Consider the following 288358-nt stretch of genomic DNA (forward strand, 5'->3'; position numbering starts at 1 on the left):
GTTTCACACCTGTTGTGCCCTACAACAACCCCCCATTTTGTTTCATCTGTATTCATAAACAATCAACATATGAAATGGGTCCCTTTTAAAAAATTAATTGGCATTAATGATTTTGTTCGAAAAGGATATGATAATCAAATGTGTTTGTGAATTGAAGCCTTTTTCGAATAACAATGTTCCCAAAATAAAACAATCTTTTGTTATTGCGATAAAGCGATCGCAAGATCGCATATCGCAATAACAAGAGAGACGCATTTAAATGGCACTTTGGTCTTTGCCGATGCGATATCGCTATCGGCGATCGGCGGTATTCAATGCATACACAAAAAGAGCACATATCTTACACCCCGATGCGACGCTATATCGGCGATCGGCTATCGGCACTGCCTCCTGTGGGAAAACACTTTAAGTTATAAACCCCCGACCCGATGCAATATCGCTATCGGCCGTCGGCGGAATCCCTCGCACTCTCATAAGGCGCTCAGGTTTTTCCCCGATGCGATGCGATATCGCTATCGGAGGTCGGCAAATCACTTAATATGCATCTGGTAATGTGTTCACGCACCAGTCCGATGCGATGTCGCAATCAGCATTCGCCAGGACTCCTTTCAAACGATAGTGTAACTCTCTCCTCCGATGCGATGCAACATTGTTCATCGGTAATCAGCATTTTCGAAAAGTGATTGCTTTGAGCCTTAAAATTATATTTAAATCCGGTTGATAAAGCGCAGATTTCAAAATGCCGTTAATGCAGGGATAAGGTAATGCAAGCATATTTAATAACTTTGCCCCTTCGATTAACGAATACTTGCGTCTAAAGCATTTTCATATCTGTTGCACGCGTTAGGGGGTCATTCAGTTGAATAACAGTGTAAAGGTCATTTAATGGGTAGCAGGCCTTAAAAACACCATTAATGCATATGCGATCTCTTACCAGTGATTGGATCCGCAGCCACTTTTGGAAATTAATATCGCCACGCTTCAAATGATATATATCTTTCCCATTATGCTTTGTCTTCATTATTTTTCGTGTTACGATTTCTCTCGCATTTGTGTAGAGTTCGTTTGTTGAGAAAAGCCTGAACATGATGGGGAAGAAACACAAGAGGGGTACCGGTTCCATTACAACACCTGTTGCAGTTCAAGCTGCTACAATTTCGAAGAAAGGCCTTATCTCGGACACTACGTGCACTGGTCTTGCTAGGACCACATGGCAGGGCACATATAATCTGTTGGAGGCCGAGCAACCGCAAGTGACAGTGAGAACGGCTAGTGTAGATGTACTAAGGAAGTCTGATGCAACTCTCAAAGACTTGGCCGACTCCTTTTTACACAGAATAGCGGCCAGAGAGCAGGTTCTCCCTTACACAGATGTGGTGCACTGGGCAATTGAAGAAATCCCTATCACTGATAGAACTTTTCATACAAGGGATGGAAGGATTTTTGGGTCGTTCAAACCTGATGACCTGAGGCGAATGTATCATCTGCCTGAACCGGAGCTAGTCTATAACAGAGCCTTTGTGGAGAAATTTGCAAAAGAAAATGAATCACCATCCGAACCCCTCCGAGATTGGAGGCAGAACCCAGCCAAACACAAGCATGAAAGTTCGGGTAAGTACTCCAACGTTTCTTTGGCTTCTCCCTATTGCTATGCGGGGATTATGATGTGTAGATTGTGGGGATTACATGACTCCGTTAATATCAATATTGACATGGTTCCCCTAATGGAAGCGGCGGTCAATAGTATAATTATGGATTGGGCCACTATTCTTTCTGATAAGTTAGTCACAGTTGTTCGTGAATTTAGGGCCAAAACCATAGTTACCGAAAGGAAAATCCCACCGTTTTATTATACTGCTTACATTATGGATACCCTGTGTTTTAATTCTGAGTTTCCTGTCCTCGGTTGGAGATGGACCACCCAAGATCCAACACCCATTCATTTATACCATCAGAAATTGTGGAAGTCCTCTTACAAGGACCATTTATATCTAATTTGCAATGGTTTCATGGCGCCCATTCACTATTCTATTTATGACAAACCCATTCCCAGAATTTCCTATGAAGCTTCTTTTGACTTAACAGCCGTAGCAAGCTGGTTCGGAGAGGAGCATTTCACCTATATCAGAGTTTTTGGGAGTAAGGCTAGGCCGCATGTCCTCCCTTTATATATCCCAGACAAACTGTTAGCCCGGGAAATCTGCTACCAGATTATGGCCGAGAGTGTCACACAAACTCTCAAAGAGGAGAAGAAGAGAGGTTGGCCCTCTTTTCCTTTAAGAATTGGGGTTTTTACTCTGCTTAATTACAAGCATGCAGAAAAAGAAGCAACAAAAATGCAAGCTTTATCCTTGGCCACTATCTCAAACAGACTCTATGATCCAAATAAAATCGCCTACATTGCCCTAGAACAGGCGAAATTAACAAAAGTTGATCATCAAGAGGATATGTTTGACGAAATGTTCATCGCCATCGATACAATCGGCCGTGCCAAAGAACTTGCACGAATGAAATACAATGATGAGGCGTTGACTGAGTTTAACAAACTTAGGGAGCAGAGGTTGCAAACTCTGCCTCTAGATTTATTATCCACAACCCCAGCGTCTTCCTCAAGCGAGCCTGGTCGGCAAGAGATACATCCACCTCATGTTACAACTGAAGAACAGGATAAACAACAGGAGGAAAGGCAGAAGAAGCTGCAGGATGAGAAGCAAAGAAAAGAGCAAGCAGAAAGGCAGAGAAAGGAGCAGATAGAAAGGCAGCAAAAGGCACAGAAGGATCAAGAGCAAAGGCAGAAGAAGAAGGAAGAAGAGAAACTAAAGAAAGAACTAGCAGATAGGCAGAAAAAGGAATTGGAGGAGCAGCAGCGGAAAACGCAAGAGGAGCAACAGCGAAAAGCACTTGAAGAACAGCAGAAGTTAGAACAAGAAAAAGAACGGAGCAAAGCCCATACAGAGCAACATAAGCAAACCTCCACCGATCCTGAATTGATTAAACAATGGAACCAATTCGATTCCATTATCAGTGGTAAGGAAGGCTCCAAAGACACAGACACCTCTAAAACAAGCAATGCGCCCGATACCACTTCTTCTCAGGTTCTAGGAGGAACCAGCGGCCCACCCATTTCACAGGATGTCGAGGTAATCAATAAGGACCCTTCCGATCAAATTGTTCTCCAGGTGGAAGAAATTCCTCCCCTGGATATTTTCTACAGCCCAAAGCATAGAGCCGTTATTAAGCGCTCTAAGAAAAGACGAAGGCTTGATCAACCTTCTATCTTTCCTGAGCAAACAGTCACGGGCAATATGGTCTGGAAGGAGGATTTGGATCCCTCCGATGATCTAACAAAGTTGTCGCAATTCGCGGGAGCTTATTCTGCAGCAACTATCGACAAAGCATCGGAGGTAAGTCTTCTGTTGAAGACTAAGGACCATGAAATATATGCATTACAGGCAGAGGTAATTGAAGCGAAAAACAAAGCAGCACAGGTGGAAGAGCAGTTGCTGGCTCAACAGCAGGAAAACAATTTGTTAACCCAGCAACTGCAAACTGAAAGACAAAGGATAGACCAAAGTGAAACTCAGAAGGCCAAAGAATTGTCGGAGGCATTGTCACAGTTGAAAGCATCAAATGAGCTGATGATGAAATCAAAAGATGAGCGAATAGCTCAACTATCAGCACAGCTCGAAGGTATCAAAAGCACACAGAATGTGAAAGTCTTCAGAGCAGAGGCAACTCAAATAAATAGCGCATTACTGTCTCAAATCAGACTTCTATGTCAACAACTTGCTAAGGCTGAGTCATTATGCGAAATATCTACAACAGTGTGTGAGCAAATAGAGAAGGCCAGAAATGAGCTAGATCAGGCCGAAGAAGCCATATCCGATTATGTTGAGTGGCAAGACACTGTTGAAGGGAAAGCGGCGAATTTGTCCCGAATCCATGAAGCGTACAAGGACATACTCTTCACGGAATGGAACACTCAGGTAATGAAAGCAGAAAGGGCGGCTTCCAGGTGTAAAATAATTGCCAGCAATATGATTGACCTAGTCAATGATACACTTTATTTGGAAAACATGATCTCCAAATGCACACCTGGAAGCATAACAACAGCAGATATGCTTGAACAAACAAATTATCATGACTTGGAGGAACAGAGGAAGTTAATTACCGGAGTAAATACTTTAACCTCTGATGCATATTGGCTCTTTCTAGTCAAACCAAATACTCAAAGGTCTGCTCTCAAGTGTTTAACAGATGCCCTCGGATGCCTGATCCTCGACATTCAAGATGCTACATATGATGCCCAGCTAACTTCGCGTCTCAACACTCCACCAGAAGTAGAGCCAATGCTGGCGATATGTCAGCTAAGGAGTAAAGGCAAAGAACCCACCGAATGAAGCATTGCCGCCAACTACCAGATCACCAAGAAAGATGGAAAAAAAACATTTATTGATGCCAATTTAATAGCTTTTCAGTTGTTTAGATATTTAGATTAGTACAGTATTTATAGACCCTTTCATTGTTTTGGAAAGGGTCGTAAAATTTTGTAATAGACTTAAAGGCTGAAGTTTGCACTATTGTGCTTCAGTCTATATTCTTTTGTGAAACTCGACCAACGGTCCTTAATTTTGATTAGAAGGCTATTTTACACAATTGCGCACGACTGTCTGTTGTTGGGAATGCTTTCTGATTTGAAGGAAGGACTGCGACATAGTGATTAATATACTGGATTGATCGAGCAGCTTACATGGTACTATTATCTGTATCTGTGTTCTTTCTTATTATATGAATTGCTGTGTTATTATCTTTGCTATTGTTGAATGCGTGTATGCGATATAACAGCGAATCTTCATTTCGTTTCACTATTGAATGTTTTGGTGATTTGTTATCTCTTTCACCCATGCATGTATCAATGATATAAATGATTAAGTGTAGTAATTCGCTATAATCGCTCTGCATAACTAATTATGCAGAGCAATCTTAAATGGTTTAAACATCCATGCTTAAGTGTTAGAGTCATCTATATGCCTGCCCTAAAGTACAGATCATCAAACACTACACTTTACCAAGCGATAAGTCCCAGGATTAGATTATTAGATTATATATTTTGCTGATAGTTTTAGTTATTCGTTTATCACTATCCTTACCGCATAAGCTACTCATCCACCCCACTTTTATCTATTATTGGGAAACTGGTCCCATTATCCCCAGTCGGAGCCACTATTCCAAACGGAAAAGGAGCTACTTTCAAGGTTCCGGACCGGGTGGTTTCCCCTTTGTTATGGCAGCGATTTTCGAGGCCTCAACAAAATTGGCGCTAGAAGGAGGGCTTGACTCTGAATGGCAAGCAAACCCAAATCGGCAAGTCATTCTAAGAGTAATTCTCCCTCCAAATCTCCTCGTTCTTCTCAATTACATGCTGGTTCGCTAGCCCATAACCAAGAAGAAGAGGAATCTACCACCACTGCTCAATCCCATCATATCCCAGAACAGCTAAGTCTTGAATCTCCTGAAGTCCAGTCTCTAATCCATAAACTTCAGAGCTTCTCGATCTCACCACAGAAATCTGAGATATCAGAAAGCAGTGCGACTTCGCAGTTCAACCTCACTCATCCTCTTACCAGACTTCAGAGTGAAAAACTTGGTATTGAACCAACTGAGTTTCCTTTACCCAAAAGGAAAAAGCCAAAGAAAAATACTGAAGGATCTGATACTGGGGATTTTTCTTCCACATCCTCCATTTCATCTCCTCATCTGCAAAGTCAACCACCCACTCCTCCATTACAAATTGTCGTTCACCAGGGAACAGAAGCCTCAATATCCCAATCTATTCACTCCTCATCTTCAACCCTTTCCAACACATCCGGAATCCCAGCAGTAGTCCCAACCACTGTCGCCATTATAATGGCAGATCCATGGACTAGGCCAGGAGCAGTCAACATGCCTGGACCATTGCATGATCTACCCAATGATCCCGAAAAATGGCTGCCTAAATTCAATCCAGATGATGGGATCCAGGCTGAAGAACACATCAACAACTTCATGTTAGCAGTTAACCTAAAAGGAGTGACAGAGCAAGATGTTGTTGTCAGACTTTTCCCCTACACTTTACAAGGATCAGCAGGATCCTGGTATTTTTCCTTACCCTCTGGTTCGATTACCAGTTGGAATACATGCCAAGAGGAGTTTCTCACCAAATATGGAGATGATAGGTCCCTAGCAACTTTAATAAATGACCTCTCCAATTTGAGAATAGAGCACAGGGAACCAATAAAGGAGTTTAATGCCAGATTTAATAAACTACTGAATAAAATCCCTACCGCTTCTAAACCAAGTGAACAAATCCGAAGCGAATGATACATCACTGCCCTACCTGCCAACATAGCCATTTTTGTAGACAGGGCTGGCAAACCTACCTTAGCTGAAAATATGAGAGAGGCACTTGCCGTTGAAAAGCGCATCAATGCTCTTGAAAAGAAAGCTGCTCTAGAAGATAGAAAAGCTAAAAAAGTCTCGTTCAAAGAAGATTCCAAGAAGAAAACCCCGAAGGACCCATATGACATGGAAGGTTTACAAAAGGTCCTTAAAACATTGTCTAATGAAATGGTTGAGATTAAAAAGCAGGTGGCCGAAACTTCAAGCAAAAGACCATTTAGGACTTTTAAGAGAACCGAATCAAAGCCACCTAATGTTATATATAACGCTGATTCGGACCAAGAAGAAGAGGAAGAGGAAACACCTTCACAGACCGATGATGAAGAAGAAGTAGCTGAATGCCACGGAATGTGGGATTTTATACTCCCAAACTCTGATATGGAGAATGAAGAAGAAGCCTTTCCGGTTACTACAAGAAGTAAAAGCACTCCTGAACCCGCCCAGGCAACTTCAAAGAAGAGGAGCGCAGGCGCTACTACAGCAAAGGAAAAAGTTCCCCCAAAGAAGTCACCTGTGGTAGTTCCTCAAAACCAGCCTTCAACTTCTAGTTCTCCTTCAACATCCAAGACTCTAGTGGTATCCGATTCAATGGAATATAACATTGTTGATGACATGAAGAAAACCAAGGCAAATATAACCATGTTTGAACTTAGTAAACTGAAACATCAGCAAAAGCTACTTCTCAAAGAATTAAATGTTGTTCCCTCTATTCCCCTTCCCAGTTCAAGAGCTGCCAACGATTCAGGCCAGCCTCCCGCAGGTATGGTTGAAATTACCGATTCAGTCTTAATTGGAGATAAATCAAATTCTCACACTCCACCCTTCCTGCTCACTTATGAGATTTATAATAGAAACCTACACAAATGTTTAATAGATTCAGGGGCCTCATCTAATATAATGCCAGCTTCAGTTTGCTCTAAGCTGAACATTGAACCCCAGAAGTCTGCCATTCATATTTTACAGTTGGATAGAACTAAAGTACAGGTTGTGGGAGAAATTAATTCTGTAACCATCAGGTTGTCAGCCGACCCCAGAATTGTTCAAAGGATTGACATCCTAATCGCTGACATACCTGAATTTTATGGTTTGATTTTAAGCAGAGATTGGTCCGAAAAACTACATGGGTATATTTCCACAGATTGGTCACATATGTGGCTTCCCTACAAGGGAAAGCCAAATCAAATAAGGATCGATCGTGAGAAGCATATGACCCACACAGTTACTGAATTCGAGCAAGAAAACCAACCTGTGGCATTCAATAACAACATTTTGGGGAACTATTCGGCAGAATCATTCTTTGGCAACTTTGTTGCCCAACCATCTCCTTTTTCTGTTAATCATTTTACATCTCAAATTGAAAATTTTTCACAAACAGATAAATCCAGATGTTTTAATGATGCTCAAGAAAATGTAAATACTTTAGTTAATACTTCTTTATTTTGGTCTTTATATTTTGATGGCTCTAAGTCCAGCGAAGGCTCAGGAGCAGGTTGCATTTTGGTTAGTCCGCAAGGAGAAAAGACAATGCTGTCTTGTAGGTTAGAGTTTGAGTGCACTAATAATACAGCCGAATATGAAGCTTTAATCCAAGGATTATACAAAGCAATCGGCCTGGAGGTACGATATCTAAAAGTATTTGGCGATTCGGAAATCATTGTCAAACAGGTTAGAAATGCAATTCATTGCCTTTCGACTCACCTTAAACATTACCAATCGCTCGTTCAAGAGCTTACCTCACACTTTTTGGCATTCAAAATTTCTTCTATACCTCGATCTCAAAATTCAGCCGCAGATTTACTAGCCAATGTAGCTTCAAAGCTTCTACCTTCTGAAGACTACAGCCTTGATAGATTTTCTGTAGAATTACTTTTCAGACCTTCAATTCCTGACAATGTCACTAATTGGAGAGTATTTAATCATGATGATGATATTTTGCAATTTTTAACTTCTGAGAAATCTTATGATAAGCAAGTTATTGAGGAAGATGATCATGATTCCCAGATGAAAGAAGTGCCCAAAGAAAATTCAATTCCCAAACCTGTGGTGAAGCTTGAAGATCTTTATGATATCAAAGACAGGTTTAAACCTGTAATTAATACAAAGCTTCTGAGTTCTACCCTTAGGTTTGAATTAATAAATTTAGGCACTGACGATGCTCCTCAAAACATCAACTTAGGAACAGGACTATCTCAGAAGGAAAAGGAAGCATTTATTAAATTGTTAAGAAAAAACAAACAGGTTTTTGCTTGGAAATATGATGACTTAAAGACATATGATACATCTATTATCCAGCATACCATTCCTATGCTTCCCGATCAGAAACCGATTCAGCAAAAGCTAAGAAAAATACATCCAAGTTTGGAGAGCCAGATAAAGTCGGAACTTAACAAGCTCTTGAAAGCCAAGATTATCTTTCCAGTCCGACATTCAAACTGGGTCTCTAATATGGTGCCAGTCAGAAAGAAAAATGGCGACATTCGAATCTGTATTGATTTCAGGAACCTCAATAAAGCAAGCTTGAAAGACAACTTCCCATTGCCTACTATGGAGCAAATTCTCCAATCGGTGGCAGGTTCTGAATTGATGTCCTTTCTCGATGGATTCTCCGGATACAACCAAGTTCTGGTACATCCTGATGACCAGCTTAAAACTACATTCAGAACAAAATGGGGAACCTATGCATATCAAAAAATGCCTTTTGGTCTTATAAATGCCGGAGCGACATTTCAGAGAGCTATGGACATGGCCTTCAGAGGGTTAATTAATCGATCAGTAGTCGTCTATCTAGACGATATTACTGTGTATTCTAAGAAGAGAGATAATCATTTGCACGACGTAAATCAGATCTTTCAGCGATGCAGAAGATATGGTATTTCTCTAAACCCAAAGAAGTCCTTCTTTGCTCTTGACCAAGGAAAACTATTAGGCTTTATAGTATCCAAAGATGGTATTTATATTGATCCTGATCGGATTAATGAAATTTCTGAAATCCCTTTCCCTCATAACAAAAAATCAATGCAGTCATTTTTGGGTCAGATTAATTTTGTCAAACGATTTGTTCCAGATTTTTCGCAGATTGTATTACCACTTCAGACAATGATCAAGAAGAATTCAGTCTTCAAATGGGGATCAGAAGAAAAGCAAGCTTTTGATGTTATCAAACAGTCAATAATCAATGCCCCAGCCTTGAATACTCCAAATTTTTCTAATCATTTTACACTATATACTATTGCATCCAACACTTCATATGCCGCAGTACTCACACAACTGAATGATAACAACTTAGAAGCACCCATATCATTTTTTAGTTCAAATCTTCAAGGTGCCGAATTAAATTATTCTGATGTGGAGAAACAAGCCTTTGCTGTATTCAAAGCAGTCAAACATTACAGACCCTTCCTTTTGAAAACCCACACAAAAGTTATAGTTCCTTTCCCAGCGGTAAGACAACTATTAATTCAGAAAGAATTGGGTGAAAAAAGAGTCAATTGGGTTACAGCGCTTCAAGAGTATGACTTAGAAATAAAGCCAGCAAAGATTGTTAGGGGCCAAGGTTTTTGCAGGATATTGGCAGGAGCATCAAACATTCACAAATCAAGCGATGAGGATCAGATTGAATCCATCAATCAGATAAGTGTCACTGATTCTGAATCTCAATATGCTGATTTGATATTTTATTTGAAGAACGGTCATGCTCCTCCAAATTTATCTTACAAAAATAAAAGGGCCATTAGGTTAAAAGCTAAGAATTTCATTCTCATTGATGATGTGTTGTTTAAACAAAATTATGATTCTATCCTGTTAAGATGTCTTGAGAAACCTGAAGCTCAAAAGGTTTTGCAGGAGCTACATGATGGACCAGCTGGGGGACATTTTGGAGCTGACACAACAGCTCACAAGATTATTCATGCTGGATATTATTGGCCTACTCTATTTAGAGATTGTCATGAGTATGTAAGAAAATGCCTTAATTGCCAAACATCTGGTGGAAGACAACGGAAATCAGCTTTCCCTCTGCAACCTGTCAACATTGAACAGCCATTCGAACAATGGGGATTAGATATCATCGGGGAAATTACTCCACCATCTTCCAAACAACATAGGTATATCCTTACTGCTACCGATTACTTTACTAAATGGGTAGAGGCTATTCCTTTGAAAGCGGCAAATGCAGAGGCAATTATCGAGTTCATTGACCAATTCATCATTACCAGGTTTGGTGTTCCAAACACTCTTGTTTTTGATAATGCTTCCTATTTCTCGGGAAACGCTATATATGATTTTGCTATTAAAAGGGGGTTTAAACTGAAATATTCTTCCAATTATTATCCCCAGGGAAACGGTTTAGCTGAATCTACTAATAAGAATCTCATCAAAATCATTAAGCGAACTGTTGAACAGAATCATAGAAACTGGCATAAATCTTTGGTTTTTGCATTATGGGCTGATAGAATAACACAAAAGGCTTCTATAGGGACCTCTCCTTACAATTTGGTATATGGAAAAGAAGCCGTGTTGCCTACAAATCTTGTTCTTCCATCTTTAGCCCTAGTACAGTACATTGAAGAAACTCCTTCTTCTTCTATCCAACTCAGACATGACCAAATTCTTAAATTAGAAGAAGAGAGGGAAAAAACCAGAATCACTCATGCCAGACATCAACAAATCATCAAAGCATCTTTCGACTCAGCATCATCCGGTTCCAAACAACTTCAAGTTGGTGACTTAGTTCTCAAATGGGACAAGGCCCATGAAGAAAAAGGTAAGCATACCAAATTTCAGAAAATGTGGCTTGGACCATTTCAGGTCTGTGAAAAGATAGGCCATTCAACTTTTATATTGCAAGACTTATCAGGGTTGAGAGATTCTCTCCCCGTCAATGGCCTGATCCTAAAGAAATTCTTTAATTGAGAAGGTAACCCCTTCTCCTTTTATAGATTTGCGTAGTTTGTAGGATTGGTAGGAAATAAAACTGTAGAGTATCTCCATTGACCTTTTGTTGTGTTTGAGGAAGTTGTCTCACAAAAATAATATAAATATTTGTTTTTAGATAATAGAACTCTCAATCAAAAGAAATAGTTTCTAGGAAACTAGATATCCTTGTGTTCTGAAACTATAATCTAAATTTTGAAGACTCCTCTCAAGAGGTAAAAGTTCTGAATCATTTTCTGTTTTCAAAACTAGTCTCCAAAGGTTATCTGTTAAAAGATAGAAGCTAACCCATTTTCAGTACCTTCAACTCTTCACCTGTCATCCATTTGCTCTTAAGGAGAAGATTGTTTACCCCATTCACTAAAGGTTATGATTACTCAGAGTGTAATTCTAAAATATAAAAGATTAAAGATAAGAGGTCTTATCATAAGCCTGCTTACCATGTTCATAGGAAAATAGGTTAACTGACATTACCAATACTGCCTACCAAAACAGGGTAATGGCTTGAAATTTCAAGACAAGGGGTCTCATCACGAGCCAGCTTGATCAGTTAAATTATTACCAGTGAATGGCATTGTCATAAGCTAGCCACCAAACCAGGACAATGGCTTTTTATCTTATTAATTACAAAGAAAAACAGATGAAAAATAAAATATGTAAACATTTTATGGATTCATTCTGTTAATCACACTCTTATGGATGGAAAAGTGGACAATACTATGGTTAAAAGGTATCCTTGTCGAGACTATAAATGTTTGCTGGCAACAGAGGCTCTACCTATGACAAAGGGGTTAATTATACAAGCTGATGTGGGAAAGTTTTCTATTTTATCACTATGAACTGATAAAGACTCATTTTTGAAACTTATTATGTATTTGGTTTCTTGAAACTAAATGAGAAGAAGTTAACAAAATGAAGTTCACTTTAGTCAGAACACATGAATATCTAGTTATATTAGAAGTTCTCCTTCTGATTGAGTTTCTATTTTTGAAAAGCTTGAGTGTTTGTATTAATTTCATAGATAACTGGTTCTACCAACGAATCGCCAATTGTTGTGCCCTACAACAACCCCCCATTTTGTTTCATCTTTATTCATAAACAATCAACATATGAAATGGGTCCCTTTTAAAAAATTAATTGGCATTAATGATTTTGTTCGAAAAGGATATGATAATCAAATGTGTTTGTGAATTGAAGCCTTTTTCGAATAACAATGTTCCCAAAATAAAACAATCTTTTGTTATTGCGATAAAGCGATCGCAAGATCGCATATCGCAATAACAAGAGAGACGCATTTAAATGGCACTTTGGTCTTTGCCGATGCGATATCGCTATCGGTGATCGGCGGTATTCAATGCATACACAAAAAGAGCACATATCTTACACCCCGATGCGACGCTATATCGGCGATCGGCTATCGGCACTGCCTCCTGTGGGAAAACACTTTAAGTTATAAACCCCCAACCCGATGCAATATCGCTATCGACCGTCGGCGGAATCCCTCGCACTCTCATAAGGCGCTCAGGTTTTTCCCCGATGCGATGCGATATCGCTATCGGAGGTCGGCAAATCACTTAATATGCATCTGGTAATGTGTTCACGCGCCAGTCCGATGCGATGTCGCAATCGGCATTCGCCAGGACTCCTTTCAAACGATAGTGTAACTCTCTCCTCCGATGCGATGCGACATTGTTCATCGGTAATCAGCATTTTCGAAAAGTGATTGCTTTGAGCCTTAAAATTATATTTAAATCCGGTTGATAAAGCGCAGATTTCAAAATGCCGTTAAATGCAGGGATAAGGTAATGCATGCGTATTTAATAACTTTGCCCCTTCGAATAATGAATACTTGCGTCTAAAGCATTTTCATATCTGTTGCACGCATTAGGGGGTCATTCAGCTGAATAACAGTGTAAAGGTCATTTAATGGGTAGCAGGCCTTAAAAACACCATTAATGCATATGCGATCTCTTACCAGTGATTGGATCCGCAGCCACTTTTTGGAAATTAATATCGCCACGCTTCAAATGATATATATCTTTCCCATTATGCTTTGTCTTCATTATTTTTCGTGTTACGATTTCTCTCGCATTTGTGTAGAGTTCGTTTGTTGAGAAAAGCCTGAACATGATGGGGAAGAAACACAAGAGGGGTACCGGTTCCACTACAACACCTGTTGCAGGTCAAGCTGCTACAATTTCGAAGAAAGGCCTTATCTCGGACACTACGTGCACTGGTCTTGCTAGGACCACATGGCAGGGCACATATAATCTGTTGGAGGCCGAGCAACCGCAAGTGACAGTGAGAACGGCTAGTGTAGATGTACTAAGGAAGTCTGATGCAACTCTCAAAGACTTGGCCGACTCCTTTTTACACAGAATAGCGGCCAGAGAGCAGGTTCTCCCTTACACAGATGTGGTGCGCTGGGCAATTGAAGAAATCCCTATCACTGATAGAACTTTTCATACAAGGGATGGAAGGATTTTTGGGTCGTTCAAACCTGATGACCTGAGGCGAATGTATCATCTGCCTGAACCGGAGCTAGTCTATAACAGAGCCTTTGTGGAGAAATTTGCAAAAGAAAATGAATCACCATCCGAACCCCTCCGAGATTGGAGGCAGAACCCAGCCAAACACAAGCATGAAAGTTCGGGTAAGTACTCCAACGTTTCTTTGGCTTCTCCCTATTGCTATGCGGGGATTATGATGTGTAGATTGTGGGGATTACATGACTCCGTTAATATCAATATTGACATGGTTCCCCTAATGGAAGCGGCGGTCAATAGTATAATTATGGATTGGGCCACTATTCTTTCTGATAAGTTAGTCACAGTTGTTCGTGAATTTAGGGCCAAAACCATAGTTACCGAAAGGAAAATCCCACCGTTTTATTATACTGCTTACATTATGGATACCCTGTGTTTTAATTCTGAGTTTCCTGTCCTCGGTTGGAGATGGACCACCCAAGATCCAACACCCATTCATTTATACCATCAGAAATTGTGGAAGTCCTCTTACAAGGACCATTTATATCAAATTTGCAATGGTTTCATGGCGCCCATTCACTATTCTATTTATGACAAACCCATTCCCAGAATTTCCTATGAAGCTTCTTTTGACTTAACAGCCGTAGCAAGCTGGTTCGGAGAGGAGCATTTCACCTATATCAGAGTTTTTGGGAGTAAGGCTAGGCCGCATGTCCTCCCTTTATATATCCCAGACAAACTGTTAGCCCGGGAAATCTGCTACCAGATTATGGCCGAGAGTGTCACACAAACTCTCAAAGAGGAGAAGAAGAGAGGTTGGCCCTCTTTTCATTTAAGAATTGGGGTTTTTACTCTGCTTAATTACAAGCATGCAGAAAAAGAAGCAACAAAAATGCAAGCTTTATCCTTGGCCACTATCTCAAACAGACTCTATGATCCAAATAAAATCGCCTACATTGCCCTAGAACAGGCGAAATTAACAAAAGTTGATCATCAAGAGGATATGTTTGACGACATGTTCATCGCCGCCGATACAATCGGCCGTGCCAAAGAACTTGCACGAATGAAATACAATGATGAGGCGTTGACTGAGTTTAACAAACTTAGGGAGCAGAGGTTGCAAACTCTGCCTCTAGATTTATTATCCACAACCCCAGCGTCTTCCTCAAGCGAGCCTGGTCGGCAAGAGATACATCCACCTCCTGTTACAACTGAAGAACAGGATAAACAACAGGAGGAAAGGCAGAAGAAGCTGCAGGCTGAGAAGCAAAGAAAAGAGCAAGCAGAAAGGCAGAGAAAGGAGCAGATAGAAAGGCAGCAAAAGGCACAGAAGGATCAAGAGCAAAGGCAGAAGAAGAAGGAAGAAGAGAAACTAAAGAAAGAACTAGCAGATAGGCAGAAAAAGGAATTGGAGGAGCAGCAGCGGAAAACGCAAGAGGAGCAACAGCGAAAAGCACTTGAAGAACAGCAGAAGTTAGAACAAGAAAAAGAACGGAGCAAAGCCCATATAGAGCAACATAAGCAAACCTCCACCGATCCTGAATTGATTAAACAATGGAACCAATTCGATTCCATTATCAGTGGTAAGGAAGGCTCCAAAGACACAGACACCTCTAAAACAAGTGATGCGCCCGATACCACTTCTTCTCAGGTTCTAGGAGGAACCAGCGGCCCACCCATTTCACAGGATGTCGAGGTAATCAATAAGGACCCTTCCGATCAAATTGTTCTCCAGGTGGAAGAAATTCCTCCCCTGGATATTTTCTACAGCCCAAAGCATAGAGCTGTTATTAAGCGCTCTAAGAAAAGACGAAGGCTTGATCAACCTTCTATCTTTCCTGAGCAAACAGTCACGGGCAATATGGTCTGGAAGGAGGATTTGGATCCCTCCGATGATCTAACAAATCTGTCGCAATTCGCGGGAGCTTATTCTGCAGCAACTATCGACAAAGCATCGGAGGTAAGTCTTCTGTTGAAGACTAAGGACCATGAAATATATGCATTACAGGCAGAGGTAATTGAAGCGAAAAACAAAGCAGCACAGGTGGAAGAGCAGTTGCTGGCTCAACAGCAGGAAAACAATTTGTTAACCCAGCAACTACAAACTGAAAGACAAAGGATAGACCAAAGTGAAACTCAGAAGGCCAAAGAATTGTCGGAGGCATTGTCACAGTTGAAAGCATCAAATGAGCTGACGATGAAATCAAAAGATGAGCGAATAGCTCAACTATCAGCACAGCTCGAAGGTATCAAAAGCACACAGAATGTGAAAGTCTTCAGAGCAGAGGCAACTCAAATAAATAGCGCATTACTGTCTCAGATCATACTTCTATGTCAACAACTTGCTAAGGCTGAGTCATTATGCGAAATATCTACAACAGTGTGTGAGCAAATAGAGAAGGCCAGAAATGAGCTAGATCAGGCCGAAGAAGCCATATCCGATTATGTTGAGTGGCAAGACACTGTTGAAGGGAAAGCGGCGAATTTGTCCCGAATCCATGAAGCGTACAAGGACATACTCTTCACGGAATGGAACACTCAGGTAATGAAAGCAGAAAGGGCGGCTTCCAGGTGTAAAATAATTGCCAGCAATATGATTGACCTAGTCAATGATACACTTTATTTGGCAAACATGATCTCCAAATGCACACCTGGAAGCATAACAACAGCAGATATGCTTGAACAAACAAATTATCATGACTTGGAGGAACAGAGGAAGTTAATTACCGGAGTAAATACTTTAACCTCTGATGCATATTGGCTCTTTCTAGTCAAGCCACATACTCAAAGGTCTGCTCTCAAGTGTTTAACAGATGCCCTCGGATGCCTGATCCCCGACATTCAAGATGCTACATATGATGCCCAGCTAACTTCGCGTCTCAACACTCCACCAGAAGTAGAGCCAATGCTGGCGATATGTCAGCTAAGGAGTAAAGGCAAAGAACCCACCGAATGAAGCATTGCCGCCAACTACCAGATCACCAAGAAAGATGGAAAAAAAACATTTATTGATGCCAATTTAATAGCTTTTCAGTTGTTTAGATATTTAGATTAGTACAGTATTTATAGACCCTTTCATTGTTTTGGAAAGGGTCGTAAAATTTTGTAATAGACTTAAAGGCTGAAGTTTGCACTATTGTGCTTCAGTCTATATTCTTTTGTGAAACTCGACCAACGGTCCTTAATTTTGATTAGAAGGCTGTTTTACACAATTGCGCACGATTGTCTGTTGTTGGGAATGCTTTCTGATTTGAAGGAAGGACTGCGACATAGTGATTAATATACTGGATTGATCGAGCAGCTTACATGGTACTATTATCTGTATCTGTGTTCTTTCTTATTATATGAATTGCTGTGTTATTATCTTTGCTATTGTTGAATGCGTGTATGCGATATAACAGCGAATCTTCATTTCGTTTCACTATTGAATGTTTTGGTGATTTGTTATCTCTTTCACCCATGCATGTATCAATGATATAAATGATTAAGTGTAGTAATTCGCTATAATCGCTCTGCATAACTAATTATGCAGAGCAATCTTAAATGGTTTAAACATCCATGCTTAAGTGTTAGAGTCATCTATATGCCTGCCCTAAAGTACAGATCATCAAACACTACACTTTACCAAGCGATAAGTCCCGGGATTAGATTATTAGATTATATATTTTGCTGATAGTTTTAGTTATTCGTTTATCACTATCCTTACCGCATAAGCTACTCATCCACCCCACTTTTATCTATTATTGGGAAACTGGTCCCATTATCCCCAGTCGGAGCCACTATTCCAAACGGAAAAGGAGCTACTTTCAAGGTTCCGGACCGGGTGGTTTCCCCTTTGTTGTGGCAGCGATTTTCAAGGCCTCAACAACACCCTGAGATGGTTGTGATGTCATTTTATTTTTTCTATTCCTGCTTTCGCGCAGGTCATTAAGTTCTAGGGCACTGTCATCCTAACCCCTTATTCCTCCCTTCAATACCTCCGTGAAAGGGTACAGCTGAACTTCGCGCAGCCCTAACCTTCGATCTAGACACTTTTGCGCTGTTAAGGCAATGTATTGCACAGATTGTCAAGTTAACTTAAGAATCTTACTTATCTTATTAGATACTCACAGTTAGCACCGCATAAACATATATCCTTATTTGCGTTCAGTTAACCAACATAATTACACACATTCGCGCATCATGTAAGCATTATAAAGGAAGTTTATACATAATATGACAAGATGCATTAATCAGAACAAAGACACAGAATTTGCAGAATACTTCTCTTTATTGATATCTTCAAGTGATTACAAAATTTATCCACCCTGCACACACAGCTACAGGGGTCCGCGCACTCAGCTACGAACTTCCACCCTAGGCCGCTGCGCACTCAACTACAGAGCCTCTACCTATGCTATGACTCGAAACTTAGACTTCTTACTTCAGAGCTATGATTCTCTTAGACTTCATTCCTTGACTTCTTAACTACCTAGAGCTTACTTAGCTCTTTTTATACAATCCCATGGTCCGCGGACCATGGGTAGAGCTTTTACAGCCAACTTTCCTTACAAAACTAAGGGCAGACCACCCTTTATGACTCATGACACCTTTGTGCTCCACAACCACAAAATGCGGAGACTTTACTATTTTATTACAAAATTCGACTCAAAACATGGACTTTTTGCCCCAAAACTGTCCTTGGGGGATCTTGTTCCCAACAATAAGGCACTAGTCAAATGAAGGTTTTTCTTGTTATAATTTCAACACTCTGTCTTAGCAAGAAAAAGATTATACAGCTTGAGTGTGCCTAATGGTTAAGAGCATGTGTTTCCTCCTAAGAGGTCACAAGTTCAAAACCAGATGGGGGTAGAGTATGTATGCCTTCGTAGACTTAGCAGTCAAATCGTTGTGCGGAGGTGGGTTTCTTGTCCCACAAACAAGGGGGTGTCATAGACCAATTTAGTGTTTGGCTTGGCCTGTGACATTAAAATTGGATAATAATAATAATAATCCTAATCTTGCTCCTATAGGAATGTATTGTAACACAAATCCCTCTCACTGTTGTTGTTGTTACTGCAACAAATGCAACTGAGAAGCATCCAAAATATTGAATCAGCTATGTCTCTAAGCCGCAACTGTATCCTGAGCATATGACTACTACTAGCCTTTTCACTGTCTACTGGGAAATCTACATTGTTGTTGACTCTGCTACTGAGCTTCCTACTCTGATGTCAACACTACTTTGTGCTCCTCGGCATCTAATTGTAACTAGTTTGTAATTGTCACTCAAGATATGGCTGCATCAATTGACATTGATCCTTTTGCTACTAAATATTGTGGGCCCTTATAGAAATGGTAATGATCCATGAGAAGAGTATACTAAAATTGCTACTCCTCTCCTATGGACCCTTCCCGGATCTTTTCAACTCTGGGACTAAGGCTCTACATCACCCCACCTCACTCCTGGAGGTATAGATGAGTGCATGGCAAAATCTACCTCTATCTTGTAGAAAATTTACACTCTAACTCAAATTTGTTTCACATGTCCAGTAACAACATGTTTCATAAAATCGTTTCCCTTACTAAACACCACATCATAACCTCTGTCCTCCAACAGCTACATAAATCAAATTTTTCTTCAGCCCAGGTAATACATTACATTTTTCAAGTGAAGATGGGAATATAACTCCCTCTTAAAGGTGATGGTACCAATTCCTTTCATATTATTCCTCCCATCATCTCCAAATTCTATGTACAATTTGAGATCCTTCTCCTCTAGGCTACTGGAGAATTCCTTGTTTCTTGTCATATGATATGAGGCACCAGAATCTAGGTACTATTCGCTCCCTCTTATTGTGCTTTCCATGCAAGTAAAGAGGGTGAAATCTAACTCGAATTAAGATTCCAAAGAATATCCTCCTGCTCCTGTTACAGGCTCCTTGTTGGATTTATTGTCTGGACACTTGGTTGTATAGTGTCCATAATCATGGCAGTGAAAACATTTTATTTTGTTGAGGTCCTTCTTGCCATTGTTTTGGCTAGATTCTGCCCCGCCTTGGGACTTAATGTGTTTGGCCTTCTTTCCTTTGCCAACTAGAGCACAGTATTCTTCCTCGTCTGCAATGGATGTGACACCATCTCTAATGTTTCTTCTAATCTCCTCCTGCACCAAATCAGACCAAAGTCTCTCCTAATTTGGCAATTTGTCCCTTCCATTTACAGAGTCCAAGTAGTTGTGCTAGGATTTCAGAAGACCTAAGAGAGCAAGGCTTGCTAGCTTAGAAGAGGGTACATTTTCTCCTACTCCTCGAAGTTCATATCGAACCTGAGTGAATCTAGAGAGGTTATGTGGAATGGTTTCATTTTTTTGTAATCGGATGTTTCTGAGGTTGTCCCTCAATGCTAATTTCCTGGCATCACTTCTATTTTCAAATAACTCAGTGAGGATCTTCCACATAGTAAATGGATTTTACTTGCCATGTAAATTTGAGACTATATGGTCTCACACACCCTCCAGGATGATCCTCCTGGGTTTTGTGGTATCCTTCTTCCATTGGGCTAATTTTTTTGCATCTAATGTTGTTGGTTTTGGAATGTCAGCTTTGGTGTACTCAAGCACTCCAATGTCATCGAGTATAGCTTCCATCATGTTATTCCAAGCTATGAGATTTGAGTTTCCCTCTAGGGAAAATTCTAATCTCAATCTGTTGAAATACATTTTTCCTACACTAAAGAGAATTTGCACCAAAAACCACAAATCGAAATTTCTCTGAGATAAGATCTAGAACAAGGTTTCTAACATGGCATTACATACAAGGTCATTGTTAGCAGGCACCCTTGTCTAAATGATTTAAATAGATGAACTTGCTTTGATTTAGTTTGATTGTCAACATATAGACAAGTTGTAGCATCAAATAAGAGAGCCATGATGACTTGAATAAAGAAATGACGAAACCTTAGTGCATGCCACATGGGTATGATGAAAGGCCACTCCACATGGTCATAGGCCTTTTCAGAGCAAGGTCAAGTTCAATGAAAAGTGTTTGCATAGCTAAGCATCTAGGTTGTTCCACCATTACAAACAATCATAACATTGTTGAGTATATAAACTTCCTTCATTTTAGTTTGATTGACAGAAAAGCAAGCTGTAGCATTAGAAAAGAGAGCCTTGATGACTAGAACAAAGAAATGGCCAAGTCTGTAGCTCTGATACCATGTATAATTTTCAATAAATTTTCTACTGCTAATGAAATCAAATTGAAATCAAGAGACAAAATTTTAACTACTATTCTGCGGAAAGGAAAACACACGATAGAAACACATGCAATAACATTCAACCATCAAAACAAAAGGAACACAATGATTTTACAAGGAAACCCAACTGGGAAAAATCCCTCCACTGCCTTTCATTAATTCAGATGAGAAAGAGAATCAATTACAATGTATTTCTTCAACTCTGAAGCGTGTCTGAAGCACACCCTGTACTGTAAAACTGTTGTCCTACTTCCCGACCTGCTTTGGCTAACACTTAGCCCATTCAAGCCCCATCCAACCTCCTATTTCCTTGCACAAACCTAAAGGAATTAAGCTCCTAAAAAATAGGGAAATTCCTTATTTCCTTGTGCAAATCCAAGGGGAATTGATCACCTACTCAATGCAAAAGCATTGTACACTCAATAGTATAGAATTATAAATATAAATGTGCCTTTTCCATCCACTCAACTAGGAAATTCGAATTCCATGCATGATTGGGTCTATTTTTAGGTGGATGACTAGTTAACTGAGATATCAATGAGTTAAAAATTCTTATGACTACTCAACTCAACTCCTAATGACTCCACTAAAGACTAGAGCTCAGTTAACTGAGTTCAACTAGCAATAACTCAACTAGATTGCTAGATCTTAACAATCAACTCATGCAAAACTCTACTTGTAGCGTGCAAATTCGAATTTATTGAATTAACTAGTAGACAAGGCCATGTCACTCTTGCTAACATCAATCCAAGTCATCCTGTTGATGTGGAAAATTGAATTTTCTCCATTTGAATAAGGCACTAGTCAAATGAAGCCTTTTCTTGCTACAATTTCAGCATTTTGATTGTCATGGACCTTTGTTGTTTGTTGTCCCATTGTGTGTGGCGATGGTCTCTTATTCATATAAATAAAATGGGTTTCTTATTTTATTGCATTATCCAATGTTGAATGGTTGATTAATTAATGTATGGATCATTGACATTGTTACAAATGGCAAAGGTATAATTTGTTAAATAATGTATTAATGAAATCATTATATCAAAATGAAATAATTAAAAATATAAAAGTTAATACTAAGATTAAAAAATGATTTTAAGTTGATTAATTGAAATTTGGTTATTAAAAAACAATAGCAATCAATTAAACCATATGCATATCAATGCATTGTATTCATTTGAACTCTCTAAACAATACATGCCATAAAAATAAATGTCAATACGTTTTTATGACTCATACGCATTGGTGCTTATTCATTATATTATAAAAGAATCATTATTTTAAATAGCATAACATGCAATTATATTTCTCATTTCAAAATATTATGGCATGCATGGCTACAATGCACATTGGTCTTTAAATATAATATAAACACTAGTGCTTAGTAATAAAGAATGGCATTAACATCTCACTCAAATGTTCTAAATTTGACATCCATTGGTGGACATTGTAATATAGGAACCGATGTGGTTATGTGTGTAATACAAAACTCCATACACATTGGTGCTTTATTTAGGTGTATGATTTAAAAACTAAAAGAACAAAATAATGCATTAAAAATGTATGAGCGCCAATGTGCCATAAAACAAAAACGAATGACTCAATGCGTAAGATGTATATTATCGCTGGTGAATCATATAAAAAAATCATGATAAAATTGGTACATAATAATTATATGAGCACCCATGCATTGAGATTTTTGTATGCATTGTGGTGTGTTAATAAGACATGCACTACTTCATGCTACCAATATGAGCACCAACAAAACAAAACCCTAGATAAAACCTTCATTCACCCAAAATAATTAGTTATAATGAACATCTAGTAAAACTAATGCTATGAATGGTAGAGATTGTAGTGGAGGTTTTTTTAAAAAAAATCTTAATCTTGTATCACTAAAAACCTCCACAAAATCTCTGCTACATGGTGTTTTCCTTGCACTACATACTAACTAGAGGTTCAACTAACCTGCAACATTAGGCTTCAAAAGCTATGCTATATAACTTTGCATTTTCAGTTAGTGCTTATCAGGATTTGAATGCTTACACTTCCTAAAGTGAGTGGACAGTGGAGTTTGGTTGTACATACCACATGGGGAAATGTTCTTTCTTTTCTTCGTTAAGTGAAGTTATAAAAAAAATGTAGTAGATTATTATACACTTACTATTTCTAGTTGTAATAGTATCAAGTGTTAGAATGGAGTGATTTCCATTATGTATCATGTATTGAGTTTGAGTGTTAATTAGTTGTTTATACACCAAATTCGAAAAAAGGTTGAATTTTGGCTTTGCTCAACTTGTTGTGAAAGACATGAACAATAACTTTGAAGTTGTTATTGAAGTCATTTTTTTAACCTAAGATGGACTATATAAGTTCAATGACATTTTTTAAATAGGGCTTATCTTGGGTGGTTGGGAGGAATGATTGTTATACTCCCCACCTGGGTTCAATTCCCACAAGTGACATGATGAGTTTCCTTGTAATGGTTTCAAGCCTTGTTGTTGAGTCTGAGAGTGAAACATGTACATTCCTCATGTGTAATATAAATATATTTATCATTGAAAAGAAAGGTTCTATGAACTTTCTAGAAAATATCTAGGACTTGCTATAGTCAGAATTCAAACTATTAACCAAAGTAGAATTTAGCATGAACAACTCAAACATCTAAATTTAAAATCTTTAAAATGAACATAAATTAGTTATTGGACTCCCAAAGTTTGTTCCACATAATGGATTATGTGAAGGGTGTATGATTGGAAAGCATCATCAGCTATCTTTGAAACAAAGATGGCTTGGAGAGCAAAGACCCAATTAGAAGTTATATATAGTGGCCTATGTTCCCATGATAAAAAAACAAAAAAACAAAAAACAAAAAACAAAAAGAAAAACAAAAACAAACAAACTACTCAAACTACCTTTTGAACCTAATTCTAACTAAATTTGTAAGGCATATTACTACTATTGAGAAATGGATTGGGAGAAACCCTTAGTCGAACAACTTAAAACCTTTGTTCCCATGATTTAAAAAAAAAACAAAACAAAAACAAAAACACTCAAACTACCTTTTGAACCTAATTCTAACTAAATTTGTAAGGCATATTACTACTATTGAGAAATGGATTGGGAGAAACCCTTAGTCGAACAACTTAAAACCTTTGGATGCATAGCCTAGGATCACATTATAGATGATAAAATAAATAATTTGAATGAAAAGAGGCATTCTTGTATTATGATGGGCTACTTTGAAGAGTAAAAGGCATACATATTGTTTGATCTAGTTAAATAAGAAATTATCTACAAGAGAGATGTTGCCTTTAAAGAGAAATCCTAAATCATTACTCAAATTAACTCCTCTTGTAGTTTATTGAGTAGTGATTCATTGGAAATTTTGATAGATTCTCAAATAATTGACTACTATAATGGATTATCAATTGTATAGTTGACTTGTGTGCCAAAAACAACTTATAGTTGACCTTCTGCAATGGATTTGACTACAATTTTTCTAGCCCATAATTGTTACCCTATTAAATATTTTGGTATATGTACACCTATATATAATATTTGTCTATCTAGATGGGCTACCAAGACAATTGAAGTTGTTGGAGCTTATGCATGAGATATATGACTCAAGTAATACTTGAAGTCAAAAACACTATGGTAGTGTTGCTAAAATGGCATGTGTGCTAAAGGCATATAATCTTGATACATATGCAAAGGGACATGATCGACCTCGATGGCACAATGTTATGGTCAAATGAGTATGATCCGCAATGAAGAATGAAACATGGGACTTAGTTCCTCAAACACAATGAAAAAAATGTGGTAAAGTGTTGATGGGTCCATAAGATCAAATTCACATCTAAAGGCAATGTTGAAAGACATAAGGTGTTTGGTAGAAAAGTTTATTTTTGTCAACAAGAAGGTATCAACTACATTAAAACCTCTTCTCCTCTTTCAAAGTTCAACTATGTTCAATCAATCCTTTCACTTGCTACTCGTTTTAGATGGGAGGTACATCAAATGGATTTCAAAAGTGATTTCATACAAGGATATCTCAATAAAGACATTTATAAGGTTCAAACCCTAAGCATTTAAAAAGGATGGTAGTCTTGTCTATTGACAAAAGAAATCCCTATATAATGGTTTGAAATAGGCCACAAGGGCATCATATGAGAATATTGATCATCTTTTTCTCAATTTTTGCTTCAAACACTATGAATCAATTCATAGTATCTAAGTTTTACATGTAATTGTGATGAATACTTGGCAATTACTTGGGGGGGGGTGTGGGTGGGTGAATCAGTAATTATGTCTTTTAAAACAATCAATTCAAGTTGGTTTTTACTTTCAAGTATTTTCTTTTGCGACTAATGACTTTTGTATATGTTCAACTCTTAATTGTTTCTTTTGCAGTTACCAAAGAGACATTTTCATTCAACATATAATAATGAATTCAAAATCATTCACACAAGTGAGACATTCAACAAGCAACACACGAAGACACCAGATATAAGTGGAAACCCATAAAGAGAAAAACCATGAATTTTGGTTGAAGTGATGTGAAGGAAAGCTCCTACTCCCCTTATTACATCAAGTTTTTTGTAGACCACTACCTACAGGAGGCTACCACCTCGAATTTCTTCTACAAGCTACAACTTGCAGGGAAACTCCAGGCTTCCTCTTCTACATGCTACAACCTGCTCTTTTCAAGCTACCACCTGAAAGGAGACTACAATACCCTATTAAAATACAAATTGATTTTACTAATTACTTGGTCTGTGTCTATGTTTTTAACTCAGTTTTGTTCTTTGTTCACCTTATTATCCTCTCTGCTTCTCCTTCTCAAATCTGCTCCACTTTTGATCCTCTTTCTCTATCTCTCCTTACCAAGTTGTTCATGAACTCTCTCACACAATATTTAGTTCTATAACCTTATTATCATTCAAATATGCATCTTTTTATATACAAGAGTTGTTGATTGTTTGTATTCCATGTAGGAATTTGAATTGAAGAGTTATCACTTAGTCTCCTAGGATTTTTCACATATGTCTCTTCATTTCCAAATCTGAAACTTAGTTCAAAACAAATAAATTTTGTAATATTAAAAAGAGTTGAAAATCATATAAGCCAGCAAGAATGATTGCACTATATAGTTTAGAAATGTAAATTCGGCACATATTATTCAATGAAAATATGAATTTCTCTAGAATTTGTTCTCCAACTCTCATGTGCAAGGTATTCGATTTGTTTATAAAATGTACACCGTATCATTGGATCAGACTTCATTTTATTAGCCTCACACACCATTATAATGTCTTGAACAAGGATCAGCCTTACACATCAACCTTTCAATATCCATTAATCATCCTTTGCATATCAATTAACAATAAAAAAAATATTCAACCTTTGCACATCACACCATTTTAATCAGCCTTAAGCCTTCATGCACATCACAGCCATCAAACATGTAATCAATTTACATCAGCATAAGACTTTGCAACATCAAACATGTAATCAATTTATATCAACATAACAGTTTCCATCAACATAACCCATGACCATTTGACATTTGTTACACCGGACAAATCCCTCTTACGGACAAGAGCGATCTCCCTAGATCCTTGACGGAAACTAGAAATAAGCAAGACAATTGAACTGACCCTTTCCCTAAGTTGAACTTGTTTGAATTATAAGAATTAAAGCTAATGGATGAGCCTCTTACCTATTTCATGAAATTCTTGATGAAGATCCCTTGTTGTGATTCGATGCAGCTCTTCAATGCTTGATAAGACCTGCAAACATTGACCATAAAAGGATCAAAATCACATGCGATATAATAATCCAAACAACTTAACCTAATGATCAAGGAGATTAGGAATTGAATTTTCCTTAATAAACATTATAAACAATTGTAAACCATTCATTATTCCAATAAGACAAATCAATGGGAGAAAGTGTTCATTTGTATTAATCAAAGATTAAGAGGAGCCTTACAACCTTTGCCTTGATGTCGTGAGGTCCCTCCCAAATGCCTTCAATCTCCTCCTTAGATGACAAGCTTTCCAATCTCAAACCAAAAACATAAGTTTGTCTTCCCTGAGTTATGACCTCCTCAATCCCTCTACCCTCTAGTCATTTTATAAGCCAAGAGGAAGAAGTTTCAGATCCAAAAGACGAGGATGAGACTCCTTCATTGAGGGATTAGGTTACCATGAGAAAAGGGATTAAGATGCATCACCTGAGGGTTATAGTTCGAATAGTCATCACTTGGGAGCTTTTAATTGGGAAATATTCGACCAACTATGTTTCTAGCATGTAATTTTATTTTTACTTTCTTAAATTCACCTGCGCAAGTTTATAGTGGCAGATAGAGTGCAGATCTACATTGTACTTAGAGTTAATTCTAGCGAATGCGCAAGGAACTCTAGAAAAATCAGTGCAGGCGGAATTTAACAAGGTGTGACAACTATTTTCCACAAATTTCTCATCCACTTCAAGATATTTTGGGTTGTTTGACTTCCGAGGGAGTTGGTTCAAACATGTTCACGGATGGTAAAAAGACCCATAAACTGATCAAGTGTCATGGAAACAAATTGACATGTAAAAGATTTCCCCCTGAAGTGCGAAGTCTGTAAAATAAGTTTAAAATATTGAAGCGCTTTATCATTCCAAGGATCAAATCAGAGGCAATGGTCGGAAACCTGCAGGGAACATTCAAGGATTACTATGCAAATATATATCAAAAATCATCTTTGAGGTAGGGATTCCCGTACTTAGAGTAAAGAAAACTCAATGAACAAGCATGGAAAAACCAAAATCGTATATATGGTAGACACAGCATGGACGCAGCCATTTTCTACATAATCATGAATATAAAATTTCCTCATAGCCTAGATTGATGAAACTAGATCCAGGGTCTCGATCTCCATCTCTCGATTCATAGTACATGCGAGTGAATGTTTCGAAGTCGAACATGGCAGAAACCACTTGATTACCAGTCAATAATGTGAACCATTAACAAGCGCGAGAGAAACCACCAATAAACACAATGGTTCTCAAGGTACTTCCAGTACATTCTATGAAGTGTGATAGGTGATCTGGAGTCGAACACTCATACAATCATTCGATCAAAGGCCAATGATGAGAACACGTCGTCGAATGTGCGAAACGTACCACTAAGGCATGTAGGCTTCAAGTTACTGAAAGTTTCTAGATCAACTTCCTAGATAATGAGCTGAAGGCCATAGGAAGCGACCCATCATAGGAAAACCTAGAACACAAAACATAATGTCAAGTTTTGAAAATAGTTTGCAAGGACTGACTCAAGGATGGCCAATGTGATTGAAGGCTAGAATTTGCAAAGGGGTTTTGAGCTGAGGTTGAACTTCTCTTGAACACATAATGGCATGACAATTGAATTGGTAGCATTTGGCTTAACGATAATACCAAAAACCATGAGAACTTTCAAATGAGGCCTGATCAATTGTAAGACAAATGGATTTCCCAACCCGGACATGAGTGTGACGGAGTGCCGTGTTCAAGAGCGACTTGCTACCTTTTTAAAAATGAAAACGTAAAATGGACACCTTTTCCCAATTTCCCCCCACCATTACTAGCAAGTACCTCTTTTTTTTTTAATAAGCTTGAGGAGGATAACATATGCTTGGACTGTAAGCTCATCCTTCGAATAAGTCCATCAAATTATTTTTAACGAACCCTAAGAAGGAATCATTTGGTCCCGTTATACTTAATGGGTCCTATATTGTTTAGTTTTTACGAGTCCAGTAAAAGAGTAATTCGATGTCATTTTCTTTCAAGAGTTTGAAAAATACAAAAAAAGGAAACTCATTCAGTTCTTTTACCATAAAATTTTAACGAGCCTAGAGAAAGTAAAGCTCAGTGTTTTTCAGTTTTAGAGAGTCAGAAGAAAAACAAAGGTAGACTCCATCAGGTTCTTTTTCGTAAGTTTTAGTCTCTCAGGTCCGAAAAAGGATAAAAGAGAACTTTATTGACCATGTTCGGTCAACGTATACCTTTTTCGTAAATAGTCCTAACTCAATCCATAAGAGGGGTAAACTTATACTGAATGGATGGTTGTTCATTTACTTTTACAAGTTCGAACAAGCAAGTACTCGACAATCTTTTCGTTTTGAAAGAGTCCGAAAAGGCTTAAAAGAGGACTCCATGATTTTCGCTTTTTGTGATTTTTTTAGAGCATGTAAAGTGATAAAAGTCTGCTAAATAGTCAAAATGATTCATCCTCGCTTCGTAACCTATCTTGCACATTTAAACTCAATAAATCATCATAACTACTCCAAAATGTCATTTTCCCTCTCAAAAGGTTTTAAATATAAAAAATAATATTTTTAACTTCAAAAAACCCTATAAAAGTGGGAATGGTAAATTATTTTCACCATTTTCATTTTTACCATTTGAGAGCAGAGAGAGGAATTTTTACCACTAGACTTCCATGACTGATTCCGAGCTAACCGGTGGACGAAATCGCGTGTCGCTTCTTCCAGGTAGAAGATCTCTCCTTAACTTAGTTTTTCATCCATTTAAAATTTCATTTTAAGCTTTCATTTTTTTGGGGGGTAAAACTATGTTTAAAAATGCACCCTCAACCCTGCATTGTTTCTTTTCAATCGGGCTCGCGTAGGCCGATAAAATTTTCCATACGGAAAATCACGGCCTACGCAGAATTTTACTAGAAAAATCCACGCAGTTGCGCCCTGTCTATAAAACGGAGGTCGCATAAGCGCCGAGGATTTGTTTTTAAACAAGTTTTGGGCCAAAAAAACATGAGATCGGTTTCCAAAATGATTCTAATCCTTTCAAAATGGTCATTTTAGGTCACTTGATTTCTCAAAATGGAGTAGAGGAAAAGAGAGCGTGAAGCCAATGAATTGGCATCTTTGGCATATCTGAACACCATGCAGGCTCTCAGAACTTGTGGCCTCCTGAAATAGTAGCTCATTCTTGGGATGAAAGCTCAAATAGATCTGATGACATGGCTGGTAAGAACTTGGAATGTCCAGGACTAGTGTTTTGTGATTATTGATCATCGCGTTACCATTGACGCAAATGACATCTATTTCTTGACTGGGTTGTCTCATCGGGGAGTCAATATATCATTATTTAGATAGAGGGTAGAAGGAGATACTACTGATGGGTATCTACAGTGCTTTTGCAGGGGTGCACCACCTAAGGATGGGAGAATTGATATTCATACCATCGAGCTCTTTCCCTTGAGGACCATTACTTTCATTGTTTGCAAATTGTGTGGCAGTGCTGCCCTTCATTTAGCCACACGGGCATAGATGCAGACGGTCGTGGAATGTTGGGAATCCACGGTGTACAACTGGTGTGAAGCAATGGTGGTGAAAATGAAGGGCTAGTTGACTAGATGTAAGAATGGAAAACTAAAGAATTTTGGTTATGGTGCCATTCTTGTTGATTTTTCCCTAGAGAGGATTCTTATTCTTTGGCCATAGCAGATTCTAGCGAATGAGGGGGGTCTTGGGGATCCATGCATGATGAGGTGGGTTGCATAGATGGCACACCATGGAGGTGATGGACCAGTAGTGAGGTATATTGCAGAGTTCTTTAACTGGTTAGGCCAGAAGATTGTTCTGATTGAGGACTTTCCATATGCCGAGATGGATTACAGAGGTGATCCTGATATCCCACTTCTAGCCAAAACTCAGTGGGGTGATCTAGGTGAGAATTTCGCATTTTGACATATTTCCAAATTTTTAAATTTTTATGTGTTTTTTGTCTTCAAAGGCTAATTATCTGAAATGCATGTGTAGATGTGGGCCCAACCCGACCAGTAGGGCTGAGATGATTTGATAGACAAGGCGAGCAGCCTATAGTAGCTACGGAAACTAACCTAGAGGCAAAGGATATCTTGACAAAGCTGGAACACAACCTTGAGAGGTTGACTTTGAACATCCCAGAGACTGAGATGGAAGACATTCCTCGTGCCTATCAGAGACATGTAGTTGGAGTTCTAGGGCCCCTTAGATGTTTGCTACATCAAGTTGCTTGTGCTATCATTTGCTATCATGAGCATCATCATGCTTAGTTGTTCTAGTTTCTAGGACCACATTTTCATTTTTGGTGTCAGCATATTTAGAAAATAAAAGGCCATGAGGCCTTATGTCCTTGGATGGCATATTTTTGTAGACATGCACTTTTATACAAACTCTATTTTAATGAAAAACTACTACTTTTGCCTATTGTTTATCTTGATCAATGTATGAATGAATATTGTTTTTAATTTAGAAATGTTGCAAATGCCTATTTAACACATGATTCACCAATGCATCTGTCAATGTGTTTAAATATCTCGAAATGTGTTGATATTTGATATAATCAAATTGCCTTTCCAAAAGACGAACCCGTAAAAACACTCTTAACGTTGTTGGACTTCTTATTGTATAGACACCGTTTATAAGTAATACCACAAGATGTGAATCTAACCTAACGATCAAATATCAGATACCAAATTTGATGGCATTAACTAATAGCTCAATGACTGCATTATATTCTACTATGTTGTTGGTTGTTTTACTGAGACATATTCCATGAATAGAGACTAGCTCATCACTAGGTGAACAGATAACCTAGCTATGGAAGATAAATTATGAGTACTGCGACTAGCGCCATCAGCAAAGCCAATGTAAGTTTGAGAGAACGTCAACATCTGCAGATCAAGTGTAAAAACGAAATAAACAGAAGAAGTAGTAGAAAATGTGAAAAACATTAACTATCACACATACCTAAAAAATGGTAAATAATGTACAGATCTTCACCAAAAATTTATGCATAATATTTCTTTAGGTAAAGACCATTTTTGGGCTTTTCCAAAGGAATACCATCATAATCGACTAGCTCATAGGCTCCTTTACCTAATACGTTTTTTATGAGGTAAGGACCATGCCACATGGGTTCGAACTTTCATGCGCGTAACTTATCATGAGCTTGATCATAAACCAAGACTAGGTCACCTTCTGAATATGAACGAGGATTAAAATTTTGATCAAACTGAGCTTTGACACGTTTTCTGTAAGCCTCGCCAACCAGTGCGACATCACGGGAATTTTCATCTAAATTTGCTAAATGTACAAAGTGTTCTTCACCTGCAGAGGTAGCAGGTAATAATTTGATAACTAGTTTTAGGGAAGGGATTTCACATTCAATGGGTAATACTGCTTCCAAACGATAAACAAGTTGGAAAGGAGTAAAATTGGTCGATATTTTTGTAGTAGTATGGTAAGCCCACAGTGCTGAAAAGAGCATAGAATGTCAGTTTCCTTTATGAATACCAACTATCTATTTAATCATATTGGTTAAAACTTTATTGACAACTTCGACCTGACCATTAGCTTGTGGATAGTATGGAGTAGAGCTATCATGGCGTAGGTCGAGTTGTATGGATAGTTCAACCATCATAAAGTTATGAAAATGACTACCATGGTTTGTAACAATATCTTGTGGGACACCAAACTGAGCAATCACATGATTGAAAATGAAAATTGTTGCAGTTTCGTCGTTGTCTCTATATGTAGGCATCGCCTCAGCCCATTTCGTAAAGTAATCGACTGCAAGGATAATATACCCATTCCCCCCTTCTGAGTGAGGGTTACAGATGACGAAGTCGATGCCACATTTGGAAAAAGGACCGACAACTATGATAGGGTGAAGAGGATCTGGAGGTGCTCTCATTTTGCGATCATAGATTTGGCAATTATGGCATTTGTAGATTGTAGTAATGCAATCTTTAAACATTGACGGCCAAAAATAACTAGCACATAATATCTTTTGGGCAGTAGCATACCCATACATGTGACCACCACACGCTCCAAAGTGGCAGTCATTTAATGTTTTTTCGGCCTCTTGAGAGTCAAACAATGTCAAAATATAGAATCGATACTGTGACGGTAAAGAGTGTCACCAATAATATTGTATTGTTGGGATTGGTATTGAATTCGACGACGATCAGTTTTGGATAACTCAGGCCTAAAAGTTTGTGTTTGGAGATATATAATGATATCTCCATACCACGGATCTGACGTACTAATAAGAAAGAGAGATTCGTCAACAAAAGAATCTTCTGCTACAGTTTCTATATCAGTATGAGGAAAGTCACACAATAGTTCGGTGAAAATCAAAGATTTCTTTGATTTGGATTTTTCAAATTCCAAATCAAACTCTTGTAAGATAACTATCCACTTGGAGTATTTTCCCCCTAGAAATTTTTTAGTGAGAATATACATCATAGGGTTGCAATCTGAAATGATAGTTGTTTTTCGAAGAAGTATATAGTGACGGAATCGTTGAACAACTTGTACAGCTGCCAAGGCTAGCTTCTCCACATGTGTGTATTTAATCTCGGTTTTAGTGAGACTTCTACTCAAATAATAAATCACATGTTCGTTGCTAGAATCATCCTCTTGGACTAACACCATGCCAATGGTGGCATCAGACGCAGCTAAGTACAGAAAGTAATCTCGATGATAATCGTGTGGATGCAGTAATGGTGCATTGGTCAGTGCATGTTTTAATGCAACAAAATCTTTATCAACAAGCTCATCTCAGAGAAATGGAATGCCCTTTTTCAACAGTCAAGTAAAACCGTGGGTTAGTTCGACATAATTGTGGATGAATCTATGCAAAAATTTTGTTTTCCCCTGCAAAATTTGGAGTTGAGTAAGGCTAGAAGGAGTAGGCAAATTCAAAATTTCCTACCTTGAGGGGGTCGACACGAATGCCTTCTTTCGAAACGATGAAACCTAGATGCCGACCTAATTTCACACAAAAAACACATTTGCACGGATTCAAGCGAATATTGTAGTGCCTGCACCTAATGAAAATTGCTTTTAAGTGCAATGGGTGATCCTGCATTTTCATTGAATGAGCCGGTAGGTCATCTAAATAAGGCTAGACAATATGCTTGATATCGTGGAATGCATAAGACATTGCTCGTTGAAAAGTCGTGCCAGCATTTTTTAGGCCAAATGGGAGTTTGTGATAAGAAAAAGTTACTCATGGGCATATAAATGTAGTTTTGTGTTGATCGGCAAGGAGTATGTTTATCTAATTATAGCTAGAAAATCCATCCATGAATGAAAAAAATTCATTCCTGGTGTTGGCCCTCAATTTTGGTCATTTTTGCCTATCTTAAATCCATCTATTTACCACCATATTCCATCTTATTTCACCTAAATATGACTCATTTTATTCCTATTTTGCATATTCAGGTAACTAAATTAAGTTTTTCATTTTTTGGAATTTTTTGTAAAAATTGGGTTTTAAGAATAAATTTGGACTGCATTAAAAATTCCCGTAATAGCTCCATTAAAGTCATATTTGCAAGACACCTAGGCGAGATCTAAGTGTATATTTGGAAAGCTTGGGAACCACGGATGAAGGAACACCTATTGGTTCGGTCAAACTGAGCAAAAACATGCTTGGTCAACGTTGGTCAAACTTGACCTGTCATTCAGGAATCCCTAGTAAAAGGGGCAGATTTCTTATTTTGTGGGATTTTCCTAATTTTGTGAACCAGACTTGATGAGTTCAACCTGTATGGATGGATTAGGATTGATAAGGTTGTTAGATCCATTATAGCAAAGTTTTTTTATGATTTTCCTATTTAAACATAGTTTGTGAACAATTCAAATGTGTAATTTTGTATTGAGACTATTGGAGACTTTTGAGATTATTTGAAGAATCATTTCTACTTTTCTATTTTTTTTTCATATTGTGATTGTTTTATCAAGTTAGTTGTAGCTGAAGAGTTCTTCAGGTGTACAAGGCAAGGTTGGAGGGCCCCCATACCAAGTTAAGTACACTTTGGTTAATTTTGTATAAATTAGTATAATTTTGATTCAGTATTTCTTATTTCAATTTTATGATTCACTTATAAGTGTTATGATTTATGTATTATTTTTTGATGATTTTGGTTTAAAATCTAATTTTCATACAAGGGGACAAAAAAGGATTTAAGTTAAATTCTCTTTCTATTAAATTATAAATCACAACTAAAAACCATCATTTTGCATTTCTTGAATTTTTTCTTGAATTCCAGTTTATGATTTGATGAAATTGAAATGTTGTTGGAGTAGAATTGTGAGGAAGGACAACCAAGACCTCCTAAGTTAGAAGCATCTTCTCTTCCTTTCTACACATCACAAATTTATGCTCTTTAGCTTCTTTTCTTGAGGACAGTATTGTGGGGAAGGACAACCAGGACCTCCTAAGTTAGGAGCCTCTTCCTTTGCTTACTACATCTTGAATCAAAGACTTTTTAGTTTCTTTAAACTTAGAACTTATTTGTAATATGTATTTCCTTTAACTTTTGAACCTTGCCTTCCGAAATTGACTTTACCTGAAATCCATATACTTTAGACGTGCTTCCAAGTTTACAAACCCGGATTGACAAATAAAACACATGCGTTAGTTTACTTAGTAAATTGACCTAACATTTTTGGCGCCATTGTCGGGGAAGCATATTCATATTTAATCAAATTAGGAATATCATTTAAAAACAAAAACAAAAAACATAAAACATAAAACATAAACATAAAAAATTAGGATTTTTCATTATTGTCATTCATGCCTAGACAAAGAGATGAAAAGGGTAGATACACAAAACAAGACCCCCCAACTACTAAACCATTGGTAGAAGCAAGAATATCTCCATTTGAATTAAATACAGCAATTACTGGAAAACCAACTTTGGAAGAGTTAGAGGAAAAACAATGTTTAGGACAAAGGTTAACACTTGTTGAAAGACAAACTTTGTTAGCTTATGAAGTGAAGAAAAATAAAAAACAAACAGGAATATCTTCCACAGGAAAACAAAGAGAGACAAAAAAAACCAATTGATTAGCCTATTCTTGAACATTTAGATCAGCCTATCTTTGAACAACTAGATCAACCTATCTTTGAAACTATTTCTGAACAAACAAAACAAGTTGAAAAAACACAATCTCAATTTGTCACTGAAACATTTGAAACTGCTGAAAAAGATATGGCAGAAGAAGGGTGAGGATCTAACATCCCAATACTCACTCTAGAACAAAGGTTACAATATGAAAAACAACAAAACAAATGGCAAAGAAAAAGGAAAGAAGGGAAGCAGAAAGGAAAAGAGAAGAAGATGCCAAAAGAGAATATGATCATAAGGGAAGACAAGATGGAGAAATAGAGAATGATGAAGAAGCTACTTTTGGATTCCCAATTTTAGATACTAGGGAAATTCTTGGAGAAGAGGTAAAAATGAAGAATATTCCACCTTCGGTTTTACCAAATTTATATGCAATGTCGTCTAAAGATCCTGATTCATTCGTGTTTGAATTTGATATCTTATGTCGTACTTATGGTTATATTGATGATACACATAAACTTCGTCTTTTTCCTGCTACTCTTAAAGCAGCTGCATTAAAATGGTTTATGGGATTAGGAGAACACACTATAACTTCTTGGGAAGACATGAGGAAATTTTTTCTTAAGAAGTATCAACCCTATTGTAGGCCTAGAGATTCAAAGGAAGATATTTTTAGGATGTCTCAACAAGAAGATGAGAGTTTGGAAGAATACTTAGAACGATTTATTTATAACTTACAAAAATCCAAACAACATTCTCTAAATCCTGATACCATTAGAACAATTTTTCTCAAAGGAATACAAGATGAGCATCTTGATATTCTAAATGTGATGGGTAAAGGAGATATTTCATATTTACCATTTGATAAAATTGTTGAATTATGTCAGAAGTATTCTAGAGGTAGAACCAAAACAGGAAAAAGAGATATAACTTCAAGAGCTTCTAAATCAACAACAGAAGGAGTAACAAGAGTAGAAATAGGGAGTTTGTTAGAAAAATTTAAAACTGATCTTTTGAGCACCTTAGGAACACGGGTTGATGTATTGAAAGCAAAGAAGAAATAACAACAAGAAGAAAAAATACTATCAATATTTTGTCCTAAGTGTAGGAAGAAGCATCCTTTATGAGAATGTCCTTTAACTTTTGAGCCTTGCCTTCTGAAATTGACTTTACCTGAAATCCATATACTTTGGACGTGCTTCCAAGTCTACAAACCCAGACTGACAGGTAAAACACTTGTGTTAGTTTACTTAGTAAATTGACCTCACACTTGGCACAATCATTGACAATTTGGTTGATATACGGAGTTGGATAATTGTCCTTGGGACAAGCTTTATTAATATCTCAATAATCAACATATACTCAAATAGTTCCTTGTTTTTTATTAACGAGCATAATATTTGATACCCAATCAGTCAAAGGAACAGGGTAGATGAATCCTGCTTTCAAAAAAAATTCAACCTCAGTCTTGATAGTGGCAGCTTTTTGTGGATGTATAGGACGTAATCATTGCCTACGGGCTTAGCATCCAGATAAGTTTTTATTTCATGTACAACTATGCTAGGGTCGATTCCTGGCATTTCTTCGTATAACTAGCCAAAGATGTCGCAGAATTCCTGAAATATGGCTTTTCAAGTTTGAATCTCTTCTAAAGAACAAGAAACTCCTATATGAATATTTTCAGTTATCCCAAGTTTCACTGAGATATCTATAGGTATCGTTGCCAATATGTTCCATAAATTTTGTTCAGAACTGGAATAAAGGGTAGATATCAGATATTAAGGATCACTAAGGGTCTCAAATGAAAACATCGATGAGAAATTATTCTCAATTTTGTCAAAATACGCCATGAATTTTGAACAATGATGAGTATCGTTCCATGGCATTTCGTCCAAGGTCATAACTTCCATAACCCCTTCATCAGTTAAAAAATTTGTGAAAAGGATCGGGCATAGAGATTGGTTCCAAGCGTGACAAATGAGAATATTCATCAATAATCGTATTCATAGACTAACTCAAAAGGTCTATGAGGCATTTCATTTCCATATAAGATCATTTTTTAGTCTGAAGGTACTTTCCATGGATCTCCCGATTCAAAAGTACTTGATGTAATCATGTTAATCTGGGCATCATTATGAGGGAAATTAGGTGGAGGGAATGTGAAAGTTCCCATCAAAGATGAGTCTTTGAGAAGACCAACACCAAATTCTTCATATGGAGTCGTTGATTTTCCAACAAAAGGCACACTACCAGTGGAATTAGGGTCTGAGGTATAGTAGGATAATTGGTCTACTTTCACAATTCTTCCTTTGTGAAGAAACATGATCCTCCTAAAATATGACAAGACTAATGTCGCCATGGCATAAGTATAGCTTCGACCAAGCAAAAGGTTATAGTCAAGTTGAGCATCAACAACCTCAACGTCTATTGCAACCATTTTTCCCTCTAATTTGATTGGAAAATCATTTAAAAGTCCATACGGACGAAAACCTCTTCCATCAAAGGCTTTCAAAGTCATGGGAGATTGATTGATTGTTGGAGAACCCAAATCTTTCCAATAGGAAATGGACATAATACATGTTGATTCTCCTTCGTCAATCATTGTTCGAAAAACTCGTCGAGTTTTGACATGAACTGGTATCTGAAAAGCCAGTTGGTGTGGGAGATGTGGGACATGATTTTCGAGATCGAAAACAATCAAATTGGAGTCATGAGGATCTACTGCTCCTATGGTTGATAATAATAACTTCCTTTGTGTTGGAAAAGTTTGTAGCACTTCAAGAGCCGACATTGCCAAAGGTGACATAGCCAAATCTTCGACAATGTTATAGTTCTGAGTAGCCCTAGCATGAGGATTAAAGGCTGACTTTCGAAGCATACCCTTAGGAGGTGGACGAATTATCATATCAAGGTTTGTTTTTTCAATATGCAATGATTTAGAAGAAGGAGGAGTAGATGTGGAAGTTTGACCAGCTGGACTTGAGTCATCTCCATCTTCAACAGGACTCTTTGACATGTAATCTTTGGATCTCATTGCTACCATAACTTTGGAAGACATCATCATGATATTTGTTGATGTGGATGAGGAGGATTGGTCATGAGAAACCATTTTATTGTCTTGGGGAGGAAAAGGATCCTTCAAAACAGCAGGAGTGGGTGAACTTTTGACAAATTTGGAAACTTCGGCATGATGTGGGCACTCCTTGGTGTAATGATCTTCATCACAAATTAGGCAAGGATATCGAGGTTTCTTCTTTTCATTAGACGGTTCATTCTTGTTTGATTTCTCCTTAGAACGAGTGTCTTGTTTAGCTTTTCCTTTTCCCTTTTTCTTATTTCTGGATTGCTTACCCTTGCCAGTAGATGACTCTATGGTGTTAATTTCTGAAGTAATTTCGGGAGAAGGATCTTCTTCAGGTGAATCAGATAGAGCTAAAATCTGAGTTTTCTTAGAATTTTTCTTTTTGTTCTTAGATTTTTGGCTCACAAAACCAATCATGCCATCTGCAACATGTGATCCTGTAAGGGTTGGATTAGTTTGACTAGGTCGAGGTAAATCTGGGATCTTTTCATACAAAGTACCAAACTAAGTATAAACAAGATCAAGATATTGAGCACGAGCGATGAATTTCTCCTTAGTTACAACATCCCCTTTGGCCACATCTTCAGTTATTACCAGTAAAAGAGACTTTATGAACCATTCGGCCAAAATTTGGTATGGAATGTAAACTTTAACCAGGTGACGTCTTCGTCTCCATTCATGAATGTGATATGAGATATGGGTTGACGTTGACTACTTTAAAGAAGTTAAAAGTTCGGTTCCATTATCATATCGAACGGGAAACTGAAAATGGGTCAAAAACGTTGTAGCAAGGGTATTAAATGTGCTGAAGGAAGCGCACGGTAATTCTACATACCATTTGGCTGCCGAACTGGTTAAGATCTATTGAAAATGTCATAATCTAATATAATTGTCGATTAATGAGTTGGACGTGCACCAAAGATGATAGGTCATAACATGCTTGGATGGATCTTCGCTTGACTTACCTTCAAACTTAGGAATATCACTGGGCAACTTAGTAGGAATGGCTGGCAAAAATGGTAAATAAAGAAGTGGATCATTATCTAAGCGAGAGAGGTCAGGCAAATCCAAAGTTGTAATGAAGTGCAAGTAGCAGTTAGGATCCTGAGATGGATATTGATAACCCTGAGGGATGATTCCCATACTGTGAGGAGGATACCCAAGATATGCTGGAATAGCCTAAGCAGTTGGAATCTACATACCTCCTGGACATCTAGGACGAGCCATACCATAATACGGTTGTATAGGTTGTTGAAACATAAGACCTGGTGTTGATGGTGCTGGACCCACCAACATGTCAAGGGGATCTCCCCGGTAAGAAGTCCCAATTATACCTCAGACCGTTTAGTGTAGGAGTCCCAGCAGTGGATCGTAAGGTAATGCCTTGATTGCGATGTCACACAGAGGCAAGTAAGATGACTATGTCAGTAGAATGGGTGTGATTGATGCAGTGAGTCAAGAAAGGTGTATAAGAGGTTCCAACACCTCAAAAGGGGGAGGAGGTGAAGGTGAGTTCCAGGTTGAAAGGGATCAGTCCCAACTCGGCTAGGAACACACAACACAAAGGACATGCATAGCTTCCGACGGAGCAGTCCACTCGAATGCGGCAGTCACATCATACAAGGTAAGATAACACGTACAACACTCACGAATCAGTCTGAGACGAGTGTGACAGTTGTTATAGCAAGGTTCAAGTAAAAGGTATGTCTGATGTCTGGTAGAGTAGTCGACACGGACTATGACAACATTAACATATGCAACACATTAACAACAAGATTCATATAATTTCATGTGAATCGGTTCATACACAAGTACGTAAGTTAAACAACACATATCATTAAAGCAACCGGAGCAGTCCAACTACAATAACAACATATGCATGAAAATGTGTTGGCTCTTATTATATAAAGAAGTGTAAGTCACAATCATACAATACATCCATGTAAACCTGCTAGCCCCAATAGTGGAACGTTATAGCCACATCCACCTGCTCCTCCAAAGAGATGTACTAGCTTTGTGCAGTGGAGAAGCCAAGGCGCATTACAATACTATCCAAGCCTTCTTCAAAATAGTCTTCGTAGAAGCTTCGCTAACCAAAATCCTATAAAATGGGTTATGAGGGACTATTTATAGCAAAGGGTGGGGTGACCCTTGACATTCCTCTTTGTGACAATTCAACTACCCTCATGGCTCTTCACCTACTCTATGATTGTTACATCCAACTATTGACACTTGACTTACAATTGACATGACTCAATATTACAATGCACATGTACTCATGTGAGACATCATGGCTTGAGCAAGCCAAGCAAGACATCAATGACACTTGGTCTGTTGTGGTGAGACCAACTCTTTGACATGCTTCTGATGGTGAGCTAATGCCAAGTTCGGTAATCCGTGATGGTGTGCATGCACCTCATCGTGAGATCTTGCTGAAGCAAACTGTTACCTCTGTTGCAACAGGTGCATTGGTTCGGCTCCTTCATCCAACTTGTTTGTTATCATGCGCATGGTCTTCTTAGGTGTTGTTGAACTGGAAACACATTGATGCATAGTGTCCATGTTGATCTTCAAGTGTGTGTGTTACACAACATTTTGTCATTGTCCCTGTACTCATCGTTCCTTGATCCTAGAGGACCTCTACAGTGAACCCCGCATGCTTTGCCTTCATGGAGAAACTCCCATTATGTCCCTCTTCATGAGCAGATCATTTCCCTTTTGCACCATTTCCCCTTAAACTTTTGTTTTTCCCAGTTTACAAGACTAGCGCTAATGGCCTTTGTCTCCCCCGCACCGATGTGCAGAGATTAGCACTACTCTTCACGCCAACCAGAGAAACTGAGCTATGTTTCAGTCACGTCGGTCGTCTTATGGAAAGATTTTTAAATTAGAGCCGAAGCTTCCAGCTCTAGAACCTCTGTAACAGAAGTTTGGTAAATGGTTTGGACAGATGCAGTCAAGGATGACAGTTTGGGCTCCTTTTCCCTATAATTATGGAACTATCTCAAGGGATAAGTCCTTCTCCCATGAGAAGATGATCCATCTCCCATCCATATTTCATATATAAACCCCCCTTCTTCCCAAGCACAAACTAGTCATAGTTGATAGTTTTGGTTGAGTGTGAGTGTTATAGTTGCAGAGTGTTGATACTATTTTGGAGTAGACAAGCAAGCTATTACTAGTTGTAGCTATCTAGTTATGTTGAGGGAGAAGTGTGTTTTGGTTTGGAGTGAAGCCTAAAGGGAAGAGCCTTTAAAATATTGTTGTTTGAAGCCATCATGGAATGCTAAAAGACGTGTGTGGTAACCTAGTCTTATCAGAGGAAGACTGCAGTGTCAAGACGAATGGTTGTAATCTCTCTTTGACATTAATATATGCAACTATCAATTGATTTCCTACATGTTTTGTAATATTCCATATCCATGTATTCTTATTGACTTGTTAAGTAGGTTAAATTACAATTTGTCTATTATTATGTTTGTTGTCTGTTATTGTTTACTTGTTTCAGGAACTTGAAGAAGGAAGCGAGAGATTGCTGGAGCGAGCAAGCGAGGACATCATCAAGCAGGATAAGTGACCAAGAGTTAGGCCCTCTTGATTGATTCTAACCTAAGGAAATCTTCCATAGAATGTATCTGTTGTGGCTAGACCCATTATCAGGCTGGAGGAATTCGTTCGTGTCTGCCTTATAATTTTACTTCACCACAAATTGGCGACTTTGCTGGGGAGATCCCATCCTTTTTTTTGTTTTGGATTTCATGATTTCGTGAGAACTTTTCTATTTTCATGTTTTCCCTTTGGTTCTGTTTATTTTATCCCGCTTACTGGCCTAATTCTAAAATTCATAGTAGCATATTTGGTCCATGTTTTCAAAAAAAAAAATTTCCTTAGCTACCTCGATCAGTGCACCTAATCCACTGACAGTCATGTTGACCAACGCGAGTTGCTGAGAAATAGTCGTGCCAACTAGCCTCTGGTGCTTGTTGTCAATTAGGCAGTTACGCCGATGCCTATAAGTGAAGATTAGGGTTTGTCCCCAATCTTTTCCAGTGCGTTATGCTCTCATGATTTCGACCCCGTAAGCCTTTTAGACCATCTTCTCCCTGACTAGAGAGCTTCATCTAGCTTGGTTTGTGTGCTTGCTTGGTTTAGCCCGCCCTCTGATGTGTTAAGTTTGGCCCTGTGTGAAGTTCTTTTTATTTTTTCTTTGAATCCCTCGATTGGTGCTATTTTTGGCCAAAATTCCGCGCCGATGAGTCATAACCGCCAGTTGTAGTACTGGTCAAACGTGTCGATCAGCGCTACTTTTGGCCCAAAAGTTGCTCCGGTCTCAAGGGTAAATAAAAATCAGAATTTCTCCCATTCTAGTGCCAGTGTGTCTTGACCCTCGGACTCTCTTCTTCTTCCTAGAAGTGACTAGGATGCTTTGTTTTCAATTGAATGAGTTAAGCAGTGTCGTTTGTTCTCTTGTTTCGAGTGTCTCTTTTCTCTTTCCAAGCATAGATTACATTTCTTGGTTTGTCTATTGAAGCATTTATGTGTTTGGTTGGTTTGATTCATGGAAGAAGTTGCTTTTAGTTTCATTTATAATGCTTTGGATTTGATTGGTGCTTGTTTGTTCGGAATTGTGAAAATTTTCATTTAAAGTGCTTTATGTGAAAGATTCATTTTGCATTTTATGAGAAGGAGAACATCATTCTAGTTTACTTAAGTGAAAATATTGCATTAGTAGCGTTACTAAGAAGCTAGAATTGCATCATCATAAGCATTGGAAATGAAATGAAACTTCTTTTGTTGTTATAGAAAGATTAAGTGCATTTAGGAAATTAATTAGTGAAAGATTTCATTCTTCGATTGTTGAATTAATTTGGTGTTCTCTATCTCTCAATTAGTGATAACTTTCATCGAAGACAAAGATCTCTTTTCTCATATAGCTGCATATAGGAGTTTTCAGATGACAGCGGTAGGGCCTTGTAATTGAAACCTAATTCAAGATCAACTGTTAAAATTTATCGAATTAACCTAAGGAAGCATTGGAACTCAACGCTCGCATTTAATGGTCTAGGCTAGAGACGTGTTTCAGAGTCTTTAAACCTAGTAACTATCGTTCGCTTCGGCATTAGACAGCGCTAGTACAGACTTGTGCTCCCCGTACCATCGTGTATATAAAGGGATACCCCACTAGGTTTGCAATCCTTTATCCATTGGAAGCCGAGTCTGCCACCTTGTAAATGTGATACACCGAACACAACATTCGGGGAGATTGCCTGCCCGTACTTCTCGGTTCGTCGGGAGGTATTCTATAGTTCATGGTTACCTAGTAATCCTTTTTCCTAAGAATACCCTGAGTAGTCATTTTTGATCTTTACTGACTCTTTAAATTTGAAAAGATCATCAAGTACTTGTCCTTTCGAGCTCGTTAACTTTGAAAGCGACTAGAGTCATCTTTCGTCCTTTTCTCGACTCTTAAAACATGAAAAGGTAAAGTTTTGTTTTAGTGTTCTAAAATTAAATTCCCACGAAATATTCCTCGTAAAAGTTATCTTCCTTAGTAATTATTTAGGGTCGATTCCAATGGCAACATTTCCAGAGTCCACCAGTCAAGGATTCCCCTCGGATGGGAATCTTGGCCTTTTTGCTTCCTTTGGAAATGTTGGGGCTCCTTATATGGCAATGTTGTCCCTCCCTGGGTTAACCATTGGTTTACCTGTCTGGTTATTTTTTACCTCGGTGATCCTGAGTATCCCAACTCCTGCCCCGCCATCTCCTTCATTTGAATCACGTCATGATGATTCTCAAGTTGACCCCTCGCCTTCTTCCCCTATTTCTTCACCCTCCTCTTCTACTTCACCTGGTGAAAGTTTGAAATCTAGTAACCAGGAGGCTAAGAAGAAGAAGAAGAAGTCAAATAAGTGAGAGGCTAACCATGCAACTCTTGTTCCAAATGCACTTCCCGCCGACAAACCTTCTGATCCTCTGCGAAAGGTCAAATTCCCTTGCAAGTTGTGTAAGGGTGACCATCTCCTTCGAGACTTTCCTGGCATTCCCAGAGTCTTAGAGGTATGGTCTCAAAACCTGAACCAACCATCCCCGTCGACCTCTGGAGATCATGTTGATGCTATACCCTCAGCTAGTGATGGTAAGAAGAAGGGAAAGATTAGATTCCCCTGTAGGTTATGTGAAGGAGAGCATCTTCTTCGCCTTTGTCCTCCTATGGATAAAGCTTCCAAAGTTTTGGAAAACCTTGCAACTCCTCAACCCCAACTTCCTATTGGTTATCGGAGGCTTTCTTCTGACCCTCTCATGGTTGGTTAAGAGATTGACTTAGGTTCATCTCTTTCCCGTCCTACTCTTCCTGAGCGAGACTCTCTTGTATCGATTTCCGACCAATCATTGGTCGAAAAGAGTGTCGACTTGGTTTCACCACCATTTGCTCACTCTCTTCCGGAAGAGAGTGGTGATCATACTACCCATGTTCTTCTCGTCTCCTTAGATTCTCATGAATCGAAGAGTGACCCTCCCGTCTCGATTGTTCAGGAGAGTCCTCCTATTCCTGTATAGCATGGGGGCAATCATATGATACCCCCACCAAGTAGTTCTGTCATTTCTCTTGATTAGGATCCATTGACTGCTTTCCGCCTCCCATCTTATGTGCCTTTCCAGATCATAGTGCAAGCCTATAATATGCTAGTACCTGGCACTATATTAGATGAAGGTGCATATGTTAGCATCATGTCTTCTACTACTTGGCAAGCTTTGGGTTCCCCATAGCTTGTGCCTATCACCTAGAATCTGTTGGCTTTCAATGGAGGAACCAGTCAACCTTTAGGGATCCTTCCAAAGTTCCCTATTACTTTGGGAGGAAATATCGTCTATATAGACGTGCTGGTAGTCCAAGGTTTGTTAGATTTCAATCTTCTCCTTGGACGCGGCTACATTTATGTCATGGGAGCTCCTGTTTCTTCGCTTTTCCGTGTGGTTTTTTTCCGCACGAAGGGATAATTGTGACTATTGATCAACTATTGTTCATTGGTCACTAGGCACCTCCTTTGCAACCATCGTCCCCTATCGGCTCTTGTTTGCAAGCAGTACCTTCCTCGCCACAGGTCAATTATGTGGCTACCCATTCCGTCTCCACATCTGTTGATGATCACACAGATGGTATAGTACATTATGTACTGGGGGCATTGGAACCCGATCTATCTATGGTACCAAATGACATGTATTCTTCCCAGAGCGTGGTTCTTCCATCTAGTGAAGACCTCTTGGGAGCCATGTTCTCGTATGGTCCATGATCAAATTAGTGAGGATAGTTCCTGGTCTTGTGTCAACCTCGTTAAAAAATGAAACAAGGCGTCGTGAGGATAGTTCCTGGTCTTGTGTCAACCTCGTTAAAAAATGAAACAAGGCGTCATGAGCATAGTTTTTTGTCTTGTGTCAAGCTCGTTAAAAAATGAAACAAGGGTCTCAAGGATAGTTCTTTTACTGTGTCAACCTCGTTAAAAAATGAAGCAACTCCCTTTTCCAAATCGAGTCTTTGATTAAGATCTCGTAAAATCCTAGTCGAGTCTTTCCAAGATCTCGAAAGTGAACCTTCATTCCATCCACCTAGTTGACTGAAATGAAGCTTGGGGGGCATGTACCTCGATTGATTCATTATGTCGGGGGCATGCAAACTTATAGCAAGCATAGTTTTTCATTTCAAGCTTGTGTAAACATGAAACCAAATCCAAGAAGAGTTCTCCATGGTTTAAGCTTGTGTAAAAATCAACCCATGCCCAATTTACGTCTCGTGATTGCCATTTTTATCAGTTAATTATGCTAGATGAACCTTGGTTGTTTCATTCCATCGCCACCATCTCTTTCGCCGATCCTATGCTCTCACTTGGTTGCTTTTCCTTTCCTGAGGGACCGCAGCGATGAATGGTTTTATTAGCTAGCCTCTTGACCATTACACGTTTTTGAGCAGTTCCTCCCTTTCCCGGAACTAGTTGCTACCATTCATACCACTCGTTCCTCCAGGACGAGTCACCTTTAAGGACTTTTCTGACTTGTAAAAAATGAAAAATATTACCGAATATTTTTCCCTTTTTAACTCGTTAAAGAGAATAAAAATGGGGGGTCTGCTTTCAAGCTCTTTTTCGACCCTTTAAAAACGAAAAGATGGTCGATCCCTTGTCGTTTCGAACTTGTTAACGGATGCAAAACGTCATGTGCCCAATATAAGTTTACCCCTTTTTCAGGCTGGGAGGCACTATTTACGAAAAAGGTACTCCTTGACTAAAATGGTCAAGCGGTTCTTTCGAGTATTATTTTCTACCTTTTCGGGCTCGAGAGACACAAATGTATGAAAAGGGGCCATGTGGAGTTTTCTTTTACGTGTCTTTTTCAAACTCTCTAAACATGAAAAAGATACCGAGTTACACCTTTGTCGGACTCGTTAAAATATTAAACGACATCAGATTCATCACCATGATGAACATGCGCTTCTCCTTCCAAGGGCTCGTTAAACTTACTAGGTCGGATTCGTCCAAATGATGAACTTACAGTGCAAGCATATAATATCCCCTTCAAGCTTGTGATTAAAAAATAACTGGGGTACTTGCCAGAAATGGTGGGGGGAAATTTGGAAATCTATTAGTCATGTTGGCAGCTCACTCTTGAACATGACACTTTTTGCTTCGTGTCAGGTTGGGACATCCTCCTGTTGGCATTATGTTTCTGGTATGGCTATATGTTACAGATGTTGTACTTGATGGCAACTCCAGTGGCAAGGCTCTCAATATGTTGAAAATTAAGAAGTACGCAGGAAATCAGTTCAGAAGGTGCGTACCCGCAGGTACACCATGTAGGGACTGCGTCCAGATACGCAGGCCAGCCGTTCAGGAGGTGCGTACCCCCAGTGCACACATTTCAAGGCAGAGAAAAGCACACGTGGGGTTTCTTATGTTTTACTCTTGGTATTTAGCCGACGGTATTTGTGTTATTACGGTTTTGGCTCGTGGTATTGTTCCATGTTTTAAGGAGGAGCTTGCCTATATAAAGCAAAGGAGATCACTTGGCTAAGTATCTTTTTGCAATTGAATATCTTTAGATCTGAAATATTGGGTTATGGTCTTAAAAGCTTGATCTATATGAAAGGGAAGTTGAAGGCGAATCTGTGAAGGGTGATCTCTCGAGCGCATGATCAGATCTGAGCAACTGTGCCACTCTGGTGGACTGCCTATTCGGCCCTAATCAGAAGGCCGCAGGTGTTTAACAGAAGAGCTGTGTGGGTACGCAGTGCAGAAACAGGAGATCTGCGTCGGTACGCAGAGCAGAAATAGGAGATCTGCGTCGGTACGCAGAGCAGAAACAGGAGACCTGCGTGGGTACGCAGAGCAGAAGAAGGAGAGTTGCGTGGGTACGCAGAGCGACTAAGGTTCAGGTGCGTACGCATAGTAAAAGTATGCGGCGCGATAGTATTTTTGGGTGCGTACCTGCAATAACAGTACGCGGCGCGATAATGTCTCTGGGTGCGTACCTGCAGTAATAATACGCAGCACGGTTCAAGGAACAGTGCGTGGGCACGCAGCGCGGCAGAAGGATCTCTGCGGGTATACGCAGGGAAGCAGAAGGTGAACTGCGTAGCGACGCAGGCCACAGAAGGGAAAACTGCGTATCTGCCTTAAGATGTTCTGTTGATTGAATTTTTCTGTTGATAAGGTGTTCTGGGTTAGTTCTGTTATTGCTGATCTGATAACTATAGTGGACTGTAACTTTTATGTACTTGATGCTTTATGAAAAGAAGTAGGGGGTTGTAGCTCCCTTCCAGGAGAAACTGGAAAACGAGAGAAAGAGTTGTAGCTCTCTGCAGGTTGCAGCCTGCGTACTGGTAAAGGACTGCACCAGTACACAACCATTGTAAAAGGAGTTTCTAATTTGAAAGAAGATAGAGACATATTGCAGCAGGTGGTTTTCACCCACATTGGGTTTCCACCTTACATCTTGTGTTCTTTGGTGTGACTATCTGTTTTCTTTGTTCATGCTCATTATTTTATGGTACTGACATGCAAGAATAATTCAAAGAACAAATAAGGAAGATTTATTAAAAGAATTTGATAATACTGATTCACCCCCCCCTCTCAGTATTATTTCCAACAATTGGTATCAGATTCGGTCCTTCAGAGAAGCTTGATCGCTTGAAGGTAGATCGTTCATCATGAGCAATTACGAGAGAGAAGCATCAATCAGGCCACCGGTTTTTGATGGGACAAACTTCAATTATTGGAAGGTAAGAGTTACTGCCTATCTTCAATCACTTGGTACAGAAGTTTGGGACATCGTAGAGACAGGCTACGCTTTTCCTTCAGCTACTCCTACAGATGCAACCGAGAAAAAGAAGTATGAAACAAATGCGAAAGCAGTCAGTACTCTATTAGGATGTATATCTCAATCAGAATTCATGAAGGTAATGCACTATAAATCCGCAAAGGAGATATGGGACAAAATTGTCACAAGCTATGAAGGAGATGAACAGGTAAAGCGTGCTAAACTTCAAACTCTCAGAATTCAGTATGAGACTCTCAAAATGTATAATGATGAAAGTGTGGCTAACTATTTTCTTCGGGTAGATGAGGTTGTTAATTGTATGAAAAATTTGGGTGAAGAAATAAAAGAGGCTATTGTGGTTGAAAAGGTTCTAAGATCATTGTCCCCCAAGTTTGAATCTAAAGTATCTGCAATAGAAGAAAATGAAAATCTACAAATTCTTACTATGTCTCAGCTACATGGAATTATAACTGCTTATGAAATGAGAAAGGGAGGTCCATCAGACAGAAGAGAAGCTGCTTTCAAGGCATCAGGCAAAGGAGATTATTATGAAGCAAGCCACGTCCCAGAAGAAGAGGAAGAAGAATCAAATTTTGTCAGAAAACTTCAAAGAGGTTCTGGAAGGTTCAGAGGTAAGTTACCCTTTAAATGTTTTGCTTGTGGAAGAGTAGGTCATTATGCTGCAAAATGTCCTTATAAGGATAAAGGAAAGGAACCTGCTAGATGGAACAAGAAACAGAACACAAATAAGAAAAGCTACTACACTCATGAAGATAGTGATGGTCTATCAAACAGTGATGAAGATGGACAAGGTAATGAATATAAGTTGTTAATGGCATTTGAAGATGATGATTATATGGATGCTATAGATGTGGATAACCTTTATGATGAAATTACTAGACTCAAGAGATGTATAGAAGAAAAGAACATGATCATTGATACTCTACAATTTCAAATTGATGAAAAGGAAAAACATCTTGAAAAATTAGAAGGTGAAATTGTTGGTCTTAGAAAAGAGATTGAGAAAACAAAAGCTATTAATCTCAAGTTTGTCAAGGGATCTGAAACTTTGGATGAGATTATCAATGTGCAGCGGTCTCCACTAAACAAGACAGGTCTGGGCTATAATGGAGAAACTTCTCAAGCATCCACCTCAAAAAGTTATCTTGATGCAGCAAGAAGAAATGAGCAAAAGCACAATGAAGATCATCAGGTAAAGCAGGGACGAGTTACAAACAGAAACTATCAGGGGCAATCCATCTTAAGGGTGAACAAAAGCTACAACCAGCCACAGGTAAAATCTTCTCAATTTGGTTCAAGAATAGATGACAATAGAAATTACAATCAATTGGCTGGTAGATTCGATAACCGCAGAAGTTTCTTCAATGGACAATGCTTTTCTTGCCATAACTTTGGTCACAAAGCAGCTCAATGTGTTGCATATAAAACGATCATGACTAGGGAAGCTCAAAAACAAAGAAGTATGACCGGGATTACAAAAAGGACCTATAACAACTTTTCGGTTCTTGAAAATGAAGTTGAATGTTCTATTTGCAATAACTTTGGTCATGAAGACTCTGAATGCAGGAGCAGGTTTCAGCAGAAAAAGGAACAAGCCTCAAGCACCAAAACATGGAGAATAAAGGAACCACAAACAGAAAGATGTGGGATAGCATTTTATGCAGAAGGACAGGAAAATCTATGGTACATTGACAGTGGATGTTCGAAGCATATGACAGGTGATAAAGAAAAACTTGAGTCATATTCTGCTCTAGAAAAAGGAAAGAAAGTCTCTTTTGGAAATGATACTCCTGCAACTATAAAAGGAAAAGGCATTGCTCAGTTAAAAGAAAAGGTCAAGGCTGGAAATGTTTTGTATGTTGATGGATTGAAGCATAATCTTCTAAGTGTCAACCAGATGTGTGATCAAAGAACCGAGGTTATATTCAGATCAAATGGATGTCTTGTTCGTGATCTTGATACAGGTAAAACAGTGATCAAAGGCAAAAGAACTCCAAATAATCTGTACATATTTGAAGAAGGACAACAACAATGCTATCTGAGCAAGGATGATGAGCACTGGTTATGGCACCGGAGGTTGGGACATCTAAGCTTTTCACAAATAAGGAAAGCATGCAAATATCAGGCAGTTCGCGATCTTCCAGATATCAAAATTCATGACAACACCATATGCAAATCATGTCAGTTTGGAAAACAAACCAGAACTAACTTTCCAGAGAAAGAAGGATCAGCTAGCATGCCTCTTGAGCTAGTACATACAGATACATGCGGTCCTTTCAGGAAAAGAACACCTCGAGGAGAAGAATACTTGATATTATTCATTGACGATTTCTCCAGGTTTATCTGGTTAGGACTTATGAAGCACAAAGATGAAGCATTCGAAAAATTCAAATCCTTCAAAGCCTTGGTTGAAAATGAATCAGGTCACAAAATTAAGTGCCTCAGATCCGACAGAGGTGGGGAATTTACTTCAAATGAATTTTTCGATTTCTGTGAAGAACATGGGATAAGAAGAGAATTCTCTACAGCAAGAACTCCTCAGCAAAATGGAGTTGTGGAAAGAATGAACAGAACAGTCCAACAAATGGCTCGTGCTATGCTTGATGAGTCAGGAACTCTCGCAACTTTCTGGGGTGAAGCTGCACATGCTGCGGTTGTTATTCTCAACAAAACAAATGTCCGGGTGAACAGCACTCAAACGCCTCATGAGCTCTGGAGTGGTAGGACTCCTTCGGTAAAGCACTTCAAAATCTTTGGGAGCAAATGCTATATCAAGAATACTGATGAGCAGCTTGGCAAACTTGAACCTAGAGCAGATGAAGGCATTCTTCTTGGTTACTCTCCATATAGCAAAGCATAAAAATGCTACAATAAAAGACTTGGCAGAATTGTTGACAGCATTGACGTAGTGGTTGATGAGAAGGGATACATTCCTAGGCAAGTACATCATGAAGACATCGAAGAAGATGAAGGCTACCCCCAACGACAGAATGATGAAGAAGAAGAACCTAAAGAAGAAACTCAAGAAGAACCAGAGGAGCAAACAAGAATAGAAGAAAAGACTCCATCTAGATATGTCCAGAAGAATCATCCAGAATCTCAGATTATGGGGCAGAAAGAAGCAGGTGTACAAACAAGAAGAACAGTTGCAGAAGCTTCAAGCTATTTGGCATTACTCTCCTCTACTGAACCAAAAAATGTGAAAGAGGCATGCAAAGATGAATGTTGGGTGAAAGCAATGGATGAAGAACTTGAGCAGATCGAAAAGAACAACACTTGGGAGCTGGTTCCTAGACCAAAGGATAAGAATGTTATCGGAACAAAATGGGTCTTCAAAAATAAATTGAATGAAAATGGAGAAGTAATTAGAAACAAAGCCAGACTTGTTTGTAAAGGGTATGCGCAGCAAGAAGGAATAGACTTTGAAGAAACCTTTGCTCCTGTTGCAAGACTTGAGGCCATCCGAATGTTCCTTGCTCTCTCAAGTTTTCAAAACTTCAAAGTATTTCAAATGGACGTGAAATCAGCCTTTCTGAATGGAGACTTGGAAGAAGAAGTATACATTGAACAGCCAGATGGGTTCATTCTTGGAAATGATCCAAATCTTGTATGCAGATTAAAAAAGGCTCTCTATGGTCTCAAACAAGCTCCAAGGGCTTGGTACTACCGTTTGGACAAATATCTTCATCAACAAGGTTTTTCAAAAGGATCAGCAGATAGCAATCTTTATATAAAGGTTGAAAATGACAAATTGCTAATACTTGTTGTGTATGTAGATGACATTATTTTTGGGAGCAATGAAGAAGCTATGAGTCAAAGTTTTGCCTTGGTCATGCAGAAAGAATTTGAAATGTCCTTGCTAGGAGAACTGACATATTTCCTTGGTTTGCAAATCCAACAAAAAGAAGGAGGAATCTTTTTATCTCAAACCAAGTATCTCAAACAGATTTTGAAGAAATATGGTATGGAAGATGCAAAACCAGTATGTACACCCATGGTCACAGGATGTAGCCTCAGTGCAAATGATGAATCTGCAGCAGTATATCAACCAACCTACAGATCTATGATTGGAAGTTTACTTTATTTAACAGGTACCCGACTGGACATCATGCATGCAGTTGGAATAGTTGGGAGATTTCAGGCAAATCCGAAGGAGACTCATCTTCAGGCAGTGAAGAGAATTTTCAAATATCTTCAGGGGACTCAAAATTATGGCTTATGGTATCCTAGAGATACAGATCTTATACTTCATGCTTATACAGATGCAGATTGGGCCGGAAGCGTGGATGACAGGAAAAGCACAAGTGGTGGTGCGTTCTTTATGGGTTCCAGACTGGTATCTTGGTTCAGCAAGAAACAGAGTTCGATTGCCTTGTCTACAGCTGAAGCGGAATATGTTGCTGCTGCATCTTGTTGCACCCAACTCCTTTGGATGATGCAGACTTTGCAGGATTTTCAAATCACTTGTACACCACCAATCCCCATCTTATGTGATAACACAAGTGCAATCAGCATCTCAAAGAATCCTGTTATGCATTCAAAAACCAAGCACATACCAATCAAGTATCATTTTCTCCGGGAACAAGTGCTTGAACAGAAGGTCAAGTTGGAGTATGTTCCTTCTAAGGAACAAGTTGCTGATATTCTCACCAAACCATTGCCCAGGGACACTTTTGAATACCTCAGGCAAAAGCTGGGGGTTGTTGATGCATCATCTTATTGCTGAACCTCTTCTGATTGATGGTACAGGTTCAGGGGGAGCATATAATGCATTGTTGGCATTATGGAGGATGTGCAGAAGGAGATCTTGGAAGTAGCTGCAATATGTCTCTATCTCCTTCATGGTGGATTATGGTTCTTTGTTACAGATCTGGTTCATATTCAGGGGGAGCATGTTCTTAGGGGGAGCATACCCCTTTGCCCTTGATGTCAAAGGGGGAGAATGAAGCTAAAGATTGTGAGGTTGCCATCAAGTCCAAAGGGGGAGATTGTTGGCATTATGTTTCTGGTATGGCTATATGTTACAGATGTTGTACTTGATGGCAACTCCAGTGGCAAGGCTCTCAATATGTTGAAAATTAAGAAGTACGCAGGAAATCAGTTTAGAAGGTGCGTACCCGCAGGTACACCATGTAGGGACTGCGTCCAGATACGCAGGCCAGCCGTTCAGGAGGTGCGTACCCCCAGTGCACACATTTCAAGGCAGAGAAAAGCACACGTGGGGTTTCTTATGTTTTACTCTTGGTATTTAGCCGACGGTATTTGTGTTATTACGGTTTTGGCTCGTGGTATTGTTCCATGTTTTAAGGAGGAGCTTGCCTATATAAAGCAAAGGAGATCACTTGGCTAAGTATCTTTTTGCAATTGAATATCTTTAGATATGAAATATTGGGTTATGGTCTTAAAAGCTTGATCTATATGAAAGGGAAATTGAAGGCGAATCTGTGAAGGGTGATCTCTCGAGCGCATGATCAGATCTGAGCAACTGTGCCACTCTGGTGGACTGCCTATTCGGCCCTAATCACAAGGCCGCAGGTGTTTAACAGAAGAGTTGCGTGGGTACGCAGTGCAGAAACAGGAGATCTGCGTCGGTACGCAGAGCAGAAACAGGAGATCTGCATCGGTACGCAGAGCAGTAACAGGAGACCTGCGTGGGTACGCAGAGCAGAAGAAGGAGAGCTGTGTGGGTACGCAGAGCGACTAAGGTTCAGGTGCGTACGCATAGTAAAAGTACGCGGCGCGATAGTATTTTTGGGTGCGTACCTGCAGTAACAGTACGCGGCGCGATAATGTCTCTGGGTGCGTACCTGCAGTAATAATACGCAGCACGGTTCAAGGAACAGTGCGTGGGCACGCAGCGCGGCAGAAGGATCTCTGCGGGTATACGCAGGGAAGCAGAGGGTGAACTGCGTAGCGACGCAGGCCACAGAAGGGAAAACTGCGTATCTGCCTTAAGATGTTCTGTTGATTGAATTTTTCTGTTGATAAGGTGTTCTGGGTTAGTTCTGTTATTGCTGATCTGATAACTATAGTGGACTGTAACTTTTATGTACTTGATGCTTTATGAAAAGAAGTAGGGGGTTGTAGCTCCCTTCCAGGAGAAACTGGAAAACGAGAGAAAGAGTTGTAGCTCTCTGCAGGTTGCAGCCTGCGTACTGGTAAAGGACTGCACCAGTACACAACCATTGTAAAAGGAGTTTCTAATTTGAAAGAAGATAGAGACATATTGCAGCAGGTGGTTTTCACCCACATTGGGTTTCCACCTTACATCTTGTGTTCTTTGGTGTGACTATATGTTTTCTTTGTTCATGCTCATTATTTTATGGTACTGACATGCAAGAATAATTCAAAGAACAAATAAGGAAGATTTATTAAAAGAATTTGATAATACTGATTCACCCCCCCCTCTCAGTATTATTTCCAACACCTCCTTTGTATCGTTGACCTTCTAGGGTTTGGGCCATTCATTTTTTCCTTCCATTTGATCTCTGTTATGTCATCATGACCACCGATCCTATGGATCCAAAAGCTGCCAAACTCCTAGTTGTGTCGCCGATATGTTCAAGAGTTGTTCTTCTATAGTTACACTTACCTCTCATTCTCTGTATCATCCAAAATCATTTTACATCCTCTCGTCTTGTGTCGATGGTGTGAGATTCATTATGGCCCTCCTTCGACACGATTGCTTTCTGTCGACTTCAACTCATTATCGAGGAAGTTGACCGAGAGACTCCCTTCCAGCACCTTAGAGCTTGCATGCCCTAATGGCAAGTTCTTCACACTCGATGACAAGTTCACATCATTAGCTTTCGATCGAGTGATTTCACGGGTGTTTGACTTCAGTCCCTGTATTCACATTTCGTGAATTTTTCTGATAGTATCTTGAGGACCATTGTCATTATTGGTGTCTTCTCTCGCGCTTGTCAATAGTTTACATCATTGACTAGTAATCAAGTGACTTTCTAGCATGTTTGATGTCAACACATCTATTCACATGCTAGGATCTATACTTTGATCGGGTCGTGTTGGAGCGCAAGACCCTGGACTCATATCACAAAATTCCAGGTTGTGAAGTGGTGTGACATGGTTATGATGATATGCATGTCTCTATCAGATGGTTGGCTGCGACCAGACCATGAGTTATCACATGTGATCATTCTCATTATTGGATGGTTGCAACCATACCTTGGTTTCATTATGATCTTCTTTAACGGATGGTTGTGCCCATACCTGGATGCATTTACATGATCATTCTCTGGATGGTTGCGTCCACGCCACAATTCATGTATCATTTCATAGAGATCTCAGTTTATGTATATGTACTTTCTTGCAAGTTTTCCGACGGCAGACTGGTTCCCCGCACTGATTTATAAAGCATTTCATCCCTCACTCTAGCTCGGCCTTCATGCTTTAGGGGGCATCTGTTACAAATCATTTTGTCACTATCCTTGTACTCCCCGTTCCTTGATCCTGGAGGACCTCTACAGTGAACCCTGCATGCTTTTCCTTCATGGAGAATCTCCCATTATGTTCCTCTTCATGAGCAGATCATTTCCCTTTTGCACCATTTCCCCTTAAACTTCTATTTTGCCTAGTTTACAAGACTGGCACTGATGGCCTTTGTCTCCTCCGCGCCGATGTGTCTCTAGAGATTAGCACTACTCCTCATGCCAACCAGAGAAACTGAGCTATGTTTCAGTCGCGTTGGTCCTATCATGGAAAGTTTTTTAAATTAGAGTCGAAGCTTCCAGCTCTAGAAGCTCCGTAATGGAAGTTTGGTAAATGGTTTGGCTGGATGGGGTCAAGGATGATAGTTTGGGCTCCTTTCCCCTATAATGATGGAACTACCTCAAGGGATAAGTCCTTCTCCCATGAGAAGAGGATCCATCTCCCATCCATATTTCCTATATAAACCTCCCTTCTTCCCAAGCACAAACTAGTCATAGTTGATAGTTTTGGCTGAGTGTGAGTGTTATAGTTGCAAAGTGTTGATATTATTTTGGAGTAGACAAGAAAGCTATTACTAGTTTTAGCTATCTAGTTGTGTTGAGGGAGAAGTGTGTTTTGGTTTGGAGTGAAGCCTAAAGGGAAGAGCCTTTAAACTATTGTTGTTTGAAGCCATCGTGGAATGCTAGCAGAAGTGTGTGGGAACCTGGTCTTGTCTGAGAAAGACTGCAACATCAAGACGAATGGTTGTAATCTCTCTTTGACATTAATATATGCAACTATCGATTGATTTCCTACATTGTTGAATTGAGGCTTCTGTGATCCATATCAAGTTTACAAGAGTTTTTTTCGGCGTAAATCACATGATATTTCATTTGTCGATGAGTTTCGAACCAACCAGTGTGGTTCATTGTCAAGACAATTTGAATGAACAGATCTCGCTTTGCATATTAAATAGATAGGGCTAAATATCCAACGATATATTTCTAGACAAGGTAACGGCTATAATGACAACAACTAGATTTGACCGTGAAACGACTAGTTTGACAATTGATAAGGGGTATAAACTTTATTTAATTAAATAAGTTAATTCGGTTATTAATATTCTTATTAAAATAAACGTAAATGGACAATTTTATACTTATAAATAAATATTAGAATAAGTAAATTAATATATTAGAATCAGTAAATCATAAAATAATTTAATTTAAAATTGTTAGATATCAAAATTATTATACATAAATATAAAACTAGAGTAATCTATAAATAGTTAATTATATTTAATTAAAATATAAGTTAAAGGGACATACATTTATAAATATATATTAAAATAAATTAATTATAAAATAAATTAATTTTAAATTAATAGTCAAAGAGTTTTTAAATATATAAATATTAGAGAATTCAAGTGTTAGAAAAATATTACAATATTTAAAAATTAATTAATAGCTTATTTAAGGGTAAAAATTAGTATATTAGTTTCAAGAATATTTCCCTACTGTTATTAGAATAAAACAATAGCATAAATAAAGTGTTATTACAATAACTCCACTTATATCAACCACAACAAGGGAAAAATTACTAAAAAACAACCAGATCAAGCTAAACCAAGGGAGGGGAAGAAAGGAAGAAAACGACTAGGAGGAGAGGGTTGGGACCCAACAACTACTGATCTTCCAGCCATCCTCTTTGTAATATTACATATCCATGTCTTAATTCTTCTTGACTTGTTAAGTGGGTTGAATTGCAATTTGTCTATTATTATATTTGTTGTCAATTGTTGTTTACTTGTTTCAGGGACTTGAAGAAGGAAGCGAGAGATTGTTGGAGCGAGCAAGTGAGGACATCATCAAGCAGGATAAGAGACCAAGAAGTAGGCCCTCTTGATTGATTCTAACCTAAGGATATCTTCCACAAAATGTATTTGTTGTGGCTAGACCCATTATCGGGCTGGAGGAATTCGTTTGTGTCCGCCTTATCATTTTACTTCACCACAGTGTGCTGGTGGTCATGCGCATCAACTTGTTGAAGTACATGTTCAGCTCCAGTTGGACTTGCTTCTTGTCTTTTCCTTGGTGAGTGTGTTCAATGGGTTGGATTTCATCTGTGCACTCAATGACATGCATGATGTTGAATCCCTTGCATGCGATCAACAACACTGCTCACCATGTCTGCTCTGTGTCAACTGCTGGGATGAATCTTTAACTTGTATTGGTGCAGTTTCATTCATGAGTGCATGTTGCGCTCATTGTTATTCCTGTTCCTACTACAACTCATTCAGCTATCTGTGAAGCTTCATGTTCTTCCCGAGTTGTTGCTTCAGCACATGCAACTCCTTCTTTGTTACATCTTCTGTCGATCTTCATTTCGCGTCACCACTCCATAGCCGGAGTTTCCAAAGTTGCTTTCATCATCAATGGACCTGCTTGAGCTTGCAACCTTGTTCCGCCTCTGTGTTTTCAACAACCCTCCTCTTGCATTCGTTGCAACCTTGTTCCGCCTCCATGTTTTTAACAACACTCCTCTTGCATTCGTTGCAACCTTGTTCCGCCTCAGTGTTGTCAACAACCCTCCTCTTGCATTCGTAGCATTTGGTATGTTGTCTTCAGCTGTTGTTCATGATGCTACTCGATGTGATGTTGCCGGTTGATGTCCTTGTCTATGAACATCTTGATGTCCTTGTCTACGAACAGCTTGATGTCTTCGTGAGTAGGCAAGCTCATAGACACTTGATCAACTGCATCCCCAAGCATGCTCTGAACGGTGTCCTCGTCTCTTCTCTCCTGGAAACCATTGTACCTGTACTGTTGAGAGGTAGATGAACATCGACAATACCTGGAGACATGGCAACACTCATAACAATCAATCTGTCAGTCGAAAACCAAAATGAACATGAGAACCGACTTATAACATACCTGGGTGAATGATAATGAAGGTTGTGCAATTTTGCCTAGGAGGTTAGGAAACCAACTACCAAGACTACTCAAGGCACAGTCTGGGCTGTTGGGAGACTAGCTAACTGCTGGAACTGTGCAATGCACAGTCCATTTTGGCTGCTAACTGCTGGGATTGTGCAATGCGCAATTCCAGCTGGGAAGAACTGTTGGCCTAGGGACATATTTGCACAATTTCTTGGGCCAAGAAGCCACTATCCTCCATAAATACGCAAAACAGTCCTGGAGGCCAATGCTGGGCAGGAATACGCAAATCTAGAGGGGAAGGTAAGCCTTCCTTCCCCAAATTGCGCAATGCAACCTTGGTGAAGGCAGAGTCTGAGCCAAGGTTGGCCCGACTCGCCGATGGGCAACTGAAAGCAAGTAAGTCAGTGAATGCATGGCGACACTAAGTGATAGTAGAAGTGATTAATAGTGCATGCAAAACATGAATGAAAGATTTAGCAAATAGATCAACATGCATGTGGGTGAGGCAGTTCGTCGATTGGGCAAACGTCCATGCAAAACAGTTTCATGCATGAGATAGCAATGAGATAGCAACGAAAACTGAAATAGAGCTAGGACAAGTTAGTATATATATAAACTACAGCAAGCGTTCAAAGAAATCAAGCAAATAGTACTCCCACAAGCGAAAACACAAAAAGCGACAGAAATGCAACACAAGGCATGGGAAGCAGGCTTACCCCAAAACCACTGAGCTGAATGTGTTGACTGCTCCTAGATGTGATCTGGGATGTCAAAGCTACAAGGTTGATGTGAGGAATGAACTCTACAACATCCGGTTTATGAGTTTTGATAACATTGAGGTTGTGACACGCATGCCACGAATCTAGGGGAAGCAACACTTGGTGGGAGGTTTCGAAATTGATCCTTGCATGTAACCTCCAACTGCTAAACATAGATCCCTAAAATAAGGGATGCCTTTGCATGCTGCTTTGGGAGAAGCAACCCATGCATGCAAGATTGTTTTGCTCAGTCCCGGAGGGAACTGGTCAACTCAGCTACACATGCAAGAGACTGCTTGCTTGCTAGACAAAAATGTGCATTTCTGGCTGGGAGCTGGGCTAGCTACCCAGGAGATTTGTGCAATTTCTAGGTAGAGCAGCTGACTGCTGCCCAGATTTGCGCCAATCCTGGGCTAAATAGCCCGCTGCTAGGAAAATTTGCGCAAATCCTGTTGGGAGGGTTGGCTGGCAGGATTACACAATCCTAGAGCCTAACAGGCTGTTAGAGAGGATTGCGCAATTTCTAGAGGGAAGGTTGGTTTCCCTCCAGAAATGTGCAATTTTCAAGGGGAAGCTGCTCAACCTGCAGCTGGACCAAGTTCAGGTGAGCAACCTGTGAGGGGGATGGATCAAATGTGATCGACAGGCTGCCTTTGTGCGAGGAAAACACTTGAAGCTTGAGTACTTGACGAAGCAAGACAAAGTGATGTGTAAGGTTGGTAGGGAGGATAAAAAACAAGCTAAGGCAAAATTTTGGAGGATGTTTGTAGCCGCTACAACACTTGGTGACACACTAGTAGAACTCCAGCTCTTTGAATGGACCTTGTTCGTGAAAAGAAAGTCTAACACCTTCGGAAGTATTGTTTAGCTCTCAGCTCATCTTGGCTTCACACTAGCTTGATTGTAAGATGTAGCATCCGCTAGACTCTTGGTCGATTGACACACATTCCAAGCCAAGGAAACACAGTTGTTTCAATTAGGGTTGAGGGGTATATAGGTGCACAAGCAGTATAGTCATCAGAGTCTTAGGTTCATCTCTTGTGTTTCTCCACAGCCAGCAGGCCTGAATAGTACCCCGATGGAGTCAAATAGGAACACAAGCATGGCTTCGTTGCCAGCAGGCCTGAATAGTACCCCGATGGAGTCACATAGGAACACAAGCATGGCTTCGTTGCCAGTAAGCCTAGTCAGTACCTCGGTGGAGTTACTTGCATCACCTCCCTGCGCAGGAAGCCTTTCTCTTCTTTTTCCTTATTCATTTTTTATTTTGAATTTTTTACTTTTCTTTTTTTTCATTTTTCACTGTGCATAGCACTTATTTATTTCAGAGGTAGAAGAGGGATCTCGACTTATTGAGAGTAGAAGAGGTTGTTCTAGCAGAGAAGTAGTTTATTGTATCTCTGACGTCCCTGTTAATGTTTTCCCCCTTACCTTACTCTACTTGATTGAGTTGACAAGGGTTAACGCAAAAACAATCTACTAGAGAAGGTGACACTAGTTAGCGTGCAAGCGTTGTGTTTACACCAAAGTTCACTTCGAACAATACGTATTTTCCTTCGACGTATCATGGACTAAAAGTAACAAGCTCATCATACATAGCAAAGATGACAGATAACCAAGTAGTGATAGTTGTACAAGCCCTCTTGTACTTTACCCAACTCGCTTCAAGAGTCACACATGGTTTCATGCAAGACTAGCCTACGAGCGAAACAAACGAACTAACAAACATCAAAGCAAAGCAAAAGCAAAAGCGAAAGTGAAAGAAAAGCAAGTAAGAAAACAAGTAAGCAAACAAACAAGTAAACAAAGCATGAAAGCAAACAAGCATGCAAGCAAACATTACTCCTACTCCTACACTAACAATGCATGGGCCTGATCACGTGAAATGATACTTCCAATGCAGCCATTGGTACATTAGTAGACCCATGTTGGTGAAGGCTTGGTCTACAAGCAACCCGGCTGTGTGAACCACCAAGCAAGAAAGAAATGAAAATGAAGACAACCACACTTTGTGTTTCAAAGCGCCCACGGGACATAAGTGAGTGCAAGTGCATGACGGGAAGTCCGCGAACTTATCATGGTAATGTGTGACACTACGTGCAAATTTGAAGCATAAGCACACTCTTGACTGAGACATGCAAGCAAACGAAAGAAACAAAGATAACTTGCGTCGTGCACGAGTGCTCGCAATGTAAGACTCCTCCAATGCATGAGCAATGGGATCATGCAGCTCGAGTGGAGGAAGTGTGATCTGTGTGTGAGATGGATCTTCAATGCATACATATGAGTGATGAGGAGCCTTGGGTGATTGAACAATTTCCTGATTAGGAGTGAAACCAACCTCAAGATAGCGAGGGCCTGACATAACCATCAGCTCGGGTTGAAGTGCCTCGACGGTCTGTGGGGTTTTGACTTCGTTGAAAGATAGATCTTCGTAGACCAGTGGCTTAGACGAATTAACAACGAGTGAATCAACATCATGATCGGGTGATGAAGTGAAGAGATCACAACAACCAAGATCAAAAAATTCAAGAAGTTGGTCAGCATCCTCATGACTTCATGAATCACACAAAGGGGCAGATGATAAGGAAGGATGTTCACCCTCTACGTTTCCGGAAAGAGCAGATGAAGGATTGAGTGGATTTACAATGAATGATTGGTCCTCTTCGTTGTTGGATGACAAGCTAACATACGGTGTGTCCTACGAAAGATCAACAGTGGGTGCATCCGTAGATGAAGACACACATGCAAAATCATGGATGGCAGGTTCACCAATGATGTTAGGAAAGAACGGAGGGGGCTCAGACGGAAAGGAGTCATCCTTCGCCGAATGAATGACAGCACATGTTCTTTGTGCAACACCAACTCCTTCTGTGGGTTGTTCCTCATTCACAACAAGTGAGGAGTTTAGAATGGACAAACAGAAGACAACATCATCCAAAGGAACGCCTGAGTGTGAAGACATAGGTCAAAGAAAAGAATGCATATGAGAACTCGAAGGACTCACAACCAAATCTAGGTGAAAATCAAGTGGAGTGATGTTGGGAGAGTGTGAAGGATGAACAAGTGTGTGAGCATGATCCTCACCATAACTGGGCAATGGTGGAGTTGTTGAATGAGAGGGAGGTAGACAGTCAGTTGAGACAATGCCCGCTCCCACATGAGATTGCGCAATTCCATCAATGAAGAATGTTGAGCGAGGCTTGATATCAAGCTTCCTCTTGCGACGGACATATTTCTTAAGGCAATACTCCAACCGGTCCTAAAGATAAGAAAATTTCATCTGGCTCTTCGGAGCTTGAAACTGCAAGTCACGGAAACGATGCCAAAAATCAATAATGGATTCATGCAGATCCCTCAGTTGTTGTAACAGTTTTCGGTTAACATAGTCTGGATCAAAATGATGGAACATGTCTTCAATGAGATCACAGAAATGAGTGCACGGTGTCAGCCAGTAGGTTGAGCCCCCAATGAAATGGAGATTCGCGAAGTGTGTATGTAAGTATCAAATCAACCTATTCGTCAGAAAACTCATCTTCCTCATAAATCATGAAATAAAATTATATAAGTGCTCAGGCTAGGCCACTTAGCCTTCACCACCATATGTGTGAGTGGACAAGAGATTGAATAGCTTCCTCGAGATGGAAACATCTTCACGATTCGAAAAAACACCTCGAGGGAAGAAGACCACAAGACTCCATGAAAGATATCCAAAGGTTCCAAACTGGATGAGAGGACACAACTTGTCATCGGGTCCTTCTTCTAGCACCAGAAATGTTGACAATGTTGGACCCGCCAACATGTCAAGGGGATCTCCCCAGTAAGAAGTCTCAATTAGACCTCAAACCGTTTGGTGTAGGAGTCCCAGCAGTAGGCCGTAAGGTAATGCCTTGATCGCGATGTCACACAGAGGCAAGTAAGATGAATCTGTGAGTAGCAAGGGTGTGACTGATGCAGTGAGTCAAGGAAGGTGTATGAGAGGTTCCAATACTTCTAAAGGGGGAGGAGGTGAAGGTGAGTTCCAGGTTGAAAGGGATTAGTCCAAAATCATCTAGGAACACACAACACAAAGGACATGCACAACTTCCGGTGGAGGAGTCCACTCGAATGCGGAAGTCACATCATACAATGTAAGATAACACGTACAATACTCATGGATCAGTCCAAGACGAGTGTGATGGTTGTTATAGCAAGGTTCAAGTAAAAGGTCTGTCTAATGTCCAGCAGAGCAGTCGACATGGTCGGTGACAGCATTAACAACATATGCAACACATTAATAATAAGATTCATATAATTGCATGTGAATCAGTTCATACACAAGTACATAGTTTAAACAACACATATCATTAAAGAAACCGGAGCAGTCTAACTACAATAACAACATATGCATGAAAATGTGTTGGCTCTTATTATATAAAGAAGTGTAAGTCACAATCATACAATACATCCATGTAAACCTGCTAGCATCAACAGTGGAACATTACAGCCACATCCACCTGCTCCTCCAAAGAGATGTACTAGCTCCATGCAGTGGAGAAGCCAATGCGCGTTACAATATTGTCCAAGCCTTCTTCAAAATAGTCTTAGTAGAAGCTTGGCTGACCAAAAGCCTATAAAATGAGTTATGAGGGACTATTTATAGCAAAGGTTGGGGTGACCCTTGACATTCCCCTTTGTGACCATTCAACTTACCTCATGACTCTTCACCTACTCTATGATTGTTACATCCAACTATTGACACTTGACTTACACTTGACATGACTCAACGTTACAATGCACATGTATTCATGTGAGACATCATGGCTTGAGCAAGCTAAGCAAGACATCACTAACACTCAGTCCACTATGGTGAGACCAACTCTTTGACATGCTTGTGATGGTGAGTTGATGCCAAGTTTGGTCGTCCGTGATGGTGTGCATGCACGTCATGGTGACATCTTGCTGAAGTGAACTCTTTCCTCCATTGCAACCGGTGCATTGGTTCGGCTCCTTCATCCAACTCGTCTGCTATCATGCACATGGTCTTCTTGGGTGTGGCTGAACCAACAACACACTGATGCATAATTTCTGTGTTGATCTTCAAGTGTGTGTTGGTGGTCATGCACATCAACTTGCCGAAGTACATGTTCAGCTCCATTTGGACTTACTTCTTGTCTTCGCCTTGGTGAGTGTGTTGAATGGGTTGGATTTCATGCGTGTGCTCAATGACATGCATGATGTTGAATCCCTTGCATGTGATCAACAACACTGCTCACCATGTCTACTCCATGTCAGCTGCTGGGATGAATCTTTAACTTGTACAGGCGTAGTTTCATGTTCTTGTTCCTACTGCAACTCATTCGTCTATTTGTGTAGCTTCATGTTCTTCCTGAGTTGTTGCTTCAGCACATGCAACTCCTTCTTTTTTACAAATTCTGCCTTGCGCGGTATTCATGTCGTGCCGTCACTCCATAGCCAGAGTCTCCAAAGTTGCTTTCATCATCAATGGGCCTTCTTGAGCTTGCAACCTTGTTCTGCCTTCGTGTTGTCAACAACCCTTGCATTTGTTGCATTTCATATGTTGTCTTCAGTTGTTGCTCATGATGTTGCTCGTTGTGATGCTGCCACTTGATGTCCTTGTCTACGAATGGTTTGATGTCTTCGTGAGTAGGCAATCTCATAGACACTTGTTCGACTTCATCCCCAAGTGTGTTATGAACGGTGTCCTCGTCCCTGCTCTCCTGGAAACCATTGTACCTATACTGTTGAGAGGCAGATGAACACCTGCAATACCTGGAGACATGGAAACACTCATATCAAGCAATTTGTCAATTGAAAACCAAAATAAACATGAGAACTGACTTGCAACATACCTGGGTGAATGATCATGAAGGTTGCGCAATTTAGGCCCGGAGGTCGGGAGACCGACTACCAAGACATCTCAAGGCACAGTCTAGGCTGCTAGGAGACTATATAACTACTGGAACTGCACAATGCATAATCCAGTCTGGCTGTTGACTGTTGGGATTGCATAGTGCACAATTCCAGCTAGGAAGGACTACTGGCCTAGGGACAAATTTGCACAATTTCTTGGGCCAAGCAGTCGTTGTCCTCCAGAAATGCGCAAAATAGTCTTGGAGGCCAGTGTTGGGCAGAAATGCACAAATCTAGAGAGGAAGGAGAGCCTTCCTTCCCTAGATTGCGCAATGTAGCCTTGGTGAAGGCAGAGTCCGGGCCAAGGTTAGCCCGACTCGCCGACGAAAAACTGAAAGAAAGTCAGTGAATGCATAGCAACACTAAGTGATAGCAGAAGTGATTAAGAGTGCATGCAAAACATGAATGAAAGATTCAACAAACAGATCAACATGCATGTGGGTGAGGTAGTTCGTCGGTTGGGCGAACGTCCGTGCAAAACAGTTTCATGCATGCGACAGCAGTGAGATAGAAACAAAAACTGAAACAGAGCTAGGACAAGCTAATATATATGTAAACGACAACAAGCATTCAAAGAAATCAAGAAAACAGTACTCCCACAAGCGAAAACACAAAAAGCGATAGAAATGCAACACAAGGCATGGGAAGCAGGTTTACCCCAAAACAGCTGAGCTGAATGTGCCAATTACTCCTAGATGTGATGTGGGATGTCAGAGTTGCAAGGTTGATGTGAGGAATGAGCTCTACAGTGTCTGGTTGATGAGTTTTGATAACATCGAGGTTGTGACACGCATGCCACGAATCTAGGGGAAGCGACACTTGGTGGGAGGTTTCGGAATTGCTCCTTGCATGTAACCTCCAACTGCTAAACATAGATCCCTGAAACAAGGGATTCCTTTGCATGCTACCTTGGGAGAAGTAGCCCATGCATGCAAGTCTATTTTGCTCAGTCCTGGAGGGAACCGGTCAACTCAACTGCACATGCAAGAGACTGCTTGACTGCTGGAGAAAAATGTGCATTTCTAGCTAGGAGCTGGGCTGGCTGCCCAGGAGATTTGCACAATTTCTAGGCAGAGCAGTTGACTGCTACCCAGATTTGTGCAAATCCTGGGCTGAACAACCTACTGTTGGGAAAATTTGCGCAAATCCTGCTGGGAGGGTTGGCTGGTAGGATTGTGCAATCCTAGAGCCCAATAGGTTGTCAGAGAGGATTGCGCAATTTCTGGAGGGAAGGTTGGTTTCCCTCCATAAATGCACAATTTTCAAGGGGAAGCTGCTCAGCCTGCAGCTGGAACAAGTCTGGGTGAGCAGCCTGTGAGGGGGATGGATCATTTGTGATCAACAGGGTACCTTTGTGTGAGGAAAACACTTGAAGCTTGAGTACTTGACGAAGCAAGACAAAACGTTGTGTAAGGTTGGTAGGGAGGCTCCAAAACAGGCAAAGGAAAAATTTTGGAGGGTGTTTGTAGCCACTACAACACCTGGGTATGGTTTATTCTAAAAAGGGATACTCTGACCCATTTGACCTTGAACGAACTCTCCTTGAAAGGGTTGCTTTTAGAAAGGTTGACCTTGGAGAAATTGAGCTTGAAAAGGTGGACCTTGAACAAACTGACTCTGGGGTAAACCTTGGAAAGTTTGCCATTGAAGCGACACTTGCATATATGGGACATTAGGTTGTACAACAAGTATTTGGGGTATTGATGGAATTTTAGGAATAGATTGAACACCAAATACCTGAGGTAAAGACTGAACAAGGGGTTGCACCGTTACTTGTGATATAAGTGGGACAATTACCTGCGATACTCTTGGAATGGGAGTATGAGGTGAACCTGAACCTGGGTTATAAATAGTCTTTGGTATAAATATTGTACAAAGGTTTGAGGAGTACTCGGGACATTATGCTAAAGTAGTTCCTACGTAGGTGTCGATGGATTAACTTGGACAGTTGGCTGGACTTGAAAAGGCATAACTTGAAAAGGTAATTGTTGTATAGGTTGTCCAATAGGTTGAAAAGGTTGATACAAAGGCACTTGAGAAGCAATTGGAATTGATTTTTGATTTAACGAAGGATTCCAGATTGTATTCATTCCAAGGTAAGGCATTTCAATGGTGGGTTGAGGCATAACAGGCTGACCAAAACTGTTTTGAGAAATTTGAGCATAATTAAGATAATTCCTAGTAGGAGGTTGCCCCCCATCTGTAGGATAAGATCCACCAAAATGAGGCTCCAGGTGGAGGATATGACGGTTGCCCCCCAGGTGGGTAATAACCACCTATTGGGTTAGTTTGTGGATTACCAACATTACCGGAAATCATATTAATAAATTGTTCGGATGTTAAACCTCAATTGGTAGGATTAATTACACTAGTTGACATGTTTGAAGATGAGTTCAAGGAAGAAGCTCCTAAATAAGATCTCGCAAGAGAGTGATATCCAAGTGGTAGAAACGACCATACAATGTTGACTCCGGAGAAGTAGAAGACATAGATGTGTCTGATGAGGTACTTCCAGAAGCCATCATAGACCAGTAAAAACCTGGTATGATAGAGTAAGGAGTAGTGTATCACGGAATCTCTTGTCCTAAAATGTTCAAGGGTGTGAAATACCAAGGGTCGGGGTGAAGAGATCTAAGCAAAATCTCTGAGATATCTGTAGGTTCACTAGTAGACACTACTGGTTCTTCCTCTTGGTTGGAAACAAATTCTTCAATGGCGATGAGACTAGGAGGAAGACTATCAGTAATAATAAGTTTCACATGTGGTGAATGTGGAGGATCTGGAATATGCATTGTAGCAGGTGTATAAGTCTCAGGCTCAGAAATATCAGACTCAGGTTCGTCAATATCTGGTTCAGAAATGGGATTTGTATCTAAAAAGTCTCCAGTATCTGATTCAGTTTGAATGAGTTTAGTAATTTGTAAATCAGTTCCTCCTGAGTGTGATGTTAATTTCTGAGTTTGATCAAATTCAGTTTATGTTACTTCAAGGCCTAAAATAGTAGATGTTATTGGTTGATTAACTTCAATTCCTCTTACATCAGAGTCTATAATAGTAGAAGTTTCAATTTCTGTTGCAGTTCCGGATCCTGATGATTTATATTTTTCGGCTTTTATCTTTTCTAACTAACTCGGTGTATACTCAAGGGGGTCCTCGAGTATTCTACGTGATTGTCTTGGTAATTCTACCACAATGAAAAATTTTCAATTGATCAATTACACAATATCTAAATTACACCTAAAGTCTCTAAAAAGTAAAAAAACAACACAGAAAGTAACACGTGCTAAAAATACAGGAGTTCAAACCATAAAAACTGACTCTTCAAATATATCAATAATTAATAGTTGGCGATGAATTCCAACGTTGCAGTGATCAAGGTGAAAAGCTTTATAGAAATGAGTGTTTCAAACCAGTTACCCTGACAACCTGCCTAATGAAATGGTCTTGTGCAAGTAACTCTACTATAAACGAGCTCGAGCAAAGATTACCCTTCAAAAAGTCCAAGTGAGTCTATTCAATGTATGTTCTAGGTACAACAAGACCTCCCCTCTGTCACCACCTTAGGTAGAGCCCTAGGATTATTGTCACTAAGTTTACCAAATACAACAATTTTACCTGGGGGGACAATCACATATCGGACATACACGCATGGGCAGAGTAACAAGCTCAATCCCCTTGAAGGCTCCTCCACGTGATCAATTGGAGGTTTACTTTCAAGTGACCTCAAGTACCTTTTGATACCATTGTAATACGTGAAAATCACTATATCTAGGCCAATGAAGTGGGTACAATCACTTCACCAGATTTGACATGATCTTATGGTTAACTCGTGTACAAAAAGAGCTTCCCAGAGAAAAATGGAAATAATTGGATTTTCTCTCCCTAACTCAATATTCTATTATTCGTTTGCAACTTTGGAAAGTTTACTTCCTTCCCTATTCCAAAGCCCTACACTTAAGCTATTGTAGGTGACAAGAGCCCTAAAAATGTAAAATTATAGATGAATTTTAATTGACGTTGTATTATTAAGTTGTTCTTTACTCAATAGGTGATGAAGGTGAAACTTATGATGTTATTACATGACTCGAAATCTTAATGCACTCAAAAATGCAATAGAAACTTTCAAATTCGATGAAATCCTATTTAGAGAAAAGAAAGAGTTACGTTGATTTTTCGAAATGAAATGCAAAAACTCACAACTTTTATAATTTTTCTAAAGCAACCAATTTCACTATAATGTAATGAAAATGCAGTCAACAAACCAAATTCTATATTTCCCTAAACATCTAATAAGCCAAAATACTATTTATCTATAAGCACTCAAAACTTTCAAGCACACAGAAATCAATCAAGAGAGTTGGAGAGAACACATTTGTTCCTATGAATGCTTTGATTTAAGGATAATAACAGCGTAATTGTGAGAAATTTCCAAGATGAAAGCAAAAATTTCCTTTATCAAGCAAAAATGACCACAATTCCTTCACAAAATCACTAGATCTCAAGAAACCCTAATTTGCAATTCAAAATGAGTTTGACTACAAATAAACAACAACTAAATCTTAGCTGGTGTATTTGACAAAACAAAATAAGAATATCATAAGCAAAAGGACAATCTATCTTTTTTTGATCAATCAGCAAATCAACTAGGCAAAACCCTAAGTAATTTCTTCAAAAAGACCTAATTCTCAAAAATCATTAACAAAGCAATCAATTGAGTTCATAAGAGACACAACATAGTCCAAACAAAGATAATGACACTTCCAGAAAAACAAACTCAAGTTTGGGTTGAAGCAAAAGCTATATTTTCAAAAATTCTCAAGGCCTGCACGGACAAATATTGGCAAACAGAGCGCATATGCTCTGTTGCTAAGGAAAAACTAGCGCATAACTACGCTCTGTTAGCAAACAAAAACAACGCAGGGGTGAAAAACTTAAGAAAAAATAAAAATTCGAAAACACAGATGTAAATGGTCATTAATTTATAAAGACTCAGATCTGGATAAATCATAATAATCATAAAGAAAAACTAAAGAAAAAGACGAGAACATAGACGTTCCCCAGTGGAGTCACCAATTTGTTACACTGGACAGATCCCTCTTATGGACAAGAGCGATCTCCCTAGATCCTTGACGGAAACTAGAAACAAGCAAGACAATTGAACTGACCCTTTCCCTAAGTTGAGCTTATTTGAATTATAAGAATTAAAGCTAATGGATGAGCCTCTTACCTATTTCATGAAATGCTCGATTAAGATCCCTTGTTGTGATTCAATGCAACTCTTCAATGCTTGATAAGACTTGCAAACATCGACCATAAAAGGATCAAAAGCACATGCAATATAATAATCCAAACAACTTAACCTAATGATCAAGGATATTAGGAATTGAATTTGACTTAATAAACATTATAAACAAATGTAAACCATTCATTATTCCAATAAGACAAATCAATGGGATAAAGCGTTCACTTGTATTAATCAAAGATTAAGAGGAGCCTTACAACCTTTGCCTTGATGCCGTGAGGTAACTCCCAAATGCCTTCAATCTCCTCCTTAGATGACAAGCTTTCCAATCTCAAATCAACAGCATAAGTTTGTCTTCTCTGAGTTCTGGCCTCCTCAATCCCTCTATCCTCTAGTCATTTTATAGGCCAAGAGGAAAAAGTTTCATATCCAAAAGAGGAGGATGAGACTCCTTCATTGAGGGATTAGGTCACCATGAGAAATGGGATTAAGATGCATCATCTAAGGGTTATAGTTTGAATAGTCATCACCTGAAAGCTTTTAGTTGGGAAATATTCGACCAACTATGTTTCTAGAATTTACTTTTTATTTTTACTTTCTTGAATTCACCTGCGCGGGTTTATACTGGCAGACAAAGTGCAGATCTATGTTGTTCTCAGAGTTAATTCCAGCCAATGCGCAGGAAACTCGTGGAACTTAATAAGGTGTAACAGCTATTTTCCCCAAATTCCTCACCTACTTCAAGATATTTTGGGTTGTTTGACTTCTGAGGGAGTTGGTTAAAACATGTTCATGGATGGCAAAAAGACCCATAAACTGATCAAGTGTCATGGCGAAAAATTGACATGTAACAACATCAATGCCAACATTGAAAACAAATGGTGGAAATCTAATTGTTGCATTGTATGTGGATGGTTTATTCATCACTAGAAGTAATGTTGATCTAATTTTTGGTTTGAAGAAATAATTCATAAATACAACTAAGATCCTTGGTCTCTTACATTTTTTTTTGGGTATCAAATTCTTGCAAATGGATTTTTATATCTTTATCGCTCAACCAAAATGTGTTGAATCTTTTACGCAAAACTGGAGATGGAAGACCATGAGTTATGTGTTGCACCACATCAATTAGGAGCAACGCTAGCCAAGGAGTGTGACTCTTTGAAATTCAATGCTACACCTCATCAATATATTGGTGGTAGTCTTATCTATTTAACTCATAATCAATCTAATATTTCCTTAATTCCAAATGTGGTTTTCAATTCATTCAAGATCCATGAGAAAGTCACTTAAAGGCAATAAAGAGGATTGTTTGTTATATCAATGGAACTTGTCAACTTGGAGTAAATTGTTAATCTCTAGTTAGTTGGTCTATTACACCACCTCATATTGGGCTAGAAATGATGATGTCAAAATGTAACACCCTAGATCTTATCCCTAGATTTTTTTTCCATGAGAAACAACTTTATATTTTGTACGAGAAATATACATGTTTTGGTCCTTAAAGGAATTCTCACACTCAACTACAAGGCTTGAAGCCATTACTCATCATGTCACTGTGAGAATTGAACTTGGGTGGGGAGGTTAGCAATGACTCCTCCCAACCATTAAAGGTAAATCCAGTTGATAGATTTAATCCCTAGATTAGAAATGTATGTATGTGCATATGGTGAAAGGCCAAGAGCCAAGTGATGTAATATGTACATTGAATATTAATAATAAAATAAAAAAACATCACCAATGGTAGATGGAGGATAAGAAGATAAGGGGCTATGATTCCACATAGGATTAATAATAAAAGAAAAATGCATCATTGGTTGTATATGAGCAACGACAAACCAAAGGGTCCTAAGATTTCAAAAGAGAGGGGATAAAGGTGGCTTAGGGCACTCAAAGGTGGGAAAAAACAAATAATATTATTTTACTCCTAGACTAAAATATTTTGTTAATATTATCCGAAGTTATATCAACCTTGAAATGAGTTGTCAAGTGAGATACATGGGGCTTCTTTGGAAGACATGTGGTGAGTGGTAAACATGAAAATATAATTCCTTAATTTTGATTTTTGTTGTTTCTTAGGGTTCAAAGGGGTGTTACATGTCATTTTGTTGCATTGGGAATATGACCATCATTTTGGATCTTTTGCTATCTATCAAATTGTTCCAATGAATCCCCGTGCAGAGTTAGAACCCAAACAATCCCAAATATAATGAAATTCTTGCGTATCAAGGCTCAAAAACCTATTTTTGGCTTCCTGCGTAGTTCCCTAGTCCATTTATATGCATATGCAAAGGAGACCATCAAAGCCTGCGCATAAGTACGCTCTGTCTGACACTATGGCCTATGCACATGACTTAACGCATGTAAAAATAAAAAGTAAAGTCTAGAAGCATTGTTAGTCGAATCTTTCCCAACTAACAAGCTTCGAATGGATGCCTATTCAACCTTGATCCCTTCCATCATGGAGCTACTTCCCTCTCTTTGTGGAACCCCTATCCCACCATATGTCGATCTCATCCCTTGGGAAATGGATCCTAAACTTCATCCTTTTGGCCTATAAAGCTAATACAGGCCTAAGGGTTGGGGAGGACTATTGAAGGTAGGCTTATGCTATAGAAATAAGGCTAGGAGGATTTTCATCCAAGGAGAGGATTGGAGATTGTGAGAAGAGGCTTGTAACATCAAGGCTTTGAGGTTGTAAGTTTGTTCTACATTTTATTTAATAAAATAAATCATTCTTTCCTAATTATTTCGTTGCTGATATCATTTGAGGGATTCCTTGATCACTCACATAGGTTATGATTGATTATTGATTCAATTTATGATATATGTTGAGTTAAATAGTTCATTTACCTTTCATTCTATATACTAGATGCTTTGATCCTTTGTGTGTTTTTGTCTATGCAGATCTCCTTCGAAACATCATGGAGAAGTTGTGGGAAGTGCTAGAACAGCCTATAAAGCATCAAGGGGAAGCTAATTGTTGAAGGTACTAAAAGAGACTTCAACAAACATTTCGATTAAATGGTAAGTGATCTCTCTCATATTGTTTGTTTCAGTCAATCGTAAGCTAAGGAAAGGTAGTAGTTATTTCTTGTTTGTTACTAGAATTCTTTGAGGTCTAAGGAGATTCATCTTGTCTGTAAGAGGGATTAGTCTACCTAACAAATTGGAAACTCCACTAGGGATCGTCTCACTCTCCATCATTCTCTTTATTTTTACCTTTGATCCTTTTGTTGTAAGCCCTCTTTGAGTGTTTGGAAAATACTGAAAGTCTAGATTTTTTATATTTGTTTGACTTGTTTTAATTTTTTCTAAAAATTTCCCTTTGTGCGCACTTTAGCTTTAGGCACAGAGTGTATTTCTTCGCACTTTCTCCTTTGAAATAGTGTGTATGTGCACTCGGTTGATCTATTCATGCGCACATACCTGTAATTTATGAAATTTCTTGTTTTCTCTTCTTCAAGTCCATAGGCTTTTGTTTTTCCTGCTTAATTACACTTGTTTGCACCTTCATTAGATCTCTATCAATCTGATTGGGTGTTTTGAATTTTCTTTTTGAGAAATTCTTAATTTTATTTCTTTTGATTATTACTTAAAGGTTTGTCTCAGTTTCTTAACAGTTTTTGCATGTTTTTGCTTTCATTTTTTCAAAAAAAATTCCCCCTTGATCGCCTGGGGAGGGGTTGAATTGTGTCTAAGTGTGCATTTCCTTTGAGTGTCATTAATTTTGATCTTTGGAATTTTCAACCAATTTCCTTTATTTACACTCAATTGGTTCTTTAGTTACATTAGTGAAGGAAAATAGTTTTGTTGTTCTTTCGCTGATTTGGAATCATCTTGTGTTTGTTTTGAAGAATTCTCTTACATAGATTACATTTGCATAGTTAGAATTCTCATTTTCATAACATGAATGGAAATTGTGCATAGATTAAATTTGCATATTTTTCAAGCAAATTGTGCATGGATTACATTTGCATAGTTTTCAAGGAAATTGTGCATAGATTACATTTGAATGGTTTTCAAGCAAATTGTGCATAGATTACATTGCATGATTTAGCACTTAGGGCTTTGAATTGCATTGAAAAATTAGAAGTGTTGCATTCTCGAGTTAATAATTTAAAGAAGAACCTCTCTCCTTACTTTAGCTATAATTCATCAAAATGAAAAGATCACAATATCATGTTTGATTGCATTAAAGTTTTGAGTCATGTCATAACACCATAAGTTTCGCATCCGTTACCTTTGAGTAAATAACACCTTTTAAAATTAGCGCTAATAAAATCAATTTACAATTTTTTATTATTTTAGGGCTCTTTTCCACCTACATTAGATCAGGTTGCAAGGATTTAGAATAGGGAAGTGAGTTAACTTCCCAAAGTTGCAAACAAACATTAGAATCTTGTGATAGGGATAAATCCATTTATTGCAATTTGGCTCTCGGAAGCTCCCCTTACAAAGGTGTTAAGCATGAGATCGTGTCAGACCCAATGGAGTGATTGACCCCACTTCATTGGTTACAGTAGATTTATTTATATGTATTAAAAACGGTTTCTAAAGGTACTTGGGAGTCACTTCGAAGTAAACCTTAGATTAACCATGTTGAGGAACTTTCAAGGGGATTGAGATTTGTTACTCTGCCCTTGTGTGTACGTCTGATCTGTGACTGTCCCCCCAGGTTAAATTGTTTTAAGTGGTAACCTTAGAGACCATAATCTTAGGGCTATTATCTAACGCGACGGTGGAGGGGAAGTCTTTGTTGTACCTGGAACAAACGTTGGCTAGACTCACTTGGAGCTTTTTGGAAGGTATTCTTCATTCGAGATGGCATAAATGAAGATTACTTGCACCATATCATGTACAGTAAGTAGGTTTTCAACGTAACTAGTTCCACCCACTCTATATTTAACCACTTTTCACATTGATATCTGCGACATTGGGTTTCATCACCAACTAGTGATTTAGTTCTGAAAAGCTTGTTTGCATGGTTTTATTCCTTAGATTTACTAGAGCATGTTATTTGATTTTTTTTACTTTTTACGAACCTTACGTGTGGATTGTGATTTTCAATTATTAATATTGGTAATAAATTTATCTAAGTTGAAACTAATGGAAAAAATGTTGGAAGTTACCGATAAAGAACCCCCTTTTAACAAGAATCCTAGTCCTTTCCCTGACTTTACAAATTTCGGTCCTCCTTATATGGTTGTGTTGTCACTCCCTGGATTCATGATAAGTTTACTGGTGTGGTTGTTTTCAAATTCATTAATTCCAAATACCCAAACTATTCCACCTCAACCAAGTTCATCATCTCAACATCACCAACCTCATGTTGACCCTTTACCTTCTTCACCCAACATGTCCTCCTCTCCTTCTTCTTCTTCACTTGGTAAAAGCCTTGATGCTAGTAACCAGGTGACTAAGAAGAAGAAGAAAGGGAAGAAGAAGATGAAGAAGCAAGATAAGAAATATGTCAACCAACCAACCATGGTTGTAGGTAATGGTAATGTTGAGGAAACTTCCAACATGCATTGCAAGCCTAGATACCCTTGCAAGATTTGTAAGGGTGACCACTTCCTTATTGATTGTCCTGGTATTCCTAAGGTCTTGGAAGTATGGTCAAAAATTTATTATCAACTTACTGTTGATCCATCAACCAGTGATTATCAGGTTTCTGGGAAAAAGGGTAAAGTTAGGTTTCCTTATTGGTTATGAAAAGGGATTGATCATAGTCACCTTTTCCCTCATATGGACAAACATTCAAAATTGTTGGAAAAACTTATTGTTCCACAACAACAACTTCCAAATGGTTACCATAAACTTTCTCCCAACCTACCATCAGTTGATGAAGTGATTGATCTAATTCCAAGTACAGTCAATCCCACTCTTCCATTGGAGAGTGAAACACATATCACTCCGGTTTATGAGCCATTAGTTGATAAAGTGGTCAAATTGATACCATTTTCAGTTGATCCCACTCTCCCTTTAGAGAGTGAAAATAATACCGCTCAAGTTCTTCTTGTTACTTTAGATTCTTCTATGCATGTGGGCATTTCACCTGTTTCCTTCGATCCCCCTCCAAGTAATGAAGTTATTTCCTTTGATTGGGGTAGGATGGCAAGACCTCGTCTTCCTTCTTCCACCACTTTCAAAATCATTTTGAAAGTGTATGGTAAGAATGTATGATTTACAAATGTAGATGAAGGTGCTTCTGTCAATATTTTATCCTCATTCACTTGGAAAGATTTGGGTTCCCCTCAGCTTGTACCTGTTACACGGAATCTTTTAGCTTTTAACAGAACCATCAACGAACCTTTAAGGATCCTTCCTAAGTTACCTATTACTCTGGAGGGTGAAACCATTTGTATTGATATTATGGTAGTCCAAGGCCCCCCTTGGATTTCAATTTTCTCCTTGGGAGACACTATGTTTATGCCATGAAAGTTATCATATCGACACTCTTTCGCATGATGTCTTTTCTTCACAATGGAAACATTGTGACTATTGACCAAATTTCATTTGGTGATCTTGATTCAATCACGAGACATCTGGCATCCCTGAATGTTCCTTATTCGCAAGTGGTATCTAACCTACCACGGGTTAATTAGGTCGCAACCAGTCCCATGTTTTTAGTTACCGATGAAAGAGAGCCTCTCACTATTTTCTCTACTCCTTATGACTTAGATCCGGTAATTGACATAAGGAACTTTATGGGGGAATTTGAAATGGATTTTCTTACCCCTTTTGATTCTCTTCAAATGTCTTCTTTCCAAAGAGCTATTCTTCCTTTTGATGAAGATATCTTGGAAGCAATGGTCAAGAAATATCCCTTGGCATGTGTTTCTTCCAAATGGAAGCCATGATCTAGATCACTATGAACATAGTTCCTTTTCTTGTGTCAAGCTTGTTAAAAATTGAAACAAGGTTCCATGAGCACAGTTCCTTTTCTTGTGTCAAGCTCATTAAAAAATGAAACAAGGTTCCATGAGCATAGTTATTTTTCTTGTGTCAAGCTTGTTAAAAAATGAAACAAGATAATATGAGCATAGTTCCTTTTATTGTGTCAAGCTCGTTAAAAAAAAAAACAACTCCCATGAGGATGGTTCTTTTATTATGTCAACCTCGTTAAAAAATGGGACAGGTCCCTATGAGGATAGTTCTTTTACTATGTCAACATCATTAAAAAATGAAACAACTCCCATGAGGATGGTTCTTTTACCATGTCAACCTTGTTAAAAATGAAACAAGTCCCTGTGAGGATGGTTCTTTTACTGTGTCAACCTCGTTAAAAAATGAAACAGGTCCCCATGAGCATAATTATTTTCCTGTGTCAAGCTCTTTAAAAAATGACACAAATCCTCTCCTAATTAAGTCGAGTCTTTCACCTGATCTTGTAAATGAACCTTCATTTCAACCACCTATTAATAATTAGTAGTCTACTAAGGCGAATGAACGAAGCTTGGGGGCATGTTCCTATGTCACTATGTCGGGGGCATGAAAACCACTTTTAAGCATAGTTTTTCTCTGTTTCAAGCTTGTGTAAAAATGAAACCACTTTCAAGCATAGTTTTTCTCTGTTTCAAGCTTGTATAAAAATGAAACCTATCTCGAGTCCATTTCGGTTATTATTTTCAAGACTCGTTAAACTCATGAAAATACCGAGCTTCTTTTGTTATCTTTTCATGCTCGTAAAACATATATGAAAATGTCGAGTTCTTTCCATATTTTATTGCTCATTAATTAAATTGAAAGTCAGTAATATGATTACACTTTTATCACTTTTTTGAACTCGTTAAAACTTATGAAAAAAGGAAACCCATGAGTTCTCTTTACACCCTTTTCAAACTCCATAAACATGAAAATATCATCAAGTACTTGACTATTCTAACTCGTAAAAGTAAACGAACAGTCGTTTATTCAGTATAAGTTTACCTCTTTTACGGACTAAACTAGACTATTCATGAAAAAAGTATATGTTTACAAATCATGGTCAATAGAGTTCACCCTTGCATTATTTTACCCTTTTTCGGGATCAAGGGACTAAACTTACGAAAAAGGACATTATGGAGTTTACTTATGTTTTTCTCCTAACTCCCTAAAAATTAAAAACATTGAGCTTTACTTTCTCTGGGATCGTTAAAATTTTACGTTGAAAGAACTGAATGAGTTTACTTTTTGTGTCTTTTAAAACTCTTTAAACATGGAAATGACATCAAGTTACTCCTTCACTGGACTCGTAAAACTTAAACAATGTAGGATTCGTCAATCATGATGGCACTGAACCACTCCTTCCTAGGGTTCATTAAAAATACTTCAAAGGACTCATCCAAAGGATGAGATTCATACGTTATCCTCCTCAACCTTGTAACAAATAAAGAGGTAATGCCAGTAATGGTGGGGGGAATTTGGGAAAGAACCTTTGTTTTTATATTGTAAAAGGAAATATGTCGCTCTTGAACATGACACTCCATCACTTTTATGTCCAGGTTTGGAAATCCATTTGTCTCTCTGTTGACCATACCTCATTGAAAGTCTTCAGTTGGTTTGGGTATTATTTTCAGTCAAAATATGCCAAGTCATAATGTTGTGTCGCCAATATGTTCAAGAGAAGTCCAACCTCAGTCAAAACTACTTTGTTATTCATAGTCTTCAATCGCATCAACCATCCCTGAGTTAGTCCTGAATTACTCCAAACTGTTGTTCTTCAAAAACTTGACGTGAGTTTCGTGTCATATGCCCTCCTACGACAGGTTGCTTCCTATTGACGTCAACTCACTATCTAGGAAGTTGATCTAGAAACCTTTAGTACCTTGGAGCCTGCATGCCTTAATGGAAGGTTTCTCACCTTCGACGATAGGTTCTCATCATTGACCTTTGATCGGATGATTCTATGAGTGTTCGACATTAGGACATATATTCACACTTCATAGATTTTACTAGAAGTACCTTGAGAACCATTGTCATTATTGGTGGTTTCTCTTGTGCTTGTTAACAGTTCACATCATTGATCGGTAATCAAGCGGTTTCTATCATGTTAGACTATGAGACATTCACTCACAAGGTTAGATTCGTACTATGGATCGAGAGATGGAGATCAAGACCCTGTAGGTTGCGTAGAGTTATTAAAAAATCATGATTTTAAACATAGATCGATTGATGGTTGTGTCCATACTATGTCACTTATTGATGTGGATATTCAGATGCATTTCCATACTGAGAATGGGAATACCTACCCCAGTGATAATTTTATATTGCACTGTAACATTTGATTAATTATTTCAGGTCTCTGACTGTAGTCTCTAACCCGAACCTTGGCATGATAAAATGCTACAATCATCATGCATCCTTTCTAACTTTGCGCTTTTGGGGCCAATCTGTTCACGTCATTTTGTCGCATTAGGAAAATGACCATCATTTTGGATCTTTATCTATCCATCAAAGTGTTCCAATGCATCCCCCTGCAAAGTTAGAACCCAAACAATCCCAAAGAGAATGAAATTCCTGGATATCAAGGCTCAAAAACCTATTTTTGGCTTCTTGCATAGTTCTCTAGTCCATTTTTATGCATATGCAGAAAAGACCATCAGAACTTGCACATAAGTACATTATGTCTAGCACTATGGCCTGCGCACATGACTTAACGCATGTAAAAATAAAAAGTAAAGTCTAGAAGTGTTGTTAGTTGAATCTTTCCCAACTAAAAAGCTTCGAATGGATGCCTATTCAACCCTAATCCCTCCCATCATGGAGCTACTTGCCTCTCTTTGTGGAACCCCTATCCCACCATATGTGGATCTCATCCCTTGGGAAATGGATCCCAAACTTCCTCCTTTTGGAATATAAATCTAACACATGCCTGAGGGTTGGGGAGGACTATTGAAGTTAGGTTTATGCTATAGAAATAAGGCTAGGAGGCTTTTCATCCAAGGAGAGGGTTGGATATTGTGAGAAGAGGCTTGTAACATCAAGGCGTTGAGGTTGTAAGTTGGTTCCCCCTTTTATTTAATAATTTTTTTTTTCCTAATTATGTCTTTTGCTGATATCATTTGTGGGGTTCCTTGATCACTCACATAGGTTATGATTGATTATTGATTCAATTTACGCTATATGTTGAGTTAAATAGTTTGTTTACCTTTAATTCTATATACCAGATGCTTTGATCCTATGTGTGTTTCTATTTATGTAGATCTACTTCGAAACATCATGGAGAAGTTGTGGGAAGTGCTGGAACGGTCTCTAAAGCATTAAGGGGAAGCTAATTGTTGAAGGAACTGAAAGGGACTTCAATAGGCATTTTGATTAAATGATAAGTGATCTCTCTCATATTGTTTGTTTCAGTCAATTGTAAGCTAAGGAAAGGTAGCAGTTCTTTCTTGTTTGTTACTAGTTTTTTTTTAGGTATAGGGAGATTCGTCTTGTCCGTAAAAGGGATTAGTCTGCCTAACAAGGGGGGGAAAGACAAATAATATTATTGTATTCCTAGCATAAATTATTTCTCCTTATATTATATTTAGTCATATCAAGCTCTAAGTGAATTATGAAGTGAGATATGTGGACTACTTAGGAAGACACATGGTGAGTTGTAAGCATGCAAATATAATACATGACTTTTGATTATTGTTGTGTCTTTTTCCATTCATTCTAATAGAAATATTTTTTGAGACTAAGCTTCCATATTATGACTATATGGAATATTGTGTTTAGATATTATGAAAACCATGAAAAAGTTATGTCCATGTGCATGAGGAATTATTATTATTGAGGAAACTTAGAGACAATTGAGAATCCCTAGAGTTCTTAGTTGATATATTTCTTGGGAACTTTATGTTGGACCCTAGGAAGGAAGTGGGATATCCCAAGGGACTACCCTGGGTTGTGTAGGCTAAAGGGAAACTAGAGATAGTGGGTTGGGATTGCTTTAAGAGTTATCAAACTATAATAATTGGGAAATGGGATTGTGTGAGAGGATTCAGGCCAACCATAGGAAGATTTTTTCCTTGTGGACTCATAGCCTCAACTAAGGGGTGACATATTATAGAAATATTAAGTGAAATAGGACCAATTGATCTATAAATTTTTGTGGATAATATACTAGACAATTGGTCACAACAAATCTGATAAGAATAGATTGAAATCTAAATTATATACTATGATGCCTATTTTTTCCTTAGATTATGGATTTATTATTCACTATTCTTTCTACTTATGCATGCAATAGATAAAATGTGGAAAATGAACAATGAATCGAAAACACACACCAAACACCATGAACACCAAGATATCATATGGGAACCCTTTTAGGAGAAAAAATAGCTAGAAGGAGAGGTTGCTTTACTCTTTTTTGGTTGAAATGGAACTGATGCAAATACCTAGGAGAAGGCTCTCTCTATGGAGTTTCCTAACACTTATGGCCCATAGGTTTATACAGAACCAAAAACTCCCTCCATTGTACTCTCCCTTTATTAACACTTAGTTGCTCTTCTCTACTATAAAACAAAATGCACTTGAATAGAGTGGAACCCCCTTTCCTCCTAGTTTCCTAGTTATAACACATCTCGATAGCCAACAAGGAGTTAAATTTAACCCATTCAACCATCAACATGAGTTACAATTTTAATCTTCTAGAGTCTTATTCTTAGTCACCACATGGCTAGCCCATTTTCCAATAGTAAATGGGGTTAATGTGGCATCCTCTCAAATTATGGTGGTCAAGCACAATAGGTCAACTTTCGAGAGGCATAAATTTTGCATCCAAACTTCGATTGAATTTTTTATTGGGGCATTGGAAAGGTATTTTTGTATAAAATAACATCAAGGGGTGCAACACTTAATTTGTAATTTTCATTTAAGGCCTCAAATTTGTATGAGAAGATTTCAGACTCCAATTCACCAAATTGGGTCCCACATCTAAAACTACTCTTGTAAGTTGATTTCTTTGATTTTTAGACCATGAAAGCATTGATATGGATGACAAACAATATATTGATCAAATATAGATCACCTATGGTTGGGAGGAATTCCCTTCCTCTGTAGTTGATTAGTGATTTATTTTCAAAAAGATAATTATCTTAGTTTATTATAATTACGATGAATTTAATGTTACTTATGTTATTAATTGAATTTTATTGCAATTTTTGGTTGGCATGTGTATTCAAGATGTTACTATTAATTGAATTATTTATTTTATTTGCATAAGCTTGCTTCTCATATTAAATGCATTAATAAATTGATATCAGGGCAATAAGGAAACTGATATTAAAGTTGTAAGATAAGTATTTTAGCCTAGCTAGAAAGCTAAGCATATTATAGAGTGGTATCAACATACATTTAATCAAGTTAGGAGGAATCTAAAGTACCCCATTATCCCAACAGTGTGTAGGGGTGGATGGGTATGTTATAAAGTGGTACCAAATCAAGAAGTTAGGTGGAAAGTTGTATTTTCAAGAAGTAGTTAGGATGTTCCCTTGCGCTTTCTTGCTCTTCCTTTGCCTTCTTGCTCCAAATCCAAAGTATGCCACAATGCTCCAAAAGTGATTTAAGAAAAATCTAAGTGTCCAAGAGTATGAGAGAGAGAGAATAGAATGCGAGTGTCAAAGACTGAACTGACAAAAGCTATGAACTGATCCTCAGAAGCCTTTTTATCATTGAGACCTCTATTTTCTTCAAATTCCATTATTTTTCCTTCATTTTCCTCCTCACATGCACCTTGTGACCTTTCACCTTCCTTTTCTCCTATTTTCCATTATTTTCATAAATAAAATGCCAATAAATGCCTCATTCCTTTCCAAAGCCTTTGCCATTTCCTTTGCCAATTTTCATACCCATTAATTAATCACAAGTGATCCCCATCAATATGTTTTTACCCAACATTTAGCTTGGAATACGTGTCCCATGACCTTGGTTATTATTTTGCCTTTATTAACTTTATTGCATGGATTTTTAACCCAGGGTTGTTACAAACCCCTCCCCCTTAGGGGAACACTGTCATTGGTATTCAATGACACCTACAACTAGCAAGGTCATTGAAAAGAAAAACATACTTCCCATGGAGCTTTACGCTCATTGCAGTATTTACAATGATTAACCTGCTAAAAAGAAAACCAACATGACACACATACCTCTTATTGGAGCTTTATAACACAACTGACTGTGTTATTTTCATCCATATACATATATACATATACCGAATTTGCTTTGCCTCAACTGGAAAATAATGAAGGATACATAGCTTTCATTTGATCAACCATCTCCCATGTAGCTTCATTGGGCCCAAAGTGCTTCCACTGCACTTTAACCTGCACGATTTCTCGGTTCCAGAGCATGAGCGTCTTTCTCTACAGGAATTCTCCTTATGATTCCACATGCAATATAGACCATCCAATCACATGATTAACATAATTAGCATACTTGTTAAGTAATGACAAATGGAAAACATCATGGAATTTCACTATCCGAGGTAGTGCAAGTTTGTAGGCCACTGGTCCAATCCTCTCAAGGATCTTGAAAGGCCCGCAATACCGAGATGCTAGCTTCGCACATGAATCAATCCTCAAGGAGCTCTTCTGGGGCTTGATGCACAAATACACCTATTCCCCAAATTAAAACTCCTTAAATGCCCTGTGTTGATCTGCATAACTTTTCTACATGTCCTGTGCTGCCTTTAGATTCTTCTTGATAACCTACATTTCCTGTTACACTTTTGCCAACATCTCTGGTACTATCAACACCTTGTTCACTAGATCACTCCAACTAATAGGAGTATTACAACTCCGCCCATAGAATTCCTCAAACAGAGTCATCCTCAATGGCTCCTGATAACCATTGTTGTACCAAAACTCCACTATTGGAAGATACTCTTCCCACTTTCATTGTTGATGCATAACATACATTCTCAACATGTCCTCCAGAATCATGTTGACCCTCTCTATCTCTCCATCTATCTATGGGTGATAAGTTGTGTTGAAGGTCAACTTTGTACCCAAACCTACAAATAACTCCTTCCAAAACTTGGAAGTCAACTTAGCATCCCTATCTGACACAATCTTCTTTGGAACACCATGCAACCTCACTATATCTTTGATGAAGACCTGTGCTACATCATTAGCTGAATAAGTAGACTTCACTAGGATGAAGTGTGTTACCTTAGTCAACCTTTCAGTCACAACCATAATAGAATCATGTTGTCTAGATGTCCTCAGTAAACTTGTAATGAAATCCATGGAAATGACCTCCCATTTCCACTCTGGAATCAAAATCAGTTGTAGTAAACCACCTGGATGATTACACTCTGCTTTTACTTGTTGACAAACAAAGCATCTAGCCACAAACTATGCCACTTCCCTCTTCAAATTCGGTCAATGATAGAACTTCTTCATTGTTGTCAGTGTCTTATGATATCTTGGGTGACCTGAATACGACTTAGCATGAAATTCCCTCAAGATAAGCTTATTCAGCTCAGTATTGTCAGACAAATAGATCCTGTCCCTAAATCTGACCAAACCATCCACTGTGAGAAAATAATCCACATCCTGATCACCTGTATCTTGTTGTAACTTGTGCTTAAGATCCATACACCTGTCATCATGTTGTCCTTCCTGTAAGATATGATCATGTAGATCTGTCCCGTATGAACTCATAGCTTCTATATGATTCACCTGCACTCTTATGGTAAGAGCATCTGCAATGTCGTTCTCTTTCCTTTAAATGTACCTGATCTCAAAGTCAAACTCACTGATCGTGGCCAACCATCTAGCTTATCTAGCATTCAAATTCGGTTGGTTAAACAAGTATATCAATCCACTGTGATTACTCATCAATACAAACCTCCTGCCAAGAAGATAGTGCCTCCACATATTAAAAGCATGGATGATCACTACCAACTCAATATTATGTGTAACATAATTCTGCTCATGCTCATTCAGTTTCTTTGATTCATAGCATACTTCTTGTCCTTCCTGCATCGAGACTCCACAAATTCCTCTCTTGTAAGCATATGTACACACCACGAACTCTTTGTCTGCATTTGTGATCTTTAGAACTAGAGCATTTGTAAGAACTTGCTTCAGCTTCTAAAAAATTGTTGCATATTCTTCTGTCCATTCAAATTTCTTACCTTTCCTTTGCAATGATGTAATAGGATAAGCAATTTGTGAGAAGTTCCTGATGAACCTCTTACAATAACTTTCCAACCCCATGAATGATCTAACCTCATCCACATTCCTAGGAGATGCCCATTCCATAATGGATTTTATCTTTTCCATATCCATTGTTATGCATTCCATGGAGACAACATGCCCCAAGTAATGTACCTCTGTCTAAAAGAAACTACATTTGCTAAGCTTGGTAATACAACAGATGCTCTCTTAGAAACTCTGTGGTTCATCATTGACTCCGGAAGACATCATCACACAAAATGCAGATTGCAAAAGCCTCAAATCTATTATTTTCAACTCATTTGTTATTTATCAATGACATACTTTTATTCAAAAAATGGATCTAGATAGGATTTTACAACCATTAAAGAAGATTTGTCCTTATTTCAAAAGGCTACAAGTATGCAAATCAATGTGACAAAGTCCGCTCTATCTTATTTAGCTTTATCTTGTGGGGAAGTTCACAAAATGCAGGATCATTTTCCCTTTCAAATGAAATGTAACAACCCCATTAAAAATACATGTAATAAAGTTATAAAGGCAAAATAAGACCATGGTCATGGGACATGTATTCCAAGCTTAATGTTGGGCAAAACATCCTAGTAGGTGTTCATTTGATTTATTATGACTAAGGAAATTGGAAAAGGCATTGAAAAGGCAAATAGGCATTTATTTGAGAAAACAATGGAAAATAGGAGAAAAGGAAGGTGAAAGGTTGCGTGTGGGGAGGAAAATGAAGGAAAAATAGAGGAAATTGAAGAAAATAGAGGCGTCGATGATAAAAAGGCTTTTGAGGATCAATTCACAACCTTTTGTCAGTTTTAGCTTGGAGAAATCTCTTTATTTTTTCTCTCTCGTACTCTTGCACACTTAGGGAATTCTTGGAACACTCTAGCATTGGAGAAAGGAAGGCAAAGGAAAGACAAGAAAGCAAAGGGAAGCAAGGGTCAAGCAAGGAAGAGCTGGATCAAGCGGCTAAAGTGGGATTACTTGAAGGTATCGAGTTGCATGTATGATTTCCTTGCTAATTTGGATATGCATTGCACATGCATGTGTGTATTTGGTTCTCTTGTTGTCATTGGCATGGGTTTTGCCAGGTGTGACAGTGGTTTCAACTATGCCTTACCATGATAGCCATGGTGTGATGGGGTTCTTTTACTTGTTCGAGCTTTGGATTGTTGGATGGTTTTGGAATCAGATGAGGTGATGTCAGGAAAATTCCCAAGGGCCTAGGAATCCCTTGACCAGTAATGGCGGTATTGCGGTAAAGCCTGAGGGTGGAGATGGGAAAATTCCTTAAGGTATTGGTGAAAAAATCCAGAGGCATCCAAGCTTGTTTAGGGCCTAGTGATCCCTTGACCGATTTTGGCAGGATTACAGTAAAGCCTAGTAATGTGTGTTTTGTTTGTACCTAGGAATCCCTTGACCGGTAATGGTGCGATTGCAATAAACCCTAGTTGTATAGGTGAGGGTTTCAAGCCTAGGAGTCCCTTGACCGGTTTTGGCAGGATTGCGGTAAATTCTGAGGAAGCCCTAGTTGTTTTGTTGTGAGTCCCACGTTCATGCTTGGAATATGGAATGTGGGTGATTAGTTGAAAGAAATATTTGGTTTAGCCCAATCTAAGGTCGGTGGAAATCCTTGACTTGGTTGAATTTTGTATAAGTTAATAAGAGCTCTTTTCCTCTTGTATTGCATGAGTAAATGTACTTGTTACGATGTGGTTTTGATAGTTGTTCTATCATTATTTTTATTCTGGTTATATGTTGGTTATAAGCATGGTTTTATAACAGATTCTAGTTATGGCTCTTATCATGTTTTGATTGGTTATTGAATGCATGACATAATAGATGTTATTGCAGCTATTATGAGAGGGAATTAGACCTTCTTGATGATTTTTAGATAACTATGAGACCGTTATGTTTAGATATGTATTTAAGACCTGTAGATCTCATGTTCAGTATGTGTTTGATGGAATGCCTATCATGGTTAGACCTTGTTAGGTCAAGTTCTTATCTAAGTTTTGCATCAATGGCTTTGTCCTTGTGTCATTCATCATTCTAGAAAGTTTTATCAAGTTTTGGGCATAGGTATGGATCCTAGCCCTAAAAAAATGGTTTATATATCAGGGTCGCATGCATAGAGAAAGGTAATTTAGACTACAGTCACTGGGAGGCAGGGTTATCCATGCGACTAGAGGCTTACAGTAATTGGATTGCCTTGTTATGCAAGCGACTAGGAGTCCAAGTCAGTGAAAAAGCAGTATAGCTGAGGGTCTGGGCACCTAGAGTGGTTGTTTAGCTCCTAGGGGTCATGTAGCTCCTGAGGAAGGTCATTAAAGTTTCAGTTTGTTGATTCCACTTCCTTAATTGTACCTAAGAAGTTGAGTCACCCCATAGTAACTCCTCGTCACATATTTACCCCAGTGGACCAGTGAACTTGGATAAGTGTGGGAGGAGGGTGTTACAAAGTGGTATTAGAGCTCCCAGGTTCAACACTTGGACTAGATGGGTGAAATGTGTTTGTCCTGCATGCATGTTGGTTGTATATGTATTTGTTATGCATGTCAATGTCTATATGTTTGTTATGCATGCATTGTTATATTCATGGTTTTCGTGGATGAGATTATGGTATGCAGTGGTATTGTCATGCATGAGGTCGGTATTTTGATGTGATTATGATTATACATGTATCGTGATAATTTGGATTGATTTTGCAGATGAGATAGCCTCCCCTGAACTTCACTGAGGTATGTTGAGTATGTTTATATTTTGGTTTATCTAACATAATATGTTTGCAGGAGAAGAAGATCAAAGATGATTAGCAAAATGGTGGATTACAGTTCATGAGACTCCCCTTATAGATTAGATGAGTAGCCAAGAAATGAGTACTCTTTGGACATAATAGACACATTGAGAAGTTTAAAGGCAGAGATCAGAAGTTGCAAAGCAGATAATGACATAAACATCCAGTCATAAGAGAGACTTTCCAGGACACAAGAGAAACAAGCAGAGGTCCATGTAGTCATCCTTCAGAGCTTGTGGAACTTGCAGAGACATGGACAACCACAGATCAGTTATGGACATGAGGAGAGGACTAATGGGGCATATGGTAGCAGGTCTCATGGTGTTCACTAGTAAGATAGGGATGACATCGTTAGGGATGGAAAAATCTTGGATACACTTGATAGGAGAGGCAGTGGACATGGGTTATATTCTAGTTATGGTTCAGATAAGTATCATGGTCATCATTTCTATCATCCTTACAGCAGGAGTGGCAGGGATTATTTGTTGGATGAGTTCAAGAAAGACAAGCCACCTACATTTGATGGAAAATTGAAGAAGTCAGAAGATGTAAAGGCATGGTTGCTTGGAATGAAGAAGTTCTTTGAGTTGCATGATTACTCAAAAAACATGAAAGCCAGGATAGTTATTTTCAGTCTCAAAGGGAAAGCAGACATTTGGTGGGAATATGTGAAGTGGTTCAGATACATCAGGACATAGGAGTTGAGTTGGCATGAATTCATGAGACTTTTCAAGAAGAAGTACTTATCAGAGAGGTACTATGACAGTAAATCCAAGGAATTCTATGAACTAAATATGGGATCAATGAAAAATGAGGAGTAGACGACTAAGTTCCTAGAGTTACTAAGGTATGTATTGTATCTTAAGGATGAGAAAGCCAAAGTTCATAGGTTTGTCAATGGATTTCCATTAGAATTTAAGGATCGGATTGAGTATGATGAGCCTCGGTCACTAGAAGAAATTGGGAAGTTGAAGCACTATTATGAGCAATCAAAGCATAAGACTGAATCTAAGCAAGGTTGGAAAGGGGATGACAAGACTAAATATTAATGGCCACCGAAGAAAACAAGACTTTAGGATGTAGGTGAGAAATAGAATGTTGTTCCTTACAATAAGTTTAATGCAGTTGAGAAGGGACATGGGTCGCAACCTGGAGAGCAACAGAATAGAGGCAGTGGTAGGGGACAATTGTAGTGTTGGATATGTGGCAAGGAGCATCTCAAGAAGGATTTCCCATCATATCAGGGTGGTAGGCCTCATATCTACAGTGCACAGGAGGCACAGACAATTGGGGATGTTGGGCAGATCATTCCTTGGATCTATGCAACATTGGATAACAAGCAAACGGATGACCAAACATCTATTATTGAGATGGACGATAAGCTTTGTGATCAAGTTGTTTCTATTTTGATTGACCCTGGATCTAATTATAGTTATGTTAACCCTAACCTGGTGGATAAGTGTGGTTTGAGAAAAGAAGTGCATGCAAAGTCTTGGTTAGTGTAGTTGGCTATAGGTACTAAGAAGAGAGTTCATCATTGGGTAAGAGCTTGTGCATTTGAGTTGAATGGTATGCCTACATCAGTGCATCTGAATGTACTTTCGTTGGGATCATACAATATGCTATTGGGTATGGATTGGTTGTATCTTCACAGGACTAAGGTGGATTTTTATGAAAAGGTTATTGAGTGCTTGGATGACAACGGGGAACAAAAAATCTTTCAGGATAAGAAGAATGCAACATCAGTTAGAATGGTACAACTATGTAGGCAAAGCATAATCACAGGAAAGGGTGTGTATTATTTGCAGTACATATTTCCATTGATAAAGGTAAGGATGTTGAGGATGCGAAAGTCTTCAAGAAGTATTTGGTCTTGCAACATTTTCAGGATATATTTCCCACAAAGATTTAAGAGTTTCCGCCTTACAGGGAAGTGGACTTTTCTATTGCGTTGATATCAGGGGAAACACTAGCATCAAAGGCACCTTATAAGATGCGCACCCCAGAGTTAGTGGAATTGAAGTTGCAGTTGAAGGAAATGCTTGACAAGGGATACATTAGGCCAAGTGTGTCACCTTGGGGTGCACTAGTGTTGTTTGTGAAGAAGAAGGATGGTACTCTCAGGTTGTGTATTGATTACAGGCAGTTGAACAACATGATGATCAAGAACAAGTATCCATTGTAGAGGATTGATGATTTGTTTGATCATTTGTAGGGAGCAACGATGTTCTTAAAGATTGATTTGAGATCAAGTTATCATCAGGTACGCATCAAAGAAGAGGACATCTACAAGACTGCTTTCCGAACCAGGTATGAGCATTATGAGTTTGTTGTGGTTCCTTTTGGTTTGACTAATGCTCCAGCTACTTTCATGTGCTTGATGAATAGTGTGTTGCATCCTTATCTAGACAATTTTGTGATTGTATTAATTGATGATATATTGATATATTCTAAGAATGAGGAATAGCATGCCGAACACTTAGCAAGAGTATTGAGATTGCTAAGAGAACATTATTTGTATGCCAAGCTTAGTAAATGTAGTTTCTTTCAGACAAAGGTACATTACTTGGGAGATGTTGTTTCCAAGGAAGGCATAACAATGGACGCAGAAAAGATCAGAGCTATCATAGAATAGGAAACTCCTAGAAATGTGGATGAGTTTAGATCATTCGTGGGGTTAACAGGTTACTACAGGAGGTTCATTAGGAACTTCCCACTGATTTCCTATCCTATTACATTGTTGTAGAGGAAAGGAAAGAAATTCGAATGGACACAGGAATATGCAACAAGTTTGAGCAATTGAAGCAATTGTTGAAAAATTCTCCAGTTCTAAAGATTGTAGATCCAGACAAAGAGTTTGTGGTGTGTAAAAATGCTTGCAATAGAGGACTTGGCTGAGTCCTAATGTAGGAGGGATAGGTGGTATGTTATGAGTCACAGAAACATAATGAGCACAAGAAGAACTATGTGATGCATGGTCTTGAGTTGGTAGTGATCATTCATGCATTAAAGATGTGGAGGCACCATCTTATTGGCAGGGGGTTTGTGTTGATGAGTGATCATAGTGGGTTGAGGTATTTGTTTGACCAACCTAATATGAATACCAGGAAAGCTAGATGGTTGGCCACACTCAGTGAGTTTGAATTGGAGATCAGGTACATCAAGGGTAAGGAGAACATGGTTGCAAATTCTCTTAGCAAAAAAGTACAGGTAAATCATATAACAACTATGAGTTCTTATGGGATAAATTTACAAGATCGGATTTTACTAGTAGGACAACAGGATGACAGGTACATGGAGCTTAGGAATAGGTTATAGCAACAAGGTACGTTTGAACAGGATGTGGATTATCATCTCACAACAGATGGTTTGGTCAAATTTAGGGACATGATCTATGTGACGAACAACGGTGAGCTCAAGAAGCTTATCTTGAGGGAATTTCATGTTAAGTCATATTCAGGTCACCTGTGATATCAAAAGACTTTGATATTGGTTAAAAATTTCTACCATTGGCCGAATATGAAGAAAGAGGTGGCATAGTTTGTTGCAAGATGCTTGGATTGTTAACAAGTAAAAGTAGAGTGTAAGCATCCAGGTGATTTACTACAACCAATCTTGATTCCAAAATGGAAATGGGAGGTCATTTCCATGGATTTCATTATAGGTTTGCCGAAGACATATAAACAACATGATTCTATCATGGTTATGGTTGATAGATTGACAAAGGTAGCTCACTTCATAACGGTTAAGTCTACTAATTCCGTTAGTGAGGTAGCACAAGTCTTCATGAGGGAGATAGTGAGGTTACATGGAATTCCTAGGAAGATTATGTTAGACAGAGATGCCAAGTTCACTTCCAAGTTTTGCAAAGAGTTATTTGTAGGTTTGGGGATAGAGTTTACCTTCATTACAACTTATCATCCATAGACAAATGGACAGATACAGAGGGTCAACAAGATTTTGGAGGACATGTTGAGGATGTACGTCATGCATCAACATCAAAAGAGGGAAGAGTACCTTCCACTGATAAAGTTTGCTTACAATAATGGGAATCAAGAATCTTTGAAGATGAGTTTGTTTGAGGCACTTTATGGGTGGAATTGTAATATTCCCATCAGCTGGAGTGATCCAATGAACATGGTACATATAGGATCAAGCATGTTGGTGGAGATGGAACATGAAATGCAGGTTATAAAGACGAACCTAAAGGTAGCACACAATAGACAAAAGAGTTATGAAGATTAGCACAAGGTGCTTAAGGAGTTTTAGGTTGGAGAACATGTGTACTTGTGCATCAAGTCTAAGAAGAGCTCCTTGAGGATTGGGTCATGTGCCATGTTGGAACCTCAATATTGTGGGACTTTCAATATTCTTTAGAGGATTGGACCAGTTGCCTACCAACTTTCACCTTCCTTTTCTCCGAAAGGTCACAGGTTGCATGTGAGGAGGAAAATGAAGGAAAAATAGAAGAAATTGAAGAAAATGGAGGCCTCAATGATTGAAAGGCTTATGAGGATAAGTTCACAACCAATTGTTAGTTTTAGCTTGGAGCTCTCTCTCTATTTTTTCTCTCTCATACTCTTGAACACTAGGATAATTATTGGAGCACTCTAGAATTGGAGAAAGGAAGGCAAAGGAAGGACAAGAAAGCAAAGGGAAGTAAGGGTCAAGAAAGGAAGCGTTGGATCAAGCACCTATAGTGGGATTACTTGTAGGTATTGAGTTGCATGTATGATTTCCTTACTAGTTTGGACATGAGTGGTACATGCATGTGTGTATTTGGTTCTCTTGCTATCATTGGCATGGGTTTTGCCAGGTGTGATGATGGTTTGAACTTTCCCTTGCCATTTCTGGATAGCCATGGTGTGATGGGGTTCTTTTACTTGGTTGAGCTTTGGATTGGCGGATGGTTTTGGAACTGGGTGAAGTGGTCTCAGGAAAATTTCTCAATGACCTAGGAATCCCTTGACCAATAATGGTGAGATTGTGGTAAAGCTTGAGGATGGAGACAGACAAATTCCTCAAGGTATTGGTGAAAAATTACGGAGGCATCCAAGCTTGTTTAAGGCCTAGTGATCCTTTACCGGTTTTGGCGAGATTGCGGTAAAGCTTGGTATTGTATGTTTTTGTTTGGGCCTAGGAATACCTTGACGGGTAATGGTGGGATTGCAGTAAAGCCCGATTTTATAGGTGAGGGTTTTGGGCCTAATAGTCCCTTGATTGGTTTTGGCAGGATTGCGGTAAAGCCTAAGGAAGCCCTGTTTGTTTTGTTGTGAGTCCCACATTCATGCTTGGAATATGGCACGGGGGTGATTGGCTGAAAGAAAGATTTGGTTCAGCCTAATCTATAGTCGGGTGGTACGTGGAAGTCCTTGAGTTGGTTGGCATTTTCATATGTTAATAAGAGCTTTTTCCTCTTGTATTTCATGAGTAAATGTACTTGTTATGATATGGTTTTGATGGTTGTTCTATCATTGTTATTATTCTGGTTATAAGGATGGTTTTACGACAAATTTTAGTTATGGCTCTTATCATGTTTTGATTGGTAAATGATTGGTTATTGAATGCATGACCTAATAGATGTTATTGTAGCTATTATGAGAGGGCATTATAACTTCTTGATGATAGGTCAAGTTCTTGTCTAAGTATTGCATCAATGGCTTTGTCCTTGTGCCATTCGTCATACTAGAAAGTTCTATCAAGTTCTCGAGAAAGGTATGGATCCTAACTCTAAAAAATGGCTTAGATCTCGGGGTCACATGTACAAAACTAGGTAATTTAGACTCTAGTCGCTGGGAGGCAGGGTTATCCATGCAACTTGAGGCTTATAGTCACTGGATTGCCTTGTTATGTAAGCAAATGGGAGTCCAAGTTAGTGAAAAAGCAGTCTAGCTTAGGGTCTGGGCACCTGGAGTGGTTGATTAGCTCCTGGGGGTCCTATAGCTCTTGAGGAAGGTTAGTAAAGTTTCGATTTGTTGATTCCACTTCCTTAACTGTACCTAGGAGGTTGTGTAACCCCATAGTAACTCTTCATCACATATTTATCCCGGTGGACCGGTGAACTTGGGTAAGTGTGGGAGGAGGGTGTTACATGAAAACTTATGAAGAAGGTTTGAAGTATCTTGGTTTTCACCTCAAACCAAATGAGAAGATTGGTTGTGGTTGTTGGCAAAAAACGAGAAGATATTAAAGTCATGGAGCTTCAGGTGGCTGTCCATGGCTCGTATACTGGTTCTGATAAAGTTGTTGCTGGAGGCCATCCCAGTTTATTGGATATCCTTATCATGGAACCCTAAAGGCATAATATAACCTATTTGGAAGCTATGTAGTTAGTTTCTTTGGGTTGGCTCCAAGGAAGAGTTCAATCTCCTTTAGGTGAGATGGGACAAGATAGTTGTGGCTAATGCATGGGATGTTGGGGGAATGAAAGACTAGCCATTATTTGTAAAAGCATTAACAACCAAGGTTGGTTGGAGGTTATTGACTAGCAATAGTCTTTGGACCTCGATGGTTTACAAGAAATACATTTTTCCATTGTCTGTTGATGACTCGGTTAAATTTCCTAATAAAAAGAAAGCTAATGTATCAGTCATATAGAAGGCGGTTATATCATCCTTCTTTACGGTGGAAGGTGGTCTAGCTTGGAAGGTTGGAAACAAATGTAAGATGAGAGTTGGCATTGACCCTTGGGCTGGTCGTGGGGAAATTTTTTATCTCCCTCACAACCTTGTCACTTTTCTAAATGAGAATGCAAATATTTACTTGAATCAGATTGTCGATGATACTCGCTCATCCATTGGGCTCAAGGTTGGATGGATGCTTATCAACTAAATCTTCCGTAGGAATATATTGTCACCTGGCAAAACTACACAACTAATCTTAATGCCTCACACGTTAGAGTTAGAGACAAAGAAGATTCGCTCTGTTGCATTCATTCTCTAGATGGGTAGTATACTTTAAAGACAGTTATATAAAATCTATGTCAAAAGACAATTGGATCCTGTTTAGTGGTGGAAAAAGATTTGGAAGTTGAGTTGTCCTGCTAAGGCTTTGGATTTCCTTTGGTGTAATTGAAAATAAAATTCCAACTTGGGACAATCTCCAAAAGAGGCAAAAAGAAGGGCCCGTCTAGTTTATTCTTTGTAAGAATGCTAAGGGGTCAGTGGCGCACTTGTTTATGTCCTGTCCCCTCACTTTGGTATTTGGTCAATCATAAAGAACAATTTGGCGTGTGGTTTAGCCTGGCATGATATTTCCTTTCATGATGCTTGGAAGTCTTAGTGGGACACGTTAAAAGATGACGCTCTAAAAAACATCCCCCCTGTCATCTATTGGGGAGTATGGCTGGCTAGAAATAGGGCAATTTTTCAGGAACAAGTCTCGTCCCCTGATCGAGTGGCAACCCAAATTCTTGCTATTTTATCCTTTCTTCTTTATTCAGATGCTTCTCAAGCCCCTCAGATAATCTCAAAAGAATCTATAAATTTTTTCAGTTCCTTAGGCCTACTTTGATGGTGCATCTTGTGATACTAACATTCGTGGTGGTGGGATGGTTTTGTATCTTAATGAACATCATTTCTTAAAATCTTATATTGGTTTGGGAAGGTGCACAAATAATTATGTAGAGATGCTCTCATTAAAACTTCTCCCAGGGTTTGCCATTGAAAAAGACTATTGAAATTTATAGATCTTTGGGGATTCAATGAATGTTACAAAGTGGTTCAATGAAACACAAAGATTTCACAATCATACACTACGACCTATTTTGGAGGAGATTCTTCACCTAAAGCTATCTTTTGATCATATCTCTTATCGTCATATCTATAGGGAAAGGAACGCAGTGCCAAATACATTATCTAAGGTAGGCACTGAGCAAAATATGGGCATTTGGAAGATCACAAAACACCTAAGAGAAGAATCACATGAATATTATAATTGTCCTTTCATGGAAGGATGACTCTTGGCATAGTAACATAATCAACTCTGTTACATCTATTTACTGTGTTCTTTTTTTGTGATGATACCCTTAGTTGGACTTTTTACTGCCACAAGTGTAGTTTCACATGTATATTTATGATATTTTTGGATATTCTAACACTTTTTAAATTATCCTCTCATATTTTTTTTGATTATTGGCTAGTAAGAAGTTACTTTTTAGAAATTGTCTCTCTAAACAAAATTTAAAAATACAAAAATGCATCTACATAATATAACTTTTTCATACTTAATAAAATAAAAAATACATCTACATAATATAACTTTATCCTACTAAATATAATGTTATGATTTTTTCTATAATATATATTAACCAATTAAATTTAATATATATATATTAACCAATTAAATTTATTAAGGAGTTTAGACTTCTGTGATCCATAATATTGTTTAGAAAATCTTCGGCAAAATCACATAATCAATCTTTTGTCGACGCGTTTCGAACCAACCAGTGTGGTTCATCGTCAGGACAAGTTGAAAAACAGATCCAGCTTAGCCTGTTTAAATAGCTAGAGCAGAGACACCAACGGTTACCTGGCCACAGGTTGACTTAAGGAGCAAGGTCAGAATTAGTTAAAATAGGTAAGAAGAATTAAATATATCAATGATAAAATTATAATATAATAATAAATAAATCCAAAATAAATAATTATATATAAATTTAGTTAAACTAGGTGTGAGATAACTAAATAAATATATAATGAAATATTTATTTATTAAATAATTATATAAATATATAAAATTATAATAATTTATATTTATTTATTAAGATAAATAAAAATCTATAAATAATTTATATTTATTTATTTATTAAATAAAAATAAATCTAAAAATATAAATATAATAGCAAAGGTAAATTATTTACTTAATTTATAAATATAAAATCATACATAAATAAATATATAAGTTAAGTTATATTAGGTGTGAGATAACTAAATAAATAGATAATTAAATAAAATAATAAATTATTTATTTATTAAATAAATATATAAATATATAAATCAAAAATCGAAATTAAATAAATATATATAAATTTAGTTAAATTAGGAGTGAGATAACTAAATAAATAAATTATTTATTTATTAATTAAATATATAAAAATATAAAGAATATAATAATTTATATTTATTTATTTAAATAAATAAAAATATAACTAATAATAATATATTTTATATTTATTTATTTATTAAATAAAAATAAATATAAATTAATAAATTTAATAAATATAAAAAAATCCTGGTCAAACCCCTAAAAAGTTAATTAATATTTCTCGAACTAGGTAAATAAGGCATTCGTTTGTTAATTAGAAAGAGATAAATTATTATTATTCTTTAATTATTAAGAGAATTCATAGTCTAATATTAATATTTTAACTCTAATTGTTGTTAATAAAATATCTATATTAATTAATCTATATTTAATAATACAAGTAAAGGTAATCAACTGTTTTTAGAATATAGTTCCTAGGTAATTGAGTAATAATTATTCAATTGTCCTGGGTAAGTTAGATTTTCACTATTATGTTTTTTAGATTATATCATATTTAGTATTTAAATATAATGGTCCATTAAGATAATAATAATATATGTTTATTAATAATCTATAACTAATTTATAATCCCAAACAGATTGATAAACCAATATTATTCCTAGAATATAGTCATATTAGGTAAATACCATAGTATATAGGGCTGTTAAAGCCAAGTCTATTAATAATAGAATAACTAATACTATTGGTATATCCTAATTAATTCAATAAACCTAATTAAATAATTAATATTAGTTCAATATTTATTAATCCCAATAAATTATTAAAGGTAACTAAGACCATAGGTAATAATATTATTACTTACACGATAAATATCAAATTTTTAGGGTTGATAAAGTCAATGTTTATTACTATAACTAATATCATAATTTATCAATATTAATAACTATGTCATTAATTTATCAATATTAATTATCAAATTTTTAGGGTTGATAAAGTCAATGTTTATTACTATAACTAATATCATAATTTATCAATATTAATAACTATGTCATTAATTTATCAATATTAATAACTATGTCAATATAAGTAATAATATTATTACCTATGGTCTTAGTTACCTTTAATAATTTATTGGGATTAATAAATATTGAACTAATATTAATTATTTAATTAGGTTTATTGAATTAATTAGGATATACCAATAGTATTAGTTATTCTATTATTAATAGACTTGGCTTTAACAGCCCTATATACTATGGTATTTACCTAATATGACTATATTCTAGGAATAATATTGGTTTATCAATCTGTTTGGGATTATAAATTAGTTATAGATTATTAATAAACATATATTATTATTATCTTAATGGACCATTATATTTAAATACTAAATATGATATAATCTAAAAAACATAATAGTGAAAATCTAACTTACCCAGGACAATTGAATAATTATTACTCAATTACCTAGGAACTATATTCTAAAAACAGTTGATTACCTTTACTTGTATTATTAAATATAGATTAATTAATATAGATATTTTATTAACAACCATTAGAGTTAAAATATTAATATTAGACTATGAATTCTCTTAATAATTAAAGAATAATAATAATTTATCTCTTTCTAATTAACAAACGAATGCCTTATTTACCTAGTTCGAGAAATATTAATTAACTTTTTAGGGGTTTGACCAGGATCTTTGGGTTATATATGATTTTTTATATTTATTAAATTTATATTTATTTTTATTTAATAAATAAATAAATATAAAATATATTATTATTAGTTATATTTTTATTTATTTAAATAAATAAATATAAATTATTATATTCTTTATATTTTTATATATTTAATTAATAAATAAATAATTTATTTATTTAGTTATCTCACTCCTAATTTAACTAAATTTATATATATTTATTTAATTTCGATTTTTGATTTATATATTTATTTAATAAATAAATAATTTATTATTTTATTTAATTATCTATTTATTTAGTTATCTCACACCTAATATAACTTAACTTATATATTTATTTATGATTTTATATTTATAAATTAAGTAAATAATTTACCTTTGCTATTATATTTATATTTTTAGATTTATTTTTATTTAATAAATAAATAAATATAAATTATTTATAGATTTTTATTTATCTTAATAAATAAATATAAATTATTATAATTTTATATATTTATATAATTATTTAATAAATAAATATTTCATTATTACTTTATTTATATTATTATATATTTATTTAGTTATCTCACACCTAGTTTAACTAAATTTATATATAATTATTTATTTTGGATTTATTTATTATTATATTATAATTTTATCATTGATATATTTAATTCTTCTTACCTATTTTAACTAATTCTGACCTTGCTCCTTAAGTCAACCTGTGGCCAGGTAACCGTTGGTGTCTCTGCTCTAGCTATTTAAACAGGCTAAGCTGGATCTGTTTTTCCACTTGTCCTGACAATGAACCACACTGGTTGGTTCGAAACGCGTCGACAAAAGATTGATTATGTGATTTTGCCAAAAATTTTCTAAACAATTAAATTTAATCAACATTTATTATTATTATTTAATAAATACTTTATTTACAATATCCATAAATGAATGACCACTAAGTCCACGAAAACATTGTTTCCAACCGATCCACTCAAACGAATCAAATCAACTTCTTGTGGCTCATTAACAAATCCTATTGTTGAAAATATTGAAAAAAATTGACTCATAACCTCTAAATAATAGAATACTTTTAACCACAGAGTTGATATCTCTCCTGCATTAATCTAATCCTTCGTAGCCTCTCACTAATAAAATACTTTTAATCAGAGCCGATATCTCTCCTGCATTAACCTAACTCCTTGAAAAAAGAAAAATTTAAACAACGAAATTATAAACGGCATCGATACTAAAATGGATTTGTAACGTGTAAACATATGTCTATCAATTATGCCACATGATATCAGAGCGCCAGCCCTGTGATTCTGTGGCTGCTCTCATTTCGTATTTATAAAACTCTCGTCAACGAGTTTTCTGTACCACTGAACCGGTCGAATCCACGACCAAAGGGACTACGGGAATAGGTAGCTTTTCGAAGGTACGTAACTTTTCTTAACTACTGTCCACCCACTTCAGTTCCAGAGAATATGAATTTGATTGAATTAGACAGAAGATCGTCCCTGTACATTCACACAAAATGCATGGCATTACCGAGGCCAATCCTGACAACTCTTGAAGTTTCCGGTGATGGACGGTTCTGGATCCCTGCCACCGCCGCACTCTTGTTTACCCCTCTTCCTCTTGCTGGATTCTCAAAGCTCAGATGGTTTTGTCTGAATTTCTTCATTGGTCTCATTATTGATCTAATCTTCATAGGGATTCTCAAGTCTTTAATTAAAAGGCCTAGGCCTGCATACAATAAAGGCATGTATTTGGTGCTTTCTGTTGATCACTGGTCATTCCCTAGTGGCCATGCTTCTAGGGCTTGCTTTATTGGCTCATTTTTCTGGCTATGTTTGTCAATCTTGCAAGAGATTAGAGTTCAACTTGGCTTCAACCCTGGGGTTGCTCAGGCTGTGGTTGTAGATCCAAATTTACGGCTTGATGATGACGGACTTATCAAGGCTGCTATTGTGATAATCATGATGTGGTCCATTGCAACTTCGGCCTCAAGGATATTGCTTGGTAGGCATTTCGTGCTTGATGTCTTAGCAGGTGCAATATTAGGTGTGTTGGAAGCGTTTATTGTCTACAATCTGTTCTTTGTCTCCGAAAGATTTTCGGAAGAATCCTACTTGTGGATTGCAGGTAATGCCTGCCGGCATGAAACGTATTTACCTGTTTTTGTTGGTTCTCTGTGTAAGGGCTTAAATATTACACGAATTTGATTTGTTGGGCGTTTTCTTCTGCTTGGATTTGATTGTTCTAATGTACACATTGACTTGAATTTATTTGACATAAATCCGAACAGAGCCGTGTGGTTTAAATGTAAATTTCTTGTGTAAGATTGAAATCGGATCTCAATTTTATTTTATTTAGGATCAACCGGCTTCATGTTATATTAGTTGGAATGTATACATGACGAATTTTAAAGCCGTTTAGTCTTTCTGCAAATATGCAGAGATATGTAAAGTTGGACGGAAAAAGTAACCATGGATCTTACCCTTTTCAGCAGCTAATTGTCACGGTGGAAACGTATATTAAAACCAGTTCTTTTTGCAGCGTTCAAGCAAATTTCGTGTAACAATCATGTATTATTAGTAATTACACGCCTCTTCTAGATAAGTACTGGGACTTTACATTATCCACGAATCCGATAGGTTGTCAAAATTGGTTCTGCTCACAAATAATACATTCTGTTTTTGGCTTAGTATCCAGCTATTTGGAACATGCAAACTTTCGGGAGCATGTTTCTTTGGTTATCTTGTGGAATGCATTTTCATCAAAGGGGGTTCGACTAAATATTGTTATTCAATTTTGTCATTTGTTAACTAATACTAACAATCTAAGTATATTAGAGTTATAAGCACTTTTGTCACCAGTACTTCTATTTTAGGAATCTTGTATTTTCCTTTTTTTGCAAGCTCTCATATTTAATGCTGTTAGATAGCTTCTATAAATCGAATACCCTATTCAGAATATTATTAGAGGAACCTTTTTTTTTCCTTTGTAAATAAGTGGATAGCTTTTATATCACAGGGAAAAAATTACATTGATATACAACTGACAGGACTCCAGCCGAGTGACGTCAGTCTGGAGCTGTAATTCAACTTGTTCGGTTTTAGTCTTGGGACTTTTCCATAATAAAAACTGTCAGAGACTTAGCTTGAACAGTATAATTCCTTAACAGTGTTGTTAACAAACAAACTATGACATTGTGTGGCCTAAGGTCTTTTCTGTATGTTTAAACCTAAAAGAGAAATCACTCGTATCAACCTGGCCGGTTGCATCTAGACTTAAAAATAGCATATGATATAAACGTAAAGACATGTCTGCAAAGTTTCATTGAGCTCTTGCCTCAGCAGCCTAGTTTTCATGATGCTATAAGACCCACACAGATGTGCTTTGTCGACCTCTGGGTATGCAGTACCAACACTTTTTTACTCAGTGGTGTGACCAGCCTGATTATAGTTGGCTTGGACTATGCCTAATTTTTTCCTTGTTATTAGATTACGTCTTGTTTGTAACAATTCTATACTTAATCAATTTACCATGCCAATACAAAGTGCCTAACACAATCACAATGAACACAAGTAGCTTTATGTTTGGGTGGCCCACCTCGGCTTAACACTTGAATACATAACATTCATGAGTGTTTACAACCCTGGGAAAACAACTACTATACAAGAGATACAATGTTACAATAGTCAGCATGACCATGCCAAAATACAAGTCATATGAACCCTCGACATACACACCCAATCCACTTGATTTGGGTGGTGTACACCACACTACAACTGTGTATTGTGCATCTCCCCCCTTTGTTCAGTTGAGTTGTGCGAGCTTTGGCGCACACCCTCCCTTTGGTATGTGATAGACTTCGTATCACCTTGCTATCGGCGAGCTTCCACTCCTTGACCTTGTCATGCAACTTGTCTCTTGCCTCCTTGCTTGTCTTCCCCCCACTCGTTGTGTGGTCTATTATTACATGTGCTCCCTTGCCTCATGGGCGGTCGCGTCCCCTCATTCCAACTCGGACTGACCCGTCTATCGTGTTGCTCAATTAGGAAACCCAAGCCGATGCCATGCTAATGCACTCGCTCATCCAGTGGCTTGCGTTATGTGTTGAGCCGACTTTCCATCATGCACTATTGCTCGACCAACTGACCTCGATGTTTTGTGTTGATTGTCGTGTGATCTTTCTCGTTGAATCGACCCAACTCTATGGTGACATGCTGATGTTGTGCGACTTGTGACTTACGCCAACCATCATGCAATGGGCATGTTGTGCCCATCATGCACGTCATCTCCAAAATTCATATCGTCTCACCATGTGCCTTCCCGAACCCACGCATTATCTGAACTTGTCTTCTCCAGACGACCTCAACTAATGAAGTGTGTTCGACCTCTTGTGCCTTATACCTCGACTAATGAAGTGTGTCTAATCCTCTTGTGCCTTGTTCATGTGGTGCATGTTTGGGCAAGTTCCTTGGTTGTCCTTGCATGCTTGATATAAGTATTGAGCGCCTTGAACCATCCGATTTGCTCTATAGGTGGGTGTGTGGCAACCCCAACTTCGGTCTCATTGAAGATTGTGAAAATTTCAAATCTGAGATCCTATTGCAGCGACTTGGAAATTATTTTTCTAATTGTTAATTTAATTTAACAATTTATCTGCTATGAAAAATACCAAATAATTCACGTTGCAACCTTCACAAATAAACTGCGGAAGAAAATAGCACTAGAAACTGAGAAAATACTAGCACACACACATTAAAAAATAACACAGTTATTTTTAGACAAATGTCCCCGGAAAAACCCAACTTGGGAAAACCGATGCAGCAACTGAGGGTTTTATTATTATTCAGCAGTGAAATTTTTTGAGTAAAACTGGATGTCGCAATATAGCAATCCCACAGAGAAAAATATTGGCAAAAATTTAGTGAGCAATTTTCCTCACCCCATAGGCAAATCTGGGCTCTGATTGTGATGAGCACCAGTATTGCAGCAAGAATGCTGCAACTCCTGGGGCTACCAACTTTACTTCATCAACCCAGGGTTCGTACAAACTTGGAGGTGACAGTGCTGTATACACAAATAGATGCAATGGGTCCACTCTTTTGTCACTATTGAGCTAGGTGATAGACCACTAGGGTTTCTCTGATGGGAAAAGCACCCTCAATTCTTTCTCTATCTCCCCTTTCATTTCTATTTTCAGCCATTAGGTCAGTTGGAATGGGTTCTTCTTCTTCCCCTATAGGCTCTTCAAAAATCTCTGGTTGCTTGCCTAAGGGGTCCTCTAATTCACAACCACTGAAGAAGAGGGAAGGTTGGCTGTTTGAAGTGGTGGGGGTATTTGGTAGAAATTTCCCTAAGTTATCCCTATTCCTACAAGGCATGAAAGAAGTGTTTTGTTTTGTTTTTTTCCAAGCTTTAAGACTAATTGCAAAATAGAAAAGACAACTGAATTGAAACTAACTGCTGAATGAAATCACTTGCAGAATGGAAAGGAAAGCAAACCAACTTACAAATATCTTGCAAAAATGAAACTAATAGCAGAATGAAAGAGATAAGAAATGGAAGAAAGAAAGCAGAAATCACATCTACTCAGACACCTCCCTGACAACGATGCCAAAAAGTGATGAGCACCAGTATTGCAGCAAGAATGCTGCAACTCCTAGGGCTACCAACTTTACTTCATCAACCCGAGGTTCATACAAACTTGGAGGTGACAGTGCTGTATACACAAATAGATGCAATGGGTCCACTCTTTTGTCACTGTTGAGCTGGGTGATAGACCACTAGGGTTTCTCAAACCAACCTTCTATTGATTTAGAAGAAGTTTGATTACCAATTGAGAAGGGAGAATTTTACCCTAATTGAGAGAATTGAAATGTTACCTACTGCAATAAAGAAAGACTGAAATAGATGCTTAAAACACACAACTCATCTAGCTATTTGTTAAGATACCTTGCTTCATAAGAATTATAAGCTAACACATGTGAAACCCTAGCTAACCTAAGCATGCAATCTAATCTAATCAAATACTTAACTGCTGTGCATATGAATAAGCGTAACAACCTTTTTCTGTCTTTTTTTTTGTGAAAACATGAATGCTAATCCTTCTTGATTGTATGGCAGGTGGGTTAGGTGTGGAGAGAGATGGTTGTGATGGGTCAGATGGCTTGGGAGGCAAGCAGGGGTCTTCTCCTATCTTCGTGTTGCATTTTTCACAAATTGGGCTCAAAACAGGCCACTACAGGTTGTCCTACAGGATGTCCTAATTCACCTATAGGAACAAGCTGAAAGCATAAGGAGTGATTTGGACAGTGGTATGGGGCTTAGGCAAGGTGAGTGAGGAAATGAATAAGGCAAGGAAGTGGTTAGGACTCCCTCAGAACTCAAACCAAAGTTGCATGATGGTTGGATTTGCTCAACCAACATGGCAAGTTGTCCTTGTGAAATGATAACTCAGATTATGGACTTAGTGACTTTTGGCGATCCTGGACGAGTAAGGTTACGCTGAGGCTGCTGATATGAGGTCTTCCTGCACTATTGAAACTCCTGCAATATACATCATTGTTGGCATTTACTCATAAATCATGTCAAAACAAGAAAGGTTTACATCAACATAGGAAAGAAAAACTTCATCATTTAGTTGCCTAGTTCATGCATGGAAATGCTTGTAGCCTATTGTGAAAGCACCATGAAATCTAAGACAAAGCTGAAGATATCAAAAATGACAATTGCAACCTATCTTTGAAAACTGAAAGATGCTGACCTAGTTAGCAGAAAAACCCTAAATTTCATAAGAAACCAGAATTCTATCTTTTTGGGCTGAATGAGGGTTTTTCCTCAAACCATGGTCCCTGAAGGGAGGAATGAGGCAAGATCCACCTGTTATCAACATTTTTTGATCTTTCTTTATCTTTCTAATGCTATTGCTAAAGCTATGCACAAATGGAAGCAAACTAATCAAATTCACCAATACTTGCAATGTAACAATGCCAAAATTAATTGAACGAGTAATCTATGAAATAACCTAAGCATACAAGTACAGTAAGAGGAACCTTTGCTGCTAGGGTTGGGCCCTAACCCAAGAACTTCAGCCCTCTGAGTCAACTCAATGCTGGATCAATGGAATGCTCATTTTCATTAACATATAAAAAAAAATACATAACAGTGTTTTGTCACAGTCCTTCAACTCGAAAGTGCTTAGTTATCTTGCATAAAAAATCCGAATCCTAATGAGGCTCTAGGCCTCCTTATTTATACAATTGAAGTTTCCAACAACTTCCTTAAATCTAGGGAGGCTTGGCTCCCCATCTCAAGATACATTGGTTCTTAACTATCACTAGTTATGCTGGCAATGATCCTCATGACTCGGCTGCCTGCAACTCCAAGTTAGTGTGATTTGATTGAGGGATTTCGAATGAGTGAGGATTTAATGAGGAAGATCCATCTCCTGTAATCTCTCCTTCTTGTCTCATTCGAGTTCTTACACCTTAATTGGCCATAATTTGCCATAATTTTCTCCCAAAAACCTTCAATCAATGCACATTAGGCCACTAGACATAACATCTTACTTTTACTCGTCTCATTAAGCAAAATATAATTAAAACATGTAAGGAATTATGAGAAGAGTTGATTTTAGTAAGCTTGGAGGTGTATTAAGATCTATACATTTACCCAATGATGAGCCTCATGAGATTGCAGCTCCAAGTGACCTGTCCAAATTGATTTGTGCAGGCCTGCGTCACCCTTGTGCAGTCTCTTCCCACGCACAATCTGAATCAACTGACCTTGTAGTTGTCTTGTTTGTCATTGACTGAGAATCTGTCTCTTTGTCCTTCTGGAACCCTTTCCTGGCCTCTAGAATTGAAACTCGACTTCTCTCCAGCAAAATCGAACTGCCTTTGGAGGCTTCTGCGCAGCTCCTGTGTCAGCCTCACTATGGCTATCTCTGCCTCTCTGCAAATGCACTCGCCGAATTTGGAAAGCTTTCTTTGACCTCAATGTCTTTGTCCCTCTTTGTCTCTGCTTCCCTATTGAAGCTCGAACTTTTCCAACATCGTTGGCTCTCTGGAAAATCAAACTCTCTAAGGAAATCAAACTCTCTGTGGTTCTCACAAGCGCGTTCTCCATCTACCCATCAACTTCTTCTTACAATCCTCTATTGGAGCACCAACGACCAAGATTAAAACTTAATCAAGGGCCCAAATTAATTCTTAGTCGATACATGTGAGGTTCTAGAGAATTCACACCTTATCTCAATTAATTCTGATTAATTAACTAGTTTGCCTAAGTTTAGACTTAGAAAACATTAAAAAATAGGTTAATAATCTAATTGAGACACTTCTAGGTGGAATTTCCAGAAATGATTTCTGGGTCATGGAGAACTTTTATATTCTAGCCTCTCCACAAATTTTCGAGACTAGAACACCTCCGATGCTACAAAAACTAACACTCCCTCTTAGCGAGGAAGGTTTTCTAGTGTTGTGCTACAACACCTTGTCTCTGTATCACCCTTTGTCACGCTACTGATGTTTGACCACTGTGACTGCCTGTCACTGCCCACCGACTATTGCGTAACTCTGATGCCACATCTGTGCTGCTGCTGACATTGTTGTACTATTGCCAACTCTGCATCTGCACTACAACTCCCTCTCATCTGTTGCTGCTGCAACTGCAACTGAGAAGCATCCAAAATACTGAATCAACTATCTGCAGCATCTATCTCCTGAGTCCAGACTGCTACTAGCATTTGCATTGTCTATTGAAGAATCTGTGTTGTTGCCAACTTTGCACTGAGCCACTTGCTCTGCTTTCAACATTGCACTGCGCTCCTCAACATCTGACTGCTTCTAGTCTGCAATTGTTACTCTGGATCTAACTGCATCATTGACACTGATCCATCCTGCTACTAAATACCGTGGGCCCCTGTAGCAAGGTATTGATTCGTGAGGAGGACACCTCACTCTTGGATGTATGGCTGCCATCATAGCGAAGTCTTCCTCCAATCTGGAGGACAACTTGTCTATTTCGGCTGACGCTGTCGCCTGGTCCTGCCTCTCCTGCTTGTCCTTCTTCTTGAGAGGGCACTGCGTACTGTAGTGACCAAGCTCACCACATCTAAAGCACTTGGCCTTTAACAGGTCCTTCTTCTTCTTCTTCTGCTCCCCTTGCCCTTGAGTGGGACCCTTAGATGCTAGGGCCACATTCTCCTCTTCCTTCTCACTCTTCACGCCCTTGCTGCTTCTTCTTCTTATGGTACTCTTCAACAGAGCACACCTCAACTCCTCTTGCTGTAGATCGGCCCACATCCTGCCCCATCTTCGCAATGTGTCTCTGCCCAAGATACTTTGGACAAACACTTGCCAATCCTCCGAGACACTGTTTAGTGCCAGTCGTATAAGCTCTGTGGGTTGGGGCGCCTCCCCAACAGCTACTAGCTGATCTTGGACTTCTTGAATCTAAGTGAGAAAGATATCTATGCTCTTGCCCTTCTTCATCCTGACACTTCTCAACTTCTCCTGGAGAAACATCTTCCGCTACTTGGAAAAACTCTGATATAGTGTGGAAAGACCATCCCACATCTTCTTTGCCGTGTTCTAGCCAGATATATGTGAGACTATATGATCTCAGACTCCATCCAAGATTATCCGCTTTTCCTTCGCCATTTCTCTTATGTACTCCTTCAGCTGATCAGGGTCCTGGGGTATTGCTACCACATTATCTATATAGGCTTTTAGGCCATGTTCATCTAGAAGGAAGGACATCCTAGCCTTCCAGATGACATAGTTGGAGGCTCCCTCCAACCTATCCTGATCTCTAAGCCTAGCTGTGGCCATCTCAGAAACTGTCGAAAATTCCCTCTTTCCCTTTGCTTGGTTGCTGCTCTGCTACTTGCACTCCCTTTTGGAATGCGTAGTCTTGCTCACTGCTATTGCCACCTGCAACTAGGAAAATCAAAATTCTAAAACTCGAAGTCCTCTAAGAGAAATTTTCCCTTTGTTGTGTGTGCTTTCCTCTTCCACATGACGTTGATTTTGCTGTTGCAAAACCCTTTGCGTGCAACCAAGGAATCTTCTCAACGAAAAGCTAAGCTGCGACTGCTCCCTCTGACTGCTGGAATCACTATTCTGGGCAAATCTATTTTTTTTGCCAACCCGCAACTGAAAATCGAACCCTTGCCCCAACAATTCGTACTGCCTGTCTAAGTATTGTGCAACCTGTGAGAATTTTGGCTTGCTGCTCCCTTTGAACAACAAAATTCCCTTCTCCGCTTCTGAGCTTCCCGGTTGATCACTCACGCTCTGATACCATGTGAAAATTTCAAATTTGAAATCCTATTGCAGCAACTGGAAATTATTTTTCTAATTGTTAATTTAATTTAACAATTTATCTTCTATGGAAAATACTAAATAATCACACTGCAACCTTCACAAATAAATTGCGGGAGAAAATAGCGTTGGAAATTGAGAAAATGCTAGCACACACACAAAAAATTAACACAGTTATTTTTGGACAAATGTCCTTGGAAAAATCCAACTTGGAAAAACCAGTGCAACAACTGAGGGTTTTATTATTATGTAGCAGTGAGAAATTCTGATTACCATTGGATGTCGAAATTTGATAATCCTACAGAGAAAAATACTGGCAAAAATCTAGTGAGGAATTTTCCTCATCCCACAGGCAAATCCGGGCTCTGACTGTAGCTCCAAGTGAGCCGTCCAAACTGATTTGCGCAGGCCTACGTCACCCTTGCTCAGTCTCTTCCCACACACAACTTGAATCTACTGACCCTGTAGTCGTCATATCTGCCATTGGCTGAGAAACTGTCTCTTTGGCCTTTTGGAACCCTTTCCTGGCCTCTGGAACTGAAATTCGACTTCTCTCCAGCAAAATCAAACTGCCTATAGAGGCTTCTACGCAACCCCTGCGTCAGCCTCACTATGGCTATCTCTGCCTCTCTGCAAATGCACTCGTCGGATTTGGAAAGCTTCCTCCGGCCTCACTGTCTCTGCCCCTCTTTGTCTCTGCTTCCCTACTGAAGCTCGAACTCTTCCAACACTACTAGCTCTCTGGAAAATCGAACTCTCTGTGGTTCTCACAAGTGTGTTCTCCATCTACCCATCAACTTTTTCTTATAATCCTTTGTTGGAGTACCAATGACCAAGATTAAAACTTAATCAAGGGCCCAGATTAATTCTTAGTCTATCTGTGTGAGTTTCAGGTTATCTCAATTAATTCTGATTAATTAACGAATTTTCCTAAGTTTAGACTTAGGAAACATTAAAAAATAGGTTAATAATCTAATTGAGACACTTCTAGGTGGAATTTCTAGAAACGATTTCTGGGTTATGGAGAACTCTTGTATTCTAATTTCTCCACAAAGTTTTGAGATTAGAACACCTCCGATGCTACAAAAACTAATAAAGACTTGTGTGAGGTTGTGCATGCCCATCTAGTTGAGGACCTTAGATCATCCCCTACTCCAATCTGTTGCCATCCTCGGTAACCTCCCAGTGAATAAATTTGAACCACCAAGTCTACCAAGTAGAATGTCATGGTGAAAACTTGCTGCCAAGTCTCCAAATTTAAGAAGTCTTTTCGTCTAACCTCATGACAAACTTCCACATCCATACTTAACTACCTCAGACATCTCTTTGTACATTGAGCTCCCCCGTGCATTAGACTGATTGGGTAGCTAGTCCTAGTGTGGTGCCTAATTCATGGGAACGTACCTCCTCATGCCAAAGTACACTCTTTTCCATCTACTTTTCTGTCATGTAGATTGTTGAACTCCTCATCACAAGAAGAAAATGTCACTTTTCTCTTAGCTTGCAATTATGCCTCTCAACTCAAGTCATCAAGAGTGTTGAAGTTTGTAGTGTGGGCAGGTACTTCTACTCAGGCCTTGTGTCTAGTCGTGCAGAAGTCGTCCACATTTCACTTTAGAATATTTGCTGATGTAACTTAGCCTAAGTTAAACTTAGGAAAAAGAACATAGTATATGTTGGCTTATTGAGCTAAAATAAAACTTAGATAAAGTAAAGTATTTACTTTAGTGATTAAGTTTTAATCTCAGTCGTTGATCTCAAGTGAGGCGAGATCTAATCTCGACCGTCCATCACTTTGAGATTAGGGTTAGGGTTAGGATTAGGGTTTTGGTTCAATGTAAAGTTATAAAGGTGACGCTAAGGTGAGGAGAAAGAAACAACAATACAAATTCGAGAGAGGCTTCTTAGTGAGCATGTGCTGGGTCTGAGACAATGTAGTGAGGCTGGTGACCAATTTTGTAATCTGTATTTTCTCAGTTGGGCCATTATCCTAGGATGGGAGTCTAAGTAAGTTCTGTGATTAATTTATTAATGAAGAATTATTGATTAGGAAGAAATCTGCTTGTGTGTGATTCAAATTGAGTAATTTTGCTTTCGCTAAATATTTTTGGTTAGGAACTTAGCCATGTATTCATTCAGTTAATAATTGTTGGGAATTGATTACCGGGTGTTGGGTTTGGGAAATTCTAACATTGTATTAAAAAATGATAATAAGAAAAAAGGGCTGCAGGCTCGAGTGAGGTAACGGGTCAGCGAGTTAATAATAAAAAATTAACTGTTGGTCAGTTTGACATGGATAACTACATATAAGAAGAGAAGGAGACATTCCAAAACTGCAGGCCAACATGATGGTAAGGATGATGAGGAGAATTTTGCTATTGTAAAAGGCGAAAGTAAAGTAAAGGGAAGTGGAAGATCTACTTCCATGAAGAACATGAGCAAAATGAAGTGCTTTGTGTGTCACAAGGCTGGTCACTATGTGATCTAGTGTCCATACAAGAAGAATAAGGAGGAGGATTAGGTGGCTGCATCAGCATCAATTGAGATTGATGGCTTTACAGAGAAATTTGAGAAGGAAATTTCTCTAGTTTCTTGTGTTTCTAATAGTAGTACTGTTGTGTATGAGGACAATGGGTTATGGCTAGTGGATAGTAGAGCATCGAGTCACATGACGAGAATGAGGTCAATGTTCTGCGATATTTCAGAGACAGGCTCAGATTGCAGTGTGTTTAGTGGGACTAGTACCATGCATGTAGTGAAGGGGGTTGGACGTGTTAGATTCCAGCTAGAGTCAGGAGATGGTACACGTGTTCTTAGTGTCAACCTTGGAAGATGCTGGATATAGAATTTTGTTTTGGGATGGACATGTGCTGCTATATTCAGAGTGAGCTTGGATGCAACTGTAGTGCTTGGCATCAGACATGGGCAGTCATACAGGTTGTTGAGACAACCTGTGGGTATATTTGAGGGGATCTTGGATATAGGAACAATGTTAATTGCTGAGAGGGAGCCACGAGCGAGGAAGAGTGATTCTTCAGGTACTTCTAGGAACCTCAACTGGTATTATATGACATTGTTAGATGCTTAGGATCAGGATCCTAGGAGCATGGTTGGAAGGAATAGGTCTTCAGATTAGATTCCACAACATATAGCAGGGAAGTGTTGCAGTTTAGAGGGAGCAGCTACAACAATGAATAACATGGTGGTGTTGGAGACAAATCCAGGTGGAGGAGGTTCTTCCAGAAGTACCTCCCTCGCTAAGAGGGAGTGTTGAAGTTTGTAGCTCGGGCAGGTACTTCTGCACAGGCCTTGTGTCTAGGCATGCAGAAGTCGCCCACATTTCACCTTAGAATATTTGCTGATGTAACTTAGCCTAAGTTAAACTTAGGAAAAAGCACATAATTATATGTTGGCTTATTGAGCTAAAATAAAACTTAGATAAAGTAAAGTATTTACTTTAGTGATTAAGTTTTAATCTTAGCCATCGATCTCAAGTGAGGTGAGATCTAATCTTGGCCATCCATCACTTTGAGATTAGGGTTAGGGTTTTGGCTCAATGTAAAGTTATAAAGGCGAGGCTCAGGTGAGGAGAAAGACACAACAACAACACAAGATTGAGGGAGGCTTCTCAATGAGTGTGTGCTGGGTCCAAGTGAGTGCAATGAGGCTGGTGATCAGTTTTGTAATCTGTATTTTGTCAGTTGGGCCATTATCCTAGGACGAAAGCCCAAGTAAGTTCTGTGATTAATTTATTAATGAAGAATTGTTGATTGGGTAGAAATTTGTTTATGTGTGTGATTTAGATAGAGTAATTTTGCTTCCACTAAATAATTTTGGTTATGAAATTAGCCATGTATTCGTTCAGTTAATAATTATTGGGAACTAATTACTGGGTGTTGGGTCCGGCAAATTCTAACAAAGAGTGCAATGCCTTTTACAACAATGCATCCATCCTTAGCTTATCTCAATAAATTTAGGCTTGGAAATCTACTTTGACACTGCGAGAATTCATCATATTAGATTCATGCTTTTTCTTCAAATATCGCATAACCAACGAAACTTCCTTTTGGCAAACAACCCAATTTCACAAATTCCTCTGTTGTTAGTTGAAAGTCATAGATACCCATGGATTTCATGCAATTATTCACAATGGTTGCAGGGTCTCTATCCTCCTCTCCTACCTCCTTGTCTTTGTCCAAGTAGGGTTGAGTGAAAGTCTTCGCATTTTCCTCAACTACTATGCTTGGGTCGATCCCCTCATGTAGGATGCTAGGTGAACTCACACAACTCTACTATTTATCTTGTTCTATCACAGTTGCAAGTGTGGAATGACTCTCATATGTTCCCTACATTTGCTGATGAATTATAGTGGCCCAACCTTCCTACAAGAGATTGCATCGATGTCTCTACATCTCTTGTCATTGGCTTCTCCTGATTAGTATCAACGATATGATTTCCCTCTTGTTGCGATGTCCTAGGTGAAGTCCCTTCATTCCTCTATGAACCCCTCCAAACAACCTAATCATAAAAATATCTGGTCTTCGTCCAAGCATACTCTTCCTTGTCATTGGCACACTAGATTACCCAACATCATCTAGGAATATCGAGTGATCTATTGCAATTAACAGAACTGCCTTGGCGGTCTTGAAGAAATCTTGCCCCAACACTATTGCATCGTCGTTTAACAGGGCAATTGTCAAGTCCATACTACCAAACTAATCACATATTTGAATGGATGTTGAGTGAACTATGCCTATGGCTGACTTCACTTTTTAATTGAATGTCTTGTACGAACTTTTTTCCATTTCCAAATTACAATGAAGGGACTTCACTGTCTTCTCATTGATGAAATTACAAGAATTAGGATGCATCAATAACTACCAATGTAACCACCTTCTTCCCCATTGCTGTTTCTTGCACGAACAAAGACCTATCTCATCCTTGTTCTACAAAGAACCTTTGTCCTTTCCTTTTTTATGAAGACCAAAAGTGTCCCCAGGTCTTTAAGAACCCTTTTCGAAGTTGATTGGGGTGGAACCACCTCTAGAACCGGTAGCGTCGCCCTTGTTGGTGTGTCCAGGACCTTCACGTCTTGTATCAACCGAGCAAACCTCCCCTTTAACAGACAATCCTCTGCATACTCCGCATCTGAGCACAAATAACACTTATGCTTCTTCTTTTCTTTTCTCCTTGCTATCATGTGAACTTTTGGCGAATCCTCTTCAAGTGGTCTATAGTTTAGCGTGACTGCTTGCTTACTTGGCTTGACCAACCCCCTACTTCATGGATACTTGTTCACATTATGTTTTTGTGAACAAGAATAACATGTAGGTAACTCATCTTCTTTGTATACTAATGGGGTTGTTTTATAGCGACAACAATCCCATCCTTCTCCTTTATTGGCTACACTCTGCGTCTCCTCCAAGGTGCACGGATCCGTCTTGGCCCCTGCCTCTTGGACTCCTGCCAAGCTATTGAACCATGTTTTCCCCTTCGGACAAAAGTCTGCAAAGTGTTCTTTCAAGCATATGCAACACTTGATTTCTTCAATTTGCGAGGATCGTTCCATGGTGAGATCATCGGTGTTCTTTGTCTCAGCGTCCCCCATCCTCGACACTTGATAAGTATCAACATCGTTTAGTAGATCAATCAGACGTTCACTCTGCACATCCCATCATTCAATGATCTCCCTCATATGGGCTAGACTTCGATTTGCTGCCTCAAAATATTCTTGCCAACTCTCTTCGCCATTGATGGTTTTGTTCTCCATTGTGTCATTCTCATCACTTATCTTGCTCAGCAATTTTGGCTAATCGAATAAATTGTTAGAAAATCAGAAAGGAAGAAAGATTTTCTTATACTTGATAATTACTTATGAGATTCTTGTGTTCTTCTTAACTTTCTTATGTTCTTCTTTTATCTTAGTTCATCAAGCAATTACCAAAACAATAACATGAAGATCAAGGACACCAGATGTAGGTGGACAGTTAGGGAAAAACCCCAATCTTGGGGAAAACCCAGTCAACAATTCTTCCTTCAATAGTTTTCCTGAGATAATCCAAGACTCTTGACTTAGACACAAACTTCCTCCACACCAAGTCAACCCTTTCCTTTTTCAGCAGATGATCACTTTCCAGTACTGTCTTCAACCTAGATGCAGTAGTAGCAGCAACAACACTTTGATGCAGTAGTATCTTTGACCTAGCAACTTCGATCTTAATGCAACAACTTCGACCTTGAAGCACTTAGCTCTTCGACCTTGATGCCGTACTTCGACCTTGATGCCGTAACAAAACCTCTTGATGCCGTAACAAAACTTCTTGATGTTGTAACAAAACTTCTTGATGCCGCAACAAAACTTCTTGATGTCGTAACAGAACTTCAACCATGCCATAGCCCAGAAAATCACATGTTTGAGAGAGAGATATAACCCCAAGTCTTTGATCCTGCAATTCTCCTTCCACTGCAACTTCACTCTTTTTCATGGCTTCTTCTAGGAGATCGAACTTGTGTGAGTGATCGTGCTCCAAATGAATCGAACTTCTTCAATATATAGGCTTCTGGTGAGGTCAAATTACCCTTCTTGAGGCTGACTTGATCTTCTTGAGGTCGACTTGGTGTGGAGGTGACAAAATTCATTTTTGACTCAAAAATAATTCTTTTTACATGTTTCAAAAGCCCAAGAAGGGTCTTATTAAATGTACAACGACTCTAATGACTCAGCATAAATCCGAAAGTCCTCAATGGAGGCTTTGACCTAAAACATTATGACCCAAGCACGAAGCCCATGCTTTAATAAGTCATAATAATAATAATAAAATTTTCTTTTCATTTTTTTCATACGTACATTACATAATGACTCAAATACATTTATGAAGACTGAACCTAGTTACATTTTTCAACACTCCCTCTTAACTAAGGAGGTATTCATAAAAAGTACAAGGAAGATCTCAAACTATATGAACTATGAAGAGTTTAGGCACCGCAATGCCATGGACTAGATTCCTGACCAGGAGTCCTCCAACAGTTTAGGCACTTGCAGTGCCACAGACTAGATTCCTGACCAGGGGAATCTATTCGAGTGGGACTAAGATGGACTAAAGCTTTCAGCCTCTCTAGGTACCATTAGGCTTACTTGCTAACCATCAACCCAGGGATCCAGGTGTGTATCCGAGGTCAGAGCTCTATGACCAACGCCACCCTCCCTACTTCGGGATCCAGACATCAACACAAAATGCTGGCCAGATGTCCTCCTAGGTAATGTGTCTTACCCACAAAGCCTCCACACTCCCAATTATTTCAATTGGTAGCAAATCCTCCCTGATCAAATAGATTGGTAACAAATCTCTCTCGATCAAATTGATCAGTAACCATCATGTAAAACATGCTATCAAACCTCTGAGAGATTTACCTGTACAAACACAACCCAATCAGTAACAAACTTTCACATGTACATAAGTAAACACAAACCTCCAGGGTTTTTCAGACAACTTGATGTTGCTTCTCACAGTAGGACTTAGAGACTTTCAAACGAATCTTGACACAAGATTCCTCAACCATATGACTTTCTTCCCTACTTCACATGTAGCAACATATTCGACAACCGGATCCTGCTGTCCTTTCAGCAACATCTCAAAATGCATTCTTCAATTTCTTCTTTCAAGGTATCCATCAAGATTATCATATGCCCTCCCTCTTAACTAGAAAGTTTTCTTCTATCCAGACTTCCTCTTAACTTAGGGAGATCAACTTCTTCTTATGATATTGGAGAATATTTCATGGCTTTCATCCTTCTTATCAAAGTCATATTGATCATCATCATTCAAGTCATTTCTTTCATCATGCTTATCATATCAACTTTACTTATGAACATCTTCACCATCTTGAAGATTATGTACTTGCACGACTTAGATAGCAAGTACAACCAAATCTATAGAAGCATGAAGTTAACCATATCAAAATCATACAATAATGGAAGCATTAGACTTTATAAACATAATCAACAAGAGACTTTACTTCTATACTTCAACTTCTTGCCCAGGTTTTGTTACAAACCCTAAATCACATCAACAACTCAATCAAGTTATCAATCTCATTATATCAAGGGCTTCAATATTTCTTTTAGAGATATGACTAACATATAGCAAACCCTCGAATCAATTCAAACACATAATTTCAACAAAGCATCTAACAACTTCCAGAATTCGTATGTTAGACTTCCTACTAGGATTTTGTGCAAACCCTAGATTTCAAACATGAGCCATTAAGCTTCAACAATCAAAACCAATCACAGCTCAATTTCAAATTTCAACAATCTTTCATAAATCTCAGATTGTCATATTTGAAACAATGTCATCATATATTAGAGAATTGAACTTCTACTAAGGTTTAGTTAGAAAACTCTAGAATTCATAAACATTGTCATCCTAGAGAATCAAACTTCGACTAGGGCTTTGTTCCAAACCCTAGGATTCATGACGCTCAACAATTGGGTCAACACATATATCTAGGATTCCATCATCAGGCACAAGCATATCATAATATGTGTTAGTCAAAACCAATGACACAAATATCAATATATTAAAGTTTAACAAACTTGATTAGACTACAGTTTCGATCGGACAAACACATATACCTAGGATTTCATTTCAAGGACATTATCTAAAATAAGGGTCTTTCTTATACACCCTACCAAACCCTAATGATCTAGGGTTTCAATACGTAACACAACAAAACTAATTTACTAAAGCTTCAAAGATTTGAGATTTCAGTCATCACCATTCAACCCTAACAAGTTAGGGTATTCATAACCATACCAAAACCCGAAACATGACTTCATCAAAGCATCAAACATTGTCTTTAGACTTCATCAATAACCCTAAGTAGGCTAGGGTTTCACACATTATCATCGACATACCCTTAAGTTAGGGTTTTTCACAGAGAACCTTTCTAGGGTTCCACAAGAGTAATCAAAGATATGAGGGTAGATTTATCTAATGATGAATAACCCAATCAAGAATCTTTATGATTCAAGAGTGCTAGACACAACAATGTTAGTAATGTAGAATAGGTTACCAAAAAATGAATATACCTTTATCATGAAGAGAACAAAGCTTATGGTCTAAGGCATACCTTTGTTTCTTAACAAACCTTGTAATCCCAATGCTTTGTCTTGTGAGGCCTTCTTTCATAATCCTTGAGTATTCAGTAAGTCTTTCCTAAACAAGGAAAATATGAAAAGAAATGTGATTAGTATTTAATATAAACAAACTTAGATAAGTAAGGGAAACCAAATATAAAAGATAATACAAGGAGTAAGATACTTATCTTTGGAAAGTGGTGAGGGCTCCCTCTTAATCCAAACTTGAGGGATACATAAGGGATAAAGTCCCTAACAAATAGGTCTTTGACTTCAGATCCTTCCATCTTGTTCTTCTTTGGTGAAACTTCTTGGCAAGTTTGCTTGATCCCTGTTCCTCCTTTTATTCCCTGGATTCTCAGGACAATCCCTTTTATAGTGACTCATCTTGTGACAACTATAGCATTGGCCCTTTGGACTTCTTGAAGGTTCCTTTCTTCTTGTGATGAGCAGAACAACCATTCGAAATTTTGTCTTCTTCGCTCTCCTTGATTATTAAATATATTTTGACTTCTTCTTTGACTGCATGCATTCCATCCACTATTAGGCTCATGGCCAAAATCTTTGTTTCTCTAAACTTTGCTTTCTTTGCTTCACTTGATTCATTTGTAGGCTTCTTTACTTTTCCTTTGACTAGATCCAAAACTTTATTCTTTTCGAGGATTAGATCTATCCTCTTTTTCCATGACCTGTAATTTGATGCTCCTTCTAATTTGTTCTCTCCCTTTATGGAGTTAGACATTGTCCTTGAAGGTCTCCTTATATGATCCCTTGCTCAACTTCTTGAGATTCCTTAGTCTTCTTTCAATAGATCTTCAACTTGCCTTTTTCTTTCTTCTTCACCTTAGCTCTGATACCATGTTAGAAAATCAGAAAGGCAAAAATATTTTCTTATACTTGATAATTACTTGTGAGATTCTTGTGTTCTTATTAACTTTCTTATGTTCTTCTTTTATCTTAGTTCATCAAGCAATTACCAAAACAATAGCATGAAGATCAAGGACACCAAATGTAGGTGGACAACGAGGGAAAAACCCCAATCTTGGGGAAAACCCAGTCAACAATTCTCCCTTCAATAATTTTCCTGAGATAATCCAAGACTCTTGACTTAGACACAGACTTCCTCCACACCAAGTCAACCCTTTCCTTTTTCAGCAGATGATCACTTTCCAGTACTGTCTTCGACCTAGATGCAGTAGTAGCAGCAACAACACTTCAATGCAGTAGTATCTTTGACCTAGCAACTTCGATCTTAATGCAACAACTTCGACCTTGAAGCAACACTTCTACCTTGAAGCAACACTTCGACCTTGATGCTGTACTTTGACCTTGATGCTGTACTTCGACCTTGTTAAAATTGGCAACTAGGGCTAAACTCCATGTGGATCACCTTATTTGTGACTACTGATATTTTTCCTAGATTCTTCTCATCGAGAGGTGTAGGATTGATCTAAAGATCATCCGATTCCGGTAAGTATTTATGGAGATATGAATTTATTTTGATTATGGAAAAATTATCAAAGTCGACCAACAACTTATGTAGGCTCATAAGCCCAACAGTCATGTCTATTCAACCTTAACGTTTTACTATAAAAAGAAAAGGTCTTCAAGTCATCTAGACACACACACTCTTCATGTGATCTCCTCCTCTCCACGTCTTTGGGTTTTGGTGGAGGAGAGACACTAAGAGTATACGCTGGCCTAAGTAAAGATGATGCCCTAGCCACAGTAAGGATGATGCCCTAGCCGCAGTAATGAGGGTTCTATATGCAACTAGAGGAAACTTCTATCTGAAGCATTTAAGGGTGCCCTAGCCGTAGCATTTAAAGGTGCCCTTGACCGCAGTCAATGATGATCTGAGGTAGCAAGGGGAGGCACTTATACGCAGTCTAGAAGAGACTTAATTCCGCAGAGAAAGGAGGTTCTAAATGCAGCTATAAGATGCCCTAAGTCATAGTTAAAGGGAGGCTCAATACACAGTCCATGAAGGTCCTTAATTACGCAGTAATTAGATTCTCATACGCTGTTTAAGGAGAGCTACAATCCACTGTCCTAGAAGGCTCCTATACTTAGTCCTAGAGGAGAGTAAGACGCAATCATCTAAAGGTCACTAATCCGCTGTAAAGAAGAAGATAACTGCAGTTGAAGGAGAGCCCTATCAACAATAAATCTAGCTGCAATAGTGGGGAAATCTGACCTCATTCAAAGGAGGCCTAAACGCAACAAAGAAAGGCTAGATCCATAGCCTAGAGGAGCTCCTATCTGCTGTTCGAAAGAAGCTCTGATCCACAGTCTATAGAGACCTAGCCACAACAAAATAAAGACCTGTAATCTACAACAAGAAGGAGCCTGGACAACGTGGGATTTGACTGTGCTTACTAAGGCCGATCTAAGGTCTGGTGCAGCCTCAAAGAGAAGGTCAAACAAGTCTGTCTAAAATGATCTCTCTGGATAAGATTGGAAGACACACTGCTGTTCAAAGGCAGTGATATTTGGGTGCTGTGTGTAAACCTATCTTGCTGCTGAGCTAGGCCGCAGGCCATAGCCAGCAGCATAGAACTTTAAGGGCTGAACTAATCAGTGGCAGTGCTGGAACCTCTCTTGGTCTTTGAGTTGTTGATTGTTTCAAGGACTAACATGATGTAGGTGACATCAATGATGTTGAGAACAACTCAGTGATATTTGGGTGCAACACCAAGACGATGAAGTACAACATGATAGTGAGGTGCAACATGATGATGAGTTGTAGCATGGTGATGGGAGCAGCTCAGTGACTAGGCGCAACACAGTGATGAGATGCAACACTATGATAGGTGAAGCAGTCACCTTGGAGAATCAGTTGAAGCAGCATGTCTTCAATTGATCTCATGTAGATATAGAAAGTCAAAGTGTTGACTTCTGTTGTAAATGTACTATCTCTATCTCTCTCTCTTTGCTGAACTATTGAAGAACATAAAAGAAGAATTGATCAAGGGTTTCCCCACATTGGGGTTTGTCCCTGGCTAGTGCCACATCTTGTGTCCTCTTGTCTTGGCTTGTCTTGTGCGATTTATGTTTATGTTCTATCTGTGGTTTACTTTAATGTTGATGTGGTTGCTAATTTGGAAAAGATATTAAGCTAACTATGAAAATTGAAATAAATTGCTCTAAGCATAGAACATACCTAAAATTAACATGGTATCAGAGCTGAGGTGAAGACAATGCCCAAGCAAGAGTGAAAGAGCAATCACCGAAGACAGTTGGGAAAGGACAAAAGGATCAGTGGATTCCTCATCCCTCTTCAAATTCACCAAGGGTGAAGTTGAAGCAGAGAATATTATCAGAATGGCGCAGTGGAATATGGCCTACCTAAAGATCACTTCATTGGAAGACCAGATCTCAGGGTGGAAGGAAAGGCAGATAACTAGTTTGACCATTATGCGAAGGAGTGTCCGAATGGCAGGGACACATCACTTGATGATGATAACAATCATTCCAGGGACATCTTCAATGATCAAAGGAATGACAGGTAATGCAGGTCATCAAGGAAATGGCTGACTCTTCATAGAAAGCAAGGAACCCTAGGTATGAAGAATCAAATGTTGTTTCTGATAAGATAAAGAGGCATTATTTTGTATTGGCCCTCTCCTTTAGATTCTTTGGGAATTTGGCTTATAGATTGTAGTGCTTCAAGGCACTTCATCGGATAGATGGGTGCACTCTCTAATTTGGTAGAGATTAAAACAATCGTGGGATTATACTTGGAGCCGATGCCACCTATATCCTGGAAAGGGTGTAGGGAATGTTAACACTCAATTGAATGAGGGTAACTCGATTCATTTACATAATCTCTTTTATGTACCTGATCACAAGAAGAACCTGGTGTCCATTTCAGCAATGGAAGTCAAAGGTTACGAGGTGGCACTCATCGATGGAAAGATATGTGTTTGAAAATAGAATTTTCAAAGATGTTTTTTGAGTTTAGGGTTCTATCAAGTTGCAGGAAGTCCACTGGGGACCATGTCCATTGACACATAACATCGGAGGTCTGTGAGTCAGATGGTGACAGGGATGCCTGAATTCAAAAAGAGCATGAAAGTACATGTCTGAAGTGTACTGAAGGAAAATCTTACAAGGGGACCATTCCCCTCATGTAGCAGGTCCACAGGTTTGGAACAACCCGAGGGGTTTGAGATTGATGATCAGGAATCTCACGTATGCAGGTGGAAGAAAGCCCTCTATGGCTTGAAGCAAAACACCCCGGGCATAGTATGAGAGGATTGAAAGCTATTTGATGAAGCTGAGATTCACTAGGAGTGAAACCGATCCAAACCATTACCCGAAGGTTGTGGATGATAGACCTATCATACCGGCACCTTATGAGGACGACCTATTTCTGACATGTGCAGACCCTCTCATTTGTAGAAGTAAGAGGGAGTTGGATTCTGAATGTGGAATGATAAACTGCAAGCCTGTGACTACCTCGAGGATCTTAACTTTCAAAAGTTATATGGTAGTGATGTCGGACCAGATTTGGGAAATGCCTTTGAGTTTCATAAACTCATTCGCGTTGATGTTCTTGGTGAACTTTCGTCTGGACATATGTCTTGCAGTTAGCATGGGGAGCTCATATTTGGTTGAGCCTCACTAGATTGGTGCCAAGAATCTTCTGAGATATCTTCAGGGCACAATCTCTCATGGATTGAGATACATTGTCGGAAATATGAAACTGCATTATTATTCGAATGCTGAGTAGGCAGGCAGTGTGGAGGATCTCAAGAGCACTTTTGAGTGCTGATTCTCTTTGGATTCTGCTTCGATATCATGGATGAGCAGGAAGCAGAAGTCGGTTGCTATAAGCATCACCGAGACCGAATACATAGCGACGAGTATGATCTCGTGTGAAGCTGCATGGTTGCGGAAGCTCTCAAGTGAGCTGTTTGTACACATGATGAATATCAATGTGATTCTCTGTGACAACCAGAGGGGGGATTCGATTATTGAGGAATCCCGTATTCGATGATCGCTCTAGCAGATAGACATCAAATACTGCCTTACTTGCGATATGGTAAGTCGATGAGCGAGGAGGCTCCATCGCATTGAGACTGATGTACAGGTTGCAGACATTTTATCAAAGGTCCGCGGAAAGGTCAAATCTGTGACTTTCCCGAATGACTTGAAGTCATTGAGAGACCTTCTTATAAGGGTCCTGCATGTTGCATGCATTGAGCTCTGGGAGCTCTGGGGTACTTACTGGAGCAACATACGACCACAGGGCGACTCACCCTCCCCTGGTGGTGCGCTATGAACAAGATGATTAGTTCTCCTGTGGGCCAGGATGATTTGTTCTCCGTGGCGACTGTGGAACAGGATGATTCGTTCTCCTGTGGGCCAGGATGATTTTCTCTCCATGGCAACTATGGAACATGATGATTAGTTCTTCTGTGGGCCAGGATGATTCGTTCTCCGTGGCGACTGTGGAATAGGATGATTCGTTCTCCTGTAGGCCAGGATGATTTGTTCTCCGTGGCGACTGTGGAATAGGATGATTCGTTCTCCTGTGGGCCAGGATGATTCGTTCTCCGTGGCATCCACTGATAGGATGATTCGTTCTCCTGTCGAGGCATCCTACCCATGCAGTCTGGGACTCATGGGAAGTACCTCTCATCTGATCAATGAGTAGGGAAATGAGGATAGGGACCATGGTAGTACTATTGATGGACGCATCGCTGTATATACTGTACTCCCTATGCTAGGATGACCTCCATTGATTTGGGATCAGTATGAGTGGTTTGAGACACTCTCTTGTGATATTGATTTGGGATCAATAAAACTGACTTCGGGTCAGTAAGAGTGATGTGACACACTCTCTTCAGATGAAACTGACTTTGGGTTAGTAGAGAATGGTATGAGACATTCTTGATCAATTCTTCTTCTTCATGGTTCAGCAAAGCAGAGCAGAGCAGAGTAGTGCAGGGCACTGATGGCAGAGATAGTACAGTCAGACATATTGATCAACGGATGGAGTTCTCCTTAGTTGAGAGGGAGTGTTAAAATTGGCAACTAGGGACAAACTCCATGTGGATCACCTTATTTGTGACTATTGATATTTTTCCTAGATTCCTCTCATCGAGAGGTGTAGGATTGATCTAAAGATCATCTGATTCCGATAAGTATTTATGGATAGCTGAATTTATTTTGATTATGGAAAAATTATCAAAGTCGACCAACAACTTATGTAGGCTCAGAAGCCCAACAGTCATGTCTATTCAACCTCAACGTTTTACTATAAAAAGAAAAGGTCTTCAATTCATTTAGACACACACACTCTTCATGTGATCTCCTCCTCTCCACATCTTTGGGTTTTGGTGGAGGAGAGACACTAAGAGTATACACTAGCGTAAGTAAAGATGATGCCCTAGCCGCAGTAAGGATGATGCCCTAGCCGTAGTAATGAGGGTTCTATATGCAACTAGAGGAAACTTCTATCGAAGCATTTAAGGGTGCCTTAGCCATAGCATTTAAAGGTGCCCTTGACCGCAGTCAATGATGATCTGAGGCAGCAAGGGGAGGCACTTATACGTAGTCTAGAAGAGACTTAATTCCACAGAGAAAGGAGGTTCTAAATGCAGCTATAAGATGCCCTAAGTCACAGTTAAAGGGAGGCTCAATACACAGTCCATGAAGGTCCTTAATTACACAGTAATTAGATTCTCATACGTTGTTTAAGGAGAGCTACAATCCACTGTCCTAGAAGGCTCCTATACTCAGTCCTAGAGGAGAGTAAGACGCAGTCATCTAAAGGTCACTAATCCGCTGTAAAGAAGAAGATAACTGCAGTTGAAGGAGAGCCCTATCAATAGTAAATCTAGCTGCAATAGTGGGGAAATCTGACCACATTCAAAGGAGGCCTAAACGCAACAAAGAAAGGCCAGATCCATAGCCCAGAGGAGCTCCTATCTGCTGTCCGAAAGAAGCTTTGATCCACAGTCTATAGAGACCTAGCCACAACAAAATAAAGACCTGTAATCTACAGCAAGAAGGAGCCTAGACAACGTGGGATTTGACTGTGCTTAATAAGGTTGATCTAAGGTCTGGTGCAGCCTCAAAGAGAAGGTCAAACAAGTCTGTCTAAAATGATCTCTCTGGATAAGATTGGAAGACACACTGTTGTTCAAAGGCAGTAATATTTGGGTGTTGTGTGTAAACCTATCTTGCTGCTGAGCTAGGCCACAGGCCATAGCCAACAACATAGAACTTTAAGGGTTGAACTAATCAGTGGTAGTGCTGGAACCTCTCTTGGTCTTTGAGTTGTTGACTGTTTCAAGGACTAACATGATGTAGGTGACATCAATGATGTTGAGAACAACTCAGTGATATTTGGGTGCAGCACCGAGACGATGAAGTACAACATGATAGTGAGGTGTAGCATGATGATGAGTTGCAGCATGGTGATGGGAGCAACTCAGTGATGGGAGCAGCTCAGTGACTAGGTGCAGCACAGTGACGAGATGCAACACTATGATAGGTGAAGCAGTCACCTTGGAGAATCAGTTGAAGTAACATGTCTTCAACTGATCTCATGTAGATATAGAAAGTCAAAGTGTTGACTTCTGTTGTAAATGTACTATCTCTATCTCTCTCTATCTGCTGAACTATTGAAGAACATAAAAGAAGAATTGATCAAGGGTTTCCCCACATTGGGGTTTGTCCCTGGCTAGCACCACATCTTGTGTCCTCTTGTCTTGGCTTGTCTTCTGCGATTTATGTTTATGTTCTATCTACAGTTTACTTTAATGCTGATGTGATTGCTAATCTAGAAAAGATATTGAGCTAACAGTGAAAATTGAAATAAATTACTCTAGCATAGAACATACTTAAAATTAACAGACCTTGATGCCGTACTTCGACCTTTATGCCGTAACATAACTTCGACCTTGATGCCACAACCCAAAAAATCACACGTTTGAGAGAGAGAGATAACCCAAAACCTTTGATCCTACAATTCTCCTTCTTTCACTACAACTTCACACTTTTTCACAGCTTCTTCTAGGAGATCGAACTTGTGTGAGTGATTGTCCTCCAAATGAATCAAACTACTTCAATATATAGGCTTCTGGTGAGGTCAAATTACCCTTCTTGAGGCCGACTTGGTGTGGAGGTGACAAAATTCATTTTTGACTCAAAAATAATTCTTTTTACATGATTCAAAAGCCCAAGAAGGGTCTTATTAAATGTACAATGACTCTAATGACTCAACATAAATCCTAGAAGTCCTCAATGGGGACTTTGACCTAAAACATGATGACCCAAGCATGAAACCCATGCTTTAATAAGTCATAATAATAATAATAAAATTTTCTTTTCATTTTTTTCATAAGTACATTACATAATGACTCAAATACATTTATGAAGACCGAACCTAGTTACATTCTTCAACATAAATGGGACTAATTATCACAACTATGCTCTCCAATTGCCACTCTACTTGTGAAGAGCGACCCTGGCTCTGATACCAACTGTCACAATGTTAGAGAACCTGTATAGATTTGGGTGCTTTGCCGACCTTTTGGCATGCAACACCAACACCTTTCTACTCGATGGTGTGACCAACTCTACTATACTTGGCTTGGTTCACACCTACTTCTTTCCTTGTTATTAGATTAAGTCTTGTTTGCAACAATTTTATACTTAACCAATTTACCATGCCAATACATAGTATGCAGTGCAATCACAATGAACACAAGTAGATTTATGTTTGGGTGGTCCAACTTGGCCTAACACATGAATATATAACAATCACAAGTGTTTACAACCTTGGGCAAACAACCCCAATACATGAGATACAATGTTATAATAGGCAACATGATTGTGCCAACATACAAGCCATGTGAAAACCCCGACGTGCACACACCTAGTCCACACCACACTACAATTGTATATTGTGCATCTTCCCCCTTCATTTGGTTGAGCCGTGAAAATTGCGGCCCATGCCCTCTCTTCGACTTGTGGTAGACTTTGTATCACCTTGCAATTTGTGATCTTCCACTCCTCGACTTGTGCCTTGCGACTTGGCTCTTGCCTCCTTGCATGTCTTCCTCTCACTTGTCCTGTGGTCTATTAATATGTGTGCTACCTTGACTCACAGGAGGTCGCATCTCCTCATTCAAACTTGGGTTGACTCGCCCATTGTGTTGCTTGGTTAGGAAACTCCAAATTTTGTACAAGTTTCCATAGTTGATGCCTAATTGATGCGTTCACTCACCTAGTTTCTTGCAACATCGAGTGAGCTGAATTTCCCTTGTGTGCTCTCGCTTGATTAATTGACCCTCGATGTGCTGTGCCGATTGTCGTGCATTCTTGCCCCTCGAACCGACCAACATTTGGGCGATGTGTCAATATTGTGCGACATGTGACTCACACCCAATCATCATACGATGGGCGTGTTGTGTTTGTTGTGCACGTCATCCCCAAAATTCGTCTCGTCTCAACATGTTCTCACTCAAACACCCGCGCACTAATCAAACTCGTCTTCTACAATTGATCTTGACTAGTGAAGTGTGTCCGGTCCTTTCGTGCCTTGTCCATGCGGTCCATGCTTGGGTAAGGTCCTTTGTGTGCTTGCACGCCCATGACGACATGCCATGCCAGATATAAGTGTGGAGTGCCCTGAGCCATTCCATTTGGTTCATAGGTGGGTGTTGCAACAACCCCAACTTTGGTCTCATTGAAGACCTGGGTGAGGTCTTGCTTGCCCATCTAGTAGAGGGCCTTACACTAGTCCTTCTGTCATCTAAAGGAATTGGATGTGAAGGGTTTGCACCCCTCTTGAGTGTCCTCTTCCCTCGTGGCTTGCTCCTTTCCTTCAATGGCCTGTAAGAGAAAATGATAATTTTTGCTGAGTTTTCTTAGCTTTGCATAGAAGCCATGTAGAACATTGGTTGAACTCCTCTCTCACCCATGAGCTTGGCCATAATTTCCTTGGCATTCTTGTAAACGTCAAGCCTCAAGGGAAAGCGAGAATTAGGTGTTGTAGCTTCCTGTTGATCCTGGTTTGACATAATGTTAGCTAGCTCTGTATCTATCTTGGAGGTGTTGGACTTGGCAGCGCTCCCCGTGTGTTTCCCGACATGTGCTTGATCGCCTCTCAAGGATCTGTTAACTCTAGCGATGCGTTCGTTTACTAACACCTACGGGTTTTGGTGTAACAAAAATCACGATCCCAACAATTGGTATCAGAGCCAAAGGTTTCGAGTTCAAAACACCACTGACTCATGTTACGGGGAGATTGTTAGACTTGGTAGTGCTCCCCGTGTGTTTCGCGACATGTGCTTGACCACCTCTCCAGGATCTGTTAACTCTGGCGATGCATCTATTTACTAACACCTGCGGGTTTTGGTGTAACGACAATCGTGATCCCAACAGGAGGTACTAGTATTTTGTTGTTTCACTTGAACCTTTTCCTCCATTTGTTGCATGTGCTTGATTGTTATGGGTTTGCGCCTTTCCTTGAAACTTTGGGCTATACTCTATGCTTTTGTTAGTTTCCTACCTCTCTTTGATTGGCTTCAGCTTGACTGCTACTCTTGCTTGTATCAACATGGATAACGTCTTTGTGGAGCTTGCTCCTCCTTCTTCTTCCTTGCTTCTTTGTTGCTTGGATCTTAGGGTCCTTTGAGATCCATTTTCCTTGAAATATCTGGTTTTTCTATTGTTTCTCCTCTTTTTTGTCTACCACGTAGCTTGGTGGCTATCAACGAGGTCATTTAAGGTATATGCAGGGTTACATTTTGGATTTGGTCGTCATCCAGTGTGCCATCTATCTTCACGAGCAAAAGTGTCATTCTGCCTTGCCATCTTGACTTTCTAATGGTTATGGATAGGTGAGTGTAGTGCCATCCCCTCAATTGTACCTTCCTCATCAATGCCAAGGGTGTTAACATCATCCAAATGATCAATGGTGACATTGTGGACCTTGTCCATAAGCCAAACCTGAATAGCCTACTATGTGCCATCTCCATCCACTGGATGTTGGCCATCATGAGTCGGAGGTGGATGTACTTGGGCCCTTTTGATCCTATTGAACAACTCATTTGGGGAATAGAGGAACCTTATTGACCTCTAGGTTTTCTTACGAACTAATGGTCAAAATTGATTTTTTATTAGTTATATGTTAAAATTAAAATTACTATGCAGAATGTTTTCATGTCTCTAGGTCATTGAGCAAACTTGACATCCTGTTGAGAGAGAATGTTTTCATATATGTAGGCCATAGTAACAATAAGTAATATTCACTCATATTGCTTGAACCATTTTTGCCCCAATTTTTTTTCCAATAGTAACTATATTTTATCCTGTATATAACGACTTGCTTTAGTTTTTATTTTTATTTTTGGATCTTATGCCTCTTAATGACTATTTTTTGTGAAGAATTGGAAATGGAAGATGGGAAATGATGAAAAACAAGTTTTGTGGGGATGGGAACAAGGCTCAAGTAAGGATAGTAAACTTGGGGTTGGCTTCTAGGGAACTACAAGAAACAAGGGAAACTCCAAGAAATGACTTCATAAATAGAAATAAATTTATCTATTATCTGTTTATACCAAGTCCATAATTTCCTTGAGACATAAAGCAATAAAACCATGAAGCAATTTATAATTTGAATCTTGATGCCTAGAGGATTTGATTTTTTATTATCAAATTAAATTTTCATATAATATAATATATTTGGTGTTCATCTCTCTCACACTCTCTCTCTGACAGGTGGTAAAATCCTAATTGCAATGTCATTAATTATAAATGAATAAAATATTAATATTCTAAAACTGTAACTAGGTGACTAGGTGGTCACTGGTGTATGAAGTTCAAGATGATCATTGTTGCAGTGACTCATGCACCACCTCTTCCATAGGCAAGTAAACAATATTAGAGTATCCATCTCTATTAACCAACCTGCTCCTCATCATCAGGTTTGATTGCTTCCTCTGCATTGACATGCCAATAAATTGTTTGACTCTGCAAATAAGTTAGTTTTTTCTATCCCAGTCATTGGCAAAGGAATTATGTTCTAATGGCATTACCTCTTTAGAAGGATGCATTTTTGATTCAATGCAGAGGCTGTCGTATACAAATAGATTTCGATTACTAGTTTATGCCATCTCTCATGGAGAACAACTTTGATGTTGCACTAAAGTTCTCGTCGGATCTTTAGGCCATTCAATTGCCTTCCTATTTTTCCCTAAATTTTATTTTTATTGTCTACTTATTTTTTCTTTCTTTCCCTGGCCTTAGATTTTAGAACTGCTTAAGGGATACTTTAGACACAACATATTTCTGTTTTAACTCTGTCCTAAAGTAGGGGAATCAATATCTGAATATCTAGTGTCCATAATATTGGTTACATGAAGGCGATCATATATTCTAGGTCCTTACACCAATTTTTCAAACACACATTCTTAGATTTTTTCTTCATGCTCTGTTTTGGACGCATTCCATTTCTAGCAATTAATTACAAAAGTTGTGCGTATTACTGTTTTACAATAAATCATGTGTTTGATGGTTTTTTATTTATTTATTTAAATGTCTCATATATATATCTAAAGTGTATAAAGTATTTTTTATGAAAATGGTGGTTTGCTTAAGCAGCCATTACAAGCATCAAAATTGACTAATTGCCTCAATCTTACTACTAGCTACAATAAAGTTATACACAGATAAAATTTGTCATGCCACTTGGCACAAGTGATAGAGTCTATGGGCCCAAAAGTCAAAATTGCCAAAATGGTAGATGCAAAAATCGAGATTATGATTGCCCAGATCATAAGGGAGTGTTAGGTGGTTGTGAGGATCAATCTAATGATAGGGGACCATCGTTGTCATTATTATGTTGCGCTCCCTAACTTTGAATCAAGAAGTTGGGATCAGATGCATTTTCTTCCTATTCATCATTCTGTTGCTTCAGGGCTTTTCTGTTCTCGAGGTTGCAATTTTAGTGTGGTAAACCCATTATTTGGGGCCGGGGGTTGTGGGGGGGTTGCTATGAATCTAGATGTCTCTGTGTTCAATGAAAACTAATTAAGGCATACCCTGTGTCTATAGATTTTAGCAAATGTAGTCATGCATATGTTCTGTATATGGCAAGAGATGTTATGGTATTGGTGGTTGTATACATTTGCATAAACTTGGCCTACATAATTCTTTGAAATCCGAATCAATCTTTCCCATATCTTTCAATTAGTTATAGTTCTTGCACTGCATGTGGTGACTAAAAATGTTGAACGTGGTCTTGCACTGATTACCTTGTAGAATGACAAAGGTATTCGACACCAATAGCCACTTGAACTATATTTGAGGCTTCAAACTTCTCAGTAGCATGTCAAAATATCTCATATTGGAAATTTATGTTTTTATACTTTTCAGAGCATTTTATTCCCTTTAAGTAAGGACATTCAAGAGAGCTTACAATTATTTTTAATAAGGGACCACAATTCCTTTTTGTCTAACCATCCATCATGTTTAAATAACCATATAAAATCAAAAATTGTTTATGCTCGTGTATTTCACTCAAAATCTTATGGTGGTTCTTACTCTAGCTTGAAGCCCTCTGGAGCTTGCTTGGTTTGTTTCAAATATTTTCTCACAAGAGGATGACTATGCTAAACTAAAAGAAAATTTAGTTCCACTAAAAATCAGCGATAACATCTTTTACTTGTCTACACTAAGGGATGTTATAATATGCATTACATAATGAGGTATTTTGTAACTTCTTGTATGTATGATAATCTGGTAAACTATGTGTGCTATCAATTGCTAGTGCGTTAACATTTTTAAGTGGCACAAAAGTTGGCCTCGAGCAGGTAGTTAAGTTATTGTTATTATTTTAATACTTTTGGGAAGACTCGATATGGCATGGTTGTTGTACATAAAGGAACTTTGAGTACCATATGGGGGCTATTGACCACTACGTGTCAACGACCCATAGCAGTACACCCCATTTTTTTCGCAAAAGGAATAGTGCCTGATTGATGTGTCCGTGCCGTTCAACTATCATCATCATGATATATTGTAAACCCTTTCTGCATGTGTAAAATGTAAATAATCTCAGCAGACCCATGTCGTGTATGTAATTGCCTAGGTAAACCTACTTTTCTGGTGACGATTTACATTCCGGGAGGTTTTTTGTCTCACCGATCCATTCTCCGATGGTCGACAAAGTTTTCTTTTAGTCTTACCCCAAAAGCTGGAATGGATTTTGTCACTAGGATCTTAGGCGAGTTCTAGTGTTATAGATCGAGTCTATTTAAAAGTGATTTGGGAATAATCCTAACTATTTGGTTAGGTTATTATATTACAAATTGCTTGGTCTGTTGGATTATATTTGTGTCGCAGAAATGGGTAGTCTGTGACAGTCTTTTTCAAATGGGTTTTCCCTCTTATGATGTAAAAATATGAAAATTATGATGTAAAGTGTCTCGAGGGTTGGAAAAAATAATTTATTCCCTCATAGGTTAATTAATTAATTTTTTTGGCCAAAAAATTAATTAAAATCCTAAGCCAGAAATTTAATTAATTTTAAGTCCTAGGTAAATTTAAATTCTCCGAAGGCAAAATTTGTCGATCCTTAAAATTCAAATTTTAAAAGGTCTCGGGACTAAGATAAATTAATTATTTTGCTAAATTTTAAGCCTTTGGTCCATGGGGTTAAGTCAAAGTCAAAATTTTGAGGAAATTAATTCAAAAATTAAAATTTTGAATTAATTAAAATGCATTTAATTGAAAAATTCGAATTTCTTCAAGAATTTAAAATTTCGACGGATGAGATTAAAAAAAAGTTTGATCCTCATCAATGGTCGAGATTGCTTTGATAAGGATCACTCGAATTAGCCGTTGGAGGATTTATCTTTAAATAGGAAGTCATTTGTCAATCAATTCATCTGATCTCTGGATTGTGTACTAAACTCTCAAGCTCTCTTGTATACTTTTTTGAATTATTGCAAAAGTCTTTGGGGTTTCAACGTGTTGTAGTGTTCCTCTTCATGAATTTATGGTAACATTGTTTTAATTTTTGCTTTAATATTATGTGAAAACTATCAATCAATAGCTCTGTTAGAATAATCTGAATACATGTATCTTATTCAGTTTGTTGGATCTAGGGTAACATTTTTAATTTTGATTGAAGTAGTAGGTATCTCTATTTCTTCAGAATTTTATTGTTGCTCTATTTCTCTACTTGATTTGATGGTTGATCTAGTGTTTGTAGAAGATCTCTCAGGTTCTCATTGAGTGTTTGGGGATAGTCCTCGGTTGGACCAGCCAACTCTCAACACATATTTTCTGAAGAGCCTACTTCATATAAGCCTCAGGATTTATCTAACGATAATGTTTTTTCTGCAGGGTGTTTTTGGGCTAGTACCTCTAAAATTTCAAAATCTTTTAAATATTTTGTAGAAATTTTGATAGATCTGGCTATTAAGAGCCTTAGATTATCAGATTTGGGAGCGGAGTTGGACTCATACTCCTCAGATCTGATAAATCTGTAAATTATTTGTATAGATTTGTATTTTATTTGTATAGATTTGTTATTTACTTGTGTAGATCTGAAGTTTTGTACATAATTTTGAATTTTAACACTTGGGTTTTTGGGATTTTCTCTATTTTTGTACATATTGGGTATTGGGTTTTTCTCTTTTCACTTGTGTAGGAATAGATCTAAGAAATCAGTCAAGAAAATCTTCAGATTTGAGCTAGATCTAGACCCTGGAGGGCAAGATCTGGGCTCAAAGATTGTTTAGAGGAATAGATCTGGGAAATCAACCAAGTAAATCTTCAAATCTAAATTTTTTTCAAGAAGATTTGGGGGTTTTGAGATAGATCTAGGCCCTGGAGGGCAATATCTTGTCCCAAATATTTTTGCGGGGCCAGCCATTAAAGATTTTGCAATAAATCTGAAAATCTGAAGCAAAATAATTTTTTCAGAGCAAGGATTTCAATTTTTGGGGCTCCTAAGCCCAGATCTGCCTTCTCCTGGCCCAAGTGCTAGCTCTTATTGGCTCTAGATTCCCCTTGCTCCATTTTTGATCTGAATATTTAATTTTCTGAAGCTGATCATTGGTGGGTTTTTGCAGAAAATTTGGTAAAAATTTGTGTTTCAGGTATTGATTTTTTTTTGGCAACTTAGGCAAGTGATTTTCAAGGCCTAGGGCCTAAGGGTTTGATTTCTAAACAGTCTTTTTCCTCACTGTTTGCTACGACAATCATATACCTTTCTAATAGTGGTGAAAAACACATCTAAGTGGTTTGAAATTAACTAAAAAAATTGCTAAATACATTAATAAGTCATTTATGTTTAATGTGATTGTTATCTTTGAATAATTTTGTTTATGAAGTCTGAAATATAACAGTGGCAAAATTTCATGTGGATTAGCCTAAAATCAGTTTCTAAGTTGTCTAATACATTAAGGAATTAATTTCTTGAGTTGGGCATTCATCATTAGGCTTATTTCATGTTTTAATTGCTGGCTGTAATAAGTATATCAGATCTGATATAATTATGGAAATCACATCATAACAGGCTGAAATTTTTTGATAATTCACGTGGGCAAGTTTGGAAACTTTTCAGAAAAGTTTTGGCATAAAGATATCATTGATAGCTTACTGTTTTCATTGTCATATTGCTGTTGTCATAAAGTTTTTCTTACTGCTGTCCTAAAAACTAATTTCTGAAAATTAAGTACTCTGTCATGGAATTGTGATAAAATGCATATCTTTTGTTTCATAAACTGAGTATTTTTTGAGCATTTGTTGACATTGATTGCAAAGAAATTTTTGTTCTCTTTAAGCTATAATTGTATCAAAAAGATTTCAAATAAGCTTGTGGTTTAATTGTAATTTTCACGGGTTTATTTTTAAGTCTTCATCCAATAAAGCGAGCATTTTATTTTGGTGATTAAGGGCTTTTGTGACACAAGTGTTTCTAATCCTTAGGTATAACTTCTTCTCATCATCAGGTGCATTTGCATATAAGTTGGTTTTGCATAAATAAAATTTACTTCCAAGCATAAGCTTGGTCGATAGAGAGATAGGTATCCATCCATCTTTGCTTGAAAAGCCTGCTTTTAATGGTACTTAAAACAATCTTTGAGCCCAGATCTTGCCCTCCAGGGTCTAGATCTAGCTCAGATCTGAAGATTTTCTTGGCTGATTTCTCAGGAGAGGTATCGTTAATCACACCTTAGTGTGCTTCACTTTTTCTTCTTTCTGCCAATTACTACGAAACTAGACTCAATATAGAAAGGATCGAAGGGTTAAAACTTAGATAGGCATTTAACTAAAATTAATCAAAATTCTTGCATTTCATATTAGCTTTAGAATCTGCACTTCATATAAGATAGTCATTCATCCAAACAACAATTGCAAATCAATTACTTGGTCCTAAATTTCCTAGCAAGATAGTTGAATCCATAAGGCATTGGCATCAATTGCTTAAAATCTAATCAAATCCTATAAATCTTGCTAAATCTAAATCAAGTACTTGGTCGCTTCACTATGTCTCTCGAATTGGCTGGTTTCCGACTAGTTCTCCTTCATTCCATTTTCGTAGGGTCTACCCCCCTTAGTCTGCTGTAGGGAGACAACTTAAATGGAGAGATTGGGGATCAGGGTGACAACCCTCGATTTGAGCCGTTGTCACTGTGCCTAGACATTTTGTGCGACAACAGGGGCAATATATCAAATATAAGCAATTATTTTCCTAGCATCCATCTCTTTTATCTTTTGTGTGCCTTGTTGATTTGTTCTCCATCTCAAAGGGTCTTTGCGTCCATATTTGTGAGGATCAGAACTTGATGATCAAGCCTTCTACATACTTTGATTTTGGTTCTATTTTTGGCCTTGGTGCCTACACAATCAAACATGAACTTCTTAGATTCTAATCTTACTTTTGGCCTCGGTGACCACCCAAAGTTTGCATCATGACTACTAGTGAAAATCTCATCCTAGTGGCAATATATCTGCTATGAACAACCCACAATGCATTCTTATGGCCTCAAAGTTACAACCTTCATTTCCTCACAACAACGTACTTCTTTAGTGATTTTTATTCCTTGGCGTGTTATTTGCTATTCTTGATGCTCACTTGTCATTCATATCATATTCTTGTGTGGACTCCCAATACTCTCAATAGGTGGTTCTACCACTAGTGTTTGCTTGGTTCACATGGCCTTTGGGGAGTTTTGTAGTCTGCGTATTATATGTAGACATTTATTTAGCAACGCCTCTTGTTCCCAACATTGATGATTCCCTCTACTTGATGGGCCATTGCTTGCGTGACCCTTGTAGTGTCTCTCAAGTAGTGCACCCTCTCCCTTCATTTCCCCTTTGTCAACCTAGCTTTGATGTCTCTGTTTTTTATTTTCCTTTTCTTTTTTTACAGCTATGAAGTTGCTCCATATGATGTTGTCCTTTGCGTGTCCAATGAATCATTCAATGGCAATCTCTTTGCCCTACCATTCTCAACAATGAAGTGTTGAATCTTAATGCCATTCTTTCTTCCCTGTCACAGTTGAATGAGTTTCCTAGGATCAGTCCCTGAACCCAATTTTGAAAATGTAGCGTGTAAAGGTCTTTTGGCTTGTGCCTTAGCTAGTGAAGACCTCGATTTGTCTTTCTCTCAGTATGAGTGTGAGCTCATGAGTTAGACTTCAGTTAGGATGAATTTGTTTCTAGTTTATTGGAATAATCATCAAGATCATGTGTAGAGTTGGAGCTTCAGTTGAGTGGAAGTGTTCATCAGTTTGACTACAGAATGAGGTGGCAGTTACAAGTTTAGTTAGAGTGAGTTAGTCTTCAGTCTTGATTGAAGGAAGAATGAGTTAAGAAGCCAAGTGATGATTGGAGAGAGAAAAATGATTAGTCTCAGTTAACTCGTCAATCAGAACTCGATTTCTAAAATTGAACTGAGCCTTCCTTTCATGATCGAATTGGGTCTATAAAGAAGGGACAAAGCCACAAGAATTCACAAGTTTTGTACACAAGGTTTGTGAGACAAGACAATCCACGAGTTTGTGAGATCATCTTTGATTGTGGAGAGCACAGAAAGCTTGTGTCCTAATAAATAGGAGATCACAAGTGCACAAGGATTTAGGAGATTGATTGTACGCAATTTTGAGGAGCTTGTGTCCTAAGAAATAGGAGGCACAAGTGTGCAAGGAAATAGGAGGACCTGTGCTAAGAAATAGGAGCTAGACTTGTGCTAGGAGATAGGGATTTGATCAAGGAAATAGGGTTGCCAAGTGCGCAAGAGAATAGGAGCAGGATCATGGGATTTGCAAGGGCAAGTCCAGGGTTCAACAGGGGAGCAATTGCATGCTAGAGGGTCAAGATCAAGGCTAGCCGAGATCAACTGTATCAGCTGAATTTAATGAGAAGAGGCAAAACACTTTCTCAGAGACAAATTGCCTTGTAATAGATCAATTGCTTAAGGACAATCAATAAAATACCACAACAAAGTATTAGGTTTTCCTTGTTGGGTTTCCTAGGTAAACAAACGTGTCAATTTGTGATGTGCTTTTATCTCTGGTGTTTTTTATTTCGTTGCGTCTAGTTTGTTAAGAAACTTTGTATCTTGGTGAAAGTAAATTTGGTTTCAGTTGTAGTTGCCTAGTTTTCAGTAATTCACTCAGTAGTTGTAGAGTTTTGTATAAATTTTGTTGAAAAATGTAACTAGGCTCGGTCTTAATTTAATGTATTTGAGTCATCTTGTAATGTACTTGTCAAAAGAATAAAGAAAAGAGTCTTTATTATTTTTATTATGACTTATTAAAGCATGGGTTTCATGCTTGAGTCATCATGTTTTAGGTCAAAGTCCCCATTGAGGACTTCTAGGATTTATTCTGACTCAATAAAGTCATTGTACTTTTAAAGAGACCCTTCTTGGGCTTTTGAATCATGTAAAAAGGTTTAGTATTGAGTCAAATATGCTTTATGTATCTTCCACACCAAGTCGTCCTAAGTACACCCATTCGACCTCCATTGAAGCCTATAAATAGAAGCAAGTCGAATTCATTTGGAGCATCTCATCTCAAGCTAGTTCGATATCTCTAAGGAAGCCAGAGAAGTGCGAAGTGGGTTTGTTGTCGCACAGAATGTCTAGGCACCACAACAACGGCTCAGATAGGAAGCCAAAGGAAGTGCGAGTTGGGTGGAGTCTAAGGAGAAGAAGAAAAACGGAATTTTGGTGCCTCTCTCTCTTTGTTTCGTGCCCTAGTTTGGGAGATTGGAGTCTTCCAAGTTTCGCTGATGCCGAAATTTGCAACATAGTTGAAGTTGCTGGAAGAGAGGTCAATGATCTGGGAGGTTGAGTTGGTGTGGATGGAAGGTTTGGTCTTTGTCTAGGGTGAAAAATCTCAAAGAATACTATTGAAAGGAAGAGAATGATAGTAAATCAGATTCTAAGGAAAGGGAGAGCGAATATCCCGGAGACCAGCGATCGAACCCGGAGATGGCCCACTGCGTCTGCTACTTCTCGGGCTCGGTAACCGGCTTAGTGCATGGAGGATCCAGCTCCATGGCCGCCTGTCGACATCCACAGCCTCGGGCTCAAGTAAATCCTGGAAGGAAAAAACCCCTGGACCGCCGAAATCTGCCAGAAACGGAGACAAAGGGCGCAGTCAAGCAGTGGAACGAAACAAGGGTTTCGTATGACCACTCAGGATATCACCAGGATCCAGCAGACGCAGACGAGAACAAGCTCGGAGGTGAAGCGGTTTACTGCAACAACGAAACTCGTGGGAAGGCAAACAGTAGTTCTTGTTCAAGGTATGGCAGAAACACCCTCTTCACTGAATATCAGAATGATGCTCTGTATTTTATCGGAGTAGATCTGGCTTTTCTCCTACCTTGGAGCTCCGAATGGGCTACTTTCCCATCGATCCGCGGCATCCTGTACAACGCAGGCCCTCAACTAACAGAACTAGACCCTATTATGGCATATCGACCCAATCTCGTACAGATCCAAGGGAATGTGCGCAAGGCAGATTCAGGGGATCTGAAGGCATTCTCAACAGATCTAGGGTTCCAAATCTTTATAAAGCCCCCCACTGGGAAATCGACCCCAATCTGGGTTCAAGCTTCAGACAAGGTCTCAAAACTGAAGGAAATCATCGTCAAGCACAGTGGCCTTCCGGAACGATACCAACATCTGCTCTCAGAAGGCAGATCGTTACAAGATCACTGGACAATAGGCCACTACAACATCAAGCCAGGATCAAACATCATAGTCAACATGAGGCTGCGGGGAGGAGCATCAGCAAGCGGAACACAGACTCCAGGCTCCTTTCGTGATGCAGTCAATGGGACCAGCTCAAAGAATACAGGCTCCTTCAAGGATGCGGTGAACGGTAAAGGGGAAAACATTCAACCCAAACCAGTACCAGCACCAGAGCTACCAGGTCCCTACATTGTGGAACAAACATTAGAAGCTCCAACGATCCAGGTAACTTCACTGGGGGTAATCAATATACACACTGATCTAGCCACTCATGCTGTTATATGTAGATTTAATGGTTTCTGGCCAAAATCAGATGCCCTGCATCACTGGATCCTCACAACATGGTCACCTGACTGTGAAATTCATCTCTGCTCAAAAGGTTTTTTCATAGTCCGCTTTACAACAGAACAGGAACGTGATAACATTATCAATCAGGGGCCATGGTTTTGGGGAAAGGCTGGCCTCTTCACCATCCCCTGGTTCCCTGAATTTGACGCAAATACTATGAAAGTGACAACCGTACCTGTTTGGGTGAGACTGCATAACCTCCCTCTACACTTCTGGCACGGTAAAGTGTTATCAGACATAGGGAATTCTTTGGGGAAATACCTTAAAACAGATGAAGAAAGAATTAACCAAGGAATATTCACCTATGCTAGAATATGTGTAGAAGTGGATCTAAGTCTGGGGCTACCTGACCGCATCACTTTGAACTATAACAACACGCAGAGGATACAGCCGCTTGATTATGAAAATACAGCATTCAGATGCCTTAGATGCATGCAAACAGGGCATCTTCAAAACACCTGCCCACTGGGCAAGAAGGACCCCAAAGTGAACAAGAAACAACCAAAAAAGCCGAAAGGATGGCAGCACACCGATTGGAGGGAAAAAGAGGACATGCAGAGGGCAGAGCATACAGTGACCCAAGAGGAACCGGATACAAATATGGAACAGAACGGCACACAGGAAGAAAAAGCACCAGACCCTCAAATGGAGGACCATCTCCAGCTGCAGACAAATCCACAGCTGGAATTCAGTGGCAACAAAAGAACTCACGGATCTGAAGGATCAGAATCCGACAAAGAATCTCCAGCGAACATACCCGAGCACCCGCAGGCCATCATTATTCCCCCTCCTGACTCACAGGGTTGGCGTAGGGTGGAAAAGAAGAAGGGCAGAAAAATATAGGCTTGATGTATTTGAAATTTTTTATTTTTTTTCAGTTTTTGTCCTAACCATGGACAACCATTTGCATATGCTCCAAGCATCTACAAAATGTAATTTATTTCAATCATGAATATAAATTACGACTTTTTTCTACGTGAAAAAATGAAAGGAAGAGAATTTTGACTGGGTTTTCCCCTCGAGGGGTTTTTTCCCTAGCATAGTGCCTATATTTGGTGTCCATTGTTTTATGTTCTTTTGCTTTGGTAATTGCTTGATGAACTAAAAGAAAGAAGATATAAAGAAAACCTTATAAGAAGTCAAGTATAAGAAAATATTTCTGCCTTTCTGATTTTCTAGCAAATTTAACATGGTATCAGAGCAGAGATTAGTATAAATACCAACACTAGATTGAGCAGTTAGTGGACAACGCAAATCAAGTAGAAGGCTTGCGCTAGAGTTTGAAGAGAAAAGCTTGTGCTAGAGTTTGAAGAGAAAAGCAGTTTTTTGGATAACAATATGGTGCTCCAAGGACTAAGGTCAGATCACAGTTTGGAGGGAGCCTCAAACTTTTGCTCATGGAAGGAGCAAATATCAGTGGTGTTGGAAGATAATGGGGTGCTCGAGTTTGTGAAGCAACCAATAGTGCCACCTCAAGATGCCCAAAAGTTGATCCAACATAACAAGAATGACACCAAGTCGAGGAGGATCATTCTTGAGGGGATTAGAGACTAGATTATCCCTCATCTCCATGAGAAGAAGACAACACATGAGATGTTTAAAGCCATCTTAGATCTGTATCAAGGTTCCAATGATGCTAGGAAGCTTGCTCTCAAGGAGAAGCTAAGAAGTATATGGATGAGAAAAGGAGAGCCCACCATCACGTATCTTTCAAAGTTCACTCAGGTTTGGGATGAGCTAGGTGGAGTGGGCATGAATGTAGCAGACAGGGACGTAGTGAGTCTTGCGCTTCTAGAATTTCGTAAGTCTTGGGAGAATTTCCATGATGTAGTAAGTGGCAGAGAGAATATTCCCAGTTGGGAGAGGCTATGGAGTGACTGCGTTCAATAAGAAATCCGGAGAGGGACGAGAGCTGGGAGATAAGCTCCAATAGAGGACGAGGAGGGCAAAGGTAGCAACGCTAAGGGAAAGAAGGGCCAAGTACAGGGAGTCTAGTCAGAAGGGCGAGAAGAAGAAGAAGGATCTGAGCAAGATCAAGCTCTTCCATTGCCATGAGTTCAGACATTATGCCACTAAGTGTCCTAATCAGAAGGAGTCCAGTAAGGATCATGTGGTTGCATTAGCTGAGGTAGATGCGTTTTCTTCTTAGTTCGAGAAAGATTTCTCATTGATAGCTTGCATGGCAAGCTCAACAAACAACAATGTATGGTATATTGATTCAAGAGCATCCTTCCACATGACTGGGAACAAGGAGTATTTCAGCCACCTGAAGGAGAAGGACATGCAGTTTCAGATTGAGCTAGGAGATGATGGCAAGTATGCAACTAGGGGAGTTGGTACTGTCAGTTTTGAGAGGGAGTCAGGTAGCTCTCTCCATCTCAGAGATGTCCTCTATGTTCTAGGCCTAAAGAAGAACCTTGTTTTAGTAGCTACCATTGAGGACAAGGATGTCATCTTCAGTAGAAGTAAGGCTTGCCTTAAGCACTTAGCTTCTGGATGTAATAAGCATATAGGTGTGAGGATGAACAATCTGTACTTGCTACAGGTTGAGATAGGTGCAACCTTGAGCAGCAAGGCAGAAAGTGCACAAAGTAGAGACATGAGAGTTGAGGAGAGCAAAGCTTTGAGGGAGTCCTTAGAGCGAGGGCAGGTTAGAGTTCCCAAGAAGGAGCCTCTACCAGTATCACAGTTTGAGTCTTGGCTAGTTGGCAAGTGGGCCGACCATTAGGGTGATGAGGAGAAGAGACCAGGATGAGTGGAGGTAGCCACTCAGTCAGCAACTCCTAGCACAGGGATCAGGAGAGCCAAGTGGGTCGATTAGGAGGCCCAAGAGCGAGTTGAGATTGCTAGTTCTATGCTCAGGCAGAGCAAGCAACCACAAAGGTACATCGGGTTTATGGCACTGATGACTGAGTTGATAGGCTGAGAGCTAGAGGGAAAATCAGTAGTAGGCTTAGATGGGGTGTACAAGGTGGATCATAGGAGCATGGTTGGAAGGAATAGGTCTTCAGATCAGATTTTGTAGCAGGAAGCAGGGAAGTCTTCTAGTTCATAGGGAGCAACTGCAACAACGGATAACGTGGTGGTGTTGGAGACAAATCCAAGTGGAGGATGTTCTTCCAGAAGTGCCTTCCTCGCTAAGAGGGAGTATTGAAAATGTAGCGAGCAAAGGTCTTTTGGCTTGTGCCTTAGCCAGTGAAGACTTTGATTTGTCTTTCTCTTAGTATGAGTGCGAGCTCATGAGTTAGACTTTAGTCAGAATGAGTTTATTTCAGTTTAATGGAATACTTATCAAGATGGTGTGCGTAGAGTTGGAGCTTCAGTTAAGTGGAAGTCTTTATCAGTTTGAATACAGAACAAGGTGGCAGTTACAAGTTTGGTTAGAGCGAGTTAGTCTTTAGTCTTGATTGAAGGAAGAACGAGTTAAGACTCCAAGTGTTGATTGGAGAGAGAAAGAGTATCACTCTCAGTTAACTAATTAGAACTCGAGTTCTAAAATTGAATTGAGCCTCCCTTGCATGATCAAATTATGTTTATAAAGAGGAGGACAAAGGCACAAGAATTCGTAAGTTTTATACACAAGGTTTGTGAGACAAGACATTTCACGAGTTTGTGAGATCATCCTTGATTGTGGAGAGCGCATAGAGTTTGTTTCCTAAGAAATAGGAGATCACAAGTGCGCAAGGATTTAGGAGATTGATTGTGTGCAATTTTGAGGAGCTTGTGTCCTAAGAAATAGGAGGCACAAGTGCATAAGGAAATAGGATGACTTGTGCTAAGAAATAAGAGCCATACTTGCGCTAGGAAATAGGGATTTGCGCAAGGAAATAGGGCTGCCAAGTGCGCAAGAGAATACGAGCATGATCAAGGGATTTGCAAAGGCAAGTGAAAGCTTTAGCAGGGGAGAAATTGCGTTCTAGAGGGCCAAGATCAAGTAGTGATCAAGGCAAGCCGAGATCAATTGTAATTTGTATCAACTGAGATTAGTGAGAAGAATTAGAATGCTTTGTCAGACACAAATTGCCTTGTAATAGATCAATTGCTCAAGAACAGTCAATAAAATACCACAACAAAGATAACATGTTTTCCCTGTTGGGTTTCCTAAGTAAACAAACGTGTCAATTTGTGTGATGTGTTTTTATGTCTGGTGTTTTTTATTCCACTGCTTCTAATTTGTTAAGAAACTCAGTATCTTCGTGAAAGTAAATTTGGTTTTAGTTTTCAGTTTCCTAGTTTTCAGTGATTCACTAAGTAGTTGCAGAGTTTCATGGAAATTTAACACCCAACCCTTTAGGGTCAAGATTGGCGCTTGGAACAAGATTTGTCCCTGGAGGATTTTAAATTGGATTGGAAATTCTTAGTGGTGCTCTTTCATTTCCTTTTTCCTTATATGTGGGCCCTTATGTTCTCTCTATCTAGCATCAAAGCATTAAAACTCTACTAACTATTAATTTCTCACTTCTTATTCATTCAAGACGAAATTTGGGCTTTCTTACTGGCTTGCCATGCCTTTTGGGCTCTCAGGTGCCCCATATATGTTTGTGCACCTCATTAATGATATATTGTGCCTACGCGTTGGTGAATTTGTTATTTCTTATTTAGTTAACATTCTCATGTACAAATAAATGTGGCATGAACATCTCCAACATGTCTAGATTATTCCTGATCTCCTAATCTAACATGTCCAAACTATTTTTGATCTCCTATGACGACACTAACAAAGGGCCAAATACAAAAAATACATATTTGGTTAAACCTCCATTTCTTAGATAAATTGCATGATTGACCATCCATGCTTCACCACAAGGAGAGTATTGACACTCACCTGCTTCTAGGCACCTCGTCTGCTAATCAATGCATTCAACTGAATTACTTCCTCCAACGATCAGTGGATCATCCATATTTATTTCCCACCCTCAAAGAAAGGAAAATGTTTTAACCACTAGGTAGGTATGGTATGGGAAGGATCAACCTTGAAGAGAGATCGTGTATATTGCTATTCTTCCTGACAAGACTGGCTAGTAGATTAGACAGTTTAGATTAGTCCCATAAATTGGGAGGGAGTGGTTGACCCGCAACCCTCCACTAATATCCAACAAAAGTGAGTGAACATATCTAGATTATTCTTGATCACCCACTCTAACATGTCCAAACTATTCTTGATCCCCTGTGGCAGCACCAACAAAGGGCCAAATACAAAAAATGTTTATTTGGTTAAACCTCCATTTCTTATATATGTTGCATGATTGACTATCCATGGATCCACATGGACCCTAAAAAGTTTGGAGAATTGAAAGAGTGGCTTACACCCTTTACTATTACATGATTACAAAATATTTTGTGAAACATTAATACTATTGCAAACTTATATTACATTTCTCCTCATTAATTATTCTCTATCCTCTCCACCAACTCACTAGCACTAGTAAATTTTTATCTAAACATACACTTGTTTGTGCATTCGATGCTATCTAAGTTGGTAGGTGTATGACACCATTAGTAGTATTCCTTGATCTCCAATAAATTGTTGAAATTGAAATAGATGCTTCTTGGTATGCACTAGTTATTGTTCTTAAGCAAGGGAAGCCACCCAATTGCATGTCATTTAGAGAAGTTTTCATATGCCAAACTGAAATATAGTGTATATGATAAAGAATTCTATGTTTGTAATAAATTCTCAAACACAAGTGACACTTCCTCCTTGACATTGCAACCATCATTCATACAAATCACTGACTATTATAGATTTTCAATGCATAATCAAAGATATAAGGACATTGACATGTGAAGTGGGTGACATACTTGTGGTGGTCCCATGCCATCATAAAGTACAAAATGGTTGCCAAAATAAAGTGGCACCTTTCTTTGGTTACCAACTAGTGTGAACCTTAGTTAACACTATTAACATTTAGGGTTACTTCAAAAATATTTACAATATGCTTGGGTTGCTTCATGAGATTTTTGGTACATGATGTATGTTTAGCCCTTGAATGGTTCGAGATGGATTGACGCTTGAGAGATAGTCTTTGATGGATTTGCTCAATTGAGATAACTTGCTCGATGGATACTTGACCCATGCTTGACCACAAGTAGTTGCTAGTTTAGTGTTCTTCACTTAAGGCATTGGAGTCTCTTGATAGTTTGATGGATGCCCTTCTTTGGGACCTCATGAAGAATCCATTTGCGTGGAGAGTGCCTTACATGGGATGAGGAGCATTGTGTAGCATGGAGTGTTGAAGAATCTAGGGCACATGTTGTTAATGAGATTCTTCTTGACTTGATAACTATTTGTGAGGCCTTTTTAGATTTCTTATTAGCACAATCTTCTCTTTGACATTATTAGAGTGTGTGTTTCTTATTTCATCAAATAGCTATAAAAAACAAAGAGACAAGAACACAAGATGTGGCATTCTGCCATGTCCAAAACCTCTCCCTCTTGGAGAGGAAAACCCGCACATAATTCTTCTTATAGAGATTCTAATTGACGAACACCAAGACAATGACCCTTAACTATCTATGCCACTCCAAGACCAAGACACCAATCCTCTTCTTTTTCATTGTTGAAATCATCTTCATCACTACTGCTTCACTGAGGTCGTCATTACAGTAGTACCATTGTTGTACCTTCATCTAGATGATTGCTGCACTTTTACTGAGATCATCACCATGTTGACTAGATCTTTATACCAGCCTTGTCTTCATCAAGATCATGACAATGTTTACATGATTACTTCCATGAGAGTATAGTTGTTACTTAGAATGTATGCCGAGACAGAGAACATTACTGTAGGATCACCGAAGTTCTTATCATAATGGTTATGTCAAGAACGTGACTGAGTCTCTCTTACTGATGTCTTCACCGAGATTGTAACTATATTCTTCTTGCACCGAGATCACAGTTATGCCGAGACTGTGAGAGAGTGTATCCCCTGTCATACCCATCCGAAAGTCATGGTATCTTACTCCAACCGAGACACTGTAATATTCCTTCATTCGAGATTCTTGTAATACTGAACTTGACCGAGATTTCTGAGAGGTATGCGAGATCTTTGAGACTGTGATTACCTACTGTAATCACCACCGAAACTTCAGAGACATCTGCAATGTTTTTCTGCCTGTAATGTGGATACTTTCCACGCCTATATATAGTAGTTAGGTTCCATAAATAAGCCGACATGACCATTGAACTGGTGTGTCATCTTTTATGAGCTGACTTGACAATCTTTTAATTTGATTTCCAAGCCAATGTGATAGGGAGGATGGCGCTTGTCATTTGGAGGGTTGCTAGACACTAGGTTGATCCATTTTCATTACATAGATGTTCAAGTAGAGCTCTTCATTATAATCTTGACTCTTTGACTTTCCAAGACCTATGGAATGAGCAAGAAACTCATTCATATTAATTATAAAAATAATAATTCTTTTTCTTGATAAGTACAAAGATCAAAATTACATTGACAAATACCGAATCTAGTTACCCTTTTCTTCAACACTCCCTCTTAACTAGGGAGGTATTTTCAATGGTACTTGGTTATTCTCAATCTGAAGAATTTTTCATTAGAAGAATTGGATTGGTAATCCCATCTGTATAGCATCATATCAATCAGCATTGTGATAGTGTAAGGCCTTGACTAACAGCTCCATCTCTTTACGAGACCATGTGCTACAATGCTGGCGAGACCAATGATTTATAGACACCTTCATCATTGTCTCTCAAGGTACATACCTACTCGAGTGTTCACTGAGTATGACCTTCTAGGACTATTTTTATGTTGGGTTCCCAGCCCTCAAAGAATATCGGTCCTCTTGCCTACTCTTATATTGGATGCCCTACACATCCTCAAAGAGTATCGGATGCCAGATGATTACCCAACCCTCCATTCTTTCTTCCCAGGTGAAGATAAGAATGATGTGTCTATCATGTGTCTACATTTCCATTCATGGTCTTCATCTAGACTTACGACTGTTAGTCCTGGTCTAGTGCATGACACATGACATGGAAAAACACAATTGTCACTCCTTTGTAATCAAGGGTGATCTTAATTCAAACTCCCTCTTGATCAGGGACTTGTCAGAGCTCCCTCTTAGCTAGGGACTCTTCTATATATCAACAACTTTTTCTTTGTGGGTCCTTTAGCTGCTTGATCAACTTCTCTCCTTGATGTCATGAAATTTAGTTGAGCTTCTTCCTTGTAGGGCAAAAACCATCGATCACTTTCCTTCTTATTCCGTCATGTCATTCCTTTCTTCATGGAAAGTGGCCTTCTTGGTACATATCTGGAACCTTCTTCATATGGCTACTTCTTTTCTCTCCATGCTTCTTTCAGGAGTTTCCATCCATCGCATGAATGTTGGTTGCACTTGTACTTACAAGTCTTGTTCGAGTAGCCCTGCATTATCCAGATATTATACAAGAAATCAAAACATCATATTACACCAAATCATACCTTACAAGATGGCTCTTCATCATGGCATCTTCATGTAGGTATCGACATCCAGCATACATGTTGACACATCTCCCAAAGATATCCATTATCAAGGGTTTTCATTCTTTTCAGACTTTCATCAAAGTCTTCATATCTTTCTGGGAGATTTCCTAGTCAAATATTCTTGGTCTTTTGGATGTTGATTGCCTTCATCATGATTGCATATCTCACGATCCCTTTCCTTCCTCACACATTTCATAGCTCTCAATCAGAGTTTTTTTATTGTAGTCAATCACCTCATATATGAGGACATATTATGTTGATTTCATCTAGTGTGACTTATGCCTTCCTACATCTTTTCAGAGGAAGAGATCCTTTTTCTCTTGATCATGCTTCTTAAGATAGAAGCAAAGATCCATATTACTTGCAACCATATGACATGGCATTATAATATTAAACACAAGCATATATACCTTGTTTTACCTTTAGGTCATCGAGGCTTCTTCTAGTAGCTTCCTTGATTGAAAAGATCTTCAATCCCCTGATCTGCATCATGTCATATCATCATCTCATGGATTCCATATGTTGGAGTTCTTGTTGAAACACTTGCTTCCTCTCTAGATTAGTGAACCCTACGATGAGGATTTCATTAGAGAATTTTTGAGGATCTTGTATATCCCCAACTGGCAGATGTTTCCTTTTTGACTTGATGTATGATGAGCCTTAGATGACTCCTCTCTTTCCTTCAACGTCCACTTAGGTTCCCAAGAGCTATATATCCTACATGTTGTCTGCCATGGATTTTTGTCCTTCATGATCCTTATGGAGATGTTATGAGATCTTATTTCTAATACTTCCATGATGCCATGATGCATCTTATTATCATTGTCATATCTTATAACACAAGATTTAGGAGCTTATGATAGGACCCTTTTGTGAGGGATACTATCTTACTCATAGGAGAGATTTGTGATTCCCTCTTTCCTTAGCCCTTTTTCTTCAGCTTCATCCATCTTTCAGTGATGTGAGCTTCAAAATCTTTCTATAGCATTGAATCTTAACTTCACTTATTTTTGTCTTTGCTTGAGGACCAACCTTGCCTTTCCTTTCTGCACATGGTTGAATTCTTTTATCCTTTAATACTATAGACTGCAACTTGTCTTTCTCTATCTAGCATAGAGACCACAAATTGCCAGGTGAGGTAACCTTCTTTGTTTATTGATATTTGTTACCTTGCTCATCAATGATGACTACCTTCTTATCATCTTTCCTAGATCTTCATGAAGTTATTCCTTCATTCTTTGATACCTTTACTATTGTATAGGTCTAAGTGACCTTCTTTACTTTAATTTTCGAGAGTATATCTAGCATTTCATATATCTCTCTTTATGTCTCCTCTTCTGCTATTTAGGTATGAGAGGAATTTTGAGTGATATCATATGAATCCTATGAATCTCTTGACGTATTCAAACAATGCTTGAACTTCATAGACCTTTTCATAGATATCAATGATTCTCTTTTCTATGAGGATCATGACAATCCTCCTTATTCTATGCAAGGACTTTCGATTATCTAACCGATTTAATCTCCTTGCAATCATGAAGTCATTTAACCAAATCTGATTATAAAATTCAAAGATACTTACTTGGTGTGTGAAGAGGAGATCTTCACCTTGATGCTTCTTTTGCTTGAGCTGCCCATCATTAGTATCCTTTCATCATGACATCCTTGGAGGTCTTCTAGCACCATGACATCGGCGGCCTTGACATCACCAAGACTACTTCACAACCTCCCTAATTCATTTTATAAGGTACTTTTGACTTCAACATATTGTTGACATGTTAGTGATACTATGTTTTGATCCGAGCACCATGCTATTGACATCATAATCATAGACAAAATTCGAGACTGTGACAAGTATATTGATATGGCACTGCACATTGATGCCTATGTGCGTTGTGTAGAGAGGCAATGTATTGAGAGCCCAAACTTGTCAATAACTAAACTGTGGGTGGCACTATATAGATGGACTGTCTCATCACCGAAATTGCTTTGATGTAATGACTATACTGAGAAAGTGATGTAATCATGGATTGTGAGAGGTATTCATTCGATTACTTCTGCAATATATATATATACTTGAGACTATCTTTTATGGCATGGAGAAAGTTCAGTGATCAAGAAGTGAGGATCACTGATATACTCCATCAAACTGAGCATGAGTTGAGTGCATGACTATAATTACTGAAGTTGATACTCCATGACTGTTGTAGTCTTGCTTGTTGTATACCTGCTCCTTTAATCCTTTCAACCTGCTTTGATGTCCTTGAAGGCAAATCCTTGTATGCCTCTTTTGTTGCCCTTCATTTGACGTCAGCACCTTAGCTCCGATTCCATGCTGAAGAATCTAGGGTGCATGTAGTTAGTGAGATTCTTCTTGACGTGAAAACTATTTGTGAGGCATTTTTAGATTTCTTATTAGCACAATCTTCTCTTTGACATTATTAAGAGTGTGTGTTTCTTATTTCATCAAATCACTGTCAAAAACAAAGAGACAAGAACACAAGATGTTGGCATTCTGCCATGGCCAAAATCTCTCCCTCTTGGAGAGGAAAACTTGCAGATAATTCTTCTTATAGAGATTCCAATTGACGAACACCAAGACCATGACCCTTGACTATCTATGTCACTCCAAGACCAAGACACCAATCCTCTTCTTTGTCACTGTTGAAATCATCTTCATCACTGCTGCTTCATTGAGGTCATCATTACAATAGTACCATTGTTGCACCTTCATCTAGATGATTGCTGCACTTTTACTGAGATCATCACCATGTCAACTAGATCTTTATACTGGCCTTGTCTTCATCGAGATCATGACAATGTTTACATTATTACTTCCATGAGAGTATAGTTGTTACTTAGAATGTATGCCGAGACAGAGAACATTACTGTAGGATCACCGAAGTTCTTATCATAATGGTTATGTCAAGAACATGACTGAGTCTCTCTTACTAATGTCTTCACCGAGATTGTAACTATATTCTTCTTGCACTGAGATCATAGTTATGCCGAGACTGTGAGAGAGTGTATCTCCTGTCATACCCATTCGAAAGTCATGGTATCTTACTCCAACCGAGACACTGTAATATTCCTTCATTCGAGATTCTTGTAATACTTAACTTGACTAAGATTTCTGAGAGGTATGCGAGATCTTTGAGACTGTGATTACCTACTATAATCACCACCGAAACTTCAGAGACATCCACAATGTTTTTCTGCTTGTAATGTGGATACTTTCCACGCCTATATATAGTAGTTAGGTTCCATAAATAAGCCGACATGACCACTGAACTGGTGTGTCATCTTTAATGGGCCGACTTGACAGTGTCTTAATTCGATTTCCAAGCTAACGTGACAGAGAGGATGGTGCTTGTCATTTGGAGGGCTGCTAGACACTAGGTTGACCCATTTTCATTACATAGATGCTCAAGTGACGCTCTTCAATATAATATGGACTCTTTGACTTTCCTAAACCTATGGAATGAGCAAGAAAGTCATTCATATTAATTATAAAAATAATAATTCTTTTTCTTGACAAGTACAAAGATCAAAATTACATTGACAAATACCGAACCTAGTTACCCTTTTCTTCAACATGGAGCAGGGCATCCGTTCCTAGTTGGCATATGGTAGCGTGGAGTCATGTTACGAGGATTGGAGATTCCTCAGGTACCCCTGGGGCTTTGATAGTATTCTTGTAGGGGTAGTAGGCCTAGTAGAATACATTACTTAGGAGGATATATGGCGTTTGTGGAGGCTTGTGATGAAGGGATTTAGATTTGTCTTATGAAGCTACATCACTTGGAGCCTTTATTGTGCACGGTATCACCTTGAAGCATGGCACATGTACTTTAGAGTGTGTAGCATTTCACTCTTGTTGGTTTGCACGTGCTCATTGTAGGTTGCATGTAAGGGCTTAGGGTCACATTATATCGTTGGCCTCCCTTACCTCATTCACTCACTTGTATTCTGTCTTGTGATGTGATGTGACTTGGAGAAGAGTGCACACTAGTCTCCTCTCTTGATTTTTCTCATGTGCTTGATCTCTCTCTCCTTCTGGTTGCTAGTGTTTCTTGCTCTTTTTGGAGTATCTTAGAGCTTTTTGGAGGTCTAGGGTTAGGGTTTATCCCTTGTAGATTGGAGATTAGGATTTTGTGCTAAAACCCTAGGGTAGAATTGTGAAGAAAAAGAGAAGAGAATGTCTTGCCTTGGAGTGATTCTTGCATATTGGATCTTCTTGGTTGCTAAAGTTTTGTTGATTTGTCCTAGCTAGTGTCTGGATAGCTAGGAGGATTTGTACTAACCTTGAGAGAAGGCTATGTCATTTACATGTACTTCATCTTTGAACATATTAATGAAGTTTCCAGTGGTCCAAAACTTGTGCAATTTCTACATTTGATTTTTATTTATATATTTCTTTGTGAATTGTTAATTTATAACCATGTATGTCTTGCTAATTTGACATAAGTAAAAGGGCATTTGTTAAGTGATTTAATATTTAAGTGAAGAATATAAGGGGCCTACAGATACTATAGTGGCTAGTAATCTGTGTGAATTATTGTCTCCTTTCCCATCAGATAGTGTTTCCACTTCTTCATAGCTTGCACCAGGGCATAAAGCTTCTTGTCGTAGGTAGGGTAGTTAAGATTTGCCCCATGAAATAATTTAGAATGGTAGCATACATGCCTTCCTCCTTGCATCAAGATTGTTCCCGCAACATACCCACTGGCATTTGTCTCTTCTTCGAAGGGCTGCTACAAGTTCGGTAATGCCAAAATTGGTGCTTAACTGATTTTCTCCTTTAACTTCTCAAAAGCCCCCTGCTGACCCATTCCCCATTGGAATCTCTTGTTATTTGTTGTTATGGCATGGAGTGGTGTTGATACTGCCGAAAACAAGGCTATGAATTTCCTCATGTACTGTGCTGCCCCATCGAAACTCCGGAACTTAGAAACATTAGTAGGCATCGACCACTTCATGATGGCCTCCATCTTGGCAGGATCTATCTTCAACTCTCCTTCACCTATCACATACCCCAGATACACCAAAAACTGTTGTGCAAACTCACACTTCTGAGATTTGCTAGCAGTTGGTGCTTCTTTAATGTCTTTAGTACCCGCGTCAAATGTGAGATGTTCTCCTCCCAGGTAGCACTGTATACTAGTATATCACCCAAATAGAAAATAACAAAGGAATCTATAAAAATGCATAGTATATCATTCATCAACCTCATAAACTTAGTTGGTGCATTGCATAAGCCAAATGACATGACTTACCACTCATACAAACCTTGCTGGTTTTGAATGTAGTCTTCTAGGTATCTTCTTCTTTGACTTGAACTTGGTGAACTTTAGTCCAGTTTGGTGAAATATTTGGCTTCTTGCAACTGATCTAGCACATGATTTATCCTGGCCAGGGGGTACATGTTCTTGAGCGTAATTTTGTTTAATGCCCTGTAATCAATACAAATGTGCCAAGACCATTCTTCTTTGGCACAATGATGATGGGCAACCCACACGGCGAGGTACTTGGTCGAATGATACCTCGTTCCAGTAGCTATTGCAACTGCTTCTTCACCTCGCTTCTATAACGAATTGCCTGTACAACCCAATGTTTGACAATGGGGGAGTCTAAAAATAGTTGGATCTCGTGCTTCACTTCCCTCTTGGGCGGTAGCGCTTGAGGCTCTTGGAACACATCTTTGTATGCCTGTAGCAACTCTTCTAGTTGTTCTTTCTATTTCTTAATATATCCGTCTAGGGATGACTTTGTTGTCATTGACTCTTCTATAGACCAGTTTTCTCTTAAAAAAAAGTAAAACATACTTCTTGCTAGAATTGGTCAGTTTCTTTGCTTGGTTGGCATTCACCGAGGAAATTCTAGACTTGCCCTTGTGTGCATTGATGAAGGATTTTCCATCCTTGATGAGGCGGTATTAATTGGCTCTCCGCATGAAGATTGCATCTCGCATGTACATATAGGGACTTCCAAACACCACTCCACATACATCAAGGGGAACCACGTTTAATTCTATTTTATCAATAAAGTCAACACTGATGGCAAATCTGACTTTGCACTGTTTGGTTACCTTTATTTGCGCATCCTTATTTATGCATCCCATTGGATATGGGCTTGGATGATCATGAACTTCCATTCCCAATTTGTTGACTAGCTCTGCTACAATGGGATTCACCTACAATCCTGGGTTGAATAGAGCATAATTGTCTTCTTGATCCATATCTTTATATGGAAGAGTTTGGTCTTTTTGTTCTCTTCATGTTGTTGAAGGTTACTCAGATTTACTGCCTTTTGCATTGATGTACAAATCTTTTCTTGTCCAAGCTGCTTTCAACTTGGTTGCTTGATTTAGTGGCCTTGAGGTTTTTCTTCTTTGCATCTTTCTTTTTGTTCTTCGGGTTAAGCTCTGGATGCAACTTCCAACACTTCTCTATATGACTATCAATTTTATAGTGGTTATAGTGGTTGTTGGTATCTTTGCACTAGTGTGCCGTGCCTATTGTCTTTTTATCTTTTCTCCCTTTCCACTTCTTCTTCCCCTCCTTAGAAGCAACTTGGTGCTCCTCTTGCTTCGAATCACTTTGTTGCCCTTTCTTTTGGCTGATGTTCTCCTGGTATTGTGCCTGTACACAAGCCTCATCCATTGATCTAGGTTTGAACAACATCTCTTGCTTGTATAGATGGTTGTGTAGACTCCCTAAATACTTGAGGAGTACATCTGGTTTCTTTGGGGAGATAACCAACTCTATGGCCATCTCTTTAAACTCTTTGGTGTACTCCTGTACAGTCTGCCCCTGCTTCTGCCTGATGTAATGCCTCTGGATCCACTGGTCCTCTACATCCCTGATATGGTAAAATTGTGACTTTATATGTATTTTGAAATCCTCACACTTAGTCACTGGAGGATCTCCCTCTAAACTCGAGGTCTTTGTGTGGCTTTGCCACCAGGTTAAGGCACGACCCTTTATTTTAACTGAGAACTAAATATTCTGTCCTTCCTCTATATGATGAACACTAAAATAAACTTCTAATTGTTGTAGCTAGTGATTTAGCTTCAGAGCGTGAATCTCATGTTGATACGGTTTGATGTTGACCTTCGCTTCCATTTTGAATATGGATTGTAGATGGTTCACAACATTTGAAATGGGTTGGTCCTTTTCAGATTTTTTTGTAGATTCTCTCTCTCGTTCTTTTCGATTTTTTGATTTCCCCTCTGATCCAACCTCTGTAGTGGAACCTCCATCTTCTCCAAATAACCCAAGCTTATTGGTTAGAGCTGCCATGAGGAGGCTCACATTACGGTTTATATTTACGACTTGTGCTTTTAGCCTCGCAAACCTCTTCTCTATGGGATCACGAGGGTTATTCGCAGTTTCGTCGGCCATGACTGGGGTTTTATGGCTTTCGAATTAGCAGATATTGATCCCTTGCAACTCCCCACAATATACCCAAAGAAATCTGCTTTGATACTAATATGATCTATAAACTACTGTGGATAATCCACTGGACAATTCTTCACAATACATTTAATAAAATTATGCTTAAATTCCAAAATCTACACTATGAGGGTTTATTTCTCATTAGATTTATGGATGCATAAATTACTATTTGTTGCATATGCATGTAAATTAAAATTATGCAGAAAATAGAGAACAATGAATTGAAACTCACAAACCACAAATTAACATAATATATAACCTAGGAAACCCTTTTAGTGTTGATTTTCCATGACCTTGGTGTCTGGGATAGAATCTTAGAATCTCTGACGCTACCAAACCAAGAATCACAACGATACTACTTTGCACAACAGAATATAAACATCAGTAAATCTACTAGTGCACAAAATATGACAACTTTTTACAATTTTCAACCCAACTTTGTTATGTTAATCAACATATAATACAACAGTCTAGGGTTCTCGTACTAGGGATAATGGCCCTCATACATCCATTGATACAAGATACAAAACTGGGGCTTGGTGTCAGTCCATCAACAACCAATATGCATTCAACAAGATACTCTGACCGTCTAGCTGATGTAGAGCTTCTCATAGTTGCCTTGGTCGTACCCTGTACCTGCCCAGTTCTTCGAATCCCGATCTGCAACATTGCCTCTATCAACGATCCAAGTCCATCTGGCCACTGAAACCTTGGCTATCCAATCTGCTCACTGTGCCTTAGTCCATCAAGGGCACAACACATCAAGACTCCTGTCGAGTTGTTCACAACTCTCAACTGCCCACTGCTGCTCCTCAGCTACTCAGTGACTTCAACCCACTTGGTCTCCCTGCGTTGCTCCAATGAAGACCATCATAGTGGACAAAGGGATGCTACCTATCACTGTCAGATGTCCATCTCCCACAATGAACACGGGCTAGGAGGACTACCCATGATCTGCTGTAGAAGTCCTTCTCCACACACAAGTCTAGGGTTGCTCAACTGCTCCTCTGGTTCATCAACCCTTGAGCTCAACAACTGCCACTCTAGCAACCATCTAGGTCCATGAAGATGGTGCACATCGGGCTCCAACTTGGGCACTATCACGTTGTCCTCCAGCAGACCATAAATGCCCAATCCATGTTCACACTTGGTCCACTCTCACGCTGCCCTCCAATAGACCACGAGTGACCAATCCTCGCTGTAGCATTTGCTCCTAATTAGGGCATCCAACACCTAGGAAACCCTTCCACATGGCTGCTAACAGACTTCTCCAAATCTGTCCACACTAGGACTGATCCAACTAGCATCTAATCAACATGAAAACATCACATACCTCTTCAATCATGGGCTGTCAACACTGTTGAAGGTTTGTCCCACTAGTTAGGGCTGCAATTACACTGCAACAACAACCTTTCCTCATGTCCAGACCTCCCTTTTCTGTTGCGGTCTTCCTTTCTTATCTTCTGTCCACAATCTTCTCGAAGTTTGGGCTAAATCCAACCCCAAACAACCCTTCTTGGTCCTCTATTCAAATAAGGTAAGGCCTGCGGCCTTCCTATAGCTACAGGTAGCCTTACGACCTGCCTACTTCAAGGAAAAGAGGCTTGTGACATACCTGTTTGTGCCTCCAATGATTGCGGCCTAAGAAAAGGAGAAGACCCACACTTAAAATTTTGCCCAGAATTCCTCTAAAGCATGCCGCTTACTTCTGCTACTCCACAGACTTGTGAAACCCACCCAAACAAGACCAAAACAATCCTCCTCCACTTCGGCCTTCTTCCTTCTTGAGCTGCGGTTGCCTTAGGATGGTATTCCTTATGAAAGATGCACTTTGGATGCTCTAAATGAGCCTCACATACCTTCTATTTATACACATAAGAAGGGTCAACGAATAGACATGTCTTTTGGACAAATCACTTCAAGCCTACATGACTTGAATGCCCAAAAACCCTTTGTCAACTTAAAATTTTTTAACTCCATTTCTACAACTCGAAATCAGATGATTTTCATTGCATCGGAGTCATCTCGACGAGAGCTATCATTCTCATCCATCACATGTCGAAATGTGTCCATGGTTTTGGCCCAAATCACGATGGGTGCAAAACCCCATGCTTGGGTTTCAAGCCCACAAGGCCACTTGTGGAGCTCCTTCCTCCAAACCCTCGATCCTCAAGGCTTGGAGTACTTACCAAGCTACAAAAATCAACATTTAGGAGAAAACCCAGTTGGAAGGTGAGGTTGCTTTACTCCCTTTCTTTGAATGGAAAATGGATGCAAGTACAAAGAAGTGAGGCCCGTGGCCTGTGGGGTACTACAATGCACAAATCTTCTTTGTTTTCTCTCTCCTTATCCACTCTCAGCTATTCAACTCATTTATGGAAAAAAAATGTACTCGAATAGAATGGAACACCTTTTCCTCCTAGTGGCCTAATTATAACACAATCCGATAGCCTACTAGTGGTTAATTTTGACTCATTCAACTCTTAACTAGATTTATAATATGGACTCTTCTAGAGTCTTCTTCATCATGATCACATGGCTAGCCCATTTTCCATGAATAATGGGGGATGATGTGGTATACTCTCGAATTATGGTGGTCAAAATAGGAAGGCCAACTTCCAAGTGGCATACTTTTGCATACAAACTCTGATTGAGGCTATTTTTGTGCTGTTGGAAAGGTATTTGTGTGTAAACTAGTGAAAAAAGGTGTCGCATTCAAGTAGCAAAGTTTTACCCCCAAAAATGCTGTTTGATGCCTCAAACTGCTCTTGGAGGGTTTCAAACCCTAATTTGCAAATTGGTTCCCAAGCTGATTCCTCCACTTTTTCCTATCTGAAAGTTAAGATGAATGCCAAACAATATAATGATCCAATCCAGATCATATTCAACCCTAGGGCCCTACTAATGGTAAAGTTAAGAATATGCTATGTAATTAATGGTAAAGTTAAATTTCCTTTATCTTTCATTTTCATCCTTTTACCTAACATTATCATCAATTGATTCAAGATGTTTGCGAGTGGTTCCAACCTCATTGGTTTTCATATGGAGAAAGTAGCATTTCAGATCCCACTCAAAATCCAATAGAAATAATAGTTTTTAGGATTGGGGGGATTGCGACATTTCCATTGAATTTTGTTATGTATGAGGGTATAAAACGAGCATTTAATCAAGGGCACCAAGCCATCTATGTGCCTTGATGTTATTGGCATTGGTTGTTTAACTTCTCTATCATGACTGTAGTAAAAATGTACCCATCGCTCAAACAAAATTCAGATTTGACATGCTAAGCTTTTTCTATCTTATTTTTATTCTTAGAGGGTGATATTGATGGTGATGATCCCAATATAGGCGATGATTTCAATGATATGTAGGTATTTGTTGTAGCATGATTTTCTTGGGCCTTCGGCCTTGGCCCTAGCTCATTTATTCATGAATTTGTATCTATATTATAATTAGAATGTTAAAACTCAAAACTTAAATGCTTTCTTTCAAAGTTTCAATATAATTTTGTCACTCTGGTAGAGTCTAACTAGGGCATCAACATATCCTTCACTATCTTCTTCTTGGATATATGAGGGATCAGATGATCCTTTATGGCATCCAAGATCATCTGTTGGCCTTCACTTCCCTCTTCTTGTGAGCTACGAACTATTTACAGAAATACTTTCTATAATCAAGGTTAAAATCATAATGGAGTGAAGAGAGAGAAAACATAGACTTCAAACCCAAAGTAGAAGAAAAGCATGCATTCTTATAACTGCCTATTCGGTTATGGATGCATACATGGGATTTTGACAATTGGATAAGATCCTGTTGAGAAGTTCTTCTGATCCAAAACCTTACTCTACAACCTAACTTTCATTCCTCTACTCAAAAGAGACAAAAACAAATAAAATAGATACAATTGATAAAACCCTAACTATCTTGAATAGTCAGAACGAAGGAACTAGTCACTATCAATCCATTAAGACCGAATTCCATGAATGAGTCAAAAAATACTGAACTGAGAGTGGGAAGGAAGTGAAGTGAGTTCTCTATATTAATTAGAGTTGCAATACAAAGAGTGGATGTCACCTAGTTCTTATTGCTGGCATTGTCCTGGAACCACCACTTCAGTACCTCCACGTGGGCCACTGAAGATATATACTCCTCACAATCCTTTGCTCAACAAATGAATATGAAAGATGAGGAGCCTCTTTCTTAATGTAAGAAGGGAAAGGAAATGCCTAGGAGACAAGGGTTTCCTATAGGGGGTGTTTCCTTAAAAGTCTACGAAATACTTGCTTCTAGAGTCTGATCTTGATCGGTTAGCATAAGGGTGCTCTCTCTCCTCTCCTCCATAATCCTTATTTTATGCTCTTGTTTGATGGGTGGGGTGGTTACTTCACGGGATGTTGTAGGTAAACATTTAGTAAGATCCATATTCTTGAAAAGTTGAAACAGATGGTTTTGTGCACATTTATATTTTTCACTGCACTTTGAAGGTTTACGTGAGTTGCTAAAGGTGAACTCACATACAAATGTGCATTACTGGAAGGAAAGACACATATGTACACATTATGTCAGACCAAGAGTAGCGCTTATAGACAAACAAAATGTTTTTTGAAAAATTATTAGGAGAGATGGGGTCTGCAAGTATAAAGAAATTATGGAAAAAGGCCAATACATGCATCTTAGGGTAGGAGTGGCAAAAGATGCTATAACACCAACTACCATGGATCCATATGTGGAGTCACAATGTCCTTGATAATATCCCAGATATCGTTTTCTTCTAGTAAGAATATAATCCTCCCCTTTCTTGATAAGCAGTTCAAGGCAACATCCAATCTGTCTTCAACTTTGAGACTAGTTCATGCCATCTTTAAGATCTATTGCACAAACTCCCAAATATGAAAAATAGTTTTGAAACCCTCTAACTGTGGGTCCTTCTTTCCAACAATTGATTTGCCATTGCAAATCCGTGAGATTCTCAATCTAAGAAATATAACTTTGATACCATGTAAAAATTCCAAGCCTAGATGATTAATGTCCTTATGATCTCAATCAAACAAATATCTTGCTGAATTTAATTAGCCATAAATTGAATTTTAGACCATAGCCTCAATCACATAATAGTTGGCAATAAAATAGTGGAACCATAAAATAGTTTCACACATACAGAGGGGACTTCTCCTTCAAAATCAACTTTTCGTTCCTTTGAAAAACTTAGAAGGAAACCTCCACAATGTGCTTGAAACAAACAGTTGCATTATCAACAAATCACCTTGAACTTGGTGGTACAACCTTCCTGGGAAAGTATGGCTTGTTGTATGACTATATTGCATCAATGTATGGATTGTTTGGCCTGTTCATATGATTGCACTGAGTTGTACTTGAGCCATTTCATGAATGAAGATGGACCGGTGTATAATATATATGTTGGCATGGGGAGTGTTCTCATAATATGCATGTTAGCGGTTTAAGTCTAATCAAAAGTCATTTAAATCTATGTAGCACAGGACCCCCATCATTCCTGTGTTTCAGGGACTTCTGGGCCCTTATGAAATGTCCCCAAACTGCTGGGGACTTCAATAGGGACAAGGGAGCTTGCTGGCCATCCCCAAGGTGTTCTGGGCATATTTCAGGAATATTTTGGGCACATATCTCCAGTTTTGACAATCAGGGACATTGATGATTGGACAAGATCATTTTTTCCATCCATTATTTTTGTATTGCACTAAATCTAAATTTGTTGTACAAGTTGCAACTAAAGACACGGGTTTTGATTTGGGTTTCTGATGATTTAAATATTGTATTTTCAGCAACAAAATTACAAGAACGAAAGTCTCCATGTCAAGAAAAAAGGAAATGCAACATTCAAAAGGGCTGATCCTTGTAGTTATTGCTCTTGCTCTTCTTATTTTTGCGGTCATGTTAACTTTTACATGTTGTACATGGGTTTTGAAGAGTCATTCAAGTCCAGTGCTTCTACCATCCCAACAAGCATTGTGAAAACAATCAGATAATAGTCCTTCAAATCTGGTAGAATGTTTGAAAAAATTCTTATTCAATCATCTTCTTAATATGAAATATGAATCTAATTTCTATACAGAACATCGACAAGGAAATGTCTTTAATGTTTTAACATAACCATCATTAACAAGAAATATGAGGAGAAAAAGTTCCTCTAGAGACAATGCTCAGTCTCATAGACTCTATTGCAATTTGTAAACATTTACACTAAAAATTCCTAAAGCTAAACTGCATTCTGTTCGTGTCTAGCAGCCAATAATGGAATGCCACAGAGTCTTTTTTTTAAATTGATCAATCTTTTCATAATTGGCAAATGTAAGAGCTGTGCATAATTTGATATAGTATAGCTTCAAGCAACTACAAATGTTTATAGCGAATTCTAGAGTTTTAATATTTTATTATTATTATCACTATAATAATATAATTGCCATCACCAACCCATCATCCCCTGAAAAATTTGGGAGTGTGCTCTCTTGGGGATGTGTCCCACTATCCCCGTTGTTCCCCGTCCTGAAAACGAATGCAACATAGATTATATTCTATCCTTTCAAATGTACATGATAAAAATGGTCTAAAACAGTTAGGCCTCTTAATTCAAAAGTCCTTTTTCCCCTTGTTTCTAACGATCATATATTTGAATGTTAAGGATCATTCCCAACCTACCATCCAACACCAAGGAATGGGGGAGGTATCGACCACCCACAACATCGTTGGTACGCAGAAGACTTGTGCAGGAAAAACTTCAAAAACCTGCTACAAAATGTGTGAAAATTCTGGGATCTGTACAAAGTTTGCTCCCATAAAATCCATCAGGAGCATGCTTCTTCATCTGAATCCCTCATACTGGCAGACACATTTTTCCACTGCAATTGTTGTATTGGGGTGAGTGAGCAGAGAAGCTTTGCTTGCTTTGTTATATTAAAAGGGTTAATTTTTGTTTTAAATGCTAAGCTTTATCAAGTAATGTCAGCTCCACTCTCTTGCATAAACAAACACCAGGTTCAGATTGTACCACTTTTCAGTATCATCTATTTCCCCAAATTTTCACCTCTTTCTCAAAGTCAGATATCAGACTTGACCGTGGTGGCTGTTGGTCACCTTCCCCTGGAGGGTCCTCATCAGACTGCTGTACAAAATTATTAGGTTGAAATATTCTTATGTCAAGTCTTTAGAAGAAAGTCAATATCTTGATAGAAATTTCCCAAATAAGTGTCTGCATTCAACAATTTTTCAGAAATTTGAAGCAGAAGTGTGGACTTTGACTAAACTTCTGATCTTGAGGCTGTTGTGCTCTCAGCTGAAACTGCTTCTCGGATATTAACTTTTTAGCTTTTTCAGATAAATACAGACGCTGAGCAACAGGGCGTAGGCTTGTGCAGCTTGCCAATAATTGATGTTTCAGGATATTATGATCTTCTTTTTAAACTTCCATCTGTGCAAGCTTCTTGTAAATCCTGGGGAATTCCATGCTACAGATGGTAGAAATTTTCAGGGCCTGAAATCTTGGGTTTGCTTTCTCTATATCACACATTGGCTGGATTGAGAGTGTAGCTGGTTTTGACAGCTTCTTTTCGTCACTCCCTGAGACTTGAAAGGAGTTGTCTTATTGAACGGTTCTATTTGAATTTGCTTCTGCTGCTTGAGGTCAACTCTTCCTTTGGGTCTGCACCATAGTTCAGTTTGCTGGTTTTCTGAGTTCCTGATCCTGTAGGTATGAAGAATTTCTTCCTGCATACTGGTACATTTTCTGAGATTCACCAGCAGTTGTCTCTGGCTGAGGTTTCTCCACTTCATTTGGAATTGGGCTTTCTACTTCACTGCCCCTAGCCTTAGTTTGGCAGTCATAGGTTGAAAAAGATCTGTGTGCAGATTCAGCCAAGCTCCAAAGGCCATAGCTTCAGCAGCAATTGCAGTCTGAAGCTCAGAAAGAAATTTATTTATCATTTTCATTGAATTAGCAAACCAATAAACTTTTTAAAATCAGGGCCTCTTACTAATTCAACCTTTTGACCATGAAAACCAAGATACCATTTATCTTTCATAGGATAAACATAAACATATGATAATTTACTTCATGAGCCAAGCATTCCATCAAAACCCTTTCACCATTCATCACAAGAAGAGAACATTCCATATACAAAATTTTGCTCCAAGATGTTTGCTCAACTTGAGATATCCATAGCCAATTTACAAGATAAAAATTTCAGACTAGCAATGGGATTTCTCCCTCAAAACTCCATGAGACAATGAGGTGATAACTCTCTATTTATAGTAGGGGTTTTCATTATTACAATAAAATAATATTTTCTAAGCTAAAATTCCCTTATTTTAGCCTATAAAGGGGAAAAATGCCCTCTAACAATTAATTAATCTAAATAATGCAATGTGGCTTTTAATGCCACATGAACAAAAACTAGGGGCATGAGCCTGTTGACCACTCAGTGTCAACCAATGTTGAAAATATCGGTATCGGCAAAATATCGGCTAGGGCCCAGAAAACATTTTATCAGCAATATCGACAAACATAAAAAATGCATAATATATTCATTTTTTTTCAGATTTTTAAACATATAAAGCAATAACAACATGAAATAAACACATTGGCAGATAAATATGAAGAAAGCACTGATATATATATGATTTAGTGGATGTAAAATAAAAATGATACATCAGAGGCGATACCAAATCCTGCTGATCCCTTATAATTGTCCAATCAAGGACTCAAATGTGGAGAACCATTACAAAATAACATCACATATATATAAGTATCTCATCGTCATGAGTTATATGTAGCAAAACAAATAAAATTAGCAGCTATCTATCTAAGATCAGTGCCCTCTTCCTACTAGCTATCTTTCTGTCTTTTTCATCAATTGCTTCAAGAGATTATTGTGTAAGCTCTGCACTAGAAGCTGTACAAAGCTCAACATCATGTCCGGGGAGTCTAGCCAAATGGTATTTCAATCGCGTAACATCTCTTGCCATCTTGGTCCCACATAATTTGCATGACAGATATGCCCGATTTGTCCCACCATCAGGCTCCCCATACTCCCAAAATGGGTCCAAGGCTTTTGGCAAATTTGTAGTGAACTAATTCAAACCTAGGGCACAAAAAAACAAAAAATTGGCATTAAATAGCCATACACAAAAAATAATAAGTAATAACGACCTCATTTTTTTTATACTACATTATTCGCAATGTGAATGAAAAATGGCAATAAGAGGGTGCATAAGAAAGTTAAAAAAATTAAGCTTGCTGTCCAAATATGGAGAAAACCCTTGCATTGGTTCATGAACATGAAAATCAAAGCAAATAGAAAAGAAAAAAGAAGCAAAATGTTGGTAGGCAAAGAGGCAAGCAAGAATAACCCTAAATCTATGAAAAAAATCATTAACATAGGGGTTTTTAAGAACATACCTGTTAAAGGAAGAAATTAAGTTTGTCTTATTGATCTTCAATCTTTGATCCACAATTTTTTTTTAGTTGGTGGTGATAATGGCTGTTTGATCCTCAATCCCTCCTTGAAAACCACCACAAATCTAAGAAACCAAGACTAAGAAACCAAAATGAGCAAATAAAAGTACCAAAATCGTGTTTCTAGCCGCGGCCCAGCGTGCTCGGCGATATTTGAGATCATAGCACGATATTTTGCCAAAAAATCAATGATATTTGGAAATATCGCGATATTTTCAAGTAAGAAAATATTGCGATATTTTGGCTTACTGAAAATATCGTGGTATTTCCAAATATTGCCGATATTATCAACACTGGTGTCAAATACCCTATAACAGAGTACATTTTTTCAAAGCATTCCATCGTGTTCGAGCAGTCAGACATCCATAGGTCATCATCATCCTCCAGCAGTTTGTTAAAGTTTATAAATCCAAATTCTGCAGCTGTACGTGGCCCATGTAAAAATGTTCTAGTGTGATGAACTATATGTTGGAAATGTAACTTGTATCGGTCTTCATAATTGTTATTGTACTCATTTCAATATGTATATCTTATGTAACAAACAAAAGAAGAAAGAAAGGTTGTTATTGTAAAGCATGGGTTTCATGCTTCTTATTGATGGTCGTCTAGGTAAAAGCATGTTCCTTGTGCTTCTAGGGTTTGTTAGGTCAAAGGATTTATTTTCATGAGTCAAGGGAGTCAACATCATGTTTAGAAGATCCTTCTGGCCTAGATGTAATTTGTAAAGGAATTTATTTTGTGTCTATAAAGTCATGTAAACCTCCAAAGTACAAGTTGGCCCTGACAGCTATGAGTTGGCCTAAAGAAGGGAATTCGACCCCTTGGAAAGGCTATATAAAGGAGAAAATTCGACTCATTTGGCACTCACTCACTCGCAAGTTAGATATCTAAGAAGTTCAATCTGTAGCTGGGACGCAAAAAGAAAAGGAGAGCGAAGGTCTAAAAGGAAAGAAGAAGGAAGAAGATTTATTTTGGGCTCTATCTCTGTCACATGTGCGAAGATCTAAGGTTTATGCAGCTTCTAGGAACGCTGGAATCACAGGTCCAAATTGTAGGAGAGCGAGTTGCAGTATCAAGTTGCTAGAAGAGCAAATATTCTGTTTTTGACTTCGTTGACCTTGGGAGAATCTGTCTTGCTCAAAGGAGGATCTCTTGAAGAGTTGAATTAGAGTTTCTGTAGAAGTTGCAGGACAAAGTTGTAGGGTCGAAGCGGGGGGTTGAAAGTTGGTTGAAGTAGGATCAAGCCTTGTTGATTTGATCTACTTGAAAGGTTTTCTTGGAGGGTTGACTTGGTACTTGGAGGAGGACTTGGTCTAAGGTCTGGGTCTTTGTTGTCTCATTTGAAGCAGATTCTATAAGAAGAGAAAAGTTTTTCTAGGTTTTCCTCTTGGAGGGGTTTTGTCTTGGCTTGGAGCCTAATATCTGTCCATTGTCTCTATTGTTTTGATCTCGATATTTGTTTGATGAAAAGATCTAATAAAGAAACACAAGAAGATAAATAAGATTCACAAGCAATTATTAAGGAAAAAGGAAAATCTGAACTAATAAATGCCACATTGTATTTTCCAAAACTATAAAGCCATGTAACACACTTATGTAAGCTTAAGATTATTTGTGTTTTTCAATTGCAAATAATTGGTTGAATTTTTCTCCCAAAAATACTCCAACACTAGAGTGGAGTTTGATGGTGAATTTTTAAGTGAGTCCTAGTGTATAGAGTCGATGTAAATTACCATATTAGATCATGTCTAAAGTTTCACAAAATTTAGGTGTCTAGGGGCCAATTTTTAATTGTCAAATTTTCACTTCTAAACGGGTTTTTTATGTAATATTTGATGTAAATATGTAAAAGGGTGTTGTCTATGGAAGTTATAGGTGTTATGAGTAATCATAATTAGAACTCATTGCCTAAACTTTCTATTTAGACACACTTTGAGGGTGGAAAAATATGTTTTTACCCCTCTATAGTCATTATTTTTATTTTTCGGCAAAAAATGGCAAAATAATTAGCCGAAAATTAGTCAAAAAATAAAGTGAGAAAATAAAATTCTCTCCAAGTAAAAAATCGAATTTTTGGAGAAGATGGACTTTCCCAAGAAAGAATAAATGTGAAGGACTCATTCCCAAGAAAAAATGGTCCTTGAAAAAATTGTTGGACTAGAGAAACAATTAATGTCCCAAGAAATTCAAATTTCTGGTCCAAAGAGGTTATTTTGAATTCGAGTTTTTCGAGAAAAAAGGGATCAGATTATTTTTAGGGGTCCAAACCACTCCAAAATTCAAATTTTATCATTTGACCCCTCCAACAAGGTAAATCGAACTCCTCCATCAAGATCAACGAATTTATCAAGTGTTAGGATTAAAGTTTGGCATGGATCAAGTTTGAACTAGTTGTTATTCTCCAGGATCAAGTCAAATTTATGCAACTTCTTGGACCTAGCCTTTTTCCACTTGGATGAGCCCCTCTCTCTCTCATTTTTCTATATAAAGAAGCTTATGCTCCTCATTGTAAAAACTTTGATCTTCGCATCAAAAGGCAAGCTCTTGGCTAAGGAAGCTCTATGTACCTTTTTATTTTCTAAGCAATAAAGAAAGTCTTTGGGGTTGAAAGCTATGGCGTTATTCTTCAATTTTTATGGTAATGTTTTCTGAATAATGTTCTTAATGCTCTACTGATTTAAATTTAAACAGTTGTTATTTCATTAGCTAGTTGTGGATTAAATATTTGCATAGGTATTTTGCATTATGTATTAGGCTTAGAGAAGCATTTTAAATTCAGTTGATCTAGCGGGTATCTCTAGATCAATAGATTTATTGTGTTATCTAACCTCTATTGATCTAACAACCTGATCTTAAGTGTGTAGAGATCTCTCTGATATTCATATCTTGTGCGTGAGGGGAAGTCTTTGGTTGGACCAACCAACTCGCAAGACATAGAAGCTGATAGTTTTTGGGTCAAAGACTTATCTAACGTTATTTATTTTGTGGGGGCTTCTTAGTCATTACTTGGAAAAAAATCGTTAGTCTTCATCTATTCTCTTACTATTTAACTTTTATTTAATAGATCTGCTAATATAGAGCATGTTATTGGTTGATCAAGGAGCGGAGTTGTACGCCTTAATCTTTCTCTTGTAAATTATTTGTAAATTATCTAACCCATTTGTATCTAACATTTCTCTTGTATATATTTTTAGGATTTTAATTTTTTTGCAGATACAAAGGGTTTATACTTGAATGTCTTGATAAAATTTGCTTGTAGGTGGATTGGCTTGTCTATTGAAGGAAACCGAAATTTTTTCTAGCTTCATTCATCTTGGCTCATGATCTAAAACATTCCATTTTTGCACTAGGGTTTGGACTGATCTACTTAATTGTAGCTTCATTTATTCACTTTTGGCTTGAAAGAAAATTTCGATTTTTTTTTGGAGAATCCATGCATTTATTTGAGCCCTAGTTGCTAGGGTTTGAGCTTGCTAATGTTGATTTTTGCAGAGATCTTGAAAATTGTGGCTTGAAGATTAATTCTAAAATTTTTGTTGAAGAGCTGCAGGGTTATTTCACCTTTTTCCTTGAGGTTGAGAGCCTAGGAAGGCTATTTCTTCACCTTATACATAACCTCCTTTCAGATTTGAATCATCGACATAAAATTTCAATCTTTCTAGAGCAGATCCATCGATTTTTTTTATTTGAGAAAATTGCTATAAAATCTTTGTAAAAGTTGTGTTAATTTTTCTAGCCCTTTGCTCTTGGCCACAGGGTTTCTATTGAATTTTACTAGATAGGTTGTAAAATTTTCTATGTTATCTTTGTCTAGGCCGAGCCCCTTTGATTCACTAATGTTTTTGTGCAGGAGATCCATTTGATTTGAAGAAATTTCAAGGCTTTGATTTGAGGTTAAATTCACAAATTTTGGAAGGATCCTCTAGGGTATGATCTCTCTATTCACCAAGGCTGCAAGCATCTCTAAACCATTCTATTCTCTTGGTGCAAGGGTCATTTTGGTTTGAAATTATTTGTAGAGATCCCACATTTCGTAAAGGGTTTGGAGCCTTCTCATTGAGGTTTTAATTTTAATTAAATTTGTATATCTTAAATCAGAATATTAGCCTGCTTTCTCACTAAATCCGAGAGCAAGAGACTCCCCTTTCTCTCTTCACAAGTGTGTATTTACTGCTTGAGTATTCAGTGATATTTTGCTAAGGGATCTCATTTACTTGTCAAGGTTGAATTCATTTGTTGGATCTTGTAAAGCCTTGTAAATTTTGTTGTCTTTGAGGTGAAGGCATTAGTACTTTAAAGTCATATATTGTAAGCCTTTCTCAAGGGTCTCAAGTCCTCTCTCTCATTGTCTAAGAGGATCTTCAATGTAATATCATAATAAAGGCATCATTTTTTAGGGAGCTTGGGGTTTTCACCCCATGGTATCCCTATTTCCTCTTTTGGGGGAGTTTCTTGTGTGTGTGCTAACTTTTCTCTATTCTTTCTTGCATTAGATCTAGATCTAACTTCATAATCTTGTTCTTATTGTCATTTTTAACTTGATCTCTTAATCTCTAGATTAATTCCTTGAGTGTTGTATTTTGAATCTAATTCTTTGCATTGTTGCGTCATTTCATTCTTTGGATCTATCTTTATCTAATTGTTAGCTATTTGATCTAAAATTACAATTGAATATCTACTGTCTTGATCTCATTTGTGTTTTAGATTAAATTGTTTAATTAGCAATCTCATTTGCCATTTCTAAAATAACCACTTGTGCTTTGTTATATAAACCTATATTTCCTCTTTGGGTATTCAAAGCTCCTAAAGATATATATAAGTGACATATTCTAAATCCAAATCATTAACTCATTTCACCTAAGAGTAATTTTTAAATTAAAAGCACTTGTATTGGCATTCTTCTCTAATACTTTGTTTCATTGGTTAATTTTTAATTGCTTTAGTTAGTCTTGTGCTTAAGTGCTTATCATAAGTGAATTGGTATCCCTTTCATCTATCTTTGAAGCATTTGATTTAATTATATCTGATTGGAGCATTGCATTTCATATTAGACTTGGATTTGCATCCTTAAAATCTACCTCCAAGCTTAGGCTTGGTTGAATAGAAGGTTAGGACAACTTTCTCGACATATTCAATTTAATAGGCTTGACCCTTGTAGGTACGGAGGCACTTGGGTTGCTAGAAGTCCTAGGTAGGTATCGTTAATGAGGCCTTAGCCTCCTTCCCCAACACTTCTTTCAACAACCTTGTTTCAAGACTAATCTTGAAAATTGAGGAGAAAGTGTTCACCATAGTTTACGCATTTAACTAAAATTAACCAAGATCTCTGCATTTCACACAGTCTAGTTTTTGCATTCCTTCATCTATCTTTCTCTCATTTTGTATCAAGTTGATTTGTTAGCATCTTATTTGCAATACTTGCATTATATTTCACTTGTACTTGCATTTTAAATTACTTGCTTATTTGTTTATGGCGTTGTTCTATCTTTTTAGAGCATCTCTTTAATAGTACAAGTTTCATTTATCTTGCAAGTTGTATTTCTCTGTTCATATTTCAATATCTTTTGTACCAACACTTGTCTTGCAACATTGTTGTTATTGACTCGAAATATCATTTTACTTTTGCAAGTATCTCAATTGTATTTGAGCTTTGTTTATAAGGCACTAGTCTCTCATCTTTATATATTTTGATGCCATATTGATCTTAAATCAAATCTATCTTTCTCATTGCTCATAAATATTTACACTTGCTCTAATTAATCAAGCTACATTAATAATAACTGCCTTGCCCTTAGTCTCCTAGAACTTGTTGTTTCCAACAATTTTTTCTTTTCTAATCATCTTTAGGGACTACCCCCCATAACTTGTCTAGGAGAGAGCTTAAATGGAGTGAGTAGGCAATAGGTGAAAACCCTTGCTCTGAGCGTGCGCCATAAAGATTATACCTTGTGGGGTTGGAAACTTTCCCCACACTTAGGTGTACCAATGTCCAACAAAAGACAGACAAAAAGGGGTGTTGGTGCAACGTCTAGACTCCAAAGGCCCTTCAACAATGCTTACTTCTCCAATCAAGTATTCTTTTGTTCATCCAAAGTGGGAACATAAGCCCCATATGCTCACAACACTCCAATTCTTTTTACACGTGGTTATGTGGGTCCATACTGATCATATTTTAAATAGATGCATGGGTAAAAATCCCGCAAAGGTGATCAAGTAATTACCCCAAAATGGCCAAGATCCCCCAAAACAACTTTTAATAAGATGTGATCACATCATCCAATAAAAGGGAATAACCTTCCAAAAGTGATCTATGACTGTCCCCAAAATCTGCAGTGAAAAGGCCTCTTCAAATCGACCATTCCAAGGGTTGACTTCCAACTCAAACCTTGCACTCAACCCCAATCGATCCTTCATTTCATGTTAGCTCAACATATTTAGAAAAGATCCAACACATAAAAGTTGGCCATAAAGCAAACTCTTTTTTTATTGAGTATATATACACACACACACCTCACTTCTATTAAGCCTTGACAATATAACTCTGTGCTCTGATTTTGCAATGAATGCTACTGCAGGTCCGAAGTATCTTCATGAAGAAACTACGACCCATCAAAGTGACCTTAGCTTGTTGCTAAGAGTGGCTGCAATTATATACACAATACTTGTGTGCCTTAGTCAGTTGAGGATCATTACTTCAGGAAACCAGGTTTTACCTTGCTGCTATGAGTGGTTGCAATTATATACACAATACTTCTGTACCATAGTTGAAGAAGTCAATCAGGGATCATTACTTCAGAAAACCAGGTTTGCATGCTCAGTAAGTGCTCTTGCAACTGGCTGTTACCTTTGTTAAGTTTTGTAGCTTGGGAGGTACTCCAAACCCTAGGGTTTAGGGTTGTGGAGGATCTGGCACCACAAAAGTGCTTTGTGGGCTGAGAACCCAAGGTTGGGGATTTTTCACCCAAAGGAGTTGGGCCAAAACCATGTTGACTTTTGTTGGTTTGACTCTTGGAGATTGTAGAGGACCCTAAAAGGAAGTAGGGGCTGCAAATAACACCAAGAGAGGAGCTTTACAATGCAAGATATCAATTTCCATATATTTCTAGTGGGCTTGTGGCATAAAGGACAAGTTGGCTAGGCTTAAAGTGTGCCCCAAGGGCTAATTGTTGGCACCCAAGAGTAGTGTATAAATAGAGGAGGCGTTGAGGCTCAAATGACACATCCAAAGTGCAACATTTCATGTGATACACATCTGAAGTGGCCGTAGATCTATGGAGACCTCAATGAAGGAGAAAGGAACTTGCTTTAGTGTCTTTTCATGACTGTTTGAGGGCTGGGTGGATCAGGATTGCAAGCCGAGGTTAGAAGACAAGTTTTGGGTAGATCTGGTGCGAGTTTCTTGTGTGAGCATACCTTTGATTGTAGACCTCACTTTCTGTGTTTGTTGGAAGAAGGGTCGAGTCCTGTACCTCAGATCTGAAGGGGGTTGAAAGGCCTAAAATTAAGTGCATACCAGTCCTAGTAGCTAGCAAAGGGAAGAGGAGCTGAGGAAGGAAGCCATAACTGGAGTAAGGGTTTCGTGAGGAAGAAAAGGAGTTGACTTGCACTGATATCAAACCTAACCAGGCCGAAACCTACAACAAAAGGAACAAAACTAGAACAGTGAGAAAAAGGTATATGTTGATGTGTATAAGTTTGATTTGTTGCTAGTGGATAGAGTCCAGTTTGGACAGATTATGGTTGGGCATCTTAAGGTTGTTGGAGGGCAACAAGTAGGTGCTCAAAGTAGCCCTAGATCAATTGCTAAGAAGGACATTGACAACTATAAGGAGGGTGAAGGTTGGAGGGTCTAGTGTTGACACTTTGAAGGACAAAGGATAACTAAGTGAGTAGACTGGATCAGCCCAAGTTCATTGTTGGAGAAGGACATCTTGCAGTGATAGGTGGCAGCCCTCCGGCCCAAAGTTTGTCTTCATTTGAGCAGCGTAGGAAGGCAATGGAGGGAAGAAGTCCCAAAGGAGCTGAGTAGCAACAATGGGCAGTCTAGAGTTGTTTACAAACGAAGTTGTGAACATCTCAACAAAAGTCCCTAAGTGTCGAGACCAATGTGGAAAAAGTCAAAGTTGGGATTAATTCGGCAAGGGTCCAAAAGTTGGAAAACTCCGCAAAGTCGGGAGTTTTTTGAAAAAGTCGGCAAAAAGTCAGCAAAATTAAAAAACACAAAATTATTCATTTATTTTTTATTTATTTTTAACATCTAGAGTATCCACAACATCAAATAAATGCATTTCCACATAAACATGTAAAGAAAGCTAATATATAATATGTATATGAAGTCTAGTGCTACATCACATATCAAAATAGTGAATCAACTCCTGAATTTTGAGTCCTGTCTGAGTCTCAACTCTCAAGAGTCAAAATATCAACAAAAAATATAATAAATGTATATCATGAGTCATCTAAAAGTCATCAAGTAATCAGTCACTGAGATCCTCTTCCCCTTTTACGGGAATAGGGAATGGCTTTGCCTTTTCCTCTAGAGGAAGAAGGCCCTGCCCCTGGGGATACAAAATCAAATGGACTCAATCGTCCTCTAGAAGCCGATGGAAGAGGTGGCCTCTGTCCTATGCTGTTGCTGCTGCCCATCCTAGATGGTGTCACCTCCTCCTCAGCATCCTCATCTAGCTCTGCTACTGCCTCCTGACCCTGATGTTGCTCCTCCTCCTCTATCTCTGGCTCTCCCTCCCTTGCAACTGCTACATCCTCTAGATCCACACCTAACCAATCCGGGATCGAGTCCATGATCGGCCTCTCAGTCTCGACTCTCCATGAAGAGGTGGTATCAATATTGTCTAATGGGATGGCTTCCACATCAATAGGCTTCTGAAGCTGTCTCACCCACAATCGAAGATTGTAGTAGACGTAGACCATGTCATTGAGGCGTTGGGACTCCAATCTGTATTAGGGTCATAGATTGTAAATTAGTACTTAGAAAATTTAAATATTAAAATTAATCAAATGAATTCAAAAAATTTAATTTGAAATCTTTTTACTTGTTGTGCTTTTTGCTGTGTATTTTGTCAAATACACTCCAGTTGTGCTCACACCTAGAGGAACTGCATGTTTGGCTGAGCACTCGAATGGCAAGCTTTTGGAGATGGGGTACTTTGGCACCATAGCTTGTCCACCAAGCATCTACAAGTTAAAAGAAAAATGAGAAACATAAAAAAAAAAACATTGAAATTCTAAACTTGAAAGTTTGAAACAAACTGAAGCTTACCTGGCATTTTGGTCGTCCTATTCTTAATAGCCATGTTAAAACCAAATGTGCCACCTCCCATCCTATAGACCTCCATTTCTTTAGAAATCTCTTCACGTTCTTGCTCAGATGACACCATCCTCTCGACACAAGTGAAGAATCCATCCATCACCTCGGCATCAAATCTGAAACCACAGGCGTAAGAAAATGCAGGGTTGAGGTAGACACCTGCAGCATGAATGGGGCGATGGAGGGTATTGTTCCATCGCTGATCAATCACTCTCCATATGACCTATTGTTTCTCTAACCCCTCGTCTCCCTTATCTGCATAATAAGCACGAATGGCTTCTTTGGCCCTATCCATGGCCTCATACAAGTAGCCCATTGCGGGCTTGTCTCCATCAACCAACCGAAGAACCCTTACCAAAGGTTCTGAAATGGCACACACCTCCTCTACTCCTGCCCAAAAGCTCTGATCATATGAAACTAGTCTGCATATGCCCTCTCCCTCTGGTTTGCGGCTAATAGATAAAGAACGCCAATCTGCTGAGAGAAACATGCTCTTCACATCCCACATAGAATTCAACAGAGACTGAAGAGATATGAAAGTAGTGGCAAATCGTGTAATGGCAGGACGCACCAACTCTTTGTTGTTGGTGAATCTTCTCATCAAGCTAAGCACAAATGCATGATTATAAATAAATTTTGTTATGCTCTTGGATGATTCAACAATATCCCTCACAGTAGGAATCTTACCTATATCCTCCAACATCAAGTCAATGCAATGAGCAGCACAAGGTGTCCAAAACAAGTTAGGATACCTCTCCATAAGCATCTTGCCAGCTGCAACATAATTTGCAGCGTTGCCCGTTATGACTTGGACAACATTGCTTGGGCCTACTTCCTGAATGAAGATGTCCAACAACTCACATAATGTACGTGCATCTTTAATGTGTGCAGATGCATCAACAGATTTCATAAACATTGTCCCCTTGGGACAACTAACCAAGAAGTTAAGAAGGGTCCTACCCTTTAGTCAGTCCAACCATCTGACATGACTGTGCATCCAGTGTGTTCCCATGATGCCCTAAACTCCGCCAATCTAGCAGTGCAATCAGTCTTTTCATCTTGAAGAAGAGGCCCTCTCAATTCTGCAAAGTAGTGGCAAATCGTGTAATGGCAGGACACACCAACTCTTTGTTGTTGGTGAATCTTTTCATCAAGCTAAGCACAAATGCATGATTATAAATAAATTTTGTTATGCTCTTGGATGATTCAACAATATCCCTCAGAGTAGGAATCTTACCTATATCCTCCAACATCAAGTCAATGCAATGAGCAGCACAAGGTGTCCAAAACAAGTTAGGATACCTCTCCATAAGCATCTTGCCAGCTGCAACATAATTTGCAGCGTTGCCCGTTATGACTTGGACAACATTGCTTGGGCCTACTTCCTGAATGAAGATGTCCAACAACTCACATAATGTACGTGCATCTTTAATGTGTGCAGATGCATCAACAGAGTTCATAAACATTGTCCCCTTGGGACAACTAACCAAGAAGTTAAGAAGGGTCCTACCCTTTGGTCAGTCCAACCATCTGACATGACTGTGCATCCAATGTGTTCCCATGATGCCCTAAACTCCACCAATCTAGCAGTGCAATTAGTCTTTTCATCTTGAAGAAGAGGCCCTCTCAATTCTGCAAAGGTGGGGGCTTTGTACCCCGGGCCAACGACAACAATAGCATCAAACATAGGCTGGTAGAATGGTTTTGTCTTGGCAATGTTGAAAGGAACATCACTCCATAGAAGACACTTACTGACCAACCTGTCAGCTTCCGCCTTTTCCTTTTTTTTCATTTCTGATTTGATCCGAGGTTGTGAATCAGCTGTTGTTCTAGGAACAAAAAAAAGGTGAGATAGATGAGGGGCTGGGACCCATAGGTGAGGAAGGTGATGTTGCTGAAGAAGCACTGCCACTCTCAATTCCCCCCACTCTTGAGCCCCCTACAAGTTGGTTTTTTAGTGCTGCCCTGGTGTCCTTTCCGTCCTCTTTATCCATCAATGGTTGAATGGCCCATCGGATGATTTTTGGAGTTGTATTTGTGCAAAGTTCAACATTTTACCTCGGAATTTGCCCCAAATGGAATTTTAATCTGTTAATGCCTCTTGACATATGCTTGCCACACAACTTGCAAGTCAAATACATTCTATTGACCCCCCAGTTTCGGGTGTAGTATCAGGTTCACCAAACTCCCACATAGCGTCCAAAATCCTTGGCATTTTGTTTTAAACTTTGAACTTGAATTTAAAGTTTAAACCCGGGCACAAAAAAATATTGAAACAAATTAAATTGCTTCAGCCTTCAAATCAGCAAAATATAATTTGTATTGCACTCAGAATTTAGAAACAAATTAGTAAATTTAAAATTTAAATTACAAATTTACAGTACATACTACATAGTAGCTATTTTGAAGTCAATGTATATTTTTGAAGTCACATATACAGTCAATATACAGTGATTATAAGGTCACTGTTTTATCATTTATGATTATGTGACATGTCACTGTTTTATGATAAAACTTTTATCATTTATGATTATGAAATTAATAAATTATATGCTACAACCCACAGATTTTTAGGCTCTGTGCAGTGTGACTGTGTACTGTGTAGATTCACTGGCAGTGAGTGTTGGTTTTGACTCTTGAGACTGCCCTTTTGAGATTATACAAACAAGGTCTGCAAAACTTATTAGGTTTTCTTCAGATAAGAGATTTGGAAGGCTTGATATGCCACAATTGTAATTTTAATTTTTTAGACCCACCGAACACTTAAGCATGGAACATTACACTTACAGTGGTCAGCCACATATATGTAGAATCCATATATGGATAATGGCTATGTTCCGCTGCCCACATAGCCATATATATTATATGTTAACACTTAATAGTTATAAACTTATACATATAACGAATCTGGAATCTGGATAATGGCTTTCCGCTGCCCGCATAGCCATATATAATATATATTATATATTATACATATTGAAATTTGATATTACATATTATATATATTAGTATTACATATTGATATTATGATACAATCCACTGAAATGTAAGATTTAAGAATTTTTAACAGCCTACAGGTATCTCGGCCCTCGGGTTAATTAGAACTAAGAAATCTGAAGACTGAAACATTAACATACCTTGTGGGCTCCTCTTAACGCAATGGCAAAGTTGCAAACGAAATGTCCGAATTTCAAAACCCTCGATTCTCCACAGCGCTGAATAAGCCAAAACAATGAAAACACATAGCGAAAATGAAGCGAAATGAGCCTTTGCGGCATTTTATCCACGCGTTAAAAATGGAAGCCAACTTTTTCGATCGACTCCCGATTTAATTCGATAAAATCACGATTTTTCGTTTACGAAAAAATCGCCAAAAAGTCGCACGATTTAATCCTTTTGCCCAAAAAATCGTGATTTTAGGAATAAATCGCGATTTTTTCAGGACTTTTTCCACACTGGTTGAGACACTGAAGGAGTAATGTTCAACTAGAGGGTAGAGCGATGAGTCGTGTTCAGTGACCTAAAGGACGAGGATCCATTGATAGAGGCAGTGCTAAAGATTGGGAGCAAAAGGACCAACAAGTGTGTTCATGGTACGGTCAAGGTAGTTGTAAAGTTGACTACATCAGTTAAACAATTAGTGTATCTCGTTCAAGGCAGTTTGGTTGTCATAATTGTTGACAACAAGCCCTAGTTTTTATTCTTGTATCAATGTATGTATGAGGGCCATTATCCCTGGCATAGGAGCCCTGGACAGTTGTATTACAATTTGATAACATGATGAAGTTGGGTTGTTGAAAATTGTAAAAAATTGTCTATATTGTGCACTGATTGATTTACTAGCTGTTTATATTCCGCTGTGCAAAGTAGTTTGTTGTGGTATTTGGATTGGTAATGTCAGAGATATTAAGACCCTAACCTAGATTCTCCAGTGTCGTGGAAAAACAACAATCTTCAAACTCTATTAAAATCTCTGCTTCCAACACTGATTCAGGAGCCAGAAAACTTTTAAGACATGTAGCCCGAATCTGCTACAGACATTGCTTACATCAATTTATTTCCGTGGTATACATAGTTTGTGATTCATTTTGGTGTAGGTGGTCTAGCTTGCCATCTTGATGATGTCTCCAACATACTACTGGAGCTGGTATATACTTTAAAAGATCCGAAGGTCTTGGGTATGAACTGTGTGCCTTATCTACAACTACCAGGTATCTACGAGGTAGCTAATAGGTTCTCCCAATGTGATTCAAGTAATCTCTGATAATGTAGAAAATTGTAAAGGAGCATGTAAATTCATTAAGCAAATTCATCCACACCTCTTTTGGTCTAGGTGTTTTTGCACACCTTGAACCTTTTGATGCATGATATTGTAAAGCATAAAAATTGTGGATGGATAAATGACTCGGACAAGAGAAGCAAGCAACTCATCAAGTTTTTTTTCGGGCATAGAAGGGTAAATTTCTTTTATAACACTCATTTTAGGTTGTGGCTACTTAAGAGTAAAACTAGATTTGCTAGCTATTTCCTCACCTTTAGGCACCTATTGAAGGTGAGATAGGGTGCTATGGTGATGCATGATGCATGAGATGAATTAAGCACAAATAGAGATGGTGCTAATGCAGTGAAGGAGATTGTTCTTCACAATCATTTTTGGTCACAGGTTCCATATGTTTTGCAATTCACTAAGCTAATTTATCACATGATTAAGGTTGCGAATTTAGATTAGCCAATCATTGGGGAGTTGTATGAGTGGGTGGATAGTATGCTAGGGAAGATTAACGTCATTGTTCAACCTAGAGATCTGAACTTGTATAATTATATTTGTGTAGAGGTGAAAATGGTGAGAAATGCTAAATATTCCTCTACATGCCTTAGCATATGTGCTGACACCTAAATATTATCATGTATCATGGCTTTCAACATTAGCACTTGGTGGTGGGTTTGAGAAAAAAACACACTAAGATCCGAGGTTCAAGTTGGTTATATGAAAGCATTAGACAAATTGGTCCCAAATGAGGAGTGTGACACCATATGGAGACAATTGAACCACTACATCCTTAGCAATGGTGCCTTTGGGACAAACGATGCAATTAGAGATTGAGGGAATTTGATTTCTCTTGAGTGGTGGAACATGCATGGTAGTGCTACCCCATAGCTACATTTGGCAACACAGGTGCTTTCATAGGTGGTGAACACTTCTTATTCAGAGAGGTGTTGGAACACCTACATTTTCATCCATAACGTCAAAAGAAATAGGTTGAATGTAAATTGGTCAGAGAACTTGTTTTATGTTCATTACAACTTGCGATTGTTGTCCTATTACCATGAAGAGGCAAAGATGGATAAAAATTTGAAGACATGGGACAACTATCCAAAAGAGAATAATTTGGAGGATGGAGAATTAGTTTTACTGCAATTGGAAAATGTTCTTATGGATGATGATGATTGTGTGGAGATGCTACCCCCATCTGCTACCATGGTCCTCATCTCTAGGACTCTAGCTCTAGGACTAGGGGCTTCATCTTCGGTTTTGCATACATCTTCTTTTGCATAGTTTCATTTTGTTGCGGCTCCACTACCACCATGTGGAGGCCCACAAAACAATTTGGTGGTTCAAAGAGGAGGGAATAATAGAGAGAATCACATATATTAGAATACTTGTTTCTCCTTTTTCATTACATTATATGTCATAGATGATAGATTCATGTTATTTAGCAACTAGCTTAGTTTATTGTTTTGGATCTTCCAATCTTCATACTTCAGTGTGTAGATGGCCTATTTTGTAAATATAACCATTTGGTCATGACTTAAGTTATTGTTGACAATTGCTGGATAAACTTTTTCATTCCATAAGTTAGTGGTCTACTTTTTATTATTGGCTTAAAAATTGTATGTTTGTTTGTAATCGATGTTTCACCAAGTTTCTGGGAACAGGGAGACACACAAGGGGAATGTGTTGGAGCAACCCCAAATTTTAGGGAAATTTAGGGGCAACGCAGAGATGTTGGAATATATCTATCTATCCTATTATAAATATGATTCAAATTTAAATTCAATAATGAAATAAAAAATACATGGGTTCATACATTATAAAGCATTCATTCAAGCAAAAATAGTGAAATATTATATACATTTATTTAGATTGATCATTCACCATTCTAAAATCTACACTGATTTAAATTCATCATTCTAAAATCTACATTGATTTAAGTTCATCATTGTTCTAGAATCTAATTAGTACAAGGCAAAATAGTAGATACTAAAGTCTAAACACTGCAATAGTTAATTATAATTACTCAAACTCAAAAAATAGTAAAGAGTAATGAGTGAAAGACTCGATCTGAGGTCATCAATATCTAGATTCAAGACTTCAAATTGAGAATGAACAATGGACAATGAACCAATGCTATCAGAACTGTTGCTTCAAATCTAATAGGTCTTGTGAGGGGAGCTCACAAGGCAATAACTAGAATAAGTGACAACACCATGAGGTGTTGCCCAGTGTCACCACGATCGCTACCCCCTGCTTTATAGTGGAATTACACTACGAGGGAGGCTTCCCTATGTTAGGTCACCTAAAGGATATCAAGACCAAGAGTTAGAGGTGACAAGCAATATAATAAGGAGAGATACTCTACTTAAGAACAAGGCTCAACTAGCTCAAACAAGGCAATGCATTCCCTCCAAGAGGCCTAATTAGGGCACAAAGTGACCTAGTGTTTTAGAATAGGAAAGGTCAACAGGGTTACTTAAGGTCACAAAGCTAAGAAAAGGATTTAAATAGATAAATATGATCAATTTGTGGCACAACAAGCCTTCAACAAGCCCCAAGTTGAAGCCTAGGGCAAGACTAGGGTTTAGCTAGGGCAAAAATTACCTAGGGAAAAGGACATTAGCCCTAAAATGGAGGAATTAGCCATGGGAAGAGGTTGATTTTGAGGCAATGACCTCACAACCAAGTGTTGAATCCCTCCACAAGGCAACACAGTCAACCCTAGTTGAATTTTAACCCTAATCCTAACCTAGCGACTTTCCTTAAGAGGTTGAAAATCAGAAAATGGGGAGAAAGGTTAGGTTTCAAGATGATTTTAGGTGTGATCAACAATGTGAATAAGGCCAGTGCCTTGACCTTGGGTGATGGAGTCTATGGGATATCTACTTAGGAGAAAAATGACTAAACCCTAGAAAGGAGTAAGGGAATAAGAAACCCTAGTTTCAAACCCTAGCTATCATTTTATGAGGGAGCAAAGTCAATGAGGAGAGCTTATCATGAAGAATCACTCATGGGATTGTCACACAAATTTTACAAGGGTAATGAATACAATACCATTGCTAAGATTCCATAGAAAAAATTTCAATAATAATTAGCACATAGAAACCCTAGACAATATCCATTCCATGTAACGACGATAAAATATATTCCAAAAATAAGAACACTTACAAGATAGATGCATGAACCAATCCTTTATTGCTCTAAAATGACATCTCCAAAACAAGAGAATAGCTCCATAAGCAAAAACTACACAATAGATGATAGCTCCCCAAGATACAAGACAAATTTCAGCTAGGCTGAAATCTCTAAGAGGGCCAAAATGATCTACAAGTGATCATGAAAATAAAATAAAGCTAACCTCTTCTTATGTGAGGTCTACCTCAAGTATTGTAGCCTAATGAAGCCCCTAATAACAAGTTTGAAATGAACTTGGGTTACAAGCTAACGGACTAGCTAATGACAAAATAGACCATAATTTCCCACACGTGTGAGCCATAACCTCTTTAACTACTGATGTCATGCTCTTTTAGGGCTTTAAATTCCATGTCAGGGTGTGCTAAGGTATCCAAATGTGTGAAAGTGCCTAGATCATCCAAAATTTGTGGGAGAGTGCTTAAATGCACCTCAAATTTTCTTTTGGGGTCTCAAGTGCAACCGAGGTGCCATCATGTGGTCTCCATGGGTCTCCAATTATCAAATAAGGGCTCCTCTTTCCAGCGTTAGGGTTTCTTCAGGTGCCAAAAGCCCTCCCTAGTATCTCTATGGGAGACCATCCTCATTTGGGCTCTGAATCAACACCTGCGCATTGTGTCAAGGCCAACTTGGGGGCATACTATGTCCAATGGTGTCATCATGAAGGATCCTAAAGCTAGGTCAACATTGACCAATGTCTTGGGTCCTGAAGGTACTTTGGGACATATAACATTTGCTCATGTTGTCACGAGGCTCTAGTCACTCAATGCTGCATTTGCTAAGGCCATATACTTCTCTGAAAGGCTTAGGACGTGTGGAGTGGGTGCCCTTAAGGCCTGGGCTGTTGTGGACCATTTAACAAAAACAACATGAACTTAAGTGAAAGCGACCATCCATCAAAGACTAAGATCGATAATGCTTCTAAGTGGACCAAACTTGAATGTTAAGTACGTATTAATACTTCAAACAAGGATCACCTTTTGATATCTAACTAGACTAAGTCCCGTAAAAATGTTCCCTACCTTGATAGGGGTGGCTAATGGTCAACCCTATTAAGTGTTTCCCACCCTCAAGGGGAAGTGAGAGTTCCAAGGTCGACCCCCCAATCAATAGTTGTATTGCAAATAATGTGGTAATGGGGGGGAAGGCTTCATGGCCAAGTGCCATGGTCAAGGGGACTAGCTGATGGGGGTGTCCACATCTTGAGTGTATGAATGTAAAGGAGGAAATAATCGTGGAAGCATGAGTTACCCGCTTGCCCTGATTTTTCCACCCCTCTAGTGCGCCTTTTACTTCTTCTTGGTTGTCACCGCATATAGCTCAAGGGTGAGAACTTGCTCTTTATGATGTAGCAGTTTTATTACCCATTAAGATGAGTGAGTTCATTGCTTATCAGGGTTGGGACATGTAAAGGTTCTTTTTGATGTAATGGAGCATCATGTGCTTAGGAACCAGGTGATGGCCATATGAGGGTAGAGCTCATGCTAGGCTTTTTCCCACGCACTAATTTTATGTCCCGACCATCTTTTGCATTTTGATTTTCTTCTTTTTCTTTTATTGTGATCATGATATGCTTTTTCTTTTCTTTTAGTTGCATCAACCTCCAGGGCAATGTTTTTTGGCCCTACTCAAGGAATGTGAACATATGGATGCCAAATCTCGATGAATCAATGGCAAGTTAGACTTGAAGAGTGGAGGTGAGATATGGGGCTTGTAATGTGTCGTGGAAGGTGTTAAGTATGGTATAGGGGTCAATGAACATGCTGTGTCAATCATGGTCTTCCAAGTAGTGCCCCTCCTATAACCCTAAGGGGCCTTAAGGGAGGTCCCACTGAACTAGGGCTAAATATTAACCCCCTTGGTAAGGTGAGAGAACAAAACTACAGTCAAGATCAGTCAATCTTCCATATCACCCACTTACCCGTACTAAATGCCCAAAACAAACAAGTATAAACACTTGATTGCAAGATAAACAAAGTACCTTTTGAATAGCAACCCGCTTTCATCCAAGTGGTAATTTCCAAATGGTGAGAGGCACATGGATGATGCAAATGGCATATTATTGTCAAACAGTGGCTGTCAGGGGTTGCTAGTTGGCTGGCTGTTCAACTGGCTTTTAAATGTAGGAGAAAAGTTTTCTCTTATGGGCTTACCCATTTTGGTGGGTAACTTCTGGCTCCAACTCAGAGGGACATGGGCTCACCGTAGAGCGCATGATCCATATGCTCGAACAGGGAGTTCATGAGAACTCCAACAATCCTTGGGCTTGGACATTCAGGTCAATTTATTTGAGAGCATGTGCACTGAGTGTAGGTTATCACCCATGTGTTATATAATGATAAAAATCCATACAGAGAATAAAATCTATCTAAACACAATCTAGTCTATAATGAAACATAACAATATGAGAATGCAGGATGTTAGAATGCTCACATAATATGCAATGCAACTAACTAATATGCATGATTAAGTTAGTTCCCATCAAACAAAGTTCGGTGGTTCCCCTTCACCAGTGAAGGTAAAACTTCACCATCTAGTTTAACAATATAAAAATAACCCATACCTACTTTTCCATGGATCCTAACATGAACGAGGTCCTCATCAACCAAACAAAGATCACCTACTTGACATTCCCTTTTTGGTCTTTGGAAGCACTGCGTCTTGGCAATTAGCCGCCTTCTCTTGGAATTTTTAATGTGACAGACATCTTGCAAGAGGGGAGGTTTACTTAACTTTGGTGGCCCTTTAGAATGGTCTTGACTCAGATTCTTTTTGATTCTTATTGATTATGGCCTTTTCAAGGGGTTTAACCGTTTAGGGAACAACAAAGGTTCAACATCATCTACATGATCAGGCATTTGTACAAAACAAATGGTGTCCCATCATAAGTGGGTATGGTGGCATATGATAAGTCCATCTGTAACTACCCTCCAATTGATGCACACCATTTTCTTGACATCAACATACCCCATGCATTAGGCACATCAATGACTACAATATTCATCAACATAGATATGTCCTTATTAACTGCCAAAGACACCTTTACATCTTTGATGAGGCCATAAACAAGAATGGATTTGGAATCAAAACCACATACACTTTTTTAAGGCGTAGTGAGATCCATCTCTAATTGATGCATGACTCTCGAATGTATTACATTCGCAAAGGCACTATAATCAAGCATACAATTATGTAAAATGAGGTTCTTGATTACTAAGGACAACAAAAATGTCTCATGTCCTCCATTTTTCTTGCCAAAATACATATGTTGTAAGATGAATGGAGGATCCTCAAACTCTTCTTCAAAGTTGAAAGCCTTCCTAATTTGGCTCCTTTGAGACAAAAGCTTTTCCATCTCCAAAAGAGGGACTTGTACATTCACCTTAGCTAAAACATTGGTCATATCAACATCCAAAGCAATAGTAGAGATTTGAGATTTTGGCATAGGTCTATTTTGAGGTTGTACCAGAGGCTTGTCCTTCTTTCGGGATGCAGTGCTAGAGCTTGTACTTGCTTGGCCTCGATCAACATTTTTTCTAGGATATTGCAATCCTTTAAATCTTCCATTGTTTTCCATAGCCATGATTGGCTTAGCTTTATCATTAGTATCATATGTGGACTTGATCAGGCTATGGATGGAAATATGAGTCTCCAAGCAAGATATTAAATGGAGCACCATCAGTGAAAATATTGAGGTACTCAAGGTCTTCTTCCTCCTCCACTTGGTTGTATGGACACTCTTCTTGAGTGTGGTATTCCTAACAAGGTTGGCACCAAGGAGACTCTTCTTGTCCCAACAAATTGGTTAGGGCAAGGATGTTTGGAACACTTTGTTGATTAGCATGGTCTCTCTCAGGAGTCTTCTTCTTGAAAGGCTTCTCTTTATTAAATTGTGGTTTAGGAGGGAAATCTTGGCGAGATTCTCTTTCTCTTTCGATCATGGCCAATTTATTCATCATTGTCATCTATTCTTGCATCAACTCATTAGTAAATTTATCAATTTTTTGGTAAAATGCTTGCTAGTCAGGATCCACTTGGGCTCTAGGCTTAGCTCTAGGTTTAATTCGAGCTATATGATAGTTGAAGAAATCAATTGTGGAAACATTTATATGTTGCTCAATCTCAACAACTAAGAATATTGCTTCTACCAAGGCTTTAGGTCCTTTTTCTCGAAGGGCATATGTCAAATGCCTATGGAGAGATATCACATACCTATCAAGGATGGTGCCATCGATTGGCTTATATCGATAAGGGATGTCCTTGAGTATGTTTTCAAATCTTTGAGTAAAGTCCTTAATAGTTTCTTTCTAAGTTTTAGTAGCTTGAAGTAATTTCTCAAGAAGGATAACTCCTTCCTTGGTTGTAGCCCATCTCTTGTTGAAGGCTTGGTGAAAGGTATCCTGATCAGTGATACTACCTTGGGTAAACTAAGGTAACAATCAGTAGCACTTCCTTCTAAGGTCAAGGCAAAGAAGATCATCACAACATCCTCTTCCATGATTAGCTTAACACTCACTGCCCAGTAAAACTCATGCATGTGTTTCTTTCCGGTGGTGGCATCAGTACCATTGAACTTTGGCAACCACTTGCAATATTTCTCAGGTAAGGGATGTGGAGCATCAGGGAATTGGCTTACATCTAATGACCTAAATGCAACTATGAGCCATGGTTTGTCCATGGTGTTAGGGGTGGTGTTGTCTACAAAGAGATTTCTAACAATATGACTCTTAGGGATCTCAAGGGATGTAGCTGCTTCAACGACCTTTTAAGTAGTCTTCTTGTTCCTTGGAGCTATGGTATCTTTAGAAGAACTACCAAGGGTCTTGATTGGATTAGTTTCAGGAGTCGCCAAAAGAGAATCTATTGTCGTCTTAAATGTTCTCTTCCAAGAGGTGAAGCTTAATCTTCAAATATCGAGAGCTTGACTCAAATCCTTGCCGACAACGAGGCTAGAAGATGTTGCCTCAAAATCTAGTAAGTCTTATGAGGGGAGCTAACAAGGCAAGAGATAGACCATAACCACTACCTCTTGCTCTTTAGTGGACTTCCACCACAAGGGAGGCTTCCCTATGTTAGGTCATCTAAAGGATATATCAAGTCCAAGGGTTAGAGGTGATAAGGAATAGGCTAAGGAGAGATACTCTACTTAAGAACAAGGCTTAACTAGCTCAAACAACGCAATGTATTCCCTCCAAGAGGCCTAATTAGGGCACAAAGTGACCTAGAGTTTTAGAATAAACAAGGTCAATAAGCTTACCTAAGGTCACAAAGACCAAGAAAAGGCTTGAAATAGATAAATATGATCAATTTGTAGCATAACAAGCCTTCAACAAGCCCCAAGGTGAAGCTTAGGGAAAGACTAGGGTTTAGCCAGGGCAAAAATTACCTAGGGAAAAGGATGTTAGCCCTAAAATGGAGGAATTAGCCACGAGAAGAGGTTGATTTTGAGACAATGACCTCACAATCAAGTGCTGAATCCCTTCACAAGGCAACATAGTCAACCCTAGTTGAATTTTAACCCTAACCCTAGTCTAACGACTTTCCTTAAGAGGCTGAAAATCAAAAAATGGGGAGAAAGGTTAGCTTTCAAGGTGATTTTAGATGTGATCAACAATGTGAATAAGGCTAGTGCCTTGACCTTGGTTGATGGAGTCTATGGGAGATCTACTTATGAGAAAAATGACTAAACCCTGTAAAGGAGTAAAGGAATAAGAAACCCTAGTTTCAAACCCTAGCTATCATTTTATGGGGGAGCAAAGTCAATGAGGAGAGCTTGTCATGAAGAATGACTCATGGGATTGTCACACAAATTCTACAAGGGTAATGTATACAATACCATTTGCTAAGATTCTATACAAATTTTTCAATACTAGCTAGCACATAGAAACCCTAGACAATATCCATTCCATGTAGTAACCACAAAATATATTCCAATACAAAGAACATTTACAAGATAGATGCATTAACCAATCCTTTATTGCTTCAAAATGACATCTCCAAAACAAGAGAATAGCTCTAGAAGCAAAAAATCCACAATAGATCACATCTCCACAAGATACGAGACAAATTTCAGCTAGGCCGAAATCTCTAAGAGGGACGAATTGATCCACAAGCGATCATGAAAATGAAATGAAGGTAACCTCTACTTATATGAGGTCCACCTTAAGTATTTTTGCCTAATGAAGCCCCTAATAACAAGTATGATATGAAATGAACTTGGGTTATAAGCCAACCCATTAGCTAATGACAAAATAGACAATAGTTTCCCACATGTGTGAGCCATATCCTCTTTAAATATTGACATCATGCCCTTTTAGGGCATTAAATGCCATGTCAGGGTGTGCTAAGGTATCCAAATGTGTGAAAGTGCATAGATCATCCAAAATTTGTGGGAGTCCTCAAATCCTTTTCTGGGGCCTCCAACTGTCAAATATGGCTTCCCTCTGTCTAGCGTTAGGGCTTATTCAGGTGCCACAAACCCTCCCAAGTTTCTCAATGGGAGACCATCCTCATTTGGGCTTTAAATCAACTCTTGCCCATTAGGTTGTGTCAAGGCCAGGTTGGGGGCATACAGGGTCCAGTGGTATTTTCATAGAGGATCCTCAAAGCTAGGTTAAAGTTGACCAATGCCCTAGGTTCTTAAGGTACTTTAGGGCATGTAACATCTACTTATGTTGTGAAGAGGCTCCAGTCTCTCAATGCTTCATCTGCTAAGGCCATATACTTATCTAAAAGGCCTAGGTGTTTGTGGAGTGGGTGCCCTCAAGGCGTGGGTTGTTGTGGACCATTTGACAAAAACAACATTGATTCAGATTTATACATGAACGCAACATAATACAAATATAAACATAAACAAAAATTTGCAGTAGAAATAAAACTTCATTCCATTATTATTAAAGAACTGAAATATGTTTGCATACAAAATGGAAATAAACTAGCTCAGGCGATGGTAGCTTATATCTCAGAAGAGATGTGGCGGCTACATGCCTCTAAACTGTGTTACAATGAGGCTCAAGGGCCTTTTTATTATTGAATAACAAAGGGAAACCCTAAACAAGCAATTCCCTAACCCCAGGAGATGGAACACCAAGAGTTTGTGGGCCCTGTTGGTGTTAGTTGGGCAACCAACTTCTCGGGGTCATAACTTTGTCATATGATCTCTGTTTGGCACGTACAATACCTCGTTGGAAGGAGCTCACTGAGTACTACATGATTTGCTGCAGGCCCTTGCCTCTAGCTACGGTCCTGCTGCGGACTTCAAAAAACATCTTTTAGGGGGTCAAAACAGCTCTAGAAGTTCAGGACCAGAAAAACTTCTAAAAGTAGTAAATGCTGCTATAATCAAGGAAACTGATGAAACCAATTGGAGGTCTAGGTGGAATAGGTGGGTGGCCACCAATATCCACCTGGATCAAACATGAACTCAAGTGAAAGCGACCATCCATCAGAGACTAAGATCATTAATGCATCTAAGTGGACCAAACTTGAATGTTAAGGGCATATTAATACTTCAAACAAGGATCACCTTCCGATATCTAACTTGACTAAGTCTCGTAAAGGTTTTCCCTACCTTGATAGGGTTGGCTAATTGTCAACCCTATTAGGTGTTTCCAACCTTCAATGGGAAGTGACAATTCCAAGGTCAACCCCTCATTCAATAGGTGTTAGTGCAAATAATGTGGTGATAGAGGGGAAAATGATTCGTGGCCAAGTGCCATGGTCAAGGGGATCAATTGATGGGGTGTTCACATCCTAAGTGTATGGATGTAAAGGAGGGAGCAATCATGGAGGCATGAGTTGCCCGCTCGACCTGATTTTTCCACCCCTCTTATGCACCCTTTACTTCTTCTTGATTATTCCTTGTATTACTACATATAGCTCAAGCGTTAGAACTTGCTCTTTATGATGTAGTAGTTTTATTACTTCTTAAGATGAGTGAGTTCATTGCTCATCAGGGTTGGGACATGCAAGGGATCCTTTTGATGTAATGGAGCATCATGTGCTAAGGAATTGGGTGATGACCATATGAGGAAGGTAGAGCTCATGTTAGGCTTTTGTTGACACGCTAATCTTATGTCTCAGACATCTTGAGCATTTTGATGTTCTTCTTTTTCTTTCATTGTGGCTATAATATGCTTTTTCTTTTTTTTTAGTTGCATCAATCTCCAGGGCAATGTTTTGCGGCCCTAGTCAAGGAATGTGAACATATGGGTGCCAAATCCTGATGAACTAATGACAAGTTAGACCCAAAGAGTGGAGGTGAGATATGGGGCTTGTAATGTGTCATGGAAAGTGTCAAGTATGGTATAGGGGTCAATGAACGCTCTATCTTAATCATGGTCTTTCAAGTAGTGCCCCTTCAATAACCCTAAGGGGCCTTAAGGGAGATCCCACTGGACTAGGGCTAAAGATTAACCACCTAGCTAAGTTTAGAGAACGAAACTATGGTAAAGATCGGTCAATGTTCTATATCACCCCTTTATTCATACGAAATGCCCAAAACAAACAAGTATAAGCACTCGATTGCAAGATGACCAAAGTACCTTTTGAATAACAACCCACCTTCATCCAAGTGGTAATTTCCAACTGGTGAGAGGCACGTGGTTGATGCAAATGGCAGAGGCACATGGCATATTATTGTCAATCAGTGGCTATCAGGGGATGCTGGCTGGCTGGTTGTCAAATGTAAGATAATTTTTTTGCTATGGGGTTACCCATTTTGGTGGGTAACAAGAACTAGACTGGTTATTGAATCGGTCAACCCAAAAACTAGGAACTGGAAAAAAAATGGGACCAAAAACTTGGTCGACCAAAAAATGCATAAATATTCAAATGTTGAAAAAATACATAAATATTAATGTGCATCCATGTTAATCCAAGCCATCATACACAAGTATGCTAATTTTCTCATATGTATAGCAATTAAGGCTGCATATTGTTGGAAAATGTAACTAGGTTTGGTCTTCATTTGTATTTGAGTCAAATGTAATATATTTGCAGTGTTCCACTGGGACGCGCCCTCTAGGGTGGGGTATGCGCTTCCTCACTCCCCCACGCTTCCGGGACAGGGAAACTCCTGGGGAAACGTTTCCCCATGTCCCCTTTTTTGGGGAATCTCGGGTAAGCTCCGGGGGGACTTTTTCCCAGTGACAAAAAGCGCCCCCCGCCCCCCCCACCCGCCCCAAATTTTTTTGCTAATAACAATTAAAAACATAAAAAATGTAAATTTTAATATAATTTAAAAAAATGAAAATAAAAACTAAAGGATAATTAAAACTTCAAAACATAATCATTCACATTTCTCATTCATTTCTCATTAAGCCTACGATTTTACCTTGCCCCTTGACATTTTCCTTCTACTGTTGCTCAACATTTTACCTTGCCACCCGAGATTTTCCTACTGCCCCTAATTGACATTTTCCATCTGCAGTTGTTGTGATTTAGATTTACCACTGGTCGGGAGCCTGAGACATTTGGAGTTGCGATTTTCATTTTGTGACTTGGATCTGTCGCATTGGAATGGAGCCACTAGATTGGAGCCGCGGCTTATTATGTAGTACTTTTTGAGAATTTACTAGTATTTCACTGCTTTCTATGTTTACTTTTAGTTTAATATTCTATGGCTATTTTAGACTTCAGCATAATGTCATTGTCATATGATGAATTTACTTTCAATGTGCATTGTGTAATTTCAATTGTCAAATGATTAATTTAATTTAGATGTACCTTGCATAATATTAATGCCCATTGCCAAATGATGAATTTAGATGGAACATTGCATAATGTCAAATGATGGATTCAATTTAGTAATTTACTTTTAGATTTACAATTTTACATTGATGATTGTAGAAATGTCAAATGATAATTATGATTCATAATAGTCTAATACGAAATGATGATCATATTTAGATGTACATTTCATAATTATTAAGATTTACTATTTACTAACTTAGTTATTGACATATTGTTGGGATTTTATTTTTTATTTTTATATATTTTTTAATAATTTTATAATTTTCATGAGTCCTCTCGTTTCCCCTAAATTTTGGCGTTGCTTATATACGTTCCCCTTGTGCGTATCTTCGCTCCCGCGTTTCCCTGTCCCAGAAACTCGATGGAACATTGTATATTTGTCAAAAGAAAAGCAAAAATAATTTTTATTATTATTGAATTGACTTGTTAAAGCATGGGTTTCATGCTTGGGTCAATTGTTATAGGTCAAGCCTCCATTGTAGGCTTTAGGATTATTTATTTGAGTCAAGGTCAATTTGTGTATTGGTAAAAGACTCCTCCATCAAAGTCTCCTTGATCATCATCAGCCTCCTCAAAAGCATCCTTGCTGTCAGCCTCAAAGAAGTCTTCATCAAGTCGGCCTACATGTCGGCCTAACCTTAAAAGGAGACACAACCTTTCATAAGTATAATGTCGGCTCATTTATGGACAGACAGCTATATATAAGGGTGAGAACTGCGCATTAAAAACACAGAATTTCGGACAGGAATCTCAGAGAGTTAGTTTCATTACTATAACAAAAGTACAAGTTTTGACTACATCTAAATTTGGTCATCACATAAGTAATTTCGGTACAGTCACAATGAGAAGTTCAGATCTCATCAAAGGTAGTTTCGGTGCAATTTCAGAGAGAGTTTCGGTGTAATCATAGTGAGAAGTTCTGTCTACAGGAGCCTCGATTAGGCATAGGAATGTTTTCGCTGCTAGGCACAGTTTGGTACTGCCAAAGGACGGTGCTATTACAAGATGGTTTCAGTGCTACAGTGACAAGATCTCACAGTGATAAGGACTCAGTGCTCACACAGTTACAAGGATGACTTAATGGAGGATGTCTTGGTCTAGATTGTAAGGGTCTTGGTCGTGTCTCATCTTTTGAATTTACTGAAGAAAGAATTTGTTATTGGGTTTTCCCCTCGAGGGGAGTTTTGCCTTGGAAGCATGCGTACATCTTGTGTTCTCATCTATTTGTTGCTTGGCATTAATCTTGATGATAAGAAAAGATAATTAAAAGATCTAATACTAATAATGAAAACACCACAAGTTAATGTCATAATAAGGGAAATCATTTGACTACCAACTCCTTGGATTTCCCAACATGGTTTTAGAGCTATGGTCAAGGTACAAGGCAGTTTGAAGACAATTACAATGACAATGCAGGGTTCCAATATGTCACAACAAAGAAGCCTGTCAATCTCAAAAACAAGAGCAGTGAAAGCTCAGTACAAAATCTCAGAAGGAAATTCTGATGTAATGAATTCTGGTATACTTTGAGACAGTCAGAAAATGAGTGATCAAGTTCAGTGCTTCCTCAGAAAACTAGTTTAGTAGAAAGGTCAGAAAGAAGTTTCGGTAAAAAATCAAGTGACAGAGGAGTCAAATTCGGATCAACTTCAGTGATGAATTGGTGTGAAAAGATCAGTGTAAATCACAGTCACAGTCATAAAGGAAAACTCGGCCTTTGTGATATATGGTCAAAATATTAATATACATATAAAAATGAAGCATTGCTATCGAAACAGTATATTCTATCTTACGCCCATTGAAGAAATGAAATTTGGCTCAACTATCCTCACAGTAAGAAGGTTTAGGTGCCTCCACCACAAAAAATGAAGTCTCAGTGCTATGACTATGATGAAGTCTCAGTGCTATCATAGTGGTAGGATCTCAGTCTCGGTAGTATTGCAGTAATACAATATTCAAGGCAAACTCAGTGACAAGAATTTAGTGACATGAATATTGGTATGTAAACACTGTGAAAAGAGGATTTGATCCGAAGTTTGTCCTATAAAATTCAAATCTTGTGTGAGCTCAAGTCCGATGTACTAGCTCAAGGAATTCAAGTAAGATGTATGTAAACACAAGGTACGTATGCTCATGAGTTCTTAGATTTTCAACATATCCAATGTTAAATGGTTCATATAATCCTTGTTGATATCTAGTCTAGGCTAAAGAGTGTACTCTCTAAATAACATATTAGAATCGTAGTCCTCTCCCTCTAGGATCTACAAGTAATCTAGGATTCCAAGCAAAAATCCTTGATTGAAAGAAGGAATAACTTTTCATAGGATTTTGTCCTCCATGGTTACGTAAGAGATCTAACGTGGTAAACGCAAGTCATGTTCTTGGTATCTCATGTTTTGCTTGAAAGCATGCATTACAGGTATAGAGGATCATGGCTTAGACTTCAAGAAATGTCTACAAGGTTTATCAAGAAACATCTCCAGGTATGTCTATATATCTTATAAAATTCTCTTTATCTTATTTTTGAAGTTTGCATTACATTACTAACATCGTTATGTCTAGCTATCTTGAATCATAAAGATTTTTGTTTAGGGAGATTCATCTCTCGATAAATCTACCCCTCCCCACATTCTTAATTGATTTTATAGAACCTTAGACAAGTTCTTTGGAAAACCCTAACCTAAGGGTATGCTAATGTGAATATCTGAAACCTTAAAACTACTTAGGGTTATTAAAAAAATATGCTATTTGAAGTTTTATTGATGATGTCATGTTTGGGATTTCAGTATGTTTATGAAAACCCAACTTGTTAGGGTTGAATGATGTTTGTCTAAGATCCCAAACCTTTGAAATTTTTGGTATTGTAGGGTTTGCTTTGCTATGTTATGAAACCCTAGATCTTTAGGGTTTGGTTGGGTCTATAAGCAAAATCCTTGTTATGTATTTAGAGTCCTAGGAATGAACCCTAGGTATGTGTTCACTCAGTTGAACCCCTAGCCTATTCTAGGTCGGTATATGTCTAACATATTAATATTGCCTGACATATGATGTGCTTATGATATGCTAATGAATTCCTAGATATATGTGTTGACCTAAGTGTTAATGGTCATGAGTCCTAGGGTTTGTAAACAAGCCCTAGTCAAAGTTTGATGGTCTAGGATGATGTTGTTTGGAAAATCTAGGGTCTTGCAACTAAACCCTAGTAGTAGTTAAACTCTCTAAGTATGTGAGATAAATCAATCTAGAATCTATGAATCTTCATAATGATTGTTGAGATTGTGTAAATGAGAAAATCTAGGGTAAATATCAAACCCTAGTAGATGCTAGTCATGATGTTGATTAAGTTGTGATTGGTTTTGATTGTTGAAGCTCATGTATGAAATCTAGGATATGTATGAAATCTTAGTGAGGAGTCTAACATATGAATTTTGAAAGTTGTTAGATTCATTGATTTGATTTGTTTCTAAGGGTTTGCTAAATGAAGGAACTTGTCGTTGAAAGAATATTGGAACCCTAGAATAATGAGTTTGATATCTTGATGAGCTATGAATGCGATTTAGGACTTGTAACTAAACATGTGCAAGAAGTAGTATTAAAATATAGTCTCTTGTTGATTACGTTTGTAAAGTCTAAATGCTTGCATTGTTATAAGATTTTGATATGTCTAATTTCGTGCTTCAATAATTTTGGTTGTACTTGCTATCTAAGTTGTGTAGGTACATCATCTTCAAGTTAGTGAAGATGATCGTAACTAAAGTTGATGTGATAAGCATGATATATGAATGACTCTGATAAGAAGGATGGAATTTGTTGCTTTTTCTAGCACCTGTAGCACAAGTGCTTCAGGAGATATGAAAGCTTCCTAGAGACAGCCTCAGGTTGAAGGGGGAGACCAGTGCCTAGGACATCTTAAAGAGTGCTTGATAGATTTATATTAAAGACTTGCAACACTTCGGTTTGTCACAAATAATGCAAATGGGTTTGATTCAGAACCATTCATAAAGGTACAATATATGAAGTAGCTTACACAGGAGTACTCAGGAAATAATCTTCAACTCACAGGTGGCCAAATCAGATTAGGAATGTGCAACGATTTAATTGTTGAAACATAGGTAATGGGAGAAGATAGTAGAAGAGGAGTCCATCATATAAAGCTTAAGGTCTAAGAATTCTATATATCAAGACTCAGAGAGAAACGAGTGAGAGAGAGTGTTGTGAAATGCTAAGATGCATGGAGCGCTTTTTAAAGACTCGATTTCCACCATGAAATATGCATTATCCATCAATGTTTTGATTTAAATGAATCTGCATCTGAAGGGAAATACAACTAGCTGCTACTTGACATGCAATTTGTGAAGAATTTTAAACATATATGAAGAAAAAAAGAGAGAAGAACATACTGCAAATCTAATAAGTTGGAATCACCTGGAACTTTGTATTAATCTCTTGAAGAAAACCAACATACAACAAGCTTCAGACAGGTCTTTAGGAAAATAGGAAAAGGTCCCGTAAGAGAGAAGTCTTTCCCAAAAATTCTGAACCTTTCTTAAGTGTTTCTTTCCTCCTTTTATAAGGAGAGGGAGGCTTGAAAATCAGTTGCAAAATATCTCAGGCCTGAGCATCCAACTGTCTGCTTGGCTAGCTGTCTCGGCATGCAGGCTCTATTGCCTCAAATTATTACAACAAAAATATGCTTTTCTTTAAAATAAAACAGAATAACAGACTAACAAAACAACTGAATAACAAAACATGTGAAAACTGAATGATGATTGTAAAAATATCTCCACGCCACTTCCTTGGATGGCCTCTGATCCAGCCACGTTTCTGCCACATTATGCTTCATACGCTCTTGGCCGGTTTCGTGTCGCTTTTGGTCTCAACAACTTTAATTCTTCCCTTTACAGAAGCCGGGAGCGATCACCTATGATGACCATTTTTGAGTGCAACTGCCAACTCATCCATCACCTTTCCTTTCTTTAACAATCTATCGGAACCAATCCTTCCTTGTGAAACAATCATACCAGTGTATCGGAGCTCAGACTATTCGGGGACTTTAAATTGAACAATCTCTGCAAAACTGTGAACGCCGATCTCCGATTGGGCCCCCTTGCCTTAACCCCGGGGGCTTAGGTGGAAACTATATGATAGAGGCCGGGGGACTTAGGGCCAAAGCCTTTTTGGGCTTAAACCCTTGGATGGAACGAGGGCCGATTCTTTGAAGCATTACATTATAAGCAGTCCCACTGCATAAGACATGGGACCATAATACATATGCGCTTGGGCCCTTTTTGTAATATCGGAGCTCGGAGATCGGGGATTTCTAATCCTTGCCTCTGGTTTCATCCTCCCAAAACTTGTGATTGTGATACCTGACATGGTTTGGTCCACGTGGAAAGGGGATAAGGGAGGGCTAGCGCGAAAGTTTTAAGACATAAAAACCTTTAACAATCTTTCTCTGCTTTATAAAAGCCTTTATCAACTCCTTTGCCCAACCATTGGTTTTAATAGATTAGGCACATATATTCATGCAACCCGCCTTATGCCACCTATCCACCTCGCTTTGGGCCCACGATAGCTGGTGTTTCCCCGATGTGTTCCTTTATAAAACGACAATTACATGATGCTTGCGATCGTCGATCTACGAGATGACGTCATCCTTTGCCATGTGTCACCTTGTGAGTGGTGACATGTGTTACCCTGTTTTGGCCCCTTATGACCCCCTAAAACGCCAAATCTGCATGCCACGTGTCCGCCATACTGCCACGTCATGATGACGTCATACACCACGTGGCTTTCTCAGGACCAATGATCTCCAGCCACGTGGCCCACTAAAGGAGAGAGAAAAGACCCACCCGCTTTTGGTTTTGCGATTGATTTCCTTTGTTAAATTGTTTTTGGCCCTCTCGACGCTTTAACACTGAAGGCACTTTTACTGGCGGTTTAATCGCATATCACAACTTTTATAACATCGCAACATGCCCCGCTTTACCGTTTCGCCGATTGCCGATTTGCGATATGCACTAGACTCCACCGATTGCCAATTTCACTGTTCGCCGATATGCCTAATCGCTAATCACTAATCGACGAAATGCTTCATGTTGTTGTGCTGTATTTTGGAACCTCCGATCGCTGATATGCGATACCAGTGATCGGTGATCGCAGACCCACTCCGACCTCTGCTGCTTCTCCTTTCCAAATCTCCGATGTACCGTATGCCTCCGATCACCGATTTGACACGTAACAAAAGGACAAAACCTCAAACTTAAAATTTTCTATGCTTTTCCTTTGCGTTTTGGTTTTGAGGGGCAAAACTTCAACTTGCTCTAACTTTTGATCTAGAAGTCCATTCTGGGACTTCCACATACCGTTGGAAAGCTTGTTCAGAGCACTTTCCTTTGGAGAGTGTCCGATTTGGGCTTTGTGTGCTTCTATGGCTTGGAATATGGCTGCAAACCTATCTGCTCCTTTGCACTCTTTTTTACACTTGGAACACTTGTTTTAGAAGGTGACAACAGAAGCCATGAAAGATTCTCCGATGTCGTAAAGAAGAAGTAGAACTCCCTAAGTTAAGAGGGAGCCTGGATAAAATCTCCCTAGCATAAGAGGATGGTTGAGGAGTGGCAGATATGGTTCTCTACTTCATGTGTCATGCACTAGACCAGGACTAACAACCGTAAGTTTTAGTGAATGCCATGAGTAGGAGAAGGAAATTGGAGAATGCATTTTGAGGTGTTGTTGAAAGAAGGAAAGCATGATCTGATTGAAGAATATGTTGCTGCATATGAAGTAGGAAAGAAAAAGTGTATGATTGAGGAATCTTCTGTCAAAGATTCGGTTGATAGTCCTATTATGGAAAGTTGAGAAGCAACATCAAGTTGTATGGAAGACCCTAGAGGTTTGTACTTGATTATTTACATGTGAAAGTATATTATTGATTGGGGTTGTGTTTGTACAGGTGAATCTCTCGAAGGTTTTGATAGCATGTTGGTTACCGATCAGTTTGATCGGAAGATATTTGTTGTCCTTGATCTGTTGGATCAAGGAGAGGCTTTGTGAGTGGAGCATTTCCTAGGAGGACATCTGGTCGACACTTTGTGTTGATGTCTAGGTCCCAAACTAGGGAGGGTGGCGTGGGTCATAGAGCTCTGACCATGGATACGCACCTAGGTCCTTGGGTTGATGGTTAGTGTTAGGTTATGGTATGTTCTATGCTTATAACAGTTTACTTCTTTTTCTTATTATATTCCACCGATTAGAAATCACATGTACATAAAGTAAAGTGCAGATAGAACATTAAACGATCGACAGAAAACAAGCCAAGACAAGAGACACAAGATGTGGCGGCTAGCCAGGGACAAACCCCACAATGTGTGGGGAAACCCTTTGATCAAATCTTCTTTTATCTTCAATAATTCAGCAGAGAGAAATAGTACAATAAATTTGATTCATATCAGCAGTAGCAAACCCTAGATCAGTAGCATCAACATTAGTGGCTTCATTATCAAACTAGGGCAGACCATATCTCACAAACCGACAGTCGGATTGACTTCATTCCACCACCAAAAGTTTTGGCTTCCAGAGGAGGTTCAGATGAACCTACAGCGCAGTTCAGATGAGGAGATCTTCTAGGCCACGCAAGTCAATCTTTACTTCTGCAGTTGCAGCTTCAGTTTCAGCAGTTTCTGGCTTCAAACTAGGGCAGACGATATCTTGCAAACCGTTCGTCGGATTGACTTCATTCCACCACCAAAAGTTGCGGCTTTCAAAGGAGGTTCAGATGAACCTACAACGCAGTTCCAAAGAGGAGATCTTCTAGGCCATGCAAGCCAATCTTTACTTCTGCAGTTGCAGCTTCAAATTCAACAGCTTCCGGCTTCACATGTGTGAGAGAGAGAGACCCATTTCAGCACAGTAGAGAAGAGACTCATATTTGCGCAGTAGAGAGAGAGAGATGTGATGAGATGAGTGAGTCCAAATGAGGAAAAGTCCTCTTATATTTATACACAACGTTGGTGGGTGAATAGATGCGACTGTTGGGCTTCTGAGCCTACATGAGTTGTAGGTCGGCTTGATAATAATTCCATAATAAAAATAAATTCATATCTCCATGAATACTTATCGGAATTGGATGATCTTTATATCAATCCTACACCTCTCGACGAGAGGAATCTAATAAAAATATTATTAGCCATGAATAAGATGACCCACATGAAGTTTTGCCCTGGTTGCCAATTTTAACACTCCCTCTCAACCATGGAGAACTTCATCTGCAATCTGTCTATCGGTCGTTACTATTCATCCATCAAATGCACTGCCTTGTACAGCCTGACCCTTGGCCTGCTCTGCTCTATTTTTCCTGTTCTGCTTTGTCTTGTTCTGCCCTGCACTGATCTGTATTGTTTTGTTCTGTTCTGCTCTGCTCTTGCATTTTTCTGTTCTACTTTGCTTTTATCCGAATTATGAAGAAGAAGAAATGATCGAGGATGTATCATACTGACTCAAAGTCAGTCTCAGATTATGTACCACTGGTCCCAGACCAGTCTCAACCAACCCAAAGTCAGCATCATAGTGAGTACAACTCCAATGGTCCCAGACCAATATCATCCTCCACTGACTCAAAGTCAGTCTCAGAGTATGTACCACTGATCCCAGACCAGTCTCAACCGACCCGAAGTCAGCGTCATAGTATGGTACAACTCCTACCACTGGTCCCAGACCAGTATCATTGATCCCAGATCAATGGAGGTCATCATAGCGTAGGGAGTACGGTAGTTACAACGATGCGTCCATCGGTACTACTATGGTCCCTAACTTCGTTTCCCTGCTCATTGATCAGATGAGAGGTACTTCCCATGAGTCCCAGACTGCATGGGTAGGATGCCTCGACAGGAGAACTAATCAATCCTGTCCTCACAGGAGAACACATCAATCCTGCTACAATTGCCATGGAGAACACATCAATCCAGGCCTCACAGGAGAACACATCAATCCAGGCCTCACAGGAGAACACATCAATCCTGCTACAATGTCGCCATGGGGTGTACATGGATACCACTAGGGGATAGTGAATAATCCTGTGGTCATATGCTGCTCCAAGAAGCACCCCGCACCCCTTTGGAGCTCTCAGAGCTCAATGCATCATACATGACCCTCATTGGAGGGTCTTTGAACAACTCCAAGTTGTTCACGGAAAGTCAGAAATTTTACTTTCCCAAGGGGTTTTGTCAGAATGTCGGCGACCTGTTCATCTGTACCGATATGATGGAGCCTTATAGCTCCCCGTTGTACCATATCTCGAATATAATGGTATCTGATATCAATATGCTTGGAGCGATCATGGAATACGGGATTCTCTGACAAACGAATCCCACTTTGGTTGTCACAAAGGATCACAGTGGTATCCAATGTGAATCCAAACAACTCATTGAAGAGCTTTCGCAACCAAACTGCGTCACAAGAAGCCATGCTAGCAGCAATATACTCTGCTTCGGCAGTGCTCAAAGCCACCGACTTTTGTTTCCTGCTCATCCAGGATATTGAAGCAGATCCCAAGGAGAAACAACACCTGGAAGTGCTCTTACGGTCCTCCACATTGCCTGCCCAGTCAGCATCTGTGTATCCAAATAGTCTAACATCTCTGGCAATGTATCTTAACCCATAAGTGATAGTGCCAGGAAGATATCTCAGCAGATTCTTGGCACCAATCCAATGGATGTGGTGGGGTTCAACCATATGCTGGCTCAATGTGTTGACTGCAAAGCATATATCTGGACGGGAGTTCACTAAGAACATTAATGCTCCGACGAGTTGCCGATACTCGGTAGCATTTCGTAAAACAGGTCCAGCAGCACTACCACTTAACTTCTTGAAGTCAAGCTCCATCGGAGTAGTTACAGGCTTGCAGTCCACCATTCCAAATCTTTCCAATATCTTCACCACATATTTTCCTTGAGATAGGAAAATTTCTCCTGGCTTTTGCCACACTTCAAGTCCTAGGAAGTAGTGCATTAGTCCTAGGTCTTTCATTTCAAATTCAGAGGCCAGCTCCCTCTTACATTTGTGAATGAGAGGGTCTGCACCTGTTAGAAAGAGGTCATCCACATACAACACCAGTATGAGAGGCTTGTCATCTTCAACCTTAAAGTAAAGGTTAGGATCGGCTTCACTCCTAGTGAATTCCAGCTTCATCAAGTAGCTATCGATCCTCTCATACCATGCTCGGGGTGCTTGCTTCAGCCCATAGAGAGCTTTCTTCAACCTGCATACATGAGACTTTCGATCATAAATCTCAAATCCTTCGGGTTGCTCCACGTAGACCTCTTCTTTGATCGAGCCATGCAAGAACGCAGTCTTGACATCCATCTGATGTAGGTTCCATCCTTGTGAAGCGGCAAGGGCTATGATCGAGCGGATGGTTGTATATCTGGAAACAGGTGCAAATATCTCATCATAGTCTATACCTTCCTTTTGGGAGAAACCTCGAGCAACAAAACGAGCCTTATACTTTTCCGTGCTTCCATCTGCTGCATGCTTTATCTTGTAAAGCCATTTGGAAGTAACAACAGTCTTGTCCTGGGGTCTGGGAACTACTTCCCAAACATCATTCTTTATGATAGACTCATATTCTTCGGTCATAGCATCCTTCCATACTTGATGCTTGACGGCATTTGAGAATGACGAAGGCTCATTTTGTATGATCGTGCTCATGATGGTCAGGTATCCTTGATACCTATTAGGTTTCTTACTTTCACGAAAGGTTCCTCGGGGTGCAGCATGTCCTTCAGCATCATCAAGTAACCCCTTAAGCCATGAAGGCCTCTTCCTAGAAGAGGAAGGCTCATATGGAGGAGGATCAATCGGATCCATGGGTTCTTCTACATCAGGCATTGATTCATCATCCTTTTCTTTCGGTTCCTTGGTGTCGGCTTCTTGAGAGCTCCTCAAAGTCGGAAGATTGATCACCTTGCTGAGAGCCATATCTTCGTCAAAGGTGACATCATGACTAATTATGACTTCCCTTTGACCGGCTACATAGATTCTATAGCCTTTAGTATTTTCACCATAGCCCACGAAAATTCCCTTCTTTCCAGATGCTCCCAATTTATTTCTTTTCTCTTTCGGCACATGAAAGTATACAGGGCTTCCAAAAATTTTAAAATGAGAAACATCAGGTTTCTTACCGGTGAATTTTTCTTCAGGAGTCTTGGAATCCAATGCTTGATGAGGGCATCGATTTTGTACATATACGGCAGTGTTTGCAGCTTCAGCCCATAGAAACTTAGGAAGACTTTGATCATGTAGCATGGCCTGGACAGCTTCCATAATTGTGCGGTTCTTCCTTTCTGCCACACCATTTTGTTCAGGAGTATATGGTGTAGTAGTCTCCCTCTTGATGCCAGCCTCTTTACAAAAATCATGGAACTCATTAGATTCATATTCAGTCCCATTGTCAGTTCTTAAGATCTTGATCTTCTTTTCGGTTTGATTCTCGATTAGGGCTTTGAAGTGTCGGAACCAAGGGAACACTTCATCCTTCTTTTTCAAGAAGTATATCCAGGTCTTTCGAGAATGGTCATCTGTAAAAGTGAGATAATATGAGTATCCTCCCAAGGAGTTCACAGGCATCATATCTGATATGTCTGAGTGAACTAGTTGTAATATATCGGAGGTCTTGCTTTGACTTGAAGGGAATGGTCCCCTTTTGAGCTTTCCTTCGGCACATCCCGGACATACACCTTCTTTCTCTACTTGGAATTCGAGCATCCCTGTTACCATCTGTCTTACATCGGGTAGAGCTTTGTAATGAAGGTGGGCAAACCTCTGATGCCAAAGTTCGAACTGAAGCGTTGTGTCACAAGACATGACACCTAGCGGACTTCCACCGACTTGATATAAAGAATCAACTCGAAACCCAAGAGTGAAAGCATCTTTAACATTATTTTTCCGTATGCGTACCTTACCATCGCTGAAGGTTACCTTATAGCCTTTGTCTTCCATTGCCGAGATGGATACCAGGTTCTTTTTGAGATCAGGTACATATAATACATCTTGTAAGTGAATCGTATTACCTTGATTCAGTTTAAGAGAAACATTGCCTACACCTTTCACTGGGTATTTCATGTCATCTCCAAGGACAATTTCCAGGTTAGTTTCTTTCTCTACCAGATTATAGAGTACTTCTTTGTAACCAGTGAAGTGTCTTGAGGCACCACTATCAATGAGCCAAATTCCCATTGAGTCCGAAGGAGCGGAGGTAGATAGAGCAGCTGGTAGATAATATTCAGCTTGCTTATCGTCAACAGTGTTAGATTCATACCTGGAATTTCTAGCCTTCTTGAATGGTTGCCCTCTTCTTTGATTTCCCGCATTCCTTTTTCCTTTGTTGTTGAATTTTCCATTCCTTCGATTACCATGAGAGGGATTTTGATCATTGTCACGGTGAGAGTCCTTTCTATCAGGGCATTCCCTTGCATAGTGACTTGCTTTATTGCAAATGAAACATCGTCCTTTTCTTCCACCCTTAAATGCAGCCTTTCTTTTCGATTTAGACCCAGAATTATTTCTTTTCTTAGCATGAGAAGAAAAAGTAGCAGGAGGACCTTTAGGCAAGGGCATTTCCTGCTCTTCTACCCTTGTTTGTTCTTGAATGCATCTAGCCTTTAATTCCTCGAAACTAGGAATTACATTATTGTTCAGAAGAGTAGTCCTGAACACATACCATTCAGATGGTAATCCTCCGAGAGTTGTGAGTGCCATTTCTTTGTCAGTAATGGTTTCCCCAATAGATAGGAGATCATTCTTGATCTCGGTGATTCTTAAGAAGTATGCTTGCATACTTTCATCTTTACCCTTCTTGATTTCCCTCAACTTATTTCTAAGAAACAAAACTTGATTTGCATCATTAACTTTAAATAAACTCACCAGTCTGTCGTAGATTTCCTTGGAGGTGTCTAGATCAGAGATGTAGGCCACCAAGCGCTTGTCGATAGAGTCCCGGATGATCTTCTTTGTTTTGACTTCTCCATTTTTCCATTTGTTCCAGGCAGCAGCAGATGCATTTGATGAAGGCTCAACAATATTGCCTCTTACATGGTCCAGCACTCCTTGATCTTCAAGGGTTAGATCGATAGACATCTTCCATTCGTGATAGTCAACTTTCTCACGGAGCTTGTCTTCGGCAGGAAAGAGTGTTGAGGACCCCATAGTTCTTTTAGGATAACCTTGCCAATCTTCTCTTCAATGATTGCTCTTGCTCTTGCTTAGGCTTTGTCTTCACCTCAGCTCTGATACCATGTTAAGTTATGGTATGTTCTATGCTTATAACAGTTTACTTCTTTTTCTTATTATATTCCACCGATTAGCAATCACATGTACATAAAGTAAAGTGCAGATAGAACATTAAACGATCGACAGAAAACAAGCCAAGACAAGAGACACAAGATGTGGCGGCTAGCCAGGGACAAACCCCACAATGTGTGGGGAAACCCTTTGATCAAATCTTCTTTTATCTTCAATAATTCAGCAGAGAGAGATAGTACAATAAATCTGATTCATATCAGCAGTAGCAAACCCTAGATCAGTAGCATCAGCATTAGCGGCTTCATTATCAAACTAGGGCAGACCATATCTCACAAATCGACAGTCGAATTGACTTCATTCCACCACCAAAAGTTTCGGCTTCCAGAGGAGGTTCAGATGAACCTACAACGCAGTTCAAATGAGGAGATCTTCTAGGCCACGCAAGTCAATCTTTACTTCTGCAGTTGCAGCTTCAGTTTCAGCAGTTTCCGGCTTCAAACTAGGGCAGTCGATATCTTGCAAACCATTCGTCGGATTGAATTCATTCCACCACCAAAAGTTGCGGCTTTCAAAGGAGGTTCAGATGAACCTACAACGCAGTTCCAAAGAGGAGATCTTCTAGGCCACGCAAGTCAATCTTTACTTCTGCAATTGCAGCTTCAAATTCAACAACTTCCGGCTTCACATGTGTGAGAGAGAGAGACCCATTTCAGCGCAGTAGAGAAGAGACTCATATCTGCGCAGTAGAGAGACAGAGATGTGATGAGATGAGTGAGTCCAAATGAGGAAAAGTCCTCTTATATTTATACACAACGTTGGTGGGTGAATAGATGCGACTGTTGGGCTTCTGAGCCTACATGAGTCGTAGGTCGGCTTGATAATAATTCCATAATCAAAATAAATTCATATCTCCATGAATACTTATCGGAATTGGATGATCTTTATATCAATCCTACACCTCTCGACGAGAGGAATCTAATAAAAATATTCTTAGCCATGAATAAGATGACCCACATGAAGTTTTGCCCTGGTTTCCAATTTTAACAGTTAGCAAGTAAGCCTGATGGTACCTTGAGGGGCTGAAAGCTTGAGCCTATCTTATTCCCACCTAGATAGATTGCCCTGGTCAGGAATCTAGTTTGTGGCATTGTGGTGCCTAAATTGTTGAGAGACCAATGGATAGATTGCCCTAGTCAGGAATCTAGTCCATGGCATTGCAGTGCCTAAACTTCTTCATAGATGATCTGGTTTGAGATCTTTCATGTACCTCTTTGGTTATATGTAAATATGAATACCTCCCTAGTTAAGAGGGAACATTGGAAAATGTAACTAGGTTTGGTCTTCATTATTGTATTTGAGTCAAATGTAATATATTTGTCAAAAGAAAAGCAAAAATAAATTTTATTATTATTGAATTGACTTGTTAAAGCATGGGTTTCATGCTTGGGTCAATTGTTATAGGTCAAGCCTCCATTGTAGGCTCTAGGATTATTTATTTGAGTCAAGGTCAATTTGTGTATTGGTCAAAGACTCCTCCATCAAAGTTTCCTTGATCATCATCAACCTCCTCAAAAGTATCCTTGCTGTCAACCTCAAAGAAGTCTTCATCAAGTCGGCCTACATGTCGGCCTAACCTTAAAAGGAGACACAACCTTTCATAAGTATAATGTCGACTCATTTATGGACAAACAACTATATATATAAGGGTGACGATTGCACATTAAAAACACATAATTTTGGACAGGAATCTCAGAGAGCTAGTTTTGGTACTATAACAAAAGTACAAGTTCGGACTACATCTAAACTTGGTCATCATAGAAGTAATTTTGGTACAGTCACAGCGAGAAGTTCGAATCTCATCAAAGGTAGTTTCGGTGCAATTTCAGAGAGAAATTTTCTGTGTAATCACAATGAGAAGTTCTGTCTACAAGAGCCTGGATTAGGCATAGGAATGTTTTCGCTGCTAGGCACAATTTGGTGTTACCAAAAGGATGATGCTATTACAAGATGGTTTTAGTGCTACAGTGACAAGATCTCACAGTGATAAGGACTCGGTGCTCTCATAGTTACAAGGATGACTTAATGGAGGATGTCTTTGTCTAGATTGTAAGGGTCTTGGTCATCTCATCTTTTGAATCTGCTGAAGAAAGAATTTGTGACTGGGTTTTCCCCTCGAGGGGGGTTTTGCCCTGGCAGTGTGCTTACATCTTGTGTTCTCATCTATTTGTTGCTTGGCATTAATCTTGGTGATAAGAAAAGACAATTAAAAGATCTAATACTAATAATGAAAACGTCACCAATTAATGTCATAATAAGGGAAATCATTTAACTGCTAACTCCTTGGATTTCCCAACACATATAACCTAAATAACATCGGCTACAATCAATCTTTGAACCAAAAATACATGAACAAAGAGGCTCTAGATGGCCTCTACATTCCAAAAATATCATACTACAAATACCTACATATCATCAAAATCATTGTCTATATTGGGAATCTCATCATCAATATCACCATCTAAGCATTAAAATAAGATAGAAAAAGCTTCACATGTCAAATTGAGATTTTGTTTGAGTGATGGGTACATTTGTACTAGGGTTATGACAAAGGAGTTCAACAATCAATGCCATCAACAAAGGTACATAGATGGTTTGGTGCTGTTGATTAAATGCTAGTTCCATACCCTCATACGTGATAAAATCCAATGGAAACATTGAAACTTTGCAATTCTAAAATTTTGAAAACTGTTGTGTTTGTTAGATTTTGAGTGGGATCTAAAATTCTACTCTCCTTTTTTACTTTAAGAGTTTAACATTAGCATTAATTACATATCATTAGTAGGGCCTAGGGTTGAATACTAGGCTTCCTCACTCATACATAATAGTTTAGGCAAAATTCAGGGGGGATGCTTAGACATCCCCCCTTTTTTTTGAGGGGCACTCCCACAAGCCCCATTTTGGGGAGATGCGTCCCCCACAATGGGGAAATGTTTCCCCTTGTGTGTCCTCAAGTTTCCCCAAAAGGGGGGACGTGGGGAAACATTTTGCCAGATCCACCGCCCCCCCATCTCGGAAACATGGGAAACATGGGGAGCACGCCCTCACCTTGGGGGATGTGTCCCCATGGAACACTGTAGAATTTAGATGGTTGATGCTCGAATTATTAATCATTAATGTACTATGGATGCCATTTCTCTCTTCATTAATGTACAAATATGCATGTTTTCATATACTCCGCAACTAATTTGACATTATATATGTTTTTTTGAATATAAATGCAATATATAATGTTATATATACACGAAGTAGAGTGGGAATGTTTTAGCAAGTGAGAGCGTCGAAAATGCCATTTTGCAAAAAAAAACCCTTGAGAGTAGAGCATCTTGAGGGTGTTTGGCAACATAGTTATTCTAAATGATTGGGTCTTTGACCATGTTTTAATTTGACTTTTGGCCACATCTTTGTTAGAGTCTCTCTTGGTATTCAATCATTTTAATTGGCTTCTCATTCATCCTTCTTCCAAATACTATCTACAACATTCTATTTCTCACCCCAAAAAATGAAAGGTGGTTTGAAGAGGAAAGCTAGATAATATAAATGCTATAAAATTTTTGATGGTTGAACAACAACATAAGAAAGGAAAACTTTGAAGGACTTTGCATTGTTATAGAGATTTTGAAACAATAAATTTTTTTCATTTGGTTGTAGTTTAAAGTTGTTCTTTTATATGCAATACAGTGAAATTGCAGGTGATTATTCACTTAAAGTCTTTGATGGGCATAAGAGTGATCATATCAACAATAATAAAATAAAGCCATCAAGAATTTTGCGCAGCTAAATCCACTATCAAGAAGTTTAAAGGCCTAGTGGATAGGGTTCATAAACTGATGAAATCACAATCCTTCCTCTCTGTAACAAAGTTGCTACATTGTCTTTAGGAAGGCTAGATGAAAGAGTTTGCACCTGATGTTGCCATATGCCACTGTGAAAGGTTGTTGTGAGAGAGAAAAAAAAATATAGATCTAAAGCATCCGTGTTGGTCTAAGCAACTATGGTCGTAATAGGATTCATGCTTCGAAGAAAACAAAGAAGTTGTTAGAATAAACCCCTAGAGTAACTTTGATTACTATTCATTGAGTTGCATATTGTCATGGGAAGTAATGTTGTGGCTGACGTGGGAACATAACCCATTGTTGAGGTTACATTAGTACTTGAATTCGTAGTTTGATGCCGCCACTACTATCTCAAAAAATCATGGCCAATTGAATACAAACCAAAACTATTGTTGAGGAAAATTTAGGGAGACTTATTAGATGTTGGGAGCTATCAGATTACTTGCCACATATTTAGAAGCTTAGAAAAATTGCATATGGAGGACACGAGGGTCAAAAATTGCGATCCTTGATCATGCTCTATTAATTATTGCGATATTATAAATAATATTAAGTTTTAAATAGAAATTGGACCCTATAGAGTACACAAAGTATATATGGAAATTATATAGAGTATATATAAATACTTTGTATTATAACATAATGATACCATTGGTCTTATTTTAAGAGTGCACCTCAATTTGTAGGAAAAATAATAAAATCCCAAAGTTTCTGTTAAGAGAAAAGTTAAGTGAATGACAATGAGTATAAAAGGGAAGTGAAATAGAAGAAGGTTATATTTTTGGTGGTCACTCACACATTGTATCCACTATTCACCAAAAATAATTAAATCATAAACTATAAAGTCCACATAGTAGAAGGCCTTCTATGATAAATGTCCTTTTTCTCGGAGAGAGGAAAATCAAAATTACTCTTAAACAAAAAAATTAGAGGACAGACTAGCATGATGTAAAGAGAATAGTACAGTTATACAATGTGCAAATAACATTGAGAAATATTTTAAGGGATTAATAGATATAGATAATTCATCCCAAAAAAACCTTAGTTGGGATTTTCTTGCCCAAATCAAGGAATTAAAAGATGAGAAACAATACGGTCAATATGAACTTTGATATCACAAGAAAAAATTCAACAGAGAACTTACTAGAAAAAGATGAAGAAATTTCTCGCCTAAAAGGTCATAGCTAAAAATTACTTGTAGAAACCAAGAAGTCAACCATATACAAAGTTAGATTTTAAGCTTCTGTGGTTGTTTCTTGGAGCTTGATCCGGATTATCCACAGTATCATGTTCATTCTGTCGACGTTTCAAACCCCAATAATAATTTAGAATATTAGACTCAAGATTTTGAAAGAACTTATAATAAAAAGATGATAAAAGTTGGATCCCTTTGTACGTTAATTAAAGGCTGCTTGAACAAATCAAAGGTTTAAAGGATGAGAAGCCAGAGAATCAAGACTGTAAAAGTAAAGTGGATTAGTCAGAGGATGATGAAGAAACTTCACACCTAAGGGAACATAATCAATGTTTAATTACAAATTAAAAACCTATATAATGATAAGAAGTTTCTAGTAGCTACATGGAAAATTAGAGCAACTTACCAACAAGGAAGCATTGATTGGTAAAGAAATAATGAACAATCCTAGCGAGCTAGAGAACTATTTAGAACTAAAAATCCAAGTCATGGAGAAAGAACATGTCACATCAAAATCTAGCACCTAGTGCAAAGCCTCACTAAGTGAACTCGACAATGTGCAACACATAGGAGTGTTACCATTGTCACCTTAGCAACTACTCCTCTCTCTTAAGCAAAGGACATAATCCAACACAAGGGTGGCTTCTCTGGTAGTGCTTAGGGATCAAGTAACCCAAGGATCTTAAGCTAAATGCTCCGAAAGGATCCTACAACAAAGATCCACTTTATAAAAATATGACAAACTAGGGTTTGCAGTGGATGGAGGAGTAAGTTCAAGATATGGGTTCAAATGACCTATGGGTCAATCTAAAGGCTATGGTTAGCCCAAGGAGTTTCAAATAGGTTACTTGAATACACCAAATCAAGAAAAATTCAAAGATACTATAAACTAGGGTTTTAGGCCAACAAATTACAACAAAACAATAATTAATAAAAACAACAAATTTAACTCTGAAAATTGTGTAAAAATTATATGATATGGAGGCTAAACTGAGGGTAAACTAAGGACAAAATTGCAATGAATTTTAACGGTTAATAAAACATGTAACAACAAATAAAGATTGCCGTCATCCCAAGGAAAGGGATGAAAATGCACAAAAAACTTTAAATTAGCTTCTCTAATGCACTTTTAAACAAGACTTAACCCTAGGCATACATCGATAAGTCATTAAGTGCTAAAAACACATTATTTCGCTACAATTTAACCCTAATTTACCATAAAACAAAATGAAAGATAATTTTTAATTTTTAAAACAATGCCACAAGTAAGATAATTTAGTGCTTTCTTAATCTAGGGCATATGGAGTCTAGGATACAAACTATTCTAGGGCTTATTTGGAGTGATTCTAAATCCAAACAAAACTAGGGAAAATAAACTAACTTATCGTAGGGTTTGTAATTTAGGTTCTCAATTTTTAGATGATTTACGAGAAATAAAGGCCTATCTTTATTCCTCAAATACTTGGAGGAAGGGTTTAGCTCAACAAGGGACAATGAAGCAAATACCAAATAAACTAACTTAGCACAAGAACATTTATTCCATGGAACATAATACCAATATAAATCAAATAAACTAACTTACTTCACTGTGCAACATCCAAGATCCACCATAAACATCCAAGAAAAGAGATCACATCACATCACATCACAAGATCCACCCAAGAAAGTCACTCTACTAGTCCTCCATTGTGCACAAGAGAGAAAATCACTAATGAATAGAAGTTATGTTCCAAGTGTGACAATGATCAAAGAGGAAATTGACTTCCCTATTTATATGAGGGGAACTAAGTTGATTTTCCTTCAAGTTAGACCAAAAGCCAAAAAATTATTAAATCCATGATACAAGGTGGATAGGTCGTCAAGTTGGCCCTTAAAGATAGCCAAAACAATGTAATAATATGAAAATAAGCCTCAATTTACCCACGCATGTGAGTTTGAAGTCCTCCAACGGTGACATTATCATCCAAAAGACATGTTTCTCCATGAAAAGGTGCACTGAATAGCTCAAGAGATGTATCTTATCCCATAAGTCATGTTTCTTCATCCAAATGAGATGCCTCATCACCAAAATAGCCCTCTCAAACCCAATGTCATCTTCCAAAAGCTCACATCATCATCAAATGGGATGCTAAGATGGCATCATCAAGCTAGGGCATGGCATCATCAAAGTAGAAGGTGCTTCTATCCCTCCAAATCATCCCAAGCAAGGTTACTTGGGAGCAGGAGTGACATTTTCAAAAGCTCCCGGTTTGAGCGCAAATCGGGGAGTGAATTTTTATATAATATATATATTTTTTATATTTTGATGCATATATGTCAACAAAAGCATGTAGAATGATGAATTAGATATAAAAAGCTTAAAAACATAGATTAAACCATATAACATCAATCATCTAGAAGTTATAATGTTCATTAACCACGTCCAAAAGTTAGTAACATACAACATATTGAGTCTCATGATTTATCAATCTTAAAGTTTCAAGCATTCAAAATTCAATATATAACATTTATCATCATTGATCACCAAAGTTGTACTTGTAAGCTAAGTGTAACCATTACAAAAAAGAATAATTAACATGAAATGAAATGTTATAAAATGAAATGAAATGAAACAACTTTCAACTTTCACGAAGCATCATATTCATAATTCATTACCAATGAGTTATAATTGCCAACTTCAAACGTAAATTGTCATATATTATTTACAAAAAATATCATAATAAATATGAAAGAGCCAACAATTATAAAAACTACTAGAAACTAGAAAAGACAAGTAAATCTATTATCTATTGCTAATGCTTGGGCCTCTTGCCACCACGAGAAATGTCTAATTTTTGAGTCTTGTTGGAAAATCAGGATCTTTGTCATTAATATCACCCGATAATCATTAACATGAGATAGAAAAAACTTAGCATGTCAAGTCTTTGAGTGATGGGTACATTTTTAGTAGGGTCATGATAGAGGAGTTCGACAACCAATGTCACTAACATCAAGGTACATAAAGGGATTGGTGCTCTTGATTAAATACGAGTTCCATACCCTAATACATGACAATAGCCAATGGAAACATTGCAATCCCCCCATTCCTGAAAAATTGATAAGTCTGCTGGATTTTGAATAAGATCTGAAATTCTACTTTCTCCATATGAAACCCAATGAGGTTGGAACCACTTTCAAACATCCTGAGTCATTTCATGGTAATGTTAAAAATTTAAGTAAAAGGATGAAAATGAAGATATCACTTTTACTTTAAGAATTTAACATTACCATGAATCACATATCAATACTAGGGCCATAGGCTTGATCATTAGGCTGCCCCACTCAAAAATTATTTGTCTCTTTGAATTTTTTTTTCATTTGGAATCTTATTGCAAAAAAAATTGCAAGAAAGGCTAGGGGGCGATTTCAGTAGCGCGCTTTGGGAGCGGGTTCGAGGGCAGGGGAGCCGTTCCCCTACAACCCTGATCCCAAGTGATCATCACCATCAAGCATCATCAAAAATCACCATCAAGAAGGTGCAATGCTAGACTAGGGTGTTATGTTGTGTCAGGGGTGCACCAACTCTCCAAACCAACGTTCTAGCATCAAAGGTCAATGTCGAAGGTCCTAGAGCTAGAGGAGGGTCATATCATATATGCTAAGTCCTCATCAAGGAGAATGCCCCTCAAAGGTGCTCCAACGTCCTCCATCAATCGTCTTTTGTAATCATGGAATGTGGGTGGACATCCTCTACAAAGTGTTGGAGAAGCATCATATCAGCCCTCAACGAATCTTGGCTACATCTGCAAGAATCACTTAACAGTACTCAAGGAATCTAGTAAGATCAACATCATGGGTGCAAGAACCAAGCCTCAAGGTGTACCGTATCAAATGTCAAAGTCATCAATGTACTTCTCACAAGTATCATCTTCAAATGTCCTACTAGCTTATGATTGTGCACAAGTTACCATACTTAGGTATGGGAGGGTTATCACATGACTTTATTAGGTGCTTCCGACCTTAAGGGGAGGAACAATTCCTAGGTTGTCTCTTTCAAATGATAGGTGCAAGTGATATGTGCTATGGCTTGAGGTTTACTTCATGAAAGGTGTCATAGTCTATGCTAGATTATGCAAACTATTGTCCATGGATGCCTTTGTAGAGGTAGTGCTCAACTACTTGTGTTACCTTCCCTTGCCTTTGTTTTCCCAAGTCTCCATGTTTGCCTTTTTCTTTGAGAGTTTCTTTAACTTTGATAGGTGTGATATGCATGTATACTATCGAGGATGAGTGGCTATATAAAAGGGGGTGGAGCTCAAGCTATAATTGGCTTTTGATTGTTTTACATCCCTTGCCATTCTTTTGCATTTAGACATTTGGCTCATGCTTTTTCTTTTCTTACTACATCAACCTTGGGTATTTCCAATCCCTTCTTCTCATAAGACAAGGCCATTAGGGAAATAGGATGAGCGATAGACAACATCCAATCAAAAGATGGGATAATGAAATAAAGGGAATGATGACATGTGTTAGGTATGAATAACATGGAGCTCTACCTTAATCGGAGTCTCATGTTCATGCCCCTCCTAGACAGTGAAAGAAAGACCCTAAGGAATGTCACACTGGACTAGGGGCAAAATAATACCCACCAAGGTGAAGCAAGGGAATAAATGCACAACCCATAGTAGTCTATAATCCAATTTCAACTCGTGATCCATATACTAGAATGCCTTAAACATTAAATGAAAGCACTTGAATTCAAAGATGGTTATTGTACATCACCATCGATGACCCATCATGATCTGATAAGCAGGCTAGATCAATGAGGGTATTGATCGGAGAATGGGTGAGATGCATCTGAGGCTGGCTATCGGTGGACGGTAGTAGGGATTGCTGGCTAGCAAACTGTGTCATAGGAGAAAATATTTTCTCCTAGGGTTACCCATGTATGTGGATGGGTAACATTTGGCTCCAACTCAGAGACGTCCTCACTGTAGAGTGAATGATCCATGTTCTTGGACAAAGGGTGCATGAGAATCCCAACAACCCTTGGTGCTCTCAAACTTGTAACCCACATCACTGTAACATTTATTAGATTCTACAAACAAAACTATTAGTAGTGTAGCAGCAAGGTGATACCATCACTCTAGAATAGGAAACTACATATCAAGAGATATAAACTACACTATTTTTTTAAAATAAAAAATTCAATAATTGCACAGTGAAATCAACATGGATAAAGCAAGGAAGGATGTGATAGCAACATGTGTAACACAACCTACTCTAATCTACTCTAAGATGTCAAAATCAATCAAGTGTAGTCATACAACCAATGAAGCTAGGTTAACATCATATCAAAACCAAGAGTTTGCCCTTATGCTTGATTACCAAACAAAACAAGGATATGTCATGTATAAGATGATCACAAGTTAGAATCAATAAAACACTATGATCAAGGAAGGGATCAAAATCATAAGGATGAGTTGTAGTGGGTTTAAAATAAAACAATGTTGGTTTATCCTTTCTACAAACAAGGTTTTTGTGATGCAACCCTATCATCTCAAAAGAGCTATGTTACCGGATCCGTCAACCTTGGGGGCTGGATTCGCGGATCCCCGGATCTGATCCGGATCCGGATCTGGATTCTCTTGGATACGCCTAGGAACCGGTTTAAAAATGTTTCCTTCGTTGTAACACGCATCCCGGTGATTTTTGGTTTTTTACAGGTCCACTGTGTTGTTTCATGGCTCGTGAACTCTCCCATTTGTTTTCGGCATCTCGCATGACCCGCATTATATATATTAATTAAGCTTTATTATATTTTAACGTTACTTTTTATATTTAGATATTAATTAAACTTTGTTATATTTTAAAGTTACTTTTTATATTTATATATTAATTAAACTTTATTATATTTTAAAGTTACTTTTTATATTTGTATATTAATTAAACTTTATGATATTTTAAAGTTGCTTTTTACATTTATATTTATACCGTTCAAAATTTATAATTTATAATTATTATAAACTTGTCTTTTAAAAATTATAATTTAAAATTATGTTCTATTACTTATATTATAATTTGTGTTATAAACTTGTCTTTTAAAAATTATAATTTAAAATTATGTTCTATTACTTATATTATAATTTGTGTTGTAGGATAAATAGAAATATTAAAATTTATATATTTATAAAATTAAATATATTAATTTATTGTATCATATATTTAAAATATATATTAAATATTATACAAGTTATACATTTAAAATTTTGTATTTTTACAAGTTGTAATTTTTTTGACTAGCTACGGTTTATCTTCTCCGAAAGTAAGTAAACATATTAATTCCTCAAGGTCTAGAGGCATCTTGCAAGTTTGCAAGTCACCCTTGTTACAAACCACACACAACTTACAAATTATTTTTAGAGGTGGTCAATTTTGTCTACACATAATGATGTAGCGACATGTTGAGGTCTTCAGATTGTACCAATAGAGGTTAGACTAGTGACCATAAATATTGAAGCCTTTTACCTACCATGGAAAATATTTATATACTATATATACCCGCCGTTTCCCCGCCGTATCCGGATCCTGACTTTTAAAAAATCTGACGGATCCGTATCCGGATCCGCATCCGGATCCGTATCCGGATCCGAATCCTGGTAACTTAGCAAAAGAGTGATCCATATTACCCAAGAGGTAGCCTCTTAGGTTTCTCTCTACATACCCCCAAAAGCTTGGGAAGGGAACATAAGGAATTTGAAAAGAATCTTAAGAGTTCTCCGTAAAAATAGGGATGGAAAGGAGAGGATGAATTCAGCTTTTGAATTTTTTTTTTCCTCCAAATTTAAGCTTTTGCATTCTTTGACATAACTTCAAATCTTGGCAACAACCTATAAATTGAAAACAATTATGTCCCATATCTATTTCAATCCCAAAAATATATTTTTCAATTGCATCTTTAGTGACAAGTTGAGGATCACCTATAGGAAGAGATGGTTGAAAAGTCTTGCTTTGAAAAACCTGATCACCTGCATAAATATTAGATTTAAAGTGATACTCCAATGTTGACTTGTCACATGGATAATCATCTCAATCCAAGTACAGGGATAGCTGAAAATCACCATGAGAAGGTGGTAACGATGGTTGAAAGAAATCTATGATCATACCCTCCTCATGTTGATCAACATCATCACTATATATGCAAGGGTGGAAGTGGTCCTGAGAATTTTCCAAAATTGCATTTGTATTTGATGGCCACCCCAATAATTCTTCAGCATTGTCATCAATTTCATATATCAAAATGACAATAACTCATATCCTACTTATGCTTTCCAACACATATAAATTCACTAACATCTTCAATTTCCAAATATTCTTTTACATGATCTTCCATTTCGAAGTTTTGAAAATATGTATCCTGAAACTCAAATTTTGAAAGGATAATGACTTACCTCGTTCTTTTCTTCACGAGGAAGAATGCTTTCTTCAATAGGGTATCTTTTATGGACATGATTGTTAGTATGAGTAGCTTCATCTCCCATAGAATCAATGCTTTCATCTTTGATTGGATCAACCAAGGTTTCTTCTTCTCGCTCTTGGTAGCTTTCATCATTAGTTTCTTCTTCTTGAAGGATGTCTTCACCATTATCAAAAGGAAAATCTCTTTTCTATAAATGCTTCATCTTCTTGAGAAATATCTTGAAGAGCCTTGGTCAAGTCCTGAAGGGTATTTGGAATCTCATAATCCATTGCCTAAGAAATTCTTGAATAAGCTGTGTAATGGAAGATATGCTCTTTGGATTGGGACATTTGATCTAATCCAAATGTTTTGTATCCAGAGAAGTAATGAACAAATCTCATAAGTGCATATTCATGTGCCATATTAATTTCTAAAATGTAATTTAGGAATCTCTTGACATGAGTAATAGCCAAAGAAGGATCACCATCAAAATTTGGACAATTCATGTAGCAACTTGGACTAGCGATTTGAGTATCTGAGAACATCCTAGACAATCCAAAGTAGGGTATAGTACATGCAAATCCCAAGGAGCTATTTTCCATCCCATTAAATTTTCACAATACAGGACTGTGGAGCTTGAAAGACTTTTAAAAGATGCTTGTTTCACCCTACAAACTATAGACAATACATAAGTAATACCATCACATGGCATTGCAATCAACTTATCATCTATTTTATTTATCATTTATATATTATATGTCCGATGTGGATTTTAATTATTTGTCCTTCCTTGTTGGATATTCCTAAATAAATAAGCTTTCTTCATTTCACAATCTTGAGACATGGCCAAAACTATTTGCTGTCATTAACATGGAAGAAAATGAGAGTAAACATAGTTTGGCTGCTTGAGCTTCATTAGTAAATCCTGTTAGTGATAATCATAGTTCTTGTTGGCAGGTGCAACAACATAAGTGATATGGGATTGGTTTATTGATCTTATAAATTAACATAATTATTTTCATCTTATTGCTAGGATGCTTTGTATGTCATCATATTGTTTTTGGGATTCTACACGTGTGATAATATCCACAATAGCACAGGGCAGCATTGCTGTAGGCTGTGAGACATAAAATATAAGACCTTATTTTAAAAAGCAGATGTGATGCATCAAATAATAATGGAGGAAGAATATAGCTGTAAAACTAGAATTAGTTTAATCCCTAGAAAATCCTTTCTATAAATGAACAGGGAAGATAGTGGACAACTCGGATAGCTCATGCTTCACCATATAAGAAGCCATCAATGTCATTTGCAGAGTCTGGTAAGCTGTTTTAAAGTCAGTGTTTTGAATATCCCTACCTTCATTAACTAAAATAATATTCTGATTACCAGAGGTTTAGTGGTGGTATTAGACTAATTGGATCTCACATGGAGAAGATAGAATTTGGATGATTTTCAGCTTAACGGCCCTTTCATCCTTCAGCCTATCAGAAAAATAGGAATATATGGGATCTCCAAACATGTATTACTTCCAACCCTGGCCGTTGTAAAGGGGAACCTATGACCTAGATATATTATTGGTTATTAAACAAGCAGTTAGACACCTGATTAAATGAATTAATGCATGCTGAGGTATGCGAACACCGAAAGCTGGTGAACAGCTAATTTCAGATTTTACACAATGTCATATCGCATTGGAGTTGATATATATATGAAATTTCTATCAAACTATCGTGTATATCTACCATTCTAATTTTCCTGAAGATTTCGTTCTATGTAATATCATTTTGGTATTGACTATGAAATATCATTTTGTGATTAACTATGTAAAGTACGTGTTGGGATGGATGTCCGATGACCCTCTTGGGAAGTCCTGGTGATTGGGTGCAAGTCTGGAGGTCATGCATTAATGACTCACCATACAGTGTACAGTCTAATCCAAAAATGATATTTCATGTTGGACTATGAAAGCCCCCAAATTTCATTCTAATTTTTTTGATAATTTTGTATATCTTTTTTTTCTCATTGAAACAATTATAAGTTGTACTGAAAGATTTGCGGCTGCACCAGACATCTTGATAATACAAAGATTAATATGGTGGATCATAAGTTCCAGTTCTTTCCTCCTCCCAGAGAACTGTGGTGATAGAAGACGAACTTTCATACAAACACTTTTCTATCATGTTCTTATGAACAAGGATAAGTACAAATTGACTACATAATAGTATGCAGAAGCAATACATGCTTATTGTTCACAGACAAATATCCCCCCCTTTAACAGGGAAGATTCCAAAGATAACTGTGGCCCAAGAGGATATTTGATTCTGCCTATTCTGTCTGATCCCTGCTAGATTTCATTCCTCTTGTGAGAGGAGGAGAGGGGTTTGTAGCTTTCCTTGGGCTTCTGATGAAACTAAGAGATTTGGATATCTCAGGTGGATAGGCATGTGACACTAGAACAAGAGGAGGGACTGCATTTTTTCCTTGCTCCACAACTTCTTCCTCTGTTTCCTTTGCTTCCTTATCTGCCTCATCTGATTCCTTTGCTTCCTCTTCTTCCTCCTCTCCCTCATTTGCTTCCTTCTCTTATGATGTGGCATTGACCTCTGGATTGGCTTGGATGGATGGATCTGCACTGCCTTCAATATGGACTGCTTCAGAAATGGGGTACTTTTTCTTCTCTGGAGTCTGTATCGTGTACATTTGGAAGAACATCAATTTTAATATTGCTTGATTTGAGCAGTTCCTCTTGGGATGGATTTGATTGTTGTGGTCCCTTATGCTGAGAATTTCTTCACCTATTAAGAACCCTCTTGAATTTGAATTATTTTCCTTTCTTCTGCTTTGGGGGAGGCTGTTCATGTTGGATATTTTGGCAGTTTTTGGCAAAAGACCCATAAACATGACATGCATTTCACTCAAATGGAATTTGGGGTTGCCGATTGCTCCATCCATCCCAATTGATTTGCAGTGTGTTTGGGAGATGCTTCTCTAGGTGGTTGTGCACAAGAGAACAAGTTTCCTTTTGATTTTACTCGGTCAATGATTTGGCCTAGCTTGTTCTCAATATCTCTGAGAGTTTTCATCCCCAGAAAATCAAAGGGAGATGGGGTAACCATACTCACACAGAGACTACTGTAATTTCCTCTTTTGGGTTAAAGTCGAGAGACCAGGGAGGAAGATACATTCCCCATAATCCCATGAAGTAGGGTCCAGAGTGGAAAAAGAAATCATGTTCATCCTTATTTGGAAAGTAAAAACAAGATAACCTCAATCAGATGCAAATAATACTTTTCCTTGAATCTTAGGAGTTCATTGCTTTACTATCCATCTTTCTACAGCTTTCGGGTTAGGCCAGAGGCCTATAAACTTTCCAATGAACAGGTTTGCAAACAAAATTAGGGCTTTCTTCTGGTTACAAAGACAGGTCTAGTTGACGGATGGCTTCCAGTCTTACAAATCTCCTCTGTAGAGGCTGGTTTTGTGTGCTTGCATTTAGAAACCTGAGCTGTTAAACACTTCTATCTCTAAGTGACTGACTTCTTCCATTATGCCTGGAGCAATAGGATCGTGTAACCTTGTGGTCAAGAGTAGATCCCCGCATAACCTGCCAAACAATGTCAAGGGATCAATTTTAACTTGGCTTGTGATCAGACTCAATTGCCCATTATGAACATTCGCGGTGAAGCTCGGTAGGACACTGTTCAGTGGCAAATTTCCATGGCTGGGTGATGGCTAGCATAAACCCTAGCTGCAGGAGATGAGCTAATCATCCTTCCCTATAGTTCACAGAAAAATATTTTAAATCTCCGCAACAATTAGTTATAAATGGGCCATAGTTAATAAATAAAGTGGTTAACCTGTATTATGCAAGGGACCACTAGTAGTTAGGGTTTTGGATGTCATAAAGCTATAAATAGTATTAGATAGCAAGGGAAGAATCATCGAGTTTTATTGTAATTGAGCTCTGCTCTATTAGAGGATGCACCCTCGAAGAGGACAGTGAACATTGTATTCTGCTTATGAATAATAAAATATCTTTGTAGCTTGTCTCAATTCATGTGATATTTTTGTGTTTCTGGCAATATTGTTTTGTATTTCTGGCATTCTGTTATTCTCGCAAGTCAAGTGCATAACAAGTGGTATCAAAGCACTTTCTAGGGCCAACTATAACTCCAATTTTGGCAGATTTTTTTTAGGCTAGAGACGTGTTCTGGCATCTTTAAACCACGAGATCTGTGGTTGAGCGCATAAACTTGTGGATTTGGGGAGGCATGCACGCAGGAACTACATGATGTGGTCACGCTTGTTGGACTCCCTTGTAACCCGTGTGGATACCCCTTCTAGTAGTAGTGCATTAGACAGAACTGCGCATGGACTGCACTTCCACGTACTGTTGGGTATATCAAAAGCCCCCTCTAGGGTAACCTGAAACCTAACCTTAGACAAGCTGTTGACCTTCTTGCTGCTATAGTACACTGAGAACAATACTCGGGGAGATTGCTTGCATGTACAATAGGGTAGTTGGGTAGTACAACTAAGGGTATAGTCGATCCTCCTTAGTTAGCGCTCTGAAAGATTGGGCTAAGTACTATTGTTGGACCCCTGCGTATATCGCGATCTGTAGCACCTGACACTCCTTTGTGACCATAGTTCCCTCGGCTATCTGAAGATTGCTCCCTACCTTTTTGTCTAGATCAGATCTAGTAGTTGGGGTTTGATCGTTGCAATACAGATCAGATCCAACAATTGGGGTTCTACAACCACCGTACAGATCAGATTCAACAGTTGGGGTTTTCACAGTGCAGATCAGAGTCTTTGTGTAGTGAGGGTTTTGGCCGGCATAATCTAAATCAGATTGTTGCAACACATTTGTAGTGCCGAGACTTTGGGGTTTTTGCAACTACAGTCCAACCTAGATTTTCGCAGGATATTTGGCAATATCAAACATTTTAGATTTTGGCCACTAAAGTATTGATTAGCTAGGAGTAAAATTCCTTTCGAAGTAAAAGAAAAAGTCCGGGGCCATCACAAGATGCTTGCAAGAGACCTAGCCCAGAAGATTTAGGATGACAAGCTGATCGTAGTGGTACCATTCACCTGTAAGTCCCCCAATTTTCATGTGGTCCCAAATTTTTCTGACGTGACTTCAAGTGACCCACATCACTAGACTCCTGATCTCGCCCTATTTCCAACCATACTACTCTTAAGTAAGCTCAAAATTTGACCAGGGCTAGTGTATGCACGGTACCGGGTCTCAAGTTATGGCTATGGAGAAAGTTGACACCCTCAAAAAAAAATTCAATGACTTCCAGGTGTCCTTTAATGATAACATCAAAGTAGTAGTATTGGAAGCCCTGAGCAAGTCTCACGAACCCATGGGGGAAGAACACAGTGTTGATTCACACGTAGAAGGAGAATCCAACCATCACATTCATTTCCATGGAGGTCACCAATATTCGAGCCACTGGACACCCAAGCTGGACATGTACAAATTTGATGGCTCTAACCCGACAGTATGGGTGGCACAAATGGAACAATATTTCCACCTTAATAATATCTGGGATGATGACACTAAACTACATGTGGGAGCTCTTTACTTGGACCAAGAGTGATGGAAGTGGTGGCAATGGCATCAGAAATGCTATCTAGGGAGGCCAACTTGGAACATGTTCTCAAAAGCCATTTGTGATCGCTTTGATCGGGAATCTCACTTTCTGGGTCGTCTCACTAAGCTTAGGCAAACGGGTACAGTATGAGACTACATTGCAGCCTTTGAACAATTGGCCATCTGGACTGAAGGACTAGGAGATGCCTTTTACTTGGAATGTTTCATCAGTGGCCTAAAGGAAGCCATCCAAGCCCATGTTCAAATGCATCACCTAGCTACTTGGTTGGAAGCATGTTGCAAGGCCTTAGATGTAGAAGTCAATTTAAATGCCCAATCCAATCGTCCAAATTTCGTTGCATGGGCATGTCCCACCTCGGCTACGGGCCCCACCCAAACACTTAAGGTTCAAAAGGTGTCGCTGATAGAAATGGATGAAAGAAGGAAACAAGGACTCTGCTACTATTGTGATGACAAATACTCCCCGGGACATAAATGCAAGGAACCAAAATTCTTTCAAATTAACGCTACTGAAAATAGCTCCGCCGATGAAGCTCCATCCACTGAAGTTCTTGAGGAGGAAGAGGGTGAACCCCAATCAACCTCGGACAATGATCCTACAACTATGCCAGATGAGCCGGTTATCTCACTCCATGCCTTGGTCGACATTTCTTCTCCCCAAACTCTCAAAATCCGAGGTTTTATTAAACATCAGCCAGTAGTGGTGTTGATTGATAATGGCAGCACACATAAATTTGTCCATAAGAGAGTACGAGAAGTCGTTCATTGTTTTGTTAGGGCGGTCTCTAATTTCCAAGTCCTTGTCGCTGATGGGGGACCATGAAATGTGAAGGACGTTGTGAAAATATGAAGCTTCAGATGGGTGATTAATATTATCACCTCAAAACCTACATGTTTACCATTGAAATGGGCAGTTGTGTCATTATCCTTAGTGCTGAATGGCTCTGCACATTGGGCCTTATCACAATGGACTTCCAAAAGTTATATATGAGCTTTAAGCAGAATGACCACAGTCATACACTGAGGGGACTCCAAGCAGGTGCTCCTACTATCATCAACTCGCATCGAATGGAGAAAATTTTAAAAAAGGGCCATCATGGGATAGTAGCACAATTTAATGCTATCCATGCCATTGAATACACTCCTAACATTTGTCTCAATATGCAACCGATACTAGATCACCACTAGTAGGTCTTTGACAAACCTAAGGAGCTCCCACCCTCTAGGGGTGAACATGATCATAGCATTGTTGATTTCTTGTAGCAACGTATGTGCTCTAAGCCTCAAAATTTGCAGGGAGGCTTGGACACATGCGTTTTGCAATACCCAAAAATCCTTTTGGGAAATTCCACCTGGAGACAGTTTTATTAAAATAATTAATAATGTTTAATAGGTGCCTAAGTCTAAATTTATGAAATTAAAATAATTAAAGGGTATTAATCTAATTGTGGGTGAAACTTCTAGAAGAAGACGAGGATCAAGCCAAAATGATCTGAGCCATTAATTAGGATCTAATCTGGCCCGTTGGTTCTCAATAGAAGGATTATAAGAAGAGGCTTGATGGGCATTTGGAAGACACATTGAGTGGAGATTAGAAGATCGAATTTCTGAAGCACAACAGTTGCCGGAAGAGGAATTCGAAGTGATCTTTTGCAGTGAGGGGCAGAGATAGTATCCGGAGGGAAGTTTTTCCTGGGCCTGAGAGCACAAGGCAGAGAGGGCAGAACGACATCCAGAGAGGCTGACGTTGGGCCACATAGAGGTACGCTGTGGTAGCGTAGAGCCTGAGAGGGATGTTGATTTGTGGTAGCATCGGATGTGCTCTAGCCATGAAATTTGGTGGAGAGGTTGGGGCACATGAGATCTCCAATACCCAGAAAGGGTTTGGGCAGATTCTAAACAGTTCAAGAGATATTAAAATAATTAATATTTTTAATGGAGTCCCTAAGTCTAGACTTAGGGAAAATAAAATATTAATGTGGATTAATATAAAACTATGTTAGAATGGTCCAAAAGACATGGATCAAGCCAGATTTAATCTTAGCCGTTGATTAGGTACTTGATCTTGACTGTTGATATGTCAACAAGAAAAGTATAAAAGGAGGCTTGAGGGTCACTTGGAGAACACACCAGAGTGATCAGTCATTCTATTCTCTAGAGCGGAGTTTGCTAAGAGAGATAGAATTAGTGATCAGGAGTTGTAGCTGAGGGGCATTGAGTACAGAGAGACAGAGAGGCAGAGATAGTGTTGGGAGAGCAGTGCGATAGCCGGGGAGAGTGACGCAGAGCCAGCCAGGGCTCATGCAGTGCCACGCAGAGGCAGCCGAGAGCTGCACAGAGCCTCAGAGAGGCCAGCGTTACTGACACAAAGGGCCAGAGGGTTGATGCAGGGCCTCCTAAAGCTGACGTAAACCCATCTGGGGTGATGCAGGGCCTCCTAAAGCTGACGTAAACCCATCTGGGGTGATGCAGGGCCAGTGCTGGGCAGAGAGGGGCTGACGCAGTCTAGAGAGAGGCTGACGCTGGGGTTTCTGGGGCAGATTGGTGCTGAGTAGCTGCCAGAAGGATTATTCGGGGTTTCAGCCAGGAGATTTTTCAGAAATTGAGAGGTATTATTGCCAAGGAAATTCTCTGTTTGGTAGGCCAGTTCCGACACCCAGATTGTACAATGATATTGCTTAATAAGAAAACCCTCAGATAGCTGCACCGGTTTTCCCACATTGGGTTTTTCCGGGGACATTGGTCCAAAAATAATGTTGTCATATGGTGTGATTGTTTCTGTTTCCTTTAGTTGTTGATTTGTAATATGTTGAGCATGCACTAGTGTTTATTTTCAGTATTTACATTGTAAATAACTTGTTAAGTAAAATTACATGTAGGTAGGAATAAATCAGATAAAGTGCATTGAGGGTTTCTAACTAAGTAGACTTAGAAACTGCAACAAGGGAGATTGAATTCTTGCTGAGAAAATCGAGTTTCAGAAGCCGAGAGCTGGGATGTGAGACCGAGAGGCTGAGAGTTGAAGTTTCTAGTCAGCAGAGGATTAGGAGGGGTAGCACAGTCCCAACAGAGGTGACACAGAGATTGCATGGGGTTGACGCAGTTCTGTGCAGAAGGGACGCAGAGGCTCATTTCCAGCGAGATCAGAGCTGGTTCTTCCAATGACAGGGTGAGATCATCTCACTATTTGTTTTGCCCAGTTTCTCTCTGTATCGGATAGCCAGTTGGGCATCCAACGAATTGTACTCAGAATTACTACTGCTTAATAATAAAACCCTCAGCTATTGCACTGGTTTTCCTGCATTGGGTTTTTTCGGGGACTTTTGTCCAAAAACAACGGTGTAATGTGTTGTGTATTTCTTTCTTGTTCAATTTCTTGTTTCCTCTTATAATTTAATTGGTGAAGACTACAATGTATTAGTTTCGGTGTTTACTGTAGGAAACAATAAATAATGTGTTCAATAATTAAAAAATAGAAGGAACTTAATTAGTTGATGTAGTGGTGATTTATTTTCACAAGCATACCTTTTCTCCTGGGTACCCAACCCCCAAATATCCGCCCCTATCGATATCCCTTTGCACAAAAGAATGAAATTGAAAATATCATCAAGGAACTCCTCGAAGCCGGTGTTATTCGTCCCAATACCAACCCTTATTCATCTCCAGTGTTCATGGTTCGAAAGAAAAAGATGGTGAATGGCGCATGTGTCCAGATGTTAGAGCCCTTAACAAGCTCACTATCAAGGACAAATTTCTTATCCTAGTAGTTGATGATTTGCTTGATGAATTGCATGGTGCCAAATTTTTTACCAAGCTAGACCTTCGCTTAGGCTATCACCAAATACAGATGAAGGAAGTTGACATTCCCAAGACAACCTTCCGAACTCATGAAGGCCATTATGAATTCTTGGTCATGCCATTTGGTCTCTGTAATGCCCCATCCACTTTTCAGAGCCTCATGAACCACCTTCTGAAACCATATCTCAGAAAATTTGTCCTGGTCTTTTTTGATGACATTCTCATCTACAACATAACATGGGACACACACCTTCAACATGTTGACTAGGTATTGCAACTGCTCCAAGATCATAAACTATTTGTCAAATTATCCAAGTGTTCCTTTGGCATGGAAGAAGTAGAGTATTTGGGACACATTGTGGGCTGTGAAGGAGTGAGGGTTGATCCAAAAAAGATTCAGGCAATGCAAGATTGGCCCCAACCAAAAACCTTGAAGAGTTTGAGGGGATTCTTGGGTCTCACGGGATACTATCGTAAGTTTGTCAACAATTATGGACGCATTGCCTGACCCCTCACTAATATTCTCAAGAAAAATTCATTTCTCTAAACCGACGCAGCTCAACAGACCTTCATGGCTCTCAAACAGGCCATGTGCTCCACTCCAGTATTGGCCCTACCAGACTTTACAAAACCTTTTGTGATTGAATGTGATGCTTCAGGTACAGGAATTGGCGCAATATTAATGCAAGAAGGTAGACCATTGGCTTTCACCAGTCAACAACTCAGTGGCAAGCATCTGGGTCAATCTACATATGAGAAAGAAATGATGGCCATCTTACATGCAGTAGACACTTGGCGACCATACTTATTGGGGTGTCGTTTCCAAATCTACACTGACCATCATAACCTAAAATATTTCCTAGAGTAGCGTCTATCGTCGCCACAACAAAATAAATGGCTCACAAAAATGTTGGGATATGATTATGAGATAATTTACAAGAAGGGGCGTGACAATGTAGTGGTCGATGCCTTATCACGCCAATTTGAGGAAGAGGGCACCCTTTTATCCCTCTCTCTACCCATACCAGATTGGATTGAAGAAGCCCGTCATGAATGGTTCTCCCACCCCTCTCTGTCCCAACTCATTAACAGATTACGAGCAGATCCTAATTCCTCAGAGGACTACTCTTGGAAGGATGAGGTTCTTCGCTACAAGGATCGGGTAGTGCTATCCCCGACCTCCACCCTCAAAACCCGCATCTTGGAAGAATTGCACTCCTCTCTGGTTGCAAGACATTTGGTCTTTCAGAAGGCTTATGCATGAGCATGCCTCTCTTTCTTTTGTACTGGCATGAAGCACATCATTCTTACTTTTGTAGCTGAATGCGAAGTATGCCAACGCAACAAAGGGGAAATGATCAAGCTACTAGGAACCTTACAACCCTTGACACTCGCAACTTCCGTTTAGAAAGATGTTTCCATGGATTTCATTATTGGTCTCCCAAAACAAATCAGTCATCATGGTGGTTGTTGACATACTTTCCAAATATGCTCAATTTTGTGCTCTACCGCACCCATTTACCCGAACATTGGTGGCTCAAGTTTTCATGGACCAAATCTTCAAATTGCATGTCATGCCAACTTCCATTGTGTTTGATCGAGACCTCACTTTCACCAACAATTTTTGGAAGGAACTTTTCAAGCTACAAGGCACGCAACTCCAACTGAATACAACTTATCATCCCCAAACCGATGGTCAAACAGAAGCAGTCAACAAATGTTTGGAGACCTATTTGCAGAGCTTTACTTTAGACAAACAATATCAATGAGTATCGTGGTTGCCTTTAGCTGAATGGTGTTATAATACTAATTAGCATGAAGCCACCAAGATGATGCCATATGAGGCTGTGTATGGCCAACTCCCACCTTCACCAACTTCTTATTTCCCCGGATCTTCCAAAGTACATGTAGTTGATAAGCTCTTGTACATGATCGCTCATCTCAAAGATAATTTGTGTTGCACGTGTTTCTGGTACGTGGGTACTTCGGGTACGGGGGAACAAGTATCCGACATGGCTAAAAGCTTTGCCCAAATTTATAGGAAACGTCAAGTTGGGAGCGGAATAATATAATATATTAAAATTTAATATATATTAAAAATAAATATAAAATAATTTATTTATTTCCATCCAAAACTTGCCAATCAAATTCCATCCTGGAGATTCCATCTTGCAATTATATATGTAAAAGATTGAACTATGAAACACTGCCAAAAGAAATCAAAATATTAATCCATCAACAATTTGCCAATGAAATTCCTTGCCAACAAAGAAACATGCGGAACTCCCAAACCGACAAAAAGGCTATTATTACTTGATTATTATGTGATTTCATGCAACACTATATTATATTCAACTTTGAAATTCAAGTTTGGAAATTTATTAAATGAATCTGGTCTCTTTATTTTTCTAACCATCACTGTAATTTGTTGAATCTTATCATTAAATCTTCAAGATAGACTTCAAGATAGTAGACTTATTTGCAATTGTTGAACTTCAAGATTTGCAACAGAAGTTGCCAAGGAATGACTGGCAACTGTCTATATTTTGTTGAAACCTTTGCTACATCTCCACGTCTCTGTCGCTTTACAGAGCCCATCCCCTGACCTGACATGTATCACTTAGAAAATAAACAAATGGTACCTTCTCTGCTCAAAATAAGTACCCGAAAGGTGAAAATCTGCTCAAAATAGGTACCCGAAATGTCAAAATTTGTTGTAGTGAAACTCCCGAAAAGCTCCAAAGTACCCATTGAAGCTCCTGATGATTTTGGAACGTTTCCTACCAGCTCCCAAGCTCCCAGGAGCGCGGGAGCGTGGGGTACTTGCTCTCCAATGCCCGGGAGCGGTACCCGTGTTACTATGAAGATAATCTACATCAAGCTCAAAATAGAATGAAGCAACAGGCCGGCCAATACCATTTAGAGAGGTCGTTTCAAGTAGGTGACCATGTATTCCTGCGAATCCAACCTTATAAGTAGACCTCTCTCAAAGAAAAGGGCTAGAAGAAACTAGCACAAAAATTCTATGAGCCTTATTAGGTACTTCAGCGTATAAGAGCAGATGCTTACAAACTAGCCCTGCCGACTACTTCAAAAATCCACCCAGTCTTCCATGTATCATGCCTCAAGAAAGTTGTGGGGAACAATTGCAGGGTTCAAACAAGTCTGCTAGAATTGGATGAGGAAGGTTCACTTTGGCTTCAACTCGAACAGGTCCTCGATACTCGCGAAAGACATCTCTGCGGCCGCACGATCAAGGAAGTCCTCATCAAGTGGAAAGACACCTCTCCAGAAGATGTGACATGGGAACTAGGCACTATTCTTCAGCTGTTTCCGTAGCTTCAACGTTGAGGACAAGGCTGCTTTTGATGGGGGAGGGCATGTTGGGGTCCAACCCTAACCCTTTTATTTATGTAATAAGCCCAAGGGGCCTCGTTAGAGTCATAGTTAGTTAGTTGAGTCAATAAAGCTCGTAAGTGGTTATCTGCATTAATAATAATTGTAAGTGGTTGACTCGCATTATAGAAAAGGGACCACAATTGGTTATAAATAGGCCATAGTTAATAAATAAAGTGGTTAACCCATATTATGCAAGGGACCACTAGTAGTTAGGGTTTTGGATGTCATAAAGCTATAAATAGTCTTAGATAGCAAGGGAAGAATCATCAAGTTTTATTGTAATTGAGCTCTGCTCTGTTGGAGGTTGCCCCCTCGAAGAGGCAAGTGAACATTGTATTCTGCTTCTGAATAATAAAATATCTTTGCAACTTGTCTCAATTCATGTGATATTTCTGTGTTTCTGGCAATATTGTTTCATATTTTTGGCATTATGTTATTCTCGCAGGTCAAGTGCATAACAACAACTTAGATATTAAATATGTATGTATAAATGTATTAAAGTTAGCATAGTTAAGAGAGGGTATATGAAGAGGTCAAGGAAGATGACAGAAAATGTTTCAGCTTGTTAACATTGAAAATTCACCACAAAAGATACCATTTGTGTTTGTTAGTAATAAGCATATATGTTTCATACTTGTATGTGCAATGGATGCATCTGTGAGACTTGAGGGCATGAAACCCAACAAGAAAGCCCAAACCTGAAACCTACTAAATTCCATTATAAGGATTTGTTTATCATTTTTTACATAAAAACATAACCATTGGATGAATGCAAACTAGGCCAATTGATGTTCTGTTCATTTGTTTGACAAGTAAGGAAGAAGCCTGCAGCAGTCAAAAGGTTTCTATAAGATCTTTGTTACATTAAAACCAATATGTTAGTTTACAAGGCAAAAATCTGAATAGCTAGATGTGCTTTGGTAAAGACATGTAGATAAATTAAAGATACATGTGGAATCATATGGAAAGGATACTGATGGCTTTCTTGACATTCATTTTGTAGTGTATGATGATTCTATTATAGAAAGCCAGTGATCTTTCTGACCCTTGGACAAAACACACCTGTTTTTTTCCGAGGAAAACACATACCTGTTACGACAGCAATATAGCCCTGCTGAAAGTCGCGTGAATACTTTTACAGAAAGATAATTGGCATCCAAAGCACAGTAGCTCAGCTTGAATTCGGTAGTAAATGACACATTTCTTTTGATGTGACATAATACAATCCATAAATTCTTTGTATTTGACATAAAAATGCAGAAAATCCATAATCCCTCTCAGAAGCAAATCTGGGGTGGATATTTTCTAGCTGAATGACTAATGGGTTAAAAAAATTCTTAAATCACAGACCAAGCTAAGCACATGAGAATAGGCTACGTGAAAGTGCATAGTCTATATATATATATGCTCAAGTTTTCTTCTACATGCATCGATTTTCATCTACAGGTTTTCACAAGTTTTTGAATGTCCCACTAGATTGAGGAAACGGAACTAACTACATGGATGATTCCAAATAGAGTCCGCTTTGCTCAACTTTTGTAGAATTCCAATAACAAGTTGAGCAACTATTACAGCCCTTTATTTCTAGTGATGTAATTGTAGAGATCTGATCTAAATTTTCTCATGGTATGCTATCCATTCTTAATTCTATTTACGAGGTCTGAGTCATGTTTAGCTGCCAATTATCTAATTCGATCACTTTAGTCTATGTAAGCTTTGCAACCTGGGCTGATCAGCAACCAATGCCAACTGCAGCATTTCAATTATGACTGTAGACAAGTACGGATTGTGGCTGAATGTAGTACAGATTTGTGGCCTAGTGGATGAGAAGAAATCTATGGTTCAATAGATGAGGGGATGATGAGCATTAGAGTTGGGTTCAGGGCTGAGCAAATGAATATGTCATTTGGATATACTGCTCAGCAGAGGAGTTCAGATTACCTGTCATGCATAATACACCTTCTCCTAGAAGTTAAATGTGGTCTATTATACTGCCCACTATTTCTGCCTTGCATGATTTTCTTGTTCCGGTTGCTGCTGCAAGAAAAGGGCCTGGATTATAATGTTACTGAAGCTACTGAACGCTGAAAGCACCACACCTGAATAATTTTGATAGTTTCCTAGCAATTCCTTCAGATATGATTTCGATACTATTTTCTATTAATTGAAATGAAATATCTGCACCACAAACAATGAACTTTCGTTTGGTCTCTACCTTTTGCTGGTTCACATGCTTCTCTACAATAGTTTTCCTTGTATATTGTGCTTTCAACCTTCCTAAATAGACTAACTATTTGGACCCTTCAAATGCCAAAATATGATCGGTGGCATTAATTAGCCTATGCTTGCTTTTCATCTTGATTCCTGACAAGGTGCCAGTTTGACAAGTTTTATTTTATATTTTTTCCCAAACTGCTAAACCTTTTTTTCGTCCTTGGAAAGAAATCATAAATTTCATTCATAAAGAAAGAAATGTACATGCTGCATATGTTTTTCATATTTCACTGTTCTTCTCTGAAGTGATCTTACATCTGAAATTTAAAAAATTGAAAAATGAGCAAGGCTGCAAGCCTTATATGGGCCCCGCTGCCTCAAAATCCATCAGGTCTTGCGAGAGGCCTCACAAGACAAGGACTAGACCAAGATAAAACACTATGATGTGTGGCCCACTGTCACCACAACCACCACTTCCTTCTCTTTAGTGGATTTTCACAAGGGAGGCTTCCCTATGTAGGTCACCTAATAAATATCCAAGTCTAAGGCTTGGAGGTGACATGGATAGGGTTAAGAAAGGTACTCAACTTAAGGACAAGGCTCAAACCAGCATAGATAAGGCAAAACATACCTTCCACAGGCCTATATAGGGCACGAGTGACCTAGGGTTTGTGAATAGGCAATGTTAATAGGCTTGCCTAGGCACACAAGGCCAAGAAAAGGCTTGAAAAGATGAACATGATCAATTTGAGGGACAACAAGCCCCACGCTAAAGCCTAGGGCTAGATTAGGTTTTGCATAGGGCAAAAAATGTTAGCCCTAAAATGGGATAATTTACCACGGGAAAAGGATGATTTTGAGGCAATCAGTTGCCAACCACGTGTGAAACCCTCCCGCAAGCCAACCCATGCACCCTAATTGAATTTTGGCCCTAACTCTAGCTTGGTGGCTTGCCATAAAGGGCTAGAAATTTGAGGAAAGAGAGGAATTATGGTTTAAGGTAATTTTTATGGTGTGATCACCTATGTGGAAAAGGCCAGTGCTTGATCTTGGGTGATGGGGCCTAGCGGGAGATCTACTTATGAAAAATCAAGCCCTAGAATGGAGTAAGGGATGATGAAAACCCCTAGTTTTCATACCCTAGCTATCATTTTATGAAGGAGCAAAGTCATTGAGGAGAGCTTAACATGAAGGATCACTCAAGGGATTGTCACACAAGTCTTAAAGGTTAATGCATACAATACCATTGCTAAGATTTCATAGAAAAGTATTGAATAAAAAACTAAACATAGAAACCCTAACAATATCCCTTCCATTCAATAACCATAAAGATATTCAAATACATAGAATAGTTACAAGAAAATGCATAAACCAACCCTTTATTGTTCCATAATGATATCTCCAAAACAAGAGAAAGTCTTTATCAGCGAATACTCACAAAAGATCACATCGCCACAAGAAACAAGTCAATTTTAGCTAGGCTGAAATCTCTAAGAGAGGCTGAATTGATCCACAAGTGATGATGAAAATACAAATGAGGTGACCTCTAATTATATGAGGTCTACCTCAATTAATTTTTGACTAATGAAGCCCCTAAAACAAGTTTGACATTAGAAAACCTTGGGTTACAAGCCAACCCACTAGCTAAATGACAAATAAACAATAATTGCCCACATGTGTGAGTTGTAGCCTCAAATAATGATGACGTCATGCCTCTAGGGCTATAAATGCCATGCCAAGGTGTGATGAGTTGTGAAAAAGTGTCAAAGTGCATGTATCATCCAAAATTTGAGGAAATGTCCTCAAATCCACGTCAAATCCTCCTCTGGGGTCCCAAGTCCAGCTGGGGTGCCATCATGTGGTCTCCAAATGTCAAAACGAGGCCTCCTGTCTCCAACATTAGGGCTTCTTGAGGAGCAACAAGCCCTCCCAAGTCTCTCGATGGGAGGCCATCCTCATCAAGACTTTGAATCAAGTCTTGCCCATCAGGTTGTGTTAAGGACAACCTAGGGGCACACTAGGTCCAGTGGTGTCCTCATGAAGAATCCTCTATGCTATCTCAAAGTAGAGCAACATCTTGGGTCCAGAGGGTGCTCCGAGACATGTAACATCTACTCATGCTATCAGGAGGCTTAACTCTTTCAATGCTGCATCTGCTAAGCCACCTTTCTCTTTGAAGGGGCTTGGGTACCTATGGAGTGGGTTCCCTAAAGGCTCGAGCTACAATGGACCACCTGACAAAACAATAGGACTCAAGTGAAAGCAACCATCCATTAGACACTAAGATCATATACACATCTAAGTGGATTTAACTTGAGTGGTAAGCGAATATTAATATTTCAAACAAGGATTACCTTTCAATATCTAGCTAGACCAAGTTTTGAAAAGTTGTTCTCTACCTTGATAGAGGTGGCTAATGGTCAACCCTATTAGGTGCTTCCAACACTCAAGGGGAACTGACAATTCCAAAGTCAACCCCTCAATCAATAGGTGTTAGTGTAAATAAGTGGTAATGCAGGGGAAAAAAGGCTTCATGGCCAAGTGTCGTGGTCAAGGGGACCAGTTGATGGGGAGTCCACATCCTGAGTGTATGAATGTGTTAGAAATATGTTGTTATTGATGGAAAAGGGCAAGAGGATGGTGGCAAAAGCATTGATAGGAGCAAGCAAATTGATAAAGGTGCCTATACTTTGGAGCCATTTCTAGTGTAGCATATGATCTCAAGTGTTGTTGGCAACTACTCGGATGGATAGAACTTAGAAAGAGCTTTCCAATGGTATATAGAAGTTTGTAAATAACCTCCTGGATCGTAAGTTATTGCTAGTCAAAGCTGACAAGCCCCAAAGTCGAAGGTTGCAGAGCTAACTTGGTGAAGCTTGACAAATTGGTGAAAGTTTTGGTATTTGGACAAACTCAGCGGAACCCTTGGCGAAGCAGCTAACAGAGCACTAGGAGAACGTGCATGGACAACAAAACAACGAAACGAGAGTTGATTGGTCGGCGGAGGTCCCCATAGGACAACTCATCTCGAGAGTCCAACCCCGGAAGAGCCAAAGGCAACACAAAGTTGAAGGCTTGCAGGGTGACAGAGTATCGAGGGGATGTGGAGCAGGTCAAAGAACGATGATTGGTGGAAGTTGTAGTGCGCAGAGGAGCCCATTGACAATGCACCCTAGAAGGCATAACCTCAGACCGCATACAAAAGGGACCTCAGAAGAAGTGGATATTGCACATGTTAGTTTTCTCTGAGCTCAGAACCTCATAAGAAACCCCTTGAATATTTTTTCGAGATACACCTTGAGTTATCGTCGAGATATGAAGCATATAACGGAGGCAAGTAACAGAATGAAGGGCAACAATTTTTGAAGAATTTGACGAAAGTCTAAAGCTCGGGACCCCCTTATTGCTATACTGGTGACATGGAGTTGACAACGTGGATGACACATGGCATAATTTCATTAGCTTGCAGGGATGACATGGAGACACAATGTCATGATGACGTCAGCATGATGTGGTCCAATTGGAGTGAGACATGGCAGGCTAAATTGGCATTTTTAGGTACTCGAGTGGACTAGAAATGAGTGACACATGGCACCAATAGGTTAGAGACACGTGGTAGGTGACAACACACGATGGAAGAATGATGTAATTGTAGAAGAAATCTCCTTGGAAGATAAACAATCTCGGAAGAAACAATCCTCAAAAGCTAATGATCCCAGAAGAAATCTTCTCGGAAGAAACAACCTTGAAGGTTATTGAACGGTGCATAAGGTGAAAAGTCCAAGGAATTTGATCTGGGACACAATGGCATTATGCATGGAAATACAACTCACCCTGATGATTATGTGATTGGTTTGTGTGTTAGTGGCACAGTCCCATCGTGACACGTAACCTTGTAGGAATACCACCTCGGAAGAAACTAACTCGGGGAGAATACATAGGCGGTCCACTGAGATTTTGTCGATTGAGTCTTTTCGGAGGAATAAACGTTGGGGACTAAAGTTCGGGCCAGCGCGTGGTTCTGTGCGGACGTGAAGACTGAGGGCGTGGAAAGGTTTGAATGGTTATTAATGCCCTTAGGGCTATAGCGACGAGGAACCAAGCAGAGGTTACATGCAATGGTTTTTATGCATAAAGCGCTCGGGCCCAAGATTGTTTCACAATTATGATTTAAACCCTTAGGGCTATATACTGAGCACCTAAGATTCTAATGCAAGCATGGGTTGACAACGGTGGTGGTGAGAGCCATACTTGATAGAAATCCACTAAACCTGCGAGGCATTAGAGTTTGGTAAACACGCATGAATGAGTTGGCAACTCACATGGTAGAATGGACAATTTTGGAGGCAGATTTAGCAATCGGCCAAATCTGCCAGTTTACTAGAACTGTAGATAAAAGACTTGCTAAATCCTGTAACTTTGCAAAATGGAGGAAAACAACAATTAAACTCATATTTTCACATAGAGACAACATATCAGAGATTGAAGACTTCTTGTGCACATCAAGAGGACATTCTATTAGTAGAAAAATGAGAGGTTAATGAGATTAAAACCTCTGATAAGTTAAATTTAAGAGTTGAAGTTAACTAACATTCAAGAACTAAAAATATCAGTCCTAAATTATTTATAAGCAGAATTGAGTTTGCAAGTTTGTAAAAAAAATAAAAAATTGTTTGTTGATTCTTCAGGGATGGATGGTGGATTGACCAATGATCAGAGTTGCTAAAGTTGATTTTATGGTAGTTGTAGTGAGTGTTTGAAGTGAGAAATTTAATTGTTTATGAAAGGAAATGGACTTCATGATTTAAGTTTGAAAATGGTATGAAAGGTGAATCATCGAGGTCAAGCAAGTGGTAGCTTCAAAGATCAAGGGTTTTAGCTCCTTCTAATAGTGGCTGGTAAACAATCAGGGGTCGAAGCTCCTTTCAGTAGAAACTGATAAATTAGGGGTTGTAGCTCCATTCAATAGTAGTTGATAAATTAGGGAGTAGTAGCTTCCTTTTGCTTGCAACCAAAGAACTTTGTAACAAGAAGTAGAAGCTTGTATTTGTGAAGTAATTGAATAATTTATGTGTTCTATTTTGTGTTTCTTGTGTTTACTCTTGTGATGCTCATATGATTTGTTGCTGAAATATTTATTGGTGTCCTAGTAGCTTTACTAGTGAAAGCCGTTTTTTAAAATTCCTACAATACTGATTCATCCACCCTCAGAGTGTTGTTTTGATTTGTAACAATTGGTATTAGAGCAAAAACAGGTTACTTTTGATCAATTTAACCACTGGAAGAAAGATCAAGGACCATGGAAAACGAGGAAGGAGGATACACCAATAGGGCACCGATGTTCAATGGAAGAAACTGTGTTTTGGAAAGTAAGGATGAAAACCTATATTCAATCACTTGGTGTTGATGTATGAGATGTAGTGGAATAAGAATATCAAAAGCCTTCAATCTTGATTACTAGAGATTAGAAGATGGAATTTACGTGTAATGCTAAAGCTATGAATTCCTTGCTTGCTGGCCTACTTGAATCAGAACTAATCAAGGTCATGGATTGCTCTACTACAAATGCTATTTGGGACAAGATGAACAACTACTATGAAGGTGACAACAAGGTAAAGCAAGTTAAACTTCAAGGTTTTAGAATGAAATTTGAGTATTTGAAGATACATGATGATGAAGATATTTCTAAATACTTTCTTAGAGTTGATGAGGTTGTGAACACCATAAGAGGTCTTGATGAGAAATTAGAAGATCCTTTAGTGATTCAAAGGTGTTGAGATCTCTCCCTGAGAGATTAATCCCAAGGTTTCAACCATTGAGAAGATGGAAGATCTAGAGTCTCTCACTCTAAATCAACTACTCAGTACTTTTATTGCGTATGAGATGAGAATTTCTAATGACAAACCAACAACGAAGGAGTCAACCTTCAAAGCAGATAAGAAGCCCAAAGAAGAACATGATGATTCATGTTGTGAATCAGATGAAGAGGAAGCTACGTTTACGAGGAAGCTCAAGAGAGGCTCAAACAAGTACAAAGGTAAGCCTACCTTTTAAGTGCTTTAGCTGTGGTAAAGTTCGTCACTATGCCTCCAAATGTCTTGAAAGGAAGAAGAAAGAATATGACCCTAGAGAAAAGTTTAGAAAAGTGTAAAAGGATAGAAATAATGTTAAAAAGAAAAGCTTCTACACTCAAGATGCTAGCTCCTTTGAGAGTGAAAGTAGCCACTCTTCAGATGAAGATAGAGATAATGAAAGCCCAAGAGAATTTCTGCTTATGTCCATAAACAATCTGGAAGTAGAAGCTATTAATTTTAATGAAGAAGAGCATGAATTTGAGTTAGAAGGAGAGCCAAACTCTTGAAGAGATTTAAAGGCTGCAAAAGAAAAATAAAACTTAGAAGGAATTGTTGATCAAGGACAAAGTTGAAGCTATTGAACCACTGCTCTCGCAAATGGAGGAATGTAAGAAGATTCAAGAAACTCTAAATCAACATCTTTGTGAGAAAAATCAAGCATGTGATAGGCTTGAAGGGGAAATTGTTTTGCTAAGGAAAGAACTTGAAAAGGAAAAAACCCAGCTGACCTTTAATGAAAAATTTGGAAAAGGGACTGAAAATTTAAATGAGCTTCTTGAAGCAGATAAAGTCTCCAATAACAAGACTGCTCTTGGATTTGAGGCCGTGACAAGCTCAACAACTGATTTAAAGGGCAAGAAAGTGATTACCTTTGTACAAGTAGCAAAGAATAGAGTTAGCATAGTAGCTAGAGATGCCTTAATGCTACAACAAGGAGAAACGGGAAGCACACAACCCAATTGGCAGCAAAAGACAAATCAACGACAACAAAAAAAGAGGGGCAATTTGAATAGTAGATCGAATCCCACACAACAAGTGAGGATCAACACCGGAGAGGCAAATCAAATTTATCAGAGGGCATCCCAACAAGATTTTAGAAATTGATTTTCTCCCAGTTATGCAGGAATTTTTCTAGGCTACTTCTCTACTTGTACAAATTATGAGCATAAAACAACGAATTGCAAGGTGAATCTGTCATACAAACAACTCAAGCCACATAGAAGAAATTATCAACGAAATAATCAATTTGTCAGGCAAAGGATGAGCAGACCTAGGTACAACATCCATTCACTCTTTTCAATAATTTGATTCAATGTTATGTTTGTCAAAATTTTGGGCACAGAGCAGCTGATTGCGAATTTAGAAATAAAAATCCTGATCCAGTTATCAAGCAAACAAGCTAGGAACCCACAGTCTAGAAGGAAAAGGAAAATACAGAGAATTGTAATATTGTCTTATATGCTCTAAATGAAGGAAGGCATTGGTATGTTGATAACGGTTGTTCCAGGTACATGTTAGGGGACAAAAGTAAGTCTTTTTTCATGGAAATTGATTGAGAAAGGAAATGTGACTTTTGGGAATATTGCACCTGGTAAGATTGTTAGTAAAGGAGTTGTTAGCCTAGCATAATTCATTGGTATGTTGATAACGGTTGTTCCAGGTACATGTTAGGGGACAAAAGTAAGTTTTTTTTTCATGGAAATTGATTGAGAAAGGAAATGTGACTTTTGGGAATATTGCACCTGGTAAGATTGTTAGTAAAGGAGTTGTTAGCCTAGCATATGGCAGAGGTAAAGCCAAGAATGTGTTGTTTGTTGATGGGATGAAACATAATTTACTCAATGTGTCTTAGATGTGTGACCAAGGTTATGATGTGCTGTTCAAAGCTAAAAATTGTCAAATCAAGTCTGTAGGCACAAGAGAAATAGTAGATGAAGTTGTAGGAATAGACAATAATGTCTATGCGTTAATCAAGGTTGTCATTGATGTCAATGTGGCTTTGATGACATGGAAAATATTCTTGTGATGCGTGATGTTGCCCTAACCCTAGGGAAATCCTAGCTTTACATAATTCTCTAACCCTAGTTGAAGCAAACACTAATCCTAATAGTATCCAAACTATTGAAGAAGTTCCAAGTGTGAAGAGCTTTCATATAAAACCCTAACCTAATCTCTATCCTAATCCTTTTACATACCCTAATGAAACCCTACATAGATGAATCTTTACGCATTAAAATATTAATGCAAGTCCCATATAATGTCCTAGCCTTATTGAAGCATACACACCATATATACGTAAATACCCAAATCCTAGCAAATATACATTTATCCATAAAATGGAAAGCTTTTTTTTATGATGCCTTTATTATATAAAAATAAATACTCTATTAAAATGAACTAAACATTAACCCCAGCTATGTTGAACATAATACATATGACAAATACATGGACCCTAAAAACGTTGGACGGACGTGCTTCACGAAATGCTTTCATCAAAGAAATATGAACATACACTCGAGTTTTCATTGAACGTGTCTTATGCTTGTGGGCTCCACGAAATTATGTTGGCTCCACCAGCAAAAGTTGACTATCGATATAGCCAAATGTAGCGTCTCTTTAATTCACATTGGTATATATACATGTATATGTTACATGGAATCGGAAATATCATTACCGCATAGGAGAAATACATTTGCAGGAAAAAGTGAGGGTCACTTTATAAGTTCACATCTCGTGAATCCTTGAAGAGATGCGAAAATACATTTGAAATCCCTATACAAAACTTTGTGAAAATACTTATGGACTTGTGGTGGATATCGTGACTTTATGAAGACTTGTTTTATGGTGTGGAATCTGCGGCCCTGTAGAAGCTTCTTAATAACCATTTGTGGATCTGTAGAGAATTCGGACCTATGACAACAAGCTGCCATACTCTCGGACCTGTGTCAAGAGACAATCCCTTAATTAGTGGAAGTGTTGCTGGCCCGGATTTAGCATTTGTAGAAGGCTTGGGCAGTGACATTGGTAAGACTTGAAGCTACAATATTTTGTGTAGACCTGTACCCTACATCATTGGAAGCTCGGTGCTAAATTTGTGAACTGTACAGTGAGCCTGTGGGTGACTTGATTTTGTGCCTCAGATAATCTAACATACATCAAGTGTCTCGGTATAGTAACCAGACTACAAGAACTCAGATTTTCTTGTGAAGGGATAGTTATAGCTCGGTCCTGTGGATAGGCAGTGGGCAGTGACACTTGAAGTGAAGACAAATTCAATTTAGTGAACAGTTTGGAGAATGCTTAATTTGAGGAACAATCTTTTGGCAATGCTTGGGGTTAACATTAATTGAAGAAGCCAAGAAACAATTTTGTAGATTAGTTTTGGAGGACAACTAATAAAGAGTTATCTAGAAGGCCTTGATTGAGCAGCTATTGGAGGAATCTAGTGATAGATTCATTAAAGTCTGTTGGAGCTGTTGAAGTCTTGAAGACTTGTTTGGAGAGTATTTTAAAGGACCTTTTTAGCAACTTGGAAAGTCTTGGGGTAGCTTATTGTGCAAACCTTGAAGCCATCATTGAGAAGTTGTTATATACAATTATGGGAACAATTTAAAGCAACTTTATTATAACAGGCATCCTGAAGATTACATTGAGAATATCTTGAAGCAATTATTAAGTGTCCTTTGAAGGAAGTCCTAGAGGTTCCGAAGCAGATTGAAGACCTATACTTTGAAACTGAACTTGGAGATATTATTGGAGATCATGATGCATCGTTGATGTCATCATGAGGTGACTTGAAGAAATTGATTGGGTACCATGAAGGACAACGAAGACACCTTTATATGAAGAGATCAAGGTTGTCATTGATGACATAACGTGGAGACTACAGTGAAGACGAAGATTGACAGGTCTCATTGAAGAAAACATTGGGAGCCGTGAAGTATAACCAAACACATCTTGACAAAGTGAAGCTAAGGGTTGGAGCCTCGAAAAGACAAGGTTGGTGCCTTGGAGGATAGGGTTGGAGCCCTAGAGGATCAGAGTCCTCAAGAAACTAGGTCGGAGCTTGAACCAGATATAGGGTTGGAGCCCTTGAGGTTGGTGCCTCAAAATTGACAAGGTTGGAGCCTTGGAAGTCCAAGTCGGTGCTTGACAAATACAGGGTGGACCTGGGAGATTGAAGATCGATATCTTCATCTATGGTTGGAGCCCTACATATATTGTACTTGATTTATTGAAGAAATTAATAAAAGCATTTATTCTTATTGTTCATTTTGTGTTCTAAATATAAGTGATATAACTGGTAAAAGTAACAATTGAAAAGGAATATTGATTCACCCCCTCTCAGTATTTCCAACACTATGCCCTAAAAGAGAAGACAAAGAGGTGTTGTTTGTGAAAGATTGACGAGAGCTAGTTGTGGCATAAAAGCGCAGACATCTAAATTTTGATTAGATTGTAATGTTGGGCAAGAAGAATGTTGTTAGAGATTTGCCAAAATATTCAAAGCCCGAGAATACTATTTGCAAGTTTTGTCAGATGGGAAAACAAGTGTGAGTACCATTCAAATCCAAGGAGAACTCATCAACCAAGCCATTGCAATTGATACATATGGACTTATGTGGTCCTTCAAGAACTCAAACACCCACAAGTAAATTATATTTCATGCTTATCATTGATGATTCTAGAAGAATGATATGGATTGCATTCCTTAGAAAAAAATCAGAGGCTTTTGAGAAGTTTAAGGACTTTAAGGCCATGGCTAAAAATGTGACGAACTGTAAAATCAAGTGCATAAGGTTTGATAATGGAGATGAGTTTGCTAAAAAACAATTTGATGATTTTTCAAGACACGTGGCATCAAAAGGCAGTTTACCATAATAGAGACTCCACGACAGAATGGTGTAGCAGAGAGGGCTAATAGATCAGTTCAATAGTTGGGTAGAGCCATGATGGGAGAAAGAAATATTCAATAGAGATTTTGGGCTGAAGCCATTCACCTAATAGTGGTGATTCTATACAAAGTACACTTTAAACCAAACAATGATAAGACTCCATATGAGCTTTGGTATGGCAGACTTGTGTCAATCAAGCATTTTAGAGTGTTCGAAAGCACATGCTATATCAAAAGGAACGATGAAAAGGTTGGTAAGTTTGATGCAAGAGCTGATGCAGGTATTTTTCTTGGATACTTTTAGAATATCACAGACTATAGATGCTACAACATGAATACAAAGAGGATAGTTGACTGCATTGATGTTAAAGCTGATGAGCATATTGATTTTGAAGACAATTAGCTAGTAAATATCAACTCCAATGATCTAGTCAACAATCATGAGAAGGTCGATGAGCCACTTTCAGATGAAGACAATGAAGAAGCTCCTAGTCCTCAATCCAAAGATCTTGCAAGGTATGTGAAAAAACACCACTCAATTGAACAAATTTTTGGTGTTTCAAATTCATGTGTGTAGACAAGAAGAAGACTATTAAATCCTCCTACTCAAGCGCATGTAGCTCTGTTATCTATGATGGAACCAAAGGATTTTTCTCAAGTTAGCCAAGATGATAATTGGTTAAAATCCATGCATGAAGAGCTTTATCAGATCGAGAAAAATCAAACATGGGAGCTTGTTCCAAGACCAACAAACAAGAATGTGATTGACACGAAGTGGGTCTTCAAGATCAAATTGAATGAACACGGTGAAGTGGTAAGAAACAAGGCAAGATTAGCTTGCAAAGGAAATGCACAAATTGAAGGGTTAGACTTTAATGAAACCTTTGATCTTGTTGCTCGATTAGAGGCAATCCGTTTGTTTTTGGCCTTTGCTAGTTTCAAGAAATTCAAGGTATATCAGATGGATGTCAAATTTGATTTCTTAAGTGGAGAATTGCAAGAAGAAGTTTATATAAAGCAACCTAATGGTTTTTAGTTGCCAGAGAAGCCTGGTTATGTTTTCAAGCTGAAAAAGGCCTTGTACAGTCTTAAGCAAGCCGCACAGGCTTGATATTCCAAGTTGGATAGTTATTTGCTCAAGTGTGATTTTAAAAAAGGTGCAGCTGATAGTAATTTATATGTAAAATCTAATGATGGCAAATTATTAGTGGTGGTTGTCTATGTCGATGATATTATTTTTGCCAGTAATTCAAATTAGCTAACTTGTCAGTTTGTAGTTGATATGAAGGCCGAATTTGAGATGTATATGCTTGGAGAACTGTATTATTTCCTTTGTTTACAGATTGTCCAATCTTCTAAAGGAATTTATCTCATACAGCAAGTATCTCAAAGAAGTCCTGAATAAGTTTGGCATGGAGGAATGTTCTTTGGTAAACACTCCAATGATTATTGGATGCAAGCTCAGTAAGACTGATGAATCGCTAGAGGTGGATGAGACTTTATATAGATCTATTATTCGCAGCCTCCTATATTTGACAACCTCAAGACCAGACATCATGTAGGCAGTTGGTATTGTTGGAAGATTTCAAGCAGCCCCCAGACAGAGTAATCTCCTAGCAGCCAAGAGAATTCTCCGATATCTTAGAGCCATGTTGGAGTATGGACTTTGGTACCCTAGAGGTACAGATTTTTCTCTAACTGTTTTCACTGATTATAGTTGGGCATGTGATGTAGATGATCGAAAGAGCACTAGTGGTGGTGCTTTCTTTCTTGGTGAATGTCTTGTTTCATGGTTGAGCAAGAAGCAAGCTTCAATTTCTCTCTCTACTGCTGAAGAAGAATATAGAAACAACTTCTTGTTGCACTCAACTCTTATGGATGGAGGAAACTTTACAGGATGTAGAAGTATTATAATATCAACCTATCCCTATCATCGATGATAATACAAGTGCCATCATTATGTCCAAGTACTCTGTTTTTCATTCAAAGGCAAAGAGTTTTTCATTCAAAGACAAAGAATATTCTAATCAAGTACCATTTCTTAAGAGAGCAAGTGGCAAATCATATTGTCGAGTTGGATTATGTACCTACAAAAGAGTAGGTAGCTGAAATATTCACAAAACCTCTCAATCTGAGTATTTAAGGCAAAGATTGGGAGTAGTTCCTCTTGATTCCCTCCACTGATCTTCCTCAAGAGGAAGAAAGGTAGTCATCAAGCACTCAACATATCGAATGAACGCTGTTGGGTCCACATGATCAACAAGACAAGGGGATATTGTTTGCGAGGGGAGCATGTTAGTTTCTTTTCCATTGTTGTCAAAGGGGGAGAAGTACCTGAAAAGAAAAGTACAACAAGGGAGACACACTTCAATGCAAAAGTACACTAAAGGAGAAGTACCTCAAAGAAAAAGTACACAAAAGGTGAAGTACACCAAAGTAAAAGTACACTAAGGGAGAAGTACACTTTGCCATTATCCTTGTGTTTTTGGTGTTGCCAAATGTTTGTTTCCAATGGTGTTGGATTAGGTGTTGCCATCAATGCTAAAGGGGGAGAATGTTAGAAATATGTTGTCATTGATGGCAAAGGCCAAGAAGATGATGTCAAAGGCATTGATGGGAGCAAGCATATTGATAAAGGTGCAAATATTTGGAGCCATTTCTGGTGTAGCATATCAACTTAAGTGTTGTTGGAAACTACTCAGATGGATAGAGCTTTGAAAGAGCTTTCTAGTGATATATAGAAGTTTGTAAATGTCCTCTTGGATCATAAGTTATTGCCATTTAAAGGTGACAAGCCCTAAAATTAAAGGTTGCAGAGCTAACTTGGTGAAGCTTGACAAATTGGTGAAACTTTTGGCATTTGGACAAACTCGGCAGAACCCTTGGCGGAGTAGCTAACGGAGCGCCGAGAGAACGTGGCTGGAAAACATAACATTGGAACGAGAGTTGATTGGTCGGTGAAGGTCCCCACAGGACTAATCATCTCAGGAGTCCAACCTCGGAAGAGCTAAAGGCAGTGCAAATTTGAAGGCTTGTGGGGTGACAGAGTACTGGGAGGATGTGGAACAAGTCAAAGGAAGGTGATTGGAGGGAGTTGTAGCGCGCGGAGGAACCTACTGATAGCTCACCCCGGAAGGCATAACCTTAGACCTCGGACGAAAAGGACGTTATGCAACCAACTCACAAAATAGAAGAAAAGATAGATCAACGACTTAAAAATTAGTCTCTTCGAGGGGGAAAACTCATTTACATTACATAAATGAACAATTCTTGGATGATACAAATGACAAGGCCTCCTTTCTATATATAGGAGTTTAAGGGGTCACAATATAATCGAAGCCTACATAACAATAATAATGCAAGGACACAACAATAACAATATCAGGCTTCTATGGGCCACAATAATAACAATATGGGGACTACATGGGCACAACAATAACAATAAGGGGGATACACTAACAATAACAATAAGGGGCTGCACTGGTAGTATAGGGACCTAACATGCCCCTCTCCTTCAAAAAAGTGTTGTCCTCAATGCTTGAGTAGTTCTGGATGCTTCTGTATAAAATTCTCATCCTCCCATATAGAATCTTCAGTGGGTAAGTTCTTTCATTGATGAGATATTCTGAAATTGATCAATTTCGTAGTTGTCGGGTTCTTGTTTTTGTGACTGCTTCAGGTTCCAATATTATTTTTCCTTCCTCGTCAAGTTTTGGCAATATTGTTTGAACTGGGAGCTTGTCACCTATAACCTTCTTTAAGCATTAAACATGGAAATTTGGGTGCACTCGAGAAGATGCAAGAAGCTACAATTTGTATGCCATCGTATCAATTTTTTGCAACACTTTGTAAGGACCATAATACTTTGGTGATAATTTATTTTCCTTCTTAGCTTGCTTGAGGGACATTTGTTTGTATGGTTGTAGCCGTAAAAATACCTAGTCGCCTACATCAAAACTTCTTTCGATGCGATGCTAATCTCCCTATTGTTTCATTCGTTTCTGCGCCAAAGTGAGGTTATCCTTCAAGAGTTGGAGAACTTATCGTTGATGCTCGATGTGATCTTCCATTGCTTGAACCTAAAATTTTTCTCTTAAAGATGATGTGATGGACGGTGGATGATATCCATAAAGTGCCATAAATGGGCTCATTTTTGCTGCAATATGGAAGGAAGTGTTATACCACAATTCAATCAGAGGTAACCACTTGACCTATTATGTTTGTTTATCAGATACAAAGCAACGAAGATATCCTTCCAAACATTTGTTCAATATCTCAGTTTCCCCATTAGATTGAGGATGATAAGATGAGCTATGAGCTAATCAAGTACCTAGACAATAAAATAATTCCGTCTAAAAATTTCTAGTGAAAATGGGATCTCTGTTACTTACAATAATCTTTGGGTTTCAATGTAGCTTTTGAATTGTTTTCATAAATGTAGTAGCAAATGTACTAGCTTTAAATGGATGAGATAATGCACAAAAGTGTGCATACTTGGTAAGTCTATCAACTACCACCATGATAACATTCTTTCCTTGGGATTTGGGTAAACCTGTGATAAAATCCATTGAATCCTCCTCCCAACGTTGACTTGGAATGGCTAAAGGTTGTAACAAACATGGGGGTCTTAATTGTCTCAACTTTTTTTGTTGGCAAACCAAACATTCCGCCACAAACTTTTGAATATCAAATTTAAGGCCCTCCCAAAAAAATTCCTTCTTGACCCTGTGGTAAGTTTTTAAAAATCCTGAGTGCCCTCCTAAGGGGGAGGTGTGCAATTCCAAAAGAATATTTTGTTTGAGTTGGGAATTCTTACAAAGATATAAGCGATCTTTGTACCATAATGAATCATTTTTCCAGCTAAATGTATCAGATGTACTGGGACCTTGCTGTAACTTTTGAATGAGCGTCCACACTTCTTTGTCATTCTTCCATTCATCCCTTGCTTCGGTTATCCAATCTGGTTGGATAATAGAAATGACACAAATCAATCTTTGCACATCCTCATCCTTTATTGAGAGTGCATCTGCAACAACATTGATTTCAAAGTCATAACCCAACATCTTTGTGATCCATTTTTGTTGCTCTTCCAAAGACAATCTTTGTTCCAAAAAGTATTTAAGGCTATTCAATTCGTTTTTACTTTGAAGTGTCTTCCCATTAGGTAAGGTCGCCATTGCTTTAGTGTATGTAATATTGCCAACATTTCCTTCTCATAAATATGTTTGTGTAAATACTTTCCTTTGATTGGATGAATTTCAAAAGAAATGGGTCTTCCTTCTTGCATTAAAACAACACCAATTCCATTTCCCGAGGCATCACATTCCACAATACAGGTTTTTGTGAAGTTTGGCATAACTAAGATGAATGCTTGACACATTGCCTCTTTAAGATGTTCAAAGGCCTTAGTTGCTTATGGAGTCCAAGAAAATGCATCTTTCTTCAGTAATGTTGTTAGAGGTGCTGATATTCTCCCATAATTCTTAACAAACTTGTGATAATACCCTATCAACCCGAGAAATCCTCGAAGATTCTTTATGGTTATGGGGATTTTCGATTCCTTAATGGCTTTAATTTTGTTAAGGTCTATCTTAACACCCTCATGAGATACAATATGACCTAGATATTCCACTTTTTGTACTTCAAAGAAACATTTGGAGGTTTTTGCATATAATTGTTTCTCCTCGAATAGTTTGAGCACCTTGTCAACATGTTGAACACGATCCTTCCAAAACTTGTTGTAGATTAGTATATCATCAAAAAATATTAACACAAATTTTCGAAGGAAGGGTTTGAAAATGAAATTCATCAAACCTTGAAATGTAGAAGGTGCATTGGTAAGGCCAAAAGGCATCACCAAAAATTCACAATGACCCTCATGAGTTCTAAATGTTGTTTTCAGAATGTTTTCAGTCTTCATTCTAACTTGATGATATCCTGAACGAAGATCCAACTTGGCGAAGTAAATTTCTCCATGTAATTCATCCAACAATTCATCAATGATGAGAATGGGAAATTTATCTTTAATAGCGAGCTTGTTGAGCTCCCTATAATCCCGACACATGCACAATGATCCATCCTTGTTATGTAGCAATACCACTGGAGCAGAGAAAGAACTTTGACTACCTTGAATTATACCGATCTCTAGCATTTTTGCAACCGTACGTTCAATTTCACTTTTTTGGGCATAGGGATATCTGTAAGGCCTGATGTTTGGAGGAACACTTCCTGGAATTAATTGAATAACATGATCATGATCACGAATAGGTGGGAGGCCTTTGGGAGTCTCAAATACCTTGGAATGATTGTTCTTTTGGAGATTTGGAGAAATAGAAGATTTCGATGTTTGAATATCTAGTGAGCATAATTGTGCAATTATGGCCCGTTTTCCTTTCTTTAGAAGCTTTGTCATGCCATTAGAGTTGATTATCTTTTCTGGTTTCCCTGTGATACCCCTTAATTCAACTTCCTTTCCTTCCTAATTTTTTTTCAAGAAAAGTTCATGAAAATTAAAAGCTATCATACCCAAAGATTGTAACCATTGGACTCTTAGTACAACATCAACACCACCCATTGGAATGGAAAACATTGAACTATTCAATACATATTCTCCCATGGTTAGCTTGATATTATGGCACTTTCCAGAGCAATTTATGCAACCAACTCACAAAATGGAAGAAAATATAGATCAACGACTTAATAATAAGCCTCTTTGAGGGGGCAACCTCCTTTACATTACATGAATGAACAATTCTTGGATGACACAAATGAGAAGACCTCCTTTCTATATATAGGAGTCTAAGGGGTCACAATATAATCAAAGCCTACATAAAAATAATAATGTAAGGGCAAAACAATCACAATAGTGGTCTTCTATGGGGCACAATAATAACAATATGGGGACTACATGGGCACAACAATAACAATAATGGGGCTACACTAATAATAACAATAAAGGGATACACTAGTAGTATAGGGACTTAACAAGGGAGTTCAAAAGAAATGAATATTTCACATGTTATTTTTCTCTGAGCTCGGGACCTTGAAAGGCCATGGACCTCAGAAGAAACCCCTCAAATATTTTTCCAAGACACACCTTGAGTTATCGTTGAGATCTGAAGCATATAACATAGATAGATAATAGAATGAAGGGTGGCAATTGTTGAAAAATTTGATGAAAAACTAAGGCTCAAGACCCTCCTGCTTATGTACTGGTGATGTGCAGTTGATAATGTGGATGGCAAATGGCACAATTTCATTGGCTCGCATAGATGACATGGAGACACATTGTCATGATGATGTCAGCATGATGTGGCCCAATTAGAGCGAGACGTGGTGGGCATAATTAGCATTTTCAGGTACCCGAGTGGACTAAAAATGAGTGACACGTGGCACCAATATACACATGGCAGGTGACAACACTGTGGAAGGATGACATAATCACAGAAAAAATATCCTTGGAAGATAAATGACCTTGGAATAACAATCCTCGGAAGCTAATGATCCCGTAAGAAACCTTCTTGGAAGAAATAATGTTGGGTCCCCATAATACTAGTGATTACCCCATTACTATTGTAGTTATACCCCTTATTAATATTGTTGTGCCCCTATTGCCCCCATATTGTTATTACTGTGCCCCATAGAATTCTTCTATTGTTATTTTTGTGGCTTTATATTATTATTGTTAGGTCGGCTGGATTATATTGTGACTCCTTAGACTCCTGTATATAGAAAGGAGGTTTTGTCATTTGTATCATCCAAGAATTGTTCATTTATGTAATGTAAAGGAGGTTGCCCTCTCGAAGAGGCTAAATTCTAAGGCGTTGATCTATCTTTTCTATCTTTTCTTGAGCTGGTTTCATAACATTTGGTATCAGAGCTTTGGATTCTAGGGTTTCGCTGCTCCAAACAGGTCATCGTGGCATTTTCGCTATAACTTTTTTTTTTTTTTTTTTGCGACGTTTCAGAAGTTGCACAAAAAACCCATTTGAGAAGAAATCACGCTGAACCTCGAGTCCGAATTTCAGAGCTTTTCGCGCTATATTTGCGGAGATATGATCTGAGGAAGTTGGTCTTTTTGCAGACTCCTGAATTACATTCCAAACAAGTGACTTGGGGAAAATCATCATAACTTTATTTTTGAGCATCGGATTGAAATTTCGCAAGAAGGTAAAGAAAGAGGACGGCCTGTAGTTTTCTTGTATATATTTTTTAGAGTCAAAGGTCGAAAAAGTGACACGTGGCACTTCATACAAGTTCGCTCTACTGAACTAGTCTACAATCAGGTCACTGCGGGAGATTGTGCATAACTATTTCTTGGAGAATCCAATTTGGATCAAACTAGTGACATTGGAAAGAAGACACAGAAGGCTACTACAGGTCACAATTTCAGAACTAGATGATTCAAAATTATAGAGATACATCAGATTCAATATCAGGCTTCTACAAAGTGAAAAAATGTGTGTAGTTTCTTTTTAAATTTTTGCGTAAGCTTGGTTTGAAGGAATTCAAAGGGCATAGTAAAGCATTATTATCGGTAATTGATGCCTCGAGGAAAGAAAATGCAAACACCTAGTAAGCAACCTGAAAGCTCTAGCATGACTTATGAAGAAGAGGAAGAAATGCAACATGATATAGCAAAATTACGAGACCAAGTGCAACAAGTGTCACTTGCACAAAAAGGAACAGAATCTAAGATGGATGGTTTAAAGAAAAATGTAGAAGCTAAGATGGATGGTTTAAAGAAAGACGTAGAAGCTAAGATGGACGATTTGAAGATAGATTTGAAGACAGACGTGGAAGAATGAAGAAGAAGTGTGGGCACTTATTCGAAAGTTACAACAAGATTCCAGTACGTCTGATACATTTAGCTGGCAAAATGATTCGTTATGGTACAAAGATCACTTATACCTCTGTAAGAATTCCTAGCTAAAACAAAAGATTCTTATGGAATTGCACACTTCTCCCTTAGGAGGGCACTCAGGATTTTTAAAAACTTACCACAGGGTTAAGAAGGAATTTTTTTGGGATGGCCTTAAATCAGATATTCAAAAGTTTGTGGCGGAATGTTTGGTTTGCCAACAAAATAAAGTTGAAACAATTAAGACACCGGGTCTATTACAACCTTTATCCATTCCAAGCCAATGTTGGGAGGAGGTTTCAATGGATTTTATCACAGGTTTATCCAAGTCTGGGGGAAAGAGTGTCATCATGGTGGTAGTTGACAGACTTACCAAGTATGCACACTTTTGTGCATTATCACATCCATTTAAAGCCAGTACAATTTCTACTGTATTTATGGAAACAATTCAAAAGCTACATGGAAACCCAAAGATTATTGTGAGTGACAGAGATCCCATTTTCACTGGAAATTTTTGGACAAAATTATTTTCTTGTCTTGGTATTCAGTTAGCTCATAGCTCATCTTATCATCTTCAATCTGATGGGAAAATTGAGATAGTAAACAAATGTTTGGAAGGATATCTTCGTTGCTTTGTATTTGATAAACAGACACAATGGGTCAAATGGTTGCCTCTGGCTGAATGGTGGTATAACACTTCCTTCCATACAACAACAAAAATGACCCCATTTATGGCACTTTATGGGTATCAACCACCATCCATCACATCATATTTAAAAGAAAATTCTAAGGTTCTGGCAGTGGAACATCACATTGAACATCAATGTTAGGGTCCCACCCTAACCCCCTTATTTATGTAATGGGATCACGTCATAGTCAAAAGTCAATAAAGCCCATATTAATAATTGTAAGTGGTTAATCCGCAATTAATGACGGAAACACAGTTAGTTGCAAATGGGCCGTAGTATTAGATAGATGGTATTAATAAAACCCACGGTATTGGTCCGTGGTATTGCATGTATGAGTCATATATAAAGGATAGAGACTCCCTGTGAGGAGCATCGTGTCTTATTTTGTAATCGAGCTCTGCTCTATTGGAGGTTGCCCCCTCGAAGAGGCAAGTGAACATTACTCTCTAAATAATAAAATCATTGCTATTCTGTGTTCTGGGTATCTTTTCTTCGCATATTCTGTATTTGGGTATCATTTTGCAGGTTAAGAGCATAACAAGTGGTATCAGAGCACTTTCCAGGGCCGGTGAGATCTCCATTTCTTAACAATTTTTTTTTTTGGCTAGAGACGTGTTCCAGCGTCTTTAAACCACAGGCTCTGTCGTTGAGCGCTTAAACTTGCAGATTTGGAGAGAAATGAGGAAGCAAAACAGGCCTTTACAGCTCTAAAAAGTGCCATGTGTTCCACTCCAGTCTTAGCACTACCTGACTTCACCAAATCTTTTATCATTGAATGTGATGCTTCGGGTACATGTATTGGGGCGGTCTTAATGCAGGAAGGGCGACCGTTGGCCTTCACAAGCCAACAACTAAGTGGGAGGAATCTGGGCCAATCTACCTACGAGAAGGAAATGATGGCCATCTTACATGCAGTCGAGACCTGACGACCTTACTTATTGGGGCAACGTTTCCAAATCCGCACAGATCATCACAATCTTAAATATTTTTTGGAGCAATGCCTATCCTCCCCACAATAAAATAAATGGCTCGCCAAAATGCTGGGATATGATTATGAGATCATTTACAAGAAAGGGAAAGACACTAGTGTAGCAGATGCATTATCTCGCCAATTTGAGGAGGAAAGTACTCTGCTAGCAATTTCCCTCCCCATTCCAGAATGGATTGAAGAGGCTCGCAGGGAATGGTTTTCACACCCTGGGCTCTACCAACTCATTTCTCAATTGCAGGTAGATCCAAATTCCACCAAGGGCTACTCGTGGCAGGATGATATTCTTTGCTACAAGGACCGAGTCGTAATATCACCAACATCCACCCTCAAAAGTCGCATTTTGGCAGAATTGCACTCATCTCCCATTGCAGGACATTCGGGCTTTCAGAAGACGTATGCTCGCACCAGAAGATCATTTTTTTGGACAGGCATGAAAAAGGACATCCTTACTTTCGTAGCAGAATGCGATGTCTGTCAACGCCACAAAGGGGAAACCGTCAACACACTAGGCACATTACAACCATTGCCCATTCCGGCATCAATTTGGACGGAGGTTTCTATGGATTTCATTACAGGTCTTCCAAAGTCAGGGAACAAGTCAGTCATCATGGTGGTTGTGGACTGACTGTCGAAGTATGCTCATTTCTGCGCCCTACCCCACCCGTTTACACCAACTTTGGTCGCTCAATCTTTCATGGATCAGATCTTCAAATTGCATGGCATGCCCACTTCTATTGTGTCCGACCGCGACCTGATCTTCACCAGTAATTTTTGGCAGGAACTCTTCAGGATACAAGGCACTCAACTAAAACTCAGTACTTCCTATCATCCGCAAACAGATGGTCAAACCGAAGCCGTCAACAAATGTCTAGAAACCTACCTTAGGTGTTTCACTTCAAAAAAGAAACACCTTTGGGTATAGTGGTTACCTCTGGCTGAATGGTGGTATAACACCAACTATCATGCCACCACCAAAATGACTCCCTATGAAGCAGTATATGGTCAACTCCCGCCTTCACCTACTTCGTATCTCAAGGGGTGCTCAAAAGTACAAGTAGTGGATCAACTCCTACAACACTGCGCAACCATGCTCGCCCATCTTCGAGAGAATCTTCATCAAGCTCAGAACCGCATGAAGCAACAAGTAGACCAGCATTGCTCCGAGCGCCAATTTCAAGAAGGGGATCAGGTCTTTTTACGGCTACAACCATATAAGCAAACATCACTCAAAGACAAGGGGTGTCAGAAACTATCTCCCAAATTCTACGGACCATATCAAGTACTTCAGCGCATTGGAGAAGTGGCTTACAGGTTGGCCTTGCCACCTACTGCAAAAATCCATCCAGTTTTCCATGTCTCATGCCTCAAGAAAGTGATTGGGAACCATTGCAGAATTCAGACCAGTCTACCTGAATTGGATGAAGAAGGGTCCATCTGGCTTCAACCTGAACAGGTCCTAGACACACGAGACAAGCAATTGCGCGTCCACATGATTAAGGAAGTCCTCATCAAATGGAAAGACACCTCTCCGGAAGATGCAACTTGGGAACCAACCACTATTCTTCAGCAGTTTCCGCAGCTTCAGCCTTGAGGACAAGGCTAGTCTTAAGGGGGAGGGCATGTTAGGGTCCCACCCTAACCCCCTTATTTATGTAATGGGATCACGTCATAGTCAAGAGTCAATAAAGCCCATATTAATAATTGTAAGTGGTTAATCCGCAATTAATGACAAAACCACAGTTAGTTGAAAATGGGCCGTAGTATTAGATAGATGGTATTAATAAAACCCACGGTATTGGTCCGTGGTATTGCATGTATGAGTCATATATAAAGGATAAAGACTCCCTGCGAGGAGCATCGTGTCTTATTTTGTAATCGAGCTCTGCTCTATTGGAGGTTACCCCCTCGAAGAGGCAAGTGAACATTACTCTCTGAATAATAAAATCATTGCTATTCTGTGTTCTAGGTATCTTTTCTTCGCATATTCTGTATTTGGGTATCATTTTGCAGGTTAAGAGCATAACAATCAACAAGTCCTCCAACTCTTAAAGGATAACCTCGTGTTGGCACATAATAGAATGAAACAACAAGCAGATCAACATCGCAGTGAAATAAGTTTTGATGTAGGTGATTGGGTATTCCTACAGCTACAACCATATAAGCAAATTTCCCTCAAGCAAGCTAAGAAGGATAATAAATTATCACCAAAGTATTATGGTCCATACAAGGTGTTGCAAAAGATTGGTACTATAGCATACAAATTGGAGCTTCCTGCAACTTCTCGATTGCACCCAGTTTTCCATGTTTCATGTTTAAAGAAGGTTATAGGCGACAAGCTCCCAGTTCAAACAATATTGCCAGAACTGGACGAGGAAGGAAAAATTATTATGGAATCGGAAGCAGTCACAGAAACAAGAACTCCACAGCTACGAAATCGATCAATTTCAAAGTATCTTATCAAGTGGAAGAACTTACCCGCTGAAGATTCCACATGGGAGGATGAGAATTTTATGTAGAAGTATCCAGAACTACTCAAGCATTGAGGACAACACTTTTCTGAAGGAGAGGAGCATGTTGGGTCCCCATAATACTAGTGATTACCCCATTACTATTGTAGTTATACCCCTTATTAATATTGTTGTGCCCCTATTGCCCCCATATTGTTATTACTGTGCCCCATAGAATCCCTCTATTATTATTTTTGTGGCTTTATATTATTATTGTTAGGTCGGCTGGATTATATTGTGACTCCTTAGACTCCTATATATAGAAAGGAGGTTTTGTCATTTGTATCATCCAAGAGTTGTTCATTTATGTAATGTAAAGGAGGTTGCCCCTTCGAAGAGGCTGAATTCTAAGGCGTTGATCTATCTTTTCTATATTTTCTTGAGCTGGTTTCATAACAAATAACCTCAGAGATGATTGAACGATGCATAAGGTGAAATGTCTGAGGAATTTTATCTGGGACACAATGGCATTATGCATGGTAATACAACTCACCCCCACAATTATGTGATTGGTCCGTGTGTTAGTGGCATGGTCTTATCGCGACATGTAATCTCACAGGAACACGTTGGAATAAACGACCTCGGGGAGAATACAAAGGCACTCCACGGAATTTTTTCCAAGAGAGTTCTCCCAAGGAATAAAAGCCGAGGGGTAATTTCGGGCCAACACGTGGTTCCGTGTGAACGTGAAGACCGAGGGCGCAAAATTGTTTGAATGGTTGTTAAAACCCTCAGGGTTATAACGATGAGGAACCCAACGAAGGTTACATGCAATGGTTTTTATGCGTAAAGTGCTCGAGCTTGAGACCATTTCTCAATTATGATGTAAACCCGCGAGGCGATATATTGAGCACCTATGCGCATAACCCATGCATGGATCGACAACTTTGGTGGTGAGTGCCATATTTGATAGAAATCCACTAAACCAGTGAGGAATTAGAGTTTGGTAAACAAGCATGGATGAGTTGGAAGCTCAAATGACAAAATGGATAGATTTGGAGGTAGATTTAGCAGTTGACCAAATCTGGCAGTTTACTAAATTTAGAACTGCAATAAAAGCCCTGCTAAATCGTGTAACTTACTAGAATGGAGGAAAACAATAATTAAACTCATTTTTTCGCGCATGGACAATAAATCAAAGATTGAAGATTTATTGTGCACATCAAGAGGACATTCAAGAAGTAGAAAAATGAGAAGTTAATGAGATCAAAACCTATGATAAGTGAAATTTAAGAGCTGAAGTTAACTAAAACTCAAGAACTAAAAATATCAGTCCTAAATCCTTTATAAGCAAAATTGACTTTGCAAGTTTGTGAAAAAAATAAAAATTGGTTGTATTTGTTGTTGATTATTCAAAGGTGGATGGTGGATTGACCAATGATCAAAGATTAATGAAGGTGATTTTATGGTGGTTGTGGTGAGTGTTTGAAGTGAGAAATTTAATTGTTTATGAAAGGAAGTGGCCTTCATGATTTGAGTTTGAAAATGGTATGAAAGATGAATCATTGAGGTCAAGCAAGTGGTAGCTTGCAGATAAGGGGTTATAGCTCTTTCCAGTAGTGTCTGGTAAACAATCATGGATCAAAGCTCCTTTCAGTAGCAGCTGATAAATTAAGGGTTGTAACTCGTTTTAGTGGTAGATGATAAATTAGGGAGTAGTAGCTTCCTTCTGGTTGCAGCTAGAGAACTTTGTAACATCAAGTAGAAACTTGTCTTTGTGAAGTAATTGAAGAGAAGTTTGAAGAATTTATGTGTTCTATTTTGTGCTTCTTGTGTTTACTCTTGTGATGCTCATATGATTTGTTGCTAAAATATTTATTGGTGTCCTAGTAGCTTTACTAGTGAAATATTTTTTTTAAAATTCCTACAATATTGGTTCACCCCCGCCCAATATTTTCTTGGTTTCTAACATAATGTAAAGGAGGGAGTAATTGTGGAGGCATGAGTTACCTTGCTTGACCTGCTTTTTCCACCCCTCTTGTGCGCCTTTTGCTTCTTCTTGTTAATGCTTTGTTTTACTGTATAATGTTTAGATCTTACTCTTTATGATGTATAATTTTTTTATTACCCCTTATGATGAGATAGTTCATCGTTCATCAAGGTTGTGACATTCAAGGGTTCCTTTTGATGTGAAAGGTTTCTCTTGTTGGTTTTGGTTGTGGAAGATTCCACTCTAGCCAATCCATCTCTCTTTACCCTACTTAGCGTAATTCCTGAGGCACCATTCATCTATTTGTGGAAACAAGGGTTTTGAGGGAATAATTCTGTGGCAACGAGGTTTTGTGGCATTTCTTTGGGCAACAAAATATCACTTATACATCTTCTGAGGTAGCGACCCATCCTCAAGTGCTCATCTGTGGTAGTGTAGGAATTCTGAGGCTCATTTGGACAACAAATCATCCCGAAGGATCCCTCTATGGCAATGAGGGCTTGATTAAACCCTAATGTGATTGCGGCTATCCCTAAAGGGTACTTTATGGCAGTGACTCATTTGTAAGATCAAATCTGAGGGAGTGAAATCATTTTTGAGGTTTTGTTGAGGAGGATAGTAGATTTTTATAAGATGGAAACTATGGTAGCAAATATGCCATAGGTTTTGTCTGGGTAGCATGGTACTTCTAAGGACCAAAATTCCCCTTTTGAGAGGCACTGAGTTAGTATATATGAGAAGTAAGAAGCGTAGGACACCTGCCCTATAGCAGCACAATTGGAAACACTATTTGAGAGAGCAAGGAAGCACTTACGTTGCGGAGGAACCTACAAGCATGTGGCAACCAAGGTCAAGGTTTTGTTAGGGAAAAAACTAGAGGTCACATGGAATGGGAGGAACCAACTGTGTGACTAAAACAATAAATCCAAGGCACGACCATCGTTGGTTGTAAGGTTAAATTAGTAGCAGAGGGGCAATAGGAGCTGATACAAGTAGTACTAGATGGTGAATTAACTACAATGTGTTATTGTAAGGGATCATGGACTTGTATTTGTTGAATTGGTTTGTTTGTATGAGTTGTTGGTGGAATCAATACTGGTTACACTATTTGTTGCATTGATATTATCTCTGTTTGCAAAATTGAAAGAACTCAATGATACTAGCTAGAATACAATTTTTGTCATGTGCTCTTTCCAACCCTAAGGGTATTTTTTTTTTGAGGGTATCAGAAGGGAGTTTGCTTATGTGTACACGTGTATATGAAATTGAATTAAAAACATATTTGAAAATTTGAATTTCTTTGTGTATGGGCCTTGGTGCAATATTTTCCATACTACAGACTCCCTTTTCGAGGTTACTTTGGAAGTGTTTAAACCATGCTTGGGAGTGCTTCATGAGATGTGGGGTACATGTTGTATGATTAATCCCTTGATGGTTCGTGGTGGACTTTGACACTAAGTGATTGGGTGCTTGCATGATATTTTCCTTAAGGTGTTGGAGATCTTCAAATAACTTTATGACAAGCCACACTTTTTTCCACATGAAGGAAGTTGTTTCCTTAGAGAACAATCTTCATTGTAGGATGAGCATTTGGTACTTAAGAGGAGGGTGCTAAGCCCTAGAAAACATGGGGTACCTTGGATGCTTCCATGGAGGCTGGAAGTTGACTTGGGGATGCTTAGTTGTGAAAATGTTCATGTAGGGGGAGTGGACACAGTGGAGTACATGGATGACGAGGATTGTTGGAATCATTGGAGGCTTGTAGAAAGAGAAATGGATACAACTTGTGGAGTGCCATTACGTTTGGAGTCTTGCTTGTGAATGACATCACCTTGGAGTTTGACATGTGTACCTTTGGAGTGTAGCACTCCTCATGTGAGCCTAATGTGTCTTTGTATGATGCTTGTAAGGGCATAGGTCAACATATATTTTTTGGCATCCCTTACCTCTCATATATATATAGAGGAAGGAAAGAGTCATTTCATTCATCATTATCATTGTACTTTTCTCTTTGTTTTTTTCTTATTGGAATGAGATGCCAGGATTCATGAGGAAACCCTTGGAAAATTTATCAAAGGGAAATATGACATTTTTGTCGGGTGTTTGCTCTTGTGAGATGCTTGGGTTTTTTCTTGTGAGCTAGATGTTGGAGATGATTGTTCACTGTTCATTCATTTTTATTCATCTTGTGTTAGAGATGTCACTAGGAGTGAACTTGTATTTCTCTCTCTCTCTCTCTTCAATATTCTCTTGTACTTTACTAGGGGTTTTTGGGGGCTTCTTAGAGCATCTTTCATACTATGGTTAGGGTTTCATCCCTTCGAGACTGATGAATATGGTTTTGAGATGAAACCCTAGGTTTTACTTGTTATAGTGAATAAGAAGAGGATGTATCTTATCTTTGGAGGACATGGTTATGTGATGCTAGCTTGTTGGAGCTCCTTGGTATGAGCTAGGGTTTTCATTGTTTTACTATCTAGGGTTTTGGAGAGTTAGAGGATTGTAATAGTCTTGGTATAATGCTATGGTATGTACATTAATTTCATATTTATGCATATGAATGGAGTTTTCAACTATCCACTACTTGTGTAATTGCGTATTTGATTTTGAGCCATCTAGTTTTGCATGGTTTCCTAATTCCACAATGCTTATATGTCTTATTGATTAGACATAAATTAAGGTTGTAATTGTTATATGATTGAACATTTATATTGAAGAAGATAATATATGTTTGTTGCTATATTTACATTTGTCATAAGTGATTATGCATGATAAGATTGCCTTAGATGGTTGAAATTTATTAGCACACTTTGGTATTTATTTTTTCTTTTGAATTTCTTAGTGGATGAGAGTGGTAAAGAGTTGAAATATTGTGCATTGTTTTTGTTATATTTATATTTTATAGCACCCCTAAGGTTGAAAATTGAGAGCATTAATATTCACAAAACTTCTAGAAAAGAGATGGAATTTCTGTTTTAGATTAATTACCCTAAGTCACATAAGCTTTTACATTCATCACAGTCATAAAATCATCAAATCCTTGAAGCTTAGCAAATCCACCCTTTTTTTCAACAGAAAGAAAAAGTAATAGTGTCAAAGTAAGTAACACATTGTAATTATTTGTTCCCTTTCCGAATCTTGCTTTGAACATAATTGTTTTAAAAAAAAAAAAAAAAAAAAAAAAAAAAAAAAAAAAAAAAAAAAAAAAAAAAAAAAAAAAAAAACCAAAAGAAATAAATAAAACATCTTAAATTTTTTAAAGCAAACAAAACTTGAAAAAATTCAAAAAATAGAATTTGTTATAAACATTCAAAGAAAATCCATTCTTGGGATAACACATTTTCTCTCTTCCCATCCCATTGCCACCTTGTTGATAACCCATATATAACTCACTTGTGTTAAAGCTTGCAAAGTATTACAAAGCTCGATATCCTTGTGTTATTGTGAAGGTAAAGTAAGTGGGATTCCATGAGTTGAAGTACTACGAATGATTGACTTCATCTTCTATGACTCATATGAATTCTCTGTTTCACATAAGCGTCATTGAGGGTTTATTATCATCATCCACACACATTGTTTCAATTTTCAAAGTTTTAAATATATTTGTAAAATTGGTGGCTCATAGTATAGAGTGTCTACATATGCATCGTTGTTTTGGTACACATGAAAGGATGACAAAGGTTGGTGATTATCCTATAAAATACATTGATCATACTTGTTATAATACTAAGGCAAAGTTTGAATAGTGTTTGAAGCAATGAAATATATCTTTAATATCTATATGGAAAATTATGTGTAAAATTTACATTTGATTGCATGTGCAATGATATATTATATGGTAATATGGTGGCAAGAATATATACATGTTTAGTTTTATCGATGGGTACCATTACTACAAAATCTATTTGGCCTAGTGTAAAGCTCCACTAGGTAGATCCAAACCTCATGGTGATATTGGCCACCATTGTCACCTCAATGGCCTTTCTCCAAGGCTTTAGTGGTATGTTAAACCACAGGGGATGTTTCCCTATATATATCACCTAAAGGATATTCCATAAGAATGGTTTACAGTTATGCAAGGTCTAATGATTGGGATAAGGTATTGGTAGAGCCAAGAAGGCTAAGATACTCTTTACCAAGGTTCAAATAATCTGTCCTTAGACCATTTTAATAGATTAGAAAGCTGTTAAAAGTTAGGGTTTGATAGATATTCAATGATATGGCTTGCAAGGTTTAGGGAATCTAAATGAGTTTTTATGGCTGAAACATGCATGGAACAACAATAGAAAGGATGACATCAACTCTAGTATTAGGGTTTTTATTATGCAATTAATTCTAGATTTTGTTTTTTTCCAACTATTAATTGCACTCCCTATTAAAAGGAAAACATATCAAGTAAAAATTACTATTTATAACAATTTCAAGAAAACCTTAACCCTAACATTGGATAACTAGAATTTGGAGAGGAGAAAAATGATAAAGACTTAACTTGACCAACATCTATTAGACTAGCGCCATGGTCTAATTGGGCAATGGAGTTATTTAGAGAAAATTTAATGAAGACCGCCTTGATGAAGAAGGTTAGCAAGAGTCTCTTCTTACAAACCCTAGAAACATAATTAGATGAGAGATTTTAAGTTCAATAGGTGCACATATTAGAGTCTTAAAGGATTTAGGGAAAACAATTTCACATAGCATGAAGAATCAAGATTTCAAGATAGATATTGCGATTTAAACATGGCTCACATAGAATCCCTAATTCGTATATTGTAACATGCGAAAATTGGAAAAAGCAATAAATTAAAAAATTTCCACAAGAATCTCTTTAATCTATCCCAAAGAAGTTGCCTCATGCAAAATTCCTCTTCAAAAGACAATTTGCACCATAAATTTACATTGTAGTGGAGTAGAAGAGAAGACAAGAGCTAGTGCATACTTCTAAAGAAGTGTGATGAATGATGATGATGAAAATGAAAAGTGATTCCCCTTTATTTATATGAGGGTGACCAAGTCACTTTTTATAATTTTACAAGCAAATCCCTAAAACAAGTTTATTTGAGCATGCACCTAGGTCAAAGGTTATATGTTGACCTTGAAATTGCTCTAAAACATAACAACATGCCAAAAATAACCCACATGTGGAGAAAAATGATCTCCATCATGGCGTCATCCTCCAAAACAGGCAATAATGCATCAAGTGAAGCAAAGGTCCAAGAGCGCTCCTCGCTCCAAGAAAACCTCAAAGTGCATGTGTACTTCTCCAAAAGGCACATCCTCCACCATGATCTCATTCAAAGGAGGCTTACATAACCCTTTCCATGCATGTAGGGGTGACGTGGCACCATATAGGGAAAGAGTTGGAATTAAAGAGGGATGTGCTAACCATCCTAAGTAATCTCAGTGACAACCATCCTCATCTAGGCCCTAGAACAAGGCATTGTCCATCAAACAAAGTCAAGGCCAACTTGAGGGTGCCTTGGGTCCATCTGGGCACATCATCAAATAGCCAAATGCCCAAACTTTCAAGCGCAACATTTTAGCGTCTGGAGGCTCATCACCCATTATATAATAATTTGGAATATTCTTAAGGCTCAACGCTCATCTTTCTAGCAACAATATTGGGGCTGCAAAGTCATGTCTGCTCTCAAAATGAGGCAACACACCGCCTGGAAGGTGTTGAAGAGGAGTCAAGCTATATCGCAAGTGATTTCTACCGAATGTTGTTGAATTTCGTAACTATGGTTGGTATTCTTATTGTATATTTTCATCATTATGTATTTATTATAAGCATGTTCTTAATGCTCATTATTTTATCAAAAGAAAATATGAAAGGCATGTTCTTTATGACCTTTGCAAAAGAAGATTTTTGAATTTTGTTTTGGTGCCACAATTTGTCCAAGTCGGTCCTCTACTCTTCTAGTTAGCCCAACTATTCAAGGCACCCATTTGGCTTATGGATCTCTATATATTGCAGTCATTCATCCTCCTCTCCATGATCATTCGATCAGAGCATCTAACAATAGTATCTTCTATCCATACGAAGCAAATTAAGGAGCAGATTGAAGGAGATTAAAGAAGCATCCTCAAGGACAAGTTTATCTTTGTGAAGAAGTTGAATTCTATGATTTAACTTTGTGCAAGAAGGCCGAATATTTGTGGTTCATCTCTATAAAATAAGGTCGAATATTTGTGGTTCATTTCTGTACAAGAAGGCCAAAACTTTGTGATACATCTTTGTGGAAAAGGATCGAACATCTATGGATTATCTCTGTGCAAAAGGGTAGCATCTCCTGTGTTTCATCTCTTTGGAAATGGGGAGCCGAATTATCTATACTCTTATGGTTGTAGTCGGATTGAGGAGGGATGAATTGGACACTTGGTGTTTGACCTTGCTGGTTAGTTTTTCCATAGTCTTGACTTTGATGTCTCTCTTGTTGAATTGATTATATAAGGAAAGGATTGCTGAGTTTTTCCCTCATGTGGGTTTTCCCAGGATAAACTCGTGTTATTGTGTGGTTGCCTCTTTATGATCTTTATGAAATTTTGTTTTTACTGTTGAGATCCTTTGTGTAATTGCTTTATGATTAAAATGATCATAAGAAAAAGACTAAACTAATGAAAATCATAAGCAATATTTATCTGTATAGAGGATGCCCTAAATTTTCAACATGGTATTAGAGCAAAGGTGAAAGAAGTCATCTAGCCGTAGTTGTCCTAAATCAAGCATCAAGGTCAAGATTTAGCCTCCTAAAGAGATTCTCTTTTCCAAGTCAATTGTGAGATCATTAATCTCTGTCTTGGCTAAGTAAACCTTGATGAAGAAAAGAGAAGGTATGACCAAAAGCCTTAGCAAGCTAACATACCTTTGTTTTAAGGAAGGCCGAAAGCCCTAAATGTTGAATCTATTTCATGCCTAAGTATCAATCTCTGAAGTTTGAACTTCCTCAGGAGTTGCAGACCGAATCACTAATTGGTTAAAGTGTTATCTTTGTTGAACCAAAAAGAACCAAGTCAACGAAGCTTGGTTTGAAGCAATCCCTTAGAAGTGGGACCGAAACCTTAAACTCTAGCTTCAGGTCTATCTTCACAGGCTGAAATGCCTTAGTGATCAAAAGTAACAATTTCAGTAGGCCGAGTAAGCCTTAGGGCAACCTCAGAAGACAATTGAATGTTTGTAGGATCAGATTGCCCCTCAGGAAGTCTCCAAGAAAGATCATAAAATTGAAAGGTGTTGCATTGAAGGCCAACATGAATGAAGACTGCTACAGTCCAAGTTTTGCTGCTTCCTTAAAACTCTAATACACAATATTAAAGGACTATATCAAAATAGTTTGGAATCTTGTCTTACAAAAGGTATGGAGGAAGTCTTGAAAGAACATTCATCAACAATGTTTTCACACAAATCTTGCTAGAAATTGATCAATATGACTCAAAATTAGTATGATATGTCCTTTGATATACATGTTGGCTTGAAGTTGTAGAGATCCAATGCCAAATATGAAAAATATGTTTTGGATTATGACAATGAAGTATGATAATTTGATCTCAAAAGTTCTTTCCTAAAATTAAGAATTGATAAAGGACGAATTATTTGTTGTAGAAGAATCAAGAATGGTCATCTAATTGAGAACGAAATTTGTTGGAATGGTTGATGGTACAAGTTCTCCTACAAATTGCTCTAAATGGCTATCATGCAGGACTTAGAGTTCTTCTTGAAAAAGGGATGCAAATGTCATAATTCAATAATGTTGTTTACCGTAGGGTTTGCAAACCCTTGGTAAGTTTTGAAGTATATGATCAAGAAAATCCTAGGGTTTGTGGACAAAACCTTGATGCTAGACCTTAAGTATTGAAGGTTGATGCTTTTGCCGAAGAATAAATCCTAACCCTAGCAAGGAAGGAATGACAACATGATAACGATGCAGATGATTATGAGAAAGATGCAGATGGATGCAAGAAGACTAAAGATTAAGAGAGAGCCGACTTTCTTCACAAAGATAAGTATTTTTATCTCTCTTGTTTGATCATCATTATTGTTGTTGTTGTTTTACTATTAGTTAGTCTCTTGTCTTTAAATTCTTTTCTTGGTTGTAATTGTTCTTCCATAGCTCTTAGTGAGGATTGCAGGTATCTAGTGAAGGTTGCCAAGGCTTTGACAACAGCTGGAAGAAGTGGAAGAATGAAGAAAAACATGTGACAAGAAGACGTTTCCTAAATCATGAGTTGAATTGAAAAATATTATTATAGAAGAAATCCTAGCTTAGAGTGGGCCATGAGATCAACAAGTTTGAAGTTTGTGTGTAGCAGAATTGAATAGAAGGTTCTCCCAATAACAGGGAGAAGACTACAAAGTCAGGTAAACTTATGTTAAAAGTTTATGACCTTCATAATTTTTGTTGAAAATGACATCAGATGGATGTATAAATCGATCTCCTCATTGAAATAAGTGTACATAGAGCCACCTCAGGTATTTTAAGTGCATGAAGAAGTCTCATGATTGTAGAAGGTGTTGTAAAATCACAAGCATACACGTTGAGCTTGGGTTTGGATTGATGGATCAAGATTGATAATATATGATTTGTCTCTAATAAAAGTAAAGGACTCATGTGACATAGGAAGCAGTCAAAGAGTCTTGTTTTAGCTTCAAAGTTTTTTTTATTTGGATTGTCGTTGATAACAGATATACTAAAAGACAAGTGGTAGAGGGAGAAACCTGATTTACAACAGGATATGTCTCAGTTTGATAGGGAGCAGCCAATCAGGGTGAACATGAAGTGTCTGTGATCTAGTGAAGGAAGCAGAACAATTTATGGTTGAACCAAGATGTGTTGCTCAACATGTGTTGGAGTACCAACATGGTACAATTAGTCATGGATGATTTGAGAAGTACAATTGTATATTTAGTTTGGGCAGAGAGTGTTAAAGATAGAAAGAATTCATTAAGATGTTGCTTCAATTTTGGTTCTGTTACAATTTTGTTGGATGAGCATGAAGTAGTCATCTGTTGCACTTAGTATGGAAGAGGCCAAGTATATTGCCGTTGGATTGGCAAGTTGAGAAGCAATATGAATTCAAAGGTTACTTGCAGAAGTATTTTGATTAAGTGCTGGTGATGACCATGATGTCAGGGCAAAGCACATTGGGACCAAGTACTAGTTCATTTGAGACATGATGTTGAAGGGAGTTGTGAAGCTCTAGTAAATCTCCACTGATGAGTAGATTGTTGATATCCTTACAACACCTCTTTCTAGAGGGAAGTTTGTGTACTTTCTGGACAAGCTTGGGCTAGTGGAGAACACCTCTCTCATTGAGAGGGAGAGATGATGAGATATCATTATGAATGGACATTCTCCCTATGTCTTCACCTCCTTGGTTGGAGAATGGTCTGATATTCTCCCTATGTCATTGTGACCTTGGTTGGAGAATGGTTTGATAGATTAGATAACATCATGGATTGACAATCTTACTATGCCATGTACTTTGACCTCATTAGGGAGGTTATCCCGGTGTCAAGTACATACGTCTTATTAGGAAGAATGGTCTTGTCGACTGACATTCTCCTTGTGTCAAGCATTGAAAAATCAAGAGGCTTTACAATTAAATTAGATTTTCCTTTCTTTGATAACGGTTTATGAAATCTGCTGGCTTCTTATTTATTTAATTATGTTTTTATTCATCAAACAATTATCAAAACGTAAACATGAAGATCACAAAAACAAAAAGAACACAAGATATAGGCTCCAAGGCAGGGAAAAACCCCTCCAAGGGGAAAACTTAGGAAAATCCTCTTCTTATAGAATCATATCAAATGGGATATCCAAGACCCATGACCACTTAAAACTTCCACCTCTAGATGCCAAGCCAAACCTTCCTTCTTTCAACCAGATCCATCAGCGAGAGATCAACAACAATATATCTCTCATACTTTAGCCCTCCTCATCATCTCTATCCTTCTTACGATATTTTAGACCAAAATCATCCAAGTGTGTGTGTCCAAATGAGATCCACATTCCCTCTATTTATATAGTTTAGAGGGGTGCAAATAGGCATTTCCATTGGGGCAAGGTTGACTTGGCACCTAGAGAGGGTTTTGTCCGAAAATTACATTTAAAACTTTTTCTTTTACAATAGGTCCAAAATAGGACTTTGACTCTTTGACTCAAAACCTAGAAACATGAAGAACATGATTTTCTATTTGTTTTTCCTTTTCTTTTGATTTTTACATAAAATACATAATGGTACAAATTATGAAGACCGAAACTAGTTATATTCTCCAACAATCCCTCTTAACTAGGGAGGTATTCATAATTGTATACTTGGTAGAAGGATACTCTCAAACAGAAATATTCTCAAAAGCCATCTTTAAGCGTCAACATCATAACCAACATTGTAAACATGTAAGGGCTTTAACTGACAATCTCTACTTATATCAAAGCATAATACTGGAAGGATTTATGTGAGACACCACACTACCTCTTAAGGCACATACACCATCTAGATGTTCACTAGGTATGCCCTTCTAGGACTATTCTTATCTTAGATTTCCAATCCTCAAAGAATATTAGTCCTCTTCGACCACTCTTGTTTTGAATACCTGTCCAATCCTCAAAGAGTGTTGGTCTATTTCCTATCTTGGATTATCTTTCCTCAAGGAAATCTATATGCTTATCTAATCCTCTAGGCCCCATTCTCCCTCCATGGCCTTCACGAGACATACAACTACTAGTCTTGGCCTAGTTAATGACACATGAAGAAGAAAATATAATCTCCATTATCAACTTCTCTCATCTAGAGAGGAGATCCTCATTCCCTCTTTGATCAGGGAATAGTTCTTGCTCTTTTTCAAACATTTAAGGAGACTTCTTACTCCCTTTCAAACATAGAGGAGATTCCTTACTTCCTTTCAATCGGGAAGTCACATGTTCTTTTAGCGTGTTTTCATCAATACATGAGCTACTAATTCTTCATGGAGATCTTCAGGTCATTGCATGGATCCTCCTTTTCCTTTGTATCCCATCACATAGAGCTTTTATCTTTATGGAGCCAATCTGTTGACAGGGTTTAGTTCATCAATCTGTCATATCACTTTTTTTCTAGTCATCATCAACAAAGGCATTATATTGTACTGATCAAAGTAGAGCTAATCATAGCTCCCTCTAATCATGAAAGTGATCTTCATTGTCATTGAAACATACATATCAGGTTATGTTCTTGTATTGCTACCTCTCAATCCCAAGATTATATAGGCAACTTGATCACATAATCCTTAAAGGATTATCCAATCCATTCACTCATTCCATGTATTCGATGAATTGAGTTCAAAACAAATAGTTGTAGATTTTTTTGCCTCAACTTCCTTTATGCATTTTTGCAACATTCTTCCATGTAGCAAAACCATATACCAACTAGATAATCAATACCACGACATCAATATCATAATTACCTCAACTTGATGGCCTCTTGTCAAGTTATCAAATTCTGCTTACTTAATCAACATCCTTTGCATATTGTACAAAAACCCCTTTCCATGTTTTTCACCTTTTTCAATTAAAGTGCCCATGGGACGAACTGATCAACAACCTACATATCTTCTTCATTGGAGTTGTCATTGTTAACTCTTTCTCTTCCTTCAGGAGATCATATCTGATATTGATCATCAAACGAACTTTCCTTCCAAATTCTTCACATTCTTTTGTAATATGTTATCCCAGGGAGCCAAGTCACATCCTAAGCAGATAATTGACATCAGAGTTAACAAATCATAATAGCCTTCTTAGTTAAGGCATCATGTCAAATTCGGTTACTAGCTCCCTCTAAAATTAACATTCCTTTGCATGTTCTGTCTCCATACAACAAGGTTCTATTTCATCTTTCAAACATCAATGTGTTCTGGATTGAACTCATCAGCTGGAAGATTGAACATTATGTCCATCAGGGTCCTTATAGTTCCCTCCTTCCATCATGCTCATCATTTTCACGTAGTCAACGAGTGTTGCTTTGCTTTTATCTCCCATCCTTCTCATTATGTACCTGCAATTCATGAGAGTACAACCAACGAAAATATACAAAGATAATAACATGATGTAAATTATGTCAATATAGGGTTTTTCATGGCTTTTCAGAGGGTGTACTTCAAGGGTTTTTGTTACAAAACCCTATATTTATTTATCTAACCCTTATTAGGGTTTTAGCAGAAACATCAACTCTAGGGTTTCGACTTTCAAGTCCTAGGGTGTATTCAATTCAACCTTTGCTAGGGTTTTACCGTATACCCTAGATTATTCTTGCAAGATTTAGATATGCAAAACCTAGATGTTTTATTTCAATTTCAAGGGTTTCTATAGAGGGAACAACCAAAATAGGGTTAGGGTTTTTCACATTTTCTATGGTTTTCTAATCCAAATCCCATATAGGGTTTATGAATCCTAGATACCAAATAACTTAAAGAATGTAATATCTACAAACCCTTTATTTTTACCATACAAAGTATCCTTGCAAAACCCTAATTAGTTTTTAGATCCTTTATCATAACATAAAATAAAGTGTACATATATTTTACCATGCCTTTTTCTTTGCAAGGATTTGGTCCTAACTTCAATTGTCAAGGATTAATCATTCTTCAACCAGGATGCTACATGGTTTAGAAAATCCAGTTATTTACAACAAGGTGACTCAAATAGGTTGACTTTCCACAATTATCATTTGTATGAATAACAAAACCTTTTACGACCACTGCAATACTACCAATATATAATGATGGGTGTGAACCATCATATGAGTGATGCAATCCATATGAGTCTGAGCCACAAATCCATGCAATCTCAAACTTCCATATATATAGAATAAGCCTCAACATTGAAGCAATTTTGCTGTGAAGCGATGATGCTACCCCACACAATTTTATGCCTTACAAATCCTCCTTATAACGAGCCACCTAAATGTTCCATTCATGAGCACTTCTTACGAAGTAATCTATCCAAGCCGCCGACGAGCTATGGATTCGAGCCATCAATGATCCATATTCAATCCATAATGTCACAAAGAAAACAAAATGCGATCTTCTGTAAAGGCAAGATCGAGCCACTTTAGAGTAGTGCGAGTCACTAAGTCGTGTTATGGAGCAATGTGCAAGCCATTGTTATGTATGCGAAACAATTAGTCATATAAAGATCATCGTGCCATTGTTCAACACAACTGTTGATGGTCCAAAAGTGATGCTACGTTATGTAATGATGTCATTGTACATGTTGACTTCATCATTCTCCAGATTTGGTTTAAGTCAATTTCATCATTCTTATATGTGTAAGATTTCCTAAGAATACTTCACAATCCAATCATAGATAAACTTCCCTACTAGGGTTACAGTTAATACTTCAGATATGAATCTTCCATTTATCATTGTATCATGTTATATTTTTCAATTCAAATTACTTTGAGCCAATTGAATTGCAAGGATTGATAATGAACCAAATGAGAGTCATGAACAATGTGAATCATGGCGATAACAAGTATCATAAACCTTAATGGTCAGTGCGAGCTTTTTGAGCTACTGAAATGTGGGCGTGCCTTAGATGTAAGTCACAAGCAAAAATTCGACTTTGTTACCGAGCCATCGCAATGACATGCCATGATGCCCCTGTATGGGAACTAGAGATGACGATCCAAATCAAGCCATAATAATCTACATATACAATTCATGCGAGTAATATAAAAACAATTTGTTGAATACAAAATGAGAATCATTGTTATATCGAGCCACTGTAGAGTGATTATAATTCTAACCACAGGGAAGTTTCACTATTAGGATCCGATTCATTGAAATGAAGTGAGCCTCAAACTATCTCAGACCATAATAGATACGAGCCTTCAAAAATTTTCAGGAATTTGCCAGCTCATGTTCATGAATCTAAGCCAACAAAAGTGATATTCTAGCCTCCAACTTCATACCTTAGCTTTGATACCATGTTGGAAAATCGGGAGGTTTTACAACTAAATTAGATTTTCCTTTCTTTGATAACTATTTTTGAAATCTGTTGGCTTCTTATCTATTTAAATGTTTTTCTTCATCAAACAATTATCAAAATGTAAACATGAAGATCACAAAAACAAAAAGAACACAAGATATAGGCTTCAAGCCAGGGAAAAACACCTCCAAGGGGAAAACCCATAAAAATTCTCTTCTTATAGAATCAAATCAAATGGGATATCCAAGATCCATGACGACATAAAACTTCCACCTTTAGATGCGAAGACAAACTTTCATTCTTTCCATCAAATCCATCAACAAGAGATCAACAAGAAGATATATTTCATACTTCGATGCTCCTCATCATCTCTATCCTCTTTGCGATATTTCATACCAAAATCATCCAAGTGTGTGTGTCCAAATGAGCTCCATCTTCCCTCGATTTGTATTTTATAGGGGTGAAAATATACATGTCCATTAGGGAAAGGACGACTTGGCACCTTGAGGGGTTTCTATTCCAAAATTGCATTTAAAAAATTCTTTTTTCTTTTTCTTTTACAATAGGTCCAAAATAAGACTTTGACTCTTTGACTCAAAACATAGAAGCATGAGGAACATGCTTTTCTAATAATAATAATAATAATAATTTTTCTTTTTACATAAAATACATAATGGTAGAAATTATGAAGACCAAAACTAGTTACATTCTCCAACATCAAGTACTTTGACCTAATTAGGGAAGTTATCCCTGTGTCAAGTACTCTGACCTGATTAGGGAGAATGGACTAGATAGGACATACTGCATGTGTTAGTTGAGCATTGGATGGAGTATGGTCGTAGAGGTTGTAGCCTCCCAATATCATGCTGTAATATGTTTCTAGAGTGAGATTGTTTGTTGAGGCCTCTTGGTGGATACCAGACGATGCATATGTGCCATACATTAGGGGTACTGATTGGGTTATGTAAATATGGTGATGCTGGATTTTAGACATCTGTGGTTTATATCTTCTGAGTTAGTTACCGGAGAACCCACAGTAATAACCATATTTTATCAACGTTTCAAATCCCAACAGGGATCCATAATAGTCCTGATGATGGATCCCTGTTGGGATTTGTAACGTTGACTAAATATGGTTATTACTATGGGTTCTCCGGTAACTAACTCATATGGTGACGCTGTTGATTATGACATTGATGATGATGCTTATCTTAATATTGATCCTTCCTTATAGAATTGTCAACTTGAGAACATCTTGATAGTCATTATGAATACCTCCCTAATTAAGAGGAAGTGTTGAATTTTTTAATTGTGGTCAGTCTTCATAATGTATATTTCATCATTATGTATTTATTTTAAGCATGCTCTTCATTCTCTTTATTTTATCAAATGAAAATATGAAAGGCATGTTTTTCATGACCTTTGCAAAAGAAGAATTTTGAATTTTGAATTTTGTTTCGCGCCACAAGTTGTCTAAGTCGACCTAGCTATTCAAGGCACCCATTCGGCATATGGATCTCTCTATATTGGAGTCACTCATCCTCCTTTCCATGATCATTCGATTTGAGCATTAAGAAATAGTATCTTCTATCCATATGAAGCAAATCAAGGAGTAGATGGAAGGAGATTAAATAAGCATCTCAAGGATAAGTTTTATCTCTGTGAAGAAGAATTCTCTAATTTATCTTCGTGTAAGAAGGCCGAATATCTATGGTTCATCTTTGTGCAAGAAGGTCAAATATATGTGGTTCATTTATGTATAAGAAGGTCAAATCTATGTGATACATCTCAGTGGAAAAGGGATGAACATCTATGGATTATCTCTATGCAAAAGGGCCACATCCCCTGTGATTCATCTATGTGGAAAAGGGAAGCCAAATTCTCTGTACTCTTGGGGTTACAGTTAGAGTGAGGAGGGTTGACTTGGACACTCGGTGGTCGACCTTGTTGGTTAGTTTGTCCATAGTCTTGACTTTGATGTCTCTCTTGTTGAATTGATTATATAAGGAAAGGATTGCTGGGTTTTTCCCCCATGTGGGTTTTCCTAGGGTAAACTCTTGTGTTATTGTGTGGTTGTCTCTTTATGATATTTATGGCATTTTGTTTTTAGTATTGAGCTCCTCTATGTAATTTCTTTATGATTAAAAGGATTGCAAGAAAAGGACTAAACTAGTGAAATTCATAAGAAGTAATTATCTGCATAGAGGATGCCCTATATTTTCAACACATGTATGATACCGCTTGAATATAACCTCTCAATATAAAGTTAAATCAACTTTGTTAGGGATGCAAAACCTTTAAGGCATCACAATGGATGATATCTAATGTTAGAGGTACATAAATACTTCACACAAAACTCAACTTCAAATGTCTAATTAGATCAAGACCTATAAACAAGTTACCTCACTTATGTTAGGGATTATTATACAAGCAACCATATTAGGTATTTCTAGTCCCCAAGGGGAATAACATGTCTCGGGTTGATCCATCAATCCATAGGTGTGTGTGATATGGTGGTCATGGAGTGGGAAAGGCTTCAAGGAAGATGCCACATCTATGAGACCACTTCATGGGGGGTCCAACATCCAAAGTGTAATGATGTAAGGAGTGAGAAATTGTGGTGGCATGAGTTGCTGCTTAACTTAGCTTGGTTTTTTCACCCCTTTGGTGCACTTTTTACTTCAATGGTTTGCCTTTATTTGGTGCATAATTTAGGATCCCAAGCTTGCTTTCTGCTTTAAATCCATTAACCCTTTAATATGTAACAATTTCTTGCTTATCCAGGTTTGGGACATTCAAGGGTTCCTTTATTTTAGATGAAGCATTGAATGCTCGAGAAACTCGGTGGTGGCTAATGTTGGGGGGGGGGGAAGGGGTAGAGCTCATGCTACAATTTTTCCAACACATAAAATATGTCTCATCTATCTTTTGCGTTTTACATTTTCTTTCCATTATGGCTTTAATGTTCTTTTAGTTGTATCAACTTGAGGCTAAGTTTCCAAGCCCTGATTCAAGGATGTGTATATAAGGTGCCAATCCCAATGACCAATGACTATTAACCGAAATATTGGAGATGGATAATCAGGGTGGATGGAAAGTGGTATGTATGTATTATATGGGACAAATTATATTAATCAATACCTTGGACAAGGGTCAAAGACAAACCTCCCAAGTGAAGTGTGGGAACAAAGATACAATCGATATTGGTGAATCATCTAGTTTTCCCTGTGATTCATATTAATATTCCCATAACATTAAATTAAAACACATGGTTGCTAGAATAGTTAGAGTACCTACCGTTAGATGACCTACCTTCCTTCAATAAAAATGCTAGATGGGTGAGAGCAATGATCATATTAATAGGTGGAGAAATTTGGCATAATGATGTCCGTTGACCATCATAGGGGTGTTGGCTAGCTAGCCATCAAATGGGGATAAAAAATTTCTTATTGCCCATTTTGGTGGGTAACATATTGCTCCAATTCGAGGAGATGTGCACATTGTAGAATGCATGATTCACGTGCCCAAAGGAGGAGTGCATGAGAATCCTAACAATCCTTGATGCTTGTAGACCTGTTACTTGTAGACGCACAACAACTTTTTGATAGCAATTGAGTCTGGTGTTGGTAGTCACTCTTGCAAAATAAGATTTAAAAAAAAACACTGAATAAAATGTAAGCTAATATAAAACATCTAACTATTATGCAGACACATCACCATACAATCATTCAAAGAATAATGCACACACAAGGATGCAAAGCACCTAGTCCTACCCTAACTACTTATTGCTAACAATGCATCAGGTCCCACTGAAAAAGGTGAGGTGTTTTCCATCCACTGGTGATGAAAAGGGCTCTCCATCAAGATTGGCTATGTAAAAATAGTTAACCCCGATCTTTTTATGGACCTTGAATGGACAATGATCATCATTAATAAGAACCAAATCCCAAGTTTGAAAATATTTCCCTTGTTTTTAAACCCATTCTTTCTTTTTATTATTTTAATATCTTTGTGTTTTCACTTTGGAGGAAGGGAATTGGTTTACTTGGCATATATTTCCCGCACTTTCCTCAACCATCCCTGGTTTCCTAGGGATATTATGCTCAAAGTCTTTCCATGCCACTTGTAGGTTTAAAGGCTTAAGATCCCCTCTTACCTTGTTATGCTCTTTAGATGGAATGAGAAAGGGAAGAGGATCATCAACCACTGATATCCTTGGTTCTTGCTTAATGATATCCTTGACTTTCACAACCAGATGTGTCTCTCTATACAAGATGAAGGATTTTCCATTTGTTGTGGGTATGGTGGCATAGGATATATCCATCTGCATATTCCCACTAATAGAGTTCGACCACTTTTTTGATAAGAGAATGCCTTAGGCATTGAGAACAAGAACATCAATGACTACTATATCCATTAACACAACTATATCCTTATTAGTAGCTAAAGCAACTTTAACATCTTTAATTAAACCATGTGTGGGAATGAATTTTGAGTCAAAATCAAACATATTTCTATAAGCCGTAGTGATTTCCAACTTTACTTGCTTTATGACTCTTAAAGGAATCACATTGACAGAGGCTTTGAAGTCAAGCATACAATTGTGTAATATCAAATCATTAATCACTAGTGTGAACATGTTAGATATTTTCCCTCCATTCTTTTGATCATAATACATATTTTGTAATATCACAGGATGGCCCTCAAGCTCTCTATCAAGGTTGAGAATTTTCCTAACTTGAGCTCTCTGAGGTTCAAGTCTGGAAAGCTCAAAGATCGAGATAGGTACATTTATTTCAGTCAGAACACATCTAATAATACCCCATTATTGACATTAGAGGGAATAATCTTAGGAAAGCTCTTACTAGAGGGAAAAGTGTTAATTTTCCACTGTTCTATGCTATTGCAATCATTTTAGCCCAATCTTTTCTTCAATTAGCAATACAAATTAATCTTCCAATGATAAATAACAATTGTAGATAGAACAATAAATGCAATGTATAATAGAAGACAATTAAGATCAATAAGAGACACAGGATTTGGTCAGAGACTAGGGAAAAACCCTTTTAAATTCTTCTTATTATATTCTCATAAAATGTTCAACAAAGAGATACAATGATTCAATTCATCAACAAAAGATTCAAAGTCAATTCTTTGACTACCCAAGAGATCAAGCAACCAATAGTTAATAGTTGAGCCTCAAAGTCAAATTTGGTCAACAAGTCAAAGTCTACAATTCTATCAAAGTCAACAGTAGTCAAATATGCCCTAGCTAGTCCAAAAGTCAATGGTAAAACTCCTCCGAAAGTGATGGGTCAACATTCAAAATATGAAGTCCTCCAAGCTGGTCAAGCCTTAGTAAAAATATCCTAAACAACACCGTCAAACCGGTCAAAGGAGAGAGAAAACCCTCTTGAGAAACCTAAGGCAACTAGATTAGGGGGATTTCTCTTACTTTGGTAACTGCTTGTGATGTTATTTTCCTTATCTTGATGTTCTTGTAATTAGATTCTTCTTTCACTTAATTATTATTGTGTTCTTATCATCAAACAATTACCAAACTATGAAGATCAATGAGACAGGAGGACACAAAATGTAGGCTGCTAGCCACGACGAAAACCTCTCCTCTTAAGAGGAAAACCCACAAGAATTCTTCTCTTCTTATAGAATCATCAAATGATGAATTCTAAGACCTAAGACCCTTAACAAGGACCCCTCCAATACCAAGTCAACTTTCTTCTTTGATGAACGTTCTCTTCCACAAATTCAACCCAAGTCAAACTAGCTTCACACTTGAGATTTTGACCACTCCTTTAGATTTTCGGTCACTGCTTTAGATCTGCAATTTTTGACCTCTAACGTAGAAACCATAGCCGACACATGTGAGATAATGATGGTGATTTCCCCCCCTTTTTTCTTCATTTGGTTTGATATCCTTTCCTTGATAACTCGACCTTCAAACTTTATCCTTATGATCCCAAATTTCGGTTCCTTAAGGTGACTGCAATTTCTGTTTTGGAGCAGTAAAATGTGCCCTAGTTTTCCTGGCACGTGTGAGAGGTGATGGTCCAAAAACAATCTTTAACTCCTTTGATTTTCTCTTTTTATGTTTTCCTCTTCTTCGTTGGTTATCTTTTACTTTCTTGTGCTATATCGAACTTCTTTGATACTTCTTCAAGTGAAGTCGATGGTTTCTTATATATAGCCTTCTATGAGGCTCAAACAACCCTAATGAGGCCAACTTCATTGCTTGTAGGATGACTTGTCTCCTATAGGTCGACTTAGTCTTGGAGGGAGTCTTTTGACTCTTTTGATACATAATAAACTCTCTTGACTTGATACAAGAAGCCAAATAGCGTCTTTAATATATGAGAATGACTCTATTGACTTCTTGACTCTATGACATTAGCCTTGTTTCATTAGTGGGAGCCATTTTAAGGTATTGCGCGTAGCTCTGAGCCTTCAACCTTTCATTTCTGGCCTATATCTCTTTGTATTTCTCTCTACTGTCCTGGTCCTAGCCAGTTGGAGCCCTGAATGAGGATACTTTCACGCTCTGTTGTCTTTCTAGTATCTGAGCCTATGTAGTGGAAGGTTCTTGTGTTCCTCCAGAGGGAGTGGCTTGTCTGCTCTCTGCCCTTTCTGAACCTGTGGTTCCAGCTGTTTCCTCTATGAACTCTTGTTCTAAAAAAGGATTTAACCTTTGCCTTTTGACATAAGTTTGTGCAATAGGTCTGCTAGAAGGAGTGGCCTCCTCCCTATCTCTTTTGGGATTCTTCTCCTCATTTAGAGGAGTCTGTACAATAGGAGGAGTACTCATGATGTGTTTTGGCTGAGCCAACTCTTCTGATATGTCTGGTTGCTCTGATTCTTCTTGCTCTTGAGGTCCTTCTTCTACTTGTTGCTCACTGTGTTCCTATGTTTCCCTTTGGGACAGGGATTCTCCTGGCACCTGTACAAAAGAATCTTCATCAAGTCTCCTCTCTAGATCAATTAATACATTATCGACAACAACTTCTGTGCTATCTCTATCTACTAAAGTGTTCTCCACCCATTCTAGTTGATTTGCATATTGTTCTATCTCAGGAATTCTGTGGTGGATATAGGGAGACAATTTGTTCTTTTGTCTTCTATTGCAGATGAAATCAAAAGGGTCATATCTCCATATGAAGCTCTGTTTCAGTCTGAGCCTTTGAAGGATTTCTTCTGCTTCTCTTCCAGCTTCTCTACTGTTGCATATAAAGGGGCCAAGCTGGTCTTTTATTCTGAGTTGGGCCTTCTTCTTGGCCTTTACAAAATGTACCTCATCTGAATTAATTATTTGCCTGTAGTACTCCAGAGCAAACAATCTCATGGGGAGGTATCTTGGTAGTTTGTAGGGTGCTAACTCATAGCCATATATTCTGATTTCAGTGTGATTTTGGTACAAGTACCAATCTCCCACTTTGTGTTGTTTGGACAGCTATAGGATCCTTCTGATATCTGCACTGATCCTTGGGGGAGGACTTCCTAACAACATGGTTGCCATTGGGTGCACAAAAAGATCTATGAAATCTGTATAAGTATATGGAGAGTCATATTGGTGGATTAATGGGGTCCAGAAGATTACTGATCTAGGGTTGCCTCTGGTATCAAGTTTTTGAAATGTGAATGGAAATTTATTAGCTTGATAGTATAGGAAAAGATGATATAAAAATGATGAGTACTTAAATACTCTTTCATTATCCATTCTCATGAATTGATCATGCATTTTATCTACAATGAATTTGGCATAATCAAACATGATGGCAGTGGGCTGTCTAGGAGTGTAAATGGACATGAAGGCTATAATAATCTCATCAACATACTCACTGGTAGTATAGCCTAAAACACTAGATATCATTGATATAATGTCTTGGCCAAGTTCAGAGAATATGGTCCACATGTATGGGGGAGGGTCCTTTGGAATGTTTTTCTCTTCCATAATGAAGGTCTGGAATAATTGAGCAAGTTTGATGGAGGTGATTCTAGGGAATCTGTCAAGCAGGTCTCCAATAGAAATGGGGGTCAGGTTTTGCCCTGGTTGCAACTGCAGTATTTCATTGATGGATTCAGTAGTGATGGTGAATAATACAGTATGGTCAGGAGTCATCACTGCTCTTTGGCTGGGACTATAGTTCATATGGCAATAGTGGACAATTTCAGGGAAGATATGAACTCTAGGGAATTGGTACTTGGGAAAATTTGATTCCCAAAGACCTATTTTTTCTACGTGGTTTAAGTACTGGTCCCTATACCTGCAGCATAACTTCAGTGGGGATTCATGGACAGAGGTGTCTTTGATTTGGAAGTCTTTGTCTACCAAAGGGAGATGGTCTAAGTCCCGGTGGGGAGTGGTAATTGGCCGGACATTCATTGCAACTGGAGCGACCATTCTTGGTTCTTGTGGATTCAAGAATGGGGAAAAAGGGTTTTCTGTTAAATTGGGGGCAAATTGGTTCAATTCAGAGTTGTTTGGGGTTGCTGGGCAATTTTTCCACTTAATTTCTTAATAACATAAAGCAATTGAGTAACAAGTTTTGGACTAAGACAGGGTTTCTTGGCGAATTCGAATAAATACCTAGTTCTGGCGCTGAATGGGTCGATGGATGACTGTATATGGTTGCAGGAGGTATAGGTGACTGAAGGGCGGACTGGAAGTTTCAGCAGCTCCTACAGGTTGGCAGTTGGACGTGGGTTGATAGTTGCACGTAGTCTATCACTTGCATGGAAGTCTGAGTGTCCTTTTCACGATAAAACCAAAAACAATGAGTTTTTTATTTTTATTTGTAAAGTCAACCAATTTGGCGGGTACATGGGGAAAGGTACGTTTGGATTTTAGCGGGATGATGTGACGACTTTGTCGTTTAGTAGGAGGTGGTAAGCGGGTTTTGATTGCAACGCTTTTGGGCTGGGGTGGTTTCAGGGGGAGGTCGCCTGATGCCATTTATCAGGCGACACGTAGCATCGGGGCCCAAAGTGAAACCACCCATATTGGGCGGGTAAAGGTCGAGCTATGGAGGCCGCCCGATATGATCGATAGCCGTCGGATTAAAGGGGGCCAATCGAATGGTGGTTGGGGTGAAAGGTTTGAATGAAGGTTAATGGAGGGGCCCGATGAAGGTTTAAGAGCGCGGGATTAAATTAATCAATGGTTTATAGCGGATTAAGGGTGTCGGGGTGATTTCATTGGCGAGGTCGATTATTAATTAACCGCAGATCAGTTGATTAATCTCTTTTATCAGGATAAGGTTTTTATAAAGTTTATATTTCAAACTTTTCGGGGCGGGGTATTAATATAAGGGTTTTTATTATATAACTATATGGGAAGGTTTTATTGCTTTTTTGGGATTTAATATATATAAAGTTAGAAATTAGTATGATGCTGGCGGGGAATGAATAAAGCGCTAAGTATAATGTATTTTGTTTATTCATTTGTTATTTGACATAACACATTATACTTAGGCTTCAAGTGTTCTTAAGGGTTTTGTGAAGAAAAGGGGTTTTCCCATGGGGGGTGATCACTTTTCTAAGGTTTTACCCTTAGAGAAAGGGGTTTTTTAGGGGGAAAATGACTTTTCCTTAGGAAAATGATGTTTTTTTTTAGGAAAAGGGATTTTTTGGGGAATATGAGTAAATTGAAGGGGAAAAATGTTTATGAGGGGAATTTTAGTACTTTAGGATCTGTAAGTCATTGGGCCAAGGGTCTGGTCCCTCCAGAAGTTAGAGAAATGCTCTGAGCCCCTTTGACTTAAGATTTTAGGTACTTAAGACTTTTCTTGGAAATTAGTTAAGTGAAAAAAATATAATGAGTGAGGGAGGTTAATTAATTTAACTTCGTGAACTTTGATACATGCTCAATTTTCATCAATACCTAGAACTTTGATGATGAAGGTGAATAATATGCTTTTTATCTAACAATCATCATAATTCTGCAACCTTTCTTCTACTTACCCACCTACTCATCCTACCATTTTTACTTCTCTTTATTAGGGTGCACTTAAGCTGGAAAACCCTTTATCAAAACTTTTCTTTTCTTTTACAACAGAAATCTATCTAAATCTAGCCTTATTACATCCAAGGGCTTAGATTAAACAGTTGAGCTCCTTTTATTTACTCTACCTAATCTAATTATCTGCCAAGATTAAACAGTTTGGTCAGATTTTATTCTCTATCTATAAGCATGAAATTGAAAACATGAAATAGTCAAGTTTAAACATTTTGACTATTCATGGATTGTGGCAAGGATAACAAGCTGCACACAATCTATTATTCTGCATCAAAAAGTAAATAGTAGTGGCATTTTGACTTGCACACTTTCATGGTCTTTTCTTTTATTGGGGTTCATATTTTCATTTTTTTTGACCTTTTTAATTCTTTTTGCCCTTTGATTTTTCTTTTAGGACATATCTTCTTTACATTTGTTTATTTTTTTGAATATGGAAAACATTTGCAAAAAGCAAAGGTATGTACATATTACAGATTTGACCTCAACCATTCAAAAATTATGACTCCTATTGGTATAGGAACCTAATAGCAGGAACTCTCGCACTCCCATGTAATCCGTCCATCTGTGGTGGGATTCATCCATTCTTGGTCATGCACTGTTATCTTGTAGATGCAGTCTAGATCATCATCACTTTCATAGTCGCGGATCAGCTCCGTATAGCGCGATCCTTCAACAGGGTCTAGGGGTATCATTACGCGCATTGATTTTTTCTCAAAGATCATTTTTCGCTTCTTCAAATTAATTACCTCATTCATATCAGTGGCCTAGTCAATTCCTAGGAGCGCGGGGTAGGGATTGCTGTCATCAACAATCCCTATTTCTTCGAAATATGCCATCGGGCCCGCTCCCTCAATATCCACAGTCATTCCCTGCAATCGTCCCATAGGTATTATTTTCTGCTGATTTTCCATTCTCAGCTGAATTGGAGACCATTGTAGCACAGGTCTCCCCATTCACTACCATGTTTGTTTCGGTAAAACATTCACGTCTAATCCCAAATCCAGAATGACTTGGTCCATCTCGTATTCTCCGATTTGCGCGATTAGTCTCATTTCACGGCTTGTCCTTGTCTTATGCTTTCCGATCTTCCGGACTACGTGCGGTTCTCCTGGCGCAGTCCCAACACATCTATTGATAAGTTCCTGTAGCCCTTTTATAGCCTTAATGTCACGCAGTAACTTCATATAGGTTTTCAAGAAAGTTGTGAGTATGGAGGGATCCATTTCCGATTCAGGTTGATCTTTTCTCCCTGACATGGAGGCCTCAGTGAATCTCTTCTTGGCTTCCATGAAGGTTTCCCAAGCGCGCTCCAAATCAAACTCAACTTCTTTCGTCGGGGCTTTGCGAACCCAGGTACTGTCTTCTGGTTGTTTCCCTTTGTCATCCCCCGTCGCGATTCCACTTCAGTGCACAATGTTTATGTTCGGATCTTCCTCGCACGACTCAAACCTCATCATCTACAGGTTCTGAGTTGGGGGAGGGGGTAGCACTCCTTTGTCACATATCCTAGCTATCAACGTAGGACAATCTTCCATCTCATGATCAAACATCGTGCAATACTTTCACGACGGGCATGTTGGATTCATGCAATTGCAGGCATAGTGTCCTGGCCCTCTGCAATTCTAGCAAATCAACTGTCCACGACCTCTACCAGGTCCTCCTCCACCTCGGCCTCGTTTGTGCCCCTGAAATCTTGTCTGTAGCATTCCTGCATTTTGGTCAAGGGGCCGCGTTTCGGCCTGAACCTTGTAGGTGGGCATTCTATCCATTATCAACTCATAGCTTCTGCAAGTTCGCTCGTCATGTCCCATCGATTGACAAAAGTTGCAGAACAACTATTGCGAAGTTTGCGTATACTTCTGTAATAAGTGACAATTTTCCGTGGCATGTTTTCCGGCTATTTGACAGATAGCGCACCACAAAGCAGGGGTCGCGCTAGGTCCTAATTGAGCTTCCGGCCTTAGAGGCATCGATCCTACTCCTGCAAGGTAATTCGTAAAAATCGGGTAGTGGTCTTTGTCATGACCTTGACTCTTGCATTTTACGCACCACACTTCTTCGCACACTTCTAGTCGAACTGTCTTGTCTTGTTTCAGACTCTGCATTTCAAGGCATATATTGTTCAGCTGTGCGTGGATCTGCTGAACTCCTAGGTTAGGATCCTGCATCAGGGTCTCATGTAGCCTCATAACGATCTCTAAGGCCTCTTCTTGAGTTGTTATCTTCTGCTATGATAGCACACTCCTTAAATGTGGAAGTAGCGGGGCTACAAACCACTTGCGATGCTGTCCATTTGTCAGATTCATATTGGCTTCACGAATCGTACATTTCAGCCTCTGATCTAGTTCCCAAGGAGTCTCACCTGGTAGCATCATGATCTCTTTAAATCCCACGATCGACTACGCTTCAGATTTAGACCTGCTAAATTCTCTATTTAGCGTTGTTTGGGTATCCACGACTCTCACATTTCGATTATCGTTGGAGTACTTAATATACTAGGTCAGCACGCGATCCTGCAGGGTGCTGACCAGCGTTGCTTTCTTTATATGGTCATCTGTAACACCTTGCACTTCCCATACAACCCTTACAATGAACTAGAATTGGTCCGGATCCTCATTTCCCAAACCTTTGAACACATGCAACTTCACTGTGTTTGCCATACTGAATTGTAGTGGTGGTGGAGGTGGTATGGGTGAAGATGGAGGTGATGGAGGTGAAGTTGGTGGTGGTGTGGGTGGAGGTGGTATTCATAGAATTCTTTGTCTTATCAAATGAATAACACTTCGCGGAGAGACCTTCGCGAGCTCTTCCTTGTCTCCTCGTGGAGGTGAAATCAAGGGGCTATTTTCTGGACCCTTATTTCCTTCGTTCCTGTAAACCTTTCCACTTTGCGTAGCCCTGAACATCAAGGTAACTGCATAACCTACTTTTCGCACAACAACATTTTAATCCAAGTATTCAAAGACTTTACGTACTTACCTCACGGTCCTTTGAGAAAGTATTGCTCTGCCACGCTATAGCTAACTGAGGTGTCGAAAACGAACTCAGTAACAAATCCTCCTATAATATGATCGAGCCAATGATTGACGGCGTGCATGATCTTATCCTCCGATGCTTCCAATCTCCGTATTAGCTCTGGGGTCCACACAATAGGATCATCAAGCTTCCACTTTCCTTGGCTATCTGCTAGCTTCGCGATCCACTCATATAGCTTAATAGGGAAGGACGCGAAACCGATTTCGTGGATCTCCATATACATGTAGCTGTCTAGCCACTCTTCTTTTGATAGTCACAGGTTTTTGTTCTCCTGTGTCGCAAACTCGTGAATTCTTCTGTTCAACCAGCCTTCAATTTCTTTCTTAATTGGATTCCAGTGATACGACATCACACATCTCTCATGTAGATTTCGGTCCTGGCAATGGAACAATTTGTTGGCTTATGGGGGCCTGACCCAGGTTCAGAGTTATTTAGCCAAACAAATCCATACACTATTGGCCCTTTCAGCATCAGCCCGTGAAGCATGCACTGAAGTCTCACCCGAAGAAGTATGGGGGGATGCTGGAACCAAGTTTCCGTACCCTTGAAATGGTTGTGATGTCGGTTTATTCCAACTAGACCTTGCCTTCGCACAGGTCACTTCGCGCTCTGTTCCACACTTCAGTACCTTCGCGAAGTGTTACAATTGGATTTCGCGCAACCCTAATCAAGGGCTAAGATGCTTTCGCACTGCTAGGGCAACGAACTATGATGTTTCCCAAACTATGCCAAGTATCTTACTTATCTTATTAACATATCTTAATTATCTTTGCGTAAAAAAATATTCTAACTTGCGTTTACTTAACCAATATAGTTATACACATTCGCGCATCAGATAAGCATTAGAAGTGAAATTCATACCCAATATGACAAATGCATAAAAGAGGAAATAAAGTCGCATAAGTGATAGTTTATTAATACTTCCAACTAATTACAGAATCGACTCGCCCTGCGCACTCAGCTGCAGGGTCCGCACACTTAGCTATGGACTACTAGGCCTCTGTGCACTTAGCTGCAAAGCCTCTTCCTACGCTACGACCCAAAACTAGACTTTACACTTCAGATCTATCTCGCATACATTATCATTCCTTAGACATTCTATGATAGATTCCATTGATGCTTTAACTACTTAGAGCTTTGCTCTATTTATACAATCCCATGGTCCGCGGACCATGAGTAGATCTTCTACAGCCAACATTACATTATCAAAATAAAGGCGGACAACCCTATGACTCTTTTACAACTACGCGCTCCGCGCCCACAAAATGCGGAGTCTTTACATTGGAATTATAAACTTGGACCAAAATCTAGGCTTTAAGCCCCAAAAATTCCCTTGGGGGATCTCGCACCCAACATGGAGCATCAATAAAAGGATAGTTTGCAAGA

The 288358-nt window shown here is 38.5% G+C and overlaps 1 protein-coding gene and 1 long non-coding RNA gene across 3 annotated transcripts; both read left to right on the forward strand.

Annotated features, from left to right (window-relative positions):
- The first annotated feature begins 101464 nt into the window (after positions 1–101464).
- On the forward strand, positions 101465–233759 carry LOC149223466 (uncharacterized). Of its 2 annotated transcripts, none has more exons than XR_016249468.1 (2): positions 101465–101736; positions 233009–233759. It is a non-coding gene; the product is annotated as an uncharacterized LOC149223466 (long non-coding RNA). The 2 variants fall into 2 exon arrangements; XR_016249467.1 differs by lacking the exon at positions 233009–233759 and adding an exon at positions 163120–163411.
- LPPBETA (Phosphatidic acid phosphatase (PAP2) family protein) lies at positions 101731–102847 on the forward strand. The gene has a single exon (XM_089385842.1). It carries the CDS (start codon positions 101786–101788, stop codon positions 102524–102526), a length of 741 nt encoding a protein of 246 aa, XP_089241968.1. The 5' UTR covers positions 101731–101785; the 3' UTR covers positions 102527–102847.
- Positions 233760–288358: the final 54599 nt, after the last annotated feature.

This window comes from Pinus tabuliformis, chromosome Q (genome assembly GCF_031772625.1).
Source record: "Pinus tabuliformis cultivar Carrire ecotype Pingquan chromosome Q, CPIR1, whole genome shotgun sequence".
NCBI lineage: Eukaryota > Viridiplantae > Streptophyta > Pinopsida > Pinales > Pinaceae > Pinus > Pinus tabuliformis.

Excerpts from the sequence above, each read along its gene's own strand:
- LPPBETA (XM_089385842.1), top strand. The coding sequence starts at position 101,786 with ATGAATTTGATTGAATTAGACAGAAGATCGTCCCTGTACATTCACACA.